This window comes from Pseudophryne corroboree, chromosome 4 (genome assembly GCF_028390025.1).
Source record: "Pseudophryne corroboree isolate aPseCor3 chromosome 4, aPseCor3.hap2, whole genome shotgun sequence".
NCBI lineage: Eukaryota > Metazoa > Chordata > Amphibia > Anura > Myobatrachidae > Pseudophryne > Pseudophryne corroboree.
Window position 1 is genome coordinate 253,412,374 of NC_086447.1, and position 275,196 is coordinate 253,687,569.

General features: G+C 46.6%; 1 protein-coding gene and 1 pseudogene across 4 annotated transcripts; one reads left to right on the forward strand and one right to left on the reverse strand.

Moving 5' to 3' along the window:
- Positions 1–48,414: 48,414 nt before the first annotated feature.
- On the reverse strand, positions 48,415–48,532 carry LOC134912823 (5S ribosomal RNA; annotated as a pseudogene).
- Positions 48,533–80,513: 31,981 nt separating this feature from the next.
- LOC134909301 (cilia- and flagella-associated protein 57-like) lies at positions 80,514–236,938 on the forward strand. Of its 4 annotated transcripts, none has more exons than XM_063916035.1 (23): positions 80,514–80,630; positions 84,877–85,059; positions 87,174–87,490; positions 87,846–88,132; positions 88,706–88,865; positions 102,451–102,603; positions 129,684–129,823; positions 146,845–147,010; positions 156,628–156,741; positions 162,490–162,702; positions 165,529–165,702; positions 173,107–173,265; positions 173,760–173,915; positions 174,039–174,132; positions 174,455–174,645; positions 176,980–177,153; positions 185,866–186,024; positions 208,663–208,806; positions 215,228–215,344; positions 216,221–216,355; positions 227,907–228,050; positions 229,395–229,530; positions 236,520–236,938. In XM_063916035.1, the coding sequence occupies exons 2-23, from the start codon at positions 84,903–84,905 to the stop codon at positions 236,726–236,728; spliced, it is 3,699 nt and encodes a 1,232-aa protein (XP_063772105.1). In that variant the 5' UTR covers positions 80,514–80,630; positions 84,877–84,902; the 3' UTR covers positions 236,729–236,938. The 4 variants fall into 4 exon arrangements, with proteins under 4 accessions (XP_063772105.1, XP_063772106.1, XP_063772108.1 ...); XM_063916036.1 differs by having other exon boundaries at positions 87,369–87,490; XM_063916038.1 differs by lacking the exon at positions 162,490–162,702.
- The last annotated feature ends 38,258 nt before the right edge of the window (positions 236,939–275,196 follow it).

A 275,196-nucleotide genomic window follows, 5' to 3' on the forward strand; every position in this document is an offset into this window, starting at 1 on the left:
CACGGGCACTGAGATGCCCTTCTCACTCACCATCCAGCTGGGTGGGCGAGCCGGGCGGGTGGAAAGCCAGCAGCAGGGGCAGCATGCCGGATATCAGCAGCCGAGGGTGGGGGCTGTAATGCACATGCGGAGCCCAAAGCCGGAGATCAGCAGCATGCTGACCGGCAATAAGCAGCTTCTGCTTCCGCGTTCAACATGCTGCTGATCTCCGGCTTTGGGCTACGCAGGGTTCGGGGGATGGGTGTCCTCTGCCGGTGTACTGCAGCTCCGGGGGTGCGGGCTCCGGAGGCTTTCAGCACTGTTGAATATCCAGCTGCCTCAAGTATGTACAGCCCGCACCCTCTGCTGCTGATATCCGGCATGCTGCTGCTGGCTGTCCCCCCGCCCGGCTCGGCCACACAGCTGTATGGTGAGAAGGGCATCTCAGTTCCTGAGGTTTAACACATATGCCTCAGAAAATGGCCTCTGCGGTAAACGATACTAATGCTTACCGTAACAGTAACAGCGGGGAGGAAGGCGCACATCGGGATCCTGCAGCATGAAACAAGAACCCCTTCGGAGCGCAGCAGGCCACACTGAAAAGGGTGCATACCCGGTGCGGTGCTCTGCATCCCGGGTGGTGCCGAAGATGTGGAGTGTCGGAGGTGGCAGAAGCGCCGCAGCTTGGGGTGAGAAACCGCTGCAGCCCTTCCGCTGCTAAACTCTGCAATTAGTCTATTAAGGGGGTGGGCTCCCCTCATCATAGTGCCCCACAGGCCATGTTAATTCTGGGGGTAGGATCCCCTAACTCTATAATGGGAATTTTGGCTCATATCATGTGCTGTAACGTGAATTTTGGCTAATACCGTGTGCTATAATGTGAATTTCGGCTCATACTATGTGGGGTAATGTGAATTTTGGCTCATTCCGTGTGCTGTAATGTGAATTTCGGCTCATACCGTGTGCTGTAATGTGAATTTCTGCTCATACCATGTGGGGAAATGTGAATTTTGGCTCATACCATGTGGAGTAATGTGAATTTTGGCTCATACCGTGTGCTATAATGTGAATTTCGGCTCATACCGTGTGCTATAATGTGAATTTTGGCTCATACCATGTGGGGTAATGTGAATTTCGGCTCATACTGTGTGCTATAATGTGAATTTCGGCTCATGCCGTGTGGGGCAATGTGAATTTCGGCTCATACTGTGTGCTATAATGTGAATTTCGGCTCATACCGTGTGCTATAATGTGAAAGGGGCACCAGTACTAGATAGTATAAGGGGTCCTACTACACTGAAGGACACGCCCCTTTTGAGTGACCACACCCCTTTTCCGGAGCGCGCGCGCCTTCGGCGCGCGCATAATTGCTATCTGCACTCTTTCATTCCACCTTCAAAAATTCAACTTCGACCACCGCACCTACATACACATACATACACACACACCCTGACATCTTTATATGCAGTGACACCGGTGGCGTCTGCACATACTTTCCTTTTGTATTTTTTTTTTTATTATCATTTTATTAATTTATTATTTTTATTAAGAATTTTTTTTTTTTTTTTTGGGGGGGGGGGCATTATTGATCTTGCCCTGGGCTCCAAAAACCCTAGTTACGCCTCTGATCAGGGAGTGCCACGTTGTAGCACTCTCCTGATCGGCTGTGTGCTCCTGTACTGAGTGACAGGCGGCACACGGCAGTGTTACAATGTTGCGCCTATGCGCTCCATTGTAACCAATGCTGGGAACTTTCTGCTCAGCGGTGACGTCACTTTAGGTCAACCGCAGGGCAGAAAGTTCCCAGCATTGGTTACAATGGAGCGCATAGGCGCTACATTGTAACACTGCCGTGTGCCGCCTGTCACTCAGTACAGGAGCACACAGCCGATCAGGAGAGTGCTACAACGTGGAACTCCCTGATTGGCTGAAGAAACCCACTTAGACATCAGTCAGAGTGGGTTTCTGGCAGTCGGGAAAAGGGGATCCATGTGCAAACATGGGTCCCCTTTTAGTGCGTGGCTCGGGTGTCCGTTTTGTTATTTTTTTCAAGTACGTGGATTACACCTGGATTCCCCGAGGACCCTGGACCCCTGGATCTCGTGAGTATAATTTCTTCAACAGGTACCCCTTGGATTCTACTGGAGAAGAGGACCGACCTGCGTGGGAACATAAGGTAAGTATGTATGTATGTATGTGTGTATGTATGTAATAAAATTATACTTTCACGGTGTGTGTGTCTTGTGTTTTTTTGGGTATTTTTTTAGTAGTAGTACTACAGGTACCAGCGGGCCCGTTTTTCCGCCGCATGCTGGTACTTGTGGTTCTCCAAGTACCAGCATGCGGGGGAGGCTTGCTGGGACTTGTAGTACTGCTACTAAAAACAATATCTTTTCTTTTACAACAAAGGCTATCAGCCCCCCCATCCGCAGCCCATTGGATGGGGGGGGACAGCCTCGGGCTTCACCCCTGGCCCTTGGGTGGCTGGGGGGGGACCCCTTGATTGAAGGGGTCCCCACTCCCCCAGGGTACCCCGGCCAGGGGTGACTAGTTGGATTTTTGATGCCACGGCCGCAGGGCACTATATAAAAGTGACCCCCGGCTGTGGCATTATCTGTCCAGCTAGTGGAGCCCGGTGCTGGTTTTAAAAATACGGGGGACCCCTACTCTTTTTGTCCCCCGTATTTTTGGAACCAGGACCAGGCGCAGAGCCCGATGCTGGTTGCTTAAATATGGGGGAACCCCTGTCAATTTTTTCACCATATTTCTGCAACCAGGATCGGCTCAAAGAGCCCGAGGCTGGTTATGCTTAGGAGGGGGGACCCCACGCAATTTTTTTTTAAATATTTGACAGTGTTTAATTTAAAAAAAACAAAAAAAATGAACCCCAGCACGGATCACACAGATCCGGCCGAGATTCATTGTAAAAAAGTCGGCAGTGTTTTGCTAATCACTGCCGTAAAAATAGAAAAAAAACCACGAATGACATCGACATCGGAACAAAAGAAAAACCCGAATACGACGGCTTAGTAAATTAATCGTAATCAATTCAAAAAGTTGCAGTTTTACACTTTCGATGTCATTCGTGATTGAACTTTGACCTGAAACGGGAAAATACGAATCTTAGTAAATTTACCCCATTGTGAGAGAGTGCATGGCAGTCACATAGCACAGACAGAATAAACTTCACCTCAGTATGGGAAAAAAACTACCCAAGCAGAAAAAGTCAGATGCAAGAAGAATCATGATGAAAGATCTGTCACAACAGAAAAGGGATTTTATAATGAAAGATCTCATTCTAAAGTACCTGACCACAGGGATTGTGTCCTGGGCATGGTAGGCGTGAGGCTAGTATGCTCTCAAAAAATAAACATGGAGTGAAATTAAATCCAATATAAGGAAGGTTTAAGATACAAATTGAAAATGTGGAAATGGGAAATTTTTAACATTGTTGGAACTTCTCATTTTCTTCCATGATGGAAGGGTCGAAATCATTATCACGATATTGAGGTAGCTCCATAACAGTGTCCACCTCCTCTGCTAAGGCAATTTTATGAAATATTGTCAAGGTATAAAAACGGGCTTTGAGAAAACCAAATGTTCATTCATCCTGCGGAACTATTGCAGAGCTGTAGCTTGTTCGTCTGTAGCTGGAGAGGTGCTTTCTCCTGAAAGTAGAAAAAGCACATTTTATAAAGTGTGTATATATATATATATATATATACATACACTATAAACTATATATATATATATATATATATATATATATACTAGGTGATTCATCGTGCCCTACGGGCGCTTTTCACACCGTCACAAGTGGCTACGCGCCCTTAACCCTTGCACACCCTTCTGGCGTGCATTATTTTTATTTTCTCTGACGTCCTAGTGGATGCTGGGAACTCTGAAAGGACCATGGGGAATAGCGGCTCCGCAGGAGACTGGGCACAACTAAAGAAAGCTTTTAGGTCACCTGGTGTGCACTGGCTCCTCCCACTATGACCCTCCTCCAAGCCTCAGTTAGGACACTGTGCCCGGACGAGTTGACATAATAAGGAAGGATTTTGAATCCCGGGTAAGACTCCTACCAGCCACACCAATCACACCGTATAACTCGTGATACTATACCCAGTTTAACAGTATGAAAACAACTGAGCCTCTCAACAGATGGCTCAACAATAACCCTTTAGTTAACAATAACTATGTACAAGTATTGCAGACAATCCGCACTTGGGATGGGCGCCCAGCATCCACTACGGACTACGAGAAATAGATTTACCGGTGAGTAAAATCTTATTTTCTCTGACGTCCTAGTGGATGCTGGGAACTCCGAAAGGACCATGGGGATTATACCAAAGCTCCCAAACGGGCGGGAGAGTGCGGATGACTCTGCAGCACCGAATGAGAGAACTCAAGGTCCTCCTCAGCCAGGGTATCAAATTTGTAGAATTTTGCAAACGTGTTTGCCCCTGACCAAGTAGCAGCTCGGCAAAGTTGTAAAGCCGAGACCCCTCGGGCAGCCGCCCAAGATGAGCCCACCTTCCTTGTGGAATGGGCTTTTACTGATTTAGGATGCGGCAGTCCAGCCGCAGAATGCGCCAGCTGAATTGTGCTACAAATCCAGCGAGCAATAGTCTGCTTAGAAGCAGGAGCACCCAGTTTGTTGGGTGCATACAGGATAAATAGCGAGTCAGTTTTCCTGACTCTAGCCGTCCTGGAAACATAAATTTTCAAGGTCCTGACTACGTCCAGTAACTTGGAATCCTCCAAGTCCCTAGTAGCCGCAGGCACCACAATAGGTTGGTTCAAGTGAAAAGCTGATACCACCTTAGGGAGAAACTGGGGACGAGTCCTCAATTCCGCCCTATCCATATGGAAAATCAGATAAGGGCTTTTACATGACAAAGCTGCCAATTCTGACACACGCCTGGCTGAAGCCAAGGCCAATAACATGACCACTTTCCACGTGAGATATTTTAGATACACGGTTTTAAGTGGCTCAAGCCAATGTGATTTTAAGAAACTCAACACCACGTTGAGATCCCAAGGTGCCACTGGAGGCACAAACGGGGGCTGAATATGCAGCACTCCTTTCACAAACGTCTGAACTTCAGGTAGTGAAGCTAGTTCTTTCTGGAAGAAAATCGACAGAGCCGAGATCTGTACCTTAATGGAGCCTAATTTCAGGCCCATAGTCACTCCTGCTTGTAGGAAATGCAGAAATCGACCTAGTTGAAATTCCTCTGTTGGGGCCTTTTTGGCCTCACACCAAGCAACATATTTCCGCCATATGCGGTGATAATGCTTTGCAGTTACATCTTTCCTGGCTTTAATCAGCGTAGGAATGACTTCCTCCGGAATGCCCTTTTCCTTCAGGATCCAGCGTTCAACCGCCATGCCGTCAAACGCAGCCGCAGTAAGTCTTGGAACAGACAGGGCCCCTGCTGCAGCAGGTCCTGTCTGAGCGGCAGAGGCCATGGGTCCTCTGAGATCATCTCTTGAAGTTCCGGGTACCACGCTCGTCTTGGCCAATCCGGAACCACGAGTATTGTTCTTACTCCTCGTTTTCTTATTATTCTCAGTACCCTTGGTATGAGAGGCAGAGGAGGGAACACATAAACTGACTGGTACACCCACGGTGTCACTAGAGCGTCCACAGCTATCGCCTGAGGGTCCCTTGACCTGGCGCAATATCTCTCTAGTTTTTTGTTTAGGCGGGACGCCATCATGTCCACCTGTGGCCGTTCCCATCGATTTACAATCAGCGTGAAGACTTCTGGATGAAGTCCCCACTCTCCCGGGTGGAGGTCGTGCCTGCTGAGAAAGTCTGCTTCCCAGTTGTCCACTCCCGGAATGAACACTGCTGACAGTGCTAGTACGTGATTTTCCGCCCATCGGAGAATCCTTGTGGCTTCTGCCATTGCCATCCTGCTTCTTGTGCCGCCCTGTCGATTTACATGGGCGACTGCCGTGATGTTGTCTGACTGGATCAGTACCGGCTGGTGTAGAAGCAGGGATTTTGCCTGACTTAGGGCATTGTAAATGGCCCTTAGTTCCAGAATATTTATGTGTAGGGAAGTCTCCTGACTCGACCATAGTCCTTGGAAGTTTCTTCCCTGTGTGACTGCCCCCCAGCCTCGAAGGCTGGCATCCGTGGTCACCAGGACCCAGTCCTGTATGCCGAATCTGCGGCCCTCTAGAAGATGAGCACTCTGCATCCACCACAGCAGTGACACCCTGGTTCTTGGAGACAGGGTTATTAGGCGATGCATCTGAAGATGCGATCCGGACCATTGGTCCAACAGGTCCCACTGAAAGATTCTGGCATGGAACCTGCCGAAAGGAATTGCTTCGTTAGAAGCCACCATCTTTCCCAGGACCCGCGTGCAGTGATGCACCGATACCTGTTTTGGTTTCAGGAGGTCTCTGACTAGAGATGACAGCTCCTTGGCTTTCTCCTCCGGGAGAAACACTTTTTTTCTGGACTGTATCCAGAATCATACCCAGGAACAGTAGACGTGTCGTCGGAACCAGCTGTGATTTTGGAATATTCAGAATCCAACCGTGCTGGTGTAGCACCTCCTGAGATAGTGCTACTCCCACCAACAACTGCTCCTTGGACCTCGCCTTTATTAGGAGATCGTCCAAGTACGGGATAATTAAAACTCCCTTTTTTCCAAGGAGTATCATCATTTCCGCCATTACCTTGGTAAACACCCTCGGTGCCGTGGAGAGTCCAAACGGCAGCGTCTGGAATTGGTAATGGCAATCCTGTACCACAAATCTGAGGTACTCCTGGTGAGGATAGTAAATGGGGACATGCAGGTAAGCATCCTTGATGTCCAGGGATACCATGTAATCCCCCTCGTCCAGGCTTGCAATAACCGCCCTGAGCGATTCCATCTTGAACTTGAATTTTTTTATGTATGTGTTCAAGGATTTCAAATTTAAAATGGGTCTCACAGAACCGTCCGGTTTCGGTACCACAAACAGTGTGGAATAGTAACCCCGTCCTTGTTGAAGTAGGGGCACCTTGATTATCACCTGCTGGGAATACAGCTTGTGAATTGCCGCTAGCACAGCCTCCCTGTCTGAAGGAGTAATCGGCAAGGCAGATTTTAGGAACCGGTGGGGTGGAGACGCCTCGAATTCCAGTTTGTACCCTTGAGATACTATTTGCAGGATCCAGGGATCCACCTGTGAGCGAGCCCACTGATCGCTGAAATTTTTGAGGCGGCCCCCCACCGTACCTGGCTCCGCCTGTGGAGCCCCACCGTCATGCGGCGGACTTGGAAGAAGCGGGGGAGGACTTTTGCTCCTGGGAACCTGCTGTTTGTTGCAGCCTTTTTCCCCTACCTCTGCCTCTGGACAGAAAGGACCCGCCTTTTCCACGCCTGTTTTTCTGAGTCCGAAAGGACTGTACCTGATAAAACGGCGCCTTTTTAGGCTGTGAGGGAACATGGGGTAAAAATGCTGACTTCCCAGCAGTTGCTGTGGAAACTAGGTCCGAGAGACCATCCCCAAATAACTCCTCACCCTTATAAGGCAAAACTTCCATGTGCCTTTTTGAATCTGCATCCCCTGTCCACTGGCGAGTCCATAAGCCTCTCCTAGCAGAAATGGACAATGCACTTATTTTAGATGCCAGCCGGCAGATCTCCCTCTGTGCATCTCTCATGTATAAGACTGAGTCTTTTATATGCTCTATGGTTAGCAGAATAGTGTCCCTGTCTAGGGTGTCAATATTTTCTGACAGGGAATCTGACCACGCAGCGGCAGCACTGCACATCCATGCTGACGCAATAGCTGGTCTAAGTATAATGCCTGAGTGTGTATATACAGACTTCAGGATCGCCTCCTGCTTTCTATCAGCAGGTTCCTTGAGGGCGGCCGTATCCGGAGACGGTAGTGCCACCTTTTTAGACAAACGTGTGAGCGCTTTATCCACCCTAGGGGGTGTCTCCCAACGTGACCTATCCTCTGGCGGGAAAGGGAACGCCATTAGTAACTTCTTAGAGATTACCAATCTTTTATCAGGGAAAGCCCACACTTCTTCACAAACTTCATTTAATTCTTCTGATGGGGGAAAAACTACGGGTAGTTTTTTCTCCCCAAACATAATACCCTTTTTAGTGGTACCTGGGTTTATATCAGAAATTTGTAACACCTCTTTCATTGCTTCAATCATGCAACGAATGGCCTTAGTGGACATTAGACTAGACTCATCGTCGTCGACACTGGTGTCAGTATCCGTGTCGACATCCGCATCTGCCATCTGAGGTAGCGGGCGTTTTAGAGCCCCCGATGGCCTTTGAGACGCCTGGACAGGCACGAGCTGAGAAGCCGGCTGTCCCGCATTTGGCATGTCGTCAAATTTTTTGTGTAAGGAGTCGACCCGTGCACGCAATTCCTTCCATAAGTCCATCCACTCAGGTGTCTGCCCCGCAGGGGGTGACATCCCTTCTATAGGCATCTGCTCCGCCTCCACATCATTATCCTCATCAAACATGTCGACACAGCCGTACCGACACACCGCACACACACAGGGAATGCTCTAACAAAGGACAGGACCCACAAAAGCCCTTTGGGGAGACAGAGTGAGAGTATGCCAGCACACACCAGAGCGCTATATAATGCAGGGACTAACTGAATTATGTCCCCTATAGCTGCTGTTATATATACTGCGCCTAAATTTAGTGCCCCCCCCCCCCTCTCTTTTTTACCCTTTTCTGTAGTGTAGACTGCAGGGGAGAGCCAGGGAGCTTCCTTCCAGCGGAGCTGTGAGGGAGAAATGGCGCCAGTGTGCTGAAGGAGATAGCTCCGCCCCTTTTCCGCTGACTTTTCTCCCGCTTTTTTATGGATTCTGGCAAGGGTAATTATCACATATATAGCCTCTGGGGCTATATATTGTGGTATTTTTGCCAGCCAAGGTGTTTTTATTGCTGCTCAGGGCGCCCCCCCCCCTAGCGCCCTGCACCCTCAGTGACCGGAGTGTGAAGTGTGTATGAGGAGCAATGGCGCACAGCTGCAGTGCTGTGCGCTACCTTGGTGAAGACTGATGTCTTCTGCCGCCGATTTTCCGGACCTCTTCTTGCTTCTTGCTCTGTAAGGGGGACGGCGGCGCGGCTCCGGGACCGAACACCAAGGCCAGTTCCATGCGGTCGATCCCTCTGGAGCTAATGGTGTCCAGTAGCCTAAGAAGCCCAAGCTAGCTGCAAGCAGGTAGGTTCGCTTCTTCTCCCCTTAGTCCCTCGCTGCAGTGAGCCTGTTGCCAGCAGGTCTCACTGTAAAATAAAAAACCTAATTATATACTTTCTTTTTAGAAGCTCAGGAGAGCCCCTAGTGTGCATCCAACCTCGGCCGGGCACAAAATCTAACTGAGGCTTGGAGGAGGGTCATAGTGGGAGGAGCCAGTGCACACCAGGTGACCTAAAAGCTTTCTTTAGTTGTGCCCAGTCTCCTGCGGAGCCGCTATTCCCCATGGTCCTTTCGGAGTTCCCAGCATCCACTAGGACGTTAGAGAAAATAGGATTTTACTCACCGGTAAATCTATTTCTCGTAGTCCGTAGTGGATGCTGGGCGCCCATCCCAAGTGCGGATTGTCTGCAATACTTGTACATAGTTATTGTTAACAAAAGGGTTATTGTTGAGCCATCTGTTGAGAGGCTCAGTGTTTTCATACTGTTAACTGGGTATAGTCTCACGAGTTATATGGTGTGATTGGTGTGGCTGGTATGAGTCTTACCCGGGATTCAAAATCCTTCCTTATTGTGTCAGCTCTTCCGGGCACAGTATCCTAACTGAGGCTTGGAGGAGGGTCATAGTGGGAGGAGCCAGTGCACACCAGGTGACCTAAAGCTTTCTTTAGTTGTGCCCAGTCTCCTGCGGAGCCGCTATTCCCCATGGTCCTTTTGGAGTTCCCAGCATCCACTACGGACTACGAGAAATAGATTTACCGGTGAGTAAAATCTTATTATATGGAGTATTACCTCCAATCATAATTTTATGAGTGGTTAAATATTGCACGGACAAAGGGCGTGCGATAGTTAAGGGGCCGTAGCCCCTTGCGACGGTGTGAACAGCGCACGCAGAGCCCGACGAATCACATAGTAGCTGCTGTGGTTGGGGGAGTGGGGGGGGACGGAGATGGGGGAGGGAGTCAGTGGGTGCCATGGGTGGGGGAGGGGCGGTTGTGGGGGTGATGCAGGTGGGGGAGGGGTGGGTGCCGCGGGTGGGGGAGGAGCAGGGGGAAGGGCGGGTGTGGTGGTGCAGCAGCTGGGGGAGGGGCGGATTTGGGGGTGCCGTTGGTGGGGGAGGGGGCCCGGAGGTCCTGTGAGTGGGGGAGGGGCGGGTAATGCTTCTGCTTCTCCTGGAAGCAGCGATAATACGTAGGGAAGCGGCATTTAAACTGACTTCAATACATTAATAATCCATACTGTGATTACAGCAAATGTGTTCTAACATTTCTGAATTTTATTCCTTCTTCAGAGAACCTGAAGGAATAAAATTCCGAAATGTTAGAACACATTTGCTGTAATCACAGTATGGAGTAGTAATGTATTGAAGTCCGTTCTCCCTGCATATTACTATTACATATATATAGCAGAGTGCCCATTTGACCACACACACACACACATATACATAGACCACCCAAAAGAAGATCGGCACTCGGAGTCAGCAGTAAATCAAATCATGCGTGTATTAAGGTCAAGTACTTTTGGGTTCGCAGACCCGTCCTCAGGACCACACTGTAAGACAAATATCAGCAACAAAGTGTAGTACAACTTACCCAACTTAAATCCCCTCCACCACGCCGTTGGACACCGCCGGGCTCAGGGACCCGCTAACCGGAAGAGTCTCCTCGTGACGCACATCCTGCAAGATGCTCTCAGCGTTGCCTAGGTGATCTCGTGTATGCGTTCCAACCTAGTCCGGCACACTTAGCTCCACTCACAGCGGTCCCAGGTCACCCCAGCTACACCCGAACGCATCGGCACCTAGGTGGAACGCATACACGCGATCACCTAGGCAACGCTGAGAGCGTCTTGAAGGATGTGCGTCACGAGGAGAGACTTCCTGCTAGCGGGTCCCGGAGCCTGACGGCGTCCAATGGCGTTGTGGAGGGGATTTCAATTGGGTAAGTTGTACTACACTTTGTTGCTGATATTTGTCTTACAGTGTGGTCCTGAGGACGGGTCTGCGAACCCGAAAGTACTTGACCTTACTACACGCATGATTTGATTTACTGCTGACTCTGAGTGCCGATCTTCTTTTGGGTGGTCTGCATGTCTTGGATTGTAGCACCGGAGCACGTTGCACGATTGAATGGCGTGCCGGCCAATGGAGATATTTAATATTATATATATATATATATATATATATATAATATTAAATATCACCTAGCAGAGGCTTTACGTACTGTCCTCCCTTTGGCAGTGGCTCTCCCGGAGACTTGCACAGCAGCCAAGCAGTCAGTCACTATCGTTAGTGCCAGTGGCCCAATGCGCCGCATTACAGGGAAGAAGATGCACTCAATAAACTACAGCTCCCAGCAGACCTTAGCGCCGGAATGCTTTGGTGCTAAGGGCTGCTGGGAGCTGTAGTTTATTTAGTGCGTCTACTTCCCTGTAATGCGGTGCGTTGGGACACCGGCGCTAACAATAGTGACTGGCTGACAGAACTGACTGACTTGCTGAATCAATGTAAAAGGTGAGAGTGCTGTGCAGTGTCAGTGACAGTGCACACCCACTGCACAGCACTCTAACCTTTTACATTGGGCTTAATTCAGACCTGATCGTAGCCCTGCAAAATGTTGCAGGGCTACGATCAGGCACATTGACATGTGGGGGGACGCCCAGCACAGGGCTAGTCGCACAACGGCGATGATTTTGCACTTCAGGAGTAGCTCCCAGCCGGCGCAGCTTTTGCGTGCTGGCCAGGAGCTACTTGTCGCTGCCCGGGTCGCAGCGGCTGTGTGTGACATCACACAGCCGCTGCTGCCCGCCCCCTGCATGGTCCAGCCACGCCTGAGTTGGCCAGACCGCGCCTACAAAATGGCATCCAAATGCCGCCGTGCTGCCCCCTCCCACCCAGCGAACGCCTCAGCCTGTCAATCAGGCAGAGGCGATCGCTAAGCAATGGCAGTCGTCGGCTGTCAGCCATGCGCCGGTGGATTGGGGCGCCGGTGCATGCACACTTCTGGCCTGATCGCTGCGATGAATGGCAGCATGCGATCGGGTCAGAAAGACCCCCATTGATGCAGCGTCCAGACATTACCCTCCGCGATATCACCCACTTTATCAGTTACATTAGCCATCTTGGGGCTTCCAGGCCGACAGGCTAGGTGCTATGTTACAGAGTCAGGGCATCTGGGTACGGCTATGGCGGGGAGGTACTTCTGTGACATCACATGCAGAGGAGGCTCCGGGGCTCAGAGAGTATGCGGCGCAGGGAGGGCTATGAAAGCCTTCGGCTGCGGCGCTTTCATACACATCTATGGCTCTGGCCGCAGCAGCTTTTGTTCCACCTGCGCCGCTGTTAGGGAGTGGGGATTGTTGATGCCAGAGGGGGCAGGCGGACTGTCAGCAGGACATAGGATGCTGCAGTAAAAGGCTTTTTTGTTTTCCCTATCTACAGTGCAGAGACTTGCTGCAGATGCAGTGGCATACCCTCCAGCTGTACCTTTTTGGCAAGTACAGTACCTTTTTTTTTATGGTCTGTACCGATTTTTGGCTCTCCAAACGTCCATTGAAAGTATAAGAAAAAGGGCGTGGCCACACCACTTTATCCGTGACCACGGCCCCTTTTAGAATTTGTAGCGATTTTTATGTGTAAATTGTTTGGCGGGTATATTGCTCCAGATGCAGTGGGCCTGTTTTGGAGTGTGGACATGGAGCTGCAGCTTCATCAGCCCCATTGTTAATCCTGCTCTGGGAACACACAGCAGCCAAAGAGCAGAGCCTCCCATTGGATGTAACCTGTGTGTGAGGGCGTTTCTCGCCCAATCAGCTGTGGACTGAGTGTGATAGACCTACTGCTAACCCAATGAGAGCTCCTAGCCACGCCCAGCGTTAGACACACAGGCACAGAGTCACAGATCTGGGCTATTATAAAGGATATATATATATATATATATATATATATATATTGTTATTTATTATTATTATCCTTTAGTTATATGGCGCCACAAGGGTTCCGTAGCGCCCAGTTACAGAGTACATAAACAAATAATCAAAACAGGAAAACAACAACTTACAGTTGATGACAATATAGGACAAGTACAGGGTAAATAAACATAGTTACATCAGCAGATGACACTGGAATAAGTATCAGGTGGCAGAAGACTGCTGGAGTTGATGCAGTTGAAGATTATTAAAGTAAGAGAAAGGATAAGCACATGAGGGAAGTGGGCCCTACTCGTGAGAGCTTACATTCGAAAGGGGGGGAGGGGTAGACAAACAGGGGTGACACAGACGGGGTACATAGAGAGCGTGGAACAGAGGGTTAAGATGAGATTTGGCTGGGTTTGGTGAAGAATTGGGTCTTGAGAGCCCGTTTGAAGTTTTGTAGAGAGGTGCAGGGCCGGTTCTTGCCCTTTCGGCGCCCCGGGCAAAATTTAGGGGCGTGGCTTAACATGGGGGCCCCCCATTTGTAGCGCTGCTGGAAAAAAAAAAAAAAAAAAAATTATACTTACTGTACCCCGCTCCTGTTTCCAGACCCTGCAGACCGGCGCCGCTTTTCTCCTCGGATCTATGGGAGAGACGTCAGTCATGACGTCTCTCCCATAGCACAGCATAAGCGCTAGAGGTCAATTATGACCCCTAGCGTCTATGCCACAATGCTGTGCGGTGCGCGATGACGTCATCGCGCACCGCACACCAAAGGTCCTCTCCATGAAGGGAAACTAGACGCTTAGCGTCTGATTCCCTTCAGAGCGGGGGAGGACCAGCGCCACGAAGGGAAACCAGACGCATAGCGTCTGGTTCCCTTCTCACAGCGGGAGGGGGGGCACAGCGGGGGGACACTGCTGGGGCGCACACTGACAGTGGAGGATCTTGCCATGGTGCGGCGCCCTCCGGATGGCGCCGGCGCCCTCCGGAAGGCGGCGCCCCGGGCAAAAGTCCTGCTTGCCCGTGGCAAGATCCGCCACTGGAGAGGTGGAGAGTCTGAGGGGGATTGGTAGAGAATTCCAGAGAATTAATCAGTAGGCATTAGAGTCGGCGTGCATTAGCAGAGTGAAGAGGACGGGTGGGAGTGTAAGGGGAGATTAGGTCAGAGATGTAAATGGGAGAGGAGTGGGTGAGGGCTTTGTAAGCGAGTGTGAGAAGCTTTAAATGGATTCTGAAAGGGAAGGGAAGCCAGTGAAGGTCTTGTAGGAGAGGAGAGGTGGACGTAGTGCGTTTGGTGAGGAAAATGAGCCGGGCAGCAACATTGAGAATAGATTGGAGTGGAGAGAGGTATTTGTCAGGAATGCTAGTCAGGAGGACATTACAGTAGTCCAGTCTGGAGATGACCAGTGAGTGGATAAGGGTCTTAGTAGCGTCCTGGGTCAGAAAGGGTCTGATCCTGGAAATATTTTTTAGATGAAAACGGCAGGTTTGTTAGAGGTGTTGAATGTGTGGTTTGAAGGAGAGGGAGGAGTCAAGGATTACTCCAAGACAGCGCACTTGGGGGCTAGAGGAGATAGTGGTGCCATCAATAGATAATGAGATTGTGAGAGGTGAGGTTATGCAGGAGGGAGGGAAGATGATCAGCTCAGTCTTAGACATGTTAAGTTTAAGAAAGCGCTGGGACATCCAAACAGAGATAGCAGAGAGACAGTTGGAGATTCGAGTGAGGAGAGCAGGGGAGAGGAAAGATAGATTTGAGTGTCATCAGCATAGAGATATTGGAAATCAAAAGAGCTAATGAGCTTACCAAGTGAGGATGTATAGAGAGAGAAAAGAAGAGGACCAAGGACATATAATAAGATTTTAAACCTACCGGTAAATCTTTTTCTCGTAGTCCGTAGAGGATGCTGGGGACTCCGTAAGGACCATGGGGATAGACGGGCTCCGCAGGAGACATGGGCACTTTAAGAAAGACTTTAGATCTGGGTGTGCACTGGCTCCTCCCTCTATGCCCCTCCTCCAGACCTCAGTTAGAGAAACTGTGCCCAGAGGAGACGGACAGTACGAGGAAAGGATCTTTGTTAATCCAAGGGCAAGATTCATACCAGCCACACCAATCACACCGTATAACTTGTGATAAACTACCCAGTTAACAGTATGAAACAACACAGCATCAGACCGAGACTGATGAAAACTGTAACACAACCCTTATGTAAGCCATAACTATATACAAGTATTGCAGTAGTAGTCCGCACTTGGGACGGGCGCCCAGCATCCTCTACGGACTACGAGAAAAAGATTTACCGGTAGGTTTAAAATCTTATTTTCTCTTACGTCCTAGAGGATGCTGGGGACTCCGTAAGGACCATGGGGATTATACCAAAGCTCCCAAACGGGCGGGAGAGTGCGGATGACTCTGCAGCACCGACTGATCAAATAGGAGGTACTCCTCAGCCAGGGTATCAAACTTATAGAACTTTGCAAAGGACTTTGACCCCGACCAAGTAGCAGCTTGGTACAGCTGTAGTGCCGAAACCCCTCGGGCAGCCGCCCAAGAAGAAGAGCCCACTTTCCTAGTGGAATGGGCCTTGACCGATTTTGGTAACGGCAATCCAGCCGTAGAATGCACTTGCTGAATCGTGTTATAGATCCAGCGAGCAATAATCTGCTTTGAAGCAGGGGCACCAATCTTGTTGGTCGCATACAGGATAAACAGTGCTTCTGTTTCTCTGACTCTAGCCGCTCTGGCCACGTAAATTTTCAAAGCCCTGACCACATCAAGGGACTCGGAATCCTCCAAGTCACGCGTAGCCACAGGCACCACAATAGGTTGGTTCATATGAAAGGATGAAACCACTTTTGGCAGGAATTGAGGACGGGTCTGCAATTCCGCTCTATCCATATGGAAAACCAGATAGGGGCTTTTATGTGACAAAGCCGCCAATTCCGACACTCGCCTAGCCGAAGCCAAGGCTAATAACATGACCACCTTCCAAGTGAGATATTTTAACTCTACCGTTTTTAAGTGGTTCAAACCAGTGTGACTTAAGGAAACTTAACACCACGTTAAGGTCCCAAGGCTCCACCGGAGGTACAAAAAGGAGGGTGAAAATGCAGCACTCCCTTCCCAAAAGTCTTAACTTGTGGGAGAGAAGCCTATTCATTTTGAAAGAAAATGGATAGGGCCGAAATCTGAACCTTAATGGAGCCTAATTTAAGGTCCAAATTCACTCCAGTTTGTAGGAAGTGAAGGAAACAGCCCAGATGGAATTCTTCCGTAGGAGCACTCCTGGCCTCACACCAAGAAACATATTTTCGCCATATACGGTGATAATGTTTAGATGTCACGTTCTTCCTAGCCTTTATCAGCGTAGGAATGACCTCATCCGGAATGCCTTTTTCCGCTAGGATCCGGCGTTCAACCGCCATGCCGTCAAACGCAGCCGCAGTAAGTCTTGGAACAGACATGGCCCCTGTTGCAACAGGTCCTGTCTTAGAGGAAGAGGCCACGGATCTTCTGTAAGCATTTCCTGCAGATCCGGATACCAGGTCCTTCGTGGCCAATCTGGAACAATGAGGATTTTTCTCACTCTTCTTTTCCTTATTATTCTCAACACCTTGGGTATGAGAGGAAGAGGAGGAAATACATAGACTGACTGGAACACCCACGGTGTCACTAGGGCATCTACCGCTACTGCCTGAGGGTCTCTTGACCTGGCGCAATACCTCTGTAGCTTTTTGTTGAGGCGGGACGCCATCATCTCTATCTGTGGCAATCCCCACCGACTTGCAATCTGTGCGAAAACTTCCTGATGAAGTCCCCACTCTCCATGATGTAGGTCGTGTCTGCTGAGGAAGTCTGCTTTCCAGTTGTCCACTCCCGGAATGAACACTGCTGACAGTGCGCTTATGATTCCCTGCCCAGCGAAGAATTCTGGTGGCTTCCGCCATCGCCACTCTGCTCCTTGTGCCGCCTTGGCGGTTTACATGAGCTACTGCGGGGACGTTGTCTGATTGGATCAGAACCGGTTGGTTGCGAAGTAAGGTCTCCGCTTGACGTAGGGCGTTGTATATGGCCCTTAGTTCCAAGATGTTGATGTGAAGACAAGTCTCTTGACTTGACCAAAGAGCTTGGCAATTTCTTCCCTGTGTGACTGCTCCCCAACTTCGGAGGCTCGCGTCCGTGGTCACCAGGATCCAGTCCTGAATGCCGAACTGGCGGCCCTCTAGAAGGTGAGCACTCTGCAGCCACCACAGGAGATATACCCTGGCCCTGGGGGATAGGGTGATCAACTGATGAATCTGTAGATGTGACCCGGACAACTTGTCCAGTAGGTCCCATTGGAAAGTCCTTGCATGGAACCTGCCGAAGGGAATGGCCTCGTATGATGCCACCATCTTTCCCAGGACTCGAGTGCAGTGATGCACTGACACCTGTCTTGGTTTCAACAGGTTCCTGACCAGAGTCATGAGTACCTGGGCCTTCTCTATCTGAAGGTAAACCCATTTCTGGTCCGTATCCAGAATCATACCCAAGAAGGGCAGACGAGTCATAGGAACCAACTGTGACTACAGGATATTGAGAATCCAGCTGTGTTGCTGTGACACCTTCAGCGAAAGTGACATGCTGTTTAACAACTGCTCTTTTGATCTCGCCCTTATTAGGAGATCGTCCAAGTATGGGATAATTGTGACTCCTTGCTTGCGTAGGAGCACCATCATTTCCGCCAATTACCCTGAAATTGGTAATTACAATACTGTACCGCAATTCTCAGGTACGCCTGATGGGGTGGATAAATGGGAACATGAAGGTATGCAGCCTTTATGTCTAGACACACCATAAAATCTCCCCCTTCCAGGCTGGCGATGATCGCTCTGAGCGATTCCATTTTTAATTTGAACCTTTTCAAGTATAGGTTCAGAGATTTTAATTTTAAAATAGGTCTGACCGAACCGTCCGGTTTCGGGACTACAGCCAAGGTTGAGTAATATCCCCTTCCTTGTTGCAGGAGGGGAACCTTGAGCACCACCTGTTGGAGATACAATGTGTGAATTGTATTTAATATTATCTCCCTTTCTGGGGGAGAAGCCGGTAGGTCCGATAAGGAAAACCGGCGAGGAGGCAGCTCTTCGAATTCCAGCTCGTAACTCTGAGATTTATCGCCCAGGGATCCACCTGTGAGTGAATTCAGATGTGGCTGAAGAGTCAAAGACGTGCTCCCACTGGGGCGGACTCCCTTAGCGGAGCCCCAGCGTCATGCGGTGGATTTAGTAGAGGCCGGGGAGGACTTCTGTTTCTGGGAACTAGCTGTGCCCTGTGCCCTTACCTCTGGTAAGAAAGGACGCTCCTCGTACTTTCTTGTTTTTCTGCGACCGAAAGGACTGCATTTGATAATGTCGTGCTTTCTTAGGCTGTGAGGGAATATAAGGCAAAAGATCAGAATTACCAGCTATAGCTGTGAAGACCAGGTCAGAGAGCCCTTCTCCACACAATTCCTCAGCCTTGTAAGGTAAAACCTCTATATGCCTCTTTTAGTCTGCATCACCTGTCCATTGTATGTTCCACAGGACTCGTCTAGCAGAAATCGACATAGCGTTGACTCTAGAACCCAGTAGACCAATGTCTCTTTGGGCGTATCTTATAAATAAGACAGCATCTTTTATATATATATATATATATATATATACATATATATATATATATATATATCCTAGGGTCAATAACATGGTATCCTTATCTAGGGTGTCAATCTCCGCTGATAAGGTATCTGTCCACGCTGCTACAGCTCTATAAACCCATGCCGACACAATCGCCGGTCTGAATAGTGTACCAGAATGTGTGTAAATGGACTTCAAAGTACTTTTACTGCATGCTATCTGCAGGATCCCTGAGGATAACTGTTAAGTCAGCGCTACCTTTTGGATAAACGTGTCAATGCCTTGTCCACCCTAGGGGAAGATTCCCATCGTATCCTGGCCCTAGCAGGGAAAGGATACGCCATGAGAATTCTTTTTGGGAATCTGCAGTTTCTTGTCTGGAGATTCCCGCTCTTTTTCATCATGAGAGGAGGGAAATTTACCTCAGCTTTCTTCCCCTTAAACATGTGTACCCTCGTGTCAGGGACAGATGAGTCATCAGTGATATGCAAAACATATTTTATTACAATAATCCTATATTGAATACTTTTCTGCCAGTTTTGGCTGTAACTTTGCATTGTCGTAGTCGACACTGGAGTCAGACTCCGTGTCAGTATCAGTGTCTATTATTTTGGATAGTGGGCGTTTTGAGACTCTGAAGGTCCCTGCGACATAGGGACAGACATGGGTAGATTCCCTGTCTGTTCTCTAATCTTTTGTGCAATAAATTTACCTCAGCACTTAATTCCACATATCCAGTCAGGTGTCGGCGTTGTCGACGGAGACACCACACACACACATTTGCTCCATCTCCTTCTTAGGAGAGCCTTTTACCTCAGACATGTCGACACACGCGTACCGACACACCACACACTCAGGGAACCCTCTTATCTGAAGACAGTTCCCCCACAAGGCCCTTTGGAGAGACAGAGAGAGAGTATGCCAGCACACACCCCAGCGCTACATGACCCAGGAAAAAATAAGAATTTACTTACCGATAATTCTATTTCTCGTAGTCCGTAGTGGATGCTGGGAACTCCGTAAGGACCATGGGGAATAGCGGCTCCGCAGGAGACTGGGCACAAAAGTAAAGCTTTAGGACTACCTGGTGTGCACTGGCTCCTCCCCCTATGACCCTCCTCCAAGCCTCAGTTAGGATACTGTGCCCGGACGAGCGTACACAATAAGGAAGGATTTATGAATCCCGGGTAAGACTCATACCAGCCACACCAATCACACTGTACAACTTGTGATCTGAACCCAGTTAACAGCATGATAACAGAGGAGCCTCTGGATAGATGGCTCACAACAACAATAACCCGATTTAGTTAACAATAACTATGTACAAGTATTGCAGACAATCCGCACTTGGGATGGGCGCCCAGCATCCACTACGGACTACGAGAAATAGAATTATCGGTGAGTAAATTCTTATTTTCTCTGACGTCCTAGTGGATGCTGGGAACTCCGTAAGGACCATGGGGATTATACCAAAGCTCCCAAACGGGCGGGAGAGTGCGGATGACTCTGCAGCACCGAATGAGAGAACTCCAGGTCCTCCTCAGCCAGGGTATCAAATTTGTAGAATTTAGCAAACGTTTTTGCCCCTGACTAAGTAGCTGCTCGGCAAAGTTGTAAAGCCGAGACCCCTCGGGCAGCCGCCCAAGATGAGCCCACCTTCCTTGTGGAATGGGCTTTTACAGATTTTGGCTGTGGCAGGCCTGCCACAGAATGTGCAAGCTGAATTGTACTACAAATCCAACGAGCAATAGTCTGCTTAGAAGCAGGAGCACCCAGCTTGTTGGGTGCATACAGGATAAACAGCGAGTCAGATTTTCTGACTCCAGCCGTCCTGGAAACATATATTTTCAGGGCCCTGACTACATCCAGCAACTTGGAGTCCTCCAAGTCACTAGTAGCCGCAGGTACCACAATAGGTTGGTTCAGATGAAACACTGAAACCACCTTAGGGAGAAAAAGAGGACGAGTCCTCAATTCCGCCCTGTCTGAATGGAAGATCAGATAAGGGCTTTTACAGGATAAAGCCCGCCAATTCTGACACGCGCCTGGCCGAGGCCAGGGCCAACAACATGACCACTTTCCATGTGAGATATTTTAACTCCACAGATTCAAGTGGTTCAAACTAATGTGACTTTAGGAACCCCAAAACTACATTGAGATCCCAAGGTGCCACTGGAGGCACAAAAGGAGGCTGTATATGCAGTACCCCTTTTACAAACGTCTGAACTTCAGGAACTGAAGCTAGTTCTTTCTGGAAGAAAATTGACAGGGCCGAAATTTGAACCTTAATGGACCCCAATTTTAGGCCCATAGACACTCCTGTTTACAGGAAATGCAGGAATCGACCTAGTTGAAATTCCTCCATCGGGGCCTTACTGGCCTCGCACCACGCAACATATTTTCGCCAAATGCGGTGATAATGCTTTGCGGTTACATCCTTCCTGACTTGATCAGGGTAGGGATGACTTCATCCGGAATGCCTTTTTCCTTCAGGATCCGGCGTTCAACCGCCCTGCCGTCAAACGCAGCCGCGGTAAGTCTTGGAATAGACAGGGTCCTTGCTGGAGCAGGTCCCTTCTTAGAGGTAGAGGCCACGGGTCCTCCGTGAACATCTCTTGAAGTTCCGGGTACCAAGTCCTTCTTGGCCAATCCGGAGCCACGAGTATAGTTCTTACTCCCCTCCGTCTTATAATTCTCAGTACTTTTGGTATGAGAGGAAGAGGAGGGAACACATACACTGACTGGTACACCCACGGTGTTACCAGAGCGTCCACAGCTATTGCCTGAGGGTCCCTTGACCTGGCGCAATACCTGTCCAATTTTTTGTTTAGGCGGGACGCCATCATGTCCACCTTTGGTTTTTCCCAACGGTTTACAATCATGTGGAAGACTTCTGGGTGAAGTCCCCACTCTCCCGGGTGGAGGTCGTGCCTGCTGAGGAAGTCTGCTTCCCAGTTGTCCACTCCCGGAATGAACACTGCTGACAATGCTATCACATGATTTTCCGCCCAGCGAAAAATCCTTGCAGCTTCTGCCATTGCCCTCCTGCTTCTTGTGCCGCCCTGTCTGTTTACGTGGGCGACTGCCGTGATGTTGTCCGACTGGATCAGCACCGGCTAACCTTGAAGCAGAGGTCTTGCTTGGCTTAGGGCATTGTAAATGGCCCTTAGCTCCAAAATATTCATGTGAAGTGATGTCTCCAGGCTTGACCACAAGCCCTGGAAATTTTTTCCCTGTGTGACTGCTCCCCAGCCTCGCAGGCTGGCATCCGTGGTCACCAGGACCCAGTCCTGAATGCCGAATCTGCGGCCCTCTAGAAGATGAGCACTCTGCAACCACCACAGGAGAGACACCCTTGTCTTTGGTGACAGGGTTATCCGCTGATGCATCTGAAGATGCGATCCGGACCATTTGTCCAGCAGGTCCCACTGGAAAGTTCTTGCGTGGAATCTGCCGAATGGAATTGCTTCGTAGGAAGCCACCATTTTTCCCAGGACCCTTGTGCACTGATGCACTGACACTTGGCCTGGTTTTAGGAGGTTTCTGACTAGTTCGGATAACTCCCTGGCTTTCTCCTCCGGGAGAAACACCTTTTTCTGGACTGTGTCCAGGATCATCCCTAGGAATAGAAGACGTGTCGTCGGGATCAGCTGCGATTTTGGAATATTGAGAATCCAACCGTGCTGCCGCAACACTACCTGAGATAGTGCTACCCCGACTACCAATTGTTCCCTGGATCTTGCCCTTATCAGGAGATCGTCCAAGTAAGGGATAACTAAAACTCCCTTCCTTCGAAGGAGTATCATCATTTCGGCCATTACTTTGGTAAAGACCCGGGGTGCCGTGGACAAACCAAACGGCAGCGTCTGAAACTGATAGTGACAGTTCTGTACCACAAACCTGAGGTACCCTTGGTGAGAAGGGTAAATTGGGACATGGAGATAAGCATCCTTGATGTCCAGAGACACCATATAATCCCCTTCTTCCAGGTTCGCAATCACCGCTCTGAGTGACTCCATCTCGAATTTGAACCTTTGTATGTAAGTGTTCAAGGATTTCAGATTTAAAATAAGTCTCACCAAGCCGTCCGGCTTCGGTACCACAAACAGTGTGGAATAATACCCCTTTCCCTGTTGTAGGAGGGGTACCTTGATTATCACCTGCTGGGAATACAGCTTGTGAATGGCTTCTGCTGCAGCCTTTTTCCTCTCCCTCTGCCACGGGGCAGAAATGAGGAGTCTTTTGCCCGCTTGCCCTTATGGGGCCTAAAGGACTGCGCCTGATAATACGGCGTCTTCTTATGTTGAGAGGCTACCTGGGGTAAAAATGTGGATTTCCCAGCCGTTGCCGTGGCCACCAGGTCTGTTAGACCTACCCCAAATAACTCCTCCCTTTCATAAGGCGATACTTCCATATGCCTTTTGGAATCAGCATCACCTGACCACTGTCTTGTCCATAACCCTCTTCTGGCAGAAATGGACAGCGCACTTACTCTTGATGCCAGTCGGCAAATATCCCTCTGTGCATCACGCATATATATAAATGCATCTTTTAAATGCTCTATAGTCAGTAATATACTGTCCCTATCTAGGGTATCAATATTGTCAGTCAGGGAATCCGACCAAGCCACCTCAGCACTGCACATCCAGGCTGAGGCGATTGCTGGTCGCAGTATCACACCCGTGTGAGTGTATATACATTTTTAGGATATTTTCCTGCTTTCTGTCAGCAGGTTCCTTAAGGGCGGCACGTATCCGGGGACGGTAGTGCCACCTGTTTAGACAAGCGTGTGAGCGCTTTATCCACCCTAGGGGGTGTTTCCCAACGTGCCCTATCCTCTGGCGGAAAGGGGTATGATGCTAATAACTTTTTAGGAATTAACAGTTTTTATCGGGGGAAACCCACGAATCATCACACACTTCATTTAATTCCTCAGATGCAGGAAAAACTACAGGCAGTTTTTTCTCACCCAACATAATACCCTTTTTAGTGGTACTGGTATTATCAGAAATATGTAAAACATTTTCCATTGCCTCAATCATGTAACGTGTGGCCCTACTGGAAGTCACATTCGTCTCTTAATCGTCGACACTGGAGTCAGTATCCGTGTCGGCGTCTGTATCTGCCATCTGAGGTAACGGGCGTTTTAGAGCCCCTGATGGCTTTTGAGACACCTGGACAGGCACAGGCTGAGTAGTCGGCTGTCTCATGTCATCAATCTTTTGTAAAGAGCTGACACTGTCACGTAATTCCTTCCATAAGCTCAGCCACTCAGGTGTCGACTCCCTAGGGGGTGACATCTCCATTACAGGCAATTGCTCCGCCTCCACACCATTTTCCTCCTCATACATGTCGACACAATCGTACCGACACACAGCACACACACAGGGAATGCTCTGATAGAGGACAGGACCCCACTAGCCCTTTGGGGAGACAGAGGGAGAGTATGCCAGCACACACCAGAGCGCTATATATATACAGGGATAACCTTATAGAAGTGTTTTTCCCCTTATAGCTGCTGTTTTATTAATACTGCGCCTAATTAGTGCCCCCCTCTCTTTTTTAACCCCTTTCTGTAGTGTAGGAACTGCAGGGGAGAGCCAGGGAGCTTCCCTCCAACGGAGCTGTGAGAGAAAATGGCGCCAGTGTGCTGAGGAGATAGGCTCCGCCCCTTTTTTGCGGACTTTTCTCCTGCATTTTTATGGATTCTGGCAGGGGTTAAAATACATCCATATAGCCCTGGGGGTTATATGTGGTGTATTTATGCCAGCCAAGGTGTTTACATTGCTGCTCAGGGCGCCCCCCCCCTAGCGCCCTGCACCCTCAGTGACCGAAGTGTGAAGTGTGCCTGAGTAACAATGGCGCACAGCTGCAGTGCTGTGCGCTACCTTGTTGAAGACTGATGTCTTCTGCCGCCGATTCTTGCTTCTGGCTCTGTAAGGGGGCCGGCGGCGCGGCTCTGGGACCGAGCTCCGAGGCTGGGCCTGTGTTCGGTCCCTCTGGAGCTAATGGTGTCCAGTAGCCTAAGAAGCCCAATCCACTCTGCACGCAGGTGAGTTCGCTTCTTCTCCCCTTAGTCCCTCGATGCAGTGAGCCTGTTGCCAGCAGGTCTCACTGAAAATAAAAAACCTAAAACTAAACTTTTACTAAGAAGCTCAGGAGAGCCCCTAGTGTGCACCCTTCTCGGCCGGGCACAAAAATCTAACTGAGGCTTGGAGGAGGGTCATAGGGGGAGGAGCCAGTGCACACCAGGTAGTCCTAAAGCTTTACTTTTGTGCCCAGTCTCCTGCGGAGCCGCTATTCCCCATGGTCCTTACGGAGTTCCCAGCATCCACTAGGACGTCAGAGAAATACACAGTAATTTAATGTTTTACCCAGTGGCGCTGTTATATATTATCTGCGCCAAATTATGTGCTCCCCCTCTTCTTTAAAACCCTCTTTTCTACCGTGGTATAAGCAGGGGAGAGTCCGGGGAGCTTCCTCTCAGCGGTGCTGTGGAGAAAAAATGGCGCTGGTGAGTGCTGAGGGAGAAGCCCCACCCCCTCGATGGCGGGCTTCTGTCCCGCTCAAATATACTGTACACTGGCGGGGGCTCTTTTTATATACAGTGGTTAGCTGTATATATCCTATTTTGCCAGAAAAGAGGTTTACATGCTGCCCAGGGCGCCCCCCCCCCTGCGCCCTGCACCCTTACAGTGACTGCCGTATGTGAGGTGTATGGGAGCAATGACGCACAGCTGCAGTGCTGTGCGTTACCTCAGTGAAGATCATGAAGTCTTCTGCCGCCTCTGAAGTCTTCTTTACTTCTCATACTCACCCGGCTTCTATCTTCCGGCTCTGCGAGGGGGACGGCGGCGCGGCTCCGGGACGAATTCCAGGGTGAGACCTGTGTTCTGACTCCCTCTGGAGCTAATGGTGTCCAGTAGCCTAAGAAGCAGAGCCTTGAAACTCACAGAAGTAGGTTTGCTTCTCTCCCCTCAGTCCCTCGATGCAGGGAGTCTGTTGCCAGCAGTGCTCCCTGAACATAAAAAACCTAACAAATATACTTTCTGACAGGAAACTCAGGAGAGCTCCCTGCAATGCACCCTATCTCCTCTGGGCACAGTAGTAAACTGAGGTCTGGAGGAGGGGCATAGAGGGAGGAGCCAGTGCACACCCAGATCTAAAGTCTTTCTTAAAGTGCCCATGTCTCCTACGGAGCCCGTCTATCCCCATGGTCCTTACGGAGTCCCCAGCATCCTCTAGGACGTAAGAGAAATATATATAAGTACACATCCCTAAGATTTTTAGACCGAGAATAGCATATTAGGTATTTGCTAGTAAAAATTGATATTTCTAACATTGCCATAACTATTAAACAGCATTTTTTTGTCTACAGTTCGGAAAGGATGTTTTAGATGCCCTTGTACGATTTGCAACTTCCTGATCATAGGGGACACATTTTGTAACCCCCATTTGGGGACTAAATTCAAGATCCGTCACCATCTAACGTGCGAAAGCACTCATGTGATTTATCAACTGATTTGTCCCTGCGGCCTTTCATTTATAGGCAAAACACAGCGAAAGTTCAAAGAACGCATGACTGCGCATCGTTCCTCTAGTCGGTTGGCTTTAGGGAATGGAACTAGCGACCAGCCGGTGGCTCGCCACTTTATTGAAGCACAACATCCGCTTAATAGCCTTAGATACAGAATGATTGACCATATCGCTGCCAACTGAAGAGGGGGGGATCGTAAGCTGAAACTCCTTAGGAGAGAGATTTAATGATATGAACTCATTTTCCAGCTTCCTTTAAGATAGATGTGAGGGGTGACATGGGTCATTGATCTTTTTCTCTTTTTTTATTTTTTAATTAAAAGCAGGCTCGGACTGGCCCACAGGTGTACAGGGGAAACCACCGGTAGGCCCCACTGCCTGGGGGGCCCTCCTCTAGGGATCGGGTTCTAGACTGTGCACTTTAATTATATATTATATATATGTTACCTTATACTGCACAGGATTATGATGTATTCTCTATAGTACATTGCTGTCATTAATCTGGCACATTATCATGCATGCACTAGCATTAATTACAATATAAATTATCAAGGAGTCCAGACCATGTACTCTATAATGGTTAGCAAAACCTCTGTGGTGGCTGGCCACACCTCTAATCACGGGCCCCTAGCACTGCATACCTCCGGTGGGCCCTTCATACTCCAGTCCGACACTGAGTAAAAGTGTGAATAATTTTGTTTCACTCAGTTGGCAGCTATAATTGTATCATATGTAGTTGATAAATATTTGTCTATCTAATATTTTTATTGCATATATGTGATGTGTTTATATACATTATTGTTGTATTGTATGTTATGGTATATATATTGTTCTGTCCATATAAGAGATGTGGAAATGTATGCTGGATTGGTGCGATCATCTTTTGATTTTTTGATCTAACTGTAATACTACTGAGGACGAGTATGTTACAATGTTGCTATGGTTACACGCTGTTTCCTCAATTGTTTCAGTGACCGGTTGCTGGGTTATATGTACGACGTGCATCGCGTGTATACGCGATGATGTCATCTGTTTGCACCAGAGGCTCAGGCTGGGATTCCCGCGCCCGGGAGCGCTACCACTCGCTGTGCATCATTGTGGTGTTTAGAGGGGATATAAGGTAAGACACTGTTGTACACTGTATGCTTTCCAGAAGACAAACTGAATATAGTTTGAAACGTTGAAAGAAATTTGTTTCTCTTGCATTATTTGACAAGTGGTTTTGAGTGCCGCACCTGTGCTTTGCTATACTCTCTGGTTGTGAGGGCACCAAACCCAGCTTTGCTAGTCTCGTGGCGTGCCGGGTATTCTGCTTTGTATATATATATATATATATATATATATATATATAACTACACAGGTCCGGCACTCCCTCTTAACATTACTGCGCTAGGTGCCTCCACATTAAAAATCATAGATAAGATACCTCCATGTGTAGCACTCCAAGCACTTGAAATCAGAAGCATTACACTGAAGACAGTAATTCGGTGTTTTCAGGTGCATTTTCATCAGGACATAAATAAACAGAACAACACGCTTACCTTTAACACATGTGTCACCCAGTAAGAGGTCGCCATAGCCCGGGGCGGGACCGCATCCTTGAGACTCAGCGGATGCTAATGACATCATCACGTCGGGCATTCCTGCACGGACATAGTGCACACACCATCACTATAGAAATAAGCTAGTAATAAATTATATACAAAAGGACAATATACAGGGTGATTCAAAAGCCGCAGTACACCCTTTTGTTTCAAAAACTGTGCAGGAAATGGGAAAAATAAAGTGTTGCAACTTTTGAACCATAACTGCTATTTCAAATCTGTTTGCAGCAATAAGCTTTTCAGCAAATTCTGAAGTTGTTTGACATGTTATATGACCCCTTTTCCATTTGAAAAAACTGACTTAGATTCAAGATGGCCAATTTCAAGATGGCACCCATGTTCGGTATCCGTTCACATGGTCGACCATGTTATGGTCGACAGTCATTAGGTCGACCACTATTGGTCGACATTGACATGGTCGACATGGACACATGGTCGACACATGAAAATGGTCGACACATGAAAGGTCGACACATGAAAATGTCGACATGAGTTTTTTAACTTTTTTTTCTTTTGGGGAACTTTTCCATACTTTACGATCCACATGGACTACGATTGGAACGGTAAAGTGTGGCGAGCGAAGCGGTAGCGGAGCGAAGGCACCATGCCCGAAGCATGGCGAGCGAAGCGAGCCATGCGAGGGGACGCGGTGCACTAATTGGGGTTCCCAGTCACTTTACGCAAAAAACAACACCAAAAAAAGTTAAAAAACTCATGTTGACCTTTTCATATGTCGACCTTTCATGTGTCGACCATGTGTCCATGTCGACCATGTCAATGTCGACCAATAGTGGTCGACCTAATGACTGTCGACCATAACATGGTCGACCATTCATACCGGAACCCCCATGTTCGATACATGTACTAAAAGATAGCCCACCTCCCCCATACCTTACCGGAGTATTCAGTTTTCCAATTTCCTGCACAGTTTTTAAAACAAAAGGGTGTACTGCGACTTTTCAATCAACCTGTAGTACAATGCTGCATAATTCCTACAATAACGCATACACTTGTAAGTTAGACATGCAAATGTAACTCTTTAAAGTGATACAACAATCACCTATGTCTCAAGCATTCCAGATATACTGCAAAAAATGGGCACTAGGCAGTTTAGGGCACATTAACCCTATCGAATAATGATCAATATAGTGCACCAAGTCCAACATATTCGTTAAGACCTTTTGGAGCTACCATATCAAGGCAATGGATCCACCTTGTTTTGCATTGTAAAAGTTTCAACTACATATATATATATATATATATATGTATGTATTTATTTTTATATATACTCCCTATCTGAAAGATTCCTTTAATTTTACAACCTAATTGCAATTTTCTTTGTAGTGATTTTAGGGCCCCGCTGTCTTAAGAACCCCGGGTTTCCCAAAGCCTTAATCCAGCTCTTTCCCTATTGCTACAATACATATGAATAAACCTTGGTACAGCTGTCTTGTATAAATGACATGTTATTAATGGATTTTAAAGTCCAACAGTTGGTTAAAGAATTTCCACTAAAGAGCTCCATTATCATTAAACTGAAATAAAAGAAAAGGTTATCAACAAGCAACAATGAAAGTAAAGGCTACAGGAAACTTAAATATCCCCCTGCAGCATATGTGTGTGAGAGAGAGAGAGAGAGAGAGAATTTGGGGAAACTGTGAAATTCTATACAACAGGCCATATTTCAGAACTAAACATACTAGGATCAATTCAATTAGCCCTGAGTTGAAATGCCACCAACAGCGCCTCGACTTGCCCCCTTTGGGCCCCCGTCTCACTAGGCTTGTGGATTTTTGTACGTAGCACTCTGGGGCTGCAAACAAAAATCAGCAAGTCTGGAGGTATCATAAAAGCGGCATATAGCTGCACTTATTCGCAGCTACTTGTATTTACCCCCTTCACTCTCGTTAGGGAGGCTTATAGCAATTTATATAAATCTTAGAAGAAACCTGAAGTCGATTTAGGAAATGTATATTCCTGCAGGATTAAAACCAAAAATATACAGGGAAAGCTACATACATTGGAGTAACAGGAATAAACACTAACGTTCAGGAGTGGCCCAGCCAAAAGCCCAAATTAAATTGATAATTTGGAAAATGTGTAAAATCGATTGCATCGATGCTCCCTATTTTAGAGCTTCATGAAAAAAGAAGAGTGCAAAGAGGAATAGCAGTGGTCAGATGTGCAAAGCACTATTATTCCTTTCTTTCATATTACAGAACATCTCATCGGAGGTAGGAATTTCTGAATAAATTCATCTTAATTACAGGATTTATGAAAATGACATGTCAAAATGTCAAAAGTAGTTTAATACTTTATCATTTCGATACTAATATCATTTCAGGCTTCCCCTTTCCACACATAAAACATATGTGCAAATTTGTTGATCAACGTAAGGGAGGTATCCAATTAGCTGCGATAACATGATCAAGGCTAATGTTATCGCACCTGTTACGTGAAATATCCGCTTATCGAACCCTGCGCACTCCCGTTTTTCGCACCTATCCTATTCCAAAATGGTGAAAACGAGATTTGCACAATAATTCTAGCTGGCAAAAGCGAGGATAGATATAGGCGAAAATGAGGAAATCTGCCTGTACCCCCCAAAAAGCCAAACTAATATCGGAAAACATAGAAGTCCATTAGTGGCTATTAAAAAACTATTTGGTGTCATTAAATTGGGTCAAATGGCTGCTATATGCATTTTTCAAAAAATGCTGAAAAATTATAGAAAGTGCTCGCATAAATTTGGGGTTCATAAAAATGGGTATAAGTATATATTTGGGTCATTTTAGGGGACTTTTTAAAAAAAGTGGAAATGGACCGATTACTCCCACTTCCCAGTCTAAAAACACTTTTCCCACTCATAAAGCACCCCAAATATACCTGTCCCTTACCTCTGAACCAAATCCCAATTTAAGAGCTTAAAATAGGGATTTTACACTACTTATCAACAGCTCTGAGATGGTGAAGAGAAATCTGCGATAAACCCTATGGAGACTTATCCGTGATAACTTATCGCCGGTAATAGGATGTCGAATTATAGCATTTGCAATAATTTATCACGAAACCGCGATATTGCGACTAATAGGATACCCACCTAAGCCTAAAACAGTCATTCATATGTAGTGTATAATGTTGACATGGTAACTGTCCACAAGATGGCAGCAGCTAACGAGACAAAGCAATCAAGACACTACATGAGATTAAACAACACATTAGTTCTGCTCCCTCCAATACCACGTGTCCGCAGTGCTGCCAGTAACTGTGTTATATATGTCATTATGACCAACTCAAGGTAAACAGAAAAACTGTGATGTACAAAAGAATCCATTATTCAAAATAAATGTGCATCAATGCTAACACCAGAAAAAGCAATTATGTAATACACTGCAAGTTGTTACGGCCAGAAAGGAAACTAAGATCTTAATTTTTCTGGAAGAGGGTTCAGTTGCATATGCATTGGGAGATGTTTATTTTACACCATTCTAAAAGCAGTTAAAAATAATCCTATGGATGTCGTACTACCACATGTCTATAACGTAGCGGATTTACCACTAGCCTACCTAGGCAGCTGCTTAGGGTCCTGGCGGGTTTCAGGGACCCTGACGCCAGGAAGAGACCTGTATCTGTTGCTGCACAGGGTGACATTGTCCCCCATTTGCAGTGATGCTGAGGCTGCAGCACACAGCATACTCCTTGTCATTTCGCACACCACACATCCTGGTTCCCGTCTGACTTGTGACCCAGCCGGCCAAGATGCTCCCAGGATGCTGGAGGAGCACTACAGGCGGCGGTGGACTGATCCATACAACGTGTGGGATCTGACCGGGGCGGCCAGCTCTCATATCACCCCACCTTCTCCATCACTCCCCCCCCCCCCCCCCCTGCCAAGCACACAGACGAGGAGGAGACCTGGAGGAGCCACTCAGCAGCCTGGAGCCATTAACGGAGGATGAGGAGCCAGACAGCAGCAGCAGCGTACGCATCGGTCACCCCCATCCTCACCGTCCTACGACTCTGTGGGTAAGTGGGGGTCCGGGGCAGCCATCTTTGTGCGGGTCACCTCATTGTGCCCATGAACGGGTCCCTATATATGTATGTTTCAGTGCCGTAACTAGACATTTTTAGTGCTATGTGCAAGAAACAACATCGGTGCCCTCTCCCATATATACAAAACAGGGCCAAAAATAAGAGCGTGGCCACAGAGTCCCCTTTTACACAGTATGGCAGGTAGAATCCCCTTTTACACAGTATGGCAGGTAGAGTCCCCCTTTTACGCAGTATGGCAGGTAGAGTCCCCCTTTTACGCAGTATGGCAAGTAGAGCACCCTTTTACACATTACAGCAGGCAGAGTCCTCCTTTTTACACATTACGGCGGGCAGAGTCCCCCTTTTTTACACATTATGGCAGACAGTCCCCCTTTTTTTACATATTATGGCAGGCAGCCCCCCCTTTTTACACATGGGGGGTAATTCTGAGTTGATAGCAGCAGGAACTTTGTTAGCAGTTGGGCAAAACCATGTGCACTGCAGGGGAGGCAGATATAACATTTGCAGAGAGAGGTAGATTTGGGTGTGGTGTGTTCAATCTGCAATCTAAATTGCAGTGTAAAAATAAAGCAGCCAGTATTTACCCTGCACAGAAACAAAATAACCCACCCAAATCTAACTCTCTCTGCACATGTTATATCTGCCCCCCCTGCAGTGCACATGGTTTTGCCCAACTGCTAAAAAATGTCCTGCTGCAATCAACTTGAAATTACCCCCATTATGAGAGAGAGAGAGTGTGAGTTATTGTGTGTTATACTCACCACATGTGATGAGCTGGCATGCCTCTCCTCTCCTCTACCCGCCCTACACTGCACTCTTCGCAGCGCAGGGCACTGGGGGTGGGCTGGGAGAGACGTCATCTCTCCCAGCGGGTGGTCTTCTGTATGCCGACTGACGGGATCCCGGTGCACAGTATACCGGCGCCGGGATCCCGACAGCCGGCATACCGACACTTATTCTCCCTTGTGGGGGTCCACGACCCCCCTGGAGGGAGAATAAAATAGTGTGGCGCACGTAGCGAGCGCAGCGAGCCCGCAAGGGTCTCATTTGCGCTCGCCACACTGTCGGTAAGCCGGCGGTCGGGCTCCCGGCGCCGGTATGCTGGTCGCCGGGAGCACGACCGCCGGCATATCGTAGTGAACCCCTCCCAGCACATGGGGAGGGAGCGAAGGGGGAGTGGTAGCCAGGCAATGCAGTTGGGCGGTGACGGTGGGGGGACGTGGGCCAGACCCCACAGTGCGGCAGCAGTGGTGGAGTGGCCAAGCAAGTGTTGCCGGTGGTCCTGTACCTCCAGTGCATCTGCATTGTGTGCCAGGCACCACTGGCACACATCTAGTTACGGTCCTGGTATGTTTATAGTGTTTTCTCCACAACGGTAAAATAAATGAGTGACCTCTAGTCATCTAAGTTACAGACTCCAAGTACTGCCTGATTTTCTGGGATTGCATATGCTGGAGGTTATCCTCCTACAGGTAGGCACCTGAGCAAGTTTTTGGCATTATTGCAGCAGAGTGGATCTGTGGACATTACATTGTGTGTGAGTGTGCGCATATATATGCAGATATGTATTAGAGATGAGCGGGTTTCCCCCGAACATCCAGTTCCGAGCCAGAATCCGAGTCTGGCTTGGGACATCCCGTCAGACTTGGAAACCAGAATGAAGCAAAATGTCATCACTCCGCTGTCAGATTCTTGTGGGTTTTGGATTCCATATAAACAGGTGCGCATTGCCACCATTTTCACTCTGGACTTGGAGAGTGAGGGAGACAGACCTCTGTCTCTCTCTGGTTGGTGGCGTTGGGTGGGGTCAGTGTGTGCTCTGTAGGGGTACTGTTCCTGTCACTGTGGTGTACCTGTGCTGTTAGGAGTGCTGTCCTGACAGTCACTGGTGTTTCATGTGCTGTTAGGGTTGCTGCAACTGTACATGGGTGTTGCTGTCCTGGCTGTTACTGTGTTGTACAGGGGGCAGGGGCACTGTCCTCCTGTATGCTGTGAAAATACAGGGGTGCTGGCAGTAAAAAATCTGGGTTGCAGTGAAAATAAATGTACACTGGCCCTGTGTTTTATGATGTAAAAATTCAGGGGCGCTGCTGTTAAAATAAATGTACACTGGCCCTGTCTTGTATGCTGTAAAAAATCTAGGGTGCAGTGAAAATAAATGTATACTGGCCCTGTCTTGTATGCTGTAAAAAAAATCTTGGGTGCAGTGAAGATAAATGTACACTGGCCCTGTCTTGTATGCTTTAGAAAATCTGGGGTGCAGTGAAAATAAATGTACACTGGCCCTGTCTTGTATGCTGTACAAGATCTGGGGTGCAGTGAAGATAAATGTACACTGTCCCTGTCTTGTAAGCTGTAAAAAATCTGGGGTGCAGTGAAGATAAATGTACATTGTCCCTGTCTTATATTTTGTAAAAAATCTGGGGTGCAGTGAAGATAAATGTACATTGGCCCTGTATTGTATGCTGTAAAAATTCAGGGGTGCTGCTGTTAAAATAAATGTACACTGGTCCTGTATGCTGTAAAAATACAGGGGTGCTGTTGTTAAAATAAAAGTACACGGTCCTGTATCCTGGAAAAATACAGGGGTGCTGTTGATAAAATAAATGTACACTGGTCCTGTATGCTGTAAAATACAGTGGTGCTGCTGTTAAAATAAAAGTACACTGGTCCTGCATGCTGTAAAAATACAGGGGTGCTGCTGTTATAATAAAAGTACACTGGTCCTGTATGCTGTAAAAATACAGGGGTGCTGTTGTTAAAATAAAAGTACACTGGTCCTGTATGCTGTAAAAATACAGGGATGCTGTTGTTAATATAAAAGTACACTGGGGGCGTGGCCTGACGGGACTCCGGAGCAGACGTGAGGCGCCCGAGCTCCTGCTTAAAGAGCCTCTATTTGTGCTCTTACCTGTTCCCCAGGTGCCTGCTCGCCCTCTGCTTTGACCCTTGTGTCAGTGCGAGTGCCTCATAGTGGTGCTGCGGAGCCAGGAGACCTCTCGGAGGCCTCTGTGGGTTGCGGCCTACTTGGGAGCCGGAAGCTGCGGCCTCAATTACCGATGCCCACCAGAGACGCACCATCGGCGTGGAGGAGCGGAAGCCAACACCTGTCTCCCTGTCAACGGCGGTGCCTACCATAGCCCACGGGTGTGGGTGCTCTACACCACTCTCCCCCCTGTGCAGTGGGACCATTTACCTCAGCCCTGTCAGCTGCGGCCCACCTTGGATCTGGGAGCCGGGGACTGGACCCTCTCTGCTGCCCAGTGATAAGCTGCATGTCCGGACTGCAGGGGTGCCGGAGGTGAGGTGAGCCCTGGCAGTATCTATTGTTCTCCTCCTCCCTAGTCCTCTCACTGACCCTCAGCTGCATCCAATTGCAAGTGCCCCTGCTGCATTTCCCTGGCCCAGTAGATTGGAACTGACAGCCCCCCTCAGCCTGCAGTTTTGGCCGGAGGGCCCTGTTGCTCAGCTGCAGTGTTGTTCTGTCTGTTGCTCCACCCTGCTCCCTGACTGTCTACATGCTCTCACGCTGCTTGCACCTCTCTGGGACAGACAGACATAGGTTTGGTATATATATATATATATATATATATATATACCAATCCTTCGGCAGCACTCCCAATCTCAGCGCATAACAGTCCGGTGCCCTCCTACACCCGTATGGCAACGGGTCACGTATAGCATACAGTCGGCGGCACTCAAATAGTATTAAAGCACATAGGCAGGTTGAATGAAAACAACGTTTCGAAGTTTTAATTACTTCATCCTCAGGTTATGTAACCTGAGGACGAAGTAATTAAAACTTCGAAACGTTGTTTTCATTCAACCTGCCTATGTGCTTTAATACTATTTGAGTGCCGCCGACTGTATGATATATATATATATATATATATATATATATATATATATATATCATACTCACCTACCTTATTGGTGTACAACATATCTCTGCACTATCAAAGCTGCAAAGACACCTGAGCTCATCTGCACCCCTTTTACGCTTTGATATGTGATCACTCCACGCTTCTCTCACCACCACTCATACTGGCCTAGTTAACATGTAATAGATGTGATTGAATGTCCTTTCTCAGCGCTTGTATTTTGACTGGAACCCTGCTGCATCAGTGAGCTCTGTACCCACTGCTTGTGACTTTTTCCTTTTTTTTCGTACATTGGTGGTCATAACGAGTTGATCGATAGCTGCAATTGTTCACAGCGCAGCGATCAGGCTAAAAAAATAGGATTTTGGTACTTACCAGGTAAATCCTTTTCTTTGAATCCATAGGGGGCACTGGAGTACTCTTGGGATATGGACGGCGTAGCAGAACAAAGGCACTGAATATTTAAATTTAGAACTCTCCACCCCTCCATATCCCAGAGTACCTCAGTGTACGACCTCAGTGTTTTTTACTGAGCAAACAGGAACTATATAGAGAGGTTGACAATGGAGAATTCCTATAACATAACGGACAACAACAAAGTTGACCCATAACGTTACTGTCAACTAAACAGTTGACACCATAACCGATAGACCTTTATACTTTGAACCAATCGGTGAAACTGTGTTACCATAAGCTCCTCTGAGCTTAATACAAACCAGGTAAAATGTATTACCATAAGCTCCTCTGAGCTTAAAACATGTATTACCATAAGCTCCTCTGAGCTTAAAACAACCCAGGTAAAACTGCTCTGGGTGGGCACTTTGGTACGTCCCAAGAGTACTCCAGTGCCCCCTATGGATTCAAAGAAAAGGATTTACCTGGTAAGTACCAAAATCCTATTTTCTTTTTCATCCACTAGGGGTCACTGGAGTACTCTTGGGACGTACCAAAGCTTCCCTCGTGGGCGGGAGAGCTGTTTGGCACTTGTAACAGTAGGCGGCCAAAGCTAGATGCTGATGCCGCAACCGTTTCATAACGTGTAAACGTGCACAAACGTGTGCACTGAAAGCTATGTAGCCGCGTCGTAGACGCTCCACGACCAGCTGGTCCTGACATTCCCACAGAACCTGTGGGATGAGCTATTACTGACGTAGGCGACTGTAACTTAGCCTTAAAGTAAGCCTGACTTGTAGTCATTTTTATCCAACTGGATAATGTCTGCTGAGAAACTGGCTAACCCCAGTTGGCAGCATCATAGAGAACAAACAACGTATCCGTATTACGTACTGTAGACGTTCGGGACATATAGACGCGTAATGCGTGTACCACATTTAGAATTCAAGAATGTGCTGTCAACACAGGAACCACTATTGGTGTATTGATGTGAAGAATAAGAAATCGGAATTCGTCCGAAGTTCTGCTTTGTCATGAGAAAACTCAAATACGGTGGCTTGGAATACAAGGCACCCAAATATGAAAAACAAAACCCTTGCCGAAGCTAAGGCTAGAAGAAAAACGTTTTCCAAGTGAGAAACTTAATCCCCATTTGTTGTAAGGGTTCAAAATATGAAAACTGTAAGAAATCTGAACCCAACCTCAAGTCGCCTGGCACTGTAGGTGGGATAAATGGAGGCTGCACTTTGATGACACCTTGTAGAAAGGTGTGTACCGACGCAATAGAGTCAAACGTCTTTGAAAATAACTTGACCACACAGATACCTGCACCCTCAGTGCAGATAAACGCAGTTCTCCATCCCACCCCGTTTGTAAAATAACAGAATACGGGTAACTTGAAAGATGATGTCGGAAACTTCCAAGCTTCACCACCTATATAGGCACACCAAATTTTGTAATAATGATCTGCCGTAAGCGGCTTACTAGCTCGTAACATGGTTGGTATAACCGATACTGTAATGCCCTATTTCTTTTCTTAAGAGGGCGGTCTGAACCCCCACCCCGTCAACCGCAGCCGCGGTACATAGGTAATAGGTACATAGGTAACTAGGGGTAAAAGAACGGTCCCTGTTGTAACAGGTTGGACGTATTATGAGCGGGCCAAGATCGTGTGCAAGTATTCCTTGGAGATTCGAGAAGCAAGCTCTCCGAAACCCATGAGATATCACCAATATGACTGTGACGAACTGTCTTATGATCCGTTTTAGCAACGGAGAGAGCAGCGGAAACTGGTGTAGCCAGATACACGATGCTGAATGACCACACGAATGTGAGAACCTCCACCGCCACTGCCCTTGTGATCTGTCGTTCTGTACACATACTGAGCGTTTGTAATTGTGGCGAGATGCCATCATGTATACCTGAGGGTAACCCCTTCTGTGGACTCACATATGAAACACCTCTGGATTGAATGCCCAGTTTTCAGGATATAAATCCCGACGGGTGAGATCATCTGTCTAACAGATATTCACTTCCGGAATGAACCCTGTCGACAACATCACCTAATGGTGTTCTGGGCAATTGAGGATTCAAGCTACCTGCCGCATTGCCATGCGGCTTCTTGGTCCTCCCTGTTGTATATGCAACTCCCGTTGCGTTGTCTGACTGTACTTGGACAGACTGAAAGCAAAGCATGTAGCGCATTGTAAATTGCACGGAGTTCCAGGACATTTATAGACAGCAATCTGTCGTGATCCGTTTTAGAACCCCTGTCGCTGACCTTTTTAACTACAACTCCTCAAACTCTGAGACTCTCGTCCAGAGTATATACACCCTCGCCCCCCTGTGGGAAACGCGAGAGAAGCCCAGCGAACTAACGCGCTTTGAAAACACATTATTGTTCCTAATAGGCGAATACACCAATGTACCGCTAGTGTGCATGGCTTTTGCACTAATTGTACTAGCTGGTATATTTGTTCTTGCTGGTGTAGTAGGTAAATGTCTTTGATTTACCGTATTTATAATCATACCTAGGAATTGAAGTCGTTGAGACGGAATTAGATGCGATTGCTTTTTGAACTTGACCTGCCACCATGGTGTACGTTAGTAGCGCCAGTAAGAAGAACCTCTGTTGAGACAGAGTTCTTATGAGCAGATCGTCTAAGTATGGAACGATTGTCACTGGCAGGGCTCTGAGATGAGCTATCATCACCAACATCACTTTGGTAAATACCCGAGGCGTTGACAAGAAGCCAAACGGTAGATGAAATGGTTAATGGTTGTGGCGTTTTGCAAAACTCTAGAACCTGTGATGCGGTGACCAAACCGGAATGGGTATTGAAGATCAAGCGCAATTATGCAATTTTGTGGCTCCAAATATGCAAATACTAACGGCAGAAATTCCATTTTCCAAACTGCAGTAAGTGACTTGCTGATTGAGACTGCGACGGAGCCCTCTGGTTTCGTTACGCCAAACAGAGGGGAATAAGTAACCCTGACTCTGTTGGTGTACCATGGCTGGAAATAAAAACAGCTGAAAACAGCAGAGACTGAATGGCAACCTGCCAAAACTCTTAATTTCGTCCGACAGAGGCAGTATTTTAACCTTTAAATAGCGGATATATACATGAGTGGATGTTTGGAAACCCGGCATATGTGTAAAGGCGCGCTTCCACAATTGGAAATTCGAGATGGCCTAAGAGGTCGTCAAGCCACTGTCTTGTTGACTTTAGCGCCCTGGTGTTACAAGTCTTGACTTGTACCACAGCCTTGAAAAGACTGGATTCTAAAGACTTTAAACGCCGGACCAAAGTATTTACGTTTTCAAATTTATCAAACAACTTCTGGCCTTGTCGTGCTGAAACTAGCGACGCTAAAAAGCGAGAATCGAGGTAACAGCCGTCAGCCGAAGCTTTACAGAGATACTCTGCCGCTTTGTATTAACGATAAGTCAAACGTGATCGTCATTGTTTCCATACATAGAGCGCCTAGTGAGCCAAATGTATCTTGGGTGTTTATAATGTTTGACACAGACGAATTCACCAATGGCGGATTCTCCCATTTAGATGTGGAAACGGGTAAATAGACTTAAATCTTAGTCAGATATTCTAAATAAGAAATTCATTGAAAATCTGTTGTTTATTAAATTCGACGGATTAGATGTTAGAGTCTCCTTAGTCTCTGTAAATTCGAGACATTGACTCACTGGTCATTAGCAATGTATGATTGCCCAAACCCCGCACTATCTGATTGCTGGTTTAATGTGAGGTCTGACATAGAATTATCCGACTGCATTAAATTATAAGACCAGTTAAATTAACACCTTGGTACCCAAAGGAAAATTGTACCTTTGGAAAGACTCCTTCATTAGAGCTTGCGGAATAACTTCCGTCGATCTTACCGCTCTTGTCGAGCTGAGTTAATTTGAATTGCCAATGTTTAACATAGGATCTGGGATTCTGAAAACCTACACACATAGTAAACATGTGGTAGATTTATGTCTAGTTTAAAAGTATTTTTAGTCTGCGCTGGAGCCTTACTCCCTATGCAGACAGACAACACAATAGGCAACGGACAGACACCTGCACGACTTAGTAAAGTTATTATCTGAAGGTGTGTAATATATATTTATTTCTGGCTGAAAAGCAGTTCACATGGGCAGCCTATGTGAAACCCGAACCAAAAATTCCCACTAACACCCCTGCGCCTCTGGTGGCGTAGAGATGTATGGCAGGAATGTTCCGGAATTACAACTGTAAAACAACAGGAAGCATGGTTAAAATGGCCCCCATGCCATGCTGACCCTGATAATCACAGAACAATTGCTTCAGTGTTAATATAGCCTATTATACAATGATAATCACAGGCAGGGTACAACACATGCTCTAGTGTGAATAAATATATATATGCTCTTATACAGTGATAACCACAGACATTAATATAGGCTCATAGCGTATTATACAGTGATAATAACCGACATTAATATAGGCTAAATAGCCTATTATACAGTAATAATCACAGGGCATGTTACAATACATGCCTGCAGTGTTACAATACATGCCTCACCATCATTAATATAGGCTCAATAGCCTTATTATACAGTGATAATAGCAGACATTAATATAGGCTCAATAGCCTATTATACAGTGATAATCACAGACATTAATAGGCTCAATAGCCTATTAAGTGATAATCACAGGGCATGTTACAATACATGCCTCCAGTGTTACAATACATGCCTCACTATCATTAATATAGGCTCAATAGCCTATTATCTAGTGAATATTTTACATCACCTTGCCGCTGTAATCCGCCAGATTCCACCGCCCCCCTTCCCCCCGTGCTCCCTGTAACGCTGTGTCTCAGCGGGAAGCCAGGGAATTCTTGCAGGGAGGCTTTCTTGCCGAGCAGCGGAGGTCACCAGGAGCGCTCCGTTGCTTCTTCTGGTGACTGACGGAGCGTCTGCGGGTGGCCGTTGCTAGGCGGCCGGACGGAGCGGCGGCCCGTTGTCACCCTCTTAGCGCTGTCTGCGGGTGGACGGAGCGGCGCCGGTTCTGGCATGCTGGGCGGCCGGACGTAGCGGCTGGGATGGCCGGACGGAGCGGCTGCCGTATGGAGCGGCTGGGGCGTATGAGCGGCGGAAGCGGCATTACAATACTCCCACATAGCGGGCGGCAGCCTGCGCTGACCGTCCCGTTCCCCAGCCTACCTTATCTGATCATGTCTCCAGTCATGGCTGCGACGGGGCTTCTATCTGTAAGCTCCGTCCAGCTTCTCAGTTCATGGCTGCGACGGGGCTTCTATCTGTAAGCTCCGTCCAGCTTCTCAGTTCATGGCTGCGACGGGGCTTCTATCTGTAAGCTCCGTCCAGCTTGCAGGAGACAGTAGGCTGCCTGTGGCTGTGAGGGTGCTCTTTGTGAGGACCGACACGCCATGCGCTGCCTTGCAGCGGCACCATCCCGGACCCATGTTTTTCTAGAAACTGGGAAGGGAAGTGTAAAAAGTAAAAATGAAAGTAAAAATGAAAAATTAATAAAATCTTCCACAAGTGTGGGAACTCCCACAAGCCGATGTTAGTGCTGTGAGCACCGAAAAAACACTGAGGTCGTACACTGAGGTACTCTGGGATATGGAGGGGTGGAGAGTTCTACATTTAAATATTCAGTGCCTTTGTTCTGCTACGCCGTCCATATCCCAAGAGTACTCCAGTGACCCCTAGTGGATGAAAAAGAAATGGCTGTTCTGTGCATGCGTATGCGGCACAATGCGCACGCGCGTCGTACAAGCACAAGGAACGATGTCGTTTTGCACAGGGTCTAGCGAAGCATTTCAGTCGCACTGGTGGCCGCACTGTGATTGACATGAAGTGGGCGTTTCTGGGTGGCAACTGACCGTTTTCAGGGAGTGTTCGGAAAAACGCAGGCGTGCCAGGAAAAACGCAGGCGTGGCTGTGCGAATGCTGGGCGGGTTTGTGACGTCAAAACAGGAACTGAACAGTCTGAAGTGATCACAAGCGCTGAGTAGGTTTTGAGCTACTCTGAAACTGCACAAAAAAACTTTGTAGCCGCTCTGTGATTCATTCGTTCGCACTTCTAAGCTAAAATACACTCTCAGTGGGCGGCGGCATAGCGTTTGCATGGCTGCTAAAAACTGCTAGCGAGCGTACAACTCGGAATGAGGGCCATTCTTCTTTAATTTATGACATGTTATGCCTCCCAAAAAGAACAAAGACCAGCCACCCTCCAAAATCCCCTTCACTCCCCGGAAACCCCTCCAAATCTCTCCCCTACGGGACAGTCCTCCTCCGTCCGCCAACCTAGATCCTGTTATGTCGGACGTCCTGGCTTCCACTTTCTCAGCATCTGGAGTGTACTGCGAGTCGGATGCGCCCCTGACGGTGAAGTGTCAAATCCTATCAGCTTTCAATTTGGAACTTTCTAAAGATCTCACTTCAGCTGTCCGCGAGGTCAAGACTGAACTGGTTGCCATCGGCGACAGGATCGACCACTTAGAACGTAAAATGGAGGAATTGGTCGCCTCTCACAATGACTTGATCTCCTCACATGATCGCCAACAGCAAGATCTGGAACAGTTTAAGACTAAACTGGCAGATATAGAGGACAGATCTCGATGCAACAACATTAAGATCAGGGGCATCCCCGACTCAGTCTCCAACTCCGATTTGGAATCTTATGCTGGTGCTTTGTTCAGGAAACTACTCCCTGCTGCCGACACCAAGGAACTCCTGATTGACCGACTCCATCGTCTCCCCAGACCCCGTACTATTTCGTCTGACCTGCCTAAAGATACCCTCCTTCGTGTCCACTTCTTTACGGTCAAAGAGCATCTCTTATGAGCGGCTAGGGAATCTAAGAACTCTGATATTCTCGGAGGTCTACAAATTTTTCAAGATTTCTCAGCAGCTACAATTGCAAAGAGTCGAGCTTTTGCAGCAATCACTATAGCTCTTAGATCTCACGACATCCCATATCGATGGGGTTTTCCAGTCAAATTGCTTATCTTCCACGAAAACTCCACCTACACAATCTCCTCTCTTGATGCGGGGGTTAAATTGCTGATGGACTGGGAGATCTCCGTTATAACACCTCCTGGAACAGCCCGTGTCCCTGCAGTCCGTCAAGAATGGTCGGATACTTGAACCACCTGGGAACGACACCAGGTTCTCCAATCTGTACCTTGGTCCTCCGATGTCCTAGACCTGTTTCCCTTCCATTGGGAAGGAAAGTACTTGATAAGTATTGTTTACAATTTATTTTTTCCTCTGTTGAAAGTTGTCTAGCACTATTTACCTCAGGTTTACTCTCTCACCTGCTCCTATATATTGCTAATAATAGAAGCTCTTGTTCTTAACGTGTATTGTTAGTTAGTTAGCCATTTATTGGCCTCTCCCCCCTTCTTATTCCTATGTTAATGTACTGAAAATTCCATGTTCACGTTTTTCACTGTTCTGTTTCAGTGGCGGTGTATGTTCCGCCTGGTTGCCCCCGATTCTTCCTGTACTACTGTATATTTCCATGTCTCCCTTTTACCCTGCAGTAGTCATGCAGGTCCAATATACCGGACCTTTTTGGTTTCCCTACTATGTCCTTTGGCTACACTCGTGTTGCCAACTCTCCCTATATCCCCCTACCCACCACACCCCAGATATATATTGCTCAATTGTCCACTACAGGAAACGCATTTTTCCTCTATCAATCCTCCTCTCTTTAAAAATAGTAATTTCCCTATAGGTTATTATGCAACTGGCCCATTTAAACGGAATGGTGTAGCTATACCATTTAGTAGGAATGTCTCTTTCACTCTCCATACCCAAATCAAAGACAAAAGTGTCCGTTACTTGATCATTACAAGCCTCCTAAACGACAACCTCACCACTTTAGTAGGCTTGTATGCTTCCAACTCTAACCAGATGCGATTTCTTCGCAAACTGTTTCTCTTGATTTGCAAATCGCTCAAAGGTTCCCTGGTCACATTAGGTGACTATGGCCCTCATTCCGAGTTGTTCGCTCGCTAGCTGCTTTTAGCAGCATTGCAAACGCTAGGCCGCCGCCCTCTGGGAGTGTATCTTAGCTTAGCAGAATAGCGAACGAAAGATTAGCAGAACTGCTACTAAATAATTCTTTGCAGTTTCTGAGTAGCTCCAGACCTACTCCTAGACTGCGATCACCTCAGTCCGTTTAGTTCCTGGTTTGATGTAACAAACACGCCCTGCGTTCGGCCAGCCACTTCCCCGTTTCTCCAGCCACTCCTGCGTTTTTACCTGGCACGCCTGCGTTTTTTAGCACACTCCCTGAAAACGGCCAGTTTCCTCCCAGAAACACCCACTTCCTGTCAATCACACTACAATCACTCGAGCGATGAAAAAACGTCGCTCGAGCTTGTGTAAAACTACCAAGTTTTGTGTTAAATTACTAAGCGCATGTGCACTGCGTACCATGCCCATGCGCATTTTCCAACTAATCGCTGAGTTGCGAAAAACTCGGAATGACCACCTATAATCTAGTTCCTGACCCCAAAATAGACAAATCTCACCGCCCCTCAAACCCCATCCCGTCCGCCCAGTCTGGTCCCTCCCTAGCCTTCCGCAATTCACTAGCTGAATTCGACCTTTATGATATTTGGAGAACCCACAACCCGTCAGGTCGGGAATACACATTTTACTCCCCGGTCCACAACTCTTATTCTAGAATTGATCTCATCCTCTGCGACAAATGGACTCTCCAAAAATCTAAGGATATAGATATCTTACCAATTACCTGGTCTGATCACGCCCCCATTATTTGGAAATGGAACCTCAAGTCTACCCATACTCCTCCCCGGCCATGGCGCCTTTATCCCCATTTACTAAAGAATCCCCTGTCCAAGAAAATCATCCTAGACTCGATAAACTCTTATCTAGCTGTCAACTCTCCTCTAGATACATCCATTATAAACCACTGGTGTGCTTTCAAAGCGGTTACACGTGGAGCTGCCACTCTTAAAAAACAATCTACCCAGCTGCAGTCAAACCTGGAGGCTAAACTAAAGGGCTTAGAATCTGAAAATATGACCACTCCCTCTAGAGCTCTCAGGAAGGAAATCTCTAGTGTTTGCAGCCAACTCCAGAAATTACTCCTAGCTCTCACTCAAGCGGCATTGAATAGGATGAGACAAAAGTTTTACTTACTTGTTAATAGATATGGTAGAATGTTGGCACGTAAACTCTGAGCCCAACAAGCCAGAAATAGAATCAAATTTATCTATTCCCCCTCCAAGCAAAAAGTCCTGAATCCTAGAGACATTACAAATTATTTTGCGCAGTACTACTCTAAACTCTATAACTTACAGTCCGACTCCTCTGTCCCTCAACCTTCTCCATCCTCTATTTCTTCTTTTCTACGTAACCTGACTTTTCCCACCCTCTCCAAGGAGCAATTGTCTATACTCAATGCCACATGGACTACCGCTGAAATTTCTGTAGCTATTAAATCCCTTCCCCGCGGCAAGGCCCCGTGCCCAGACGGGTATGTCACTGACTTCTACATCACTTTCCGTGATCTGTTAGCTCCCCATTTGACTGACCTCTTTTCCATCCTAGGTTACATTCCTACAGAGCTCCTGGAAGCATGTATTGTAACTATCCCTAAACCCGGAAGGACCCTGCCTGCTGTCACAATTACCGCCCTATTGCACTGCTTAACTGCAACATAAAATTATACATATGTATTTATTCCGCACAATCCCATATATCTTCCCTAGGAAGGCCCTCCAAACCTGCTCCTCCATTCTCACAAAATATGTTTGGTCCTCGAAGCCTCCCACATTAGCTCACTCTAAAATGGTTTTACCAAGGGCACTAGGGGGTCTATAGCTACCTGATTTACACCTATACCAGGAGGCCTGCCTTTTGGCTCCCCTTAAAAATGACTTTAACTCGGACTCCCAGATAGGTTGAGTGGAGCTTGAGCAATCCCGTGCTCGCTCTTTCCCTCTTACTGATTTGATCCGTATTCCCAAGTCACTCAGACCTCACCTCCCCAATCTGCTCCAGTCCACACAAGCTCTCTGAAAATTTGGGACAAATTGTCTGCCACTATGTCATCTCCTGCCTGCACCATATCACAAATCTCCATCACCACACTCGCTGCGCTGATACCTCACCTGAATCTCTCTAAGTGGAGAACCCTGGGTTTATCGCTATTAGGTGACATACTGGATGGTCATTTCTTATTGCCCTTCCCACCTCTGCAAAACAAATTCTCTTTACCTGCTTCAGAGCTCTTCCACTACTTACAAATTGCACATTGGTGGAAATCGATCTCCCCCCAACTTGACCTCGCTGGACACAACTTTTCAATTGATCCTTTCTCAACCCTCCTTATTTAAATCTAAAGGCTTTTCATGTGTTGACCTTTCATGTGTCGACCATTTTCAAGTGTCGACCATATGTCCATGTCGACCATGTCAATGTAGACCAATAGTGGTCGACCTAATGAATGTCGACCATAATATGGTCGACCATCCAAATGGATACCCCCCGGACCGGCTACACAGATTCTGGCCCTCATGTAGCAACCAATGCTGGAGACTCTGTGGCTCTATTGGCCACATCTATCATATATTCTGGTCCTGTCCAGTCCTCACTTGCTATTGGTCCGAAGTTTTTATCTTAATTAACAAAGTGTTAGATGTACAACTTTCCCCAGACCCGACTTTGGCGCTACTCCATGTTATTCCTCCTGCTGTCCCCCCTTCACACAGATACTTCTTGGGTCATATCTTAATAGCTGCCTGCGCCAACCTCGCACAGATGTGGAAAGCCTTTACCCCCAACCTTGCTGAAAGTCATCTATAAAATAAATCACCATTTCCTTATGGAAACTGAATACATCCCTTCCACAAGCACATCCTCCTCTCCCTTAGATCGTTGGTCCTGGTGGCACATATTTGTGACCGAAGGCGAGGGTTCGCAATACTTCCCAAATACAGCTCACAGTGACCCACTTCAATTTAGCCTAAATGAGACTCCTCTCAATGAATAATCACCTAATGGACTAGTCAACTGACACCCTCTTCATACTGAATCCTGATATTCCCTCCCCTTCCCTCTTTTGACCTTATTATGTCACCTGTTTGTTATATCTGGGTAAATTCACTTGTTTATTATGCCATATTCTATAAATTATATGTGTGATATGGACTTTCAGTCTCTCGGGAACCCATCTTAGCGGTTTATGTTAACAGATGTACCTTCAGTTATTACCATTAGATACATTTCTCCTTTGCTCCTAGTAATATGAATGTACCTCTATCTGGATACTCCCTATAACCCTGTATACACCCCCCCCACACACACACACACTTTTCTGCTCGATTGTCCCCCACCCTTTTTTTCTTTTCTGTATCCCATAAAAAAAATCTCTCAATAAAAAACTATTGACTATAAAAAAATAAAAGTACACTAGCCCTGTATGCTGTACAATACAGGGGTGCAGTGAAAATAAATGTACGTGTACACTGTATGCTGTAAAATTACAGGGGTGTTGTGAAAACACAGGGGTACTGGCACTGTCTGCCGTTGTGATGTCTAGGCCTGACCTTTACAACACTACATGGGAAGAGGAGGCTCCTATCACCATTTGCACACCCTCTACAAATGCGGTGTCAAGCCATCTTTTGCCTTTAAAAAAAATAAAAAGGAGAAAAAGAAGACTCTTGTGTGGGCGCACTCTTTAACAAAAAAATTTTTTTTGTGATAATGTATAATGTCTCGTGAATTAAAACTTAGCTTTTATTACATTCTGTACATAAGAAAAGGCAGTATTCCTCTTAGTATAAAATATAGTTAAATTGAAAAAATTGGATATGTTTCGGTGAACTACACTTAGGTAGATTAAATTATAAACTACAGACACTTTCAGTACTGCAGTATTATCCCATCTCACCAACTCAAGCAGTGCTTGTGTTTAATGAAACCCTATATGGGTTACAATCACAATTGAAACAGCCTTACTGTAAGATTAACGTCCTCATAGTAACTATGTATTTCTCTGGGTACCCTATAAAATAGAGCTGTATTGGCCTATTAACCAGTACGATAAACAGAATAACGTCCTGAGACTCCTGGTACAATATTATCCAGTAGGAAGGAAGAGACAGTGGTGATCCTGCTGTTAGTGTAATGTCAGGTATTGAATAAGTGTTGAGCTACCACACATAGTATTCCCTGGGGGTCACCCTTCCAGGTACTGACCAAGCCCACACCGTTTGGCTTCCAAGATCAGACGAGATTGGGCATGGGCGATGTGGTATGATGGTAGTTGAAACACTATCCTGTACACTAATGAGAGTGCACCTAAAAAAGAAGTGTAGTCTGAGATATTAATGAGAGAAGGAGTAAGTGGGGTGAATCACAGATTGTGTAGTGTGGATCTGCTGTCCACATTAGACAGGGATTCCCCTGAATCGTGGATGAGAGTCCACAGATCAGAAAAGGCGATAGTACCTGAGTCCTACGTATACCAGAGTCTAAATAAATGGGTTAAATAGGCCAGTACATAGGATATCATTGACATATTCAAGGTGATAAATATGGTAAATTTTGGTACCTATTTTATTGTCGCAATAAGGAGGTGTACAGTGAGTAATAGGTTTAAATTGCTGGACTATGTACACTTGACAATTTTATAAAGGAATGTCACTCTTGATAAGGGATATATAGATACCAAATAATGCCCCCTTTGAGACGTATATACCGGTTAACATGTACTCATTGAAAGTGATAGTTGCAATATTGCCAAAATGCAGCCTAATTAGTGCCAGAGGTCCTGAGTCCAAAAAAAAAACCCCACATCTGAATTGATGAAGTAGCTGCATGAATTCCCTTTCAAAGGGTGTGGTTGGCTATTTAAGTATCACTATAGTACAATGGGCAACAGCGGGGGTAGGAAATGCCTGGTATCATGTAGGTCCCAAAATGGTACCTTAAACAGACAATAAAGTGTAATTACAGTTCTGTCTAGTTAAAATTGGCTAAGTCCATAGTAGATAAGGAAAGATTCAACCTGAATCAGGACAGACCTAAATCAGAAAAAGATAAAGGACAGAGGGCAAAAGGCAATTGTCTGTATATAGGTGCTATCACAATATATCCCGTAAATGACATAGATAGAAAAGATATCCAATAAAGACACAAAAGGTAATAAGGATACCCGATACCACCCAGGTCCCTGAGTGGTATTGAAAGAAGGATCCTTTCTATTAGCAGTGGACGATAAGGCACAATCCTATAAGGCACAAGATGCTGAGTCCATGTTGTGTAGGAAGACGCGTTTCCCCGTATAGCCGGGCTTGTTCACTTCCAATTAATCTTTTGCCTTTGTCAGTTCATAATGAGTAGGGGTAAGGATGTTAACCACCTAGGAACATCCTCCCTTATACGTCACCTGCAGCGCATTCATCATAAGTCATTGCCAAGTTCAGAAACATTGGGTAATAGCATAAGCAGTCCACTGACAACTAAATTATGTGGTTTGTTTGAATATTATTTTTCTGTAGGTTGTAAACACAGAAGCGGGACAGGAATCTGAGATTGAGGACGACATCTTGCCTCTGTAGAGCCAGTTTGTGCAAGGCAGGATTAATTGCTTCTTTTTTGGTTGGGGCCCAAACAAACTAATCATTTCAGCCACAGTCGTGTGGCAGACCCTGCCGCTGAAATGATTGGTTTATTAAAGTGTGCATGTCCTGCTTATACAACATAAGGGTGGTCCATCTTGCTCGACTTTTCTTTGCCACATCATTCCAGGGGTGCTGCCCCACTGCTTTATCAGTCATGGGGTGCTGCCCCACTGCAATTTAAGTCCAGGGGTGCTGTTGCCTGTCTGCTGTGCTGTGTAATTCTCCAGGGGTGCTGCTTATGCTGTAAAAATCCAGTCGTGCTGCCATATAATTAATTCCAGGGGTGTTGCTGTACTTGATCCTAGGTATAAATGATAGCCTAGAGCAGATATGAAACAAGCTTCAACATCACAAACAGATTTGTGAAAACAAAGCCGCAAAGGTGGAAATGGACAAAGTCAGTGTGACTCAGAAGAGACTGAATCATAATCCAGCGCAACTGCCGAAGAGGCAAAAGATAGATTTTCTGTTTGAGCATTAGAAAGAGGTTCTTCTCAATTATTTCATGTCAGGGACTCACTTTAATTAATGGCTCCAATTAGTCAACCTTAATTTTAATTTATTATTGGTGTTTCACATTTTGGGATTATTTATTTAGAAAATGTGCATTTGTTGTACAGGGTTCTTTTCATATGGGTTGCATAGGGTTATCGCAAGACCATGCAGTGTTAGAAGAACAGAGTTTCAGTGATCTTGCATTACATCAGCTTTCCATTGCACTGCAGCACTAGATGGGCCAGGAGCTCCTGTGAGGCACAAACAGTTACTAAATAAGGTCCAGTTTGGAGTCTCATGGTGGATTACAGCCAGGAAGATGCCTGGCTTGCCAGGCTGAGAAAGGGTGGTTTTGGCTAAACCAATCCGACCCAAAACACGAGTGGCGATCCACATCCCAAACCAACAAACAAAACCTGAAAAGTATCCACCGCACATCTCTAGTCACAACACAGGGTGATTCCACATCACAAGTAGGCCTTCCAGGAGTGGAAAGGGCGGGTTTGGAAAAATGGTCTACATACAGGGTTCAAGGCCAGGATCTGCATCCAAAGTAAACCTGAATGAGTACAGAGGACAAGGTTTAAAAAAAGGTATTCTAAACAGTGTTATCCACCCAGCAGCAAGAGTGGGCCCGGTACCTTGGGATAATGATAAGTTTCACCACCATGTAGGAGTGGGGTCCAGCTACTCACCTGAATGGGCATCCAGGTCATAACACAGCGTGATTCCACATCACAAATAGGCCTTCCAGGAGTGAGGGGGTGTTTGGATAATGGTCTATGTATGGAGTTCAAGGCCAGGATCTGCATCCAAGGTGAACCTGCATGGGTATAGAGGACAAGGTTTAAAAAAAGATATTCTAAGCAGTGTTATCCACCCAGCAGCAAGAGTGGGCCCGGTACCTTGGGACAATGACAAGTGTCACCACCATGTAGAAGTGGGGTCCAGCTACTCACCTGAATGGGCATCCAGGTTATAACACAGGGTGATTCCACATCACAAGTAGGCCTTCCAGGAGTAAAGCGGGTTTGGACACATGGTCTACGTATGGGGTTCAAGTCCAGGATCTGCATCCAAGGTAACCCTGCATAGGTACAGAGGACAAGGTTTAAAAAAGGTATTCTAAACAGTGTTATCCACCCAGCAGCGATATTAGGCCTGGAATCTTGGGACAATGACAAGTGTCACGACCATATATGAGTGGGGTCCAGCTACTCACCTGAATGAGCATCCAGGTCACAACACAGTGTGATTCCACATCACAAGTAGGCCTTCAAGGAGTGTGTGTGTGTGGGGGGGGGGGGGGGGGGGTCTACGTATTGGGTTCAAGGCCAGGATCTGCATCCAAGGTAAACCTGCATGGGTACAGAGGACAAGGGTTCAAGGCTACGTATTGGGTTCAAGGCCAGGATCTGCATCCAAGGTAAACCTGCATGGGTACAGAGGGCAAGGTTTAAAAAAAGGTATTCTAAACAGTGTTATCCACCCAGCACTGAGATTGGGCCCACTACCTTGGGACGATGACAAGTGTCACCACCATATAGGAGTGGGGTCAAGCTACTCACCTGAATGGGCATCCAGGTCACAACACAGGGTGATTCCACATCACAGGTAGGCCTTCAAGGAGTAAGGAGGGGGGGTTGGACAAACGGTCTACGTATTGGGTTCAAGGCCAGGGTCTGCATCCAAGGTAAACCTGCATGGGTACAGAGGACAAGGCTTAAAAAAAGGTATTCTAAACAGTGTTATCCACCCAGCACTGAGATTGGGCCCGCTACCTTGGGAAGATGACAAGTGTCACCACCATATAGGAGTGGGGTCCAACTACTCACCTGAATGGGCATCCAGGTCACAACACAGGGTGATTCCACATCACAAGATGCCTTCCAGTAGTGAAGGGGGTTTGGACAAATGGTCTGCATCCAAGGTAAACCTGAATGGGTACAGAGGACAAGGTTTAAAAAAAGGTATTCTAAACAGTGTTATCCACCCAGCAGCGAGAGCAGGCCCGGTACCAATGACAAGTGTCACCACCATGTAGGAGTAGGGTCCAGCTACTCACCTGAATGGGCAACCATGTCATAACACAGGGTGATTCCACAAATCAAAAGTAGACCTTCCAGGAGTAAGGGGGGGTTGGAGAAACGGTCTATGTATAGGGTTCAAGGTCAGGATCTGCATCCAAGGTAAACCTGCATGGGTACAGAGGACAAGGTTTAAAAAAGGTATTCTAAACAGTGTTATCCACCCAGCAGCGAGAGTGGGCCCGGTACCTTGGGACAATGACAAGTGTCACCACCATGCAGGAGTGGGGTACAGCTACTCACCTGAATGGGTATAAAGGTCACAACACAGGGTGATTCCACATCACAAGAAGGCCTTCCAAGAGTGAAGGGGGTTTGGACAAATGGTCTGCGTGCAGGGTTCAAGGCCAGGGTCTGCATCCAAGGTAAACCTGAATGGGTACAGAGGACAAGGTTTAAAAAAAAGGTATTCTAAACAGTGTTATCCACCCAGCAGCGAGAGCAGGCCCGGTACCAATGACAAGTGTCACCACCATGTAGGAGTAGGGTCCAGCTACTCACCTGAATGGGCATCCAGGTCATAACACAGGGTGATTCCACATCACAAGTAAGTCTTCCAGTAGTAAGGGTGGGGGGGTTTGGACAAATGCTCTACGTACATGGTTCAATGCCAGGATCAACATCCAATGTAATCCTGCTTGGGTACAGAGGACAAGGTTTAAAAACAGGTATTCTAAACAGTGTTATCCACCCAGCATCGAGAGTGGGCCCAGTACCATGGAACAATGACAAGTGTCACCACCATGTAGGCGTGGGGTCTAGCTCCTCACCTGAATGGGCATCCAGGTCATAACACAGTGTGATTCCACATCACAATTAGGCCTTCCAAGAGTAAGGGGGTGTTTGGACAAATGGTCTATGTACAGAGTTCAAGGCCAGGATCTGCATCCCAGGTAAACCTGCATGATTACAGAGGACAAGGTTTCAAAAAGGTATTGAAAACAGTGTTATCCACCCAGCAGCAAGAGTGGGCCCGGTACCTTGGGACAATGACAAGTGTCACCACCATGTAGGAGTGGGGTCCAGCTACTCACCTGAAAGGGCATCCAGGTCCCAACACAGGGTGATTCCACATCACAAGTAGGCCTTCCAGGAGTGAGGGGGGGTTGGACAAATGCTCTACGTACAGGGTTCAAGGCCAGGATCTGCATCCAAGGTAAACCTGCATGGGTACAGAGGACAAGGTTTAAAAAAGGTATTCTAAACAGTGTTATCCACCCAGCAACGAGAGTGGGCCCGGTACCTTGGGACAATGACCAGTGTCATCCCCATGTGGGAGTGGGTTCCAGCTACTCACCTGAAAAGGAATCCAGGTCACAACACAGCGTGATTCCACATCACAAGTAGGCCTTCCAGGAATGAGTGGAGGTTTTGGACAAATGCTCTACGTACAGGGTTCAAGGCTAGGATCTGCATCCAAGGTAAACCTGCATGGGTACAGAGGACAAGGTTTAAAAAAGGTATTTTTAACAGTGTTATCCTCCCAGCAGCAGGAGTGGGCCCAGTACTTTGGGACAATGACAAGTGTCACCATCATGTAGGAGTGGGGTCCAGCTACTCATCTTAATGGGTATCCAGGTCACAACACAGGATTATTCCACATCACAAGTAGGCCTTCCAGGAGTGAGGGGTGTTTGGACAAATGGTCTACGTACAGGGTTCAAGGCCAGGATCTGCATCCAAGGTAAACCTGCATGGGTACAGAGGACAAGGTTTAAAAAAGGTTTTCTAAACAGTGTTATCCACCCAGCAGCGATATTAGGCCTGGTACTTTGGGACAATGACAAGTGTCACCACCATGTAGGAGTGGGGTCCAGCTACTCACCTGAACGGGCATCCAGGTCATAACACAGGGTGATTCCACATCACAAGTAGGCCTTCAAGGGGGATGCAGTCAATTTACCGACAATCAAAATCCCGACGGTCGAAATCCCGACAGCAATTGACCGACGGTCAAAATACCGACAAGGTCAAAATCCTGACATGGACAAAAGACCGACATTTAAAATACCAACAAGGTCAAAATACTGACATGTAAAATGTCGACAGGTCAAAATGCTGACATCAGTATTTCACGATTTTTTCATTGAAACCGACTTGTTCATACTTTACTATCCCAGTCGACCTGCAGGGGGAATATAATAGTGTGCCGAGTACAGCGAGGTAACGTGCCCGTAGCATGGCAAGCGCAGCGAGCCATGCGAGGGGATGCGGTACACTTATATGGTGTCCACGTCAACCTATGTTGACATACAAAAAAACCTCATGTCGGCATTTTGACCTGTCGACATTTTACACGTAAGTATTTTGACCTTGTCGGTATTTTAAATATCTGTATTTTGTCCATGTCGGGATTTTGACCTTGTTGGGATTTTGACCGTCAATTGCTGTCGAGATTTCGACCGTCAGGATTTTGATTGTAGGTATTTTATACCAATCCCCTTCAAGGAGTGTGGGGGGTTTGGACAAATGCTCTACGTACAGGATTCAAAGCCAGGATCTGCATCCAAGGTAAACCTGCATGGGTACAGAGGACAAGGTTTAAAAAAAAGGTAAACAGTGTTATCCACCCAGCAGCGAGAGTGGACACGGTACCATGGGACAATGATGAGTGTGACCACCATGTAGGAGTGGGTTCCAGATACTCACCTGAATGGGCATCCAGGTCACAACACAGGATGATTCCACATCACAAGTAAGCCTTCCAGGAATGAGTGGGGGTTTGGACAAATGCTCTATGTACAGGGTTCAAGGCCAGGAACTGCATCCAAGGTAAACCTGCATGTGTATAGAGGACACGGTTTAAAAAAAGGTGTTCTTAACAGTGTTATCCACAAAGCAGCGGGAGTGGGCCCAGTACCTTGGGACAATGACAAGTGTCACCACCCTGTAGGAGTAGGGTCCAGCTACTCACCTGAATGGGCATTCAGGTCACAACACAGGGTGATTCCACATCACAAGTAGGCCTTCCAGGAGTGAGGGTGGGGGGGGGGGGGGGGGGGTTGGCAAGTGGTCTACAGTAGACTGTGAGGTCCACTGGGGCAGGTACCAGTGGCCAAAATATTCTCTGTAAAAGCGATGTGGAATATGTGTGCGCTATATAAATAACTGTTGTTAATAATAATAATAATGATGCCAAGGTTGGTGCACTTTGATGAAACAAATTGTGTCATCATATTGGGTTCTTCCCATTGCTTCAGTATCTGCCCAAGTTAAATGGAAATTGGCAGACTTTCTTGGGAGTCTGGAAGATGACTCACTATGTTGGCCGAAGGGAGGTAGTGGGGTTTACTAATGTAGTGTGGACAGTGGCGTAACTTTATCCCAATTGCCTGGAGGCAAGCTCAATCTTGGTGCCCCCTTCCTTCAGCACTATTATATATGTAAAAAGCAACAGAGTGCAATAATGTCTTTATGATAGCTTAATACGCCTCCAGTGCTACCATATAATTAGGCAATAGAGGGAGGGTTGGGTTAGGGGATGGGAAGTTTAGGGTTTGGAACTAGGGAGAGTGTTAGGCTGCAGAACAGGAGGTTTAGGGTTAGCACTAGGGAGAGAGTTAGGCTGTGGGATTGGAGGGTTGAACACTAGGGGGAGGATTAGGCTGTGGAACAGGAGGGTTAGGATTAGGCACTAAGGAGAGGGTTAGACTGCACAATGGAAGGTTAGGGTTTGGCACTATGGGGAGGGTTAGGCTACGAAATGGGAGGACAAGGGTTCGACACTAGGAGGAGGGTTAGGCTGTGGGATAGGAGGGTTAGGGTTAGGCAGGGAGCCTATTTACTAAGCCTTAAAAGGAGATAAAGTGTACAGAGATAAAGTACCAGCCAACCAGCTCCTGTCATTTTTCAAACCCAGCCTGTGACATGGTAGTTAGGAGCTGATTGACTGGTACTTTATCTCTGTCCACTTTATCTCCATTCAGGGCTTATTAAATAGACCCCTAGAGGGAGGGTTAGGCACTAGGGAGAGGGTTAGGCTGCGGGATGGGAGGGTTATGCAATAGGGGGAGGGTTAGACTGCGGGACGTGAGGGCTAGGGTTATGCACTAGGGCAGGGGTAGCCAACCCTGGTCCTCGAGAGCTACCAACAGTTCATGTTTTCCAGGTCTCCTCACAGAAGTGAAATAATTAGCTCCAATTGGTAAAATCTGTCAGTTAATAATGACTACACCTGTGCACCTGCTAGGTGAGCTGGAAAACGTGAATTGGTGGTAGCTCTCGAGGACCAGGGTTGGCTACCACTGCACTAGGGGGAGGGTTAGGCTGCTGGACGGAAGGGTTAAGCATTAGGGGGAGGGTTAGGCTACGGGACGAGAGGATTAGGGTTAGGCACTAGGGGGAGGGTTAGGCTGCGGGACGGAAGGGTTAGGCACCAGGGGGAGGGTTAGACTGCGGGATGGAAGGGCTAGGGTTATGCACTAGGGGGAGGGATAGGCTGCTGGACGGAAGGGTTAGGCACTAGGGAAGGGATAGGCTGCTGGATGGGAGGGTTAGTTTTTGGTCTATATATTACTATGAGGGCTGGGACTTGTACCATTCTATAAATATTAATTGGTTCTGCAGAGATATGTGTGAGAAGTGGAAAGACTCAACAGACCTGTCTGCACTCCGCAGTCTTCAAGTCCAGATCTGCAGTCTCTATTCCAGGCACAGCAGGTGGTGAGCTGCCTTATCTGCCTCTTGCTAACTTTTACTTGGCAGTGGCTCCTCCTTGGGACTGGGCACCATGCATTAAATTGAAACTAGGGGGGAATTTATCAAAGCATGGAGAGTGATATAACCAGGACCGGATTAAAGGAGGGGTGACAGGGATGGTCGTCCCGGGGTCCCCACACAATAGGGGCCCTCACATTCTGTCCCCCTGAATCAGACCAGGGATCTGATTGCTTTGCTGCTCACTGCCGGCACTATTAAAATCCCCTCCCTATTCGATCGTGGTGTCGAGGTGTTGCACACAATAAGTCTCGTGGGAAGTCAAATCCCGAGAGACACTCACTTCACTGAGCTGCTCGCCGCGTGCTGTGTGGTCACAGTAACCAGCAGTATGTGGGCGGAGCTGCTGAATCAGGCGCCGGTTTCCCCTGCAACTCAGACTTCAGCGATGGTGGCTTGGTGTGGAAGGGTTCTCCAATCTCCCATGTGAGTAGCCTGCCCTTTGGTCAGTGTGTGACACTGTGGGGCATTCTCTGGGCGATGCAGACTGCAGAGCTGGGGGAGTAGAGGCGGGTGCCGGCAGTTCCTGATTTCCCTACCCCTCATCTTCCTCCACAACCTGGCCAGCACTTCTGGCTGTCAGAGCTGAGCACTGACTGAGAGCTCCTACGGAGGTAGATGTGTGGCTGCGCTCCATGTGCTGAACTCCTTTACTGTGTGCCTTGCCCCCACCCCAGGCCCATGTGTGACCATCACTACAGTATGTCCCCACAGGTCCCATATGTGTCACTATGCCACATTATGAATGTCAGCATGCTCCCCCTCCCTCCTCAGACCCAATTGTGTGTTTCCATGGGGGTTCCCCCAGGTCGCATTGGGTGTCAGCCCCCCAAACATACACACACTTCAATGTGTGTGTGTGTGTGTGTGTGTGTGTGTGTGTGTGTGTGTGTGTGTGTGTATATATATGTATGTATGTATGTATGTATATATAAATATATATATATATATATATATATGTGTGTGTATAGTACATCACTTTGATAATTTTATTCATAGGGGCTGTAGATGTGTAACAACAAAATCAGGATGACACTTGCAGCATCACTGTAATACAGGTCTTTACTCAGCATGAGCAGGACACCAAGTGAAGGTAACATAGGACAAACAGGAAGTGAGTCACCTCGGCATGATATCCTCTCCCATGATGCACAGCATGCATTTACATCCCCCTTTTCAAACTGGAAGGATGCAGAACATGGATGAAACAAATGCAACAATGTCACAATGTTAGGCGTGAACAAAAGAGAAGACATTATACAATAAGGTCTTGGAACTTTGGGTTGGGTTTGGACACACGGCCCGATCTGGTAATGGTACACTGGGAACCTATAGGCATGTCCGCTGTGACACCAGAGGGCTCTATTATTTCAGAAGTGGTCACTGAGGAAGGACGGTCCATGTAATGTGAATCATCACTGACCTTGGTTGCAACAGTGGTAGAAACTGATGAGTCAGGCTGTTTAGAGCTTTCTTCAGGTACACTTAACAGATGGCGGTGGTTGCGTTCATAGAGGGCATTATCAGACTGTACCACGTAGCTATTTGGATGACCTGCAGGATGCTGAACCACTGCCATTCTGTCAAATCCTTGCTCAGTTTGCATGCGGACAGGCTGGCCTGGAGACAGTAGTGGCAGGCGGTATGCTGATCTGTCATAAGAAGCTTTAGCAGCCATTCTGCGCTTACTGATGTTCTCCCGTACCTGTGGCTCTACTCTGGGTTGCAGGAGCTGCTTTGCCATTGGGATGCCTGGTGGGTGCGCCGTGCAAATAGGCACTGTGCAGGAGATGGAAATCCATCTCGGGGCATGTTTCTCAAGTTTAACAGTGCCAAGTATATATCTGATCCATCTCGTGCACACTTCTCCATTAGGTGCTTTGCAGAGCGGACTGCACGCTCTGCCAATCCATTTGATTGTGGGTAGTGTGGACTACTAGTGATGTGCTTGAAGTCCCATGTATTTGCAAAGTCCTTGAACTCTCTACTCTTGAATTGCATGGCATTATCAGTGATCAGCTGCTGTGGGGTGCCATGTGCTGCAAAGTGTCTCTTCAGTTTTGCAATGACCATTTGACTTGTGGTGCTGGGCAAGTAGTTTACCTTGAACCATCCTGAATAGGAATCAACTAGTAGCAGATACTCCTTCCCCCTCCATTCGAATAAATCAGCCGCAAGAATGGACCACGGAAGATCAGGAATGTCATGTAGCAGCATGGGCTCCCGTGGCAGGTGTGTACGCAAGGCATTGCAGGGTGCACAGCACGAGACAGCATGGTCAATGTCACAGTACATGGAGGGCCAGAACGCAGTTTCACGGGCCCTACGCTTGGTAGCCTCCAGGCCAGCATGGCCCTGGTGCATCTGCTGGGTGTAGAACATATGAAGGGCAGCCGTAATCACAAAGTGATGACCCCGCAGGATGACACCATCAAACACGGTGAGCTCATCTCTCATACAGTAGAAGGAGCGTAGGCAGTGCAGCAGTTCCTTGGAAGAGAATGGCCAGCCATTGAGAATCACAGCAGAGAGACGCTGGCAAAGATCATCCGCAAGTGTAGTAACACGCAGCTCTTCCAGCCATGACCTCATAGTCATCCTCAGTAGCGTTCATGTCAGTAGTCAAAAGGAAGGCTCGAGACAGAGCATCAGCAACGTACATTTCTTTGCCTTGCTTATATATGACATCTAAGTTGTACCGCTGCAGCTTGAGCATCATGCCCTGAATACGGGAAGAAGCAGAGTGGATGGGCTTCTTCAGTATGGTGATGAGAGGCTGATGGTCAGTTTCTACCGTGACAGGGCGGCCATAGATGAAGTCATGGAAACGGTTGCAGGTGAACACCAGTGCCAACAGTTCTTTCTCAATTTGTGCATACCTGGTTTCAGTGTCAGTGAGGGCTGTGGAAGCAAAAGTGTCACAACTGAGGGCCTGAGCTGACGGGAGGCAGCCTCAGTTGTAGGGGCTGAGATGTAACGGAACCTGGGAGGTTGTATCAGACCCCTAGACATGTAAGTAACATGTAGAATAACTGCCCGAAGGCGTGACCACGACAACCAGGATAAAAGTCAATGATGTTTATTATGACAAACTCCGTAACACAGCAGCAGTAAAGGAAACATAAAAGTCAACAGAGGATAAATACAATTCCTGGGTACTACAGGGTGGCAAGGGCCACAGGCACTGGTAGAGTGAGACAGTTCTTATAATCTTCTAGTTGGAAAGTCCTTACCAGACCTGACTGTAGCAATGGAGAGAACCCAGGATCGTACCAGCTGGTGTTCCAGGAAAGGCTGGGTTGCTGAAGATAAAACGGCTGCTGTGGATACTGGCTGGAACCAGACTGTTGTTGGTACGGAGTGGATACTGGCTGGAACCAGTTAAATAATAAACGAACTTGAGAGCGATGAAATAATAATGAAGTTTGGAGTTTGAGAGCGGTGAAATAATAATACCGGTGGAGAGTGGTAAACTGCAGAAAGGACACCGGCCCTTTAAGAGAAGCTGTACACTGCTGGAAGCTGGGCTGGAAGCAGGTGATTGATGAAGTTTGGAGTTTGAGAGCGGTGAAATAATAATACCGGTGGAGAGTGGTAAACTGCAGAAAGGACACCGGCCCTTTAAGAGAAGCTGTACACTGCTGGAAGCTGGGCTGGAAGCAGGTGATTGATGTAACTGGAAACAGGTGAGTCCAGAATGGATCGGAGAGTCAGGCTACACCGCAGATGGAATGCTGGTGCGGGTCTCTATAGCAGAAGTCTGGAGACAGGAGCTGGAACCTGGAAGACAACCACAGGAGAGAGACAAACTGGAACTAGGTTAGACAACCAAAGCACTGACGCCTTCCTTGCTCAGGCACAGCTTACTTATACCTGCAGCAAGGAAGGGGTTGGCTAGGCAATTATGCAAATCAACAATACAGACAGCAGATTGGTGGAAATGATCAGATGACAAAATCCAAGATGGCTGCGCCCATGCAGACACTTGGAGGGAAGTTTGGTTTGTAATCCATGTGAGAATTGAAACAGTAATGGCGACGCCGGCCACAGGAGACAGGAGACGCCAGACTGACAAGCGCACATTTAACCACGCGGGCACAGCGGAGGCCGCGGCTGATGAAATCACCACTCTGACATTCTGCATGTGGAAACTCAGGAACAGCGGGATCCGGTCCTGGAACGCTGAGCCAGCCTTAGGAGGCATCTGAAGGGTAAGTAATGGCGTCCAGATACCCGGATCGTGACAGCACCCCCCCCCTTTAGGAGTGGCCCCAGGACACTTCTTAGGCTTTAAAGGAAACTTTGCGTGGAAATTTCGGACCAAGGCAGGAGCATGGACGTTTGAGGCATTGGTCCAAGAGCGTTCTTCAGGACCATAGCCCTTCCAGTCAATGAGGTATTGTAACTGACCGTAACGGAAACGTGAGTCCAAAATCTTGGCCACCTCGTACTCGACTCCCCGTTGAGTCTGAACTTTGGGAGCTGGAGGAAGTGCGGAATGAAACCGATTCAGGATCAGCGGTTTCAACAAAGAAACATGAAATGTCCTGGGTATTTTCAAGAAGGATGGTAACTGTAACCTGTAGGCAACAGGATTGATGACTTGTTCAATCTTGAAGGGTCCGATGTAGCGAGGTGCAAATTTCATGCTGGGAACTCTCAACCTCAAATTCTTCGTGGACAGCTACACACGATCACCCACCTTGAGAGCAGGAACCGCTCTACGCTTCCTATCGGCAAACTTCTTATACCTGAATGAGGCTTTAAGCAGGGCTGCGCGGACGTTCCTCCAGTTATTTGAAAACTGACGCAAGGTGACATCCACTGCTGGAACAGAAGTTGCGGGAAGCGGTTGGAATTCTGGGACTTTAGGGTGGAATCCATAATTAATGAAGAATGGTGTAGAAGAAGATGAGGAATGGTATTGATTGTTGTGGCTGAACTCGGCCCAAGGAAGGAGTTGAACCCAGTCATCTTGAGAGGAAGACACATATATACGGAGGAAGGCCTCCAAGTCCTGATTCACCCTCTCGGTTTGACCATTGGTCTGAGGATGGTAAGCCGTGGAAAACTTTAACTTGACTTGGAGGGCTTGACACAAACTTCGCCAAAATTTGGCTACAAATTGTACTCCACGATCCGAGATGATCTCTTCAGGAAGACCGTGAAGTCGGAAGATCTCTTGTATAAACACTTGAGCCAACTTGGAAGCTGACGGAAGACCGGTGAGAGGGATGAAATGTGCCATCTTGGTGAACCGGTCAACTACCACCCAGATGGTATTAAACTTGTTGCAGATAGGTAGATCGGAAACAAAGTCCATCGACAAATGGGTCCAAGGTCGACGGGGAACAGATAATGGAACCAGTTGCCCCGCAGGCGACTGGCAGGAGACTTTGTGTTGGGCACACTTTGGGCAGGAGGCAATAAATTCCATAACGTCCTTCTTTAGAGTTGGCCACCAGTAGGACCTAGAAATAAATTCAAGGGTTTTCTGAATGCCTGTATGTCCAGCAAAACGGGAAGCATGGGCCCAATGCATGAGCTTCTTCCTTAGAACTGGCTTAACAAAACTTTTCCCTGGTGGAGGCGTAGAGTCCATCCCTACCGTGGAGAATGCCAACGGATTAATAATAGGATGCTTGTCTGCAGACTCGGACTCATTTTCTTGCTCCCATGAGCGGGAAAGGGCATCGGCCTTACGATTCTGAGAACCCGGACAGAACTGGAGTTTAAAGTCAAACCTAGAGAAGAAAAGTGCCCATCGGGCCTGACGAGGATTCAGACATTGTGCGCCTTTGAGATATAAAAGATTTTTGTGGTCGGTAAGTATGGTGATTGAGTGGGAAGCTCCCTCCAACAGGTATCTCCACTCCTCCAGAGCGAGCTTGATGGCTAGCAACTCCTGATCGCCAATGGCATAGTTGCGCTCAGCTGGGGAGAACTTCCGGGAGAAGAAACTGCAAGGATGTAGATGTCCATCTGTGGCCCTCTGGGATAACACTGCTCCTACTCCAACGGAGGAGGCATCTACCTCTAAGATAAAAGGAGAGTCGGTGTCGGGCTGTTTCAGAACTGGTGCAGAGATGAACCGTTGCTTCAGAAGGTGAAAGGCCTGTGTAGCTTCCTCGGACCACTTGGACGGATTAGCACCTTTCTTGGTTAATGCAGTGATAGGCGCCACAATGGTGGAAAAGTCTCGTATAAATTTTCTATAATAATTGGCGAACCCTAAGAACCTCTGGACCCCTTTGAGGCTTAAGGGTATAGGCCAATTCTGGATTGCTTGGAGTTTCTCAGGATCCATCTCTAGTCCGGAACCGGACACAATGTAACCTAGAAACGGAATGGTTTTAACTTCAAACACACACTTCTCCAATTTACAATAGAGGTGATTGACACGGAGACGGGAAAGAACCTCTTTTACCCAGAAACGATGATCTTCGAGATTATTAGCAAAGATGAGGATGTCGTCTAGATAAACCACGACATGGCGGTACAAGATGTCCCTGAAAATCTCATTCACGAAGTGCTGGAAGACTGCTGGAGCGTTGCTCAATCCGAAGGGCATGACGAGGTACTCATAATGTCCGTCACGGGTGTTAAAGGCGGTCTTCCACTCGTCACCCTCACGGATTCGGATGAGATTGTAGGCACCCCTCAAGTCCAGCTTTGTGAAAATAGTTGCACCACTAACTCTATCAAAGAGCTCGGTAATCAGGGGTAAAGGGTATCGGTTCTTGACGGTAATGTCGTTCAGACCTCTGTAGTCGATGCACGGACGCAGACCACCGTCTTTCTTCTTAACGAAGAAGAAGCCTGCGCCGGCTGGAGAAGAAGATATTCGGATGAAACCCTTCGCCAGGTTCTCTTTGATGTACTCTTCCATGGAGTGTGTCTCAGGCAGAGACAACGGATAAGTTCGGCCTCGCGGTGGAACCTTCCCTGGAATGAGGTTGATTGGGCAGTCCCATTCTCTATGAGGAGGAAGGATATCAGCAGAGGCTTTACTGAACACGTCCGTGAAGTCTTGATATGGAGGAGGCGGAACATCAGATGACCTGGGGAAGGAAGAACAAACAGGAAGAACTTTGGCTAAACAAGTCTCAGCACAGGAGGGACCCCATGCCAGTATTTGCGTAGTCGTCCAGTCAATTGATGGGTTGTGGAGACGGAGCCATGGAAGGCCTAAAACCACTGGATGTGTGGCTCTTGGAATCACTAAAAAAGAAATATACTCAGAATGAAGAACTCCCACTCTCAGACGAACTGGAAGAGTCCTTAAGGCAATGACTGCGTCAAAAATCTTGCTGCCATCCACGGCAGTCAAAGAGATGGACGAGGACAGTCTCTCGGTGGGTAGGGACCACCGTTTAACATAAGCTTCGGTTATGAAATTCCCAGCTGCTCCGGAATCAAGGAGGGCAATGACGTTCCTGTAACGTTGAGCAATTTGGAGCGACACTGGGAGGTTACAGTCATGAGGAGATGGAGAGGAGATCATTACTCCTAGCCGGCCCTCTCCTTGGCGAGCTAGGATCTGGAGTTTCCCGGACGTTTGGGACAGGCATTGATAGTGTGCGACGGAGCTGCACAGTAGAGACAGAGAGACTCAGAGAGACGTCTTCGGCGCTCAGCGGGAGACAGACGGGAACGACTAATTTGCATAGGCTCATCCTTGGATGGAGATGGTTGACGAGGAGGAGGAGCAGAAGATTTAGGAGTAGATGATCTTCCTCGCTCAGTTGCTCTCTCTCTGAAACGTAGATCAACCTTCGTGCAAAGAGAAATTAGCTCATCCAACTTAGAGGGCAAGTCTCTGGTAGCTAACTCATCCTTGATGCGTTCTGATAAGCCATGCCAGAATGCAGCATACAGGGCCTCGTCGTTCCATGCCAGTTCGGATGCCAGGATTTTAAACTGTATAAGATACTGTCCCACAGTACGTGTTCCCTGGCGTAAACGGAGAATTTCAGATGAAGCAGATGTTATCCGGCCTGGCTCATCGAAGATGCGCCTGAATGTAGCTACAAAGTCAGTATAGGAGGATAGCAGGGGATCAGACTTCTCCCATAAAGGTGATGCCCAGTCAAGGGCTGAGCCACTGAGAAGGGAGATGATATAGGCAATTTTGGTACGGTCACTGAAGAAATTGCCAGGTAGAAGCTCAAAGTGGATTTCACATTGATTGAGAAATCCCCTGCAGAACCTTGGAGATCCATCAAATTTTGCTGGCGTTGGAAGATGAAGATGTGGACTGGAAATGGGTAAGGTGGGTGGGGTTACAGCTGGTGTCACTGTAGTGGACGCACCGGACGTGCCAGGTCCACGGAGGGTCGTTTGAATCCCATCCAGCCGTGTAGAGAGATCCTGGAGACAGCGGATGATGTGGCCCTGTGCAGCCTCCTGATGTTCAAGTCGGGCTGCCAGTTCTTGCATTGGCCTGGCCGCTTGATCCTGGTCTCCGGCTGGATTCATTAGGTCAGTGCTTACTGTCACAACTGAGGGCCTGAGCTGACGGGAGGCAGCCTCAGTTGTAGGGGCTGAGATGTAACGGAACCTGGGAGGTTGTATCAGACCCCTAGACATGTAAGTAACATGTAGAATAACTGCCCGAAGGCGTGACCACGACAACCAGGATAAAAGTCAATGATGTTTATTATGACAAACTCCGTAACACAGCAGCAGTAAAGGAAACATAAAAGTCAACAGAGGATAAATACAATTCCTGGGTACTACAGGGTGGCAAGGGCCACAGGCACTGGTAGAGTGAGACAGTTCTTATAATCTTCTAGTTGGAAAGTCCTTACCAGACCTGACTGTAACAATGGAGAGAACCCAGGATCGTACCAGCTGGTGTTCCAGGAAAGGCTGGGTTGCTGAAGATAAAACGGCTGCTGTGGATACTGGCTGGAACCAGACTGTTGTTGGTACGGAGTGGATACTGGCTGGAACCAGTTAAATAATAAACGAACTTGAGAGCGATGAAATAATAATGAAGTTTTTGAGTTTGAGAGCGGTGAAATAATAATACCGGTGGAGAGTGGTAAACTGCAGAAAGGACACCGGCCCTTTAAGAGAAGCTGTACACTGCTGGAAGCTGGGCTGGAAGCAGGTGATTGATGAAGTTTGGAGTTTGAGAGCGGTGAAATAATAATACCGGTGGAGAGTGGTAAACTGCAGAAAGGACACCGGCCCTTTAAGAGAAGCTGTACACTGCTGGAAGCTGGGCTGGAAGCAGGTGATTGATGTAACTGGAAACAGGTGAGTCCAGAATGGATCGGAGAGTCAGGCTACACCGCAGATGGAATGCTGGTGCGGGTCTCTATAGCAGAAGTCTGGAGACAGGAGCTGGAACCTGGAAGACAACCACAGGAGAGAGACAAACTGGAACTAGGTTAGACAACCAAAGCACTGACGCCTTCCTTGCTCAGGCACAGCTTACTTATACCTGCAGCAAGGAAGGGGTTGGCTAGGCAATTATGCAAATCAACAATACAGACAGCAGATTGGTGGAAATGATCAGATGACAAAATCCAAGATGGCTGCGCCCATGCAGACACTTGGAGGGAAGTTTGGTTTGTAATCCATGTGAGAATTGAAACAGTAATGGCGACGCCGGCCACAGGAGACAGGAGACGCCAGACTGACAAGCGCACATTTAACCACGCGGGCACAGCGGAGGCCGCGGCTGATGAAATCACCACTCTGACATTCTGCATGTGGAAACTCAGGAACAGCGGGATCCGGTCCTGGAACGTTGAGCCAGCCTTAGGAGGCATCTGAAGGGTAAGTAATGGCGTCCAGATACCCGGATCGTGACAAAAAGGCCCCTAGACCACTATGTGAGTCGTCGGCAGAGAGGACTACCAGATCATGCACGTTGAAGTATTGCAGGACCAGTGAATTTGTCAGCATGGTCTTCAATCGATCAACAGTAGCCGTGTGTGCGTCCAGCCAGCACCATTCTGAGTCCTGGTGGAGTAGCTGCCACAAAGGTGTTGTGGTTTCACTGTATTGCTGAAAAAATTTAGACAGGTAGTTGGTCATCCCCAGGAAGCGATGCAGTGCCTGTTGGTCAGTCGGAAGCAGCATTTGCTGCATGGCAATGATTTTCTTCGGGTCCGGTTTGATGCCTTGACTAGTGAGCACGTGGCCGACGTACGCCACTTCTGTAACTCTAAACTTGCATTTGTCTGGGTTGAGCTTGAGGTTCAAAGCACGGGCCCGTTCAAGTACCTGGTGCAGCCGCTGGTTGTGTTCTTCCTTGGTGCGGCCCCATACCAGGATGTCATCGACGATGATTTCACAGGGATAGCCTGCAAATAGTTGCTCAATGCAACGCTGGAAGACCTCACTGCCTGTGGTGATTCCATAGGGCATGCGCAGAAAGACATACCACCCTATCGGGGTCATGAAAGCGGTCAGCAGGGACGAAGCTCTGTCCAAAGGGATTTGCCTGAATCCGCACTTTGCATCCAGGGTACTGAAAACTGTGGCACCTGGCATGTCAGCAATTAATTGCTCGATGGTGGGGAGAGGGCGATATGGATGCAGCAGTGCTTTGTTCAAGTGTACTGGATCAAGCAAAGACGTACAGTCCCATCCTATTTTGATGCGGCCACCATGGCGGACACCCACTGTGTTGCTTCCTCTATTGGGGCAATGACACCCAATTGAGTCATTCTGTGGATCTCTTCAATGACTTTGTCTTTCATTGTGACTGGATCCCTCCGGGGGACACAGATATTAGGTACAATAGAGTCATCCAGCCTCATATGGTGCACAACAGGAAGCTTGCCAAGTGTACTGCAATCAAATAAATCCTGAAAGTCTTTTATCTCCGGGACGGTCATCTGTATTGCGTGTACCTCAGGCCCCAATTTCAGAAGGCCTAGCTTCATACTGTCAGGGAGGCCTAGCAGTGGTTTAACCTTTTGATCCACAATGTGGAATAGCAAATCAGCACGGGTAAACTTTAGCTTTGTGGTACCCAGTGTGGTGATGATCTGGCCACCATAAGCTATCAAGTTGACCTTGTCTCATAGAAACATAGAAACATAGAAACATAGAATTTGTCGGCAGATAAGAACCACTTGGCCCATCTAGTCTGCCCCTTTTTTTTTTTTTTTTTTATCTCTAACCTTATTTGATCCTTATTTCTTTGTAAGGATACTCTTATGTCTATCCCAAGCATGTTTAAATTGCTCTACTGTCTTAGCCTCTACCACCTCTGATGGGAGGCTATTCCACTTGTCCACTACCCTTTCTGTGAAATAATTTTTCCGCAAATTTCCCCTGAACCTCCCCCCCTCCAGTCTCAGTGCATGTCCTCGTGTCCTTTTGCTTCTCTTCATTTGGAGAATGTTTCCCTCCTGGACTTTGTTAAAACCCATGATATATTTGAAAGTTTCTATCATGTCCCCTCTTTCCCTTCTCTGCTCCAAACTATACATATTGAGATTTCTCAGTCTTTCTGGGTATGTTTTGTGATGTAGGCCATGCACCATTTTAGTTGCCCTCCTTTGTACAGTTTCTAATGTATTAATATCCTTTTGAAGATATGGCCTCCAGAACTGAATACAGTATTCTAGATGAGGCCGTACCAATGACCTATACAGTGGCATTATTACTTCTTTCTTTCTGCTGCTGATTCCTCTCCCAATGCAGCCAAGCATCTGACTAGCCTTCCTCATTGCCTTGTTACATTGCTTACCTGCCTTTAAGTCATCTGAAATAGTGACTCCTAGATCCCTTTCCTCCTCAGTAGTTTCCAGTATAGTGCCATTAATACTGTATTTAGCTTTAGGATTTTTGAGACCCAAGTGCATGATTTTGCATTTTTTGGCATTAAACTGTAATTGCCAGACTCTTGACCATTCCTCTAGTCTACCTAGATCCTCAATCATTTGTTTTACCCCACCTGGTGTGTCTACCCTGTTGCATACCTTTGTGTCATCTGCAAAAAGGCATACTTTCCCTTTAATGCCATTTGCAATGTCACCAATAAAGATATTAAAAAGCACTGGTCCAAGTACAGATCCCTGGGGTACTCCACTGGTAACATTTCCCTCCTGTGAATGCACTCCATTTACCACAACTCTCTGTTTTCTATCCTTCAACCAAGATCTTATCCATTCAATAATCCTAATATCCAATCCCAAACTTTCAAGTTTATTTAGCAATCTGCGATGTGGAACAGTGTCAAAAGCCTTACTAAAGTCTAGATAAGCTATATCCATGGCTCCACCTTTATCCATCACTTTAGTCACACAATCAAAAAAGTCAATAAGATTTGTTTGACATGATCTCCCCCCAGTGAATCCATGCTGTTTGGGATCCAGTAAATTGCCGGATTTGAGATAATCTACAACTCTTTCTTTTAAGAGTGTTTCCATCAATTTCCCTACTACTGATGTAAGACTCACTGGTCTCGTGGGTTTATCTGTGCAGTTGGATCTATTTCACGTAGTTGTTTGTAGGACATAACATTGCACTTCGCTCCTGAGTCTATTTTGACCATGGCCACCTTGTTCGTATGCTTTGTTCTCAGTTTGATAAATATTTCGCCCTTCTCATCCAAGTGGTCTACACTATCACAAACTGTCATGCAAACTGATTCACACCCTGGCTCCATTTCAACCTGGTTAATCCGCCGGGGTAAGCAGCTATAGCGCGACTCAGACTGTCACTTTATGGAAGTTTGATCTTTGGAGCGGCAGCACCTTGCAAAATGATTCCATTTGCCACATGCATTACATCGTTTATCATATGCAGGGCAGCTTTGTTTGTTAGGAGGATGCTCTCTCCCACACGTGGAGGATTGGCACGGAACAGCCGCCATGACACACACCTCAGCGTCCTTTCTTAGTTCCCTTTTCAGACTGCTCATTTAGATATTTCTGGCAGTTTCTAATGTGAGGCCCTTCTCCCGCAGCAGCTGTGCACGTACCTTGTCACTGTGTATGCCACCTACGGTTCTGTCACGGATGAGCTCCTCTGTGAGGATACCAAAATTGCACTTCTTTGCCAGCAGCTTTAGCGTGGAGACGTAGGACTGTATAGTGTCATCACCCTTTTGGTTTGTGCTGTTGAAAACATTAAAGAATTACATTCTTTACTGTTACTGGCATGCAGATCTCTTCAAACCTTGCAATTAGGATGTCAGGATCCTCTCTGTCTTCTCGGTCAGCGTATACAAAAGCACCTGATTTGTCCACAGCATCAGTGCCTGCAAGGTTCAGCAGCATGTATGCCTGGACTTTTTTTGATTTGTCTGAAAGGCCTGCTATGGAGTATACGTGCCATTCCCTTTTAAACCACAGCCAGTTGTCAGCCACATTTTCATCAACTATCAGCGGCTCTATTTTCCTCAGACCTTGTGCCATGGAATCCCAGAACTTCTGACACCATGTAGATGTGTAACAACAAAATCAGGACGAAACTTGCAGCATCACTGTAAAACAGGTCTTTACTCAGCATGAGCCAGACACCAAGTGAAGGTAACATGGGACAAACAGGAAGTGAGTCACCTCGGCATGACATCATCTCCCATGATGCACAGCATGCATTTACAGGGCCCCCACAACATTGTTGCCCAAGGGCCCCCACAGACCTTTATCCGGCCATGGAAATAATACACTAGCCAATCAGCTGCTAATGCTCATTATACAGGCTTAAAAATGACAGGAGCAGATTGGTTAGTGCTTTATTTCTCTCCACTATATCTCTCTCCATGCTTTGATAAAAACACACCAATATTTAAAATGGGAGAGAGCTGAATAGGCCCGAAAAACATGTAAGAGTCTTTGATTTTTGTGCTTGCTTAGTTTAGGCTATGTTGCTAGGCAGATCAAGGGTATTAGACTGTTTATTATTGGTTTATGGCATGCTTGCCTACCTGACCCTCTCCATGAGGGAGAAAATGCTCTGTTCCTGGACTTTCCTGGTAATGTATGATTGCCATCACCTGTGGTGAAACACCTTTCTTATCAATTAACTAGCTCACCACAGGTGATGGAAATCATACATTACCAGGAAAGTCCAGGAACAGAGCATTTTCTCCCTCATGGAGAGGGTCAGGTAGGCAAGTATGGTTTATGCTTGGCCTGTCAGTAGTAGAGGGTAGGAGGGTTTTAGTAGCCTCTGGAAGGCTCAGTACACCTGTATCACCATTGGTATTGCATTCGGTACCTCTTGCTTTTTTTTCCTTTCCGGTGGCTAGCTTTCATATACTGCTCCCTACCTTGCTGCTCTATCTCTCTCTCATCTATTTTCACTCCTACTTCTTTCTTTTATTTACCCTCTTTTTATATACCTCCAGTTTCCGTTTCCCCAGGCGAAATTTGCCTCCCTCCCCTGATAAACTCTGCCATCCGCCAAGCCCCGCCATAAGCGTGCCGACCGCCCCCCCCCCCCCCCCCGCGCACGCCTGACTGATGCAGCTACCGTCCCGTCCCACTGCTGTGTTGGTTCAGCGGTGCATGGTGGGGGCCGCGGATGGGGAGCAGGCGCAAGGTGCGTCAGTGTTCCCTGCTCCAGCCTCTTCCGCCCTGGGACATGATGTGCCTGGCAGCTCAGCGTATTCTGCAGTCGGCAGGACCCGCCATGTGGGTGGCAGGGACTCGAGTGCCAGGGACTGGGCATCCCTGGCCACATCTGTGGGTAGGGACATGCACCAGGTGGGCGCGGGCCTCCAGACCATGCCGGCGTGCAGCAGTGGGCCCCGCGTCCATCGTGAATGCTTATGGGCCCCTGGCTAGCGATGGTCCCTCAGTTGTTGGGGCGGGCTCTCACTCATTCGCAGCAGCCATCAGCGCGCGGCAGCAGTATTTTCAATTGCCAATGTCACAAGATGGCACCCCAATGTTGTCCCCATTAGTCTTCAACCCACAAGTAGTCCAGTCAGTTTGGTCAACGGGGATAGCTCGAAATTTTTGACACACTTCTAGTGTTCCGGCATTAGCAGGGTCATTCCAACACACTGCGATGCCGATGGCCAATTATAGTCAGCTGCCGTACTGGCAGCATATGTATCACCGGTGCCTTTCAGGTACCCCTGGCACGGGGGTTATGGTATGGTAGGGCCGGCCATCCAGCAATACGGTCACTCTGGCAGTTCGCCTTTGTGCCCCCCCTCCAGTTGGCACCTTGCCTACTCAGGTCCGCTTGCTCTTCCCGCGGCAGTTTTAGTTGGTGATGGTTCGCAAACCCCTGCTCCCTCTCCTTCTGGTGTGGTGGTGGGGTTTTCTGTAGATGTAACCCCTGTTGCTTCTATCCCTGAAGATGCAGCCAGTGCAATGTCGGTACAGGACCCTCCTCCAGTGACGGTTGTGGATGGACAGGATGCTATTGAGTCTGTCCCTACGGAGGGAGTGGCTTCTGTCTCCGCAGGCGCTCAGCCAGGGGATGCATCCGGGATTCCTGGCCCCTCTGGATCAGGTAAGCAGGAAGTTTCCCAGGCTTCATCTGATGGTTCCTCATCCAATTCCTTGGCCAGCAGCAAGGGGTCAGATTTCCCCAAGCGCCCGCACAAGCTAGCGAAATTGATTGCGCATGCAGTGGCAAAGAAGGTGGGCAAGCGGAAAGAGCTGACTAAGGGCCTAATTCAGACCTGATCGCTCGCTAGGGTTTTTTTGCACTGCTGCGAGCAGATAGTTGCCGCCCATAGGGGAGTGTATTTTTGCTTTGCAAGTGTGCAAATGCATGTGCAGCCGAGTGGTACAAAAAAGTTTTGTGCAGTTTCTGAGTAGCCCAGGACTTACTCAGCCGCTGCGATCACTTCAGCCTGTCTGGGGCCGGAATTGACGTCAGACACCCGCCCTGCAAACGCTTGGACACGCCTGCATTTTTCCAAACACTCCCAGAAAACGGTCAGTTGACACCCACAAACACCTTCTTCCTGTCAATCTCCTTGCGATCGGCTGTGCGAATGGATTCTTCATACAATCCATCGCCCAGCAACGATCCGCTTTGTACCCATACGACGCGCCTGCGCATTGCGGTGCATACGCATGCTCAGTTCTGATCTGATCACAGCGCAGCGAAAAATCCTAGCGTGCGATCAAGTCTGAATGACCCCCTAAGTCGGCTACTCCCGCGGAGCTGCCTTTGTTTACTGAAATAGTGCAGTGCACCAACACTGCAGTGACCAGGGGATTGAGGAAACAGATGAGTGAGAAGATTACTAAGGGGAAATTTGTAGATTTAAGGCTAAGAAACCGGGAAGGGAGGGGGGGGGGAAGGGTGAGAATGCATGTAGGAGTTTCCACCGCTGGTTACGGCGCTTTTGTATATTTTCCGCATGTTACTTAGGCCAGGAGAGCATAAGAATGTCGGGATATATGTATTCCTTGTAACCAAAATGTTTTTGAAGTACAAAGGCAATGTTTGGAGAGATTATGATGATAAATGTAGTAAAATTCAGGACGGTAAACCTACATTACCTTTGGGTTTCAAAGACATCGAGGTCTGGCTTTAGGTCCACTGCGGAAGTCCTGGGTAAAAAGGCGTCCTCGGGTTGTAAGAGTACCACGGGCCCCCTGGCTAAAGGATTGTGTTTTGCATTTAATGACTCAAAATGCAACAGGGGAGCGAAGTGTTGTTTTTGTCAATCCTGTAGGGTTTGCGGAGCCAGTTGCCCGGCCAAAGGATGCAAGTCAGCCGGCGGGGCACACCAGTCATCACAGGGAGAGGTTGGCGAGGGTGCTAAGTAAAGCCCCTTCTCCCATAATTGTGTCGGAATTGGCTAAGTGGTTGCTTTGTTATCCTATTTAGGTTTATGCTGAGTTTTAGTTAGAAGGTTTTCGTTCTGACTTCCACTTGCCTATTTCCAATACAGTTCAGGTTATGTCACACAGGAATTTGAAGTCGGCAAGGGACTTCCCCCATGTGGTGAGGCAGAAGGTGGAGGCGGAAGTTCAACTGGGATGTATGTGCGGTGGGACTCGAATAGTGTGTTGCTCCCTGGACTCCTCCATGGGTTTTTCTAGGCTTTACGGCAAATATGGTATTGTTGAACTTTTTCCAATAATCTTGGAAGTAGAGTTATGGGCTCCCAAATTGGCGAATCAGACCATAACGTTCAGGTGCGACAATTTGGGTGCATTGCAGGCCATCAACAACCAACGTTCCTCGGTGCCCCATGCATTGCAGTTGTTGAGGTTCCTGGTGTTGAAATGCTTGCGTTTCATCATTACTTTCACTGTGCGGCATGTGCCTGAGGTTGATAATGGCATTGCGGACACTTTGTCACGTTTCAACTTCAGTATATTTTGCGAGTTGGCTTTGGGAGCTGAGTACCTGGGATTGACACAGAGCCGGCGCTACCCGCTCAGCAAGGGTATGCAGTGCAGGGAGGCGCTCAGCTGAAGAGGCGCTGAGCTCTCCCTGCTCTGCTACCCTTGTCCCTGCTGCTGTCAGCTCCGTTGCGCCTGTCATAGTGGAAGACAGGTAACGGCGCTGGCAGCGTGTAGCCCGGCTCTCAGTCAGTGCAAGGTCCCTCTAGCTTCCTCCCTCATCCTCCTCCCACCTCCAGGCTCCTCCTCACAGCGCTGCTGACAAATTCCGAGCGTTTTGCAGGGTGGGTAGACTTTTAGGGGCGTGGCCTAACCACGGGAGGCGTGGCCACGCCCCCTTTTGGATTTTTTATTTTAATTTTATTTTTTAAACTTTGCAGAGTCCAGCAGGTTAGGGGGCCTTGAGGAGCCCCTCAGCCAGTGGCAATTCGAGTGGGGAGCGTGATCAGTGTGATCACTCTCCACCTAGCCATACAGGAACAGGCAGAGGCTCCGCAGCAGCAGCCTCTCTGCCTCTGGCACTGCAGCACAGCACACTCTGCCATGATGAGAACTTATGCTGTTGCTGCTGCCCAGTAAGAAGGGAGGTAGGAGTGCAGTGGACCAGGGCCCCTGCTGAGCCCCTTCATCAGTCCCAGGCCTGCGTAATTTGTACCCGCCCCCTCCTCTCTCGCCAAAACTGCCGACATCCTCCAGAGCTGCTGGAGTAACGGAGCCTACGGGAGGGTAGAGGAGGAGCAGCGCCCAAGCGTGGATCCAAGGCAGAGCATCAGTCAGAGTTATGCCTACAAAGTAATGAAGCAGAAGGTACTACATTTACAGTAGCAGCGTGGTATGTATGACGTGGTTGGGCTATACCTGGCATAACGTGTATAAGCAGCTTTTATTGTGTGTGTGTGTGGTGTAACATGTATAAGAGTACTACTGTGTGGTATAATGTGACTAACGGACACTACTGTGGGGTATAATGTGACTAACGGACACTACTGTGGGGTATAATGTGACTAACGGACACTACTGTGTGGTATAATGTGACTAACGGACACTACTGTGGGGTATAATGTGACTAACGGACACTACTGTGGGGTATAATGTGACTAACGGACACTACTGTGGGGTATAATGTGACTAACGGACACTACTGTGGGGTATAATGTGACTAACGGACACTACTGTGGGGTATAATGTGACTAACGGACACTACTGTGCGGTGTAATGTGACTAACGGACACTACTGTGCGGTGTAATGTGACTAACGGACACTACTGTGGGGTGTAATGTGACTAACGGACACTACTGTGCGGTGTAATGTGACTAACGGACACTACTGTGGGGTGTAATGTGACTAACGGACACTACTGTGGGGTGTAATGTGACTAACGGACACTACTGTGCGGTGTAATGTGACTAACGGACACTACTGTGGGGTGTAATGTGACTAACGGACACTACTGTGCAGTGTAATGTGACTAACGGACACTACTGTGGGGTGTAATGTGACTAACGGACACTACTGTGGGGTGTAATGTGACTAACGGACACTACTGTGCGGTGTAATGTGACTAACGGACACTACTGTGGGGTGTAATGTGACTAACGGACACTACTGTGCGGTGTAATGTGACTAACGGACACTACTGTGCGGTGTAATGTGACTAACGGATATTACTGTGCAGTGTAATGTGACTAACGGATATTACTGTGCAGTGTAATGTCAAATGTGAATTTTTACTATTCTGTGTCCACTACCCTATATATTTGGTGCGCGCCTTCGGCGCGCACTGTCCCTGACCTGAGCATGGCTAACGCCAAAGGAAACTTGTCCTGAGCTCCTCAAGGTCTAGAACAGGCCATGTCACCAATTTTAAAATATATTTTTCTTTTCAAATGTAACATACCTCCAATCCAACACCGGGAAAGGGTGCTGAAACATACCCTTACTCCGGGCATCATGGCACCTATCTACACCTCTAATAAGGGGCACTTCTGTGGGCATTGTGTATAAGTACTGTGTGGTGTAACGTGTATAAGGGGCACTACTGTGTGACGTTAATGAATAAGGGGCACTACTAGAGGGTGTAATATGAATCAGGGGCACTATGTTTGTGGTAAAGTGAATAAGATTGTAATACTGTGTGATGTAATTTGAATTGTGGGCCACGCTCCTTTCTTGTGTGACCACATCCCTTTTTGCGTCACGTCCTCTCCCTTTTTTACAGATGGGAGGGCGCAAATTTATAATTTGCAGGGGGGCGCCAAACACTCTAGCACCGGCCCTGGATTGACATGTCCGTTTATGTTTGGCAGATTAGAGATCAGGCATTCCGGATTTTGCGCAGAAATCTTTGGCTCCCTCGACTCATCGGGCATATTCTGCAGCCTGGCAAGACTGGGAGTCATATCGCACTAGGTTTGCGGGAAAGTTTACGTCAGAGAGGGAGCTGTTGCTGGCTTTTGTTTGGGACCATTACACACACGGTAGGTCCAAAGCGGCCATGAGCTCTGCATTAGCGGGTATTTCATTCCACGCTCGCTTGCGGCGTGAGAACGATCCCACTAAGTCTTTTGTCCTGTCCAAAGCTTTAAAGGGCTGGGCAAAAGAGAGGTCTCCTCCCGCGGATTCGCACAGGACCATAGTCTTGCGTTTGTTGAGCGAGTTGTTGGCGATTCACACTGCAGTAACTGATTCCAAATTTGAGGCGGCCCTATTAAGATTGTCTTATTCCTGGGCATTTTTTGGTGTGTTTAGGGTCATCGAATTAGTGGCATCAAATAAACGGTCAGAGGATACCGGTCTATTGTTTCCAGATGTAGTATGCCAGCCCGAGGTGGTTTTGTGCAAGATACCTCGTTCCAAGACCGATCAGTTGGGTCGGGGACATTGGGTGACTTTAAAGAGTCATACGGAACTGGAGTTATGCCCAGTTCAGTTAGCGCACATCTATTTGCCCTTATGGCCACCGGGTGGCTCCCAATTCTTGCTACACAGGGATTCCCTGCCTCTCACAAGGTTTCAGTTTGCTGCATGTTGAAATATTGTTTATGTGCATTGGGGCTGAACAGCGCTGATTATGGGACGCACTCGTTCCGCATAGGGGCTCCTACTTGCGCTGCAGCTAGCAGCCTTTCAACGACAGCCATACAGGATATGGGGCATTGGAAGTCCGCGGCTTTTAAGTCCTATGTTCGGTTGGATAAGGTCTTATGTTGCGCCAACCCAAAAACGATGTTTACCTGTCGGTTTGTTAATGGCTAGCATTCGGGAATCGAGGGTGCGCAGAAAATGTTTAATTTTTCCTCCGAGGGGGCCTAATTACAATTGGCTATTTCTCAAGGTCCACAGGAGTTTTTTTAAGTTTTCTCCTTCGCTTGGGTTGCTATTTACAGTTTATTAAGGATTATTTGATGTTTTTGTCTTGTGCACATGCTCTTGAGTTATTAGGTTATATTTCTGTTACAGCTCCCAACGGTCCCTGCGAACAGGTCTGGGTGGTAGGCCACTCTTATGTGTTTTGGGCTGAGCGGCACCCTCTTGGTAGATGAGCGTCTGAGTTGTTGGGCGGCAGGAGAGTCAGATGGCTGGGTGTCCGGGCCTTAAATGGACTGGTTTCTTGGATCTAGTGTTCCAGTGGGAAGTACAGTGGGAACGGCCTGACTGGTTAGTCATTCACCTGGGTGGTAACGATATCGGACAAGTTAAGGGGATTGATTTGATATTGACAGTCAAGTCTGACTTGGAATTGCTACGGCGTCGCTGGCCTGAAGTCCATTTGGTTTGGTCGTTTATTATACCCAGGTTTGTGTGGAGAGGTTCCTACGGTGTAGTTGCCTTCGACAAGGCGCAGAAGAAGATACATTTTGCGGCATCTAAATTTGTAGTGTCTTCTGGCAGTGTTGCTGTTCGGAATCCATTGTTGGTGCTTTAGAGTCCCCACTATTTCAGGAAGGATGGGGTGCATCTTTCCACGTTGGGTGTTGGTGTGTTCGTTATGGGTATATTTTCCTTTTTGGAGTAAAGTTGTTATGGTTAGATTTAGCCTAGTTCTTTGGATGGCAGGCTGCATTTCGTGAGCCTGGCGGTGGTGGGAAGGTGCTACGGCCAGCGGTCATATGTAGCATAAGTGGTCGCTGTGGTGGCACTTACCCCTTTGATGAACGGCCGGTGTTGTCCTGCTCCTGAGGGGGGACAATGGGCGTTCCCACTAGGCGGTCCATACCGTGCCAGTAAGGGGTGTGCTTATATATAGTTAGGGCATTTCAGTCGCCGCCATTACAGTAGGGGGCGTTTCAGTCGCTGCTAAGTTGTATGATATATTTGACTGGAGCTGGCCATTGTAGCGTCTTCTTTGCCATCCATACGTTTAGGGTCATCCAACTAATAAATACAATGACCTTTTAAATGTATGCAGTTGGTGTCCGTGTCGTTATTTTTAGTTGATAAGCTAGCTTAAAGTATATTGTTAAGGTTAGAGCAATCACAATAAATGATAGACGCCTTAAAATGGGAGAGAGCTGAATAGGCCCGAAAAAACATGTAAGAGTCTTTGATTTTTGTGATTGGTTAGTTTAGGCTATGTTGCTAGGCAGATCAAGGGTATTAGACTGTTTATTATTGGTTTAGGCTTGGCCTATCAGTTGTAGAGGGTAGGAGGTTTTTAGTAGCCTTTATAGGGAGGAGTTTGAGGGATTGAAGTCCTCTTCTCGGTTTGGAAGCCCACTTACCCTCCCGAATTTTTTATTTTTGTTCTTGTTCTACAATTCTAATACTCATTCGATCTCAATTTCATTCAATTCAATTAGGTGGGAAGGCATTACGGCCAGCAGTCATACAGTATGTAGCATAAGTGGTCGCTGTGGGGGTACTTACCCCTTTGATGGACAGCCAGTGTTGTCCTGCTCCTGAGGGGGAACAATGGGTGTTCCCACTAGGAGGTCCGTACCATGCCAGTAAGGGGTGGCGAGTCCTTCACAGTGCAGGTTGTGCTTATACTGTATATAGGGGATCATTCCAAGTTGTTCGCTTGTTGCTGATTTTCGCAACGGAGCGATTAAGGCAAAAATGCGCATGCGCATGGTTCGCAGTGCGCATGCGGTTAGTATTTTAACACAAAACTTAGTAGATTTACTCACGCCCGAACGAAGATTTTTCATCGTTGAAGTGATCGTAGTGTGATTGACAGGAAGTGGGTGTTTCTGGGCGGAAACTGGCCGTTTTCTGGGAGTGTGCGGAAAAACGCAGGCGTGCCAGGGAAAAACGCGGGAGTGTCTGGAGAAACGGGGGAATGGCTGGCCGAACGCTGGGCGTGTGTATGACGCCAAACCAGGAACGAAACTGACTGAACTGATCGCTATTTGTGAGTAAGTCTCGAGCTACTCAGAAACTGCTAAGAATTTTCTATTCGCAATTCTGCTAATCTTTCGTTCGCAATTCTGCTAAGCTAAGATACACTCCCAGAGGGCGGCGGCTTAGCGTGTGCAATGCTGCTAAAAGCAGCTAGCGAGCGAACAACTCGGAATCACCCCCATAGTTAGGGCATTTCAGTCGCCGCCATTACAGTTGGGGGCGTTTCAATCGCCGTCAAGTTGTATAATATATTTGACTGGAGCTGGCAATTGTAGCGTCTTTCTTGCCATCCCTACGTTTAGGGTCATCCAATTAATAAATACAATGACCTTTTAAATATATGCAGTTGGTGTCCGTGTCGTTATTTTTAGTTGATAAGCTAGCCTAAAGTATATTGTTAAGGTTAGAGCAATCACAATAAATGATAGACGCCTTATTGATTACCTCCATCTTTTAATTATCTTTTGTATAGTTAAGCTTCTTTTGGTTTATTTTTTTGTATACATAGATAAACGTCATTATGCATGAATCATGGTTGCTTTTAAGTCTGTTTTTGATCATTTGATCTCTCTCTTTTTTTCTCATCACATGATCTATATGTAACCTACACTGCGGCATTAGGAGCTGTTGCACACTGCACCGGCATAGTGATGCCGGTCACCAGCCACCAGGCGGGAGGAGATTCAAGTATGAGAGTGGTTGGAGGAGGCAGTTGGAAAAGGGAGAGGGAGAGAGAGCAGACTCTGGGGGAGGCTGCTGCCTATTAATCGGATTTAAAGTGTCTGCTAATAAACTATAAAGGTAAGCTATTACAGCTGCTGTCTTATAGAATTATACAAGTGATGTTTTACAATGTAGATGAAATATGGTTAGAGGAGAAGCCAGCTGTGACATTTGTAACATCTAAAGTAGTGTGAACTGAAAGGTACATACCCGTATTATAAATCATTCAGCCCCTCTGACCTTTCAGCAAGTATGATTGCTAATAAAGTGGGAGTGAACACTGTAACATATCAATGAGCATAGTCACTGTAGCCACTGAGACACTGTAGGGAGCAGCAGGTGTAGAGGGAATACTTTAGATAATGTAGTAAGAGCCAGTGGCTTATCTATAATGGGTACACACCTTGCACCCAGAACAGTCTCCATGGTGTGTCTACAGCGGATCTCCCCTTACCTTTTGTCAGTGACGCCATCTTTTTTGTGATCTATTAGGAAATGGCATCCAGAAGCAGAAGATTGAGCTGGAGACCATGCATTGCAGCTGTGGAGATTGCAGCAGCTGTAGTACCAATGCTGTGCAAATCCACATAGGCAGTCACAATAGCAAAATGTGTGCTGGTCAAAACCGTGTCGCACAGGCTGTGCATAGGCGGCTACTGAGGCATAAAGTTTCATTAGACAATCCAGATGTCAAAACTGTGGGGTAATTTCACAAAGGGAGGCGCATTCTTCCCCCAGCAGTCTCTACCTTTGTACTGCACTTGTCCCTCCTCCACCTTAGTTAGGATACAATGCTCTCACATCCCATGTAATAACTGAACACACAGCAGTTTGGTTATGCGTGACTGGCAGTCAGGAGACCGCTGGTCAGCATACCAAAGGGGGGGGCGAGCGCAACAAGTACCTTGCTGCGCTCGCCACGCTGAGACCTGCAGTGGCTACAGGTTCTATTCCCACACTATGGGTGTCGTGGACACCCACAAGTGGAAATAGTCCCTGCTAGTCGGCATGCCGACTGTCGGGATTCTCAGGGGTGGGATATAGGGGGAAGTGTAGCGGTCACATAACTACATCCCCACACAGCTCTAGGCTGGGAGCTTTCAACTGCAGAGCCGTCCCAGTTGCTGATTTTTCTGACAAACCAGCTGGAGGGATCTGATGCAGTGGTGCCTGCTATGCCACCATCAGCAAGTGGCACCCATAAGTATGTTCCTCACAGGCCTAGTGAGAATCCCCCACTGAAATATGGGCAGGTGATACTGAAGACTCTGATGTCCTGTGTAATTCTTACGCAACTATTGCAACTCTTTCAATCAAGTTAACTCCCTTCAGTTAAGGAACAGATATTACTTTGATTGAAGACTACATTGCAGCATTGGGGCTGATTCTTAAGGGCCCTACACACTGGGCGATGGTGAAGGGCGATATGAACAATATCGCTCAGAAATGAACGATATATCACTCATATCGTTTAGTGTGTAGGCACCAACGATGAACGATGCGTGTCCCCGTGGTCGCTCATCGTTGGTTTCTCATAGTTTTTCAGTGCAAAACACTTTGGACGATAATGATCATCATTCAGACATTCATCGTCCAAATTGCTGCCGTCACCCAGTGTGTAGGGCACATCAGTTGTACACAGTACAGTAGTAGTTGCTGTGAATGTATGCTAATGCTGCAGGAGGCATCTGTGCAAAAAAAAAAAGCCTCCTGCAAGCTTCTGTGATCCGCTGCTGCGTCCCTAAACACTGCATCGGATCATCTGCCCAAACATCGGCCATCTGGGTAACCCTTAGGTTACATAAGATGTCCAGTGTTTTCTCACTGCCAGGGTGAGGAGATCTGTGACGGAAGATGCAGACCCTGGCCTTGACACACCTACCTAAGAGAGGTGGCATTCCCCCGTTTTGTTAAACGCTCACTGTTACTGCCCCACACCACCATCTGAGTAACCCTCAGGTTACACAAGACAGCCTGTGTTTTCATGCTGCCAGGGTCAGGAAATCTGCGTCAGAAGATGCAGACCCTGGCCTTGGTCAGAGACGTCTTAACAGTATTGTAGGCCCTTGGCAAAGCAATGCCCCTACATGACCATTCACGGGAATACATTTTTAAAAATCATAACTTACCCCTTCTGCGGTCCAATCAGCTTGCTGACACCCATTCACTATCTGGCTGCAGGCCGGGAGACAGGTAGAGACTGCTGCCTGGCTGCTCTGATTGTGTGTAATTTACAATCAGAGCAGCTGGGCAGCATATTCTACTTGACTTTCAAAAAGCTCCGGAGGCTATATGCCCCCATCCCAACCTCCCCTCTTCCAAAGGCCCCTAAAATTGTGGGACCATGGGCAGCTGCCCAGTGTGCCTATACATTATAAGATGGTCCTGGCCTTGGAACACCTACATAAGAGAGACAAAATGCCCCCATCCCGCCTTCTTCACTATCTATCACTGAATAACCGGGTTCACTGGCTTGGGGGGCTCTGCAAGCGATCTTGATGAAGGAGACCTGCACATGCGCATGTGTAGTTCTTTCACCATCGGCCCATAGTCTGTTTAATGTATCAGCTATAAATGTGCACCAAGGAGGCCAGAGTTATTTGTTACTTATTAGGACTTTATAATCTAATTAATACTTATTACAGTTAGTGACTATAGTAATAAGGGTGAGTGATAATTGAGTTTTTAAAAGCATTGATAAGCTTATAGGGGTAATTCCAAGTTGATCGCAGCAGGAAATTTTTTAGCAGTTGGGCAAAACCATGTGCACTGCAGGGGAGGCAGATATAACATGTGCAGAGAGAGTTAGATTTGGGTGGGTTATTTTGTTTCTGTGCAGGGTAAATATTGGCTGCTTTATTTTTACACTGCAATTTAGATTTCAGTTTGAACACACCCCACCCAAATCTAACTCTCTCTGCACATGTTATATCTGCCCCCCCCTGCAGTGCACATGGTTTTGCCCAACTGCTATAAAATTTCCTGCTGCGATCAACTTGGAATTACCCCCATAGTGTAGTACTAACTTGTAACTACACTATTACTACTGATTTACTATTAGTTGTACGAGTATGAGTTGCTTTGATTGAATGAAATCTACTGGGGCAGTCCAGCATTGCTCCCGTGCTGGGAGAGCTACTATTGGACTTAAAACAACGGTGGAAGTTTACACTGCTGGCTGGGTTCCTCCCTGCAGTGTTATCGCACATATGAGTTCCGTTAAAGGGATCTGAATGGCTGTATTTGTACGTTTTATTATGTCCAATCATTTTTCCAATTACAATAAAAGTTATTTAGATTGCCTCCTAAATCTCGCTGTTTGAGGGATATTAGTAATCCTTGTTAGTGGTTACTCGGGTGGTCTTCAGTCTGCCGGCGGCCGGGCTCCCATCTACCAGCATACCGGTGCCAGAATCCCAACCGCCGGCATATCGACAGCTTTTCTCCCTCTTGGGGGTCCACGACCCCCCTGGAGGGAGACTAGATAGTGTGGCGCCTGTAGCGCACCACCGTGCCCACAGCGTGGCGAGCGCAGCGAGCCCGCAAGGGGCTCATTTGCGCTTGCCCAGCTGTCGGTATGCTGGGGGTCAGGATTCCGGCGCTGGTATGCTGGCCGCCGGGAGCCCGACCGCCGGCATAACATACTACACCCTACTCTATAGGCAAATGTTCACACAGCAACGGAATATGCTAGTGCTATACTTGGATGGGATAAGGAGTAGGCAAATGTGAGTGTAAATCGTTGGGTCGACAGTAACTAGGTCGACAGTCATTAGATCGACCACTATTGGTCGACAGTGACTAGGTCGAAAAAGGTCGATATGAGTTGAAAAAAAAAATTGGTTTCGTTTTCTTCATAAAATGACCGGGAACCCCAGTTAGTGCACCGTTTCCCCTCACATGGCTTACTTCGCTTGCCATGCTTCGGGCAGGTTACTATTCCCAATCGTAGTCCACGTGGATCGTAAAGTATGAAAACTTTTTTTTTTAAATAGTTTTTTTTAAAAGAAACTCACGTCGACCTTTTCAAGTCGACCTTTGCCATGTCGACCTAGTGATCATGTTGACCTAATGACCACGTTGACCTAATGCATGTCAACAAATAGTGGTCGACCTTAGTGCTGTCGACCTAGAGACCGGATACCGGCAAATGTTTCTGTCAATAATAATCAATGATCATCTTGAAAAGTTTTTTTCAAAGCATAAAGTTCTATTTATTACAAAACACATAAAAAGGGATTATATTACAATGATTTTTTTCCATGCTAGGAAATGCTGGTAAGTTATATAGGTCTTTGCCCTTATCAATAGTCCTGTTTTGCAGGTTATCTGACTTATTATTAGCACAACATGTCGGTGATTGTGGCTCAGCCACATTATATATTTGGACTCAGGTCATCAGTTATCAATAACATCTGTTATTTTGACGAACAAACCATCATTTTCCCAGCTGGTAACAACTGTATAAAGTACAACATGTATGAAAAATGGCAGAAATTCATTCCAGGTAAGATCCTTGAGTTCACTGACCATCTATCTACAAGTCCAAATATTTAATGGAGAGAACATACTGTATGTATCATACACATCGAAACCTAAAATACAAGTTCCAAAATCAAAATACATATTTGTAATAGTTACTCTCCCATGATAGGAAACAAAAAGCTTTGCATTATAGCCTCATTACCTATTTCAAAGTAAAAAAATAAGCTCCCTATTGCCCTTCAGTACATTTTACCAACAGAAATATTAAGTACACATGGGGTAATTCCTGTACACTGACCAGACCTTTTTCTTCAACATTTGATTTGAAAGACTTCTCACCTTTGGGCATACAGGGGTCTATCCATGAAATAGTGAAAAGAGTGGAGCAGTTGCCCATGGCAACCAATCAGTGTTGAGGTAACATTTATAAGTGCTTTCCATAATAATAAATGTAGCAGCTGATTGGTTGCCATGGGCAACCTCTCCACTGGCTCACTCCTCCACTCTTTTCACTGCTTTATAAACAAGAACTCAGTAGTAATGTTGATACTTTCCCTCTATAACCCCAATGTACAATAGCTCCTCATTTTTTTCTGACTGCCTCCCAGGATAGGTGCTCTATAGTGTGCTGCTGAGGAAACCTCATCTGAGCAGACAGCAACTAGGAGTAGGCTTGAGCAGGAACTAATCTTCTTACCCCCTTCCAATTCCACGCTGCTCACGACGTGGGACTTCCTGAATTAGGATGCCGCAGTCTGGTCACACATAGGGGCCTATGCCATGATTATTGACTGTCCATATCACAAGATATTTAAATTTTTCATGAGAATATCCCCACTATTTACTAAGTGTAATTTGCAAGGACAGCAGTTGTGATAACTGCTATCCCTGAATGTTACACCCCTTGCACATTGAAAGAGTAATTTACATTTGTTAAAGACTAATGCGCACAGTGGGTCTGATTCAGATGTGGATAGAGTGTCATCCTGAGCAGCAAAGTAACAATAGTCAGTGATTGACAGTCTGCTGCTATTTGTGGGTGCGGATGTGCGGTGTCGGCCTCCGTTTCTCATAACCAGGTGTGTTGCCGCCTTTGTGGGTTAGGGACAAGGCCAGGATCTCCGTCAAATGTAGCTCCTGTGGCGGTCCGCTTGCTCAACACCATGTGTCACGCAGCCGGCCAATGGTGTCGGAGATGCTCCGGTACACATCTGAATCAGACCCAATGTCAGTTTCCAGGGCTGGTCGGAGGCAAATGGAGAAGGATCGTAAAATCCCTCTCTTGCAAATATGCCTCCATAATCATAAGCAGTTTACTACATCTCAGGATGGTGTAAAGTTATGGGGCCAATTTCCTAAAAGCCTTCTGCAGGAGGTTTCTGTGAAAGCTACTACATTAGGCTATTAGTACAACTTTCTACATAATATTATGAAAAACTGCCTTGATAACTAGGCCTCTAATAAACTGAGCAGAACCTCTGAAACCAAAGGAACCCGAGGGTGGCACAATGCGATATTGTATTTTTGAAAATATTTTTAGTTTAGTATTTATACTTTACCAGATGTATTTTGTAGAGCTTTATATTTTGGGATATTTCAGATAGTGACATACATGCATATAAACTAACATACAGTATACATAAAGGCACCTATGCCAGAGATCTGCTTGTGGCGAATCTCATGAAGGTTAGAGAAATATATGAGATGGAAGGGCTGGTTAGTTTGGATGGGTGGAAAATGTGACGTATAGTGGTGTTGTAAGGTAGGTGGACTACTAAAGATGAGAAATCCGGAATTGGGAATAGATCTCTATTAAGAGATGACTCTTCAGTATAGTATAGTAAGTAAGGGTTCCATGTTGTGGAGCACATGAAAAGTCTTCAAACAGGAAGTTATAAAAAAAGGAGAGTAGAATATTATTATTGGAGTATCAGTGGTGTCAGAAGGGACAGAATGAGGCCTGTGTATCCTTGTAACTGACCTGGAACATTTCAGGAGTGAGGGTGGAAATGGATAGAGAGTAGAGTATAATTGCTGTATTTGTATGAGATGTGTCTTGGGTATCATTGCTTTATTAATCCAGAGCAACATTTTGAGGTGAGACCTTGACTCATATGGCATCATCTGTACTCACAGGATCAGAGCAGAGTCAGGCTATGCAGGCCCTAGCAGTCAGCCCAAACCATCGTTTCCTTGCCATGTCTGAGAGAGGCTCAGACAAAACCACAATCACAGTGTATGATTTGGCATCCACGCCATTCAAAAAACGTGAAGTGCTTACTGCTCCTGACATCCAATGCCAAGAATTTGTAAGTATTGCTTTCTCCCCAGATTCCAAGTACCTTGTGGCACAGTCAGGGTTTCCTGAGTGGCAGATGGTCTTCTGGATGTGGGAGAAACACAGAGTGATGGCAACTGTGAGGATAGACAGTCACAAAAACTCCATTTATAAGGTAATACTCTTATAGGCACATATGTGCTATAAATAAATACAACATTTTTTGTGTTACTGCTGTAATGATTTTATCAGGGATGGAGAATGATTTGCACTTAGAACACATCCTACATGTGAATGTCCTGTTGCTGACCAGTTACACCCAATCAGCTGCAAGTGAAGATGTGATTGAGATGCATAAGACTGTAGCTTGTAGTTGATCAAAGTTGCGCATACATGGCTATAAAGCACAAGCAGTCTGAAAAATCATGAGATATATCCCTAAAATGGACTTGTGTGTAACTCTGAATTAACCTCTCTGTGTCCAAATGATGAGCACAAACCTCATCATACAACCTTTTCTTACATTGTAGGTGAGCTTCAACCCCTATGATAGTACACAGATCTGCGTCACGGCCAACAGAATATTCAGATTGTTCCATTACATTGAAGGGAACTTGAAACAAATAAACAGCCAGAAAGTGGGAGCCCACAACTTCCTGTGCCACACTTGGCTGTCTACAGACAGAGTCATTTGCGGGACGGACAATGGAAAACTCTGTCTGTGGGAGTTTGGGCTTGTGCGGTGGGAACATAACATCAGTGGAGAAGACATCCAGCATAGCCTAGCCGAAAAACAGAGCCTAACCAAGGATAGCCGGTAAGTTGCTGAGCCTGTTAGAATTGTCCCATAGCCTGTGACTAGTGCTGTTGTCTTCAAGATGACGTAGAAATGATTTTGTAAAAATTGAAGTCGTTATGAAAGACCGTAGAGTTGCCCTGAACAGCATTTACAATGTTAGGAGGAGCTCTTAGATTCACATACAGCACTTCCATAAGATGCAACATTAGCATGCATCGGTTTTACCAGCCCTCTGTTACCTCCCAGGGGCGCCCAATAAAGTTCTCAAACACTGCATCCACATCTGCACTGTGTCTCTGGGCGCATGCATAGTAAAAAGAACATCACCCACTTGTATCCATATTGGTGCTGTGTCCTACTCAGAATTTGTCCTAAGTATGTAATCTATGTTTTCTTGATGAAATCTATGGCTTATTTGGCTGAGCAAGGAGTTATACAAATTGTTTTATTAATGAATGCACATAATAAAGATTGTTAAACAGAATTACATAGCCTCCTGCTTTACTGACAGATCACAGACAAAGTGGAAACAAACTGTACATATAAATATACATTTTCTGTGTCCTAGCAATTATCCCTGTCTTTCTGCAGCACTCTTTCTACAATGAACAGCGCTTACCCACCTCCTGTGTGCATTCATGCTATTGTAGCCTATTCCAAAGGATTCTTGTGTACAGGTGGCCCCGGCATAGTCTGCATTTTTGAGAAAGTAGACGATGAACAACTTTACAAGAGAGGCCACAATATTCAAGTAAATATGAAATTGGTCGCTGTGATTACTATGGAAATACTGTTAGATGGTGTGACCAATATGGAAGATACTGTTAGATGGTGTGATTGATATGGAAGATACTGGTAGATGGTGTGATCAACATGAACATACTGGTAGATGGTGTGATCGATATTGAAGATACTGTTAGATGGTGTGATCAATATGGAAGATACTGTTAGATGGTGTGATCGATATGGAAGATATTGGTAGATGGGGGGTCATTCCGAGTTGTTCGCGCGGTATTTTTTTCTCGCAAACGGAGCGATTAGTTGCTAATGCGCATGCGCAATGCCCGCAGTGCAACTGCGCCAAGTAAATTTGCTATGCAGTTAGGTATTTTACTCACGGCATTATGAGGTTTTTTCTTCGTTCTGGTGATCGTAATGTGATTGACAGGAAGTGGGTGTTTCTGGGCGGAAACTGGCCGTTTTATGGGAGTGTGCGAAAAAACACTGGCGTTTCTGGGAAAAACGCGGGAGTGGCTGGAGAAACGGGGGAGTGTCTGGGCGAACGCTGGGTGTGTGTTATGAGCCACGGCTGTGGCTCATTCCTGTTTTGCATGTCAGTTAGGTATTTTATGTTTATAAGTTGTTTCGTAGGCCAGGATTTCCCGTTGCTCTGTTTAAGAGTACTCTTGGTTGCTGCCGCTGGTGAGTCTGTGTAATTGCAGCTTGTTCCCATGTGTTCTGCCTCACCTGGCTGCTAATTGCATCTTGTCAGTTTGGAGACATGCAACAGGGAAGCTGCATGAGATTATTAATTAGGCCTCTCTGTTATATGCTGGCTCAGTGCTATTCACAGACGCTGGTGATATTTCTAGGTTTCCAGTCTGCTTGAGTTCTGAGCTTGGTTCCTGCTAGTTCCTGAGCTCCTGTGTAGCAGTGTCAGTCGAACTGCTTCCTGTGTCGATTCCTGTGTCAGTCCCTGTGTCGATTCCTGTGTCTTATCCCGTGTCCTGCCGTGAGGCGTTCCTGTCCTGAGGTCCAGTGGCTTTGCCTGTGCCTGGTCAAGTTTCTGGCTTCTTGGTGTCCACCGATCTGTCGTTTGGGATTCTGCCGGTCCTCCAGTTCTGAGAGTCTGTGTCAGCAGCATTTGGAGTTCCTGTCCGTTTGCCAGTATTCGTACCGGTTCCGTGAGTAGCGGCTCTGCCGCGTCCGTCGGCCTAGGCCGCTGTATTCCGTTATTATTTCTGTCACTGGTGTTTTGCAGAGGGTTCTGCTTATGCTGTCACCGCCGGGACACAAAAGTATTGTGTCGGCGTGTGGTCAGCATTTCCTTTGTTGTTCTTTTCCTTTGGCGGCAAGCCGCACATACATTTAGTTTTAGGCTAGTTAGTAGCCCCTGGCTTTGGTTGTTTCAGTAAGAGGGCCCCTTGTAATCACCCTGTCTCGGTACACTCTTTGTCTCTCATTAAGACCTGAGGGGGCATCGAAGTTGGGCAGACGTAATCCGCCCTTCAAACGCGGCTGCCATGGGCTCAAGCAACCATAGTCTTGCAAGAGTGTACTGACAGCACGGGCGAGACAACGGAGATAGGGCACCAGGGGCTATTCCCTTTCCATTCCCCTTTCCCAGCATTTCGTCCTGGTGCTCTGGACTCACTTCACAACATCTCCCTTGTTCTGAGAACCAGGAACCTAACATTATCACCAGCCATACCACAAAAAAGAAATAAAAACATTTTCTTTTTTGGCCCAGTCTAGTGTCTAGTCAAGAATCCAGTCCTGTCTAGAATTCAGTTTGCAGAATCCAATCCGGTGTTTAGAATCCAGTCTTGTCTAGAATTCAGTGTGCAGAATCCAATCCGGTGTTTAGAATCCAGTCCTGTCTAGAATTCAGTGAGCAGAATCCAGTCCGGTGTTTAGAATCCAGTCCGGTGTTTAAAAAAAAAAAAACAGTCTTGTTTTGTTTAGCAAAAATTTAGTCCTGCCTTGTCTAGTCTTGCCTTGTCTAGTCTTGCCTTGTCTTGTCTTGTCTAGTTTTAAATCCTCCTATGTCTACTATGCAAGCCCTGCAGGCATCTCTCTCAGCCCTGAACTCTGCTTTCAGTGCTTTGAGACCAGAGCGACTAGAAGTTTTGCAGCAATCCTTAAAGCAACTGCAAAACCTTCTGACTAAAATCTTGCTCATCTTGCCAGAAGTCGTTGAGAGTACATCTATCTCTAAAGAGACTCTTGTTCACAGTATGGTGACAAGAGAATCCTCTGGTTTAATTGAAGAGAAAAGGTTTAAAAGTTTTCTGCGGCCCAGGCTCTCAGAAGAGGAGCGTCTGCGTCGCAGAAACTTAAACTTATGCCTATATTGTGGGGGGTTTAGGCCACTATCTGCAGACCTGTGAGTTGCGCAAGCCAAAGTGTGGTGACGAGTCTTGCCCTCTGGCCAAGTTGAGTCAGGATACAAGACCTACTCCTGTCTCTACTGTGGCAGAGGTACTTGTCACACAACCCACACTAAAAAGCTCTCTGTCCTATAATTGGGGTCCTTGGGCAAGGGAGCCCCATTATAGATTCAGGAATCAAAAGAGAATGTTTCTCTCCTCTCTTGAGGTTCCTGTTGAAGCAGCGTTGCAAGCCCCTGGAGTGGTGCCCGATGCCCAGGTTCCTGGAGTGGTGCCCGATGCCCAGGTTCCTGGAGTGGTGCCTGATACCCAGGTTCCTGGAGTGGTGCCCGTTGCCCAGGGTCCTGGAGTGGTGCCCGTTGCCCAGGGTCCTGGAGTGGTGCCCATTGTCCATGGTCCTGGAGTGGTGCCCGTTGCCCAGGGTCCTGGAGTGGTGCCCGATGCTCAGGATCTTGGTGCGGTACCCAATGCCCAGAGTGCTGGAGCGGTGCCCGATGCCCAGAGTGCTGGAGCGGTGCCCGATGCGCAGAGTGCTGGAGTGGTGCCCGATGCCCAGAGTGCTGGAACGGTACCCGATGCTGTAGCTTATAGAGGGACATCAAATATTATAGCTCAGGTTTCCATACCAGAAGGGGTCTCAGAAGCTGTTACCCCAGGTAGGGACTTGAAGAGCGCAACCCCAGAAAGGGTATCTAAAACCATAGTTCTAGAAGGGAACTCGAGAAGCAAAACCCCAGAAGGGATCTTTGAAGTAATATCCCCAAGTGGGGTCTCGAGAGACGCAGCCTCTAAGAAGGGTCTAGAGGTCGCTTTCCCAGGAAAGAACTTAAGAGGCGTAGCATTAGTGGAGGTGCTGAAGGTTATAGCTTCAGCAAAAGTCCCGGAAGTCATAGTCCCGGGAGAAGTTTCGATAATTATCGACTCAGAGAGGGAGGCCGATGGCTCGGTCCCAGTGGGGGAGGCCGACGACTCGGTCCCAGTAAAAGAATCCGAGGTGCTGACCCCAGCGGGGTTCCCGGAGGCCACTGCCCCAGCGGGGTTCCCGGAGGCCACTGCCCCAGCGGGGTTCCCGGAGGCCACTGCCCCAGCGGGGTTCCCAGAGGCCACTGCCCCAGCGGGGTTCCCGGAGGCCACTGCCCCAGCGGGGTTCCCGAAAGTCACTGCCCCGGGTGGGGTTCAGAAAGTCACTGCCCCGGGTGGGGTTCAGAAAGTCACTGCCCCGGGTGGGGTTCAGAGAGTCTCAGCCTCGAGTAAGGTCAATAGTGACCAGGTCCTAGCAAAGCACTCCAGTCAGTCAGATGGGAAGGAAACAGATCCTGACTCTGATATCTCAACATCCATAATCTTTGATGGGGACTTAGCCCAATTTCTGGCGCTTTACAAACACTATTACATTATTATGTTGTCTAGACCATTTCTGGGCATCACTTCAGAGAACCTTGTGCTTTATCTGATTTATTCTTTTAGAGGAGAGCCTTTTGAGTGGGCGACCAGCCTAATGAAAGCTGAAGATCCCATTCTTCAGGATCTCCCAGCATTCAGTGATGCAATTATTAAAAGATATGGTTCCAAAGAAATTGGTTCAGGTTCCTCTAAGTCACCCGTCTTGTCTGCTGAGAGTCCACCAAATACTGTAAACTCGGCACAAGAGTCCCAGCCCGTTGTTTTGACTGCAGGATGTGCTTTTCTGACTTCTTCTTCTTCTAATAATAGTACTTTGCCAGAAAGTTCAGCTCCCAAGGGTAAGAAACCTGTCTCTGATTTGAACGCAGCCTTGCTGGGTGGTACCATCAGTTCAGACAATGTTTGGGGAATTACCTTAGTCAGACCTAAAGAGCTCTGTAAAAAGAAGAAGAAGAAAAAGAAATAATTTTTGACTCTTGCCTTGATATAAAAAAAAAAAAAAAAAAAAAGATTTTTTTCCCCCTTATCTTGTGTCCAGTGGCCACCGTCAGGGGGAGGGCACTGTTACAAGCTGTGGTTGCAGCTTGTTTCTGTTTTCGTGTCTGTTAGACCAGTGTGTCAGGTTTTTTTTTGTATCCCTTGTTTTGGATAGTCTGTATTTTGGGGTCCTTTGACCCCTCCACAAGGGGGGGGTACTGTTATGAGCCACGGCTGTGGCTCATTCCTGTTTTGCATGTCAGTTAGGTATTTTATGTTTATAAGTTGTTTCGCAGGCCAGGATTTCCCGTTGCTCTGTTTAAGAGTACTCTTGGTTGCTGCCGCTGGTGAGTCTGTGTAATTGCAGCTTGTTCCCATGTGTTCTGCCTCACCTGGCTGCTAATTGCATCTTGTCAGTTTGGAGTCATGCAACAGGGCAGCTGCATGAGATTATTAATTAGGCCTCTCTGTTATATGCTGGCTCAGTGCTATTCACAGACGCTGGTGATATTTCTAGGTTTCCAGTCTGCTTGAGTTCTGAGCTTGGTTCCTGCTAGTTCCTGAGCTCCTGTGTAGCAGTGTCAGTCGAACTGCTTCCTGTGTCGATTCCTGTGTCAGTCCCTGTGTCGATTCCTGTGTCTGATCCCGTGTCCTGCCGTGAGGCGTTCCTGTCCTGAGGTCCAGTGGCTTTGCTTGTGCCTGGTCAAGTTTCTGGCTTCTTAGGGTCCACCGGTCTGTCGTTTGGGATTCTGCCGGTCCTCCAGTTCTGAGAGTCTGTGTCAGCAGCATTTGGAGTTCCTGTCCGTTTGCCAGTATTCATACCGGTTCCGTGAGTAGCGGCTCTGCCGCGTCCGTCGGCCTAGGCCGCTGTATTCCGTTATTATTTCTGTCACTGGTGTTTTGCAGAGGGTTCTGCTTATGCTGTCACCGCCGGGACACAAAAGTATTGTGTCGGCGTATGGTCAGCATTTCCTTTGTTGTTCTTTTCCTTTGGCGGCAAGCTGCACATACATTTAGTTTTAGGTTAGTTAGTAGCCCCTGGCTTTGGTTGTTTCAGTAAGAGGGGCCCTTGTTATCACCCTGTCTCGGTACACTCTTTGTCTCTCATTAAGACCTGAGGGGGCATCGAAGTTGGGCAGACGTAATCCGCCCTTCAAACGCGACTGCCATGGGCTCAAGCAACCATAGTCTCGCAAGAGTGTACTGACAGCACGGGCGAGACAAAGGAGATAGGGCGCCAGGGGCTATTCCCTTTCCATTCCCCTTTCCCAGCATTTCGTCCTGGTGCTCTGGACCCACTTCATAACATCTCCCTTGTTCTGAGCACCAGGAACCTAACAGTGTGTTTGTGACGTCAAACCAGGAACGAAACTGACTGAGCTGATCGCAGTGTAGGAGTAGGTCTGGAGCTACTCAGAAACTGCTAAGAAATTTCTATTCGCAATTCTGCTAATCTTTCGTTCGCAATTCTGCTATGCTAAGATACACTCCCAGTAGGCGGCGGCTTAGCGTGTGCAATGCTGCTAAAAGCAGCTAGCGAGCGAACAACTCGGAATGAGGGCCATGGTGTGATCGATATGGAAGATACTGGTAGATGGTGTGATCGATATGGAAGATACTGTTAGATGGTGTGATCAATATGGAAGATACTGCTAGATGGTGTGAACGATATGGAAGATGCTGCTAGATGGTGTGATGGATATGGAAGATACTGGTAGATGGTATGATCGATATGGAAGATACTGGTAGATGGTGTGATCGATATGGAAGATACTGGTAGATGGTGTGATCGATATGGAACATACTGGTAGATGGTGTGATCGATATACAAGATAGTGGTAGATGGTGTGATCACTATGGAAAATACTGGTAGATGGTGTGATCGATATGGAAGATACTGGTAGATGGTATGATCGACATGGAAGATACTGGTAGATGGTGTGATCGATATGGAAGATACTGGTTGATGGTGCGATCGATATGGAAGATACTGGTAGATGGTATGATTGACATGAAAGATACTGGTAGATGGTATGATTGACATGAAAGATACTGGTAGATGGTGTGTTCTGTCAGGCCCGGGTGTTTTTGTGAATCCGTTAACCCGGAACCAACCACAGGTGTAGGTGCTGGGGTATGAAGAAAGCAGGGAGGACGAAGAAAGTTCCGCTTCATATATTTATTAAATAACAATTCAGTAAGGAGTTAAATGACTAGTTGTTAATCATCATTATACTGAAATATTGCAAGAATGGCAGAAATAATATGCAAGAGAAAACTCAAAAATAAATAAAAGAAATGTTCATGGAAACATATGCAAAAACAAGCTGAAGAATAAATGTTGAATTGTCCAAATATAAACAAGCTTTGATGCTGAACTGCAGATTGTGTTTAACTGGTTAATGCAGACATGGTGAATTAACTGTAAGAATTTGCAATGGAGTTTTGAGGGTTAACTGAGAAACTGTGATGAATTATCCTTGTAATGACAACATAGCAAATAAAAAGTACTGAATTGGGTTACTTGCGGGTTCCGGAGATCACTGTGAAACTGTAGTAGAAGACAAGGTGATGATATGCAGAGTTGAACAAACGAACAGCTGAGAGAAACAGAATCCTCCAGACTTTGAATGATAGGCAGACTGACAAGGTAACCTCATGCAGGACACTGGGAATCCAACTATTTCCAATAGGAGTGCAATTAACTGACAGCACAGCAGAGAGCCGGTGGATCTTTCAGCAGTGAAGGCTGCAGACGGACCTCTGGGAACGGAGGCGATATCTGGACCACGGGAATCACACAGGAATGCACGGAGAGAGCTCAGAGCTAGAGCACAGCTTTGATACAACAAAGCACTGGCCCAGAGTAACATAATCCCAGCCTACTTAAAGGCAGCACAAGCACGGGATTGGCTTACACCTGCCCACAGGTGTTTTCACAAGTGCTCAGTATTAGCTATTTGGTCTCCAACATGGCCACCTCCTATACAGCAGACACACCGCAGTGCCTTAGGCCATTTGGTCCCCGCACTCACAGTTCCCAGACTCTGCATTACCTGTGCCATTGATCACGCCGCGAGCAACCGCACTGGCAACGGATGAACCCCAGAACCCGCAAAGGTGAGAGACCGGTTCGTGACAGTACCCCCTCTTCTACGGGTGGTCTCCGAACACCTTTGAACCTTGTCAGGATTTTTGGAGAAGTATTTCTGTACCAGTCTTGGTGCATGAACATCTTCAGAGAAAACCCAGGATCTCTCCTCCGGACCGTAACCCTTCCAGTCGACCAGAAACTGTAAACGTCCATATCGGGAACGTGAGTCCACAATCTCTTTAACTTCAAATTCCTCATTCTGCAAAGAGTGAACTTTAGGAGATTTGGACTGGGTAGTACGGAACTTATTGAGAATCAAAGGCTTCAGTAAAGATGTATGAAAGGCGTTAGGAATTCTCAAAGACGGTGGCAACTTGACTTTGTATGACACAGGGTTGAGTACCTTTACAATGGGAAATGGACCAATAAACCTGGGAGCAAATTTCTTAGAAGGAACTTTGAACTTGAGATTGCGCGTAGAAATCCAAACTTGGTCTCCCACTTTGTAATTCGGTACAGCTTTACGTTTTCTATCTGCAAAAGATTTATAACGAGCGGAAGTTTTGACCAAGGACTTACGTACACAACTCCAGATGCTAGATAGACGTTGAAGCTCTTGATCTGCCGCTGGGACCTCTAGGGCTGGCAATGGATGAAACTCTGGCACACGAGGATGAAAGCCGAAGTTAATATAAAAGGGCGTAGATTCTGAAGATGAATGGAAGAGATTATTATGAGCAAATTCTGCCAATGGAAGGTAGTCAACCCAGTCATCCTGTGAGGACGATATATATAGCCGGAGAAATGTTTCAAGGTCTTGGTTGACTCTCTCAGTTTGTCCATCTGTCTGAGGATGATATGCAGAAGAAAAGTTCAACTTGACATTTAAAGATGAACAAAGCGACCTCCAAAACTTGGCCACAAACTGTGTTCCCCGATCAGAGATAATTTCTCGAGGAAGGCCATGCAACTTGAAGATTTCAGAGATGAACAATCTGGCTAGTAAAGGGGCTGATGGTAACCCAGTTAATGGAATGAAATGTGCCATTTTCGAAAATCGATCCACTATCACCCAAATGGTATTTCGCCCTTTTGATGGAGGTAGATCGGTCACGAAATCCATTGAGATATGAGTCCATGGTTGTTTGGGTATGGATAGTGGATGTAATAGACCTGGTGGAGAACTTCTTGGACTCTTATGTTGGGCACATTTAGGACATGCTGCTATAAACTCTTGGACATCGGCTTTGAGACGTGGCCACCAATAAGACTGTTGAATAAATTTGAGAGTCTTTAGAACCCCAGGATGACCCATGAAGGAAGAGGAGTGAGCCCAGGTAAGCAGCCGTTTTCGAAGACTTGTGGCGACAAAGGTCTTGCCAAGCGGAGGAACTGGAGAGGTTCGAGTCATTAAAAAGGACGTAGGATTCACAATGGCTTGATTCGTGGTAGCATCATTTAATTCAGAAGAAGCAAAGGACCGGGAAAGGGCATCTGCCTTTTTGTTCTGAGACCCTGGACGATAGGTGAGTTTGAAATCAAATCGTGAGAAGAAAAGTGCCCATCGAGCTTGTCGTGGATTCAAACACTGAGCTGACTGCAGATACAGAAGATTCTTATGATCAGTATAAACTGTAATGCGATGTTGTGCTCCTTCTAGAAGGTATCTCCACTCCTCAAATGCCAACTTGATGGCAAGTAACTCTTGCTCACCGATTGCATAATTACGTTCTGCCGGGAGGAACTTACGGGAGAAATATCCACAGGGATGGACCTTTTTATCTTCAAAGACTTGTGACAACACAGCTCCTACTGCTTCTGTAGATGCATCCACCTCTAGTAGAAAGGGACGATTCAAATCAGGCTGTCGAAGAATGGGGGCTGACACAAAGGCTTGCTTTAAATCAGAGAAGGCTTTGATTGCTTCAGAAGACCAGTTCATAGGATTTGCTCCCTTGCGAGTTAAGGCTGTGATGGGAGCAGCTAACGTAGAATAATTCTTGATGAATCTCCTATAGAAATTCGCAAAGCCAAGAAATCGCTGAATCCCCTTGAGAGTTGAAGGAGTGGACCAATCTCGGATAGCTTGTACCTTACCTGGATCCATACATAGCTCTGATCCAGAAATGATGTAACCAAGGAACGGTATGGAAGATACTTCAAAAGTGCACTTCTCTAACTTACAATAAAGTTGATTTTTCCTCAGACGTGTCAGTACCTCTTTAACTTGGTGACGGTGAGACTTTAGATCCTTAGAGAATATTAGGATATCATCCAGGTACACTACTAGACACTTGTAGAGAAGATCACGAAAAAGTTCATTCACATAGCTTTGAAAAACTGCAGGTGCATTACAAAGACCAAAGGGCATTACGAGGTATTCGTAATGCCCATCCCGGGTATTAAAAGCAGTCTTCCACTCGTCCCCTGCACGGATGCGGATTAAATTGTAGGCCCCTCGGAGATCCAGTTTTGTAAACACAGTAGCTCCCTTTACCCGGTCAAATAATTCTGGAATTAAGGGTAATGGATACTTGTTTTTCACAGTGATCTCATTGAGTCCACGGTAATCTATGCATGGTCGTAACCCACCGTCCTTCTTCTTAACGAAAAAGAATCCGGCTCCTGCAGGTGAAGAAGATGGTCTGATAAATCCTTTGATTAGATTTTCCTGTATATAGTCAGACATAGCTTGCGTCTCTGGGATGGATAGCGGATAAATTCGTCCCCTAGGAGGGGTTTTGCCTGGAACCAGGACGATTGGGCAGTCCCATTCGCGGTGAGGAGGTAGAGAGTCTGCTGCTTGTTTACTGAAAACATCTGCAAAAGATTGATACACCGGAGGTAGGTCGGGAAGGCTAATTGACCGGAGAGGTACAATGGAGGCTAAACAGTCCTTGGTACAAGATTTACCCCACGAAAGGACTTCCATGGTTTGCCAATTGAGTTGAGGATTATGTTTCTGCAGCCAAGGTAAACCAAGTATCACATCTTGAGAGGCTTTGGGAATCACGTAGAAGGAGAGGTATTCGGAATGGAGCACACCAACTTTCATCTTGAGACATACGGTTCGATGAGTAATTATACCATCTGGAATTCGACTTCCATCCACTGCTGTAACGGCAACTGCTGCTTCCAGAGGCATGGTTTGAACTTTAGACCGCATGACAAAGGCTGAGGAGATGAAGTTCTCGGCTGCCCCGGAATCTAGGAGAGCTGAAACTTTCACTGTAGAACTTGGAACTTCTAATTGAATAGACAAGGTCGGCTCTTTCCCAGAACGTGATTCTAGAGTAACTCCTAGCTTAACCTCTCTTGAATAAGCTAGGAGCGAGAGTTTCCCGGTTGGAGTTTGCAGAATTTAACTAAGTGTTCGGAGGACCCACAGTACATGCAGAGGTTACCCTGTCGACGACGAAGTCGTTCCTCTTCTGTGAGGCGAGAGTGCCCAATCTGCATAGGTTCTTCTGTCGTTACCGGAGACTGTGAAGAAGAGTCTTGTCGAGGCCTAGGATGATAACGTGGACTAGATCGCTCTGCCCTGGATTTCTCTAAACATCGCTCCCTGTAGCGTAGGTCAAGTTTGTTACAGAGAGAAATCAATTCATCCAGTTTAGTTGGCACGTCCCGGATAGTTAAATCATCCTTGATTCTCTCTGAAAGTCCATTCCAAAACGCGGCGATCAGGGCCTCCTCATTCCAGTTTAACTCTGAAGACAACGTGCGAAACTGAATAATATATTGACTGACAGGACGTAAACCTTGACGTAGACGGAGAATCTCCAAGGATGCTGAGGTGGTCCTGCCTGGTTCGTCAAAGATTCTCCGGAAGGAAGATACGAACTCTTTGTAATTAGAGAGGATAGGATCACCTCTCTCCCATAATGGTGATGCCCACTCCAGAGCCTGACCAGAGAGGAGGGCAATAATATATGCGACCTTAGAACGAGCTGATGGGAAACTGGCGGACATCAGTTCGAACTGGATCTCGCATTGATTCAGGAATCCTCTGCAAAGTTTTGGAGTCCCGTCAAACTTACTTGGAGAGGGTAACTGCAAGCGGGACGTAGGCAGCATCACAGGAGAAGCTGTAGTGGTAACTGGGACAACCGGAGTTGGAATCTGAACTTGAGACGTTTTAATAGCTGTATGAAGAGTCTCTAAACGGTCTGCCATAGTTTGCATAAACTGCACTATTTGTGTCTGTATAGACTCCTGGTTTTCCAGACGGGAAAGGATATCTGACGTAGCACCGCCTCCTGCGAATTGGTCACTTGACGGATCCATGTGGCCAGTGCTTACTGTCAGGCCCGGGTGTTTTTGTGAATCCGTTAACCCGGAACCAACCACAGGTGTAGGTGCTGGGGTATGAAGAAAGCAGGGAGGACGAAGAAAGTTCCGCTTCATATATTTATTAAATAACAATTCAGTAAGGAGTTAAATGACTAGTTGTTAATCATCATTATACTGAAATATTGCAAGAATGGCAGAAATAATATGCAAGAGAAAACTCAAAAATAAATAAAAGAAATGTTCATGGAAACATATGCAAAAACAAGCTGAAGAATAAATGTTGAATTGTCCAAATATAAACAAGCTTTGATGCTGAACTGCAGATTGTGTTTAACTGGTTAATGCAGACATGGTGAATTAACTGTAAGAATTTGCAATGGAGTTTTGAGGGTTAACTGAGAAACTGTGATGAATTATCCTTGTAATGACAACATAGCAAATAAAAAGTACTGAATTGGGTTACTTGCGGGTTCCGGAGATCACTGTGAAACTGTAGTAGAAGACAAGGTGATGAATGGGTTAAATGCAGAGTTGAACAAACGAACAGCTGAGAGAAACAGAATCCTCCAGACTTTGAATGATAGGCAGACTGACAAGGTAACCTCATGCAGGACACTGGGAATCCAACTATTTCCAATAGGAGTGCAATTAACTGACAGCACAGCAGAGAGCCGGTGGATCTTTCAGCAGTGAAGGCTGCAGACGGACCTCTGGGAACGGAGGCGATATCTGGACCACGGGAATCACACAGGAATGCACGGAGAGAGCTCAGAGCTAGAGCACAGCTTTGATACAACAAAGCACTGGCCCAGAGTAACATAATCCCAGCCTACTTAAAGGCAGCACAAGCACGGGATTGGCTTACACCTGCCCACAGGTGTTTTCACAAGTGCTCAGTATTAGCTATTTGGTCTCCAACATGGCCACCTCCTATACAGCAGACACACCGCAGTGCCTTAGGCCATTTGGTCCCCGCACTCACAGTTCCCAGACTCTGCATTACCTGTGCCATTGATCACGCCGTGTCCCCACACGGGCGCACAGCACCGCGAGCAACCGCACTGGCAACGGATGAACCCCAGAACCCGCAAAGGTGAGAGACCGGTTCGTGACATGTTCGATATGGAAGATACTGGTAGATGGTGTGATCGATATGGAAGATACTGGTAGATGGTGTGATCGATATATGGAAGATACTGGTAGATGGTATGATTGATATGGAAGATACTGCTAGATGGTGTGATCGATATGGAAGATACTGGTAGATGGTGTGATCGATATGGAAGATACTGGTAGATGGTATGATCGACATGGAAGATACTGGTAGATGGTGTGATCGATATGGAAGATACTGGTAGATGGTGCGATCGATATGGAAGATACTGGTAGATGGTTTGATTGACATGAAAGATACTGGTAGATGGTATGATTGACATGAAAGATACTGGTAGATGGTGTGTTCGATATGGAAGATACTGGTAGATGGTGTGATCGATATGGAAGATACTGGTAGATGGTGTGATCGATATGGAAGATACTGGTAGATGGTATGATTGATATGGAAGATACTGCTAGATGGTGTGATCGATATGGAAGATACTGGTAGATGGTGTGATTGATATGGAAGATACTGGTAGATGGTATGATTGATATGGAAGATACTGGTAGATGGTGTAATCAATATGGAAGATACTGGTAGATGGTGTGATCAATATGGAAGATACTGGTAGATGATGTGATTGATATGGAAGATACCGGTAGATGGTGTGATCAATATGGAAGATACTGCTAGACGATGTGATTGATATGGAAGATACTGGTAGATGGTGTGATCGATGTGGAAGACACTGGTAGATGGTGTGATCGATATGGAAGATACTGGTAGATGGTGTGATCGATATGGATGGATCTGTAACACAACAAAATCTGTATTTTTATTTATGCTGTTTCTTTGGCAGATCCCACAAAATGAGCATACTGATGACCCCAGAGTACCCGAGCAGCAGGAGGTTCTCTGTGTGTGCCTTAGTCCCTCAGAGGAGAACATTGTCATAAGTACCAATAAGAGTCAGCTCTACAGCATTGCATTGTCCTCAGCTGAGATCACAAAGGTAAACTGCACCTGTGTAATGTACCAATACACTAAGTACAAGGAACACTTGTACACTTGTTAAACATACACAGAAATTGTTGAATAAATGATCAACTCAAAATGGGAAAAGGAATATTAATAAGGGTAGATGTACACACAACCCAATTACCTTAATTTAATGCTTCTAGAGAGCCAAACAGATAGGTGTGATATGAAATGTCGATATCCAGAATGTTGACATTCATTATGTTGACTCCGTAATGACAATATGATATGAATATCAACATTCCGTATGTTGACATATTCAGAAGTTTGACATTTGACATGTCGACATTAATAGAATAATGAATATAGTTTGCCGCGCTTGTGGAAAAAGCTGCTCAAGTTGTTGTTTGACGTGTATGGAAATTGGACCGAGCGCTTATGTGTGCAAATGTGTAATGTTCTGAGAAAAGTAAAAGTTGATATGAAAAAATTGATGTGAAAAAATTAATTAAAATATGTATATTGATTTAAAAATAAAAATGAAAATAAAAATAAAATTAAAAATAAAAATAAAAATGAAAATAAAAGTAAATGTAAATAAGAATAGAAATAAATTAAATTAAATTAAATTAAAATTAGGGTGGGAATCGGATGGGGAAAGGGGAGAAGTGCAATGTTTACAGCTCTTTTTTGAAAAATTGTGGAGCTTGTGGACACTTTTATGAGAGGGTACAGTCTGTTCTTTTGTAACTTTCCCTGACTTACCCTATTTTGCTGTGCAGATGCGGCTGGAGGCTTTTGGTATCTCTGACAGCGTTCAAGTGCTGTAACTCACGATCTCCTCCTCTTAGCCGCACTGTAGCCGCTGCTCCGTTCGTCAAACCGGAAGTTGAGATGTTTACTTCCGGTATTCGGGCGCTGGCGGCGGCTGGCTTCGTGTTCTTAGTGTCCTCAGTGTTTGCTTTGTTCTTCTTATACTCCAACGCGTTTCGAATCGCAGCAGGATTCTTTTTCAAGGAGATTCGAAACGCGTTGGAGTATAAGAAGAACAAAGCAAACACTGAGGACACTAAGGACACGAAGCCAGCCGCCGCCAGCGCCCGAATACCGGAAGTAAACATCTCAACTTCCGGTTTGACGAACGGAGCAGCGGCTAAGAGGAGGAGATCGTGAGTTACAGCACTTGAACGCTGTCAGAGATACCAAAAGCCTCCAGCCGCATCTGCACAGCAAAATAGGGTAAGTCAGGGAAAGTTACAAAAGAACAGACTGTACCCTCTCATAAAAGTGTCCACAAGCTCCACAATTTTTCAAAAAGGAGCTGTAAACATTGCACTTCTCCCCTTTCCCCATCCGATTCCCACCCTAATTTTAATTTAATTTAATTTAATTTATTTCTATTCTTATTTACATTTATTTTTATTTTCATTTTTATTTTTAAATCAATATACATATTTTCATTAATTTTTTCACATCAATTTTTTCATATCAACTTTTACTTTTCTCAGAACATTACACATTTGCACACATAAGCGCTCGGTCCAATTTCCATACATGTCGACATTAATAATGTAAAGTGTAAAGTAGGGTGATCGCTGATGCAATCACTTTCATTTGTACTGCATGACCACTAGTGATGAGCGGGTTCGGTTCCTCGGAATCCGAACCCCCCCGAACTTCAGCCTTTTTACACGGATCCGAGGCAGACTCGGATCTTCCCGCCTTGCTCGGCTAACCCGAGCGCGCCCGAACGTCATCATCCCGCTGTCGGATTCTCGCGAGGCTCGGATTCTATCGCGAGACTCGGATTCTATATAAGGAGCCGCGCGTCGCCGCCATTTTCACACGTGCATTGAGATTCATAGGGAGAGGACGTGGCTGGCGTCCTCTCCATTTAGATTAGAAGAGAGAGAGTGAGAGTGAGACACTTGATTTACTGGAGCTTAGGAGTACTCAGAGAGTGCAGAGTTTACTAGTGACTGACCAGTGACCACCAGTGCAGTTTTATTATATTATTATTTAATATAATCCGTTCTCTGCCTGAAAAAAAACGATACACAGTGACACAGTAACAGTATACCATATCTGTGCTCAGCCTCAGTGTGCTGCATCATCTATGTATATCTGACTGTGCTGAGTGCTCAGTGCTCACACAGCTTAATTGTGGGGGAGACTGGGGAGCAGTAGCACATATTATTTAACAGTGCACACTTTTGCTGCCAGAGTGCCACTGCCAGTGTGACTGATCAGTGACCACTGTCTGACCACCAGTATATTGTGATTGTCTGCCTGAAAAAGTTAAACACTCGTCGTGTGGTGTTTTTATTCTATAAATGCATTCTGCTGACAGTGTCCAGCAGGTCCGTCATTATATAATATATACCTGTCCGGCTGCAGTAGTGATATATATATATTTTTTATATCATTATCATCCAGTCTATATTAGCAGCAGACGCAGTACGGTAGTCCACGGCTGTAGCTACCTCTGTGTCGGCAGTCGCTCGTCCATCCATAATTGTATACCACCTACCTGTGGTGTTTTTTTTTTTTTCTATCTTCTTGATACTACTAGTAGCTTACTTTAGGAGTCTGCAGTGCTGCTGACAGTGTCCAGCAGGTCCGTCATTATATAATATATACCTGTCCGGCTGCAGTAGTGATATATATATATATTTTTTATATCATTATCATCCAGTCTATATTAGCAGCAGACGCAGTACGGTAGTCCACGGCTGTAGCTACCTCTGTGTCGGCAGTCGCTCGTCCATCCATAATTGTATACCACCTACCTGTGGTGTTTTTTTTTTTCTATCTTCTTGATACTAGTAGCTTACTTTAGGAGTCTGCAGTGCTGACAGTGTCCAGCAGGCCCGTCATTATAATATATACCTGTCCGGCTGCAGTAGTGATATATATATATATTTTATATCATTATCATCCAGTCTATATTAGCAGCAGACGCAGTACGGTAGTCCACGGCTGTAGCTACCTCTGTGTCGGCAGTCGCTCGTCCATCCATAATTGTATACCACCTACCTGTGGTGTTTTTTTTTCTATCTTCTTAATACTACTAGTAGCTTACTTTAGGAGTCTGCAGTGCTGCTGAGAGTGTCCAGCAGGTCCGTCATTATATAATATATACCTGTCCGGCTGCAGTAGTGATATATATATATATTTTTTATATCATTATCATCCAGTCTATATTAGCAGCAGACGCAGTACGGTAGTCCACGGCTGTAGCTACCTCTGTGTCGGCAGTCGCTCGTCCATCCATAATTGTATACCACCTACCTGTGGTGTTTTTTTTTTTTTTCTATCTTCTTGATACTAGTAGCTTACTTTAGGAGTCTGCAGTGCTGACAGTGTCCAGCAGGTCCGTCATTATAATATATACCTGTCCGGCTGCAGTAGTGATATATATATATTTTTTATATCATTATCATCCAGTCTATATTAGCAGCAGACGCAGTACGGTAGTCCACGGCTGTAGCTACCTCTGTGTCGGCAGTCGCTCGTCCATCCATAAGTATACTAGTATCCATCCATCTCCATTGTTTACCTGAGGTGCCTTTTAGTTGTGCCTATTAAAATATGGAGAACAAAAATGTTGAGGTTCCAAAAATAGGGAAAGATCAAGATCCACTTCCACCTCGTGCTGAAGCTGCTGCCACTAGTCATGGCCGAGACGATGAAATGCCAGCAACATCGTCTGCCAAGGCCGATGCCCAATGTCATAGTACAGAGCATGTAAAATCCAAAACACCAAATATCAGTAAAAAAAGGACTCAAAAATCTAAAATAAAATTGTCAGAGGAGAAGCGTAAACTTGCCAATATGCCATTTACCACACGGAGTGGCAAGGAACGGCTGAGGCCCTGGCCTATGTTCATGGCTAGTGGTTCAGCTTCACATGAGGATGGAAGCACTCAGCCTCTCGCTAGAAAAATGAAAAGACTCAAGCTGGCAAAAGCACAGCAAAGAACTGTGCGTTCTTCGAAATCACAAATCCACAAGGAGAGTCCAATTGTGTCGTTTGCGATGCCTGACCTTCCCAACACTGGACGTGAAGAGCATGCGCCTTCCACCATTTGCACGCCCCCTGCAAGTGCTGGAAGGAGCACCCGCAGTCCAGTTCCTGATAGATTGAAGATGTCAGTGTTGAAGTACACCAGGATGAGGAGGATATGGGTGTTGCTGGCGCTGGGGAGGAAATTGACCAGGAGGATTCTGATGGTGAGGTGGTTTGTTTAAGTCAGGCACCCGGGGAGACACCTGTTTTCCGTGGGAGGAATAGGGCCATTGACATGCCTGGTGAAAATACCAAAAAAATCAGCTCTTCAGTGTGGAAGTATTTCAACAGAAATGCGGACAACATTTGTCAAGCCGTGTGTTGCCTTTGTCAAGCTGTAATAAGTAGGGGTAAGGACGTTAACCACCTCGGAACATCCTCCCTTATACGTCACCTGCAGCGCATTCATCATAAGTCAGTGACAAGTTCAAAAACTTTGGGCGACAGCGGAAGCAGTCCACTGACCAGTAAATCCCTTCCTCTTGTAACCAAGCTCACGCAAACCACCCCACCAACTCCCTCAGTGTCAATTTCCTCCTTCCCCAGGAATGCCAATAGTCCTGCAGGCCATGTCACTGGCAATTCTGACGAGTCCTCTCCTGCCTGGGATTCCTCCGATGCATCCTTGCGTGTAACGCCTACTGCTGCTGGCGCTGCTGTTGTTGCTGCTGGGAGTCGATGGTCATCCCAGAGGGGAAGTCGTACTCGTAAGACCACTTTTACTACTTCCACCAAGCAATTGACTGTCCAACAGTCCTTTGCGAGGAAGATGAAATATCACAGCAGTCATCCTGCTGCAAAGCGGATAACTGAGGCCTTGGCATCCTGGGCGGTGAGAAACGTGGTTCCGGTATCCATCATTACTGCAGAGGCAACTAGAGACTTGTTGGAGGTACTGTGTCCCCGGTACCAAATACCATCTAGGTTCCATTTCTCTAGGCAGGCGATACCGAAAATGTACACAGACCTCAGAAAAAGACTCACCAGTGTCCTAAAAAATGCAGTTGTACCCAATGTCCACTTAACCACGGACATGTGGACAAGTGGAGCAGGGCAGGCTCAGGACTATATGACTGTGACAGCCCACTGGGTAGATGTATGGACTCCCGCCGCAAGAACAGCGGCGGCACCAGTAGCAGCATCTCGCAAACGCCAACTCTTTCCTAGGCAGGCTACACTTTGTATCACCGCTTTCCAGAATACGCACACAGCTAAAAACCTCTTACGGCAACTGAGGAAGATCATCGCAGAATGGCTTACCCCAATTGGACTCTCCTGTGGATTTGTGGCATCGGACAACGCCAGCAATATTGTGTGTGCATTAAATATGGGCAAATTCCAGCACGTCCCATGTTTTGCACATACCTTGAATTTGGTGGTGCAGAATTATTTAAAAAACGAGAGGGGCGTGCAAGAGATGCTGTCGGTGGCCAGAAGAATTGCGGGACACTTTCGGCGTACAGGCACCACGTACAGAAGACTGGAGCACCACCAAAAACGCCTGAACCTGCCCTGCCATCATCTGAAGCAAGAAGTGGTAACGAGGTGGAATTCAACCCTCTATATGCTTCAGAGGTTGGAGGAGCAGCAAAAGGCCATTCAAGCCTATACAACTGAGCACGATATAGGAGGTGGAATGCACCTGTCTCAAGCGCAGTGGAGAATGATTTCAACGTTGTGCAAGGTTCTGCAACGTTTTGAACTTGCCACACGTGAAGTCAGTTCAGACACTGCCAGCCTGATTAAGGTCATTCCCCTCATCAGGCTTTTGCAGAAGAAGCTGGAGACATTGAAGGAGGAGCTAACACAGAGCGATTCCGCTAGGCATGTGGGACTTGTGGATGGAGCCCTTAATTCGCTTAACAAGGATTCACGGGTGGTCAATCTGTTGAAATCAGAGCACTACATTTTGGCCACCGTGCTCGATCCTAGATTTAAAACCTACCTTGGATCTCTCTTTCGGGCAGACACAAGTCTGCTGGGGTTCAAAGAACTGCTGGTGACAAAATTGTCAAGTCAAGCGGAACGCGACCTGTCAACATCTCCTCCTTCACATTCTCCCGCAACTGGGGGTGCGAGGAAAAGGCTCAGAATTCCGAGCCCACCCGCTGGCGGTGATGCAGGGCAGTCTGGAGGGACTGCTGATGCTGACATCTGGTCCGGACTGAAGGACCTGACAACGATTACGGACATGTCGTCTACTGTCACTGCATATGATTCTCTCCCCATTGAAAGAATGGTGGAGGATTATATGAGTGACCGCATCCAAGTAGGCACGTCAGACAGTCCGTACTTATACTGGCAGGAAAAAGAGGCAATTTGGAGGCCCTTGCACAAACTGGCTTTATTCTACCTAAGTTGCCCTCCCACAAGTGTGTACTCCGAAAGAGTGTTTAGTGCCGCCGCTCACCTTGTCAGCAATCGGCGTACGAGGTTACATCCAGAAAATGTGGAGAAGATGATGTTCATTAAAATGAATTATAATCAATTCCTCCGTGGAGACATTGACCAGCAGCAATTGCCTCCACAAAGTACACAGGGAGCTGAGATGGTGGATTCAAGTGGGGACGAATTGATAATCTGTGAGGAGGGGGATGTACACGGTGATATATCGGAGGATGATGATGAGGTGGACATCTTGCCTCTGTAGAGCCAGTTTGTGCAAGGAGAGATTAATTGCTTCTTTTTTTGGTGGGGGTCCAAACCAACCCGTCATTTCAGTCACAGTCGTGTGGCAGACCCTATCACTGAAATGATGGGTTGGTTAAAGTGTGCATGTCCTGTTTATACAACATAAGGGTGGGTGGGAGGGCCCAAGGACAATTCCATCTTGCACCTCTTTTTTCTTTCATTTTTCTTTGCGTCATGTGCTGTTTAGGGGGGGGGGGTTTTGGAAGGGCCATCCTGCGTGACACTGCAGTGCCACTCCTAGATGGGCCAGGTGTTTGTGTCGGCCACTAGGGTCGCTTAGCTTACTCACACAGCTACCTCATTGCGCCTCTTTTTTTCTTTGCGTCATGTGCTGTTTGGGGAGTGTTTTTTGGAAGGGCCATCCTGCGTGACACTGCAGTGCCACTCCTAGATGGGCCAGGTGTTTGTGTCGGCCACTAGGGTCGCTTATCTTAGTCACACAGCTACCTCATTGCGCCTCTTTTTTTTCTTCTTTGCGTCATGTGCTGCTGTTTGGGGAGTGTTTTTTGGAAGGGCCATCCTGCGTGACACTGCAGTGCCACTCCTAGATGGGCCAGGTGTTTGTGTCGGCCACTAGGGTCGCTTAGCTTACTCACACAGCTACCTCATTGCGCCTCTTTTTTTCTTTGCGTCATGTGCTGTTTGGGGAGTGTTTTTTGGAAGGGCCATCCTGCGTGACACTGCAGTGCCACTCCTAGATGGGCCAGGTGTTTGTGTCGGCCACTTGGGTCGCTTAGCTTAGCCATCCAGCGACCTCGGTGCAAATTTTAGGACTAAAAATAATATTGTGAGGTGTGAGGTGTTCAGAATAGACTGAAAATGAGTGGAAATTATGGTTATTGAGGTTAATAATACTTTGGGATCAAAATGGCCCCCAAATTCTATGATTTAAGCTGTTTTTTAGGGTTTTTTGAAAAAAACACCCGAATCCAAAACACACCCGAATCCGACAAAAAAAATTCGGTGAGGTTTTGCCAAAACGTGTTCGAACCCAAAACACGGCCGCGGAACCGAACCCAAAACCAAAACACAAAACCCGAAAAATTTCCGGTGCTCATCACTAATGACCACCGGCATGCTACTAAGCATGAATGGTCATCAGACCAGGCATGTGTGAGTGCCCATTACCCATCTCCTACATCGTATCTGCCTTTGTTCTATTATCTACAGGGAAGGGTCATTTACAAAATAATCATTATGGCTGAAGTTCTCCTATAGGAGCCTATTTATCAAGATTTTTTCTACAGGGTCCATAGGGCTCCACAGGGGAGACAGTGGGGTGTAGGTGGTGGTTATGACTGGGAACCAAACAGTTGAAGCTTTACATGTCTCAGGATGCTCCGGTCCTTCCCCTTATACCCCGCTGACAGTCTGAGGCAAATCAGTTTCGTTTTGGTGTCCGCAGGAGCCGGTTCACTGTTAAACAGTGGGGCTGCTATTAAGCAGCCCAAGCTTTATTTTAATGTTTTCTTTTATGTCTTTTTAATACTGGAAGAGCAAGAAGCACTAGGCAGTCCTCTGGACACCAGCACTGCTGCTCCATTAACCCCCTGCCGGCGCCACAACTTCAGCCTGCAGTCTGGTACTTACAACGGGGCGCTTGGGGTCGTGGCTAGCACGGCTCTACGGGAGGACTCAGGGCCGTCTTTTTGTATGGGCTTAATGGGCACTTGCCCAAGGGCCTCAGGAGTATATCTTTGACGCAGTCTCCTACCTTCGGACTTAGGAGACAGACCAGAGGTGCTGATGTGGACACCCGTTCATCCAGGACTCCACTGGCAGGTACAGTACCTTTTTTTATGGTCTGTACCTGCCAAAAAGGGATTTGTACCGATTTGTGACTCTCCAAATTAACACTGAAAGTATAGGAAATTTGTACCGGTTTTCATGTGTAAAATGTTGGAGGGTATGCCACCAGGGCAAAATACAACAGCATAGGAGAGGTCAGTCCTCTCCCTGTCAGTAACATGTGGTGGGGTGAGGCAGGTGTGGCAGAGCCTTTCCTATCATACTAATGTTTGCACCAGAGTTTTGATAAAGTTTATGAAAAAGACAAAGAATGTGTTAGAAATATCTTCTTTGTACTATTCTAATCCTTTTTATATGCAAAACTCTGGAGTAAAAAGTCTATGGTCTATCTTTTATACACATCTCTGATCCAAACTTAGGAAATTTCCAGCAGTATATACTGCTGCACCTGTTTATAATGCCCACATGAACCCTTTATCTCATGTAGTCTGTATAAATTTTGCTCTGGTGCTAGCCAGTGCCTCCTGAGCCATTTACCTCACTACACACTCCCTGCTCCCTTTGGCCCCTCCCCCAGCTCAGGCGCGATTCCAGTGCAGTCCTCCCGCGACTGAGCTGCTGTTCCCTCACCCTACTCCCCCTCAGAGCCCCATGGCAGCCATTTTCTTCAGCAGCTACAGGTCTCAGGGAACGCTGGGTCCAGTCTCCATGTATACCTCTTTTAGGAGCCAGGTTTTATTCTACCAGCCTCTGCGGTCTGTGTAATTAATTTAGTGCCCATTGCAGTTATTTATATTGTATTCTGCATTGTCTGTGACTTGTGCTAGCTCTGCTGTCTGATATTTTTCTCCTGTCAGTTTATACCTTTGCCTTTTGCATCTTTAAAACCCTAAGATCAGGTGATTAGGGGTTTTTCATACTTCCCAGCTAACAGTGTTTGTGAAGGGTGTCACAGTACTGTCATTGCTGCACACTGCCTAGTGCCATATTGTGTGTTATACCATTCTTGTGGCTATTTCTATCAAAGGCGAGGCTCACAAGGAGGCTGCCGCTTCTGTGCTGGTTTCATGCAAGTACTGTTCAGCAGGATTTTACCCTCAGGACATTGGGGGTGATTCAGACCTGATCGCTGTGCTCTGGGCCGATGCTAGGGTGTTCGGCGCCCCCCTGCAAATGATAAATTTGCACCCTGCAAAAGGGGTGTGGTTTCACAAGGAAGGGGCGTGGCCACAAAACAGTACCCCCAATTCAAATAACACCACACAGTAGCACAATCTTATTCACATTACACCGCACGTAGTGCCCCTGATTCATATACTGCACCACATAATAGTTTACTTTATTCATGTTACGACAAACAGTTGTTCCACTAATTCATGTTACGTAGTGCCCCTTATGCACGTTACGTCACACAATAGTGCCCCTTATTCATGTTACGTCACACAGTAGTACCCCTTATACATGTTACATTACACAGTAGTGCCTCTTATACACAATTTCCACTGTAGTGTCCCTTATATACATAATGTCCACAGTAGTAGTGCCACTTGTCACTACCACAATGATATGTTAGATAAGAAAGAAATAGAAAAACGTATATGCAGCACACCAGCGCACACCTCATTAACACATTCACTTGACAAACACCTGAGATCTGGTCAGGATCTGGGCGGTTGGGATCCCGGCTGTCAAAAGGCCAATGCCGAAAACCCAACAATGATCACAATGCCACAATGCATCACAACGCATCCTGAATAGGATCACAATGCCTCTGCCGGCATCCTGACATCTGGGATCCCGATCGACTGCCTGCCGTGATGTCTCAGTGGTAAGTCACGTGGGTGACAGGGGTTTGGATTAGGCTGCAGGGGGAGGGGTTACGGTTAGGTTGCTGGAAAGTGGGGTTAGGTTTAAACTGTGGGAGGGAGGGTTAGGTACCCCTGGGGAGGGTTAGGGTTAGGCCGTGGGAGTAGTAGGGTAAGGTTTAGGCTGCAGAGAGGGGGGTAAGGGTCTAGGCACCACTGGGGAGGGGAGTAGGTTTAGGCCAGGAGGAGAGGGGTTAGGATTAGGCACCAGTAAGGGAGGGTTAGGGGGGTAAGGGGGTGAGGGTTAGCTTGCTTCCCAACCCTGGTCGGTATTCTAAACATAGGGATGCTGTAGTCAGTATTCTGACTGCCGGCATCCCGTACGCCAGAATTTCAGCCACAATCCCTAAACACCCAAGTGATCAACAGATAAAATGGTGCCCTAGATAACACCATAAGATCTGAAACTGGTCACATAAAGCTCCATGCACTCAACCAGCCCATAACTCTTTCTCTCCCTGGGCTGCGCTCTGGAGGGAGTCCCCTGCACTCTGCTCTATTGAAGCTCAGCAGGAACACACAGAAAACACTGCTTTGCATACTACTGTACCTCTGCATTGAATTTACCTGAACTTTCATCAGCCATGCCCTGTTCTGCTAGCAGTTTTTGAGCAGGGCGACGAGTGGGGACGGAATGGATACTCTCAGCCGCTGCAGATCCTCTCCAAGCTCTGGCGCCACTTGAGTAATCTCCAGCCTCCCCCATAAGCCTGTCAGCAGCAGCTCTCCCAGCGGCAGTTCGCCGGCCAGGTGTACTAGTCTACAGCATGTAGGAGACTGAGCAAAAGGAACCTGACCCTGAGAGCCGCCGCTGCACTTCTCGCTGCCGGCGCCGCTGTCTGTCATACAGTGTGACAGGCACAGCGGCAGTCGGCAGCAGCAGGGATGCAGAGCAGGTAGAGCGCCTCCACACCCTGGCGCCTACCTGCTTTGCATACCCTTGCTGAGCGGGTTGCGCCGGCTCTGGCTTTGCTGCTAATTTTGCTGTCCCGCCATGCTACAACTATCCCTCAGTCAGCGGAGCTCCCCCTCACTCATTATCAAATGTTTTTAGCAGTTTGTGCAGTCTGTGCGCAGCCCGGGACTTACTCCTACAGTGCGATTAGAACAGGCTGATCGGGTCCGGAGCTGACGTCACATACCCTCCATGAAAACGCTTAGGAACGGCTGCGTTTTCCCTGACACTCCCAGAAAATGGTCAGTTACCACCCACAAATGGCCTCTTCCTGTCAATCACCTTGCGAAAGCACGTGCAATCGAAATTTTTGCACCAGCCTGTCGCTGTTTGGCGATGCCTGTTGTTGATTGGCGATGCCTGTTGTTGTTTGGCGATACACATACGCAGTGCGGTGCATACGCATGCGCAGTCTATCGATAATCAGCCGCTGTGTGAAAATGTACAGCAGTGATCAGGTCTGAATCGGGCCCATTGTACAGCATGGTTTATGTGCATGCTATATTCCACCTAACCAGCAAGCCACACCAGCTCCTGTACAGGATCCTCCCTGGGCTACCATTTCACAGATACTAGCACAGATAGCTGACCACTTAGCAACCCCCGTGGTGGCTCCCCCTGTGGGATTCCCCCAGCAGGTGCACCCTGCTCAACCAGATACACCTATGCCCCCACCTACTGTAGTTGCTACTTCTACTGCCTATCAACATATGTTACAAGGTAAAAGACCCTTGCCCACTAAAGCCACTAGGCATTCTGTGCCATCTTTACAGTCTTTGCAGCTTTCATATTCAGAGACATCATCTGGAGAGGCAGAGGAGGCAGACGTCTCTCTCACTGAGTCTTCCTCAGGAGAGGAGGAGGATCAGTCTACCTTCGATGAATCAGCGCTTGTAAGAGCTGTCAAATATATTCTTTAACTATAAGAGAAGGGGCCTGCTCCTCCACCAAAGAAGGCCCAGCTGTTTAAGTGCATTAAAGTTGTTAAGGCTGAATTTCTTCAGTCTGAGCACCTTACTGAACTCCTGCATGAGGCTTGGAATACTCCTAGTAAAAAGTTTCAGCTCCCAAAGTGCCTGGCTTCGTTTAACACTATTCCAGCAGCTGATTGTGCTAAGTGGGGTGTTCCCCCAGCCAGGGATTCCCATGTGGCACTTCTGGTTAAAACCTCTACTTTATCTATAGGAGCAGTATGATTTACCAGCGCATGGGATCCTGGCGATCAAAATACCGATGCTGGGATCCCGATGTGCACAATGCTGACAGGGGTGAGTAAGGGGTGTTCTCCCCTCTCCCCAACCTCCTAACACTAACCCTCCAGGGGGGTGCCTAACCCTAACCCCCTTCCTCCCTACAGCCTAACCCAAACCTCCCACGGGACAGAGCTTAAGCCTAACCCCCCTCCCTCCCCCACAGCCTAAACCTAACCTCCCATGCTCCCTCCCCCATCTTACCTGCTTTGCGGCGTGGTCTCTCCTTGTTTGGGAGTCCAGATCTCGGTATACCGGCGCCGGGATAGTATACCCATTGTGGATGCAGGTGTCGGCATTCAGAGTAGGGCCGGTAATCCGGCTTCGGTATTTTGACTGCTGGGATACCGACAACTGGGATTCTGACTGCTTCCCTTACCTATCCCTACAACATGGGATAGGTAAAGGAAAGATAGGAGGATATAAACCGGGATGGGAGGATTTAAGCCTGTCTTAAATATATCTATTTCCTTACAGGAGCTATTACCTGACCTGCTATGGCTGCTGCCTGGTTGACCACTGGTTGACCACTGAGAAAGGCTATAGGCTCTGGAGGAAGGACTTCCCTCTGATATTTCTTGGGAAATTATGTCCCACATCACACATATCAGGAATGCAGCTTCCTATTTAGGTGAAGCAGTTCTGGATACTGGTCTCTTGGCGTCCAGGGCATCAGCTACCTCAGTGATAGCCACTGCATGCTCTGGTTACGCTCTTGGACACAGATCCTAAGAAGGCCCTGGAATTACTACCTTACACGGGGGATATCCTATTTGGCACATAATTGGACAAGATTGCGGCTACATTGGCAGCCAGCAAAAATGCTTTCCTGCCCTCGTCATCTATCTTTCAGTCCTTTTGTCCCCAAGACAAAGCTAAAGGTCAATACTTCCATTGGCAGTTAGCTTCAACAAAGACCTCCAAACCCAGGGCTAAAGAGGCCTGGGCTACCAGACATCCAAGTAGCAAGTCTGAAGCCAAACCCTTAGCCTGACGGGGCGGGTCTACTCCTGGCGGATCCCAGGGTGGAAGGCCTACTTTTTCAGTTCGCACAGTCCTGGCATCAGACCACCACACACACCTGGGTGCAAGAAGTGGTCTCTCATAGGTACATGCCCCTCAACAGTTCTTCTGCACAAGCCCCCCCATCGGACCACAGCAAGGCCTAGACCCTCCAGCAGGTCATTCAGTCCCTCCTGCAATCAGGGGTTGTGATTCCAGTCCTTTTGTCACAACGTGGGGCAGGTTTTTACTCTACCCTGTTCCTGGTTCAGAAACCAAATAGGTCTCATCGCCCTGTACTCAATCTCAAATCCCCCAACAAGTTTATCAAGGTACCCAGGTTTCGAACGAAAACCCTCCGTTCTATTGTCCTATGGAACCTGTTGATTTTATGGTGTCCCTGGATATTCAGGATGCTTATCTGCATATCCCCAATGTAAGTAGTGGCCGTGGCTGGGGGCCTGTGTATTACTAATCGCAACAGTGCCAGTATTATTATCAGTATGTATGTGTCACACTTACACTATGTATTAAATGTAAGTGGAAGGGACAGTGGTTGCGATAACAGCTGCCCCTGCAAATGACATGTCAGCCATATCAGAGGAGTATTTCATAATTTACAATTATGTGCACAGTGTCAGTTTCCGAAGCCGGATGGAGGCTATGGGAGAGGGATTGTAAGATCCCTTTCCTGCGAATATGCTTACATAGGCATAAAGCACAAACTAGAGAGACTGACATCTGACAAAATAGCACCCGCAAAGAAACACATTAGGAGTCTCCCCTTTACTTCATCAGGGTGCTACTGTGCATGTTGTGCAAAAGGGCTTTTATATCCCAACAACTAGCTACTTTGTCAGCCTGTGTCGGCACTGTCAGTGAGTGAGATACCTTCTAGGCTGTAATCTACGTTGATCCAGGAAGTTATAGATCTGTAATTGCAGGATTCTCTACCATCTAGCTAACCAGACCTGGACCCTAGTGTCGGATACAGTACCTGCCGGGGAACATAATCTCAGAGCTGTTGGAGCCTATGTGTTTCAGGTTCCACATTCAGCCACATATTATGACGACCAATATGGGATTTGCTGTACCATCTGTTTCACCTAACACCAACTCAATAGCATTCATTTTTAAATACAATCTCACATAGTACAATATTTCTCTGACGTCCTAGTGGATGCTGGGGACTCCGTAAGGACCATGGGGATATAGCGGCTCCGCAGGAGACAGGGCACAATAATAAAAGCTTTAGGATCAGGTGGTGTGCACTGGCTCCTCCCCCTATGACCCTCCTCCAAGTCTCAGTTAGATTTTTGTGCCCGGCCGAGAAGGGTGCAATCTAAGTGGCTCTCCTGAGCTGCTTAGAATAAAAGTTTAAGTTAGGTTTTTTTCTTTCAGTGAGACCTGCTGGCAACAGGCTCACTGCTACGAGGGACTTAGGGGAGAGAAGTAAACTCACCTGCGTGCAGGATGGATTTGCTTCTTAGGCTACTGGACACCATTAGCTCCAGAGGGAGTCGGAACACAGGTCTCACCCTGGGGTTCGTCCCGGAGCCGTGCCGCCGACCCCCCTTGCAGATGCCGAAGTTGAAGAGGTCCAGAGTCCAGAAACAGGCGGCAGAAGACTTTCAGTCTTCATAAGGTAGCGCACAGCACTGCAGCTGTGCGCCATTGTTGTCAGCACACTTCACCAACAGTCACCAACTGTCACTGAGGGTGCAGGGCGCTGGGGGGGGCGCCCTGGGCAGCAATGTATAATACCTTTTTATGGCTAAAATACATCACATATAGCCCTTGAGGCTATATGGATGTATTTAACCCCTGCCAGATCTCACAAACTCCGGGAGAAGAGCCCGCCGAAAAGGGGGCGGGGCTATTCTCCTCAGCACACGGCGCCATTTTCCTGCTCAGCTCTGCTGTGAGGAAGGCTCCCAGGCTCTCCCCTGCACTGCACTACAGAAACAGGGTTAAAACAGAGAGGGGGGGCACTTATTTGGCGATATGATTACATATATAAAAATGCTATAAGGGAAAACACTTGTATAAGGGGTTGTCCCTGTATAATTATAGCGTTTTTGGTGTGTGCTGGCAAACTCTCCCTCTGTCTCCCCAAAGGGCTAGTGGGGTCCTGTCCTCTATCAGAGCATTCCCTGTGTGTGTGCTGTGTGTCGGTACGTGTGTGTCGACATGTAGGAGGACGATGTTGGTGAGGAGGCAGAGCAAATTGCCTGTATTGGTGATGTCACTCTCTAGGGAGTCGACACTGGAATGGATGGCTTATTTAGGAATTACGTGATAATGTCAACACGCTGCAAGGTCGGTTGACGACATGAGACGGCCGGCAAACAAATTAGTACCTGTCCAGGCGTCTCAGACACCGTCAGGGGCTTGTAAAAACGCCCATTTACCTCAGTCGGTTGACACAGACACATACACGGACACTGACTCCAGTGTCGACGGTGAATAAACAAACGTATTTTCCTTTAGGGCCACACGTTTCATGTTAAGGGCAATGAAGGAGGTGTTACATATTTCTGATACTACAAGTACCACAAATAAGGGTATTATGTAGGGTGTGAATAAACTACTTGTAGTTTTTCCTGAATCAGATAAATTAAATGAAGTGTGTGATGATACGTGGGTTTCCTCCGATAGAAAATTATTGGCGGTATACCCTTTCCCGCCAGAAGTTAGGGCGAGTTGGGAAACACACCTTAGGGTGGATAAGGCGCTCACACGCTTATAAAAACAAGGGGCGTTACCGTCTCCAGATACGGCAGCCCTCAAGGAGCCAGCTGATAGGAAGCTGAAAAATATCCTAAAAGTATATACACACATACTGGTGTTATACTACGACCAGCAATCGCCTCAGCATGGATGTGCAGCGCTGAGGGGGCTTGGTCGGATTTCCTGACTGAAAATATTGATACCCTTGACAGGGACAAGATTTTATTGACTATAGATGCATTTCTATATATGCGAGATGCGCAGAGGGATATTTGCATTCTGGCATCAAGAGTAAATGTGATGTCCATATCTGCCAGACGAAGACACGACAGTGGTCAGGTGATGCAGATTCCAGACGGCACATGGAAGTATTGCCGTATAAAGGGGCGGTCCATCGGACCTGGTGGCCATGGCAACAGCTGAAAAATCCACCTTTTGTTACCCCAAGTCACATCTCAGCAGAAAAGGACACAGTCTTTTCAGTCTCAGTCCTTTCGTCCCCATAAGGGCAGGCGGGCAAAAGGGCCAGTCATATCTGCCCAGGGGTAGAGGAAAGGGAAGAAGACTGCAGCAGGCAGCCCATTCCCAGGAACAGAAGCCCTCCACAGCTTCTGCCAAGTCCGCAGCATGACGCTGGGGCAGTACAAGCGGACTCAGGTGCGGTAGGGGGTCATCTCAAGAGTTTCAGCACGCAGGGGGCTCACTCACAAGTGGACTCCTGGATCCTACACGTAGTATCCCAGGTGTACATTGGAAATTCGAGACGTCTCCCCCTCACAAGTTCCTGAAGTCTGCTTTACCAACGTCTCCCTCCGACAGGGAGGCAGTATTGGGAACAATTCACAGGCTGTATTCCCAGCAGGTGATAATCAAAGTACCCCTTCTACAACAAGGGAAGGGGTATTATTCCACACTATATTGTGGTACTGAAGCCAGACGGCTCGGTGAGATCTGAAATATTTGAACACTTACATACAAGCGTTCAAATCAAGATGGAGTCACTCAGAGTAGTGATAGCGAACCAGGAAGAAGGGGACGATATGGTGTCACTGGATATCAGGGACGCTTACCTACTTGTCCAAATTTGCCTTCTCACCAAGGGTACCTCCAGGTTCGTGGTACAGAACTGTCACTATCAGTTCAGACGCTGCCGTTTGGATTGTCCACGGCACCCCGGGTCTTTACCAAGGTAATGGCCGAAATGATGATTCTTCTTAAAAGAAATATGGACGCTTTCCTGATAAAGGCAAGGTCCAGAGAACAGTTGGAGGTCGGAGTAGCACTATCTTAAGTAGTTCTACGACAGCACGAGTGGATTCTAAATATTCCAAAATCGCAGTTTTTTCCGACGACACGTCTACTGTTCCTAGGGATGATTCTGGACACAGTCCAGAAAAGGATGTTTTCTCCCGGAGAAGAAAGCCAGGGAGTTATCCGAGCTAGTCAGGAACCTCCTAAAACCAGGAAAAGTATCAGTGCATCATTGCACAAGGATCCTGTGAAAAATGGTGGTTTCTTACAAAGCGATCCCATTCGGTAGATTTCACGCAAGAACCTTTCCGTGGGATCTGCTGGAAAAATGGTCCGGATCGCATCTTCAGATGCATCAGCGGATAACCCTGTCTCCAAGGACAAGGGTGTTTCTTCTGCGGTGGCTGCAGAGTGCTCATCTATGAAAGGGCCGCAGATTCGGCATTCAGGACTGGGTCCTGGTGACCACGGATGCCAGCCTGAGTGGCTGGGGAGCAGTCACACAAGGAAAAAATTTCCAGAGAGTGTGATCAAGTCTGGAGACTTCTCTCCACATAAATATACTGGAGCTAAGGGCAATTTACAATGCTCTAAGCTTAGCAAGACCTCTGCTTCAAGGTCAGCCGGTATTGATCCAGTGGGACAACATCACGGCAGTCGCCCACGTAAACAGGGCGGCACAAGAAGCAGGAGGGAAATGGCAGAAACTACAAGGATTCTTCGCTGGGCGAAAAATCATGTGATAACACTCTCAGCAGTGTTCATTCCGGGAGTGGAAAACTGGGAAGCAGACTTCCTCAGCAGGCATGACCTCTACCCGGGAGAGTGGGGACTTCATCGGGAAGTCTTCCACATGATTGTAAACCGTTGGGAAAAACCAAAGGTGGACATGATGGCGTCCCGCCTGAACAAAAAACTAGACAGATATTGCGCCAGGTCAAGGGACCCTCAGGCAATAGCGGTGGACGCTCTGGTAACACTGTGGGTGTACCAGTCAGAGTATGTGTTCCCTCCTATGCCTCTCATACCAAAAGTACTGAGAATCATGAGAGGGAGATGAGTAAGAACGATACTCGTGGTTCCGGATTGGCCAAGAAGGACTTGGTACCCGAAACTTCAAGAGATGTTCACGGAAGACCCGTGGCCTCTACCTTTAAGAAAGGACCTGCTCCAGCAGGGGCCTTGTCTGTTCCAAGACTTACCGCGACCGCGTTTGACGGCATGGCGGTTGAACGCCGGATCCTGAAAGGGCATTCCAGATGAAGTCATCCCTACCCTGGTCAAAGACAGGAAGGATGTAACCGCAAAACATTTTCACCGCATTTGGTGAAGATATGTTGCGTGGTGTGAGGCCAAGAAGGCCCCTACAGAGGAATTCCAACTGGGTCGTTTCCTACATTTCCTGAAAACAGGACTGTCTATGGGCCTAAAATTAGGGTCCATTAAGGTTCAAATTTCGGCCCTGTCGAATTTCTTCCAGAAAGAACTGGCTTTAGTGCCTGACGTTCAGATGTTTGTAAAAGGGGTACTGCATATACAGCCTCATTTTGTGCCCCAGTGGCACCTTGGGATCTCAATGTTGTTTTGAGTTTCCTAAAGTCACATTGGTTTGAACCACTCACCACTGTGGACTTAAAATATCTCACATGGAAGGTGACGATGCTATTAGCCCTGGCTTCAGCCAGGCGTGTGTCAGAATTGGCGGCTTTATCATATATAAAGCCCTTACTTAATTTTTCATTCTGACAGGGCAGAATTGAGGACTCGTCCTTAATTTCTCCTTAAGGTGTTTTCTGTTTTTCACATGAACCAACCTATTGTGGTACCTGCGGGTACTAGGGACTTGGAGGACTCCAAGTTACTTGACGTTGTCAGGGCCCTGAAAAATATGTTTCCAGGACGGCTGGAGTCAGAAAATCTGACTCGCTGTTTAGCCTGTATGCACCCAACAAGATGGGTGCTCCTGCTTCTAAGCAGACGATTGCTCGCTGGATTTGTAATACAATTCAGTTTACACATTCTGTGGCAGGCCTGCCACAGCCAAAATCTGTAAAAGCCCATTCCAAAAGGAAGGGGGCTCATCTTGGGCGACTGCCCGAGGGGTCTCGGCTTTACAACTTTGCCGAGCAGTTACTTGGTCAGGGGCAAACACGTTTGCTAAATTCTACAAATTTGATACCCTGGCTGAGGAGGACATGGAGTCTCTCATTCGGTGCTGCAGGGTCATCCGCACTCTCCCGCCCGTTTGGGAGCTTTGGTATAATCCCCATGGTCCTTACGGAGTCCCCAGCATCCACTAGGACGTCAGAGAAAATAAGATTTTACTTACCGATAAATCTATTTCTCGTAGTCCGTAGTGGATGCTGGGCGCCCATCCCAAGTGCGGATTGTCTGCAATACTTGTACATAGTTATTGTTACAAAAATCGGGTTATTCTTGTTGTGAGCCATCTTGTCAGAGGCTCCTTCGTTGTTATCATACTGTTAACTGGGTTCAGATCACAGGTTGTACGGTGTAATTGGTGTGGCTGGTATGAGTCTTACCCGGGATTCAATATCCTTCCTTATTATGCATGCTCGTCCGGGCACAGTATCCTAACTGAGACTTGGAGGAGGGTCATAGGGGGAGGAGCCAGTGCACACCACCTGATCCTAAAGCTTTTATTATTGTGCCCTGTCTCCTGCGGAGCCGCTATATCCCCATGGTCCTTACGGAGTCCCCAGCATCCACTACGGACTACGAGAAATAGATTTATCGGTAAGTAAAATCTTATTTTGTCATACCTTGAATTCAGATGACATGTAGAGCTCTTCTGTTGGTACTCCCACGTCTGAGAGATGTATATTGACAATTATATAGTAAATTACATGTGTATGATCCAGGTAGTGGTGTGATACACACACACACACACACACACACACACATATATAATATACATTTCTGCTGCGGGGTACACTGGGCTCCACAAGGATAGACATTGGGGTGTAGAGAAGGATCTTGATCCGAGGCACCAACAGGCTCAAAGCTTTGACTGTTCCCAGAATGCACAGCGCCGCCTCCTCTATAACCCCGCCTCCCTGCACAGGAGCTCAGTTTTGTAGTTGGTGCTGCAGTAAGCGGCAGCAGCGGTGGTAAATGTCAGAAGACATTCACTGCTGCAGCTCCAGCTCTCCCCAGCGGCGCTGTACACTCCCGAGCCCTGGTTGCCGGGTAACTACAGCAGGAGGCTCCGGTTTTCTTCACGTCATTTTCAGCAGCCCACAGTACCTGGTGGTTTTGCCAGCAGGGGGATAAGGCTTAGACCTGAAGCTCCTCCCCCAGCCCCAGGGCGCCATTTCCCACAAATGTTCCCACCCTGGAGCTGCATATCTGTCTCTCCCTCACTCCCTGTCAGTGTCTGGGCGCCATTATCTCTCAGCTTCACAGTTTCTGGGACTGCTTGGGCAAATTCTCCTGTGCAAAGCCGCCTGGTTGTCAGTGCTATGACTTTACATGACACTTAAGTATTCCAACTGCCTTTTTAGACAGTGCTAGTTAAGAAAGAGTGCATTTAGTCAGGGTTTTCTAGTACAATTACCCTGTGATATACATCCAGTTCTTACTGTGTAGTGCAGGCATGTCCAAACTGCGGCCCTCCAGCTGTTGTGAAACTACACATCCCAGCATGCCCTGACACAGCTTTAGCATTCTCTGACAGCAAAACTGTGGCAGGGCATGCAGGGATATGTAGTTTCACAACAGCTGGAGGGCCACAGTTTGGACATGCCTCTTGTAGTGTTATATCTATTGACTATATAGCTATATATATATAAGCTAGTCCAGTGCAGTATTATTGTTAGTAATAACCTCTGCATTGTACAAACTGTGACTATCTGTGTGTGCATTAGAAAGCTGAGTGGTGTCCATTTCGTGTCTTTCACTCAACTTGCTATCCCTATATTCTATGACCTGAGGGGGCTTGGTGCGTCAGGTTTTATATCGATATAGGATTTTCACAAAGATATACTTTAATACGTATTTTTCTCTGTGATTTTAGTCACCATATCTCTCCTTTATCTCTGCTAGTGCTGACTACACTGCGCAGGGGTTTGGGTAAGAGGTATTGTGCTGCTGCCAATTGTACTGTGTTACCTGATACTGCAAGTTATATCATGTCTGCTTCTGAGGGTAACGGTTCTGGGGCTGAACACACTGCCGGTGTTGCTGTAGCCACAGATCCATATGAGGAGAATATAGCAGCTGTGGGCTCTGTTTCTGGGGGCTCCTTGCCCCCCAGTGGGACTGTGGCAACGGAGGTACATAATGACCCACCGTGGGCAGCTTTTTCCACGCTTCTACATTCGCTAGTTAATAAACTATCACCCCCTATGGGACCCCCTATGCCGGTACAACCGTATGTGGTCCCTGCAGCTAACCCGCCGTGGGCGGACGATTTATCTGCCCAATTGAAGAAGTTGAACCAGTCCCTGACTACTAAAAAGTCTGACCATCGCTTGCCTAAGTCCAAGGGATCCTCTAAGCGAGCGCTTGTCTACTCACAATCCACTGCTGTCACTGACACCTCGTCTGATGAAGACGGCACTTACACTGACCCCACAAGTTCTGACTCGGATACGGCTAATGGGGAGGGTAGTTCACATGTGGATGTTCCTGATCTTTTAGAGGCTATTAAGTTAATTCTACAGATTACGGATGATCCCGAGCCATCCGTCCCTCCTAAGAAACCAGATAGGTTCAAGCGTCAGAAGGTGGTTTAAACAAGTTTTACCTCACTCTGACCACCTAGTGGATATACGTCAGGAACCCTGGGAAAACCCGGGTACGAAGTTTGTGCCTCAAAAGAAGATGCTGGCTCGCTATCCCCTCGCACCAGAGCTGTCTAAGAACTGGGAAACGCCTCCTCCAGTAGACTCCGATGTGGCTAGGATGGTGGTTTCCTCAGCTCTACCTGTCACTACCGTCACGTCTCTAAAGGAGCCTACGGATAAACGTGTGGAGGGTTGTCTGAAAAGGCCCACTATTACAGCAACATGGGCTGCAGAGGCTATTGAAGCATGGGCCTTGGAGTTGGAAGCTGAAATCTCTTCTGACCATGCTAGACAATGCTTGTCATATATTGTCACAGCTTCTCGCTATATTAAAGAGGCGGTTTCTGATGCCGGTATCCTAGCAGCCAAGGCCTCTACTACGTCAGTCCTGGCTCGCCGGATATTGTGGCTCAGATTTTGGTCTGTGGATCTGGACTCTAGAAAAACCCTGGAGGTACTCCCTTTCAAGGGAGATAGTCTGTTTGGGGAAGACTTAAATAAGATAGTGGCTGACTTGGCTACTGCCAAAACTGCCTATCTGCCAAGTACCGCTCCTTCTGTGTCGAAGGCTAAAGGTACTTCCTTTCGCCCCTTTCATCCTTCACATAAAGCAAAAGGTCAGGCGTACAACAAGCAGGCCCGCACTTCCAAACCTGGTAAGCCAAAGCCCAAAAGAGCCTGGGCGGTCCATCAGCGGGCTTCCAAGGCCGATAAGCCTGCCGCATGACGGGGCGGGCCTCCCCCTGGGGATCCCAGGGTGAGGGGCCGGCTTCTAGGGTATACCCAGGAATGGTTGAAGACCACTTCAGATGCCTGGGTACGGGAAGTCATCACTCGAGGTTACGCCATAGCCTTCAAAAACTGACCCCCTCATCGATTTTGCCAGACAGACGTCCCATTGGACCAGACAAAGGCAAACACTCTGCATTTGGTGGTACAGACCCTCCTGGATACAGAAGTCGTTGTACGGGTGCCTCTTGCGCAGAGGGGCCGGCGGTACTATTCTCCGCTGTTTCTAGTCCTGAAACCGAATGGGTCCTCCCGGCTCATTCTCAACCTCAAGGCATTGAACAGGTTTGTGAAGGTTTCCAAGTTCCGTATGGAAACCCTTCGCTCTATAGTTCTGGCCTTGGAACCTGGGGACTACATGGTCTCCCTGGACATACAGAATGCTTACCTGCATATTCCCATAGCACTATAGCAGTGTCACATCAGCAATACCTGAGGTTTGCTATTGGCAACCTCCATTACCAGTTTTGGGCGTTACCTTTTGGTTTAACAACGGCTCCGCGAATCTTCACCAAAGTCATGGCGATGATGACGGTGGTACTCCGCCGTCAAGAGGTCAGGATACTGCCGTATCTGGACGACTTGTTAATCCTGTCAAATTCCCCAGAACTTCTCCTACGTCATCTAGATATGACGGTCCGGTTTCTACAAGCCCACGGGTGGCTCATCAACTGCAAGAAATCCTCCCTGATCCCTGCTCAGAGCATGGTGCATCTGGGAGCGCTATTGGACACTCACAACCAGAGGTTGTTCTTGTGTCAGGAGAAAGTCCTGTAGCTTCAGGACAGGACTCGTTTCTTCCTTTCTCGTCCGCAAGTGTCGATACATTCGGCGATGCAGGTGCTGGGCCTCATGGTATCAGCATTCGACATGGTGGAGTATGCTCAATTCCATTCTCGCCCCCTCCAGAGTCTGATTCTAGCCAAGTGGGATGGCCTGCCTCACCAGATCAGGTCTCAAATGATCTCATTGACTCCGGAGGTCCGTCTGTCACTGCTCTGGTGGCTCCAGGACCAACAATTGTGCAGGGGCCGTCCCTTCTGGATATCCAACTGGGTCCTGTTGACGACAGATGCCAGTCTAAGAGGTTGGGGCGCGGTGCTGGAGCAACACTCCCATCAGGGTCGGTGGACCAAGGAGGAGTCCCTCCTCTCGATCAACATTCTGGAATTGCGGGCGGTCTTAAATGTATTGAACCTAGCCCAGCATTTAATTCAGAACCGTCCTGTTCAAGTGCAGTCGGACAACGCCACCACAGTGGCTTACATAAATCATCAAGGCGGCACTCGAAGCCGTCTGGCAATGAAGGAAGTCTCACAGATTCTACATTGGGCGGAACGCCATCTACCGGGAGTCCTGAATTGGGAAGCGGACTTTCTCAGTCGTCAGGACGTACATGCCAGCGAGTGGGGCCTCCATCCAGAAGTGTTTCAACTCCTAGTGGAAAAGGGGGGTCTTCCAGACGTAGATCTGATGGCATCTCGACACAATCACAAGGTTCCGGTCTTCGGAGCAAGGACAAGGGATCCTCAAGCAGCATTTGTGGATGCGCTGGCGGTGCCGTGGAGGTTTCGGCTGCCGTACGTGTTCCCTCCGGTGTCACTCCTGCGCAGGGTAATTCGGAAGTTCAAGCAAGAAAGAGGAATTCTGCTTCTCATAGCTCCGGCGTGGCCCAGACGGCACTGGTTCTCAGACCTGCAAGGCCTATCGTCAGAGCGTCCAATTCTACTTCCACAACGCCCAGACCTCCTCGTTCAGGGCCCCTGTGTCTACCAGGACCTAGCCCGGCTGTCTTTGACGGCGTGGCTCTTGAAGCTTCCATCTTAAGGGCTAAAGGGTTTTCTGAGATGGTCATTCAAACTATGTTGCGGGCCCGGAAACCGGCTTCTGCACGGATTTACTATAGGGTCTGGCATTCTTACTTTGTTTGGTGCGCATCTAACGATTATGACGCTTCCAAGTTTAGTATAGCCAAGTTGTTGGCTTTTCTTCAGCAGGGCCTGGACCCTCAAGGTTCATATTTCTGCCTTGTTGGTGTGGTTTCAGAGAAAACTTGCGACCTTACCTGATGTGCATACCTTTACTCAGGGTGTGTTGCGTATCCAACCTCCCTATGTCCCGCCTGTGGCTCCTTGGGACTTGTCGGTGGTTTTGGAGGCGTTACAAGAGTCTCCGTTTGAACCTCTTGGTTTAGCTGATCTTAAGTGGCTTTCCCTTAAGGTGGTGTTTCTGCTGGCTATTGCTTCAGCTAGAAGAGTGTCGGATTTGGGTGCCTTGTCCTGTAGTTCCCCATATCTGATATTTCACTGTGACCGTGCGGTTCTTATGACTCGTCCCGGATATTTACCTAAGGTGGTTTCCTCGTTCCACCTGAACCAGGAGATTGTAGTTCCGGCACTTGTTTCTCCTGATCTGTCTCACAAAGAGCGGTCTTTGGATGTGGTACGGGCTCTCCGTATCTATGTGAAGAGAACTGCTTCCATTAGGAAATCTGATTCTCCCTTTGTACTGTTTGGATTTCACAAACGGGGCTGGCCTGCTCACAAGCAGACTTTGGCCAGATGGATTAGAATGGTGATTGCACATGCTTATGTGAGGGCTGGTCGGTCGGCTCCTGCTCACATTACGGCCCATTCTACTCGGTCTGTTGGACCTTCTTGGGCGGCACGCCATGGTGCGACCCTTGAACAATTGTGCAAGGCGGCTACGTGGTCCTCAGTGAACACGTTCATAAGGTTCTATGCCTTCGATACTGCCGCTTCCCAGGATGCTTCCTTTAGACGCCGGGTTCTTGTGCCCGCTATAGTGCATCCCCTCCCATAAGGAACTGCTTTAGGACATCCCCAATGTCCATCCTTGTGGAGCCCAGTGTACCCCACAGCAGAAAACGAGATTTATGGTAAGAACTTACCTATGTTAAATCTCTTTCTGTGAGGTACACTAGGCTCCACAAGGTGCCCACCCTGACGCACTTAGCTTTTTTGGGTTGGTATGGCATTAGCCGCTGACACTTCTCTTGTCGTGAGAGTGTGGTGTATGTGGCTACTAACCGTTGTCGTCTCTTTTCCTGCTACTGCATTGGGCTGGTTAACTAAAAACTGAGCTCCTGTGCAGGGAGGCGGGGTTATAGAGGAGGCGGCGCTGTGCATTCTGGGAACAGTCAAAGCTTTGAGCCTGTTGGTGCCTCGGATCAAGATCCTACTCTACACCCCAATGTCTATCCTTGTGGAGCCCAGTGTACCTCGCAGAAAGAGATTTAACAAAGGTAAGTTCTTACCATAAATCTCGTTATTATATATATATATATAATATACTGTACATATATATATATATATATATATTATTATTGTGTGTTATACTGTATTTACAATTGGATGTACCTCTATGGAATTTTCTGTATATTTGTCATGCTTCGATAAAGAAAACTTTGTATAAAAAAAAAATATATATATATATATATATATATATATATATATATATATAACTTTCCAAAAATCACGGCACTGGAGACTATTGCAATGAAAACACCAAACTTGTATTGCAGGTGGACGCACGTTTCAGAGCTACAGCTCCGTCCTCAGTACCATACAAGAAAATCTTTCTTGTATGGTACTGAGGACGGAGCTGTAGCTCTGAAACGTGCATCTACCTGCAATACAAGTTTGGTGTTTTCATTGCAATTGTCTCCAGTGCCGTGATTTTTGGAAAGTTATACATGTGATTACACTGACACGGGACCTGTTGTTTCTGATGAGTAGGAGTGCTGGCTGCTATGGACAACATATATATATATATATATATATATATATATACTGTATGTATTCTCTATTTGCCTTATTAATTCTGTGAATGATGCACCTAGGAGTTTGGAAGGTATTTGTGTTGATATTTTACAGTCCAGTGATGCTTTCTCTGCTGGATATGTCTAAGAATTTACTACTCATTCCTTTTACAGTTGAATGATGCCCATTTTGAGTTCCTGACTGAGTCATGGCATTCATCTGCCATCACGGGCCTGAGCGTCTGTATCCGCAAACCCCTCATTGCTACCTGCTCAGTTGACCATTCGGTGCGCATCTGGAACTTTGAGAACAGGTACTTGTCTGGCCTTACAGCCCCACTCTCCTCCTCTCCCAATTCCTCCCCACATACACACATACACTCTATGGGGCATATGTAATAGGGTCTGAGTTTCCTGGCGGTGCGGGATGCCGGACGATCTCAGAGGTTTTCATAAAGCAGCAATCATTTACAAGGCATGGGTTTGTTTTGTAAATGATCGCCACTTTAAAAAATCTTCTGAGATCAACCGGCATCCCGCTCCTCCGGCAAACTCAGACCCTATTACATATGCCCCTATAGCTCATTACTCTTCATGCTGTGATATTACTGATCTCACCATGAAAGTGATCTGTAGACCTGGTACAATAGAGAGATACATTTTCAATCAAACATAGATGATAAATAAAATATAATGATACAGTCCATCCAGGAGAACACTTGGGGGTATTGGGTGTTGTTACCCAGAAACGAAACACACTCTAAGATTGCTGCAAACATATGTATTATGATTTGCTAGGGCTCCCTATGTATGTATATGTATAATGAGTCTGACTGTACTGCAGTTCCCTGTCTGCTTCCTGGTGGTTCTGCAGGTAGTAGAAAACGCTGAGAGAGTAAAACCCACATCTTGCCTTACTGGTAAGAGACTTCTCTGATGTGTGTTTTACCCAGGATGCATGAAGGGTGTCATGTTGTTGTTTAGTGTATTTGTTGTACTGTCTGGTGCTCTATGTGACAGCCGCATAGTATATGATTAAAGGTATCCGGATTATATATCTACATGGTCTCTAGGTAGTGTCAATCAACAGGTTGACACCATATGGTCGACATGTATTAGGTCAAGAACTACACAAGGTCGACATGACAATGGCCATCACACAAATGTTCTACATGTTTTGGGGGTTTTCACATGTTTTCTCAACATTTGTATGATTTACTATCTACATGGACACCACAACTGGGAAAAGTAACCTTGCCCAAAGAGTGGCAAGGGCCTATGGCCCAGATTTATCAAGCCTTGGAGAGTTATAAATTGCACGGTGATCAATTGCACAGATACTGTCATTTTTCAAACACAGCCTGTAACATGGCAGTTGGGAGCTGATTGTTGGTACTTTATCACTGTGCAATTTATCACTCTCCAAGGCTTAATAAATCTGGGCAATGTTTCTACTGATGGTGGTCACAAAACATGAAATATACAAGATTTGGTAAAACAAACAAAAAATTATTATGTGTCAACCATTTTTGGATAAATTATTTGATCCTGCCAACCTGATATACCTGTTGACCTAATGCATGTTTGCCATATGGTGTTGACTTTTTGACTGTCTATCTAGACAGTGTAGATCTTCTATACCACACCCGTGATTAGATTAAGTGGGTTGTGCCATGTGGTTAGAAGAGTATTCAGCAGTAGCATATAATTGTTTTTACTGTGTGGAAATACATGTGGTGGTGGTGCTGGTGTTGTTGTGTGTAGAGGGTAGTATACTGTAGTGTAATGAAAGTATTGGCAGCAGTATATTATAGGAGGGGCGACGGGGCGGTCGTCCTGGGGCCCCCACACACTGTCCCTCGCATGCGGCACGTGGCCACTGTGATTGTGAAGGAGATCCAGGACACTCTCCCAGCAGCTCCCTGCTCTCCCAACCCACGCTGCTGATGGAAGATGGATGATGGCTGATGGAAGATGGTTCCAGATACGTAACGTGTGCTGGTGTGCATGTTTCAGTGTCACCCACTGCCCCAATGTAACTATTATGTAGGGCCATACCTCCCAACATGACTCTCTCCAGGAAGGACAGAATGCTCTGCTCCTGGACTTCCCTCTTAATGTATGATTACCATCACCTGTGCTGAAACACCTTTCTTATCCATTAACCTGTTCAAAACAGGTGCAAGCAATCATAAATTAGGAGAAAAGTGCAGAAGTACAGCATTGTGTCCCTCCTGGAGAGGGTCATGTTGGGAGGTATGGTAAGTAGAGTCACATCAATGTTATTAGTGTTGCCCTGTGCCCCCACAAGGCTTAATATGGCACTGATGGTGGAGTTAGTGTGTATGGTAGTGTATGGATGTACTCCACCATTCATTGAAAGACTAGACCACTTTCAGCAGAATACAAGACTCCTGATAAATGTGGGGGTCAGTGAAGGTCATGGGAACTGTAATGAGGTTGGTATAATAGGCATGTGAAGAAGTAGAATTTGGCAATAAGTATGGCGATTAGCATGGATATATCTGGGGAAATTCTGTGTCTGACTCTGCCATATATATACTTTGAACCAGAGCCTCAATGGGATTTTTGGTTAGACAATTGATCATTTGCTTTTTAATCTAAACTGTGCACATAGTGAACCTCACAAAAGTGCCTTGGAGCTGTCATTGGTTCCTAGCGAATGCATAGGCTGCATCTGAATATTGGCCCATACAGTGGCTGTTTCAGTGGAGTACACCATAAAGTGCCGCAGAGTTGTCACTGGTTCCTAGTGAATCCGTAGACTAAATATTAGTTCTACGGCAAAATGGTAGTCTCCCTTGAGTACATCACACAAGGGATAATGCAGAGCAGGACGATAATGCAGTAGCAGGAGCGACTACATTGCAGCTGCTACTTGTGTTCATCCGTGGCCGATGCGTTTCTGCTGATGTGCATATAATGACACACTATGGGGGGCATTCCGAGTTGATCACACTTGATAAAGCTAAATATTTATCTTATAACATTCACTATAAAATGGGTAAGAGACTCAGTACGCAATTGGCGTATGGGGTACCGTAAGGGTACGCACTTAGCGTAGCAGATGCTTATCCGTGGTCGAGACGCACATGCGACACGCTCTCTCACAGCTTAACACTTGGTGACGAGCACGCTATAGGCGGCCGACTACCGTAATGCTACGCTACTAGCGTAGCGTACGCTCGTGACCACGAGGGGAACACGAGCGGCGCAGACGCTCACGGGATGACACTCAGTAAACCTTGTATGCAACACAGTGAAAGATTGAGTTTGTACTGTAAACCTTACTACTGAAATACTGTAGCGATATAACGCTGCTTAACCTTGTTAATACTAAAGCTGTTTGAGCGATTGAGACGCTCCGATTACCCTCTGCAATGTAATAAACACACAATACCTAGCTAAGGTTCCAACACCTTTACTAACAATATCTAGCTATGTAAAAAAGGAAAAACAGTTAACAGTTCATACACTACAGGCTAACATCAATATCTAAGCAGAATAACTACACATAAATATACAATAGCGGCACAATCGCAAACAATAACATACAATGAGAGAGAGAGAGAGATCGTGGCAGAATACAGTCAGAGATTTAGAATGGTCACAGAGAATAACTTACACACACTGGGGAATGATCGCTGCGCAGTCCTGGTACCAGCTCCGAGTTAGTCAAGATGAAAACCGTTTGTGGAGAGAAGACTGAGCTGGCCAGGCTGGCTGTCCTTATATACACTGCGTACAGTATACTACAAAGGGACCTACAATCTCATTGTTCATTGGACACAGGAATGTCTCCTCGCATCATAACAAAAGGTCATAGGTTAGTTTGAACAGGTGGGCTGTGACTATATCAAACTGCTCAGGTGGGAGGGAATCTCAGAATTCCCGCCGCATGGATAATGAACCGCAAATATAGTAAATGTCCAGAAACTACTAATAGACATAACTATACGCAGGAGCGATTAATCTTTACCTAACCAGCACCGGATTGTTTCTAATAAAATGTTCTTTAGTTAGGTACCAGACACCACTGCTCAAACCCTGTCTGACCCTTCGTATCATGCAAAGAGGAATTCCTCTGTCCAGCGACCAGTTACATTAAACAAACTTACTGTTATTATTAAGGGGAACATTGCCTATAAAACATACTATTTGGTTTTATTATTTAACGATTGAGTCGCCCGCTAGACGCACACAAACTCTACCGTAAATGCACATACCACGCGCTCGAGCGCATGGCCGAGGAGGCGCCATCACGCAGCTGCGAGTATGCGCACGCACGGGAGAGAATGTGCACGTGCAGCGGGCGAGCGCATGAGGTGAATATATAGCAACGTGTAGCATGATATTTTTCCGACTTTGACAGTCCACCCTTTGGCAGTCATCAATAACTGCCACTTCCTAAAACAGTTCAAAAAGAAAAATATATGTCATAATGTAAATACAATTTTATGATTGGGTAAAGGGAGGAGAGGAGCAGGTGGGAAAAAGGTATGACCTAGTGAGATAGTAGAAGCATGTGTGTATGAATCCATGTTTGAGGGGTCATGTTTCATCGTGCCGTACGTGTTTTAGATCAAGCTTCGAGGTATTGCGAAGTATACATTTGAATCCTTCTTATCCCGTATTATGGGTCTGTGGATGGGCTGTGAAACTTTACCGAGCTCTTTTCGGCTTTTGGTTGCAACAAATGGGGGAGCACATTTAGTTGATGATACATGAATGGGGGGATATGTGAGTGCTGATATCTGTATCTATATTCCCTATCGACTATGTGTGTCATTACCTGAAGGTTGTAGAGGTGAAGATAAGAAGCAATTATTATAAATGCAGTTGTAAACTATGTGAGTTTAATATGCATTTGATGATTGAGGTCTTGTCTGAAGTCTTGTCTTGATGTACATGTTGTCTGATGTCTCTCAGTGCTTTTGCTATAAATAACGAGCAAAAGTTGTTCCATTGTCCATAAAGTTACAGTCTCTAAAGTATTGGGCTATCGTAAAAGTTAAAGTCACTTGGGAAATTGGGGGCTTGTAGCATAGTTCATCAATGGTCTGTATAAAAGAGGTTGTCAAATTCTTCTTCCAAGCGGATGTCTTTGTACCTTGGAGGAAAACAAAGGAGAAACGGGTGAAAGAAACGGACCGTGGAATCACATTTTCATCACAACATTGTCTCTATCGTTGGGTCATAAATCAAATTAGTTGTTGTTAGTACAGTGTCCTCGCTCCTTAGACTCATCACCCTGGTATTACTTTTACTCTTCGTTAAAACCCGAACGCATCTAAATATCAGTCCAACCAATATGACGACTCCCAAAATACACAAAAGAAATTTCCCTACATCCATGATAATAATTTGGGCCCATTCTCCTAAACCAGAGAACCAATTTCGTGGGTTCAACCATGACACCCAACTGGTCAGCTCATTACCCACAGCAGCGAGTGTGAGATTGTGTTTCCTTCGAAACTCCCACTTTAATTGTAGAATGTCATCCATCTTTTGGTCTATGACCTCGGCTGGGTCCTCCGTGCTGTTTGTAATGTACGTGCAGCACTTTATTCCATATTGAGTTGCTAGGGTAACACAATACCCGCCTGTCACCGCTGTGAGGTAATTAAGAATCATTCTATGCTGAACCAGTTCTGTTTTGTAGGCTTGTAACTCTTTCCCAGTGTACCTGAATGTGTCGTCATACATTTCGGTGATATTGTCTAATAAATTTGCAAGCACAGATATATATTTATAATTTATCACTCCTCTGGCGGTACGAGTGATATCTAACGCGAGTAGGAATTGAATCCCGGTGGATTCATGGATCAGATCAGAGGCTGAATGCTCTGTCCTCTCTATCAGGTGCCGTTTAACGATGTGCTCGTAATGAGTGTGAGTATAAGGAGCTTGGGCACTGCGGTGAATATCTTTCATTTTGTTATGGGTTACAGTCATTACTTCAGGCAGTATATCCCTCTGAGTTTGGGGCAAGCCACTTATACGCCTTCCTCCCGCATATGAAATATGCATCATCGGGGAGAACATATGGGACGGAGTATGACATTATCATGTTACAAATTTTCCATGTGAAATCTCCTAACCCTAATTCTCCCATCTGTTTAGTACATGTATCAGGTTGTACGATATGTGCACAGTATCCTGGTGATACTTCTCCAACTCGCATGGTCCTACATCCTAGAGTGTACCTATACCGGAAATATTTTCCATGGTCGGCTATCTGGCGTATAAATTCTGTGTCTATGGGCATTCTGTCGGCTCTGTATGAAAAGGTCATGGTTTGATTACTCCATGACACTTCCTAATTTCCCGGCTTTCGGGGATTGGAAATGTTAAAGCACACTAAGGACCTATCCACATGATATTGGTGGAGCTTCAAACTAGGAGGACTAGAGATATTAAACCTCTTGTCCACCGGCCTCCCACCACTTAGCTCAAGTACCTCTCCTACAGTTAAAGGGAATGGTACTAGTCCTGATTTGCTATGACCTTGAGGTACTTGAGAGCATACCCAACAGTCTGTCTGATTTAACACTTTACCCACTAAGGAGTGATAGTCACTCAATGGATGCCGGTCCATGTGAACATTAAAACTGGACTGACATTTCTTTATGCACCCATCCTCAACTATATTGTCACAATGCCTACAGATGCAGTTCTCTTCAGCTAACAATCCTTCACAATTCCTTCTATTGTCAATGCTACCAGATTGTTTTCTGATACTCGCCTTTACTCGGAGATTATGTTGCTCTTGGAAATTTACGCCTGCATCCTGGTCATCAGAACCCATTCCCGATCCTTTCTCGACCTCCATGGTACTCTCACCGAAACAGACTGCTCTGGTCAACATCATGGTCAACAGGAAAATCCGGATCACAGTCTCTTGGGGCAAGTCCATCTTAGAGGAGTAAAAGGAGAAAAATAAGAAAGGGGAAAGGAAATAGGAGGGAGGTGGGAACTGGAGAAAATAACAAATGGGAAAAGAAATCTGGCTCGACAAGCTTCCGGTCTTATTATTCTCAGCGCTCAGGTGTCGTCTCAATCCTCCCTGAACAGACACTCTAGTGATACAACCTCTACCGTCTGTTCTTTATCACGGGACCTCTCTGGGTCAGTGACCTTTTTACAATGAGACGAATGGACCCAAGTCTCTCTCTCGGCAACCTTCAATGCTGTTGTGCTGGTCAATAAGACTTGATATGGTCCTTCCCATCTGTCAATAAGGCAACCTGAGCGTAGAAAATTCCGTATCATTACATAATCCCCAGGTTCAATGTCATGACAATTACTGTCTGGCAGATCAGGAGTCACCAACTTTAGATTATCATTCTGATTCCTCAATTGCTTACTCATCTTAACCAAGTACTTTACAGTTACTTCATTGTTACATTTCAAATCATCCTGGGGGTTAATCATAACATGAGGTTGTCGACCAAACAGAATTTCAAAAGGAGACAGATTAAGAGGGGACCTGGGAGTGGTTCTGATGCTGTATAATACAATTGGCAAAGCTTCAGGCCATAGCAGTCCTGTTTCAGTCATTACCTTGCTCAATTTATTTTTAATAGTGCTGTTTACTCTTTCCACCTTCGCACTCGCCTGGGGGCGGTACGGAGTGTGCAGCTTACTATTAATTCCCATCAACTTACACATTGTTTGAAAGACTTCACCTGTAAAATGGGTACCCCTATCACTTTCAATGATTCTAGGGATACCATACCTACACACAAATTCCTGCACAATTTTCTTTGCAGTAAATACAGCGGTATTTGTGGCCGCGGGAAATGCTTCAACCCAATTTGAGAACACATCAATACAGACCAATACATATTTTAAATTTCTACAAGGTGGCAATTGTATGAAATCAATTTGTATTACCTGGAAAGGACCATCTGTCGGAGGGATATGGGATGGCTCTGTCGGTATTGCCTTTCCGATATTCTTCCTCAAGCAGGTGAGACATGTCATCGCTCTTTTACCCGCATGGGAAGAAAATCCTGGGGCGCACCAATAAGCTCTTACCAACTTACACATTCCTTCTTTGCCTAGATGAGTCAGCCCATGTGCCCTTCCGCTAGACTTGGAAGGTATGCTCTGGGTGCCACTGGCTTACCCTGTCCATCTCTCCAGAGTCCTGAGGACTCCTGGCCATATCCTTTTGACCTCCAAACTGCCTTTTCCTGTGGGGAACACAAATTTTGCATTTCACACAATTTCTGTGTGTTTACAGTATTAAATACCATCAGTTGTGTACTGTCTGTTTGTATGGGGTTACTAGCTGCTGATTTAGCAGCTTCGTCTGCTCGGCTGTTACCAAGTGATACCGGGTCTTGGCTATATGTGTGAGCTTTAAACTTGATAACAGCCACTCTGTCGGGTTCCTGTATCGCTGTTAGAAGTCTTTTGATGTGGGCTGCATGCGCTACGGGTGTGCCAGCTGCCGTCATGAAATTTCTGAGGCGCCAGAGGGCCCCGAAATCATGGACTACTCCGAAGGCGTACCTAGAATCTGTGTAAATATTGGCTGATTTGCCCTTAGCCAATTCGCATGCTCTGGTTAGGGCAACCAGTTCAGCAACTTGTGCTGAGTGTGGTGGGCCTAGCGGTTCCGCTTCTATGGTACCTTGGTCATCTACGACTGCGTATCCTGTACACAAGTCTCCCGAGTCCGTCTGTCTGTGACAACTACCGTCAGTGTAGAAAGTAAAATCTACATCTTCCAGTGGGTTGTCACTGATGTCAGGCCTTGCCGTGAAATTTTGGGTCAAATATTCCATACAATCATGCGTGTCATCCCCTGTATTAAATCCTCCTTCACCATCACTCTCATCCTCCACCCTTTGTGCCTGTCCAGGCACACCTGGGAGATACGTTGCAGGATTTAATGCGCTGCATCTCCTTATGGTGATGTTTACGGGGGCCATCAATGCCAATTCCCATCTTGTAAACCGCGCTGATGAGACGTGTCTGGTTTGGGCCGAATTCAGTAAGGCTGACACTGCATGTGGTGTATGAATTGTGAGGTTGTGTCCTAGCACTACATCTTCGCTTTTTGTGACTAGCAATGCTATTGCTGCAACGCTTCGCAAGCATGTGGGAAGGGATCGCGCTACCGTGTCTAGCTGAGCGCTATAGTAGGCTACCGGCCTGCTGGCATCACCATGCTTCTGGGTTAAGACACCTGCTGCGCACCCAGCACTCTCTGTTCCGTACAGCTCAAAGGGTTTCCCATAGTCAGGCATACCTAATGCCGGTGCCTGCGTTAGGCACTGTTTAAGTCTCTCAAATGCCATCTCAGACTCGTCTGTGTGCGAAATCCGATCAGGTTTGTTTGAGGAGACCATCTCCAGCAAAGGTAGGGCTAGTATGGAAAAACCTGGGATCCAGTTACGGCAATACCCACACATTCCTAAAAATGTTCTAATCTGTTGCTGGGTTTGTGGCAGGGTCATGTCACGAATTGCTTGAATTCTATCAGCGGTAAGGTGTCTCAGTCCTTGTGTTAGACAGTGTCCCAAATACTTCACACGGGTTTGGCATAATTGTAACTTGTCCTTGGAAACCTTGTGTCCTGTGTCTGAAAGATGAAACAGGAGTTGTTTCGTATCTCTCAGGGACGCTTCCAGTGAATCTGAACACAGCAGCAAATCATCCACATACTGTATCAATATTGATCCACTCTCTGGTTGGAAAGACTGTAAACAATCATGTAGGGCCTGTGAGAAAATACTTGGACTGTCTATGAAACCTTGTGGTAAACGAGTCCAAGTGTACTGAACTCCTCTGTATGGGAATGCGAATAAGTATTGACTGTCAGGGTGCAGAGGTACCGAGAAGAAAGCGGAGCAGAGGTCAATCACAGTGAAAAATTTGGCAGTGGGAGGGATTTGCATAAGGATGACAGCTGGATTTGGCACTACAGGGAATTGACTCTCAACTATTTTGTTGATCCCTCTTAGATCCTGCACTAATCTGTAACCCCTCCCCCCACTCTTTTTAACAGGGAAGATGGGACTATTGGCAGTGCTGGACGTTCTTACCAGAATGCCCTGTTGTAGTAAGCGCTCTATTACAGGGTAAACTCCTAACTCCACCTCTGGCTTCAGAGGGTATTGTGGGATTTTTGGAGCTATCCTACCATCTTTTACTTGTACAACTACTGGGGCTCCGTTTGCCATCAATCCAGTGTCTTGTCCATCCTTGGTCCAAAGTGATTCCGGTATCTGGGAAATCATTTCCTCTACCTTGGACGGACACCTATTTACAACAACAGTGTGTGACATTAATCTTGTTGGGGAGTCTAGCATATCCTGCGCTTCCTGAGCGTGGTTTTCGGGTATGTCCAAGAACACACCTTCAGGAGTACAGTATATGACGCATCCCATTTTGCACAGTAAATCTCTCCCTAGGAGATTAGTCGGAGCCGATGCAGCCAGCAGAAAAGAATGCTTGGTATGCAAAGGCCCTATCGTAATCTCTGCATGTTTGCTTAAAGGGTAGTGCTGTACTACTCCTGTTACTCCCATGGCTGGAATTGTTTTACCAGTGGTTCTCATGCCCACGGTCGAATTTATCACTGACTTGGCCGCCCCCGTATCTACAAGGAAATTTAGAGATTTACCAGCTACATCAATTGTGACCTCGGGTTCACTTCCAAGGCTCGCAATTAGTTTTACTGGCTGCAGATTACAGGTGTGGCCCCACCCCTATGGTGCGTGGTGACCTCCCTGCATTGCGCTGGCAGCTATTACCTGTGAAGGGGGTAAATGGGAACTATCAGTGACTTGCCAGTCTCTTTTTGGGGGATACTTTTTTGTTTCCCCTGCGTGTGGCTCATAACTCCGTCTCTGCGGTCCTTGATCCCAATTTCGTGTGTCATGTCGTTGTCTAGGGGGTTGATATGATTTTTGTGCATTTTTCGATCTACAGTCTCGTGCAAAATGTCCCTCTTTATGACAGTAATAACAAGTTACCACATTTGACTTACCCACAGGGGTCGGAGATTTACACTGAGGTGGCCTTGTGGTCAGGGCCTGTATACTTACGGCCATTAACTTATCACTTTGTGACTCCCTGTGTCTGGTGATATTCCGATCATGATCAATAGCGGCCTCTCTCAAAGTAGCCACCGACAGACCTCGCCAACATGGTTGGGTGGTCTGTACCCTCGTCCTCAATACTTCCTTTAAACCATCCATTAACACAGATACTGCTACTTCTCTATGATTCACATTTGTCTTAATGTCTTCTATGCCTGTATACTTAGCCATTTCCTGTAGTGCCCGATGAAAATAATCAGCAGCTGTTTCTCCCTCTTTTTGTTTGATGGAGAAAATTTTGTTCCATTTGGCAACAGCTGGAAAATACTCTTTTAACTGTAAATTTATTCTCTTTACATTATCTTGGTTGTAAACATCCGTAAGGGGTACCTCTTCATCTAATTTACAGTCAGCTATAAATCTCGCTGAATCGACATTGGAGGGTAAACATGCCCTCAGCAATATCTGCCAGTCTTTGTTATTGAGCTCCACAGTATTTCCTAGCTCTCTAATGTATTTCTGGCTTGCAACTAGATCTTTCCTAGGATCAGGGAATTCAGACACCATTGATCTTAATTCCATTCGGGAAAAGGGGCAGTGCATGGCGATGTGTCTGACAGGAGTGACTCCTGAAGTGTCAGTTTTCCCATTTGGCACTGCAATTACCCTAACGGGATTAAGTTCAATAACATAATTCTGAGTAGATTCTACAACATGTGGTGTAATGGTTTCAGCATAGTGTATAGTGCCGTACTTACCAGTTGATACGACCTCACCTGTCCCTCCACTTGGGGCCTTTGATACTGCTCTTACTGGTTGGGACGTGCCCACTGTTGTTTCTGCTATGGTGGCTGCTAGAGAGAGTGCCGATATTGTTGTTGGCTCATCCTCTTGGTCACAATCCTGGGGAAAGTTTAAAACAGGGTACAGCTTGCACGGGTTAATATTAGCATCAACAATCTTGGTTACATTATTCTTAACATTTATACAGTTACTAAGTGCATGTTTATCATACACCAGTGTGCCATTCTCTGTAACCACCTTCTCTCCCGTTATGTATGGTGGTGGGGGAGCGGTGGCTATCAGTTTCCTGATAGGGTTAGATCCAGCCGCTTGAGCCAATCCTCTTTGTATTTCACCTTCCTGTTGCCATAACTGTAAATAATCATAATGTTTGATCCGTCTCTTTGCAGATTTAATGAGACATATCCTTCTCCTTAGATTTTGTAACACCTCGGGACTAAAACTGCCTACCCGTGGGAACTTTTCCCCATCATGCACAGTCATTCTTTCCCATTTATCGCACAAAACCTCTGTGTGTGAACCGTATTTCTCACACATGACATACCTTGCCGACCCGATTGGTCGGTTTACTAAGTCAACCCAAACCGAGGTTGATCGCCCCCTACCTGAACAACTGGCCCCCATCTTTGCAGGTGTCGCTTTCACTACCTCTGACCTTCAAATCAGGGTCTTCAGCGAACCCTTACAAAAACCAAGATGTCCGGGGTAGGCCGGCGGCGGAAGTTTACCGAGTACCTCCACTCACTCGCCCACGTCGACCAATACGCCCACACACTGCCTTAGCGCTGGCGTACTCAACCTAGGGCCCCTGCGACCTGAACCTCTATTTACTGGAACATGTGGGTGTGATCCGAAGAGCACTTAACCCTTCCCAGTAACTATTGGTTGTTAGAGAATTCCCGAGTGACCAGCGAATCTCCCTTAAAATAAAAAAAAATTACACAAATCACGTTAGAATGTACAAATAGCGTTTATGACCCCTCTAGCGTACGCAAATGGTACTGGGTCAAGTTACTAACTAATGCACACAATTACGTGCGGTACAATCGTTCTGCACATAAGCAACTAATCTTATGTGCGGAGCAACCAGTGGAATCGAAAATTGTGGCTGCGAATTCCTTCAGCCAGAGCTTAATGGCCTATATGGGTACCGCACCAACCCTTCCTGGTGTTGTGCTTCTTTATCTCTTTATCTATAGCGGACTTCCTAGTCTGCTGTACCTAGACCTCCTGGTCTGTCTGGACCTCCTGGTCTGTGCTACAGTAGACCTCCTGGTCTGCTATACTCTAATGCTCTTATTTTAATATGTTTAACAAGGGATGCCTCCCAAGCCACGTGCCGTCACTTACACGTATGTACCTCACGAGAACTCGATGATTTCCTGTGGTTCCACCCCAAAAATTAAAAACTTATATATATGTATACACACTCTTTCACCTCATATACTCTTTACTTTCGTTTCTGCGCAGAAATCCCTTTCATTCAGTATCGCAGGCTAATCCCGAGGAGTTGCAACTAGAGAAGGATCTATTAGCTTCAAATTTAGGACACTGAGATTTATTTGCGCTATTATCGCGTTGCCTCCTTATCGCCTAACTAAAACAATACTAACGTGTGATTTGTATTATGTGGGCGTACCCAGACGCTGCGTTGCGTAATATACGCTCCGTGATTCGGCCCTTGCGTCGCGTACGCTAGTCCCGCCCTTTGTTAGAGACACATGTACGCAAGCCAGGTATATCCACAGAAATACAATTAACACGTTTATATCAATGTAGATGATCTTTAACTGTAATCATTTACTGAACACCACACAGATCTTTCCTTGTATCTTTAGGCAAAGCCGTGTGCGTGTTTTACAAATTACTCCTTAACGTATTAATATTACTTTTAACTACCAATAGCAACAAATCTTTCTCAGCACGTTATCAATGATAAATGGCAAGCAGGAAGGTGAGGTGTGAAAATACACAAATGGAAAAAGAAATACAGGTGTGTGCGTGCATGCGTGTGTGCGTACCCAAAACAGAAATAAACAGTTTTAAAAGACAATAGCGTACTGTTCTTACCTTCCGGTTCCGGATTCCACCAGCACTCCTACAGCGTAGCGATGCAGACGCTTATCTAGTCAGCACTACTGTATCCCTCTACGAAGGGATACTGCCTTCCCGCCCTTGCTGACAGATAAAGTCTGTGTTCGCTAGTGCGGATATGTGGAGGACGGACGAGCCGCCAATTGATAAAGCTAAATATTTATCTTATAACATTCACTATAAAATGGGTAAGATACTCAGTACGCAATTGTCATGACTAAGGTTTTGTGAACCCGGTGCTAGCGAAGTCTGCGCGGGCGACTGGAGGACTACACGAATACCACCACTGACCTGGTTTGGAAGTGTTGTGGACTCGGGGTCTCTTCCGGTGACTGGGAAGAGGAACCGCGGCAGAGATGGCCGAATCCAGGTTCTCCTCATGCAGGATGAGGTCGGCAGACAGGAAGCACGTGTGGGCGCTGAAGGTCTCCTGAAAGACAGAACTGGAAAGGCGCTGATGAATCAGTGAAGAATAACAGGTACAACTGTGCTAAAGGGCACGGGGTGCTTGGGGACACTGAGATGCTTGGAGACACTGAGGTGCTTGGAGACACTGAGGTGCTTGGAGACACTGAGGTGCTTGGAGACACTGAGGTACTTGGAGACACTGAGGTGCTTGGAGACACTGAGGTGCTTGGAGACATTGAGGTGCTTGGAGACACTGAGGTACTTGGAGACACTGAGGTACTTGGAGACACTGAGGTACTTGGAGACACTGAGGTGCGTAGAGGCACTGAGGTGCGTAGAGGCACTGAGGTGCGTAGAGGCACTGAGGTGCGTAGAGACACTGGGGTGCGTAGAGACACTGGGGTGCGTAGAGACACTGAGGTGCGTAGAGGCACTGAGGTGCGTGGAGGCACTGAGGTGATTGGAGGCACTGAGGTGCGTAGAGACACTGAGGTGCGTGGAGACACTGGGGTGCGTAGAGACACTGGGGTGCGTAGAGACACTGGGGTGCTGAGGCACGGAGGTGCTGGAAGCACGGAGATGCTGAGGCACGGAGGTGCTGAGGCATGGAGGCACGGAGATGCTGGAAGCACGGAGGTACTGAGGCACGGAGGTGCTGAAAGCACGGAGGTGCTGAGGCACGGAGGCACAGAGGTGCTTGAAGCACGGAGGTACTGAGGCACGGAGGCACAGAGGTGCTGGAAGCACGGAGGTGCTGAGGCACGGAGGTGCAGAGGCACGGAGGCACGGAGGTGCTGGAAGCACAGAGGTACTGAGGCACGGAGGTGCTGGAAGCACGGAGGTACTGAGCACGGAGGTGCTGAAAGCACGGAGATACTGAGGCACGGAGGTGCTGAAAGCACGGAGGTGCTGAGGCACGGAGGTGCAGAGGCACGGAGGCACGGAGGTGCTGGAAGCACGGAGGTACTGAGGCACGGAAGCACGGAGATGCTGAGGCACGGAGGTACTGAGGTACTGAGGCACTGAGGCACGGAGGTGCTGGAAGCACGGAGGTACTGAGGTACTGGGATACGGGAGCTCTGGAGATCACAACCTTAGGGAGCTCAGCTAGAATGCTCACACATAGCTGTGTGTGACACAAGGAACTGGCCCCGTTTCTAACTCAGCCTCCTGATTTATACTTCCTGGTCCTTGGTGATTGGTGAGCAGGATTAGGTGATGCAGAGAGTCTCAGGCTGGCAGAGGATTGAACAACTCTGGGTCAGGTGAACAGTCACTGTCATGTGACTACTCTAGCCAAGGTTGTGATGTAGAATGAGGCCTAGCAGGCCGAGAGAACACTGAAGCCTGGACTTCTGCAAAACACAGGATGCTGGCTTTTAGACCTAAAGTTCAGATTACTGAATTCAGCCTCACACAGGAGATCACCACAGGTGGAGCTAATTAACTATTACCTCTCAGGCAGAGAACTCAGGAAAACTCAGTGCTGACAAGCTGTTTAACTCCGTGAGTGAAAAGACACAGGATCCAGGACAGATGGCAGGGGTAAGTCACCAAATATAAAACCTACAGTCAGGATTGTGACAGCAATTGGCGTATGGGGTACCGTAAGGGTACGTACTTAGCGTAGCAGACGCTTATCCGTGGTCGAGACGCACATGCGACACGCTCGCTCACAGCTTAACGCTTGGTGACGAGCACGCTATAGGCGGCCGACTACCGTAATGCTACGCTACTAGCGTACGCTCGTGACCACGAGGGGAACACGAGCGGCGCAGACGCTCACGGGATGACACTCAGTAAACCTTGTATGCAACACAGTGAAAGATTGAGTTTGTACTGTAAACCTTACTACTGAAATACTGTAGCGATATAACGCTGCTTAACCTTGTTAATACTAAAGCTGTTTGAGCGATTGAGACGCTCCGATTACCCTCTGCAATGTAATAAACACACAAAACCCTGTCTGACCCTTCATATCATGCAAAGAGGAATTCCTCTGTCCAGCGACCAGTTACATTAAACAAACTTACTGTTATTATTAAGGGGAACATTGCCTATAAAACATACTATTTGGTTTTATTATTTAACGATTGAGTCGCCCGCTAGACGCACACAAACTCTACCGTAAATGCACATACCACGCGCTCGAGCGCATGGCCGAGGAGGCGCCATCACGCAGCTGCGAGTATCCGCACGCACGGAAGAGAATGTGCACGTGCAGCGGGCGAGTGCATGAGGTGAATATATGGCAACGTGTAGCATGATATTTTTCCGACTTTGACACACGCTAGCAACTTTTTGCTGTGCTGCGATCAGATAGTTGCCGCCTGTGGGGGAGTGTATTTTTGCTTTGCAAGTGTGCGAGCGCTGTTGCAGCCGACGGCACAAAAAAGATTTTTGCAGTTTCTTAGTAGCTCTGGACTTACTCAGCCGCTGCGATCACTTCAGCCTGTCCGGTCCCGGAATTGACGTCAGACACCCGCCCTGCAAATGCTTGGACATGCCTGCATTTTTCCAAAAACTACCAGAAAACAGTCAGTTGAGACCCATAAACGCCCTCTTTCTGTCAATCACCTTGCGATCGGCTGTGCGAATGGATTCCTAGTTAAATCCATCGCCCAGCACCGATCCGCTTTGTACCCGTTGCAGATGGAAACCCTCTTCCCAACGTCCACATAAGTGTCTTAGCAACCGGACTGGTTTCTGTTTATTTATCTCTTGCATGTAATGAATATTGGTTCTCCCACTGCATGGCTGTGTGTAGCTGATAGCTGCACATTATTGCCCCCTAATGTACTACATGCAGTGGTTGTTATATGGCTGGTTATTATTAAATTAATGGGATTCATCACATTTTTTATTCATACATTGTAGCGCTAACAAATAGGTTTTGTTTTTTTCATGAATGGCCTTTGGTGATGTAACCATTGTGTCCTATTGATTAACAGGACTCTGGAGCTGTGTAAGCATTATCAAGAGGAAGCATACAGCATATCCCTGCACCCATCTGGATTGTATATCCTAGTGGGATTTTCTGACAAGCTGTGTCTGATGAACCTGCTGGTCGATGACATCCGACCATTCAAAGAATTCATTGTCCGTGGCTGCCGGGAGGTAATATACATATATTAAGTTGTTGTTGTTTATGGAGGGTGTATATTATCCCTTGATCCCATTACTCTCTATAACTTACTAATACTTTTATATTAATAAGGATTGCATTGTGTAATGTGCTAGGTGCAAAACAACAGGAGTCATAAACAGAACCGGCCCTAACTAATATGATGCCCTAGGCAAGATTTTAGCTGGTGACCCCTAGCACTGCCACTAGTTCCGCCTCTGACCCTGCAAACCTTTCCCATCACCGTCACCCCTCACCCATAGCAGTCCTCATTTTGGTGCTCCAGCCCTCTGTATCTTAAATAGGAACAGTGAGCACATTTGGCGCACAGTCCAAAAAGGGGTGTGTTCTTGCTGGGAAGTGGCATGGCCACACAATAGTACACCCAATTCAAATTACGTCACACAGTAGTGCAACTTTATTCACATTATATCATGCAATAATGTGCCTTAGTAACGTTAGCTCACACAGTAGCACCACTTTACCTTATATACATTACTCCTTACAGTAGTGCCCCTTATTCACATTACATCACACTGAATTGCTCCTTATTTACATTACACCACACCATATTGCTCTTTATTCACATTAGACCACACAGTAGTGCCCGTGCTATACGTTACATATATACAGTAGAGCACCTTATACACATAATGCCACACATTAGTAATGCTTTTATACACAAAATACCACAGAGTAATGCCCCTTACACATATGACACACATTATTAATGTCTTTATAAACATAATGCACCTTACACATTATTCCAACCTTTATTAATGCCCTAATACACATAATGCCCCTTACACATATTCCGCATATTATTAATGCCCTTATGCAGATAATGACCCTTACACATATACTGCACATTATTAATGCCCTTATACACATAATGCCACTCACAGTGCCCCTTACACATATGCCACACATTATTATGGCATTTATACACATGACACACATAATGCCCCTAACAGATATGCCAAATACTATTGTACAACCAACCCTACTGTACACAGCACTCACACGGTCGCTAACACTGTGACTTCTGCCTTTGCTTGGATACAGATGTGTCCTCATACATCTTGCCTCAATATGCCATGCAGCAGGAGATGCATGGCGTGAGTCAGCTGGCAGCTCTGGGTCAGCTCTGCTAACGTCATGCACATTTTTTTTTGAGAATGTGTCTTATTTGCATTGCTATATGACTAGGATGCACAAGCAGCTTCTGATGATTAAAATGATATGCGGCATGCCTATATTCTGTGTGCGACTGTGGCTGTATCTGCATACGAAATGCTACGTTACAGTGATTTCCAGGAAGACACTGTAACGTAGCATTTCGTATGCAGATACAGCCGAAGTCACATATAGAATATAGGCATGATGCATATAATTTTAATCAGCAGAAGCTGCTTGTGCCCCTAGGCATTTGCCTAGTTTGACTATGCCTAGGGCCGACTCTGGTCATAAACCGTGGTGGCTTATACCTCAGCTATCATGTTGTTATTTGTGTTCTAAAGGTGTGTACACACGGCACAATATGTACTTAACTTTCATTACAATTTTGACTATATAGTCAAAATCGTAAGGAAAGTTAGTGTATATAACACTGTGTGTATAGTCCTTGCGATGCCGATGCTCGGTCCCGCAGGATCGGCATCGCAAGGAAAAATAGACTGTGCAGGCAGCCCAACATTGACTATATCGGCCGCGTCGAATAGTCAATGTCGGGTTTATGGCGCATTGCGCCGTGTGTACCCACCATAAGAATACTTTCAACAGATACTGGTTTCTTTAGCGTAAACGAATGCAATATTTTAATGATCATTATCATACTTACATTTAAGCAAAACAATGTTCAGTCTGTGTTGACACTTTTTTAAGCTGCTAAACATAATTAAGCTCAAATGTAACATTAAATAAAGAATTGTACATCCCTACAAGGATTGCTGGGGCCTTTCACATGGGTGTGGATTAAAAGACTGACAATAAGTAGGTTGATCTTTCAGATCCAGTCAGAAGGCAGAAACGTTTCTATTGACTGTTAACTTTGATGTTATATTTTATTTGTATATAATTATAATGATGAACTCCACCATGTGTTATAGCTTTTTAGTAAAATGTTCCAATGTCCTTGGTAAACAGGTGTGAGTGTCTATGATTCATGCAGTAGATATCCCGTTTCTAGCAGCTGGTTCTCCTCTGCAAGATCCAGTTCCAGTACTCTGGCAGAGCCGGATTAGCCTTGGGGGTGCTTGGGGCACTTAAGACAGGGGGGCCCCGATGGAATGTGGGGGATGTATATTAAATTGTGCATACCTCCCATTATTTTGTCCCTCCTGGAATGGGCCATGGTAGGAGGTATAGATTGTGCATATTAAGTTTAAACCAATGGTGTATATTAGATTTAACTAATAGTGTAATAATGCCTGTGTACTGTTTATAGCTAAGCCTAATTGAAAGACAACTATTTTATATATTTTTTTGTAGTGGAACAAAGACAACTTAACCTTAAAATCCACATATAAAAATAAAATAATTTATGTTGTTAAATGCAAGAATAGCAGCAGCCTCTGTACTACTTATGCACTGGGACAGGACTCTGTAGGACTGTGTGTATGTGTCTCTATCTCTAGACCCAAATGGTTTAGTTGCATGATAGTTTACACAGGACTCAGACACCCAGGCGGGGATGAGGAGAAGCTGGGATCCCTGTGTCCCTTACAGCTCTCTCCACCCTCCTATCTCTTCTCTGGTCAGAAAGCTCCGTTGGTAGCTCATGAAACATGATATTCCTGTGTCTCTGCCTGCACCGCATACTGTCCTGCTCACATTCTGGCTGCTGGTTCTGCTGCTGCTTAAGAGGGAAAGCTAGTGATGTCAGTGTGCTCTGGGCAGGGGGCCCTTGACACAGGGGGGCCCGGGGTACAGTATGCCCTGCATCCCCCCCTTAATCTGGCTATGTACTCTGGGTTATGTATATGTCCTCTGGACCCTGTCACTAAAACAGTTAACTGCTGACTCCCTTTACCTACATAACCCCTCCCCTTGCGACAGCCTCCAGTCTTGTTTTAGTGCTTTAGGAGTAAGGCACAATGTTAGCTTAGCTTTTTAGTTAGGTTTATTTTATTTTAATTTATTTTTTAAATAGGGTGCTTAGCCCCTGGTTACAGGCGGCAAGCGCTAACAGAATAGGGACAGATAGAATAGAGAGGCTGGAGCCTGAGACCCCATTCTCCTTGCCAATGCAGATAGTCACCAAACTGCATGCAGTCACTGGGGCTCTGTGTTCACTGGAAAAGCATCTGAGGAGCCGTTCATGGGGATAAGGTAGGGCATTATTGTGCAATATATCCCCGATATTTCTCTTACGTCCTAGAGGATACTGGGAATCTATTTAGTACCATGGGGTGTAGTCGGGTCCACTAGGAGCTTTGGGTACTTTAAGAATTTGATAGTGTGCACTGGCTCCTCCCTCTATGCCCCTCCTACCAGACTCAGTTTAGAAAATGTGCCCGGAGAAGCCGGTCACGTCGCTGGAAGCTCCTGAAGAGTTTTCTGCATTTATTTTATCTGTTTGTTATTTTCAGGCAGAGCTAGATGGCATCAGCCTGCCTGCTTCGTGGGACTTAGGGGGGAGAATGGCCAACTCAGGCGTCATTATATCCAGCCCAAAGTTTCCAAAGGCAAACCAGGATCAGCTACACATTTCACCTGTGCTAGTTGTAATAGCCTATTACCTAAGGGTTGTACAAATACAGGCTCGCTATGTGCAGCATGCTCCGTGGTGTCAGTGGACTGGAACCTTATCAGAGCAAAATCACTGGAACATAGGAGCTGTTACTTCCTAAGAAGAGACTGTTATACTGGCGATTTGTTACTCACAGGAAGTCCCCTTTATAGCACAGAGTGTAGACTGATTAGATGCTGGACAATGGAAGATCAGCTGATGGAATCCAAGATGGCAGCGCCCAGGTCCTGTTTTGGAGGAAACTCTGAACTAGGCCCAAACACCAAGAAGTAAACACAATGGAGAATCAATACTGAAACTGCACACAGCAGCGCTGTGAAGCGCTATACACAGAGACAGCGGTAGCTGCAGATGACTTCATGTGGGATCGGCGTCAGCAGAAGCAATGTGTGGAGACAGCGCGCAAGGACCTCTGCGCCAGACAGAACAGACATCACAATGGTAAGAAACAAGTTTAAAAACTCCGGAGTTTGACATTAAGGCTGTTGACTCCAGGATGGCCTAGGTGGTCGAGGGATTCCAGTTAGGAAATCTATCTGGGGCTATTCTATTAGCTGATCAAATCACAGAGGCTTTGGCCTACGTGGGCAATGCTTTATTAGATGTTATCAAGGTGCAGTCTCGTATTTCAACCTTAGCAGTTTCAGCCAGATGTTCTTTATGGCTTTGAGCATGGAATGCTGACCCTGAATCCAAATATACTTTGGAACCACTTCTATTTGAAGGTGACTTTTTGTTTGGCTCAGAACTCTCAAACATTGTTTCCCAGGCTACAGGAGGCAAGAGCCCTTACCTTCCAGTCTCAGCTCCCAAAGCCAAGTCTCCCAGGTTCTCAGGGCACAAGGAAGAGGAAACGTTTTTAGGCCCGCAGAGGCACTTAAAGAGCTTTAGAGGTACATTCAGAGGATAGGGTAACCCATGTATCCATTTCCCTGCGGTCAAGACACCTAAAAATCATTCCACATGATGGTTTGAGGGCTACGGTCCACATTCAGGTGGTGGTAACCTGTTTACTCACGATTTAATCCAGCCCGGACTATTGGGTAAGCGGAATTGTACCCACAGGTTATATGCTAGACCTAGATCAGGGGTAAGGAACCTGCGGTTCTCCCGCTGTTATTGAACTACACATCCCAGCATGCCCTTCAACAGTTTTACCATGGCCAAATAGCAAATCTGTAGCAGGGTATGCTGGTATGTGTTGTTCAACAATAGCTGGAGGGCCAAAGGTTCCCCACCCCTGACCTAGAGGGTCCAGTCTCAGACCATTTCTTTGCTACCCCTCTTCCTTATAATCAGTACAACAGAAGGGTCATCATTCAGGTGGTGTCTTCTCTTTTAAATTTGGGGGTAATTATTCCAGTCCCTGTAGACCAACAGGACCAGGTTTATAATCAATTATTTTCTTGATGAACAAACCAGATGGGTCCTTCCATCCAATTCTAAATATTAAATGGTTAAACCCTTACCTTTACCTGGGAAAGTTCAAGATGGCCTTAGTACGATCCGTCGAAACTCCATGGAGGAGTGAGATTATTTGGTATCCATAGACAATCAAGTACGCCTATTTACATATCCCCATTTGGAAGGGACATCATCATCTACTGAGATTGCAGTAGGTCACTGGTTCTTTCAGTTCCAAGCTCTGCCCTTTGGTCTGTCAACAGCACCCAGAGTCTTTACAAAGGTCATGGCTCATATGATATCTCTACTCAGGCGGTTGGGTATACAGTTGTGCTCATAAGTTTACATACCTTAGCAGAATTTGTGATTTTCTGGCCATTTGTCAGAGAATATGAATGATAACTCACAAACTTTTCTTTCACTCATGGTACTGGTTGGGTGAAGCCATTTATTGTCAAACAATTCTGTTTACTCTTTTTAAATCATAATGACAACAGAAACTACCCAAATTACCCTAATCAAAAGTTTACATACCCCAGTTCTTAATACCGTGTATTGCCCCTTTTAACATCAATGACAGCTTGAAGTCTTTTGTGGTAGTTGTGGATGAGGCTCTTTATTTTCTCAGATGGTAAAGCTGCCCATTCTTCTTGGCAAAAAGCCTCCAGTACCTGTAAATTCTTGGGCTGTCTTGCATGAACTGCACGTTTGAGATCTCCCCAGAGTGGCTCAATGATATTGAGGTCAGGAGACTGAGATGGCCACTCCAGAACCTTCACTTTATTCTGCTGTAGCCAATGACAGGTCGACTTGACCTTGTGTTTTGGATCATTGTCATGTTGGAACATCCCATGCGCAGCTTCCGGGCTGATGAGTGCAAATTTTCCTCCAGTATTTTCTGATAACATGCTGCATTAATCTTGCCATCAATTTTGACCAAGTTTCCAGTGCCTTTGTAGCTCACACATCCCCAAAACATCAGCGATCCATCTCTGTGTTTCACAGTAGGAATGGTGTACCTTTCATAGGCCTTGTTGACTCATCTCCAAATGTAACGTTTATGGTTGTGGCCAAAACGTTCAATTTTGGTCTCATCACTCCAAATGACTTTGTTCCAGAAGTTTTGAGGCTTGTCTCTGTGCGGTTTGGAGTATTGTAAGCGGGATGCTTTGTGGCATTTGCGTAGTAATGGTTTTCTTCTGGCGACTCGACCATGCAGCCCATTTTTCTTCAAATGCCTCCTTATTGTGCATCTTGAAACAACCACACCACTTTTTTTCAGAGAGTCCTGTATTTCAGCTGAAGTTATTTGTGGATTTTTCTTTGCATCCCGAACAATTTTCCTGGCAGTTGTGGCTGAAATTTTTGTTGGTCTACCTGACCGTGATTTGGTTTCCACAGAATCCCTCATTTTCCACTTCTTAATTAGAGTTTGAACACTGCTGATTGGCATTCTCAATTGCTTGGATATCTTTTTATATCCCTTTCCTGTTTTATACAGTTCAATTATCTTTTCCTGCAGATCCTTTGACAATGCTTTTGCTTTCCCCATGACTCAGAATCCAGACACGTCAGTGCAGCACTAGATTAAAGATGCAAGGGTCTTTCAGGAGTCCAGAAACTCACTGACCTTTTATACACACACACACACACACACACACACACACACACACACACACACACACACACACACACTGATTACAAGCAGACAGATCACAGGTGAGGATGGTTACTTTTAGTAGCCATTCAAACCCGTTTGTGTCAACTTGTGTGCATGTTATCAGGCCAAAATCTCCAGGGTATGTAAACTTTTGATCAGGGTCATTTGGGTAGTTTCTGTTTTCATTATGATTTAAAAAGAGTAAACACAGTTGTTTGACAATAAATGGCTTCACCCAACCACTAACCATGAGTGAAAGAAAAGTTTGTGAGTTATCATTCATATTCTCTGACAAATGGCCAGAAAACCACAAATTCTGCTAGGGTATGTAAACTTATGAGCACAACTGTAAATGTTATACCCTATCTGGACGATCTGTTGATCAAGGCTCTTCAGTGACTTTGTGACAGCAACATCTTCAACTAACATTGGCCATTTTCGATGTTGCCAAACTTTACAAAATCCAAATGAAGTCCATTACAAAGGACAGTGTTTTTGAGTCTCCTTTTTGACATTCAGTATCAGAGGGTTTTTCTCTCACAGGCGAAGGTTCTGGATATCCAGTCAGGAGTGAGAGCTCTTTTGCTACTTTCACAAGTCTCGATTCTCAGAGGTATGCAGCTGCTTTGAAAGATGGTAGTGTCTTTCGAAGGGGATGTAGGTCAAAATACAGATGCCGGGATCCTGACCAACAGAATGCCGGCAGCGCCACCACAGCTATTCCCACTCCTTGGTGTTCACGACACCCATGGAGTGAGAATAAAACGAAGCGAGCCACCGAGCCCCCAGCGTTGCGAGCACAGCGAGTCCACAAGGGGCTTCGGTCTGCTCGCCCCCCTGCTGGCATTCTGGTGGCCAGGATCCTGGCATCAGTATTTTGACTGCCAGGATCCTGTACCCAACCCTACATACAACAAAAAGGGGGTTCTTAACTGTGCTCACAATATACAGTTGCTGCCAGTGATATCACAATGGAGCCTTCACCAAAAAACCCCTAAGTGCATAAATTACTCATTAGAAGTGACATCACATGGCGCTACCATGAATAGACAACTCTAATAATGTGAACAGCTTACATAACAACAATGAGGTTCTGTTATGAGAGATATAGACTATTTAACACTTCAGTCTCTGAAAATCAGAAGAACAGAGTAAAAGCCAAGGTATTTTTATTGGTCCTACTCACAATTGGACAGAAAGATCATTGCATATCACCCTCACAGGGTTAACCGTCTTCAAAACCAGGAGATCTTCTTTACAGCTGGAACTTGAGAAGATGTGACATATAGTGCAATAACGTTTTTTTTTTAAAAAACACATACTTTAATAAACAAATGCACTCACATATGATAAAACAAATAAAGCGTATCACCAAACTGGATAATCTCCGCTGGAAGAACAATTCAGTCCAAGGTGTTAAAGCCAAGGGTCCCTCCACAGTTCCGGAACTAAGGAAGATGACACCAAGTTCCTATGGACATATGGGGTGTCGCCGTTGGTGGATCCAGAGATGAAGTGTCCCACTACTTAAACACGTTTTCGGACACAGTTGTCCTTCATCAGAAGCATGCTGTGCCCAACCTTTCGAAGCAGTTCCGTTCACCAGATTTCATGCCAGGCTACTGAAAAACCAACTGCTCCGTTGGTGGTGGTGCAGAAAAGTCATCTGCAAGAGCAGTGGTCGGCTCAGGAATCCACACTGGACGATTTGTTTGGCTTTGGTACAGGCACCGATTCCTCCTTGGGACTTAAATTTAGTGTTGGAAGCATTACAGGAGGCTCCTTTTCAGCCACTTGAATCTATGGAATTGCATTGCCTCACTTTAAAGGTCGTGTTTCTTTTGGCTTTACTTCAGTCAGAAGGGTTTCTGAATTGGAGGCTCTTTCCTGTAAGCCTCCTCTGCTCATATTTCATTCGGATTAGGGTGGTTTTATGCACAAAACCGTAATTTCTTCTGAAGGTCGTATCTAAGTTTCTTATGAACCAGGACATTTAAGCAGGCTTCGGCCTCTGAGGATGGTTCATCCTTAGCACTTTTGGATGTGGTTTGTGCTTTACGCATTTACCTGGATCGTGCGACTTCTCTAAGACATACAGATTCTTTGTTGGTTTTAATGGATGCACTAAAACAAGGTTGGCCAACATATAAGGCATCTATTGCTAAATGGGTCATTTTGGCTATCCGTCAGGCTTGTGTACCGATGGATCCAGACTTCATTCAGGCCCACTCGACTCTGTGGAACAGTTGTGCAGGGCAGCAACCTGATCATCCGTACATAACTTCATCAAATTCTACCGCTTCCATACATTTGGAGCATGTGACGCCAGTGTTAAGAGTAAGATTCTGCGAGCAGCTGGTTCAGATGCTCCCCCTCCCTGATTAACTTGTAATGAGGTGTCCCCCAAATACTGTAGATGATAGAGGAAATTGGATTTTGCTTCAACGTAAAATCCCTTCCTCAAAGTCCATCTGGGGGACGCTGAGCTCCCGCCCTGTTGTCTGGTTTTTCATATCAGTTTTGCCTATTTTCATTGTAGATTGTGTGATGTAGTCATAGGTTTTTTTTCCTTCCATTTCTTCCTCCAGGCAGCTCTGCTAAACGTAGACTGAGGGGCTGCTGGAAGGAGAGGGGTTAAGTAGGGAAGAGAGTCAGTTGGTTAGTGCCAGACTCCAGAGGACATATGCATAACCCAGAGAGCGTCCCCCAGATGGCCTTCGAGGAAGGGATTTTACGGTGAGTAAAAATCTGATTATTTCCATCTGTGTCTCACACCCTCCCTTTCATCATTGTAGTGTGTGTTTAGCCATGGAGGGCACCTCTTTGCTGCTGTAAATGGAAATGTGATCCAGATATACTCTGCAATAACCTTTGAGAATGTAACAAACCTTAAAGGCCACAGTGGAAGGGTATGTACCAAATAATTATGTGATTCTCTAAATAGTGATCTTGTCATTCACTTCTATGAATCTTAAGCTGTCTCCATTAATTGTCATCTAAGTACAGTTCCATGTAAGATGAATGATCTGGAAATAGTAAAGCTAAAATGTGAACTAATTGTAAATAAATCCAGAACGGCAGATTTTTCTGGGCAGTATTCTATTTCATTTATGATGTTAGCTGTTTCATTTTAACATCACTTATACCCCTTTCAGACCGCCTGAGGTGGATCGCACCCGGGAGCCTGACATGGGAGCTCCCAGTGTGCGACCCGCCTCAGGCGCCCTGCTGCTGCTGTCTGCAACCCGGCATATTGCCGGGTTGGTGACATCAGCGGTGATGCGGCAGGGGTGGCGCTTGGAGATCACATGGTCTCCAAGCGCCGCCCATACACACACAGTGAACAGGAAATGGGTTGCATCAACCTGGCTCCCGTTCATACTGCACAGTGAGCCAGGTTGAACACGAGTTCAACACTGCTCGCAACCAGGGCTCAATTACCGGGTCACTCGAACATGGGCTATGCGTGCTCATGTGCCAATAACCCGTGTTCTTAGGTGGCGGTCTGAAAGGGGTATTATTTTCTAGGGATTGGTGCCTCCGTTTTCTTAAAGCACACATCGCACCGTGTGTATGCATCTGTAGGTAGACTTTTAGTGCCTCATTTAGGGGTAATTGCAAGTTATGTGTACTAGGGTCAAAACTGGCCCATAAAATTGGATCTTAGATGTACAGTTTTAAAGGGGGTACACACGGAGAGATCTGTGCTTAATTTCTAAGCAATCTGACTAGCTTGCTTAGAAATGAAGCACGGATCTCTCTATGTGTATGCCCATAGCGATAGTGATGCGTGGCCCTGCGACCAGTGTTCCCTAACATATGTATAAATGCATTTAAACTGCATTGCTTTTTATGTGTTTAAGATGCATTTGATATTCACCACAAGTATTTTCATGCTGCGGTGTTAAACATGTATTTACAGTATGACAAAACAGTTCATTTGTTCAAGCTAAACAATTGTGAGAACAGAACAGTGAACCGTAAATACCAACTACTCACCCCCTGCCATGTGCCTTGGTCATTTCTACCCTTTTTTCTTCCTGCTCTCAGGCCCCCTCCCGTGCTCGCACCTCATGTCACCTATCTGTCTCCCCTCTTTCCCTTGATTGTAAGCTCCTCAGAGCAAGGTCCTCTTCTCTCCTGTTCTTACAGCACTCCTGTTGGCACTTCTACTACAACCCTCCCCTACTCAGCGGCCGTCTAACCCGCATGATCATAGCTGGTCATCTCTCCCAATGGCTGCACTCCCCTAGTAATATGCAAATGACTCCTTTGCTTACCTATCATCCCATCTGTATTGTGCATTGAGATTTGTGGTGCCTATTGTTACTTGTTCTCCATTTTAGTTTTGGTTACTGACACTGTAATGTGGTGTCGTTTTTCCCCTGTATTGTTCTAATGTGTGCTGGTTGGCACTGCAAACCACTTGTGGCACCCTGTAAATCATGGGTCTTCAACCTGCGAACCTCCAGCTGCTGTGGAACTACACATCCCAGCATGCCCTGCCTCAGTTTTAGCATGCCTTAATAGCAAAACTGTGGCAGGGCATGCTGGGATGTGTAGTTCCACAGCAGCCGAAGACCTATGCTGTAAATAAAATGTAATAATAATAGAAGTAGGAGACAGTGTAGAGTGCTGATGTTCTCCCAACAAATAGCACATTCTCAGATTTGCAGTAAAAAAAAAAAAAGCAAAAAAAAAATAATTTCAGTGTTGTGCATTCACATACTCCCATTTGGATTACCAAGAATAAGATCATGTCCATAATGATGGCCCTCTTAAGACTCTAAGTAATTATTGTTATTCAATATTTAGATCTTTTAATCAAGATAAATTGATATGCCATAGCCTAAATGGCTATTCAGATGTTAGTCTCACTAGTGAATCATCAATTATCAGAAGTCTAGTTTATGGGAATCGACATTCCGTAATACACAAGAGAGTTCTCTCTGCTTATCTACGCTAGAAAATCTTTATAAGATTTTGTATAGATGGTATAGAGTACCCCTAATTCTCAATAAGATGTATCCTACTTTATGTGGCCAATGTTGGAGATGTAAATCTGCTCCAGGAGTTTCGTACATATATGGTGGGAATGTACCCTTATATCTCCTTTTTGGTCTGAGGTGTTTAAATGTTCAGAGTTGATACTCAAAGGTGAATTGCCCAAATGACTCTGGCTCCTCAATCTAACCTCTGCTAGCACAAATACTTATAAACATTCTGTGCTTAGACACCTCAATAATGCAACTAAGGCTATAATACCTGTGATCTGGAGATCTACTACGCCTCCCTCGATCAAAGACTGGCTCAAGAAGATTGAGGATTTCATGGCATATCTCTAATTTCGCTGCTATTTGGCTGTCATGGCTTGAATTTTTAGGAGACGCCCACATATGGAACTTATATGAGTTTGTAGGTTGGCTCCCAATGCTTTCTCCCTTACTAACTTAGATCGCTGGAAGTGGAGATGTCCATACTATGTGTACTTTGCTCAAATATCCTGTTTTCACTAGGGAAATCTCTTCACCTGTCTTTCTTCCTCCTTTTTTCCTTTTCTTTCTACTCTTTTCTTTTTATTTCTTCCTATCGACTGTTCTGATATTGAGTTTCAAAGATAGACTTTTTTTCTATTGTTATAAATGTACGCAGTTATTTTTGGAAGACATTGGGTCTAATTCAGACCTGATCATAGCAGCACATTTGTTAGTAGATGGGCAAAACCATGTGCACTGCAGGGGGGCAGATATAACATGTGCAGAGAGAGTTAGATTTGGGTGAGGTGTGTTCAAACTGAAAGCTAAATTGCAGTGTAAAAATAAAGCAGCCAGTATTTACCCTGCACAGAAACAATATAACCCACCCAAATCTAACTCTCTCTACACATGTTGTATCTGCCGACCCCCCCCCCCCCCCACCACACACACACATACACACACACACGGTTTTGCCCATCTGCTAACACATTTGCTGCTACAATCAGGTCTGAATTAGGCCCTTTGCATGAAGCAGTGATTGTTCTTAGCCATGCTTTATCGTGCCTTTATTAGTACTGTTTTGATGTCTGTGTATATCGCTCTATCTGTATGTTTACCGTTTTAATAAAAACATTTTAAATAAAAAAGAAGTCCAGTTAAATGCCTGCTCAGCTGATTATTTTCTTAGGACTTCTTTTCAACACAATATTAAACAGGGTGTTGTTTCCACTAGACAAAATTCAGGCATTTAGTAGCCTTGTCAGCTGTTTACTAGCACTTTAACAAATCCTTTGCTTCTCCTTTTTGCATCTGGTCCATACCAATTTTTCTGCTAGGTGAACTCTGATCAGTGATCCCAGGGTGGGAACATATCAATCTTTCTACTATCATACCACACTGTAGACGCCCGCCCCCGTACGATCTTGAAAGCGTAGCAGTGTTGGACTTGGTTAGTACTTGGATGGGAGACCTCCTAAGAAAACCAAGTTTCGTACAACATTTAAGGATCAGCATACTCTGTGCCTAACACTGATAGCAGATTCACCACTTGTATCTTCCTTTAAATCTTTATCAGATCTATGAGCGGATTCCCCCTTTATTGTAAATTTTGGTTTCTATACCTAATTCTAGATTATCAACAGATGAGTGCAGTATCACTTGTTGTTATAGTTGTTAGACTCTGTAATAAGTACAGGGTCAAGTTAGTTCTATGAGCTCCAACCAGTCTCCTGGTAACCTATCTGTGGTGCAGACTATGTCTTATTGTGCAGGGCTTTGTTCTGACTCCTGATTGCTGCAGCTGGAGTTAAACTCTTGCTTTGTTCTTTGACTGGTGTTGATTGAATGTTTCAGCCCTTATAGGGAGTCTCTATTGACACTATGTTGTAGGTTGTAATCAGTCTGATCCTGTCTTGTTCTGATGCATACATGGATTCCTACTCAGAGCTGGTCAGCAAACTTCATCTGTATGTATCATTTGGAAAGTCTGTTACCTCCTTAGATTTCTCTATGGTGAAGCTAACCTGGATTCTGTGAAAGATCTGCTAAATATCTTGCTAGAGTGCTAACGATTTTTGTACCTATTGAAAAGAACTGTGTGGCATTTCATGATAGTGCAATTAATCTGGCATACTCTGAAAATCTACTTCATAGTTTGCTGCTTTGCAAATTACTTGTGCTCTTCAAGAAATCCATTATCTGTTAGCAAAGTTCTACTGTGAAATATACTTGTGCTATTGGAAAGAACTGTGCAGTATTTATCTTCAAGACATTAACCTATGCATGCAAAGCGTCTGTTACTTCTCATCAAATGAGAGAATTGTACAGCTAAACAATTATTAGAGCTATTTGGAAAACTGGCAGCATACATTTCAGTGAAGATTGCCTGTGCTATTCTGAAGATCTGGTATGCGGTTTTCTTTATATAGTTTTGGTAGTCTCTGAGCTTATACTATTTATAGTTGGGATCCTGGTGAATGCTGAGTACCAGTGAATGATTGTAGTTCCAGGAATGAGGGCTGTTCTAGGCGAAGCACTCGGCATATGGGTTCTGTAAACTCAGGGTCACGATAGGCACTCATAACTGTAGCAGAACTGATGAGGTCTGCTTACAGTAAATAGGACAGTATTCATTGGTATAATGCAGCACAAACAGATGAATCTGGAATGTCATACACAAAATGGATAAACATAGCTTCAGATATAAGTAGGCATGAACAGAATATATATGCAGAAATTAAAATACAGAATGTCTGAATTCAACAGAAATACACTCCCTAATTAGTTAGACATGATATAGGAAGAGAATCACAATATAATATCAGCACAAACAGCCCAGGTAATTCAAATGAATGAGACTGTCCTAGAGCCCATCAGTGTATCTGGCTAGAGACCATGGGGGTCATTCTGACCTGATCCTAGCTGTGCTATAGTTAGCACAGCTACGATCACTTACACTGACATGCGGGGGGACGCATGTCAGGCTACCCCCCGCCCAAGTACAAGAGCATCGCACAGCATCACACAGTCAGTCAGGCAGAGGCGATCACTAGGCAACGACACCCATCGTCTGTCAGACATGCACCGGCGCACTGCGGCACCGGCGCATGCGCAGTTCTGACCTGATCACTGCACTGCGATAAACTGCAGCGAGTGATCAGGTCAGAATGGCCCCCCATAAGTCTAAACAGTTCTTATCTCTAAGTGGGAGCTGAGGTGAGTGCAGACAGTGATCACGATGCAGTCCAGACTGGAAGCAAATTAGCTGAATACACAATATGTACACAATACACAAGATGTCAGCCAACAAAGTAAATATGAAGGAAAATTGTGATTTCACATAACTGTATTTATTGCTCAGTAATGAAGTCTCCTGTAAAATCCAATTCCACATCCACCACTTCAATATTACAGATATTTCCTGCTACAGCTTTGCTGCGTATTGCAGCTTGCTGTAGCAGGATCGCGATACAATCGCATTTAGGCATGCTGCGTATGTGCGCATCATAGGCTAAAAGGGGCGGCGGGCATAACGGGAGCCTACGCATAGCGTACGCCCCGCTATGGCACGATCAGTGTGTACACTGTACGAGGACACATCTGTATGTTCATGAGCGTTACCATTTAAATGATTTATGAAATGGATGGATAAAATAAGCTAAGTGAAATACTATTTTGCAGGTGCGCTCTGTGGTGTGGAGCACAGATGACAGTAAGCTGGTGTCCTGCGGCCTGGAAGGGGCTGTGTATGAGTGGAACTTACTGACCGGTAAGAGGGAGTCTGAGTGTGTACTCAGACACTGCAGCTACAGCTGTGTGGCGCTGTCTCCCGACTCCAAAACCATATTCGCCGTTGGATCTGACCAGACGTTGAAAGAGATTAGTGATTCCCAGGTAAAGTTCTCCTAATAAATAGTGGCTTCATCCCCACAAATCGTATTCCTGAATTTCAGGGAGCTCTCCTGGATCCTGAGAGAATGCACTCAGTACCCAATGAAGTGAACTGTCTGGAGACTTGATGGCATTATTCCCGGCGAATCTTGTCATTGTGGACATGTCCCCATTTCAACAAACTGTGACTTTGAGCAGAAGGGGGTGGTGTCTTGAAAACGTTTTCCACCATGCCCCTGGCACCTCCCACCTGTGTGTACCCTAACGTGTGTTCCAGATGGCATTTGGATTTTTGGGCTGATTCAAAAGTAGACGTAGTGTGGATCGGTGTTGCATCTTCGGTCGCAGCGTATATGGGTGCATATGCTAATGCTGCAAGTTCAAAAGATGCCAACTGGCGCCTTCCCAGATCCAAGCCCGTGTCAGAAGACACAGCAGCAGATCCACTGCATGAACAATGGCTGGCCCATCTGGCATCTAAGTAACCTTTAGGTTACTCAGGATATCCGGCATTACTATGCTGCCGGGGCCAGTGAAACTGTGTGCAAGTACGCAGCCACTGGCTATGACACGCCCAGAAAGTGGGGCCAGCATGCGCCCATTATATGCAATGCTCCCTGTTGCCACTCAAAATGCGGCAGCCTGTCTAATCAGGCTGTGGGTAACCAGGCACTGCGACCGACATCACAGCTACTTCAAGGCACATGCGCAGTTCTCAAAATATTGACTAACTCTGAATAAGCACCTATGCCGCCAAGTATTCCACAAATACTAGAAGTTCTTCTTTTTTATCAGTAATCAATAGTATTTCACTCTTCAGCTACTCACTTACTCAACAAGGTGGCAGCCTTTTAGTGGACTTAACAAAAGCTAATGCATGAGAAGTTAACTTATGGGATTTTGGTCTAGCCCACAAAATGTATTATCATTAGAAACATCTTAAAAGTATTTGCAGTGATGTTATTTGCTGCTGACCATATAGAGGCTCGGGCAGAGTGAGTTCTACGACAGTTGTTGAAGCACATGCTCAGAACAGTGGGGCATATCTTTGATCATGGATGCAAATGGTGAGTGTTTGCATACAGTGCTTGCACATTTACACATTGTGCAGATTTATGTCCTATTCTGAGTTGAACTGAACTCAGATAGTTTTCTCTGTGGAATTTAGCTTCATGGTGAGTTTCGCTGCCTTCCAGATGCATGCCTTTGAAAAAGCTGCATCTGGAAGGCAGCAACACGCGTCAGGTGTGGTAAGATTTACAGTCAGGACACTGGAGCAGTGGAGCCAAACCATCCTTTGTATTGTGGTACACATCCAACTTTGAGAGGAACCCAGAAAAGCATTGCTGGAGGACATCTAACACCATCATGCATGAGGAATTTGGCCAATACGGGACTTGCCAAAAACCCACTTACCTCTAATGGTGAACTGGGCATTATACCGCCTTGTGGCCCTCAATACTTTGCAAAGAAACCAATGTCACTTGGACATTCATCTTGACTACAGGTGTACCATAGGAACGAACTCCTTCAGTGAAACCTTCTCCAGTGAGAGACTCTTTATTTCCTGACATTAATAGTGTAAAAACCTTTTTTTATAAGTACCTGTACTGATTTATGCTTTTTATCAATTTACCTTATATGTGAATTTTATTCATATCTTAAATTGTAACCATTTATTTGTTCTCTCATATTGATCAATATAACATCATTTTTGATCGCATCCTTTCTTTTTATTTTATCCATATTTGTCTAATGTGGGAGTGACTTCCCCTTGTACCTAAAGGCAGCTGCTCAGTAAAGCACCTCATGCCCACAGCGCCTGAATATACCTACCTTTATGAAAAAAGACACCTGGAAAAGATTGATCATTGCGTGTGGTCAGGGGCTGGTGCAAATATTGGATGATAATGATGACCTCTGTCCAATCTACAAATCTTGCATAATTGGTTATCGTCCTGTTAACACTGATTGGTCCTCCCTTCATTGCCCAGGCACATAATATGCTTCTGTGAGCTTTAGTGAATGTATTGGAGAAATGAAATTAAATGATTTTTTTTCTTCTAATTTAAAAATATGCTGGGTTTTTTTCTGCACTTTTAATTAGGTTTTAGAGTTAAACAAATACTGTACATTCTAAACCTTTCGTAGCCCCTCCAGTATGTTCTTGTTTATCAGAGGCCTCACAGTTAGCAAGTTGAAAGGCCTTGTCAGAGGTACTTCACTCATTAATTAATGCTGAGTTATTACCTTGGTTCCATATTACAAGGGAATGCTATTAAACAAGACTTTGCAATCTACCCTATTTAAATTCAAACATCTCAATGTCTATCTTTAGGGTGAGACCTTCAATTTGGAATTGTTGAAGTCAGCAATTCATGAAATGGAATCATGTTATTTCTTGGTATCCATGACATAAAGGACTCATATTTACAACATGCCATGAAATGAGTTAACCTGATAATGCTGCAAAGGTTTATTTGAAATGTCTATAACAGTCAATACAAACCTTTATCTAGCTAATCTTGTGTGCAAAAAATATTCAGAACACTGTGGGCGGGGTTTAATGCTGCCCGATTTGGCGGCCGGGTGGGATGCTGGTCGATCTCTGATGTTTTTTTAAAGGGGCAATCACTTACAAGGCAGAACCATGCCTTGTAAGTGATTGCCCCTTTAAAAGAACTTCTGAGTTCAGCTGACATTCCTCATGGCCTCCAATCTCGAGAGGCATTACATCTGGCCCTATATTGGGAGATTCTTTTTAACCACTCATTTTATTTACCTTTTTAGAGAAATATCCCCGTGTGATATAATTTGTATCTATGTTAGATATTGCAGGAAGTTCCAGCATTTGATGTCACATACACAGCAGTTGCAATTTCTCACTCTGGGCGGATGGTTTTCACAGGGACATCTAGCGGGACTGTACGTTCCATGAAATGCCCGCTGCCTCTACACAGAGGGTACAATGAGTACCAAGCCCATGCAGGGCCAGTGACCAGGGTAAGAGCTTAGATCTTCACTATAAGGTTACAAATGCCTTGCCATAAGCTATTCAATGAACTAAGAAATATTTAACAATCAACTACAACATTTTAATATTGATTGCATTGATTTCATGTAGGGAGGCCAATCCCGGGATTTGGCCCCAAAAATGCCGGGATTTGAATCCCGGGATTGGAGCCTCCAATCCCGGGATTCACGGGATTAGAGTGCGCATGCGCATTTTTGCCGGACAGCGCTGAGCACTACAGCACAGCGCTGCCCGGCTGTCAGCGATATAACACTGACCTCGCTGGCGGCATTTCAAATGTAGCGCCGGCCGCCAGCCAATCAGAGCTGGCAGACCGGCAGCCAATCAGGGAAGCGGCAGCAGCCGCGGCTCCTGATTGGCTGCCAGAATGCCAGTTCTGACTGGCTGGCGGCGCTACATTTGAAATGCCGCCAGCGAGGTCAGTGTGTGTGTGTCCATGGCTGGTGCCCGCGGCGCATTAATTAGTAAGTGTTCTCTACCTAGACCCACACTCCCTCTCTGCTCCAGACATCCTCCCTCCCTCTCTGAGCCTGAAATCCTCCTTGCTCGCTACACCCACCTTCCCTTCCTGCTCCCTACACAGCCACCCTCCCGCTGCTCCCTACAACCATTCTCCCTTCCTGCTCACTACATCCACCCTCCCTTCCTGCTCCCTACACCCACCCTCCCTTTCTTCTCCTTACATGCTCCCTACACACCCACTGTCCCACTGCTCCCTACACCCACCCTCCCTTCCTGCTCCTTACATGCTCCCTACACTCACTCTGCCGCTGCTCCCTACACCCACCCTCCCTTCCTGCTCCTTACATGCTCCCTACACCCACCCTCCACCCCTCGCTGCCCTCCACATATACTTTCCCTGCTCCCTACACTGATCCCTACTGCAATCCCGGGATCCCGGGAATCCCGGGATTGAGCATTTTTCAATCCCGAATCCCGGGATTGAAAAAATGCCCCGGGATTGGCCTCCCTAATTTCATGTTTCAGACAGTATTAAGTCTGCCCTAATTTTCCCACACTTCGAAGAGTCAGAGTCTCATTTCCCACCGCCTCTTTGGGAAGAGAGTCTCTATGGTACTGTATATTTTAAGAAATATTTCCCCATACATCAGGGCTGGGAGGAGTCTCAATGAGTTTTTGAAAGCACTCAACATTAGCTCTATTGACATATTTGGAAAATTTTCCCTCCATTTTCCCAATCCTGTCCCCAATTTTGTGTAGTCCACCATAGTTCTTAACAGTGTATAATGTTTAGATATCGCTTTACAGTTCTAATTTCTTTGGACTAGGGTTTTATCAAGCCCATTCACCCAATCATTCTCACCTAATGCTTGACAAACCCTACTAGCATAATCTGTACTTCTTTAGTCTTGGGCTCTGTACTTCTTTAGTCTTGGGCTCTGTACTTCTTTAGTCTTGGGCTCTGTACTTCTTTGGTCTTGGGCTCTGGACTTCTTTGGTCTTGGGCTCTGGACTTCTTTGGTCTTGGGCTCTGGACTTCTTTGGTCTTGGGCGCTGTACTTCTTTGGTTTTGGGCGCTGGACTTCTTTGGTCTTGGGCGCTGGTCTTAGGCGCTGGACTTTTTTTTTTTTCAAATCTGTTTATTGAGTTTTTCAAAGTTTTCAATACAAAAGAGAAGAGAAAATGAACACAGCAAGAACCGTAACAGTGTACAGGGCATAAAATATAAAAAAAATGCTTGCAAAGAGGAACATCAATAGTAATGAGCATGAACAAGTCATCACAGGAATTCAGAACATCATAATGCTTGTCACAAAGGAGATTGGTATCATAGTGTCATACTTGCACCATAAAAAATAGAAACAACACAGTTTCAGTAATATGCCCAAAATCTATTGTGTAAAACAGAAAGAACAGAGAAAAGAAAAAGGAAAGAGAAAGTAAAGAAAGAATAAGAGGGGGGGGGGGGGTAAGTGCAAGGAAACCTCTCATCGATCCAAAACATGAACCCATGTATTGAAACAATGACAGAAATGTGTAATCGACAGAAAAGTATACCGTACAATTCAAGTAATCTGATGATACAAAAACCAAGAGGTGGTGTTGAACACCTGCAAAATTTTGGTTTGAGTATTTGGTCTAGAGTCTCAATGTAACCACCCCATTTGTCATAAAATCGCTTAAGCCCAGCTTCCGTATACGGAAGCACAGCTTGACTATAAAAATACAGGGTCTGTAGTAACATAGCTTTAACAGCTTCCACAAAAGGGGAAGCCGGGGACGTCCAAGTGCAGAGTATTACTTTTGTTGCCACTGTAACAATAACCGCAAGCAGAGTGAAATAAGTTTTGGAGTCCGGGCCCATGTCCCATTCCAAAAACATAGCGTACAAAATGGCCAAAGGGTTACAACATAGGCGGAGCTGCAAAATGGTAATTAAAAAAAGTGCATAAGTTTCTCCCAAAATTTACGAATCTTGGGGCAAGACCAAAAATTATGGAAAAACGTTGCATTTGGGCGTCTACATTTCAGACAGGAGCCAGATTCATCAGCAACCATATGCTATGATAATTTGAGAGACTCTCAACTTCTATTACTGATTACCCTCCTGACAATACATATGTCTTATTTTTAGATTAATTTTAATAAATGTATGATTAATTTTTTATTGATAAATCTGTATCCGTTCCTTATTTTGAGATCCAGCCGGCGCCAGTATCTTTTTCTGTTCAGCAACCATATGCCTCCTGCGGGCTTGGGATATATAGGCACGGTGAATAAATTTAAAGTGAATTTCCTGTAGCCAGGAAAAGCACAAATGCTTCAGAGTATTGTCATAAAAACGAAGGATGTGCTGCGGGGTAGAAATGGAGGGAATATCAGTGTGCCACACGGAGACAGTGCGGGACCACAACTTATCTCTAGACAGTACCAATAAATCAGAACAAACATATTTAGTTTTGTACTGATGGAATATTATCAGAAACAGCAACTTATGTGTAGGATCTTGATTAAAAGAGAAGGCATCTGGGACATGCTGGTGCGTGCAAAGTGTGCAACTTGCAGATACATAAAGAACTAGGAATGGGGCAGCAGGGCTTTGTCCTGCAAAGTCTTGAAAGTCAGAATAATACCTCCAGGGTCAAACACATCTTTAATCTTGGAAATACCCTTTTCGCTCCAGAGCCTGAAAAGCCTGATGGGAAAGAAGGGTTACCACAGAAAGGGGCGTAATGCGACGCCGAAAATGGTCTCAAGAACTGAGAGCATATCAAGCACCAAGCTAAATATACATCCTGAAAAAGTATATTATGAAAAATATGGGATGGAATAGCCTTCTGAGGGGTGTGGAAGAGGGCCGCCGGTAAATACGGAGTAAACATGGCTAGTTCAGAGGGAGCATGGGTATAAGTCTCATGCGACAGGAGCCAGTCACTAATATACCAGAAGAAGACAGTTATGGTGAATACAGCAGTATCGGGCAATCTGGGAGCGTCCACCACGCCACACAAATTTAGTAAACAAGCGGTACAAAGTACAGTGTCAGGTTTAGAAAGGGATATGGGGAGCATTTGGATGGGATAGGAGAGCTTAGGAAATACCGCACTTTTTATTAAAGCTATGCGGCCAAACAGAGAGAGCGGCAAAAGTTTCCTTTTTTGTGCTCTCCCAAAGTGCAAGTGGGAGAGCACACAGGAGCACATATGAACTTGGTTTATTCATCTGTGGAAATTTTTACTGATTATTGAAGTTCACCCAAAGTGGGATTCTTATTAGCTTTTACCGATTGGACCCTCACGTATTGTGGATAGAGGTCCCATTTTATGAAATTGTCCAACAAACCTGTACTGTGAAATGGTCCAACGGGCCTGGAGTTTCCTATGATTGTCAATTTTTAATTTATTTTATAGCTGTATTGACCATCCCTCTGAAGAAGTCTGCAAAGGACGAAACGCGTCACGGTTGACGAGAGAAAAAATACCCTTAATTTCATCTATGACACAAATTATTGATATGTGTATTTTAAAGGGTTACCTCTAGGAGCGGATTGTGCTTTTAATAAATTGATATTATCCATATATGTGGTCAATTGTGTTGCTGGTCTAAAGGGAAGTGATTGTTAGCGCCCTCTGATTCATTGTTTGGAGGTGTGTTATGGTTGGTCCTGGCTAACTGTAGGACTGTATCAGAGGGCAGCAATAATACAGCGCAGGATAAGGGTATATTCAGTACATATATATATATATATATTATGCTGGTATATGTACAGGTACACATAAGGGAGTGTTGTGGGGGTTGAGGTTGGCAGGATCAAGTTCAGGGACCCCCAGAGATATGAGCTTACCAGGCCCCAGAATTTCTGTTGCCGGCCCTGAGTGGATCCCATCCACATTACAGAAGCCAAATTTTAAGGGAGCCCTCTTACAAATAGAGGAAAGGAGGTGAGCCCCTGCACAAACGAAAGCACCAGCATGTCCCAGAAGGGGAGGGGGAAGGAGCAGTAAACCAGCACAAAACAGAGATGGGTATCATTGCAGACAGGAGGGGGGAGAAAAGAGGAGAGGAGAACAAGAAAGAAAAGGAGGAATACAGACCATATAAAGCAGAGAGGAATAGAAAAGCATAATAGACAGACACCAATGGAAAGGAGGGAGGAGAAGCCTCCCAACAGGTCCCAGGAACAAGAGACCAGGCTTCCTAGGCAATACAGTAACATTAACACAGTAGAAAATAACATAACAGAACTAAAGCCCCATAGGGCTGCAGCTATAACTGGAGCGACATCTTCGATTCAGCAACTTAGAAAACACATTGCAATGAAAGGGTACAGAAAATGCCTGGTAGTAAACTGAAATCAGCGAACCGTCACACACCGCCAGCTAGGGAATAGGGGTTGAGGGGAGGGGGAAAGGCAGGGAGAAATGGGATAATATATACCCTAACAATGTACCCAAAATAACAATGTAACAATCAATACGAAAAATAAAGAAAAGAAGGCCATAACAGCAAGAGCTAGATAACAGCCCACATAAGGAGACTAATAATTCACGGTTTTACTGCTCAGGTATCAAGATACACAGTGTAGTTAACATCAGAAGGTCACCAAAGTCATACGGATACGGGTCAATCACAGGAATCAGGCTGGAAATGGGAAGGAGACGTAAAGGAGTCACGTGCGGAAGCCTCTTCCCGTAATACTGCACGGCATTGTCAGGACTAGAGAAATCCACAGTAGAATCACCGGTGAAGAGTCGCAGCTGAGCTGGAAACAAAAGGGCAAAACGACGTCCAGATTTCACCAACTCCGCACAAACCGAGGAGAATGCCTTGCATGCCCTAGTGACCTCAGCCAAATAATCCTGGAAAATCAGGAGCTTGTGGCTTTCCCATATCAAAGGATGTTGTTTCCTGGAGGCCTACCAGAAGGCTTTGCGATGCAGGAAATTAAGGAAGCAAAAAATTGTAACTCGTGGCCGGGAGTCTGGGTTGTTATGCGTGGGGCCGAGCAAGAGTCATTTACATCCAATAAGTCCAGCAGGGTAGTGATTAAGAATTGCGTGAGCGCTTCCCCTTTAAGAGATTCAGGCAGCCCTACAATGCTGAGATTATTTCTCCTGGACCTGTTTTCCAAATTATCCAGCTTGTCCAGGACTTGGAGGTGTTGTTTGTGCAAGTCCTCATATTGTTGCTTAAGGGTGAGAACATCTTGGAAAGTCTCTCCCAAAGAAACCTCAGTAGAATGCACTCTGTGAGTGAGCTGCCGAATATTAGCATTAGTTTCCTGCAGTGCTTGTTTAAATGATTAAGCCTGCTTCTGCATAAGGGGGGCCATTGTGGACTTAATAGCCCGCACTATGGCCCTCATTCCGAGTTGTTCGTTCGCTAGCTGTTTTTAGCAGCTTTGCACATGCTAAGCCGCCGCCTACTGGGAGTGAATCTTAGCTTTGCAGAATTGCGAACGAAAGATTCGCATAATTGTGAATAGAAATTTCTTTGCAGTTTCTGAGTAGCTCGGGACTTGCTCTGCCACTGCGATCAGTTCAGTCAGTTTCGTTCCTGGTTTGACGTCACAAACACACCCAGCGTTCGCCCAGACACTCCCCCGTTTCTCCAGACACTCCCGCGTTTTTCCCAGAAACGCCAGCGTTTTTCCGCACACACCCATAAAACGGCCAGTTTCCGCCCAGAAACACCCACTTCCTGTCAATCACACTCCGATCACCAGAACGAAGAAAGTTCTTCGTTAAGCCGTGAGTAAAATACCTAACTTTTTGGCAAATTCACTTGGCGCAGACTCACTGCGAACATTGCGCATGCGCAGTTTGCGACAAATCGCTCCGTTGCGAAAACCGCTAACGAGCGAACAACTCGGAATGAGGGCCTATATCTGTATAGCTGGCCAGTGGGGAGCAGGAAAGGTCATGAGGAGCCGCAGCATCAGCAGCCAGAGGAGAGGGAGGCTTGGAGACAGTGGGGGAAGCTGGAGGAGAAGCCGCGGCCGCCATCTTGGACACGCGGATCTTCTGATCTCGGTGGCGGCGCTGCTGCTTACTGGGCATGGAGAAGGTAAGAAACCTCTCCATGCACTCCAGGGAGCTTTCCCCCGCTAGCGGTGGTGGCGGTTTGGCTGGCGCCGCCCGTTGCCGGGCAGCGGCAGGAGGAGAAGTTGCTGGCACAGAGGAGCAGCACTAACTTGCTGCCATCCCTGCCAGAGCCGGAACCGAAAGTCCGGGCTCTGTACTTCTTTGGATCTGTTCTTCTTTAGTCTTTGGCTCTGTACTTCTTTAGTCTTTGGCCCTGTTCTTCTTTAGTCTTTGGCTCTGTACTTCTTTAGTCTTTGGCTCTGTACTTCTTTAGTCTTTGGCTCTGTACTTCTTTAGTCTTTGGCTCTGTACTTCTTTAGTCTTTGGCTCTGTACATCTTTGGTCTTTGAATCTGTACTTTTTTAGTCTTGGGCTCTGTACATCTTTGGTCTTTGGATCTGTACTTTTTTGGTCTTTGGATCTGTACTTTTTTGGTCTTGTGCTCTGTAAGTCTTTGGTCATTGGATCTGTACTTCTTTGGTCTTTGGATCTGTACTTCTTTAGTCTTGGGCTCTGTGTTTTTTAGCCTTTGGCTCTGTACTTCTCTACTCATCAGCTCTGTGATTCTTTTTTCTTCGGCTTTGTACTACTTTGGTCCTTAGCTCTTTACATTTCTAGTCTTCAGCTCTGTACTTTTTCATCTTCAGGTCTGTAGTTTTGGTCTTAAAATCTGTAATTCTTTGCCCTTCAGCTGTTTACATCTTTGGTCTTCAGCTCTGTATATCTTTGGTCTTCAGCCATGTACATATGGCAACTGCAACCCAGAACATTTCTAGTCTTCAGTCATATATTTTAAGCTTTCAGTCTCATTCATCTCCCTTCTTACAGCTGATGGTGACATTTGATGACCAGTATCTGCTGTCAACTTCTGAAGATGGGTGCCTCATGCTTTGGAAAATTTCTGACAAAGAGGTCAGAGGACTGAAGTATAATAAAGTGGAATATGCGGAGGAGGTCCTAACTACCATTTCTGATCTGGAGGAAAAGGTGAAGAAAACCTCATGTGAACACAATACTTTCCTGTTTACTCAAGTATTTCTTTAATGTCCCTTTACTATCGCCATGCATTTTTTTTCTGAAAAGCTTTTCTATACTTAATTGTTTCTTTACTGTATTTTGTTCATTCTGTTAAGCGCTTTGAGTCATAGTGGAGAAAGAGCGCTATGTAAATAAAATGATTATTATTATTATTATTATTATTATTATGATGATTATTATGATGATTATTATTATTATTGCTATTATGACTTTGTAAGAGTATCCAGATTTTCTAAAATCATTATAAATGGATCAATGTATTGCCATTCAGTAAATTATATCTAGAAATTCTGTATTTCAAAACCCATACTTATAATGAAACCACCTAAAGCAATTCTAGAGGAAAATAAATAAAATGATTACAGTAAAGCAGTACAACAAGTTCTCATATAGGGGCAATGTATAGCTAGAATTTATTTTATTGCACTACTGTGGAACAATAGAAACAACTGATATTGGAGCTAAAGACAAATGTGAAAGAACTGAAAATGGAGAATGACTATCAACTTCGAGTAAAAGACATGAACTACAATGAAAAATTGAAGGAACTGACTGAGAAATTCCTCCAGGAAATAGAGGTGCTTAAAACCGCAAACCAGGTAGGAGCTTTTTATGCAATTGTGCTAACTACATCCCCATAAACTTGCTTTTACCATCATAGATGGATATACCATGGATGGTGATAGTGATGATACACACAGGTCTTATTTCTCCATCTTCAGATACTAAAGGCTGAAGCAGAAAAAGAGGAATTGAAACACCAGGAAGAAATATCTCATCTGACAGAAAAACAATATCGAGAAATGCAGGATTTGGGTACAATATACAATTTATAGACTGTTATATATTTCTATTTTATATAAAAAAAAATGTTGATGAATATTTGTTCACATCCTAAGATGACTTTCTCCACTGTTTGGGTGACAGGATGTTTTAATTATAATTTTTTTTTTTTTATATTTTCTTATATTTATATTGGTAAGGAAGGACTTCTACAGAAGTTCCTGGAACAAATGGGAAGACAACCAATACAAAATAGCAACTGATTAAAAATGTATTGTGTGCATAAATCCTGGTGTTTTGCCAGGATTATTCTGCATTCTTAATCCATGATTGTTGCTTTACGTGTGCTATTTAGAGATGGCTGCTCATCAGAAACTGCTGCTGGCTTATGAGAAGCACCAGGATTTTCAGGTGAAATCACAGCAGATGCATGAGGATGACCAGAGGCAAATGCATGAACTAGAGGAGAGTAAGACCCAGGCCTTGGAGGAACTTACCAAATACTACGAGGCCAAAATACATGAGACAGAGTCTCAGCTGCAGCATGTAAGAGCTCCTGGTTCCATAGAGGAAAGTCTAACAGCACAGGATTATTGTAATGTCTTAAAGAGAGTACTCACGGAGCAATCCCAGCCTAAAATCTAAGCAACCTGACCAGATTGCTTGGATTGTAAGCATGATCTCTCCGTGTGTACCCCCCATAGCAATAGCGATGCACAGCCCCGCGCATCGCTATCGCTGGTGCTAGATTGGCATTTTTTTTATCAGGTCGCTCATTTCACCCGCTGGGTGAAATGAGCGCCCCCCCTCTCCGTTTCCCCCGCACGCTCAGCACACAACGCGCTGTGCTGAGCAGGGGGAAGAGATGTGTGTTGAGGGGTTCGCTCAGCACACATCTCTCCCCACATCTGCCCGTGAATACTGGCCTTTACAATTAGAATATACGCTATACGCATCCAAAATTCAAGCCAAGGGGTGCTACCATTCCACAAACAGATTAGTTACAGAAATATATAAAGCAAGAATTTGAATTGAATGGTGCACAAATTGACATGTAGATAAAGTATAACTTTTTATTTTTAAATATAAAAATGAACAATTTTAAAAAAAATTCTTGATAAAGGAAGCTACAGTAACTGCCTTCTCAGATACTCTGTTCTATGATTACTTTCCCAAGCTTTAATCTATTTCTCATTTATTCCAGTCCATTTTACATCAACAGCTATTTCTTCACAGATTAGGAACATAACCTTTATTGTCCTGAATTGATTTTACAATGGTAGAAGCAGGAGCATAGCTGTGTAGGGTGGGGGTGTGATGTCAGAGGGAGGTGGGGCACCAGTGGGGGTGCTGCATCATGCACAAAGAGCAGGTAGGTAATACAGGTCAGCATGTTGTTACCTCCTCGTAGGGCCTAACTATGCAGCAATAGGCTGCACAGCCCATGTCTCTGCATGACCCCACCTCCTCCTCACTGACAGCAGCGGTTGCGGGACCAGGAAGCGGTTACCATACCGCTAGTCGGAATCCCAGACATCACAATGCTGAAGCCAGAATTCCAAGTAGCAGTGAAATACCACTTTGGGACTACTGGTGCCAATATGGGTGTCCATGACACGCATAGAGGGAGAATAAATCCTGTGGCGAGCACTCGTCCCGCTGCCGGCATATCGGTGGCTGGGATTCCCTCTGTTGGTATGCTGATGGCCGGTATCCCGGACAACGGTTTTACTTACTTATCCCACGGGACCTGCCTGACAGGCAGTTGCTTGATTATGTTTCCTGATCACAGTGGCTGCAACAGGCGAGGGACAGACGAGGTTTACAAGTTAGGGGGAAAGGGGCTATAGATTATGGAAGGTAATAGTAAGTGCAAGGTAATAATCGTTACCGCTTTTATTGGAAGAATAAGGATCAAGGTATATTATATAATGCAGGGTTAATATTGGATGATTTTGTATGTGTAACTTACAAATGCTGGACAACTTTATTTTTACACTGCAATTTAGAATTGAGTTTGGACGCATCCTTCTCAGATCCAAATCTCTCTGCACATTTTACATCTGCCCCACCTGCAGTGCAACATGGTTTTACCGAAGGTGCAAAAGTATTTGCTCTTTTTAGTTTTATTTATTCCCAACGTAGGGATAAATTTACTAAAGCTTCTAAAAATGAAAAGCGGTCATGTTGCCCATAGCAACCAATCGGATTCTGTCTATCATTTCTCTATTGCATCCTATAAAATTAATCTGATTGGTTGCTATGGGCAATATTACCTCTTTTCATATTTAAAAGCTTTAGTATATTTACCCCTTAGAATCAGCCCCTTTGTGTTTTTAACATATTTTCAATCTTCCCATGAAAAACTAGAAGAAAGACATTCTCTGGAATCAGTGAAATCAAGGCCCAAATTTATCAAGCTTTGAGAGTGTTAAATTGCATGGTGATAAAGTACTAACAAATCAGCTCCTAACTGCCATGTAAAAGACACTGGGGCAGATGTATTATGCCTGGAGAAGTGACAAAGAAGTGATAAGTGGAAGGTGATAACGCACCAGCCAATTATTACGGGTTTGAAAGATGACAGTTAGGAGGTAATTGGCTGATGCGTTATCACCTTCCACTTATCACTTCTACAAAAAGTATTTTTATGGTGAAATTTATTGGGGTAAGAAAATTATTTTCCTTGCTGCATTTCAAACATTTCAATGACATGGACAGATGATATATAGCCTGTAGTGTTTGTGTTCCGTGTACTGTATGTGCTGTTCCTGATTGCTCAGCCATGTACACAGTGTGACAGTCCGCAGTTACTAGTATGCCCAGGCAGACCTTTCCCACTATTACTCACCTCATTGTACTGTGTTGTGTTTGTCATAGACCCAAGAGGAAGCTCAGCAACAACTAAGAAAGTTTGAAGAGACAATAAAACAGATAGAAGAGGATGGAGATGGAGAAATCGAAGACATAAAGAAAAAATATAAGTGGCGCCTCCAGGCGGAGAGAGAAACCTTGCTGAATCTGAAGGGAGAGAACAGAACCATGAAGAAAAAGGTAGACAACCATGTCTTCCATGTTCTTCTATGGGCTAAGACAACCATAAGCTCTCCACTGCTAACAGCCAAATTGGGCAACAATAATAGTTCTCTGGTGTTCTACCATTTTATTATTTATTTATTTATTTTTTAGTCACTTAGGGGGAGATATATAGAAATGTTGAGAGATAAAGTGGAGAAGTTGCCCATAGCAACCAGTCAGCTACTAAGTGTCATTTATATAGCACCTCCTACTATAAAATTAAAGGTTGTGGCTGATTGGTTGGTATCGGCAACTTCCCCACTTTATTTTCATATATCTCCTTTTAAAAAGGTTCTGTACTATGGGCTGCCCATAACTAATAAAATACACTTTATGGGGTAATAACTGGAAAGTATAAGGTAGGTGACACTGATACAGTGATATTTAGCTTGAACGCAACAAAACGTTGCAAATCAAAGAGGAGTATTATCCAAGGTATGTGGTAATTTAAACTTAGTACAGCACGTCATTGGAATCCGCAAGACAGGACTCCTTTTGATTAAAGGCACATATATACTCAGTTGCCTCAGTGGTGGACTTATTTGGAATTATTACATACAGTGGGGCAAAAAAGTATTTGGACAGCCACCGATTGTGCAAGTTGACCCACATAAAAAGATGAGAGAGGTCTTCCAGCATGACAATGACCCCAAACACACCGCCCGGGCACCTAAGGAGTGGCTCCGTAAGAAGCATTTCAAGGTCCTGGAGTGGCCTAGCCAGTCTCCAGACCTCAACCCACTAGAAAATCTGTGGAGGGAGTTGAAAGTCCGTGTTGCCCAGCGACAGCCCCAAAACATGACAGATAGAGAAGATCTACATGGAAGAGTGGGCCTAAATACCTGCTACAGTGTGTGCATACCTGGTCAAGAACTACAGGAAACGTTTGATCTCTGTAATTGCCAACCGAGGTTATATTACAAAGTATTGAGTTAAACGTTTTGATTGTCCAAATATTTATTTTCCGCAAGAATATACAAATAAATTGTTTACAAATCATACAATGTGATTTTCTAGGTTTTTTTTTTCAGATTCTGTCTCTCGCAGTTGAAGTGTACCTATGATGGAAATTACAGACCTCTCTCATCTTTTTAAGTGGGTCAACTTGCACAATCCGTGGCTGTCCCAATACTTTTTTGCCCCACTGTATTTAATAAGCAATCAACAGTAAGACACCATTTGGATAATAACATGTGGACATAAATATTAATCTTTATTACACATTCTTTATTTTCAAATTCACTTCTTTGTAAGTCAAGTATTTGTCATACAAAGAACTGAGGCCCTGGGATGCCTCAGTGCACTTGCAGGGGTGCCTTGGATTAGTGGTCAAGGACCTTTTCAAATTGTTTATGTCCAATATAATAGGCAAAATCAGTGCTGGTGTCTGTCAGTCATAAAATATGTGTACAAACAGAAGCAAGTCTTGTCCCTCACCACACAACAGAACCTAAGGATGACATATAAACACAATTTACTTCATTTAATATTTCTTTCTAAATTTCTCAGTAAGAAACTTTTGACCTAGGGGTGACGTGAAAATAATTCTGATACTCTAGGGTGCCGTGATTCAAAAGAGTTTAAGAACCACTGATATAGGGGTACAAACCTTAACTTGAGTGCGTAAACATTTACCACTCTCTTAAGGCTAAACCCTAATTCTCATTATGCGATAGGGACTAGTCCTGTATTGCAAGCAAAGATGACTGTGCTTGCAATACCAGCTTTGTACGATTTTGGCTAAGGGGGTAATTCCGAGTTGATCGCAGCAGGAAGTTTGTTAGCAGTTGGGCAAAACCATGTGCACTGCAGGGGAAGCAGATATAACATGTGCAGAGATAGTTAGATTTGGGTGGGTTATTTTGTTTCTATGCAGGGTAAATACTGGCTGCTTTATTTTTACACTGTAATTTAGATTGCAGATTGAACACACCACACCCAAATCTAACTCTCTCTGCACATGTTATATCTGCCTCCCCTGCAGTGCACATGGTTTTGCCCAATTGCTAACAAAGTTCCTGCTGTGATCAACTCGGAATTACCCTCTAAGTGTCAACTCTATGCAAAGAAGAAAGAAGGAGAAAAGAATATCTCTTTGTTGGTGCACAGAAGATTATTAAAAATTAACCTTTAGTAAATTCTTTAAAATTGTTGTCTAACCACGAAATAAAACACTACAATACATTTAGGTGATACAATTAACATAAATCGTGAATAAATTAAATTGATAAAAATCAAAGCTCACTCAACTACTGGCTTTTAGTAAAAAGCTATCCAATATACCAGGCTACTGATTTTTATCAAAGTTATCCAGCATACCATGCATTTATCAATAATATGGGATGTCTCTCAATACAGCATCCCTTCAATAGTAGCTTCCTTTATTACAAATTAGTGTATTGCAACTTACCATAGTAGCTATAATTGTTGCAATAGAATGAAATGCAGCTATTAAAGAAAGCCTTTCAAAAGGGAACACTATATATGTCTCCCTATGAAAGGAGCTATTTGTAAATAAGCTAGCTTATCAACTACTGCATAGGTGATAACAGCATGTAGATATATGCTGACTATTGCATGAATAGTGTAAGCATATAAAAGGTATTTAATAAATCAACTTATTGATTTACAAATATTGCACATCTGTGCACATCATAGTTATTATGAACTGTTTATTATTTATTTGTATATTCCCACTAAATTGATTGTATGCATGAGTTAAATATATTTAAATGGGACTCTTAATAGCCACCGCAGTAGTGACTGTGTTTGTTATCATAAATGCCATATAACTATTAAATATGCTTGCTATATATAGTCCCTATGGCTAGGAATCAATATAATAACAGTTCAGCTGCTCGCAATTTATTGCTGCTGGATTTAATATATGATGTCTCTCAATACAGCATCCCTTTTAACAGTAGCTTCCTTTGTTACAAATTAGTGACTTGTAACTTTCTGTAGTAGCTATAATTGTTGCAATAGAATAAAATGCAGCTATTAAGAAAAGCCTTTCAAAAGGGAATACTGTATATGTCTCCCTATGAAAGGAGCTGTTTATAAATAAGCTAGTTTATCAATTACTGCATGAGTGATAATAGCATGTAAATACATGTTGAGTATTGCATGAATAGTATAGGCATATGGAAATATTGGTAGTTCAGCTTCTTAATTTACAAATATTGTACATCTGTGCACATCATAGTTATTATGAACTGTGTATTATTTATTTACATACATTTACAATACACAGTTACATTTGTAAAAAATGAATAGCTCATTTACTTATATGCCAGAGCTATGATAAGCATACAACGTATTTGCTGGCAATTGTGTACTGTTATATAATCCTACTAGATAGGCTTAATGAGATAGGAGGTTAGTATAGCCTCCAGTGGATCTTATGCCAGTCAGATCTCCTAATGTGCCCAGAGAGATCCCCCTGTTACTATGTCGATCTATATTCAATCTATATTCAATCATGTGGCCATTGTGTAGTAACTAGTTAAATCCAAAGTTACTACACAATGACCACATGATTGAATATAGATTGACATAGTAACCAGGGACGGATCTAGACTTTTCTTTTAGGGGGGGGGGGGGGGGGGGGTTATTTATTCCTGACTCCCCCCACCTTCTTTCTTCTTTGCATAACTGAACTTGTCTTTGGTAGCACCCTCGAACATCCAGTTAGCAATTACTAATACTGAGTGATGGACATTAGTCGGGGTTCCCTCTTCTAATAGATAATACTCCAAATATTTAGCTGGTGCAGAACACATCCCTTTTCCCCATTCCCTGAATGTTCTAAGTGTCAATTTTGACTATCTTTTATACTAGTCAAAATTGACTTGCCTGCACAGTCTATCTGGGCTTGCAATACTGACCGCGGATCGGGATCGCATCAGTATCGCAAGGTGACTTTCACCTTGCGATCTGCACTAACTTTCTTTGCGATTTTTACTATATAGTCAAAATTGCAAAAAAAAATCTCACATGTGTACACACCTTTAGAAGTGATTATTGAGTGTGAAGATAGTTTACACAAGTAACTTTTCTTTTTCGTCCACTAGTGGGCACAGGAGAAGGCTTAACACTGGGGATAAGCTGGGCTGGGAGCAGGCTGGCACCTTAAAAGCACCCAGCAGGCCATGCCTCCCTTGTGCTCTATACCCCACCCCCGTTCCCGGTCTCGCCAGTTTTTTTTTTTTGTTCCAAGTTAGGAGCATGGCACTTCTCATTTAGGGCGGGATGTACTAAGCGGAAAATGCGGTAAACTCCCTGTTTACTGTATTTTCCTAATGTACTAACCCCCGGCCGGCAGGACAGCGCCGCGGCGGGGTACGCGTACGTCCATAGAAGCCTATGGGCTTCTCTCCGTGGCGCTGTGTGAGGGATCCGATCGGATCCCTCCCAGCATGCCCTGCGGCCGCCCCCTTCACCCCGCGCATGCGCAGACTGACTTCTGGGGCCGAATCCCGGAAGTCAGGCTGCCGCTGCGCATCGCGGAGGACAGCTCTTATCGGAAGAGCTGTCCTCCGCAATGCTGATCGCATATGTTAGTACATATGCGATCAGCATCGTGGCGATGGGCGGCGATGTACTAAGCGGAAAATGCGGCAAACTCCCTGTTTACCGCATTTTCCTAATGTACTAACCCCCGGCCGGCAGGACAGCGCCGCGGCGGGGTACGCCAGCTTTAGCTGGCGTACGTCCATAGAAGCCTATGGGCTTCTCTCCGCGGCGCTGTGTGAGGGATCCGATCGGATCCCTCCCAGCATGCCCTGCGGCCGCCCCCGTCAAGCTGTCCTCCGCAATGCTGATCGCATATGTTAGTACATATGCGATCAGCATCGTGGCGATGGGCGGCGATGTACATTAGTACATCCCGCCCTTAGAAGCTGTTTTTAAACAGCTAGGTTACTTTTTTTCTTTTTTTTTTATTAGATAGTGCTGCAGCCGCAGCGAAGAGAGCAGGATGCTGGCGCACTTAGCGCCCAGCATGCCCGCTCCAACACCCAGCGCCCACGGGCAGCACTGCCGGTAACTGGACCAGTGTCTTCCGCCGCGGGACAACCAAGCAGCACTCCACCTCCTCACGCAGCCACGTCCGGACCTGGAGGGTGAGTTGATTGGCGCCCTGCATGCAGGGAGCCACAACAAGTGGCGATCCCCTCTTGCTGAATGGAGACAGCGGGAGGGCAGATGAGTGGGGCACAGGTGCACTGCGCCTTATTCTACTAATCTACCAGTGCAATAGTTGCAGGGCAGGTGGGCACTGTCCCTGGGGTCCAACATCTGAGGGGGAGTACGCCCAGTTCCACTCTTGCCCTCTGCAATTGGAAGTCCTTCGCAAATGGGATGGTTCCCCTCTCCACATTCGCTCACAGACCATTGTCCTCACTTCGGAGGTTCAGCTGTCATTGACGTGGTGGCTCATACAAGCAAATCTCGACAAGGGATGACCCTTTTGGATTCAAGACTGGACCATGATCACCACCAACACCAGTCTCGAGGGTGAGGAGGAGTCTCAGAGACTCACACGTTCCAAGGTCGCTGGACTACCTGCGAAAGCGAGCTCCCCATCAACGTCTTGGAATTAAGAGCAATACTAAACACCTTACTTTCAGCTCAATCACTCCTCCTCGACTGGCCAGTCAAAGTCCAGTCGAACAACGCGATGGCGGTGGAATACATCAACCGCCAGGGCGGCACTCTGGGTCAAGGGGCCATGCACGAGGTAACCAAGATTTTCCTGTGGGCCGAACAACATCTTCCGGCACTGTCAGCGGTGTTCATTCCAGGGGTACTCAACTGGAAAGCAGACTTCCTAAGTCGTCAAGACGTTCAATCGGGAGAGTGGAAACTCAACCCGGAGTTGTTCGACCAGTTGGTGTCTTGGTTGGGACTCCGTTTGTGGTCCTTGAAGGTCCAGGTCTCGGCGCTCTCTGTGCTCCTTCTAAAACAACTTGCTAGCATTCCAGATGTCAAGACTTTCCTTCAGGGAGTGCTTCATGTGCAGCCGCCTTTTGTACCCCCATAAGCTCCGTGGAACCTCTCCCTGGTCCTCAGGGTATTGCGTAAGGCTCCTTTTGAACCCATGGACTCGGCGGACCTACGTTGGATCACGTGGAAGACCTTGTTCCTTTTGGCTATCTCTTTGGCGCGTAGAGTTTCTGATCTCAGTGCCTTATCCTGGCGCTCGCCCTACCTAGTGTTTCACTCAGACAGGGCGGTCCTTCGCACTCGGCCAGGTTTTCTTCCTAAAGTAGTGTCTCGATTCAATCAAGAAATCATGGTGCCGGCCTTAACAGCGGCTCCTCCTGAGGAGCCTTCCTTAGATATTGTCCGCGCTCTTCACATTTATGTGGACAAAACCAAGGCTATACACCATTTGGACTCCCTGTTTGTGTTACTGGATTCACACAAACATGGGTGGCCGGCGTCCAAACAGTCCTTGGTCAAATGGCTTTGGTTGACCATTCAACACGCCTATACGGCGGCAAACCTTCCCCCACCTCTGGGAGTGAAAGCGCATTCCACACAAGCTGTGGTTGCATCCTGGGAAGCCTCTTGTGGGGCTTCGGCCGAGCAGCTTTATAAAGTGCTACGTGGTCCTCTGCCCAGACCTTCATTAAGTTCTACAGTATGCGTTCGACACCTTTGCGCCACATGGCGCTGCCTTCGGGTGTAGGGTCCTGAGCGCAGTCCAGGAGCGTCCCTGCCCTTTGGGGGACAGCTTTGGGACAGGGGGCACAGGACGCCCTCCCTGGCGCACCTGTCCTGCGGATCTGAGTTCCTGTGTGGGTGGTGGTATCCGGACTCCAGGTCGACAACAAAAAGGTCGACACACCTTAGGTCGACGCCAATTGGTCGACACACCTTAGGTCGACATGGACAAAAGGTCGACATGGACAAAAGGTCGACAGGAACAAGGTCGGCATGGAAAAAGGTCGACATGAGTTTTTCACGATTTTTTTCTTTTTTGGAACCTTTTTATACTTAACGATCCACGTGGACTACGATTGGAACGGTAATCTGTGCCGAGCGAAGCGGTAGCGGAGCGAAGGCACCATGCCCGAAGCGCGAGCCATGCGAGGGGACGCGGTGCACTAATTGGGGTTCCCGGTCACTCTACGAAGAAAACGACACCAAAAAAACATTAAAAACTCATGTCGACCTTTTTCCATGCCGACCTTGTTCCTGTCGACCTTTTGTCCATGTCGACCTTTTGTCCATGTCGACCTAAGGTGTGTTGACCAATTGGCGTCGACCTAAGGTGTGTCAACCTTTTTGTTGTCGACCCTGAGTCCCAGACCCGTGGGTGGTGTGTGGCCAACCATCTTTGCAGTGTCTCTCTGTGTGTGGTGTTCTTCCTTCCTCTCCTTCCGCTCCTGCCTTGGGCTTGCTACTAAAACTGGCTGGGCAGGAGCGGGGTATAGAGTACAGGGGAGTCAAGGCCTGCTGGGTACTTTTAAGTAACCCTTTTGGTGCCAGCCTGCTCCCAGCCCAAAGAAAAGGATTTACCAAGGTAACATAAATCCTCTTTTTGTGTCTTTGTCTGTGTGTGCACATACTGTATACTGTACAGTATATGTCAAAAATAAATGCAGAATGTAAGAGAGGTTCTGTATCAAAGACACTACACCCTGATAAAACATACTCTTGGGGTTGTGCAAGGAATCCTGGAATTGTGCATGCTACTAAACACTGACATCCTACAGGCTTAGTGATATGCTTTTATTACTTTGATGAAAATATGTGTTTTAATCCTGTTAAAGTGCAAACAGTACAGACATACTACGCCCTCTTCATTCTTTGAAATGTGTTTGTTTATAGATAGATATTTATACTGTATGTAAAACATCTATCAATCTAGCTAGCTAGCTATCAATCTAGTTATCTAGCTTTCTTTTTATGTCCATGCAACTGGGGTTCTTTAGCAAGGTGTGAGAAGCACACCAAAGCGGCCATCAGGCTGGGGCTCATCATTGTGAATTATTCCATCTTGAACTGCTATTGCTAAGTATCTCATTCATACATTTTTAAAATACATCTCTGCATTTTTTTCTTTTTTCTACCAATAAATTAATTGAATATTTTAATTATACAAATGTGTATACAAATATGTTATAATAGATGATGGATAGTTAACAGGGATTACTGATTGTGTGGGAGGAGGATCCTGCTTATGAGAGCTCACAATCTAAAATGAAGTGTGAGACAGACAGAGGTGACACAGAGGGGAGAGACAGTAAACAAGGAGCATGGGGGGTAATTCAGAGTTGATCGCAGCAGCATATTTGTTAGCAGTTGGTCAAAACCATGTGCACTGCAGGGGGGGCAGATATAACATATGCAGAGAGTTAGATTTGGGTGGGTTATTTTGTTTCTGTGCAGGGTAAATATTGGCTGTTTTACTTTTACACTGCAATTTAGATTTCAGTTTGAACACACCCCACCCAAATCTAACTCTCTCTGCACATGTTATATCTGCCCCCCCCCCTCCCCTGAAGTGCACATGGTTTTGCCCAACTGCTAGCAAGTTTGCTGCTGCGATCAACTCTGAATTAGGCCCATGGTTAGGACGAGCGCTGGAAAGCTTTGGTAAAAACGTGGGTTTTGTAGAGATACGTGATTTAACAAAACGTGAATGTGAGTTTCGGGCTAATGCTGTTCCCTACACAGTTCAATAGTCTGCAGGAAGAAATTGAGGAACGTGTCACAGACACTGAGAGGATGAAGGTGGAGCAGCAGAAGTTGATTGATATTATCAAATCTCTGCAGAAGGACATCCTGGGGCTGGAGAGAGAGATTCAGGGTCGGGATGAAGCAATACAGGACAAGGTGAGAGCTGTAACCTGGCCAGGGTGATACCTGGAGTAAAGTGCTAAAAATGTAAGCAAATACAGTATGTTTCATCTGTCATTCATGGTGTCTAGTGTATCTGTACCAGCTACTGCAGTTTTAATGTCCAAAAATGAAAGTGGACCTTATGTACGTCTTGTCATTTTGTGTCTATGGAATACCAAGGGCTAAATGTAATAGGGTGCGAGAACATGCAAGTTTACATGATGGGAATCGCTACATTAACTTCAATGATGGAAACCACAAGGTTATTAGAGGTCAACCTTGCAGTTCCTATCATTAACTACAATGTAGCAGTCCCCATCATTGAAGTTAATGTAACAGTTCCACCATTGAATTCAATGGGGAAGCTGTGATTGACAGTTTGGCTGCAGTAGACAATCAGTGGGTTGCTTCTATGGAAGCAGCCGCAGATTGTCTGCTTGATCTCCTAGTGACAGCAGTCATGTAGAGCCCAGAATTCGTGAAGAGGAGCCTTATGTATCCACAGAATAGTTTAAATAGCTACACGTGTCCTCTGTGATTCACTCAAGGAGATGGGGAACATTAATGCTCGGACTTCTGCCACGGCAGTGTTGGCATGCAGGGCCTTGTGGTTACGTCAGTGGATAGCGGACGCGGAATCCAAACGTAGTGTGGAATCCCTCCCCTTTTCTGCGGAATGGCTCTTTGGGGTTGTATTGGATAACTGGATTTCCAAAGTTACGGCTGGGAAATCCATGTTTCTCCCCTCTCGGGCCCTACCGGTGAGACACTTCTATCCGGGGCCGTCTGTCCAGGCCAGAGGTGCCTCCAATGTGACTAGAGGTACCAGAGGTAAGTCCAGAAAACCTGCAAGCACCAGCTCTCAGGAACGTTCTACCAGTTCTGTTTCCACTAAGGCCTCAGCATGACGGTGCCCACTCACCCCGGGGGGATCTCGAGGTGGGAACTCGACTCCATCACTTCAGCCGCGTCTGGGAAACTTCCTGCCGGGATACCTGGGTCAGGGATCTCGTTTCTCAGGGCTACAAGCTGGAGTTCGACAGTACTCCTCCCCAATGATTTTTAAAATCAAGCTTACCAGCTTTGGAGGATATGCAAGTTACGTTGCAACAGACCTTCCAAAAGTTGGTCTAGTCCCATGTCATTGTTCCAGTACCAATACCGCAATGCGGCAAAGGGTTTTTCTCAAACCTGTTTGTGGTGCCAAAACCAGATGGTTCGGTCAGACCCATTTTGTATCTAAAATCCTTGAATCCTTATTTGAAGGTGTTCAAGTTCAAGATGGAATCCCTGCGAGCAGTGATTGCGGACCTGGAAGAACAGGAATTTTTGGTCTCCTTGGACATCAAGGATGCCTACCTCCATATTCCAATTTGGCCACCTCATCAGGCGTACCTGTGGTTTGCCCTGCTGGACAATCACTTCCAATTCCAGACACTGCCCTTCGGCCTGTCCACAGCCCCGAGTGTATTCACGAAGGTGATGGCGGAGATGATGTTCCAACTCCGGGTCCCTTATCTGGACGAGCTTCTGATAAAAGCATGATCCAAGGAGCTTTTGTTGCTCCATATCTGTCACGATCCGGGTATCTGGACGCCATTACTTACCCTTCAGATGCCTCCTAAGGCTGGCTCAGCGCTCCAGGACCGGATCCCATCTGTTATCCTGATGTTTACATTCCTGCATCCTCTCCTGTCTCTCTGAGACGCGGTCACAGTAAACGCCATATTACATCTGGCATGGCGTCTCCTGCGGCCTCCGCCGCCGTCCCTGAGTTTCTGCATGCAAAGTGTCAGAGTGGCGATTACGTCAGCCGCGGCCTCCGCTGTGCCCGCGTGGTTTGGATGTGCATTCATCAGTCTGGCGTCTCCTGTCTCCTGTGGCCGGCGCCGCCATTGCTGCTTCAATTCTCACATGGATTACAAACCAAACTTCCCTCCAAGTGTCTGCATGGGCGCAGCCATCTTGGATTTTGTCATCTGATCATTTCCACCAATCTGCTGTCTGTATTGTTGATTTGCATAATTGCCTAGCCAACCCCTTCCTTGCTGCAGGTATAAGTAAGCTGTGCCTGAGCAAGGAAGGCGTCAGTGCTTTGGTTGTCTAACCTAGTTCCAGTTTGTCTCTCTCCTGTGGTTGTCTTCCAGGTTCCAGCTCCTGTCTCCAGACTTCTGCTATAGAGACCCGCACCAGCATTCCATCTGCGGTGTAGCCTGACTCTCCGATCCATTCTGGACTCACCTGTTTCCAGTTACATCAATCACCTGCTTCCAGCTCAGCTTCCAGCAGTGTACAGCTTCTCTTAAAGGGCCGGTGTCCTTTCTGCAGTTTGCCACTCTCCACCGGTATTATTATTTCACCGCTCTCAAACTCCAAACTTCATCAATCACCTGCTTCCAGCTCAGCTTCCAGCAGTGTACAGCTTCTCTTAAAGGGCCGGTGTCCTTTCTGCAGTTTACCACTCTCCACCGGTATTATTATTTCACCGCTCTCAAACTCCAAACTTCATTATTATTTCATCGCTCTAAAGTTCGTTTATTATTTAACTGGTTCCAGCCAGTATCCACTCCGTACCAACAACAGTCTGGTTCCAGCCAGTATCCACAGCAGCCGTTTTATCTTCAGCAACCCAGCCTTTCCTGGAACACCAGCTGGTACGATCCTGGGTTCTCTCCATTGCTACATTCAGGCCTGGTAAGGACTTTCCAACTAGAAGATTATAAGAACTGTCTCACTCTACCAGTGCCTGTGGCCCTTGCCACCCTGTAGTACCCAGGAATTGTATTTATCCTCTGTTGACTTTTATGTTTCCTTTACTGCTGCTGTGTTACGGAGTTTGTCTTAATAAACATCATTGACTTTTATCCTGGTTGTCGTGGTCACGCCTTCGGGCAGTTATTCTACATGTTACTTACATGTCTAGGGGTCTGATACAACCTCCCAGGTTCCGTTACATCTCAGCCCCTACAACTGAGGCTGCCTCCCGTCAGCTCAGGCCCTCAGTTGTGACAGTAAGCACTGACCTAATGAATCCAGCCGGAGACCAGGATCAAGCGGCCAGGCCAATGCAAGAACTGGCAGCCCGACTTGAACATCAGGAGGCTGCACAGGGCCACATCATCCGCTGTCTCCAGGATCTCTCTACACGGCTGGATGGGATTCAAACGACCCTCCGTGGACCTGGCACGTCCGGTGCGTCCACTACAGTGACACCAGCTGTAACCCCACCCACCTTACCCATTTCCAGTCCATATCTTCATCTTCCAACGCCAGCAAAATTTGATGGATCTCCAAGGTTCTGCAGGGGATTTCTCAATCAATGTGAAATCCACTTTGAGCTTCTACCTGGCAATTTCTTCAGTGACCGTACCAAAGTTGCCTATATCATCTCCCTTCTCAGTGGCTCAGCCCTTGACTGGGCATCACCTTTATGGGAGAAGTCTGATCCCCTGCTATCCTCCTATACTGACTTTGTAGCTACATTCAGGCGCATCTTCGACGAGCCAGGCCGGATAACATCTGCTTCATCTGAGATTCTCCGTTTACGCCAGGGAACACGTACTGTGGGACAGTATCTTATACAGTTTAAAATCCTGGCATCCGAACTGGCATGGAACGACGAGGCCCTGTATGCTGCATTCTGGCATGGCTTATCAGAACGCATCAAGGATGAGTTAGCTACCAGAGACTTGCCCTCTAAGTTGGATGAGCTAATTTCTCTTTGCACGAAGGTTGATCTACGTTTCAGAGAGAGAGCAACTGAGCGAGGAAGATCATCTACTCCTAAATCTTCTGCTCCTCCTCCTCGTCAACCATCTCCATCCAAGGATGAGCCTATGCAAATTAGTCATTCCCGTCTATCTCCCGCTGAGCGCCGAAGACGTCTCTCTGAGTCTCTCTGTCTCTACTGTGCAGCTCCGTCGCACACTATCAATGCCTGTCCCAAACGTCCGGGAAACTCCAGATCCTAGCTCGCCAAGGAGAGGGCCGGCTAGGAGTAATGATCTCCTCTCCATCTCCTCATGACTGTAACCTCCCAGTGTCGCTCCAAATTGCTCAACGTTACAGGAACGTCATTGCCCTCCTTGATTCCGGAGCAGCTGGGAATTTCATAACCGAAGCTTATGTTAAACGGTGGTCCCTACCCACCGAGAGACTGTCCTCGTCCATCTCTTTGACTGCCGTGGATGGCAGCAAGATTTTTGACGCAGTCATTTCCTTAAGGACTCTTCCAGTTCGTCTGAGAGTGGGAGTTCTTCATTCTGAGTATATTTTTTTTTTAGTGATTCCAAGAGCCACACATCCAGTGGTTTTAGGCCTTCCATGGCTCCGTCTCCACAACCCATCAATTGACTGGACGACTACGCAAATACTGGCATGGGGTCCCTCCTGTGCTGAGACTTGTTTAGCCAAAGTTCTTCCTGTTTGTTCTTCCTTCCCCAGGTCATCTGATGTTCCGCCTCCTCCATATCAAGACTTCACGGACGTGTTCAGTAAAGCCTCTGCTGATATCCTTCCTCCTCATAGAGAATGGGACTGCCCAATCGACCTCATTCCAGGGAAGGTTCCACCGCGAGGCCGAACTTATCCGTTGTCTCTGCCTGAGACGCACTCCATGGAAGAGTACATCAAAGAGAACCTGGCGAAGGGTTTCATCCGACCATCTTCTTCTCCAGCCGGCGCAGGCTTCTTCTTCGTTAAGAAGAAAGACGGTGGCCTGCGTCCGTGCATCGACTACAGAGGTCTGAACGACATTACCGTCAAGAACCGATACCCTTTACCCCTGATTACCGAGCTCTTTGATAGAGTTAGTGGTGCAACTATTTTCACAAAGCTGGACTTGAGGGGTGCCTACAATCTCATCCGAATCCGTGAGGGTGACGAGTGGAAGACCGCCTTTAACACCCGTGACGGACATTATGAGTACCTCGTCATGCCCTTCGGATTGAGCAACGCTCCAGCAGTCTTCCAGCACTTCGTGAATGAGATTTTCAGGGACATCTTGTACCGCCATGTCGTGGTTTATCTAGACGACATCCTCATCTTTGCTAATAATCTCGAAGATCATCGTTTCTGGGTAAAAGAGGTTCTTTCCCGTCTCCGTGTCAATCACCTCTATTGTAAATTGGAGAAGTGTGTGTTTGAAGTTAAAACCATTCCGTTTCTAGGTTACATTGTGTCCGGTTCCGGACTAGAGATGGATCCTGAGAAACTCCAAGCAATCCAGAATTGGCCTATACCCTTAAGCCTCAAAGGGGTCCAGAGGTTCTTAGGGTTCGCCAATTATTATAGAAAATTTATACGAGACTTTTCCACCATTGTGGCGCCTATCACTGCATTAACCAAGAAAGGTGCTAATCCGTCCAAGTGGTCCGAGGAAGCTACACAGGCCTTTCACCTTCTGAAGCAACGGTTCATCTCTGCACCAGTTCTGAAACAGCCCGACACCGACTCTCCTTTTATCTTAGAGGTAGATGCCTCCTCCGTTGGAGTAGGAGCAGTGTTATCCCAGAGGGCCAAAGATGGACATCTACATCCTTGCAGTTTCTTCTCCCGGAAGTTCTCCCCAGCTGAGCGCAACTATGCCATTGGCGATCAGGAGTTGCTAGCCATCAAGCTCGCTCTGGAGGAGTGGAGATACCTGTTGGAGGGAGCTTCCCACTCAATCACCATACTTACCGACCACAAAAATCTTTTATATCTCAAAGGCGCACAATGTCTGAATCCTCGTCAGGCCAGATGGGCACTTTTCTTCTCTAGGTTTGACTTTAAACTCCAGTTCTGTCCGGGTTCTCAGAATCGTAAGGCCGATGCCCTTTCCCGCTCATGGGAGCAAGAAAATGAGTCCGAGTCTGCAGACAAGCATCCTATTATTAATCCGTTGGCATTCTCCACGGTAGGGATGGACTCTACGCCTCCACCAGGGAAAAGTTTTGTTAAGCCAGTTCTAAGGAAGAAGCTCATGCATTGGGCCCATGCTTCCCGTTTTGCTGGACATACAGGCATTCAGAAAACCCTTGAATTTATTTCTAGGTCCTACTGGTGGCCAACTCTAAAGAAGGACGTTATGGAATTTATTGCCTCCTGCCCAAAGTGTGCCCAACACAAAGTCTCCCGCCAGTCGCCTGCGGGGCAACTGGTTCCATTATCTGTTCCCCGTCGACCTTGGACCCATTTGTCGATGGACTTTGTTTCCGATCTACCTATCTGCAACAAGTTTAATACCATCTGGGTGGTAGTTGACCGGTTCACCAAGATGGCACATTTCGTCCCTCTCACCGGTCTTCCGTCAGCTTCCAAGTTGGCTCAAGTGTTTATACAAGAGATCTTCCGACTTCACGGTCTTCCTGAAGAGATCATCTCGGATCGTGGAGTACAATTTGTAGCCAAATTTTGGCGAAGTTTGTGTCAAGCCCTCCAAGTCAAGTTAAAGTTTTCCACGGCTTACCATCCTCAGACCAATGGTCAAACCGAGAGGGTGAATCAGGACTTGGAGGCCTTCCTCCGTATATATGTGTCTTCCTCTCAAGATGACTGGGTTCAACTCCTTCCTTGGGCCGAGTTCAGCCACAACAATCAATACCATTCCTCATCTTCTTCTACACCATTCTTCATTAATTATGGATTCCACCCTAAAGTCCCAGAATTCCAACCGCTTCCCGCAACTTCTGTTCCAGCAGTGGATGTCACCTTGCGTCAGTTTTCAAATAACTGGAGGAACGTCCGCGCAGCCCTGCTTAAAGCCTCATTCAGGTATAAGAAGTTTGCCGATAGGAAGCGTAGAGCGGTTCCTGCTCTCAAGGTGGGTGATCGTGTGTGGCTGTCCACGAAGAATTTGAGGTTGAGAGTTCCCAGCATGAAATTTGCACCTCGCTACATCGGACCCTTCAAGATTGAACAAGTCATCAATCCTGTTGCCTACAGGTTACAGTTACCATCCTTCTTGAAAATACCCAGGACATTTCATGTTTCTTTGTTGAAACCGCTGATCCTGAATCGGTTTCATTCCGCACTTCCTCCAGCTCCCAAAGTTCAGACTCAACGGGGAGTCGAGTACGAGGTGGCCAAGATTTTGGACTCACGTTTCCGTTACGGTCAGTTACAATACCTCATTGACTGGAAGGGCTATGGTCCTGAAGAACGCTCTTGGACCAATGCCTCAGACGTCCATGCTCCTGCCTTGGTCCGAAATTTCCACGCAAAGTTTCCTTTAAAGCCTAAGAAGTGTCCTGGGGCCACTCCTAAAGGGGGGGGGTGCTGTCACGATGCGGGTATCTGGACGCCATTACTTACCCTTCAGATGCCTCCTAAGGCTGGCTCAGCGCTCCAGGACCGGATCCCATCTGTTATCCTGATGTTTACATTCCTGCATCCTCTCCTGTCTCTCTGAGACGCGGTCACAGTAAACGCCATATTACATCTGGCATGGCGTCTCCTGCGGCCTCCGCCGCCGTCCCTGAGTTTCTGCATGCAAAGTGTCAGAGTGGCGATTACGTCAGCCGCGGCCTCCGCTGTGCCCGCGTGGTTTGGATGTGCATTCATCAGTCTGGCGTCTCCTGTCTCCTGTGGCCGGCGCCGCCATTGCTGCTTCAATTCTCACATGGATTACAAACCAAACTTCCCTCCAAGTGTCTGCATGGGCGCAGCCATCTTGGATTTTGTCATCTGATCATTTCCACCAATCTGCTGTCTGTATTGTTGATTTGCATAATTGCCTAGCCAACCCCTTCCTTGCTGCAGGTATAAGTAAGCTGTGCCTGAGCAAGGAAGGCATCAGTGCTTTGGTTGTCTAACCTAGTTCCAGTTTGTCTCTCTCCTGTGGTTGTCTTCCAGGTTCCAGCTCCTGTCTCCAGACTTCTGCTATAGAGACCCGCACCAGCATTCCATCTGCGGTGTAGCCTGACTCTCCAATCCATTCTGGACTCACCTGTTTCCAGTTACATCAATCACCTGCTTCCAGCTCAGCTTCCAGCAGTGTACAGCTTCTCTTAAAGGGCCGGTGTCCTTTCTGCAGTTTACCACTCTCCACCGGTATTATTATTTCACCGCTCTCAAACTCCAAACTTCATCAATCACCTGCTTCCAGCTCAGCTTCCAGCAGTGTACAGCTTCTCTTAAAGGGCCGGTGTCCTTTCTGCAGTTTACCACTCTCCACCGGTATTATTATTTCACCGCTCTCAAACTCCAAACTTCATTATTATTTCATCGCTCTAAAGTTCGTTTATTATTTAACTGGTTCCAGCCAGTATCCACTCCGTACCAACAACAGTCTGGTTCCAGCCAGTATCCACAGCAGCCGTTTTATCTTCAGCAACCCAGCCTTTCCTGGAACACCAGCTGGTACGATCCTGGGTTCTCTCCATTGCTACATTCAGGCCTGGTAAGGACTTTCCAACTAGAAGATTATAAGAACTGTCTCACTCTACCAGTGCCTGTGGCCCTTGCCACCCTGTAGTACCCAGGAATTGTATTTATCCTCTGTTGACTTTTATGTTTCCTTTACTGCTGCTGTGTTACGGAGTTTGTCTTAATAAACATCATTGACTTTTATCCTGGTTGTCGTGGTCACGCCTTCGGGCAGTTATTCTACATGTTACTTACATGTCTAGGGGTCTGATACAACCTCCCAGGTTCCGTTACATCTCAGCCCCTACAACTGAGGCTGCCTCCCGTCAGCTCAAGCCCTCAGTTGTGACAATATCGACCACACTATCCATCTTCTGTCAGACCATGGGTGGATCCTCAACTTACAGAAGTCCCACCTGGAGCCAACTCAAAGGCTCCAGTTCCTGGGGATGTTACTGGATACTGTGGCCCAGAAGGTGTTTCTACCAGAGGACAAAGCGAGATGGAGATGGTCCGCATGATGCTCTGAACTACTCGAGTGTCCGCCCTTCTTTGCATACGATTATTAGGAAAGATAGTTGCCTCATATGAGGCAATCCAGTATGGGAGGTTCTATGCCAGAACATTTCGGTCGGATCTCCTGAGCAAGTGATCCGGATCGCATCTACAGATGCACCGGATGATTCGGCTACCACCTCAGGCCAGGATTTCCCTCCTGTGGTGGCTACAGTCCTCCAATCTCCTGGAAGGCCGGAGTTTCGGGATTCAGGATTGTACTCTCCTCACGACGGATGCAAGTCTATGGGGATGGGGAGCTGTCACACGAGGGGCGCAGTTCCAGGGCAGGTGGTCAGCCTATGAGGCCCTCCTTCCGATCAACGTTATGGAACTTCGGCGATCTATAATGCTCTGCTTCAAACCTCTATTCTGCTCAAGGATCACACGATCCATTAATCGACAAGGAGGGATAAAAAGCAGAGCCTGCATGCGAGAGGTGTCAAAGATACTCCTCAGGGTGGAAATAAATGCAAGAGCAATGTCAGCAATCTTCATTACAGGTGTGGACAACTGGGAGGCTGACTTCCTGAGTCATCACGATCTCCACCCGGGGGAGTGGGGGCTCCACCATCTGGTGTTTCAGCAGATCATCGACCGGTGGAGTCCCCAAAAATAGACATGATGGCTTCTCGGCTCAACAAGAAACTTCCCTGGTATTGCTCACGGACCAGGTACCCTTGGGCGAGGGCAGTGGATGCACTGGCATTGCCTTGGCCTTACCGGCTGGTCTACCTGTTTCCTCCGATTCCATTGCTCCCAAGGGGGCTAAAGTGAATCAGGGATCAGAGTATCCAGGCAATTCTGATTGGCCTTGGAGGGTGTAATACGCGGATATCCGGACATGTCCGTCGAAGACCCTTGGCCTCTACCACTAAGAAGCGATCTTCTTCAACAAGGACCGTTCATCTACCTGGACTTACGACAACTTGAGCGGAACATCCTAGCTCACAAGGGCCTTTCCAAGAAGGTTATTGCTACCATGGTTCAAGCCAGGAGACCAGTAACGTCAAAACACTATCATCATATCTGGAGGAGATATGTCTCTTGGTGCGAGGAACGCACGTATCCGCCTACTGAGTTTCACTTGGGACGTTTCTTACGTTTCCTGCAGGCTGGTGTTGATAAGGGCTTACGCCTGGGTTCCATTAAGGTCCAGATTTCAGCCCTCTCCATCTTCTTCCAGAAGAAATGGGCAGTGTTGACAGAAGTTCAGACCTTCTTGCAAGGGGTACTCCACATCCAACCTCCTTTTGTGCCACCTACGGTACCCTGGGATCTGAATGGAGTGTTGGAATTTCTACAGTCCTCCTGGTTTGAACCTCTGATGATGGTAGAAGACAAGTACCTCACATGGAAGACTGTGATGTTACTGGCCCTGGCTTCTGCTCAATGTGTCTCAGAACTGGGGGCCTTGTCGTGTAGAAGTCCACACTTGGTCTTTTACGAGGACAGAATGGAGCTCCGCACTAGGCAGCAGTTCCTGCCGAAGGTTGTCTCTGCATTTCACTTGTATCGGTCTATTGTGATTCCTTCCGGTTCTGGCGCTTCTGCTCCTCCGGAGGCATTGGATGCTGTGCGAGCCTTGAAAATCTATGTCAAGAGAAAGGCTTGGATCAGAAAGACGAATTCTTTGTTCGTACTCTATGATGCACAGAAAAAGGGTTGTCCTGCTTCAAAGCAGTCCATTGCTCGTTGGATTAGGCTTACTATTCAACAGGCCAGCCTTACCTGTTCCTAAATCTCTGAAGACCCACTCTACAAGACCAGTGGGTTCTTCCAGGGCGGCTGCCCATGGAGTCTCGGCCTTACAACTTTGCCGAACTGCTGCCTGGTCGGGGAAGAATACTTTTATGAAGTTCTACAAGTTTGATACCCTGGCCAAAGAGGATACCCAGTTTGGGCAGGCAGTGCTGCAGCAGTCTCCGCACATTCCCACACGTTCTGGAAGCTTTGGGACATTCCCATCATACTAGATTCCCCAATATCCCTTATGGATGCTAGAGAAAATAGGATTTGAATTACCTACCGGTAAATTATTTTCTCATAGTCCATAAGGGATATTGGGCGCCTGCTCAGTGCGTTTACTTTTCTGCAGGTTCTTGTTATATGGTTACCTGTTCAGCTGTTGCTGTTGTTGTTGCCAGCCATTGCTGGTTGTTATATGTTAGTGGTGTGCTGGTGTGTAAATCTCACCACTCTTTGTTATCGTATTGCTTCTCTCATATATGTCCTTTCTTCTTCGGGCACGTTTTTACATATAACTGCCTGTGGGATGGGGCATAGAGGGGAGGAGCCAGCACACCCAGTTGAAGAAATTTAAAGTGCACTGGCTCATTTGGACCCCGTCTATACCCCATTATACTAGATTCCCCAATATCCCTTATGGACTACGAGAAAAGGATTTACCGGTAGGAGATTTAAAATCCCATTTTTTTTATAAAGTCAAAGTAATTGTGAGAAAGGGAATAACTGAGGCCTTATTTGGGCCCAGGACCCAATTTTTGAAGTTAATACAGAGGCATGCTAGTGGATCCATGTTCAAAACGTAGAGTTAAGGAAAGATATGACTTTGCGCCAGAATTTTAAAACCTGACAACATGCCAAGAAACAATGAAAAAATTAGCATTAAGCATCTTACATTTAATACAATCTCCTGTTTCTGTATTAATCATGTGTTTACGTTGTGCACTCGCTATGTAAAGTGCTAGAGGTAGAGTGTCATGGGGTGACAGAAGGAGGGAGTACAAGGTTTTAGTTTCATATTTACGAGTTTCTATTGAATTAATGATAGACACTAAAGAATCAAGAGGTGACATAATAACGAAGCTGGAGATACTGATAAAAGTGACGATTACATAAACGATACTGTGCTGAGTACAGAGTAGGGAAGTATTTTGCCACATGGCTCAAAGATTTTCGTAGCTAAATTCAGACCGATGTCGTGCCAAGTTTTTTGAATGCTGGATTGAGGAGAGAAGGAAGAAAGTTGGGATTTCCCCATATAGGGATGTAGGGGGTATCAGTGTGCGACCTCCCAAGTTTCTTGTTTATAAGAAGCCAGCTATTGTAAGTGCCTCTGAACAGTATGTGATTAATTATATGTTGGGGGATAAGGCGAAGAGCAGTATGGAGTAGGGCTGCTGGGGCATATGAGTCAAATATAACTTTGTTCAAGTTCAAAGTAAGTCTAGGTGGATTTTTCCAACATCTAATCTGATATATATCTAAAGTGCGTCAAGAGTGAGTATAGAGCAAAATCAGGGATATTTAGCCCACCAACCGGATCTAAACAACTTGATTAAGGACATTCTGGGTCTTTTACCTCCCCATAAAAAGGACGACATGCATTTATTGATGGTAAGTATGTCTGATCTGTGGAAGGTACAAGAAAGCATTTGGAGGAAATAAAATATTTTAGGAAAGATAAAGCTTTTCAATACTGCAGCTCTCCCGAATAGGGATAAAGATAACTTGGTCCATTTATCTAGTTGTAACTTGATTTTTGAAAGGTGAGAGGTAAAATTCTTTTTGTAAAGGTTGCGTGGGTCACGGGTCATATTAACTCCTAAGTATTTTATGTGAGAGGACTGTAGAACAAATTGTGTCAAAATAGGAAGGGTAGCAAGAGTAGAAGAGGAGAGGGTTGTAATAGGTAATATTTCAAGTTTATTTACATTCATTTTATAACCTGATATACGGCCGTATGAGTTAATGATGTCCATAATCACTGGAATAGATATGGCTGGGTCTGAGATAAACAAGAGCATGTCATCTGCAAAAAGGGCAAGTTTAAATTTTGCACCTAATAATTGAATACCATGAAAATTTGGAGTGGACCTGAGTGCTAATGTGAGGGGTTCAATCACTAGGGCAAACAAAAGAGGGGATAATAGACTTCCTTGACGTGTCCCCTTATTGATAAGGAAAGGTGAGGAGAGAAATCTATTACAGGATATTTGCGAAGAGGTAGTACGGATGAAGGAAATAAAAGTAGAGGGAAAGCCAAATCTTTCCATAGTGGAAAAGAGATGTGACCAATGGTCGAGATCGAAAGCTTTTTCCGCATCTACAGATAGTATCAAAATCGTGTGCACTGCAGGGGGGACAGATAGAACGTGCAGAGAGAGTTAGATTTAGGTGGGTTATATTGTTTCTCTGCAGGGTAAATACTGGCTGCTTTATTTTTACACTGCAATTTAGATTTCAGTTTTAACACACCCCACCCAAATCTAACTATCTCTACATTTAGCACATCTACGATCAGTCACACTGACATGCAGGGGACGTCCAACACAGGGCTAGCCCACCCTGCATGTCAGTCCCTGCCCCGTCGTACAAGTACAAAAGCATCACACAGTGGCAATACTTTTGCACTTGAAGAGTAGCTCCCAGCCAGCGCAGCTTCTGCACGCTGGCAGGGAGCTACTCGTTGCTGCATGTGACGTCATGCAGCTGCCGCGGCCTGCCCCCCAACGGCTGACCAAATGCCACCGGCCCGCCCCCTCCCGCCCAGCGACTGCCTCTGCCTGTCAATCAAGCAGAGGCGATCCCAGGGCTACGGCAGCCATCGGCTGTCTGTCATGCGCCGGCGCACTGCGGTGCCAGTGCATGCGCAGTTCAGACCTGATCGCTGCTGTGCAAAAACGCACAGCATGATCAGGTCTGAATCAAGCCTTTAATGAAGCCTGTCTAATCCTGATGGATAATTTGTGGGAGAAAGGGATTAAGTCGTTCAGCGAGAATTATTTAAAGTAATTTACAGTCACAATATAGAAGAGAGATTGGTTGATAAGATCCAGGTTTAGAGAGGTCCCTCCCGGGCTTCGGGAGGACATTTATGATCGCAGAATTAAAATGAGGTAGTAGGGAATTATTCACTTGTATATAATTAAAGACTGAAACCAGTATATCATCCTGGTGTGCAGGGGTATCCTCCCTGAGAAAGGCCAGGGCGCCAGTCATGAAGATCCTAAAGTGGTCAGGGTACATGAGGGCAAACATCTGTTTTTCAGATAATAAACGTGAACATACTGGTGAGAATGCTTTGTGAAAACCTCTGTTAGGCGCCAGGGTCCGCTCGTCGGTGCGGCCCGGCGCCTAGCAACCAGGGACGCCGTGCGCGTTCAGCCGCCGGCTCCCTGGCAACGCTAGACGCCGGGCGCACAGAGCCGCTCTGACCTTAGCAACGGGGACGCCACGTTCAGCCGCGTTCCCCGTTGCTGGGTCTGTCCTAAATTACCTGATTATGTGCTGGCCGTGCAGCATGCAAGCTGCACGGCATTTCCATTGATTACCCTGTCTGGATCTTGATTGGAGGGTTCCTGAATAAAGGCACCCTCAGGACTTCTTACAGACGCCGGTGATAGCTTCCTGTTTGCCTGTGTCTGCTACAGAGAGTTTCCAGTCCTGCTCAATCCGGTTGTTCCTGTCCTCAGAGATCCTGTACTTGGAAGTTTGCCATCTATTCCTGGAGTCTGACCGAGCACCTTTAACATCCTGTGGTGTTCGTGAGTCGCGGCTCAGCCGTGTGTTGCGGCTTGTCCGCTTACTGTTTATTATTTAGTTAATTTGTGTTCTGGAGCTTTTGCGGAGGATTCCGCTCCCACAGATCCACTCTGGTATCCAGCGGTGCTGGATAGGAGTAACGGATCAGTGGTTCTTTGGTTGTCCTTTTCCCTGGCGGCTAGTCCGCACATACCTTTGGTTAAAGTTAGTTAGCTTGTAACCCCTGGCCTGGTTGCTTAGTCAGAGGGCCCCTTGTTATCACCCTGTCTCGGATTTCCCTTTGTCTCCCATTAAGACCTGCGGGGGCATCGGGGTTGGGCAGACATAATCCGCCCTTCGAACGCGGCTGCCATGGGCTCAAGCAACCATAGTCTCGCAAGGGATTTCTGATAACACGGGCGAGACAACGGAGTTAGGGCGCCAGGGGTTACTAGGCTCTCCTGCTCCCACAACCAGCATATCTTCCCAGTACTCAGACCTCTGCCATAAGATCTCTTCTGGTCTGGAGTACGGGAATCATAACATTATCACCGGCCAGACAAAAGAAAAAATTTAAATTAACAGGAGTTAATTTTTTCACTTATTCAGTTGGGAGATTTTGTCGGCCTCATGAATCCCGCCGGTATTGGGCCAAATCCTGGCCAGCTTCTAGTTAGTCAGATTCAAGAACTTACTCAGATGGTTCAGGATCTGTCCCTCCGGGTGAGGTCACAGGAAGATCTGTTACGGACTTCCCCGAGGGTCATCCCTGAACCAAAAATGCATCTGCCTGACCGTTTTTCTGGGGATAGAAAACAGTTTTTTAATTTTAAAGAGTCTTGTAAACTTTATTTTCGTTTAAGACCAGTCTCCTCAGGTACGGAGGCTCAGCGGGTTGGAATTATTATTTCTCTGCTTCAGGGGGATCCTCAGACCTGGGCTTTTGGTTTAAAGACAGACGATCCGGCCTTATCGTCTGTAGACGCCTTTTTAAAATCTTTAGGGCTATTGTATGACGACCCTGATAGAGAGGCGTCCGCTGAGAGTCAGTTGCGTGCTCTTAGACAGGGTAGGAATCCCGCAGAGAATTATTGTACGGAGTTTCGCCGTTGGTCGAACGACTGTGGATGGAATGACCCAGCCCTGCGCAGTCAGTTTCGCCTCGGCTTATCTGAATCTATAAAAGACAGTCTCCTTCAGTATCCCGCTCCTGAGACTCTCGATAAACTCATGGAGCTCTCTATTAAGATAGATCGTCGGCTCAGAGAGCGGAGGGCTGAAAAAGGGGCATCTGTCGGGTCTTCTCCTTGTGTGCTTTCCATTCCTGTAGACATGGAGGAGCCTATGCAGATAGGTCTCTCCAAATTGTCTCCTGAAGAAAGAACCAGGAGGCAAAATTCTGGTCTTTGTTTATACTGTGGAGGTAAGGGACATTTTGCCCGTAGTTGTCCGAACAAATCGGGAAACTTCCTGACCAAGTGAGTTGTGAGGGGGTTCACTTTGGTCTGCAGCTCATCTCCTCAAATAATTCACTGTTAGTTCCTGCTAAAGTTTCCTTTGGCAGCCTCTGTTCCTCGGTCTCTGCTTTTGTGGACAGTGGAGCTGCAGGGAACTTTATGGATTTAACATGGGCCAAGGCCTTAGGTATTCCTCAGTTAACCTTGGGTAGGTGTGTCACCATGCATGGTTTAGATGGGAGTCCCTTGTCCAATGGGGTTATTTCTCTAGGTACACCTCCTGTTTTACTCTCGGTGGGTGCCCTGCATTCTGAAAAGATTGAGTTTTTCCTTACTCATTGTCCAGCAGTTCCTGTGGTTCTGGGTCACCCTTGGCTGGCCTTTCATAATCCCATCATTGATTGGCAGTCGGGGGAGATCTTACAATGGGGTACCATCTGTAGGAAAGAATGTATTACGCTTCCTATCCGAGTAGCTGCCGCCGTTCCTGCACCCATTCCTGAGGAATATCAGGATTTTGCCGACGTGTTTTCCAAGGGCAATGCGGATATTCTGCCTCCCCATAGGCCTTACGATTGTGCCATTGAGCTAATTCCTGGTGCCACGTTGCCTAAAGGAAGGTTATATGCATTGTCTGGTCCTGAAACTGTGGCCATGAATGAGTATGTGAAAGAAAGCCTTGGGAAAGGTTTTATCAGGCCATCTAAATCCCCATTAAGTGCAGGTTTCTTCTTCGTAGAGAAGAAGGATGGTTCACTCAGACCCTGCATTGACTTTAGAGCTTTGAATAAAATCTCAGTAAAGAATACTTACCCTCTGCCGCTGATCTCTGTCCTCTTTGATCAGCTACGTTCGGCTGTGATTTTTTCCAAAATTGACCTTAGAGGAGCATATAACCTCATCAGAATCAAGTCAGGGGATGAGTGGAAAACAGCATTCAGTACTCAATCAGGCCATTATGAGTATCTGGTTATGCCATTCGGCCTGTCAAACGCTCCGGCAGTTTTCCAGGATCTCATTAATGATGTGCTCCGTGAATTTCTTGGAAGATTCGTTGTAGTCTACTTAGACGATATTTTGATATATTCTGACTCTGAAGAACAACATGTTACCCAGGTGCGTCAGGTGCTAAAGAAATTACGTGAAAATCACCTATATGCCAAACTGGAGAAGTGTGAATTTCATGTCACGGAGGTATCCTTTTTAGGGTACATTATTTCCCCTCGGGGATTCCGTATGGAACCGAAGAAGCTCCAAGCCATCCTTAGTTGGGCGCAACCCACCAATTTAAAAGCAATTCAGCGCTTTTTAGGGTTTGCAAACTACTATAGAAGATTTATTCACTCTTTCTCTGACCTAGTTGCTCCCATTGTGGCACTTACTAAGAAGGGAGCAGATCCTACCAATTGGTCATGTGAAGCTGAGTTATCTTTTCAGGCCTTGAAACAAGCCTTTGTCTCAGCCCCTGTCCTTAGACATCCCAACCCAGAATTGCCTTTCATTGTTGAGGTTGATGCCTCGGAGGTTGGAGTAGGGGCTATCCTTTCTCAGAAGGATCCAGATTCCCTTGAATTACATCCTTGTGCCTTTATGTCCAGGAAATTCTCATCTGCAGAATCCAACTACGATGTTGGTAACCGGGAATTGCTGGCTATTAAATGGGCTTTCGAGGAGTGGAGGCATTGGCTTGAAGGAGCGACCCATACCATTTCAGTTTTGACTGATCACAAAAATCTTCAATACATTGAATCTGCCAAACGACTGAATGCCCGGCAGGCTCGTTGGGCTTTATTTTTTACTCGTTTCAAATTCATTATCACCTTCAGGCCAGGTTCCAAGAATACTAAGGCAGATGCCCTGTCACGCAGTTTTCTTCCAGTTCAAGACAACAGTCCTGTTACTCCCATACTTCCGTCTTCAGTCATTCGGGCAGGCCTCACACAGGGTGTATTTACCCAGTTAAAGCTGCTTCAACATCAAGCTCCTGGAAATACTCCTGCTGGTCGTCTTTTTGTCCCTGAGTTTTTGAGAGCTACTGTTTTGGCGGAGTTTTATGATAGCAAGGTTGCCGGGCATCCGGGAATCGCTAAGACTTTGGAATTAGTCTCCCGCTCAGTATGGTGGCCTGGTCTTTCCAAAGACATTAAAGAGTTTGTTTTTTCTTGTCAGGTCTGTGCACAGCATAAAGTTCCCCGTTCTTTGCCTATAGGTCAACTTATGCCCTTGAATGTTCCCCTTAGGCCATGGTCGCATATCTCCATGGATTTTGTGGTGGACCTCCCTCTGTCAGCCGGATGCCGAGTCATATGGGTGGTAGTGGACCGTTTTAGCAAAATGGCCCATTTCATTGCTCTTCCCCGATTGCCATCTGCCCAGGGATTGGCAGTCTTGTTCCTCCGCCATGTTTTCAGACTCCATGGCTTACCCACTGATATTGTCTCTGACAGGGGTCCACAATTCATTGCACAATTTTGGAAGTCCTTTTGTGCTTCGTTGAAGATGAAATTATCATTAACCTCCGGCTATCATCCCCAATCCAATGGACAGACTGAGCGAGTTAACCAATCTCTTAAACAATATTTGCGTTTGTACTCGGCCAAACTCCAAAATGACTGGTCTGAGTTTCTTCCATTGGCGGAGTTTGCTTATAATAATGCCTGTCATTCCTCCACCAATGTGTCTCCATTTTTTGCAGTTTTTGGTTTTCACCCCAGAGCTAATTCATTTTTTCAACATTCCTCTGTCTCCTCTCTGGCCCTGACCTCTCATCTTAAACTTATTTGGAAAAAAGTGCACCTGGCTCTCAGAAAAGCAGCATTCCGGGAAAAAAGATTTTCTGACAGACTCCGGCGGCCGTGCACTTTTAAAGTAGGAGACAGGGTGTGGTTGTCGACTCGCAACATTAAACTCCGACAAACCTCAGCCAGATTGGGTCCTAGATTTATTGGACCATTTCTCATTATCAAAAAAGTCAATCCAGTTGCTTTCCGGTTACGCTTACCAAAAACTTTACGGATCGGAAATACCTTCCATTGCTCATTGCTTAAACCTTATGTTTCGTCCAGTAGATTTCCTCGTAGAATATCTCAGGGGAGATCTCCAGTAAATGTACAGGGTCAGCAGGAGTTCTTGGTGGAGAAGGTTCTCGATTCCAAGTTGTCCCGGGGTCGGCTTTATTTTTTTGTACATTGGAGAGGTTATGGGCCAGAGGAAAGGTCTTGGGTCCTGGATGAGGACCTTCATGCCCCAAGGCTCAAAAGGGCATTTTTTCGAGAATTTCCTCAGAAACCTGGCTTTAGGGGTTCCTTGACCCCTCCTCAAGGGGGGGGTACTGTTAGGCGCCGGGGTCCGCTCGTCGGTGCGGCCCGGCGCCTAGCAACCAGGGACGCCGTGCGCGTTCAGCCGCCGGCTCCCTGGCAACGCTAGACGCCGGGCGCACAGAGCCGCTCTGACCTTAGCAACAGGGACGCCACGTTCAGCCGCGTTCCCCGTTGCTGGGTCTGTCCTAAATTACCTGATTATGTGCTGGCCGTGCAGCATGCAAGCTGCACGGCATTTCCATTGATTACCCTGTCTGGATCTTGATTGGAGGGTTCCTGAATAAAGGCACCCTCAGGACTTCTTACAGACGCCGGTGATAGCTTCCTGTTTGCCTGTGTCTGCTACAGAGAGTTTCCAGTCCTGCTCAATCCGGTTGTTCCTGTCCTCAGAGATCCTGTACTCGGAAGTTTGCCATCTATTCCTGGAGTCTGACCGAGCACCTTTAACATCCTGTGGTGTTCGTGAGTCGCGGCTCAGCCGTGTGTTGCGGCTTGTCCGCTTACTGTTTATTATTTAGTTAATTTGTGTTCTGGAGCTTTTGCGGAGGATTCCGCTCCCACAGATCCACTCTGGTATCCAGCGGTGCTGGATAGGAGTAACGGATCAGTGGTTCTTTGGTTGTCCTTTTCCCTGGCGGCTAGTCCGCACATACCTTTGGTTAAAGTTAGTTAGCTTGTAACCCCTGGCCTGGTTGCTTAGTCAGAGGGCCCCTTGTTATCACCCTGTCTCGTATTTCCCTTTGTCTCCCATTAAGACCTGCGGGGGCATCGGGGTTGGGCAGACATAATCCGCCCTTCGAACGCGGCTGCCATGGGCTCAAGCAACCATAGTCTCGCAAGGGATTTCTGATAACACGGGTGAGACAACGGAGTTAGGGCGCCAGGGGTTACTAGGCTCTCCTGCTCCCACAACCAGCATATCTTCCCAGTACTCAGACCTCTGCCATAAGATCTCTTCTGGTCTGGAGTACGGGAATCATAACACCCTCTTGTAAATTCTACTGAGAGAACTTGAAATAGACAAATCCTCTTTTCCTCCCACATAATATCTTGCAGTTTACGAGATGCTTTCCAAAATGCGAGTTTATGCAAATTGTTCAGGAGGCGGAACAGGATGACTCTGGGTCTAGTGTCCTGCGGTCTAGGTGGGAAGCCAACTCTGTGTACTCTCTCAACCACTAGGTCCTTACATTCAAGAAGTTTGGGCAGGGAAATCATGACAAATTAAATTAAAGCTGGTCCTTTAATAGATTCAGATAATTCCAACGCCTTAATATTATTCCTTCTTGCTCTATTCTCAATGTCATCTAGCTTATTCCAAAGCTGATGATTCTCCCTCTGGAGCATTTTGATATCATATTGGGTGTTAGACATGTCGTGGCAAAGAGAACCAATTCTGTTCTCATCAGTAGAGACCCTTATGGTGAGTTGCTGTAGTTGCTGAGATATGTCAGAGACAGCCTTTGTTAACAGTGGTGTCATGGTGTTTGTAATCGCTTCCACCACTTCCCCATATGTGACAGGGGAGTCAGGAGAATGACATACTTGCAGAGCATCAGTGTCCTCAAGTGTGGCTTCAGCTTTCAAAGAAGCCAGGGTTGCGTGAGCAGAGTCCATGTCCGGCGCCATGTGATCGGCGCGGCGTTTCTCCTGTCTGGGTGCTAGCGGCTTTCCGGAGGCTGGTTGGGACAGGAATTTGTCCATCAGGGGCACGGGATGCTGGTGTAGTAAGAACCCGGGAGCAGGAGGCTAATATAAGCCTTTAAAAGGTTCTGGTTAGCGGGTCCCAGAGCGGAGCTGTGAGCTCAAGCAACGCCCTGCATGCAACTGGAACCAGAAGTCCCTTTATTTTATTTTTTTACAGTGGGACTATAGGAACAAGCAGGCCCATAAAGGCCACACATGTTGGTACTTGTGGTTATCCAAGTACTGGCATGTGGGGGATCCTTGCTGGGACCTGTAGTCCTCCTGTATACAAAAAATATTATTTTACAAATTCTAAATCCCTGAATGCTATCAACTCAGCACCCATAGCCTAGGGCTTAATGGATAAAAATCTATCTCAATCGATGTTGTGTTTCAGGGGTTGAAAACATATACAGATTATTGTTTATATTCATTTTTAAATGTTAGTAAATGTGTTTTAGCCCTGGAAACACAACATAGATTTAGATTGATTTGAAATCGATAAAAATCTTTGGAAACTGACCTGTAGTAACTATACCTCCAGGAGTCTTTTAGATGGTCAGTTTGTCTATTATACCATCATCTACTTTCATATGTGGGGTTCGGAACACTTACCGTTAAGATAAATCATGGGAGGGGAAGCAGAAAATTACATCATCTTATTTGACTTACTGAAAGGAAAAACAGCTGCTATTTATAGAGCAAAAGGGCCTGATGCACAGTGAGCAGTGGTGGATTTTACCTATGCGATGCAGGACAGCAACCCTCCAGCAAAATCCGCCACTTCAACTCAGTGTCAGTGAGCCAGACGCAGTCTGTGACTGCACTGGCTTCACTGTGACTGTTAGTGACTTCCTACCTGTCAGTCACAGACACTACAGGCAGTCCTACTGGGTGGTGTTTCCTCCCTCTGGGACTGCCAGACTGGCTGCGATAGGCCTTTCGTGCAACCTAATTCAGCTTCTATGGGCTGCAGCCGATACAGTCCATAGAAGCCGGTGTGTCAGGTCGCTGCTTGTGCGCATGCGCCGGTCCCAGCACCTGCTAGATCCATTACTCAGGTGATGGGACCCGGCTGACAGTGGCTCGGCTATCCTCTCCTCTACTCCAAGCAGCAGCAGTCCCCCTACTCCAAGCAGGTAGTAGCCACCGCTGACAGTGAGTATTATACCAGTTTGTGCATCGTGCTAAGAAAGTGTATGTGTGCATAGTCGCCCATGCAAATTTGCTGGATTCTGCCACTTACACCTACTTAATAGGCATTCTACTGTAGTTGATAATATCAACGATGATAATGGTCGCCAGTACAAGTGAACTGCTTGTGATTGGCTGACTATGAATACACTACTGATTCTGATAGGTACTTTCCTCCTTGCTCGAACATAGATTATGCTATTGTGTGCATATTTTACCGACTGGTTTTCTCTCTCTTTCTAATGGTGCCGAACTGCTTGTATTTTGCAATGTATACACCTCAGTATATGGGCATAAGTGCACTCTCTTTATGTGCAGCTTTTTTATTTAGCGGAAACTAAACTCATTTTTTGACAAGCTTTTCATATAGCCCTAAGCTTTCACTTCCATGAGAGCTCTGTATAAACAGTCAGCAGTGTGGGCTCCAATCAGATTCTACTTAACATTTATCTAGCTGCTTCTAGAAGATAATAGAGTGGTTGCTATGGGCAACATCACCAGTTCTAAAAAAAACTACCACCTTAGTAAATTTACCCGATTGTCTTTCTCCCAAGTTCTTAACCAAATATTTCTCATTTCTGGTTCAGGGAAAGATAATTATTGACCTAAATAAGAAGAAAGAGAAGTTGGAGAACTGCAGGTTTGTTCTGAATAATAAAATCAAGGAGCTGGAAAAGCAAAATGAGCCTTGGAAAAATGAGATCAATCAAATGAAGGAGCAGATCCAGGAGGTAACAATTCTGTTCCAGTGCTTTACTCAAACAAATCAAATCAAGTTTCATTTTTTCCCCTACACTGTACAATTATTTTATCATGTATATTTCTACTATTGTTCTACTATTAGTGTACTTTATTAGTGTAGTTTATAAGCACATTACATTGCAGAGGAATGTCAGTTTCACCTGGGTCATCCTCAGAGCCGGCCCTAACCAATATGATGCCCTAGGCAAGATTTTGGCTGGTGCCCCCTAGCACCACCGCTATTTCTGGAGGACATGCCTGGCATGAGTCAGCTGGCAGCTCTGCTAACGTTGGGGTGCCTTTTGTTTATGAAAATGCGTCTTATTTGCATTACTATGTGTCTAGGATGCACAAGCAGCTTCTGCTTATTAAAATGATATGCAACATACCTATATTCTGTGTGCGACTGCGGCTGTATCTGCATACAAAATGCTACATTACAGTGATTTCCACAGAATATAGGCATGCCGCATATCATTTTAATCAGCAGAAGCTTTGCCTAGTTTGCCTATGCCTAGGGCCGGCTCTGGTCATCCTCAACTTGTCTATTATCTTAGCTACAGTAATTTCCTTTTCTTCATCAGGGTACATAGTGTTCCACAGGTAAACATTGGGGTTGTAGTGGTGGATGAGAATTCGGGCACCAGTTAAAGCTTTCAAGCATATATCCCAGAATGCTCAGGTTCCCTCCTCTATAACCCCGCCTCCAGGCACAGGCAATCAGTTTTGAATTGGTGCCTGCAAAAAACAGGTGCACCGTGACAGTGGGGCTTCTACAACAGCCCCAAAAAGCTTTTTAATTTTTGTCTAGAAGAGATTTTTTTCTTTTCTTCTCTCTGGGCTGTCAGCGCTGTAAGTCAGTGTGACGTCAGTGCTGCAGCTCCATCACCCCCTCCCCCCGCTGGCGCCAAAACTCCCGCTTGGCCAGAGCCTCAGACGAGTACTTGCAGCAGGGGATACACGCGGCTTCTAGCACCGCTGGCTGTGGGGATCCAGGACTGATTGGCCAGCACTGGGGGGGTTGGGGAGCAGATAAGGGGACCTGCATTTAAATTGCGATCCGCCGTGGTCTAGGGAAACGGACTGCGACCCTGGACAGGGACCCCACTAGACCACCAGGGCAGTAAGGGCACAGGTCTAGGTGTGCATATACCTGTTTTATTAATGCCCATCAGTACCTGGGGTGGAAGACCAGCATAGGAAAGGCGGTGCTTGACCTGTAGCCCCTCCCCCAGCTCTGATCAGTGTTTAGGCACATACAACGCTGTGCACTTATATCTCATTGCATTTAGTGTGCAGGGTGAGTCCACTTTGTTTTACTGACATGTCTAACAAAAAGGGATGCAAACAGGCAGAATCCCCTGTGTTACTCTCATGCAGAGTTTGTTCAGCTGGGTTATCTGCGGAGGATGTCATACATGATGGCCTTTGTGCTAACTGTACACCTCCTAGTCAGTTCACTGCTCCTGCTCCCATAAAGGAGCCTCCCTGGGCAGCCTTTTCTATACTGTTGGGTACTTTAGTAGACCGTCTTATGCCTCCTATGGCACTACCTCCTAATATAGTACCAATTGTAAATCCGCCTGGGCAGATAACTTGTCTAATCAGCTGCAGTAATTAACACAGACTCTGACTAGACCAAAGGCTCTGACAGGGCATAGGCATGCCACTGGTTCCTCTAAGCAGGCTACCTCATCCTCCCAATCCCCAGTCCTCTCAGTCGTGTCATCTGAGGAGGAAGGTGAGCATACAGCTCTATCTCCTGTGCTGCAAAAGAGGAAGCTCCCATTTTGGTAGATATCCCTGCCTTTGTGGAAGCAATTAAACATATTCTTCAACTCACAGATGAGGAAGAACCCACACCGGTTGCTAAGAAAACAGATGTGTTTAAAAAGTAAAAGGTGATTAAAACTGAATTTCCCCATTCTGATAATTTCATGGAGATTAGATACGAGCCCTGGAACACTCCAGGTAAAAAGTACCCTCTGTCTAAGCATGCATTAGCTCGCTATCCTCCACCAGCAGCTATCTGTAACAGGTGGGAAACTCCACCTCCACTGGACTGTCATTTCTCCTGTCTGGTGATGTCATCCACATTTCTCCTGTCTGGTGATGTCATCCACTCTGCCTTTCACCACTGTCACCTCACTGAAGGAACCAAGAGACAAACATATTGTAAACTGTCTAAAATCTATGTATTCTATCACAAGGGCTATACATGGACCCAATGTGGCATTTTCCTGGGCCGCAAAGGCTATTGAAACATGGGTGTAGGCACTTTAGGAGGAATTGCCTCTGGATATGTCGGGCGAAGGCAGACGGTATCTGACTCATTTTAAAACTGCTTCTCATTATACTCATGAAGCTTTATCTGAGGCTGGCGTGTTGACCGTAAAGGCGTCTGCTACATTTGTACTTGCATGCCGTATTCTTTGGCCGGGTGTAGTATGGTATGCCAGCGGCCGGGCTCCTGGCGACCAGCATACTGGCACCGGGAGCCCAACCGCCGGCATACCGACAGCGTGGCGAGCGCAAATGAGCCCCTTGCGGGCACGGTGGCGCGCGCTATTTATTCTCCCTCCAAAGAGCTCGTGGACCCCCACAAGGGAGAATATCTGTTGGTATGCCGGGTGTTGGGATTCCGGTGTCGGTATACTGTGGGCCGGGATCCCGACATTCGGCAACCTGAAGACCACCCCTTTGTCCACGTTCTTGGAAGGTGGATTTAGATTCCAAGAAAACGTTAGAAAATCTTCCCTTTACGGGAAATACAGTATTCTTTTTGGGGAAGAGCTAAATAAAATTGTGACATCCATGGCTGCAGCCAAAACGGCCTTTTTACCCCCGAGCAATCCTACTCAGATGGCCAAAACTGCTACTTTTCTTCCCTTTTGTCCACAAGGAAAAGCTAAAGTACAGTCATTCCCTAGACAGTCACGCCCAGCTAAACCATCTAAGCCCAAGGCCAAGCAACCATGGGCAGCTCGACAAATTGCAGCAATATCTGACAAGCCTGTAGCCTGACGGAGCAGGCCTTCCCTTGGGGGACCTCAGGTTGGGAAGCCAACTTCTGCAACTTGCACAGATTTGGAACATGACCACTTCAGACGCTTGGGTGATAAAAGTTGTCTCTCATGGGTACGCTGTCTCATTCAAAGGACGTCTTCCTCAACAGTATTTCACCACAGGCCTCCATCGGATCCAAAAAGGCGCTAATTCTGTAGACTGTGGTCAGTTCACTCCTACATTCAGGGGTGATTGTGCCGGTTCCTCAGTCCCAACAGGGCAGAGGCTACCACTTCACCCTTTTTCTGGTTCCAAACTTGAACAAGTTTGTGAAATTTTCTAAGTTTTGCATGGAAACATTGCGTTCCATAGTTCTAGCTATGGAACCTGGGTACTTCATGGTTTCCCTAGATGTACAGGATGTGTATCTGCATATTCCTATTGTTCCTGCGGTTTGCTATTGGCAGCTAACATTATCAATTCCAGGCTCTGCTGTTTGGCCTGACTACGGAACCTCACATTTTTACCAAGGTCAGGACGGCATATCTCCGTCAACAGGGTATATGAATTCTTCCATACCTGGACGATTTGCTGATTCTGGCGAACTCACATGACCATCTCCTCAGTCATCTCCAACTAACAATGTCCTTCCTGCAAAACCATGGCTAGCTGATACATTGGAAGTAGTCCTCCCTTACTCCGTCACAAAGGATGGTACATCTGGGAGCACTTCTAGATACTTACTGCCAATGACTGTACCTATCACCAGACAAGGTTTTGAAACTGCAGAGCAGGATACTACACTTTCTTCACTGTCCTCTGGTATCAGTACATTCGGAAATGCAAATTCTCGGGCTGATGATGTCAACATTCGACATGGTCAAGTTTGCTCAGTTTCACTCCTGACCTCTGCAATGTCTGAACCTTTCCAGGTGGAACAGCCAACGCATCAGATCACAAATGATATCTCTGATTCCAGAGGTTCACCTGTCATTGACCTGGTGGCTTGAGGACCAGCAACTGAACAAGGGCCGTCCCTTCTGGGTCCCCAACTGGGTCTTGCTTATGACGGATGCTAGTCTTCGCGGCTGGGGAGCAGCGACCGAACAGCACTCGTTTCAGGGATGTTGGAACCAGGAAGAGTCTCACTTGCCAATGTGTTGGTGTTGAGAGCAGTGTTCAATACATTGACCTTAGCCTGCCCTCTACTACAAGACAGACCAGTTCATTCAGTCAGACAATGCCACCACGGTGGCCTATATCAATCATCAGGATGGCACTCGCAGCAAGATGGTGATGCAAGAGGTGTCCAAAATTCTCAGATGGGCTGAACATCATCTACCGGCCATATCAGCGGTATTCATTGCGGGCATACTCAACTGGGAGGCAGAATTCCTCAGTCATCAGGATGTTCACACCGGAGAATAGGCTCTTCACCCAGCGGTCTTTCAACTCCTGGTGGACAAATGGGGTCTACCAGACGTGGATCTCATGGCCTTGACACAATCACAAGTTTCAGGTCTTCAGATCACGAACCTGGGACTCCCGGGCAGCATTTGTGGATGCATTGTCAATCCTGTGGACCTCTCGTCTACCTTACGCCTTCCCTCCAGTATCCCTTCTACCTCGGTTTCTTCGGAAGTTCAAACAAGAAGGAGGAAACCTCATTCTGGTAGCTCCGGCGTGGCCCAGATGGCTTTGGTTCTCCAATCTCCAGGGCTTATCAGCGGAGCAACCCCTTCCACTTCCTCAGCAACATGACCTTCTCTCACAGGGCCCATGTCTCTACACGGACCTTGCCCAACTGTCTTTGACGGCATGGCTCTTGAATCATTGATCCTAAAGACAAAAGGATTTTTGGAGGGCGTCATTCAAACTATGCTTAAGGCCCGTAAACCGGCCTCTGCACGTATCTACTATAGAGTACACTTACTTCACTTGATGCGCTGCCAAGCATTATGATGCCATTAAGTTTCGAACCTCCAGAATTCTTGCCTTTCTTCAAAGAGGTTTGGACCTAGGCCTTCGTCTTGCCTCTCTCAAGGTACACATTTCTGCCATGTCTGTTTGGTTCCAACGCAGGATTGCCTCACTACCTGATATACACACATTTCTTCAGGGTGTTAATTGCATTCAACCTCCCTATGTCCCTCCTGTGGCTCCATGGGATCTCTCTGTTGTGTTGGACGCTCTTCAGGAGGCCCCCCTTCAAACCTCTTCAGTCGGTGGATCTCAAATTGCTGCCAAGACTCTTTTCTTGCTTGCTATTGCTTCAGCTAGAAGGGTATCAGACTTGGGAGCACTATCCTGTCATCCCCCTTCCTGATTTTTCACCATGACAGAGCAGTTCTCCGAACCAGACCTGGTTATCTCTCTAATGTGGTTTCTTCTGTTCACCTTAATCAAGAGGTTGTGGTTCCGGCCTTTATATCTTCAGACTTGTCGGCAAAAAAGCATCCACTGGATGTGGTTTGGGCTATACTTATATATGAGGAACTTACTGCCTCTATCAGACGTTCTGATACTCTTTTCTTTCCTTTTTAATTTCACAAGCATGAATGGCCTGCTAATAAGCAGACGCCGGCTAGATGGATTAAATTGATAATTGCACATGCTCACACTCGAGCTGACCTTTCAGTACCTGCTTTGATTTCTGCCCATTCTATCCGGTCTGTAGGACCTTCATGGGCGGCACACCGTGGGGCGTCCGCCGTACAATTGTGCAATGCGGCTACGTGGTCTTTGGTACACACATTTCTTAGGTTTTACGCCTTTGATACATTCACCTCCCAGGATGCTTCCTTTGGACGCCGGATTCTCTTATGCTCTCAGGCGCGTCCCCTTGAAGTACTGGTTTAGGACATCCCCGATGTTTCCCTGTGGAACCCTATGTACCCTGATGAAGAAAAGGAGAGTTATGGTAGACCTACCTTTGTTAACTCTCTTTCTTCGAAGTACATAGGGTACACAGGCACCCAGCCTGACGCGCATGGTCTCTCTGTGTTTTTGCGGCAATCGCCCCTGGTTCCTTTCTCCTGTCCGTGAGAATGTGTTCTTATATGCCTAACATCTTTCTTCTCTCCTTTCTGCTTTCTGCATTAAGCTGGTTAACAAAACGTATTGCTTGTGCCTGGAGGCGGGGTTATAGAGGAGGGAAGCCGAGCATTTTGGGATATGCTTGAAAGCTTTACCTGTTTGGTGCCCAGATTCTCATCCACCACTACAACCACAATGTTTCCTTGTGGACCCTATGTACTTCGAAGAAAGAGTTAACAAAGGTAGGTCTACCATAACTCTCTTTATTTTTTAATACTATTACTGTGCCTTGGACTTCTGCCTATATATCTATGGTGTACAAAGTAAGCTTACCTACCAATAGCAAAGGGCCCCTAAATGTAATTCCAGATGGAAACAGAGTTGCAGCATTTCCACAAGCAGAACACACAGTTGGATCTGATTAACGCAGAACTGAAACAGAAGCTAAATGCAGAACACCGTGAGATGCAAAAGGAAAGACAGAAGGTGAGTCAGAGCCAGCATACAGCAAGCGCCAGAAGTACAGATGTTCTGTGAGGATCTGATAGTCCCAGGCGTCTTTTTTGCTTATTTTTACCCAGAAATGCATCTTAGTCACAATGTAATGTGACTAGGACGTACCAGTAGACTGTGCTGATCATGTTAATATGCAACATTTGTATATCTGTGTGCGACAGTCTCTGAATTTGTATTCAAAGTGCTGCAAAGCAATGACTGCTGTTTTCTTCCATTTTAAGTTCCATTGTGCATTTGCACACAAATATGCAAGTGTTGCATATCAAATTAATCAGTATAGTTTAATGGTGTGTCCTAGTCACATTGTATTGTGCCTAAGACACATTTTCAGATAAAAAGGCACAAAAAGGATGGCCAGTGCTAGCAGAGTCGCACAGGATCTGCCAGCTACCTCGTGGCAGGTGTCTTGTGTCACATGGTGTATTGAGGCTAGAAGTATGAAGACATATTTGTACGAGATACAGGTAAAATACTGGCTGTCGGGATCCTGGCGTTCAGGAGACCGATGCCTGAATCCCGACAGCCGGAGAAATACCACCAGTAGGAATCCCGACCTCCACGCCACCAACAGAGTGTGAATATAACCTGTGGCGGGCAAAGTGAGCTTGCGAGGGAACTCGATGCCTCGCTGCCGGGATTCCAGCAGACGGGATGCCGCTGTCGGTATACTGACTGCCATCATCCTGTCTGTCTGTAAAACATACCGATTCCATTTGTACAATGAATTACATCACATACATCAAACTGTGGAAATTGCATCTGTTTCATTATTCAAATTTCCATCAGTTTTAATTTGTTGTTATATTCTTATTTTAAAGTAAAACTGGTATTCATGTCTTTCTGCAGGTTCGCAATATTGAAGCCATCATTAAACGTTTCAAGGTTGATCTGCATCATTGTGTTGGACTTATCCAAGAGCCTAAACAGCTGAAGAACGCCATCCGGAAGTTGTACACAAAATACGGGCAGGATGGTGATGCAGTAAGTAGATCTATGTTATGAGCAGGGTTCAGAACAGTTCAGACAATAAGTGGCACCCCAGGTCTGGACTTGTCTGGAGGTGATAAAGGCCTGAGGCACAGGGCTGGCACTAATGTTCGAACAAACATAGACAGTCACTCATTCAGTGTTATTAATGCCCTCCCAGCACGCCATGCAGGATGCTAGTGCATGGGTCTGGGAGCTAGCCAGCAAGAAATTCAGATATCCTTCCTACAGCCATATTCTATCACAAACCACCTGAAGATCCTCCCACATTACTTTCCATTCTTCTACCGTAACCTACATGCAGGAATGCTACAAATGTAATATTTTACTTATGTATTGTTTTCTATTACATGCTATATTACAATACATGGGCGCTTGTTCCTGGGGACATCTCCATGGCACATGCTGCAGGGGGTAAGGTTAGGGTTAGGCTACGGGGAGGAAAGGCTAGGTTTAGGCTGCAGGGCACCGCTGGGGATGGTTAGGGCTAGGCTGCGGGGGTTAGGTTAGGCTTCAGGAAGAAGGGGTTAGGTTTAGGCACCACCGGGAAGGGTTAGGGTTAGGCTGCGCTGCGCTCGCCATGCTTCGGGCACACTATTATATTCCTCCTCCATGTCCACAGGGATGGTAAAGTATGAACAAGGCAGTTTCAATGAAAAACTCATGTAGATTTTTCGACTTGTCGACATTTTAAATTTAGTTATTTTGACCACGTCGACATTTACAATGTTGGTAATTTGACCATGTTGGTATTTTGACCTTGTTGGTATTTTGACCGTCGGTCAATGGTTGTCGGTATTTTGACCGTCGGGATTTTGATTGTAGGTAAGTTGACTGCATCCCCTTCATGATAATATATAGAAATGTCTATAAAAGCATATAAATATAGAATATCCTTTCAAATAAATAGAAATAGCATAAACATACATGGGTAAAGTGTCTGCTCATACAGTATAAAATAACCTGTTATAAGAACCATTTCACCTCAAAATCACAGTTCAATCTATTTGGAACCAGGGTTTTCACCTCATGAATAAATTTCATTTCCGTCTGCGTTAATGTTGTTCCATCCATTCTGTCCTTCAATGGCTCTTTTTTTATATCTGTCTATGGCATATTTTATAAATCTGCAAGAACAAATATGTTCTTCCTTAAAATGATTGGACAGGGAGTGTTTGACATATACCTTTGTAATATTTCTTACAAGCTCAGACCATCTCTCTCCCTCAATGATGTAGAGGTTCTACCAATGTATTGCAGGCTTTAATTTAAATATATGCAATTCTTGATATTGCAAGTAATAAATTCTTGAATTTTGAAAACTTGTTTAGTGGTAATTGAAACAAAATGTTCCATTTTACAGTACTTGATTGTTTCATGTGGGATTTGAACATCATACACAGTCCATATTTATGGAAACCTATGGTTTTTATGCTGCCTTTCCTTTTTGTTGGAATAGCACTTCTAACAATATGATTTTTAAATTGTGCAATTTCCTGTATATACTGTAAATAAAGCTTGGTCGGGGAGAAGGGTTCCAAGTACTGTGTTCATTTTTAAAAGGTGCCAGTGTTGTTTGAAGATTTGTTACACTTTCTTGTGTTGGCCATATTGTAGGTGGTAATGAAGGGCAGTTTAACGTTTTCCTTATTGTCTGCTTTATTTTTATATTTCAAAAGATAGTTTCTTTCAATCTGAGATATTTCTTCTATGGTCTGATCAATTGCTCTCTTCGAATAGCTCTTGGTCACAAATTTGTGTCTTAAACACATCTCTAATGCTTGTTCCTTTAAACCAGGGATGTGGAACCTTCGGTCCTACACATCCCATCATGCCCTGCAACAGTTTTAGCATGGCCAAATAGCAAAACTGTAGCAAGGCTTGCTGGTGTGTGTGTGTGTGTGTGTGTGTGTGTGTGTGTGTGTGTGTGTGTGTGTGTGTGTGTATGAGTGTATATATATATATTATACAGTGCCTTGCTAAAGCATTCAGTCCCCTTGGCTTTTTACCTATTTTGTTACATTACAACCTGTCTGTCACAACTGAGGGCCTGAGCTGACGGGAGCCAGCCTCAGTTGTAGGGGCTGAGGTGTAGTGAAACCTGGGAGGTTGTATCAGACCCCTGGACATGTAAGTTACACGTAGAGAGATTGACCGAAGGCGTGACCACGACAACCAAGATAAAAGTCAATGATGTTTATTTGACAAACTCCATGCAACACAGTAGTAATAAAAGAGAAACGTAAAATCAGCAGTAATATAACACAGTTCCTGGGTACTACAGGATGGCAATGGCCACAGGGCTCTGGTAGAATGGGTACAGTTCTTATTGACCTCTAGATGGAAAGTCCTTACCAGACCCGACTGTAGTAATGGAGATAGCCCAGGATCATACCAGCTGATGTTCCATGGGAAGCTGGGCTGCTGTAGATAAAGTGGCTGCTGTGGGTACTGGTTGGAACCAGACAGATGTAGACACGGAGTGGATACTGGATGGAACCAGCCAAATAATAAATGAAGCTTGAGAGCGAAGAAATACAAATGATAAATGAAGCTTGAGAACGGTGAAATATTAGTACCGGTGGTAAATGGAAATCTGCAGAAATGGTACCGGCACTTTAAGAAGAGCTGATCTCTGCTGGAAGCTAAATGCTGGAAGCAGGTGAATCTGTAGCTGGAAACAGATGAGTCCCAAAGGACTGGAGAGTCAGGCTGCACCGCAGGTGGTAGACTGGAGCGGGTCTCTTTAGTGGAAGCTTGGAGACAGGAACTGGAACCCGGAAAACAACCACAGGAGAGAGACAGACTGGAACAAGGTATGACAAACAAAGCACTGACGATTTCCTGGCCCAGGCACAGGATACTTATACCTGCAGCAATGCAGGCATTGGCTGGGCAATTATGCAGATTTCCAGAGGCAGTGGATTGGTGGAACTGAGACATGTGATTGGATCCAACATGGCTGCGCCCATGTTAGAACTTGGAGGGAAAGCTGGTTTGGAAACCATGTGGAAACATAACAGTAATGGCGGCGCCGGCCGCAGAGGACAGGAGACGCCATGCAGGATTCAAACATGGCGCCGCTGTGACAGCGTCTCAGCGTGACAGGAGGGATATGCAGAATGTGGACACAGATGAGATCCGGCCTTGGAACGCTGAGCCAGCCTCAGGAGACATCTGAAAGGCAAGTAATGGCGTCCAGATACCCGGATCGTGACAGCACCCCCCCCTTTAGGAGTGGCCCCAGGACACTTCTTAGGCTTTAGATGAAACTTCGAGTGGAAATTCCGGACCAAGACAGGAGCATGGACATCTGAGGCATTGGTCCAAGAGCGTTCTTCAGGACCATAGCCCTTCCAGTCAGTAAGATACTGCAACTGACCGTAACGGAAACGTGAGTCCAGAATCTTGGCCACCTCATACTCGACTCCCCGTTGAGTCTGAACTTTAGGAGCTGGAGGAAGTGCAGAATGAAACCGATTCAGGATCAGCGGTTTCAACAGGGAAACATGGAATGTCCTGGGTATTTTCAAGAAGGGAGGTAACTGGAGTCTGTAAGCAACGGGATTGATGACTTGTTCAATTTTAAAAGGACCGATGAAACGAGGTGCAAATTTCATGCTGGGAACTCTCAACCTCAAATTCTTCGTGGACAACCATACACGATCACCCACCTTGAGAGCAGGAACCGCTCTACGCTTCCTATCGGCAAACTTCTTGTACCTGAATGAGGCTTTAAGCAGGGCCGCGCGGACATTCTTCCAGTTATTTGAAAACTGACGCAAGGTGACATCCACTACTGGAACAGAAGTTGCTGGAAGCATTTGGAATTCTGGAACTTTAGGGTGGAATCCATAGTTGATGAAGAATGGTGTTGAAGAAGATGAGGAATGGTATTGATTGTTGTGGCTAAACTCGGCCCAAGGAAGGAGTTGAACCCAGTCATCTTGGGAGGAAGACACATAAATGCGGAGGAAGGCCTCCAAGTCCTGATTCACCCTCTCGGTCTGACCATTGGTCTGAGGATGGTAAGCTGTAGAAAACTTTAACTTGACTTGGAGGGCTTGACACAAACTTCGCCAAAATTTGGCTACGAATTGTACTCCACGATTGGAGATGATCTCTTCAGGAAGACCGTGAAGTCGGAAGATCTCTTGGATAAACACTTGAGCCAACTTGGAAGCTGACGGAAGACCGGTGAGGGGTATGAAATGTGCCATCTTGGTGAACCGGTCAACTACCACCCAGATGGTATTAAACTTGTTGCACATAGGCAGGTCTGTAACAAAGTCCATCGACAAATGGGTCCACGGTCGACGGGGAATAGATAATGGAACCCGTTGCTCTGCAGGAGACTGGCGGGGAACTTTGTGTTGGGCACACTTTGGGCAAGAGGCAATAAACTCCTTGACGTCTTTCTTCAGAGTTGGCCACCAGTAGGACCTAGAGATAAACTCAAGGGTTTTCTGAATGCCTGTATGTCCGGCAAAACGGGAAGCATGGGCCCAATGCATGAGCTTCTTCCTTAAGACCGGCTTCACAAAACTTTTCCCTGGTGGGGGCGTAGAGTCCATCCCTACCGTGGAGAATGCCAACGGATTAATAATAGGATGCTTGTCTGAAGACTCTGACTCGTTTTCTTGCTCCCAAGAGCGGGAAAGGGCATTGGCCTTGCGATTCTGAGAGCCCGGACAGAACTGGAGTTTAAAGTCGAACCTGGAAAAGAAAAGTGCCCATCTGGCCTGACGGGGGTTAAGACATTGTGCGCCTTTCAGGTATAAAAGATTCTTGTGGTCGGTAAGTATCGTGATTGAATGAGAAGCTCCCTCCAACAGATATCTCCACTCCTCAAGAGCGAGCTTAATGGCTAGCAACTCCTGGTCGCCAATGGCATGTTGCGCTCAGCTGGGGAGAACTTCCGGGAGAAGAAACTGCAAGGGATGTAGATGGCCATCTTTAGCCCTTTGGGATAACACTGCTCCTACTCCAACGGAGGAGGCATCCACCTCTAAGATGAAAGGAGAGTCGGTGTCGGGCTGTTTCAGAACTGGTGCAGAGATGAAACGTTGTTTTAGAAGATGAAAAGCTTGCGTAGCTTCTTCAGACCACTTGGACGGGTTAGCACCCTTCTTGGTTAATGCAGTGATAGGCGCCACAATGGTGGAAAAGTCTCGTATGAACTTTCTGTAATAATTGGCGAACCCTAAGAACCTCTGGACCCCTTTGAGGGTTAAGGGTATCGGCCAATTCTGGATTGCTTGTAGTTTCTCAGGATCCATCTCTAGTCCGGAACCGGACACAATGTAACCTAGGAACGGAATGGATTTAACTTCAAAGACACATTTCTCCAATGTGCAATAGAGATGATTGACACGGAGACGGGACAGAACCTCCTTTACCCAGAAACGATGTTCCTCTAGATTATTAGCAAAGATGAGGATATCATCTAGATAAACCACGACATGGCGGTATAAGATGTCTCTGAAGATCTCATTCACGAAATGCTGGAAGACAGCTGGAGCGTTGCTCAATCCGAAGGGCATGACGAGGTACTCATAATGTCCATCACGGGTGTTAAAAGCGGTCTTCCACTCATCACCCTCACGGATCCGGATGAGATTGTAGGCACCCCTCAAATCCAACTTTGTAAAGATGGTTGCTCCGCTGACTCTATCGAAGAGCTCTGTAATCAAAGGTAAAGGATACCGGTTCTTGACGGTAATGTCGTTCAGACCTCTGTAATCGATGCACGGTCGCAGACCACCGTCCTTCTTCTTAACGAAGAAGAAGCCTGCGCCAGCTGGAGAAGAAGAAGGTTGGATAAAACCTTTCGCCAAGTTCTCTTTGATGTACTCCTCCATGGAGTGTGCCTCAGGCAGAGACAACGGGTGAGTTCGGCCTCGAGGTGGAACCTTCCCTGGAATGAGATCAATTGGGCAATCCCATTCTCTATGAGGAGGAAGGATATCAGCAGAAGCCTTACTGAACACGTCCATGTAGTCTTGATATGGAGGAGGTGGAACATCAGACGACCTGGGGAAAGAAGAACAAACAGGAAGCACTTTGGACAAACAAGTCTTAGCACAGGAGGGACCCCATGCTAGTATTTGCGTAGTCGTCCAGTCAATCGACGGATTGTGGAGACGGAGCCATGGAAGGCCCAAAACCACTGGATGTGTGGCTCTTGGAATCACTAGGAAGGAAATAAATTCTGCATGAAGAACTCCCACTCTCAGACGAACTGGTAGAGTCCTTAGAGAAATAACTGCGTCAAAAATCTTGCTGCCATCTACTGCAGTTAAGGAGATGGACGAAGGAAGTCTCTCGGTTGGTAGGGACCACCGTTTAACAGAAGCTTCGGTTATGAAATTCCCAGCTGCTCCGGAATCAAGGAGGGCAATGACGTTCCTGTAACTTTGAGCAATTTGGAGCGAGACTGGGAGATTACAATCATGAGGAGATGGAGAGGAGATCATTACGCCTAGCCGGCCCTCTCCTTGGCGAGCTAGGATTTGGAGTTTCCCGGACGTTTGGGACAGGCATTGATAATGTGAGACGGAGCTGCACAATAGAGACAGAGAGACTCAGAGAGACGTCTTCGGCGCTCAGCGGGAGATAGACGGGAACGGACAATTTGCATGGGCTCATCCTTGGATGGAGACGGTTGATGAAGAGGAGGAGCAGAAGATTTTGGAGCAGACGATCTTCCTCGCTCGGTTGCTCTCTCTCTGAAACGTAGATCAACCTTCGTGCAAAGAGAAATTAGCTCATCCAACTTAGAGGGCAAGTCTCTGGTAGCTAACTCATCCTTGATGCGTTCTGATAAGCCATGCCAGAATGCAGCATACAGGGCCTCGTCGTTCCATGCCAGTTCGGATGCCAGGATTTTGAACTGTATGAGATACTGTCCCACAGTACGTGTTCCCTGGCGTAAACGGAGAATCTCAGATGAAGCAGAGGTTACTTGGCCTGGCTCGTCGAAGATGCGCCTGAATGTTGCCACAACGTCCGTATAGGAGGACAGCAGGGGATCAGACTTCTCCCATAAAGGTGATGCCCAGTCAAGGGCTGAGCCGCTGAGAAGGGAAATGATATAGGCAATTTTAGCACGGTCGCTGGGGAAATTGCCAGCCTGAAGCTCAAAGTGGATTTCGCATTGGTTAAGAAATCCCCTGCAGAACCTTGGAGATCCGTCAAACTTTGCTGGCGTTGGGAGATGAAGACGTGGAATGGAAATGGGTAAGGTGGGTGGGGTTACAGCTGGTGTCACTGTAGTGGACGCACCGGACGTGCCAGGTCCACGGAGGGTCGTTTGAATCCCATCCAGCCGCGTAGAGAGATCCTGGAGACAGCGGATGATGTGGCCTTGTGCAGCCTCCTGATGTTCGAGTCTGGCTGCCAGTTCTTGCATCGGCCTAGCCGCTTGATCCTGGTCTCCGGCTGGATTCATATGGTCAGTGCTTACTGTCACAACTGAGGGCCTGAGCTGATGGGAGGCAGCCTCAGTTGTAGGGGCTGAGGTGTAGTGAAACCTGGGAGGTTGTATCAGACCCCTGGACATGTAAGTTACACGTAGAGAGATTGCCCGAAGGCGTGACCATGACAACCAAGATAAAAGTCAATTATGTTTATTTGACAAACTCCATGCAACACAGCAGTAATAAAAGAGAAACGTAAAATCAGCAGTAATATAACACAGTTCCTGGGTACTACAGGATGGCAATGGACACAGGGCTCTGGTAGAATGGGTACAGTTCTTATTGACCTCTAGATGGAAAGTCCTTACCAGACCCGACTGTAGTAATGGAGATAGCCCAGGATCATACCAGCTGATGTTCCATGGGAAGCTGGGCTGCTGTAGATAAAGTGGCTGCTGTGGGTACTGGTTGGAACCAGACAGATGTAGACACGGAGTGGATACTGGATGGAACCAGTCAAATAATAAATTAAGCTTGAGAGCGATGAAATACAAATGATAAATGAAGCTTGAGAACGGTGAAATATTAGTACCGGTGGTAAATGGAAATCTGCAGAAATGGTACCGGCACTTTAAGAAGAGCTGATCTCTGCTGGAAGCTAAATGCTGGAAGCAGGTGAATCTGTAGCTGGAAACAGATGAGTCCCAAAGGACTGGAGAGTCAGGCTGCACCGCAGGTGGTAGACTGGAGCGGGTCTCTTTAGTGGAAGCTTGGAGACAGGAACTGGAACCTGGAAAACAACCACAGGAGAGAGACAGACTGGAACAAGGTATGACAAACAAAGCACTGACGATTTCCTGGCCCAGGCACAGGATACTTATACCTGCAGCAATGCAGGCATTGGCTGGGCAATTATGCAGATTTCCAGAGGCAGTGGATTGGTGGAACTGAGACATGTGATTGGATCCAACATGGCTGCGCCCATGTTAGAACTTGGAGGGAAAGCTGGTTTGGAAACCATGTGGAAACATAACAGTAATGGCGGCGCCGGCCGCAGAGGACAGGAGACGCCATGCAGGATTCAAACATGGCGCGCTGTGACAGCGTCTCAGTGTGACAGGAGGGATATGCAGAATGTGGACAAAGATGAGATCCGGCCTTGGAACGCTGAGCCAGCCTCAGGAGACATCTGAAAGGCAAGTAATGGCGTCCAGATACCCGGATCGTGACACTGTCATTTATTTATTTATTTTTTTGGATTTTATGTGATGGATATGCACTAAATAGTCTAAGTTGGTGAAGTGAAATGAGAATAATGTATATAAAATATAATTTTTATAAATAAAAATTTAAAAATTGGCATGTGCATATGTATTCACCCCCTTTGCTATGAAGCCCCTCAAAAGTTCTGGTGCAACCAATAACCTTCAGAAGTCACATAATTAGTGAAATTAAGTCCATTAGTGTGCAATCTAAGTGTCACATGATCTGTCAGTATAAACACACCTTTTATGAAAGGCCCCAGAGGCTGCAACACCACTAAGCAAGAGGCTTCACACCATGAAGACCAAGTAGCTCTCCAAACAAGTCAGGGACAAAGTTGTTGAGAAGTACAAGTCAGGGTTGGGTTATAAAAAAAAATATATCCAAATCTTTGATGATCCCCCGGAGCACCATCAAATCCATCATCTTCAAATGGAAAGAACATGGTACCACAACAAACCTGCCAAGAGAGGGCCGGGCAAGGAGGGCATTAATCAGAGAGGCAGCACAGAGACCAAAGGCAGGGCTGTCTTTTTGTATGGGCTCAATGGGCTCTTGCCCAAGGGCCCCAGGAGTATAAGGGCCCTAGGATGATAGTTAAGGTCCCCCTCTTTCCAGGGGTACCAGATTTTTGAAAATCGTCCCTGGGGAAACGGAGATATTCAATGTCAAATCAATGGTCCCCATCGAAGCCTGTTAGTTGCTCTTTCCAGACAGATATCTAGGATTCTGTCTGACTTAGAGTTTTTCTGAGGATTCTCCCTTCAGAGGACACTGGTAGCTTATCTCTACTATGTCCAGAACCACAGATATCAGCCTTCAAGCAGCTGGTCCCTGCTCCAGCTCCACACGCCTGGTATGCAGCCAGTTTTATATTTCCATCTGTGGATTGCTCTTGCTCCTGAACTCTGATCCCCAGGTCCCCAGTATCTCCTGACAGGTGGGACTCTCTAGTTTTTTTATTCCATTCAAAGCTAAGAAATCTATTTTCAGAAACTTTTGATATCTGCAGTCAAGCAAGCTGCACACTCATCAGAAAATGATGAATATTAAGCCCACTCTACTATCCACCCCACCCTACGTATTAAACACCCCCTACCACCCTAGAAGTCATGTACTAGGGCCCCTTCATTCAACACAATGCCCACATTGCACGCTTGCAAACAAAAATACATTCCCCTATAGGCAGCAACTATCTGTTCGCAGCACTGCAAAATATAGCTAGCGAGCGATCAACTCGGAATGACCCCCTATGTTTGCTTTGCAAGCATGCAATCGCATGTGCAGCCGAGCACTACAAAAAAGTTTTGTGCAGTTTCTGAGTAGCTCAGAACTTACTCAGCCGCTGCGATCACTTCAGCCTGTTCTTGTCCGGAATTGACGTCAGACACCCGACCTGCAAACGCTTGGACACGCCTGCGTTTTTACAAACACTCCCAGAAAATGGTCAGTTGACACCCACAAATGCCCTTTTCCTGTCAATCTCCTTGCGATTGGCTGTGCGAATGGATTAACATAGTATCTGAGGTTGAAAAAAGACAATTGTCCATCGAGTTCAACCTATTAGTGGTCTCCTATGCATGATGATTTGACTAAAATTTCAGACTGATGCTGCTGTCAGCCGTTGCATTTTATCCCTATTTATAGTAACTATAATGCATGACTATGCACCATACCCCTGGATATCCTTATCCATTAGGAATTTATCTAACCCATTCTTAAAGGTGTTGACAAATTCCGCCATTACAACTCCCTCGGGCAGGGAATTCCAAACACGTATTGTCCTTACCGTGAAAAAGCCTTTACGCCGTATTGTGCGGAATCTCCTCTCCTCTAACCTGAGCGAGTGTCCACGAGTCCTCTGTGTTGATCTAACCAAAAACAGGTCCCGCCCAAGCTCTGTGTATTGTCCCCTTATATATTTGTAGATGTTGATCATATCCCCTCTTAGTCTCCGCTTTTCCAATGTAAACATGCATCGTCTCCATGCCCTTAATTAGTTTGGTCGCCCTCCTCTGTACCTTTTCAATCTCCAGGATATCCTTTTTGTAGTACGGTGCCCAGAATTATTAAATCCATGCTCAGCAACGATCTGCTTTGTACTCGTACGACGCGTCTGCGCATTGCGGTGCATACGAATGCGCAGTAGTGACCTGATCGCAGCGAAAAATCCTAGCTTGTGATCAGGTCACAATGACCCCCAATGACCAGAAGCATACTGATAAAGCAACACTCAAGTGGTTTAAGGGAAAACATTTCAATGTGTTGGAATGGTCTAGTCAAAGCCCAGATCTCAATCCAATTGAGAATCTGTGGTCAGACTTGAAGATTGCTGTTCACAAGCGGAAACCATCCAACATGAAGGAGCTGGAGCAGTTTTGCCTTGAGGAATGGGCAAAAATTCCAGTGGCAAGATGTGGCAAGCTCATAGAGTTTTATCCAAAGCGACTTGCAGCTGTAATTGCCGCAAAAGGTGGCTCTACAAAGTACTGACTTTAGGGGGGTGAATAGTTATGCATGCTGAAGTTTTCTGTTATTTTGTCCTATTTGTTGTTTGCTTCACAAACATATATGCAATGGAAGAATCGGCACTAACCTGGCTTACTTCAGTGCCCTCTGGAACTATAGATATATATAGCAATGTCCAACAAGCAGCGGCACTCAGAGACTAGGCACAGCAGATGATGACGAAAAAACTGTGTTTTAATCCATCGCACTTTTAGCGTTACCCGCGTCGCATGGAAAAGCCCCTATTTTTTTATGCAGCCCTGTAATAATTTGACATCCCTGTAAACAATGTTTTTCAATGCTGTCACAATCTAATAATATTACGCAAAATGTTTCCTAAACGCCTGTATTTCCAGGTAGAAATGATAGCTATAGATGCTGACATCCAACAGGAATATGCTGGGCAGCGGGAGCATCTGGAACGCCGTGTCAGCACATTGCAAGGGAAGCTTTTGAAGGACACAGAGATTCATCATTCAGCTAACCTACGGTTCATGCAGGTAAATACAGTTATTGGGGTGGAATTGGGTACGAAATCTGGCAGTATCCAGACGACCAGGGTGATGACAGATCCCTCTAAGTATTTAAACCCTACACCTACTCCTAACCCATCCTTCCCACAGCTTACCCCTAACCGCACTCTCTCCCCCTCCCACACCCTAACCCTAACCTCCTCCACCCATTAACCCTGACCCTCCCCCTAGTGCCATACCCTAACCACAGCCACCCTCTGTCGGGATTCTGATCCCTTGGGGGTGGGGAGGGGGGGGGTGATATAAAAACACTTAGGTAGAGGTTCAGAGGTGGTCATTTTGTTGGTGGTCGTCCGCTTGCAACTTTATGCAAATGCTGCTACAAAGTCCTTCCCCTTTGTACATCCGTGTGTAGGAATATATAATTAAGGACCACTGCCAGCCTCCGCACATGTTGTAATGCTGCCTGAGTTTTTAGACACCACCATCGATTACACCATGGAAACTCACTCCCTACAGCAGGTGCAGACTCGCCATCTGGGTATGGCCTCCAAAAAGAACGATTCACCGTCTGTAACCAATTCAGCGATGCTGCATAAGATGGACCATCTCCATGCATCTGTTTAGCCACTTCCTAGTCACTGCTCAGAACTTTTCCAAGACATGTATGATACACATTTTAATCACAACAGCGCCTTTGTGTGTACACTGTGCATGCACCACAGCAGTTTTGTGGGATTTTAATGCACATATAGTAGCAAAAAATGGCTGAACAGCGTGAGTATCGCCATTACTTGGGACTCAGGTGGTCATTCCGAGTTGATCGCTAGCTGCTTTCGTTCGCTATGCAGCGATGAGGCAAAAAACGTCACTTCTGCGCATGCGTATGCGGCACAATGCAGACGCGCAACGTACTATTATCACGAACAATGTAGTTTCACACAGGGTCTAGCGAACATTTTCAAACGCACTGCTGGCCGCAGAGTGATTGACATGAAGAGGGCATTTCTGGGTGTCAACTGACCGTTTTCAGGGAGCGTTCGAAAAAACGCAGGCCTGCCAGGAAAAATACAGGCATGGCTGGGAGAACACAGGGCGTGTTCGTGACGTCAAAACAGGAACTGAACAGTCTGAAGTCATCGCAAGCGCTGAGTAGGTATAGAGCTACTCTAAAACTTTCAAAAAAAATTTGCTGCCGCTCTGCGATCCTTTTGTTCGCACTCTGCTAAGCTAAAATACACTCCCAGTGGGAGGCGGCATAGCGTTTGCACAGCTGCTAAAAACTGCTAGCGAGCGATCAACTCGGAATGACCCTCATATTCCCTTACTGCATACAAACACCTCTAAAGTGGTCACCTTTGTTTTGTGCAGGAAAATATAATATTAATTAAGGAAATTAATGAATATCGACATGAACTGAAAGTCAGTCGTTCAAAAGTCTATAACCTGGAGGTAGAACTTGGATTATACAGAAAAAATAAGAAGAGCTGCCTGACAGAGCCAAAAGGTAACGGCTGAAAGTCACATAGCATTCTGGTGTATGCAGGGAACGGGTTCCTCATTGCCATTAATGTCACACTTGAAGAGTGTTGTATCACGTGATAATGGCACTGAAAGCTCTAAAACACAATATGCATTTTTATAGCATCTTATATTTTGATTCATGCTCATCTGCTGTTTCATTTAACTTAGGACCCTATTCAGCACAGATTGCAAAACTGAGAAAATGCAATCCGGCTGATTATCAATAACTGCGCATGAACAGCATTCGCATTGTGCGTGCGCACTCACATTTTGCGATTATTTTGCATTGTGCTTAATCAAATTTTGATTGACAGGAAGCCAGCGTTTAGGGGAGGAAACATGGCGTTTTGTGGGTGTGTTTTTAAAAACGCAGGTGTGGCAAGGCTTTTTTCGGGTGGGTCTCTGACATTAGTGATGACCACTTCCAGCCTCTTGTGTATGCAGAATTGTGGGTGAACTTGCCTGGCGCAGACGGAAAAACTCTTTGATGTTCTGGTATTTGTGTATGGTCATGCAATCACATTGCGTATTGCGATACAATTGCAATTTCTGCAATGTGCGTTTTTTTTTCCGTTTCTGGGCGGCAACTATTTGATTGCAGCAACTGCTTTTTAGCAAATTTTGCGATCCGTGCTGAATAGGGTCCTTAATGTGTAACATTGGTCTTTATGCTGCAATTCGGTTGATTTTTGTGTTTTGCAAATATGTCTGTTTGTACTATGGCCCTCATTCCAAGTTGATCGCACATAGCAACTTTTTGTTGCTCGTGCGAACAAATTGACACTGCCTATGGGGGAGTGTATTTTAGCATAGCAGGGCTGCGATCGCTTGTGCAGCCCTGCTATGCTAAAAAAGTTTCATGCAAAACAAGACCAGGGTGAGACTTACTTACCCTGTGCGACGGATCCACCGACAAAGGTCCTGGGATTGACGTCAGACATCCGCCCACCAAACGCCTGGATCTGCCTGCGTTCGGATCTCCATGCCCGGAAAACGGTGAGTATCCGCCCTGGAACGCCTCCAGGCTGTCAATCTTCTTGCGATCGCGATAGCGATCACTTTCTTCTCTCTTCTGGTCGTTGCAGTTGCCGGGCAATGATGCGCGTGTGCATTGCGGCCGCAGCGCATGCGCAGTTTTGACCCGTTCGCACCGGCAGCGAAGAACCGCTGCGTGCAAACGGGTCGGAATGACCCCCTATATACTAGGAGTATGTAACTAGCGCCCCCACACACAGTGCAGGGATCTCATCACTGTCCTACAGCACTTGCTTCTGGCTATCACGGTGCAAGTAATGGCAACGCTACAGCCAGGATCACTGCTGTACAGCCCGGAGCAGTTTAGTTCCCCCAGACATGCTCCCTGCAGTCTGTACAGCCCCTTGGAGCATTCTCAGGATGCTGCAGGCAGTGTTGCACTTTCTGGAGCCGACACAGGGTGCACTGCCACTTGGTGTTGTGATATTATATGTTTAGGGGCACAGAGTCCTGTAACAGCGCTGCCATAGCAAAAGCAGTATATGGCTTATCAGGAGAGTTAGAGCCCCTTTACCAGAAAGAGGGGCCTCTATACATGGAGGAAGGAAGTACCTGTTTGAGAGGGTGAGCGTGCCAGCAGCAATAATTTTATGAGCATGTGACCGTTCCAGGATCATAAACATATGACCATGCAGCAGCGACAGATTGGGACCCCCTTGTAAAATGCTCCCATGAGTGGGGGGGGATTGTGCTGAAACTAGGCTACATGGTTATAGGCCCTGTTCCTATCTTAGGTTGCAAGAAGGATTGATCCCAAGTGTACCTCACATGAGACTTATCTACAAATTAAGAGAAATTGGGATAGGAAGCACAATATGCACTTGGGTTTGAAGTTGGTTGAATAATAGGGAGCAGTGAGTGGTGGTAAATGGAATGTTTTCAAATTGGACTAAAGTACTAAGTGGTGTGCCATAAGGGTCTGTACTTGGACCACTATTGTTCAACATTTTCATAAATGACCTAGCAGTAGGTCTGGAGAGCATGGTGTCAATTTTTGCAGACAATACCAAAGTTTATAAATTCCGAGGAGGATGCTGTGTCTCTTCAGAACAACTTATTTAAATTAGAAACATGGGCAGCAAAATGGAGAATGAGGCTTCAGCTGACCATTGCCTTCCTACAGGAACATGACTGGCTCATCAACTGGAAGAAGTCTTCCCTGTCTCCTTTACAAAGGATGTCACAACTAGGAGCACTTCTAGATTCTCAGGTGCAGAGGATCTTCCTACCAGCAGACAAAATTCAAGCACTGCACTTGCGTGTGCGCAAGTTACTTCACAGTCAGCGAGTGTCCATCCACTCCACAATGCAGTTTCTGGGTATTCATGGTCTCCACCTTCAACATGGTGAAGTATGCCTGGTTCCACTCCTGGCCTCTTCAACATCTGATCCTCTGTCGGTGGAACGGGCACCATCATCTGATCTGGTCCCAGAGGATTGTCCTCTCTCCAGAAGTTCAACTCTCCCTCTTGTGGTGGCTACAAACAGCCCACTTGGACAAGGGTTGCCCCTTCTGGATCCCGGATTGGGTGCTCCTCACTACAGATGCAAGCCTCCGTAGGTGGGCCACAGTGACCGGTCAACATTCCTTTCAGGGCCGTTGGAATGCTAACAAAAGTCGACTGCGCATCAACATCCTGGAGCTTTGGGCTGTATACAGAGTGCTTACTCTGGTGCAGGACCTTCTCCAGGGAAGGCCTGTCCAAGTCTTAACTCAAACATCATGGAGCCACATGCATTCAAGCGGCCACGAGGGAAGTGGGGCGCATCTGTATTTGGGCCGATGGCATTCTTCCAGCCATCTCGACGGTGTTCATCCCAGGAGTCCTTAACTAGGAGGTGAACTTCCTAATCCATCAAGATGTGCACGCCAGCGAGTGGGCTCTACACCCAGAAGTCTTCTAACGTCCAGTGGATGAATGGGGCCCACCAGACATGGACCTCATAGCCTCACAACACAACCACAAGGTACCCATGTACGGGTCCAAGACCAGAGACCCTGCAGCCGCCTTCATGGATGCTTTGGTAGTGAGGTGGCCCTTCAATCTGCTGTACCTCTTCCCTCCAGTTTCCCTCCTTCCATTGGTTCTCTGCAAGTTCAAAGAGGAAGGAGGCACCATGCTGTTGATAGCTCCAGCCTGGCCCAGGTGCCATTGGTTCGCCAACCTCCATAGACAGACACTATTTTTCCACTTCCTCTGTGTCCAGATCTGCTAACTGAGAGCCCTTGTCTGCACCCATACCTGGCTCATCTGTCTTGAGTCATCCCTCCTAAGATCCAAGGGTTTCTCCCACTCTTTGGTTCAGACGATACTCAAGGCGCATAAGCTTACCTCGGCCAACATCTATTACAGAGTTTGGCATTCCTACTTTCAGTGGTGCTCTCCCAGAGGCTATGACCATAAGGTTTTTAGAGTTTCTCGGGTGCTTGCCTTACTCCTAGCTGGGTTGGACCTCAGCCTCCGCCTGGCATCCCTTATAGTGTAAGTCTCTGCTCTTTCAGTCTGTTCCAGCAACGGATCAATCCCCAGCCTGATGTTAGAATGTTCCTCCAGGGTGTTCTTTGCCTTCAACATCCTTTTGTCCCTCCGGTGGCTCCATGGGACTTGTCTTTGGTTCTCCGGGCTCTTAAGGTGCCTCTGTTTGAGCCTCTGAACTCATTAGACCTCAAGTGGCTGATGGCAAAAACGCTTTTCCTCCTTGCCATTGCCACCCCTTTTAATTTTTCACCCGGACAGAGCTGTGCTTTAAACTCAGGCTGACGACCTTCCCAAAGTGGTATCCAGGTTCCATCTTAATGAAGATATTGTGGTGACGGCCTTCCAATCCAGGACCTCTTAACAGGTGAAGCATCCATGGATGTGGTCTATGCTCTTTAGATTTATGTGGAACATACCAGCTCCTTCTGGAAATCTGATACCTCTTTGTGCTATATGGGTTTCACAACAGGGGCTGGCCTGCTAAAAACCAGACTCTGGCTCGGCGGCTCTGCATGACTATTTCGCAAGCTTACATGCAAGCTGACCTCCCTGTTCCGGATAGTTACTGCCCATTCTACTTGCTATGTGGGACCCATGTGGGGCGGTCCGCCGTGGCGTTTCTGCTGAACAACTGTGCAGGGTGGCCACATGCTCTTCTGTTCACACCTTTCTTAGGTTCTATGCCTTTGATACTTTTGCCTCTCATGATACCTCAATTTGGGCTCCAGATTCTCCTTTCTGCTCAGGAGTGTCCCCTCCCTTAAGGAAAACTGCTTTGGGACATCCCCAATGTCTTCCATGTGGAGACTATGGACCCTGAAGAAGAAAATAAGAGTTATGTTAGACTTATCCTTGTTAACTCTTTTTCTTTGAGGTCCATAGGCTCCACAGGGCACCCACCCTGAAGCACCTGGCTTCTATGGGTTTTCTTCCTCTTGGTCACTGGTTCCACACTTTGATATGAGAGTGTTTCTTGTATGTAGCATTCTTCATTCTCTATCCTGCTCCTAGCTTGGGCTTCTTCACAAAAACTGTCTGGCCATTGGCAGGGGGTGGGGTATAGGCGAGGAGGGACCAAGGCATCCTGGGACTTCAAAGCTTTAACTGTTTGGTGCCCAGTCCGCTCCAACCACCTACAAACCAACGTCTTCCCTGTGGTGCCTATGGACCTCAAAGAAAAAGAGTTAACAAGGGTAAGTCTACCATAACTCTTATTGTTTTGATACTTTTGCAAGAGATGGTTTGGCACTCAGTACTTGTATCACTATTGCACTGTATAACACATCATCATCTATGCCCACCTATTACAAAGTTACGGTATGTGCTAAGCACCCATGTATTTTGGTGGACCATGTGGTCAGTTTTGCTCCCCCCCCCACAACCTAGCAAAGGCTTAAGAGTAAGGGTCTACTACATCTTACCTGCTATTACACTGGCCACCAAGAGAGCTTCATGCTGTGAATCTGCCATTCCACCACATCCCAAAGTGCTTTACTGGATTGAGATCTGATCACTGTGGAGGTCATTGGAATACACTGTCATTGTTATGTGCACAGAACCAGCTTCAGATGACATGTGCTTTTTGACATTGTACGCTATTCTGCTGAAATGGAATATGGGTAGACTGTGGCCATAAAGAGAGGGACATGGTAGGCAACAATACACTGATACAACAAGGGTGTTGCTATTATGTTACCTAATGTGTGCAAAGAAAATATTCCCCACACCAACATAAGGGATCGGTATGGTATCTCGCCGCACGGGATGCTGAAAATCAGTATACCGACATCGGCATCCTGATCGGTGGAATGCCGGAAGGGGAGCGAGTGCAACTAAGTCCCTTACAGGCTCGCTGCTCTGCTTGCCACAGGTTCTATTCTCCCTCTATGGGTGTCGTGGATACCCATAGAGGAGGAATCACCTACCTCGCTGGTATACCAGCGATGGTATGGTGCCCCAGTCGGCCTGAACTGTTGATATAAGGACAGGTTGGATCCACAAATTCATATTGTTTACATCAATTTTGTGACCCTACTATTGCCATGAAGTAGCATATATTGAAATACTTCATATGAAGCAACATTTTTCTAATTTTCAACTGGCTTGACCCTGTGCCCACTGCAGCTTCTTTTTAGCTGACATGAGTAAAATATGCTGCTTTCTTCTGCTGTTACAGCCGATCAACTTCAACATGTGATGTGTTGTACATGCCACTGTTGTAACACATTTTTATTGGCGTTATGTTTTGCACACCATTTCTGTAATGCTGAAAACTCTCATGCATAAAAATCTCGAGAGGCCAGAAGAACCTGTGATACTCAAACCACCCTCTGGCACCAACCTTCAACAGTCAAAATCATTTAGCTCACATTTCTTATATTTTCTGGTATTTTGTCAGAATAACTAAAGGCCCGTACACACTGGTCGATATATCGTCCGTTCTCTTGAACAGCCGATATATCGCGGGACCGTCGGCCAGTGTGTACGGGCGATACGTCTGTGAACTCCGTCGTTCACAGACGTATCACGTCGGCCGTGCAGCACAGCCGACGGCCAATATATCTACCGATATATTGGCGCGACGCTGTGTGTGTACGGGGCGGTCGGCCGACCGCCCGTACACATGCTGCGGCGGCCGGCGGTGATTGACAGCTGAACTGGGCAGGCGTGTGTACACGCCCGCCCAGTTCATGACGTCAGTCCCCGACGGATCGGGCAGTGTGTATGCTGAACACACTGCCAGATCTGTCCATAGATATATCTGCAGATCAATTGATCTGCAGATATATCTACTAGTGTGTACCCACCTTAATTCTCCTCTTGACCTTGGGGGTCATTCTGACCCGATCGCACGCTGCGCTTCTTCGCAGCCGTGCGATTGGGTCGTAACTGCGCATGCGCAGCGGCCGCATTGCGCAGGCACGTTGTTGCGGCAGCGATGACTCCAATGAAGAAAACGGTCGCAGCGGCGACCACAAGAAGATTGACACGAGGAAATCGGATCCAGGCATCAACTCATCGTTTTCAGGACGTGGAGATCCGAACGCAGACGTGTCGAGGCGTTTGGAGGGCGGATGTCTGACGTCAATTCCAGGACCTGCAACGCTGAAGTGATCGCACAGGGCGAGTAACTCTTACCCTAGTCTACTTCTGCACAAAACTTTTTTTGCTTAGCAGGGATGCACAGGCGATCGCAGCCTTGCTATGCAAAAATCCACTCCCCCATAGGCGGCATCTAGTTGATCGCACGGGAAGCAAAAAGTTGCTACATGCGATCAACTCTAAATGACCCCCATGTCTGTGTGCTTTTATGAATTCATTTGCTGTTACATGATATTTGCATTAACGAGCAGGTGTAAGTAACTATTATAGTGGCCATTAAATGTATAACTATAGATTTGGAAGGCCTATAACAGGCCAGAAATACCAAGATGTTTTACAGTGTTGTCTGTTACAGGGTCTTCTGTTAGTTCCCAAGGATGCCCAGAACTGCAGCGGCTGAACAGCGAGGAGGAGGTAGGGAAAATTCTAGAGCTGCAGAAATTGGAAATCAAACGTTTGAGAGACTTAATTCAATCACAGGATCTCACAGTGGGAGTCCGACAGTACTTTGGGGGTAAATTACTTCCCTTACAGCCTGATCATACCAAGCTCAAAATAAACTAAGTGAAATTATACACCTCCTAACAATAAAACGTATATGTCTACATTTCTGTTATACAATGTACGTATGATTCTTCTGCTATCAACATGAGTACTTTAGTTGCATATTATTTTTATTGTCGCTTTATAATAAATATAGAAAAATGTCACTAAAGATTTAATGTTAATATTCCATAAAGATGTCCTCAAATAAAAGAACAAAGGTCAAAACTATTTGTGTGTCCTATGTGATATCTAGCAGGAACCCCCAGACAATCTCTTCGTGGCTTTTGCATTTGTTTAGATTTTTAGAGCAGGATATTGAAATGAGAAAAAGGGATGGAGAGGTTGCATATTTAGGGTAAGGGTACCAGATTTAGGACATAAAGCCCACTTTTATTCTAGGATCCCCCTCCTTAAACACAGCACTCACACAGATGAGGAGAAAGGTGCCTCAACATCACACATTTAATGTAAGGTAGTGTAAAACACAGCAGAAGCCTCCTAGGTAACATCACACAATCACCAAAGGGATTTTAAGAACATCTCATAATTGTCAGATTTAACACCAGTCTTCCCAGCAGAGTCCCCAAAACTCATCGGAGGTAGTACCCCAGTATAATACAGCTCCTACCAGGATCTCAAATACACCACTCCAGCAAACTCTTCAGGGGCCCGGCTGCAAGGCCACTGCGCTTCACCAACATGAGGGAATTCCAGCAACTGTACACTGTCATTTGCAACTACAGGGATATGCTAGAGGAAGAGAAGTAATGATGCACACTCCTAGCACTATTAATAAAAATAATTTTGATACACTCCACGTTAATTGTGAGAGTTTAAGTGAATTGCGCAAATATGTGGGTCCATGTACCACGACCAGGTGACTTCATAACATGGGCCCCTAATATTTCTAATACTATTACATTATATAAATGTATCTAGGGCTTACCTTCCAATAGAGCCCTTATTAATGTGTAATCTGAAATGCAGGACCCTTTTGCTAATTAAAATCAGAGGGTAAATGAGAGGGGTGCCAGTGCCAGAGTGAAGGTATGGTACACTGATAAGTACAGTTCACGGTGTATGGGCTACTCACTGATCTTTCTTGATCTTCCTGGAGCTTCTGTTGAGTCACCTGGAGGATGGTTTCTGCTTCAGGCTCGCTAGATAATAACGGGGGTATTAAGACACGGACCAAAGCTGTGCAATCAAACTTCCGCCCTCACCGAAGCCAGTTTATTTGAATAGGAAAGAGGTAAGTTAAATGAGGGAACACTATCCGTATGACGGGTCCACAACAATCAAATGTGACACGTTAATGCAGAAGATCTGAGTGCAGCAATAATCCTTCCTAACAATTCTGCCAATAATGTCTGTCACTCTGTAACACAGATAATTATGACACATATATCACTTTGAAATACTGGTAGTCAATAACATATGTCACTCTGAAATCACTACATACAATAGCACATATCACCATGTAAATACTCCACTCCTTAGTCATGGGTAGTTTCCAAACCTAATACAGGTTGAGTATCCCTTATCCAAAATTCATTTTTGGGTCCCATACTGAGATAATGACATATAATATATATGTAATTATATCAGTATGGCACCCAAAAACGTGGGATATTGAATTTTGGATAAGGGATACTATACTTGTAGTAATTTAACCATACAGTTTATGACTGTCTTTTAGTATAACACTGAAGTAGTTCTCTGTATCAATGTTCCTGGGACAGAGTTCCAATATACCTGAGCTCAGGGTAGAATAACAGTTTCCCAATACTGTATATGTCAAAGCGGCTGAAGTAGGGATATATATGCATATGTATAAAGCCCCAAAGTATGAAGTTAATTACGAAAATGAACACAGTGACAGGTGTGATCCCAGGCGGTAATAATACATTTTTCCATAAATTAGTGTAAGTCTCCTTTAATTTAGCAACAGGCTGATTGTCCTGTAACTAACCCAAACACTACCTGTGAATGGTTTGACAAGGGGCCTCAGGCTTATATTATATGGTGTAGGCAGGTACTCAGTCTCAGCGTATGTACTGGTTGCTCAGGTCTCTCACACACTGCTGCATCTAGCTGTGGGATCTCTCTCTCAGTACAGGGTCTCCAAGTCTGCACTGGCTGTTAGAAACACACTGATGCAGGGGTTTCCCCTGTTTCTGCTCTGTACCTCTGGGGCTGCTCCGATGGTCGCGTTGACGCTGCTGTCAGTAAGGACTGTCGGTTATGGAGCTCTCCGGCCGCCGTCACCCTTCTCCCGGCACACTGTTCCCTCCGTTCTGCCACCGGAACCTCTATACTCTGTCACCACTCCCTGGGTCACGCTGCTACGCACATAGGACACAGGACTGTGCTCTGCAATCACACTCTGTCTGAGGCTCTGCAATCACACTCTGTCTGAGGCTGTCTCCGTTCTGGCTCCATGTGCATCACCAGTACTGGCTTCTGTGATCCGTTCAACATTCCACGTGGGTCCTCTCTCCTCCTGCAAGCATGAGCAGGGGCATACTGTATATCACCTCCCTCTGTCCAGCACAACATTCCACATCCAGGATTTAGCCAATCAGGTGCAAGTAAGGAGACCTGTGCCTGTTTAGCAGTATCACACTCTTTACTGCATTAACCCATGCTGTCACTGCAGTTTCTCCTAGGGTAAAGGCTGTGCTGGGTTATGTACAGCCTGCCCCAGCAATTCTCAAGCAGACATGCTGTGACCTGTAGTTCCACAAATCCTGGGGTACCACATTGGTGCCTCACCTTCAAGTGTGCAAATATATACACAAATCTAGAAGAAAAAGGAGGTGGGCCTGGAATGCACACCCTATTACTAGAAATATTAAGAGGTGCTATCATGCTGAGGCTTCTAATACTATGCTGGAGAAAAAGAAATGATGATGCACACTCGTAGCACTAAGAACACTGATAATATAATTTAAATAAACCCTCACAATTAACATGGAGTATAAGTGAAGTGAAATTTATATAATGTGATAGTATTAGAGATGTTAGGGACCCATGTTATGAAGTCACCTGGTCGTGGTACATGGACCCCACTAGATCCAGCAAATCCGAAGATGACTAATTTATATTAATGTGGTTTGTTTTGTTGTTGTTGTTTTTTCCCCCCGTGGGGGGTGGGGGTGGGGGGGGGGGGGGGGGTAGGGATTCAGTGGCATTCCTTCCTTGTATAGGATCATATTTATGGTAAATATTTAATTCAATACAAGTTTGTGAAATAATTAGTTGTAATGTAGTTATCATTTGTCTCTGTGGCTACAGTCTAATGCAATTACCTCTATCTCAATCACCCACCTACCTTCACAAACCTGTGCCCCCCACCCGATGTGTGCCTCTTCTTGCCCACCCCATGTATGCCTGTATGCCTCTCCTTCCTCCACTGTGATTATCAGGTTTATGATGGCAAGGCGCCCCCGTGCCGCCCATGCATGGATAATATGTGCCGGGGAAGTATGTGGTGCTGTGAGGTGGACACTGAAGGGGGGTGGGTTTTGTTAGATGTGGACATTAAAAGGACTGGGGAAGGTGCTTTAAGGTGATTGTTGTACTGTATATACTGTTTATATCAATATTGTTGTAGATACTGTTTATACTTATATACCTATATTTTATATCAGTCAGACGTATTTGATTATAGACACATTAAATACGCATTTATAATGCATCAGATAAACCATGCCTGCAATTTGCTGTCACATCCATTTTGCTGTGGGCTGGTAGAAAAGCACTTGTTTGCACTAGCCCCATCATGCAGTGGTGAGCCACGCCTCCATACAATGTTACAGGGATTTGCTCTGTCAGCCTGGAGACCAACATTTGCACAGTATTCCACTATAAAGGCAGTGTCTTTATGCTTTTAGAGGCACAGCAGCACCCAGAGGCGTAACTAGGGTAGGGCGAGTGGGGCACGTGTCCTGGGCGCCTTGGCAGGCCCAGCATCATGCCCCACTCGCCCCAGTCACGCCGCAATGTCAGGGGAGGAGAGCGCAACGTCTCTCCCTCCCCTCAATGTCCTCACCGCCGCTACCAGCAGCGCTGCGTGTGTCCGGTCTCCAGCGGCGTTATCCAATCAGAGCTTGCGGACTGGCTCCTGATTGGCTGCCGGTCCGCAAGCTCTGATTGGCTAGTGAACCGGCGCCACATAGCCGCCGCCGGAGACCTGGAGCGTTGAGGGGCAGGAGAGGGGCAGGAGAGGGGCTGCGCTCTCCTCCCCTCACATAGCACAGCCACAGAGGGAACGGGAAGGAAGCGGTGAGTGACCGGGTGGGGGGGGAGGGCATGTATCTGGCACTGTGGGGCAATGTAACTGGCACTGTGGGGCATGTAACTGGCACTGTGGGGCAATGTAACTGGCACTGTGGGGCATTGTAACTGGCACTGTGGGGCGCTGTATCTGTCACTGTGGATCTGACACTGTGGGGCATTGTATCTGGCGCTGTGGGGCATTGTATCTGGCGCTTTGGGCCCGGGGCAATATGTATCTGGCACTGTGGGGCGCTGTATCTGTCACTGTGTATCTGGCACTGTGGGGCACTGTGTTTCTGACACTGTGGGGCAATTGTGTATCTGGCACTGTGTAAAAAGGGGACTCTGCATGAGTACTGTGCAAAAATTGAGTGAAGGTGTGCTGAGAGGCGACACGGGGTAGGTGATAGTCATGTTGGCACGCCCCATTTTCAGTGGCCACACCCCTTCTGGTGCATTTCCACACCCCTTCTGGTGCATGGACACGCCCATTTTTTCGCCGCGCGCGCGCCTACATACTTCTTTTGGTGGTTTTTTTTTTTTGAAGGGGGTGGGGGGCTCCGAAAACCCTAGTTACGCCTCTGGCAGCACCTGCTAATTGCATCCATGGGGCGACATCATCACCAAGGTAACCAATGCATGAAGACAATGTGCTGAACGCTGCCACCTGTGTTATACCTCCCAACTATCCCGATTTCAGTCTCATCACAGTGTCCCATGGGCGGGGAAGGGGGGGGGGAAGGTTGGTTAGAGCAGAGCAGTGGGTGATTAGTGAATAGATGCCATGCGGACAGCATCTAAACAGGGCGGGAAGGAGAGCCTTGGGGCAGTCCAGCTGCACAGGGAGAACTGAGCCATACCTCCCAACTTTCTGCTTTGTCAAAGAGGGAGACATGCAAGGCTTCGCTGCGCGCACACTCCCAAAAAGGGGTGTGGCCTATGAAAAGGGGTGTGACTTAACGGGAGGACCGCAATCGCGAGCCACGCCCCCATTTTCGTCACTGAGGGGGCATACACAGCGCTCCGTGAGCTGCTGGCATGCCCCCTCTCCTCCTGTCTCCACTGAATAGACGCTGTGCACATGCGCACAGCGTCTATTCACCGCAGAGCAGCGAGTGCAGTAGCCTCCCATCTGCCCCCCCCCCCCAACACGGGACACTGCGGCCCACGGGTGGGACAGCGGGAGAGTCCCCCAAAAAATCGGGACAGTTGGGAGGTATGACTGAGCACAACCCCAGAGTGACAAAATGGGGAATGAGTTGTGAGGCCATTCCAGGGGCATGGGGCGCCCTCTGAGTGTGCAGAGTCCTGAATCAACAATCCAGTTGTTGGAAAGTATGTAGTGTGGCAGTTAGCAGACATAGGGGGTAATTCCAAGTTGATCGCAGCAGGATATTTTTTAGCAGTTGGGCAAAACCATGTGCACTGCAGGGGGGACAGATATAACATGTGCAGAGAGAGTTAGATTTGGGTGGGTTATTTTATTTCTGTGCAGGGTGAATACTGGCTGCTTTATTTTTACACTGCAATTTAGATTGCAGATTGAACTCACCACACCCAAATCTAACTTTCTCTGCACATGTAATATCTGCCTCCCCTGCAGTGCACATGGTTTTGCCCAACTGCTAAAAAATTTCCTGCTGAGATCAACTTGGAATTACCCCCATAGAACTAGTGCAGTGGTTCTCAAACTCGGTCCTCAGGACCCCACACGGTTCATGTTTTCCATGTCACCCAGCAGCTGCACTGTGTATCACCAACTGTCACATTTTAAAAATCTACAGGTGACCTACAAAACATGAACTGTGTGGGGTCCTGAGGATCGAGTTTGAGAACCTGTGAACTAGTAAAGTACCAGCCAATCAGTTGGAATCCCCTGGCTGAACAGAACAGAATGCAACTCAAACCATTTATTGAAAAAAAGGAAGAAATCCTTTTCTCTGACTCTATAGGGGTACAGCGCAGGGCTGGACTGCCCATCTTGCTCTTCTGTCAAATGCCAGAAGGGCCAATGGGCTGGTGGGCCGGTCTGGTCACAAAGAAGCAGCTCCCGGCTCTCTATTTATCGCCCCGCCACCTGAAGTGCTGGTTTCTTAGAAATCTGGGGGCGCCTCCCTGACTCGCTGAACGCCCCCATAAGCAGTGGATGCGCATGCCAGGGCCGAAAAGCGTCCCCAGTCCGTCACTGGGCACAGGAATATGCTGGGTATAGCTGGAGAAGAGACACTACTAGTTAAAACATTTCTCTGACGTCCTAAGTGGATGCTGGGACTCCGTAAGGACCATGGGGAATAGCGGCTCCGCAGGAGACTGGGCACAACTAAAGAAAGCTTTAGGACTACCTGGTGTGCACTGGCTCCTCCCACTATGACCCTCCTCCAGACCTCAGTTAGAATCTTGTGCCTGGCTGAGCTGGATGCACACTAGGGGCTCTCCTGAGCTCCTAGAAAGAAAGTATATTTTAGGTTTTTTATTTTACAGTGAGATCTGCTGGCAACAGACTCACTGCAGCGAGGGACTAAGGGGAGAAGAAGCGAACCTACCTAACTGGTGGTAGTTTGGGCTTCTTAGGCTACTGGACACCATTAGCTCCAGAGGGATCGACCGCAGGACCCGACCTTGGTGTTCGGTCCCGGAGCCGCGCCGCCGGCCCCCTTACAGAGCCAGAAGCAAGAAGTGTTCCGGAAAATCGGCGGCAGAAGACTTCTGTCTTCAACAAGGTAGCGCACAGCACTGCAGCTGTGCGCCATTGCTCCTCATGCACACCTCACACTCCGGTCACTGATGGGTGCAGGGCGCTGGGGGGGGGGGGGGGGGCGCGCCCTGAGGGCAATATAAGACACCTTGGCTGGCAAATCATCACAATATATAGTCCCAGGGCTATATATGTGATAAATTACCCCTGCCAGAATCCATGAAAAAAGCGGGAGAAAAGTCAGCCGAAAAAGGGGCGGGGCTATCTCCCTCAGCACACTGGCGCCATTTTTTCTTCACAGTGCAGCTGGAAGACAGCTCCCCAGGCTCTCCCCTGTAGTTTTCAGGCTCAAAGGGTTAAAAAGAGAGGGGGGGCACTAAAGTAGGCGCAATATATGTATACAAACAGCTATTGGGGGAAAAATCACTCAGTTATAGTGTTAATCCCTGCATTATATAGCGCTCTGGTGTGTGCTGGCATACTCTCTCTCTGTCTCCCCAAAGGACTTTGTGGGGTCCTGTCCTCAGTCAGAGCATTCCCTGTGTGTGTGCGGTGTGTCTGTACGGCTGTGTCGACATGTTGGATGAGGAAGGTTACGTGGAGGCGGAGCAGAGGCCGGTAAATGGGATGTCGCCCCCTGTGGGGCCGACACCAGAGTGGATGGATAGGTGGAAGGTATTAACCGACAATGTCAACTCCTTACATAAAAGGCTGGATGACGTAACAGCTGTGGGACAGCCGGCTTCTCAGCCCGCGCCTGCCCAGGCGTCTCAAAGGCCATCAGGGGCTCAAAAAACGCCCGTTACCTCAGATGGCAGACACAGATGTCGACACGGAGTCTGACTCCAGTGTCGACGAGGTTGAGATATATACACAATACACTAGGAAAATCCGTTACATGATCTCGGCAATGAAAAATGTGTTACACATTTCTGACATGAACCCAAGTACCACATAAAAGGGGTTTTATTTTTGGGGAGAAAAAGCAGCCAGTGTTTTGTTCCCCAATCAGATGAGTGAATGAAGTGTGTAAAGAAGCGTGGGTTCCCCCGATAAGAAACTGGTAATTTCTAAAATGTTACTGATGGCGTACCCTTTCCCGCCAGAGGATAGGTCACGTTGGGAGATATCCCCTAGGGTGGATAAGGCGCTCACACGTTTGTCAAAAAAGGTGGCACTGCCGTCTTAGGATACGGCCACCTTGAAGGAGCCTGCTGATAAAAAGCAGGAGGCTATCCTGAAGTCTGTATATACACACTCAGGTTCTATACTGAGACCGGCAATTGCCTCAGCATAAATAGTGCTGCTGCAGCGTGGTCTGATACCCTGTCAGATAATATTAATACCCTAGACAGGGATAATATTTTGCTAACATAGAGCATATTAAAGACGTCGTCTTATATATGAAGGATGCACAGAGGGATATTTGCCGGCTGGCATCCAGAATTAATGCAATGTCCATTCTGCCAGGAGGGTATTAGAGACCCGGCAGTGGACAGGTGATGCTGCCTTTAAAAGACACATGGAGATTCTGCCTTATAAGGGTGAGGAATTGTTTGGGGATGGTCTCTGGGACCTCGTATCCACAGCAACAGCTGGGAAGAAAATTTTTTACCTCAGGTTTCCTCACAGCCTAAGAAAGCACCGTATTTTCAGGTACAGTCCTTTCGGCTTCAGAAAAGCAAGCGGGTCAAAGGCGCTTCCTTTCTGCACAGAGACAAGGGAAGAAGGAAAAAGCTGCACCAGACAGCCAGTTCCCAGGATCAAAAATCTTCCCCCGCTTCCTCCGAGTCCACCGCATGACGCTGGGGCTCCACAGGTGGAGACAGGTGCGGTGGGGGCGCGTCTCGGGAACTTCAGGGACCAGTGGGCTTGCCCACAGGTGGATCCCTAGGTTCTGCAAGTAGTATCACAGGGATACAGGCTGGAGTTCGAGGCGACTCCCCCTCGCCGTTACCTCACATCAGCCTTGCCTGCTGCCCTCGGAGAAAGGTAGTACTGGCGGCAATTCACAAGCTGTATTTCCAGCAGGTGAAATCAAGGTACCCCTCCTTCAACAAGGCCGGGGTTACTATTCCAAAATGTTGTGGTACTGAAACCAGACGGTTCGGTGAGAACCATTCTAAAATTGAAATCCTTAAACACTTATATACGAAGGTTCAAGTTCAAAATGGAATCGCTCAGGGCGATTATTGCAAGCCTGGAGAATTTCATGGTATCACTGGACATCAAGGATGCTTACCTGCATGTCCCTATTTACCCTCTTCACCAGGAGTACCTCAAAATTGTGGTACAGGATTGTCATTACCAATTCCAAACGTTGCCGTTGGTCTGTCCCCGGCACTGAGGGTATTTACCAAGGTAATGGCCGAAATAATTATCCCGTACTTGGACGATCTCCTTATAAAGGCGAGGTCCAGGGAGCAGTTGTTCGTCGGAGTAGCACTATCTCGGGAAGTGCTACAACAGCACGGCTGGATTCTGAATATTCCAAAGTCGCAGCTGGTTCCTACGACGCGTCTACTGTTCTTGGGTATGGTTCTGGACACAGAACAGGATAAAAAGGGTTTCTCCCGGAGGAGAAGTCCAAGGAGTTGTCGTCTTTAGACAGAGACCTCCTAATACAAATACAGGTGTCGGTGCATCAATGCACGCGAGCCCTGGGAAAGATGGTAGCTTCTTACGAAGAAATTCCATTCGCCAGGTCCCATGCAAGGATCTTCCAGTGGGATCTGTTGGACAAGTGGTCCGGGTCGCATCTTCAGATGCATCGGCGGATAACCCTGTCTCCAAGGGCCAGGGTGTCGCTGTTGTGGTGGCTGCAGAGTGCTCATCTTCTAGGGGGCCGCAGATTCGGCATACAGGACTGGGTCCTGGTGACCACGGATGCCAGCCTTCGAGGCTGGGGGGCAGTCACACAGGGAAGAAACTTCCAAGGCCTATGGAAAAGTCAGGAGACTTCCCTACACATAAATATTCTGGAACTAAGGGCCATTTACAATGCCCTAAGTCAGGCTAGACCCCTGCTTCAACACCGGCCGGTGCTGATCCAGTCAGACAACATCACGGCGGTCGCTCATGTAAACCGACAGGGCGGCACAAGAAGCAGGATGGCGATGGCAGAAGCCACAAGGATTCTCCGATGGGCGGAAAATCATGTGTTAGCACTGTCAGCAGTGTTCATTCCCGGAGTGGACAACTGAGAAGCAGACTTTCTCAGCAGACACGACCTCCACCCGGGAGAGTGGGGACTTCATCCAGAAGTCTTCCAAATGATTGTACACCGTTGGGAAAGGCCACAGGTGGACATGATGGCGTCCCGCCTCACAAAAAGCTACAAAGATATTGCGCCAGGTCAAGGGATCCTCAGGCGATAGCTGTGGACGCTCTGGTAACACCGTGGGTGTACCAGTCGGTGTATGTGTTTACTTCTCTGCCTCTCTTACCCAAGGTAATGAGAATAATAAGAAGGAGAGGAGTAAGAACTATACTCATTGTTCCGGATTGGCCAAGAAGAGCTTGGTACCCAGAACTCCAAGAAATGATCTCAGAGGACCCATGGCCTCTGCCGCTCAGACAGGACCTGCTGCAGCAGGGGGCCTGTCTGTTCCAAGACGTACAGCGGCTGCGTTTGACGGCATGGCGGTTGAACGCCGGATCCTGAAGGAAAAGGGCATTCCGGAGGAAGTTATCCCTACGCTAATTAAAGCTAGGAAAGAAGTGAACGCAAACCATTATCACCGCATATGGCGGAAATATGTTGCGTGCTGTGAGGCCAGGAAGGCCCCAAAGGAGGAATTTCAGCTAGGTCGATTTCTGCACTTCCTACAGTCAGAGGTGACTATGGGCCTAAAATTAGGTTCCATTAAGGTCCAGATTTCGGCTCTATCGATTTTCTTCCAAAATAGAACTGGCTTCACTGCCTGAAGTTCAGACCTTTGTTAAGGGAGTGCTGCATAGTCAGCCCCCGTTTGTGCCTCCAGTGGCACCGTGGGATCTCAACGTGGTGTTGGATTTCCTGAAGTCGCATTGGGTTGAGCCACTTAAATCCGTGGAGCTACAATACCTCACGTGAAAAGTGGTCATGCTGTGGGCCTTGGCGTCGGCCAGGCGTGTATCAGAATTGGCGGCTTTGTCATGCAAAAGCCCTTATCTGTATTTTATATGGATAAGGCGGAATTGAGGACTCGTTCCCAATTCCTTCCTAAGGTGGTATCAGTTTTTCATGTGAACCAACCTATTGTGGTGCCTGCGGCTACTTGGGACTTGGAAGATTCCAAGTTACTGGACGTAGTCAGGGCCCTGAAAAGTATATGTTTCCAGGACGGCTGGAGTCAGGAAAACTGACTCGCTATTTATCCTGTATGCACCCAACAAGCTGGGTGCTCCTGCTTCTAAGCAGACTATTGCTTGCTGGATCTGTAGCACGATTCAACTTGCACATTCTGCGGCTGGACTGCCGCACCCTAAATCTGTAAAAGCCCATTCCACGAGGAAAGTGGGCTCTTCTTGGGCGGCTGCCCGAGGGTTCTCGGCTTTACAAATTTGCCAAGCTGTTACTTGGTCGGGTTCAAACATTTTTGCAAGAGTCTACAAGTTTGATACCCTGGCTGAGGAGGACCTAGAGTTTGCTCATTCGGTGCTGCAGAGTCATCCGCACTCTCCCGCCCGTTTGGGAGCTTTGGTATAATCCCCATGGTCCTTACGGAGTCCCAGCATCCACTTAGGACGTCAGAGAAAATAAGATTTTACTCACCGGTAAATCTATTTCTCGTAGTCCGTAGTGGATGCTGGGCGCCCATCCCAAGTGCGGATTGTCTGCAATACTTGTTTATAGTTATTGCCTAACTAATGGGTTAATGTTGAGCCATCTGTTGAGAGGCTCAGTTATATTTCATACTGTTAACTGGGTATAGTATCACGAGTTATACGGTGTGATTGGTGTGGCTGGTATGAGTCTTACCCGGGATTCAAAATCCTTCCTTATTGTGTCAGCTCTTCCGGGCACAGTATCCTAACTGAGGTCTGGAGGAGGGTCATAGTGGGAGGAGCCAGTGCACACCAGGTAGTCCTAAAGCTTTCTTTAGTTGTGCCCAGTCTCCTGCGGAGCCGCTATTCCCCATGGTCCTTACGGAGTCCCAGCATCCACTACGGACTACGAGAAATAGATTTACCGGTGAGTAAAATCTTATTTTTTTCCCATGAGCCCAGGCCTCCCTCTCCTTTATAGCCCACCCTCAGGCCAGTGGTGTAACTAGAAATTTTTTCCCCCCCAAGCCAAAAAATTCTCTGGCGCCCCCCCCCATAATTGGCACTAGTAAAGTGGTGAATCTTCGTGCGCCGGCGTGGCCTTGCTGAAATGGGCGTGGCTTTGCATAAAGGCTTTGCATTGCAGGAATAGACTACCTTATACCCCAGTTTGTAACCTGCACGCCCAGACGTTGGCCACCACAGGAAAAAAATTAATCCTGTTTCATGCCCCTTCCATTATTTGTCATTTTTCATTCGTATAGTAATGCACGTATACATTGCCACATACTGCAATGGCCTTTAGACATTATGCCACACACAATAATGCCCATGACACAATATGCCACACACCATAATCCCCCTGACACATTATGCCACACGCAATAATGCCCATGACACAATATGCCACACACCATAATGGCCCCGACACATTATGCCACACACCGTAATGCCTGTGACACATTATGACAGGCATCGCAATATCCGTTATACATTATGCCACACACTGCAATTCCCCTGAAACCTTATAGCACATACAATGCCTGTGACATATTATGACACACACCGCAATGTCCGTGATACATTATGCCACACACTGCAATGACCCTGAGACATTATACCACATACCACAATGCCCGTGATATAGTATACCACACACCGTAATGCCTGTGACACATACCCCAATGCCCGTTATACCCTATGCCACACACCGCAATGCCCCTGAGACATTATACCACATACCACAATGCCCGTGATATAGTATGCCACACACCGTAATGCCTGTGACACATTATGACACACACCGCAATGTCCGTGATACATTATGCCACACACCGCAATGCCCATTACACATTAAGTCCTACAGTAAGGCTTCTAACTACTTTTAAATTACCTGCTCGTTGCCAGGGGTTTCATGCTCTTGGTTCCATGCACGGTGCCAGGGGTTTTCATGCTTAGGGTGTCATGCTCGTTGCCAGGGGTTTCATGTAGTAGGTGTTATGCTTGTTGCCAGAGGTATCATGTGCTGGATTTCAAGCTTGTTGCCAGGGGGTAATATTCGTTGCCAGGGGTTTCATGCACTGGGTGTCACGCTCGTTCCTAGGGAGTAATGCTTGTTGCCAGGGATTTTATGAGCTGGGTGTTGTGCTTGTAACCAGGCGGTAATGCTTGTTGCTAGGGCTGTGCTCCAGTGCCACATATGCCCCCAGTGCCAAATATTCCCCCACAGTGCCAGGTACACATAAGCCCCCAGTGCCAGGTACACATATACCCCCAGTGCCAAATATGCCCTCCCCCCCAGTGCCAGGTACACATACACCCCCCAGTGCCAAATATGCTCCCCCAGGGCCAAATTTGCTCCCCCAGTGCCATATATGCTCCCCCGTACCAAATATGCCCCCCCCCAGTGCAACTATGCCCTCCCCCAGTGCCAACTATGTCCCCCCAGTGCCAAATATGCCCCCCCCCCCCCCCCCCCCTCTTCAAGTGCCAGGAACCAAATCCAGACTGCTGCTGGCAGAAAGGAAGAAATCCGGGGGAAGTGGAAGGACCTAGGACTGAAACCACTGGTTGCACATCACGCAAAATAGGTCATCCAGACACAGTGATAAATTCTAGCTGAAGACGAATTCTGGTATGAATGACTCTCCTGGAAAACCCCTTTACTTTCAGGACGGATGTCTCAAGAGCCACCCCCATCAAAGCGAGCTGGGCTAGATCCAGATCCAGGCACAGAGTACCACACTCACAATGGGCAATCCAGAACGGTATCTGTTTGGATGGTCGACCATGTTATGGTCGACAGTCATTAGGTCGACCACTATTGGTCGACATTGACATGGTCGACATGGACACATGGTCGACACATAAAAATGGTCGACACATTAAAAGGTCGACATGAGTTTTTCACATTTTATTTTCTTTTGTGGAACTTTTCCATACTTTCCGATCCACGTGGACTATGATTGGGAACGGTAATCTGTGCTGAGAACAGCGGTAGCGGAGCGAGGCACCTTGCCCGAAGCATGGCGAGCGAAGCGGTGCACTAATTGGGGTTCTCCGTCACTTTCCGCAAAAAATTACACCAAAAAAGTAAAAAAACTCATGTCGACCTTTTCATGTGTCGACCATGTCAATGTCGACCTAATGACTGTCGACCATTCATACCGGAACCACCAAGATCATTGTGCCACCCTCCAACTTGAACTTGCGGAAAACCCACGGGATCATTGAGACTGGAAGGAAGACATTGATGAGCGGAAAACATCCACGGTACCGGCAATTGGTGGTTGTGCCGAGTAATCATGTCTATGTCTGGGAGGTCCCAATGCTGGACCAATAACTGGAAGACTTCTGGATGCAGAGCCCACTCACCGCAAAGCATGTCTTGGCGACTCAGGAAGTCCGTCTCCCAATTTTGTACGCCGGGAATGAAAACCACCGACAGAGCCGAAACTTTGTTCCTGGAAGACATGACAAGTCAATCCAGAGGTGACCCCCCACACAAAGCTGACGCAGTGTTGTGCAACGATCATGTAGTGCAGAAAATAGCAAACAGCTGCCAAGTGAGGCAGTACCAGATAAATATACCGTATATATAACAAGTGAGAGTAAGGTACTTCTGACCCTGGGGTGTTTGTAGTAGGGCACACATAGGCAAGAACTCACATGCACACAGACTCAATGCACAGAATAGTGGTCAGTGCTCAACAATCCAGCCTCAAGAAGCAAGAAGGCGCTAAAACATATAACCGGGCCGCTGGGAGAAAGGTGCATGGGGAGATAGGAGCCCAAACTTCTCTCCTTGCAGAGCTGAGGTAGGCAATGAGGCCTAAATGGCTGTCCAGCGTCTCGGTGGAGGAGTCTGCCTTAGGCTGGCTGTCTGCAAGAAGCAAGCGCACCCAGGGGTGAGGAAATGGCTAACAAGGGAAGCCTGCCTCCCCCTCTCGTGTGGACCTGGTTTTCATCGCTATCAGCTGTGTTCCAATTCCCAATTTCCCTGGTGGTCAAGTGTGAAGAGGGGGCTTCCCAGTGCTGATACATACCAGCACCAGCGGTGGTGTCTCCACACCAGCGGTGTATAGCCGCGAAGATGCGGCTCCCTGCGGTTACCTGTTCCCTGCTGGTGGAGTCGTGGACCTAGGGAAAGTTCCCGACCCAGTTGCTGGTGCTGCTGCCACCGTCTGTGCATTGGAGAAGGACGCCTTTCACTACCACTCAAAAGCATAAGTGAAATAAAAAATAAAAAAAATAAAATAAGAGCAACCCCCCTCACAAACGTTACCCACAGCTGTCGGCTCCAACTTAAAAATGGACTGGCTTGGTGGTGGGATATAGAGGAGAGAGAGGCCTGGGCTGATGGGAAAAGAATAGTTAACTAGTTGGTGCCCAGTCTTTCCTCTCCAACCCAGTGTATCCCTGTGCCCCCTAGTGGAGGATGAAGAAATAGGAATTTTGGTCACTTACTGTTTAATTTTTTTTTCTGAAGCATACTGTAGGACAGTGGACAATTAAACTGCAGGCTGTGTTGGAATTTGGCACTTAAACTACTGTAGCTTTAAATTCTGAGCTCTTCCCCCTGCAACCCCATCATGCCTGTACTTCTTTAAAAGAGTCCGGTACTAAAGTAGTGAAACTGTTAGAACAATAAAAAAAACAGTAGGAAAAAAACAGTCAAGAACCAAAACTTTGCACTACTGAGCAGGGGGGAGGGAATGCAGTGTTGCCCAGCCTGCTTAAGAAAAAATGATTCAACGGTAAGTGACCAAAAATCCTATTTTCTCTCGAAGCAAGGCTGGTAGGACACTGGACCATATGACGTTCAACAAATGCTCCCAGGGGAGGGAACACTCAGGCTGCCTGACCAGCAAACTGTACATCCAAAGTGGGTGTCGCCAGGGGCAAAAACCTTAAAACTGTAAAAACGTGTGGACAGAGGACCAGGTAGCTGCAGAGCAGACCTGTTCTGCCAAAGGCCCATGTTGCACTGCCCAGGAAGTCGCCACCATCCTAGTGGAATGTGCATATGCTTGGTCTGGTGCCGGTTACCCTGCACTTGTATAGGGGAATCCAACTTGCACTGCCGTGCTTTATAGCTGGCCAACCGCATCTATGTGCATTGTAAAGAAAATAAAATTATAAATAAATTATAAAATAAAGGAGAGAGGCTGCAAAAGCTTGCCATGAAGAACACTGGCATGATGGGGTTGCAGGGAGAGGAGCCCAGAATTTAAAGCTACAGTAGTATAAGTACCAAACTCTATGGTCCAGTGTCACCCAGCCTTGCTGCAAGATAAAGAAATATTAGCTATAATCAGCCACCTTTCAGGGAATGGGAATAGCTAGATACAACTAGATGATATAGTGGACGATGTGCCCTATTCAGACACATTGTTCACAATATCATCTACCGTGTATGCACTATGGGGGTAATTCAGAGTTGATCGCAGCAGCAAATTTGTTAGCAGTTGGGCAAAACCATGAGGGTAATTCCAAGTTGATCGCAGCAGGAATTCTGTTAGCAATTGGGCAAAACCATGTGCACTTCAGGGGAGGCAGATATAACATGTGCAGAGAGAGTTAGATTTGGGTGTGGTGTGTTCAATCTGCAATCTAATTTGCAGTGTAAAAATAAAGCAGCCAGTATTTACCCTGCACAGAAATAAAATAACCCACCCAAATCTAACTCTCTCTGCAAATGTTATATCTGCCACACCTGCGGTGCACATGGTTTTGCCCAACTGCTAAAAAATGTCCTGCTGCGATCAACTTGGAATTACCCCCCATGTGCGCTGCAGGTGGGGCAGATATAACATTTGCAGAGAGAGTTAGATTTGGGTGGGTTATATTGTTTCTGTGCAGGGTAAATACTGGCTGCTTTATTTTTACACTGCAATTTAGATTTCAGTTTGAACACACCCCACCCAAATCTATCTCTCTCTGCACATGTTATATCTGCCCCCCTGCAGTGCACATGATTTTTCTCAACTGCTAACAAACTTGCTGCTGCGATCAACTCTGAGTTAGGCCCTGTGTCACTGATGATGCATGCTCCCGGCCATCGTCAGCGAGACTGTCTGTCAGTCCTGCAGGTCTGTCAGGCGACATCGCCGGCAAGAACTATGCTACCGATTGCAGCATCCCCTCCCCATCTCTCTGCTGGCATTGGCAAGTGTGTATGCACTTGCCGATGTGGGCCCCACTCAGGCCCGGCGCTACCCGCCCAGCGAAGGGATGCAGTGCAGGGAGGCGCTGGGACGGAGAGGCGCTTCCCCTGCTCTGCATTCCTTCCCTGCTGCGCCGTCCTGTCCCCCCTGCTGCTGCCAGCTGCTATGCCTGTCACTGTATGACAGGCACTGGCAGCGGCGCCTGCAGCATGAAAAGCCTCCTCCCCCCCTCCCCTCACCTGTGACAGCGCTGTGTACAGGACAGAAGGGGCGGAGCTACACGGAGCGGAAGGGGTGGGGCTAAATGGGACAGAAGGGGCGGAGCTACACAGACCAGGCTGCTGTACAGAGGGAGACTGGCTTAGGTAAGTGGAGGGTGAGAGAGAAGTGTGGGTGTGTATGGTGGGTGTGTATGGTGGGTGTGTATGTGTGTGTGGTGTGGTGTGCGTGTGTGAGGTATGTATGTATGCACGCCCTTTATGGACGCTACTACTGGGGGGGGGGCATTACGTATAACGACGCTACTACTGGGGGGGCATTACATGTAAGGACGCTACTACTACTGGGGGGGGATTACATATAAGGACGCTACTACTACAGGGGGGTATTACGTGTAACAACGCTACTACTGGGGGGCCATTAAGTGTAAGGACGCTACTATTACTGGGGAGGCATTACGTATAACAATGCTACTACTACTGGGGGGAGGGCATTACGTATAAGGATGCTACTACTGGGGGGCACTATGTATAAGGACGGTACTACTACTAGAGGCTCATTACGTATAAGGACGCTACTACTACTACTAGGGGGGAATTACGTATAAGGACGCTTCTACTACTAGGGGGGAATTACGTATAAGGACGCTTCTACTACTAGGGGGGAATTACGTATAAGGACGCTACTACTAATGGGGGTGCACTACGTATAAGGACGCTACTACTACTACTGTGGGTGCATTATGTATTAGGACGCTACTACTACTGTGGGTGCATTATGTATTAGGATGCTACTACTACTGGGGGGGGCATTATGTATAAGGATGCTACTACTACTGGGGTGCATTACATATAAGGATGCTACTACTACGGGTGGGGCATTACGTATAAGATGAATAAGATTGTGCTACATTGTGGCGTAATTTTAAATGGGGGTACTATTGTGCGGCCATGCCCCTTACTTGTAAGACCACACCCCTTTTCCCGGCGCGCGCCAAAGGAATATGGGAGGGCGCAAATTTATAGTTTGCAGGGGGGCGCCGAACACCCGAGCACCGGCCCTGGCCCCACTGCTGACGATGTCACCAGGTACGCACCTAGTGTGTACCCGGCTTATGACATACTGAGAGTCAGAAGACACAGCAGAATTCTGATGGCCAGATACACATCCCAGTATTTTGACCCTACCTACAACCCACCCCACCCCTCCTGCAGCCTAACCCTAACCCCTGTACTTACCTCCGGGATGTGTTGGGATTCTGGCTCTTTTTTTTTTTTTTTTTTTTTTTAAGAACCAGTTGTTTCTGAAGGATATCATATGGCATCTGCTACTATATATGGATATCATACTCTGTCAGATCTGAAAGAAAGCAATCAACATCAAGCACTGGCTATTTTGATATAGCGTCTGATTCAGAGTTATACCTACCGGCGAATGTGCCAATCTGTCTGCAATCTCACTCGCTGCAGCTGTTTAGGGGGCGGAGACAGGGAGCATTTAGTAGGCGTGCCACCGCTAGAGTCTACACCTTCGGACAGATTTCCTGGCCCTGCAAGCCTGAACAGCCCAGCCATCCTGAGTAACCTGAAAGTTACGGAGATGAACGTTGTTCACACAAGTGATCCGATTGCTGCGTCAAGCAGCGGATCACAGAGGTTTGCAGGCTAAAGATGCAGTGTTGTGTAGTGACCACCCCTGAATCAGGCCCATAGTACGTTCTGCTGTGAGAATGCAGTTCTTATAGAAATGGTTGATGACCACACATTGAACAATTTCTGCCATATGCAAGTAATTTCTTTTGCCACATCACCACCCTAATGGCAATTTCCAACGAATATTTTTTTCTTTTAAAGTACTCATTGTCCAAATCTCTCTTCATTATGAGATTTTTAACTAGCTTAAGAGTGCTCTATGTAGGAATACTTTAATGACACCGTATTACCCCTTGACAGTGAATTCTTTGGATGGATGTAATTGATCAGTAGGTTCATCAGCAGCAGCTTGGCAAAAATCTCTCCGGAGCATCGATGGATGCAAAGTCACTGTATGCTTTCTCCTTATACAGCTCCAGAGTGCTGTCAGCCAACAGGATACAATAGTTACAGGGCCAAAGTCAGTTTTTGAGTCAACCTATTTGTATCTGTTTTAAGACGGGTCTCTTGCACCATGACAACAACATAGAGGCGGTGAGGTCACATGGATTTTAACAAGCCATTACCCTTAGGCACTATGGTACTGCTAACATGTGTTCCACATTTTCAAGCATTGCAGATTTGACAAGCTGTGAACGCAGGAGATTATCACCAATTACGCAGTTATGCGATTTGTCAAGCTGTGAAACAGAAAGTACTGGAAGCTTGACTGCAGGAACTATGCCATCTTCAGGCAGGGATAGCCAGCTGTACCCCTTTCACTATCCTACAGGAAGAGGCTCTTGCTTCACTGCCTCCATGCATACAAATGCGCAACTTACAGTAAGGCATGTGTAGAAACATTGTTGGTACGGGCACTCACTATCACCGTTAAGCAGCTGTCCTGGCAAAGCCTATCAGGACAGCTTTGCTGGCATGAGAGCAATAGTCAATTTTAAAGATAGTTTAGTCAAACTTATTGTAAATTTATTTGAAAAGATGTGAGGGTCTCAATGAAAGCAATCGAGATTCACATGCAGGATATTAATACACTAGCCAATAATAGGATAAATATACTTTAAATAGTTTTCTTATTCTCTTAAGGGGCACAAAAACAATGGGGAATAGGGGTGCTGGTTGTACCTCAGGCACATTAAGAAAAAATTAAATGTTAAGTTATTTGACTAACATAGCCACAGACGGGGAGAAAATAGGATTTTAATTACCTACCGGTAAATCCTTTTCTCGTAGTCCGTAGAGGATGCTGGGGTCCATATTAGTACCGTGGGGTATAGACGGGTCCACAAGGAGCCACCAGCACTTTAAGAGTCCGAGAGTGTGGGCTGGCTCCTCCCTCTATGCCACTCCCACAGTTCTGGAACTGTGCCCGAGGAGACGGACAACTTTGAGCGAAGGATTTTACACAGATAGTGGCGAGATTCACACCAGCTCACACATACAAGGCAAACCAAGCTAACCAGCTTGAAACTCAGCAACGGCTGAACAAAGTTACTTAACCAAGTAACAAAACAGTACTAAACCAAGAACTAAGTTGTACTGAACCAAGTAACCACTGCAGGATCACGAAGCGCTGGGCGGGTGCCCAGCATCCTCTACGGACTACGTGAAAAGGATTTACCGGTAGGTAATTATAATCCTATTTTCTCTTACATCCTAGAGGACGTCCATATTAGTACCATGGGGATGTACCATAGCTCCCAGAGCGGGAGGAAGAGTGCAGAGGCTCCTGCAGAACTGATTGACCAGACTTTAGGTCCTCAGTGGCCAAAGTATTGAACTTATAGAACATAGCAAACGTGTTCGACCCTGACCAAGTAGCCACTCGGCAAAGTTGTAAAGCCGAGACACCCCGGGCAGCCGCCTAGAAAGTACCCACCTTACGAGTAGAATGGGCCTTAACAGATGTAGGACACGGCAGTCCTGACGTAGAATATGCATGCTGGATAGTGAACCTGATCCAGCGAAAGATAGTCTGCTTAGAAGCGGACACCCAATTTTCTTGGGATCATATAGGACAGAGAGTCCGATTTTCTGTGACAAGCAGTCCTCTTCACATAGATTTTTAGAGCCCTTACAACATCCAAGGACTTTGATGAAATTGAGCAGTCAGTAGCAACTGGCACCACAATAGGTTGGTTGATATGAAATGCCGACACAACCTTCGGAAGGAACTGCTGACGTGTCCGGAGCTCAGCTCTATCTTCATGTAAGATCAAGTAGGGGCTCTTACAAGACAAAGCCCCCAACTCCGACACACGTCTAGCAGAAGCTAAGGCCACCAAAGCGACAAGCCTTCCATGTGAGCAACTTGACCTCAACCTCCAGCAGAGGTTCGAACCAATCCGATTGGAGGAACTGTAACACCACGTTAAGATCCCAGGGCGCCATACGGTGCACAAAGGGAGGCTGAATGTGCAGAACCCCTTTCAAAAAAGTCTGAACCTCAGGGAGGGAAGCCAACTGTTTCTGGAGAAAATGGATAGGGCCGAAATCTGGACCTTTACGGATCCCAACCTCAGGCCCATAGCCACACCTGCTTGCAAATAGAGGAGAAAACGTCCCAGTTGAAACTCCACCATAGGAAACTTCTTGGACTCACACCAAGATACATACTTTTTCCAAATGCGATGGTAATGTTTAGACGTTACTCCTTTCCTAGCCTGTATCAGGGTAGGAATAACCTTGGTCGGAATGCCCTTCCGAGCTAAGATCTGGCGTTCAACCTCCATGCCGTCAAACGTAGCCGCGGTAAGTCTTGATAAGCGAACGGCCCCTGCTGCAGCAGGTCCTCCCGAAGAGGAAGAGGCCTCGGTTCTTCCAGCAGTAGATCCAGAAGATCCACGTACCAAGCCCTTCTTGGCCAGTCCGGAGCAATGAGGATTGCATGAACTCTTGTTCTCCTTATGAGCTTTAGTACCCTTAGAATTAGTGAAAGTGGAGGAAACACGTACACCGACTGGAACACCCACGGAGTTACCAGGGCGTCCACCGCCACTGCCTGCGGGTCTCTTGACCTGGAGCAATACCTCTGAAGTTTTTTGTTGAGGCGGGAGGCCATCATGTCTATTTGAGGAACCCCCCAAAGATTTGTCACCTCCGTGAATACCTCTGGATGGATGCTCCACTCTCCTGGATGGAGATCGTGTCTGCTGAGGAAGTCCGCTTCCCAGTTGTCCATACCCAGAATGAAGATTGCCGACAGCGCCACTGCATGCTTTTCCGCCCAGAGGATGATCTTTGTTACCTCTAACATTGCAGCTCTGCTCTTCGTTCCGCCCTGTCGGTTTATGTAGGCCACTGTCGTTACATTGTCCGACTGAACTTGAATGGCCTGATCTTTCAGAAGATGTGCAGCTTGCAGAAGACCGTTGTACATGGTTCTTAGTTCCAGAATGTTTATTGGAAGACTGGATTCCAGGATTGACCAACTTCCTTGGAAGGTTTCCCATTGAGTGACTGCGCCTCAGCCCTGGAGACTTGCATCCGTGGTTAGAAGGATCCAGTCCTGAATCCCGAACCTGCGGCCCTCCAGAAGGTGAGGCATTTGTAGCCACCAGAGGAGTGAAATCCTTGCTTTTGGCGACAGACATATCCTCAGGTGCATATGTATATGAGAACCCGACCACTTGTCTAGGAGATCCAATTGGAAGGATCGAGCATGAAACCTTCCGAACTGCAGAGCCTCGTAAGAGGCAACCATCTTCCCCAGAAGACGAATGCACTGATGAATCGATACCCGGGCTGGCTTCAGGACATCCCCGACCATTGATTGTAACACCAACGCCTTCTCCACCGGTAGAAGCACCCTCTGCATTTCCGTGTCAAGGATAATCCCCAGGAAAGACAATCTCCTTGTCGGCTCCAAATGTGACTTTGGAAGGTTCAGGATACAAACATGGACCTTGAGCAGATGAGTCATGAGAGCAATGGACTGCAACAGCCTCTCCCTGGACAACGCCTTTATCAACAGATTGTCCAGGTATGGAATTATGTTCACTCCCTGACTGCGGAGAATCATCATCTCTGCCATCACCTTGGTGAACACCCTCGGCGCCGTGGAGAGATCGAATGGCAGCGCTTGAAACTAATAGTGACTGTCTAACAGTGCAAATCTGAGATAAGCCTGGTGCGGAGGCCAAATCGGAATGTGGAGATACGCACCCTTGATATCTAGGGATACCAGAAATTCCCCCTCCTCCAGACGTGAGATCACCGCTCTCAGAGACTCCATTTTGAATTTGAACTCCCTCAGATAAGGGTTTAACGATTTCAAGTTCAAAATTGGTCTGACCGAAGCATCCGGTTTCGGTACCAGAAAAAGGTTTGAATAGTAACCCACGTTGTGCATATGAGGTGGAACTGGAACAGTGACCTCTTACTTTTCCAATTTCTGGATATCTTCCAGTAGGACAGTTCTGTCTGTCAGTAAAGCTGGCAAGCCTGATCTGAAGAATCAGTGAGGTGGGGTTTCTTGAAACTCTAGTCTGTACCCCTGGGACACAATATCCTGTACCCAGGGATCCAGGCCGGACGATACCCAGACGTGGCTGAAACGTCTGAGTCCCGCCCACACCAGTCCATCCTCCAGGCTGTGTGGTCCACCATACATTAGAGAGTGTACAAAGAAGGGCAACTAAAATGGTGCATGGCCTACATCACAAAACTTACCCGGAAAGGCTAAAAGATCTTTACATGTATAGTTTGGAGGAGAGAAGGGAAAGGGGAGACATGATAGAAACTTTCAAATATATAAAGGGTCTTAACAAAGTTCAGGAGGGAAACATTCTTCAAAGGAAAAGAAGTATTAGAACTCGAGGGCATACATTGAGACTGCAGGGGGGGAGGTTCAGGGGAAATTTAAGGAAAAATTACTTCACAGAAAGGGTAGTGGATAAGTGGAATAGCCTCCCATCAGAGGTGGTAGAGGCTAAGACTGTAGGGCAATTTAAACATGCTTGGGACAGGCATATGAATATCCTTACAAAGAATCAAGGTTAAAAAAGGGTTGAGATTGCCTAAAGGATAAAATAAAAAAGGGGCAGACTAGATGGGCCAAGTGGTTCTTATCTGCCGTCAAATTCTATGTTTCTATGCTGAGGATTTTGAGGTACCAGAAGCAGGTTTCTGGTCCTGGGAGCCTGCAGGTGCAGGCTTTTTGGATTTTACCCGCCCACCTCTAAAGAAGGTGGTAGAAGTTTTGGACTTTTTTGTCTTAGCGGTCCAAAAAGACTGCGATGCAGATGAAGAAAAGGGTTTCTTCATAGAAGGCGTAGCTGAGGGAAGAAAAGGTGACTAACCCGTGGTTACCGTGGAAATCCACGCATCCAGTGCTTCCCCAAATCCAATGACCTGTGTAGGGTAGGTTCTCCACACGTCTCCTGGATTCCGCGTCTGCAGACCATTGGCGTAGCCAGAGTCCCCTGCGAGCTGAGACAGACATGGAAAATATCCTTGCAGTCAGCGTACCCAGGTCCTTCATGGATTCCACCATGAACCCTGCAGAATCCTGTATGTTACGTAAAAATAGTTCAATGTCACTTTTATCCATTGAATCCAAATCCTCTAGTAACTTGCCTGACCATTTTACTATAGCTTTAGAGACCCATGCACAGGCAAAAGTAGGCCTAAGCGCCACCCCTGAAGCTGTGTATATGGATTTGAGCGTAGTGTCAATCTTACGATCAGCCAGTTCTTTTAACGCGGTAGATCCAGGGACAGGTAAAACCACCTTTTTCGATAGTCTGGAAACAGATGCGTCAACTATGGGTGGGTTTTCCCATTATTTCCTATCTTCCTCAGGGAAGGGTAAAAGCAACCAGAATCCTTTTTGGAATCTGGAATTTTTTCTCCGGGTTTTCCCAGGATTTTTCAAATAAAGCATTTAATTCTTTAGATGCAGGGAAGGTTAGCGAGGCTTTCTTATTGTCTGTGAAGTAAGCCTCCTCAACCTGCTCAGGTGTTGTGTCAGTAATATTTAACATATCTCTAATGGCCTCAATCATTAGCTGTACCGCTTTTGGAAGGGAAGCTGCCCCCCCTCAGCACCTCCCCATCACCGTCTGCCGTGTCAGAGTCGGTATCCGTGTCATCTTGCATGATCTGGGCAAGTGCACGTTTCTATGGATGTATGCTAAGGCAGGGGTTGCCGGACTTTTGGGACCTGGGATCTACTTTTTGTCCACTTACTTACCGGTGATCTACCGGCGTCAAATAACACCAATAATAACACTCACATTTAAGAATAGCATTAAGAATGACAATATCAAATAACCCCCCTCTGTGCAAATCCCCCCCTTGTGCAGATACCCCCTTCCACTCCCCTGCATAATAGCCCCCTGTACAATACCCTTTTCCGTGCAAATCCCCCACTTTGCATATAGCCCCCTTCCAGTCCCCTGCATAATAGCCCCTTGTACAATAATACGCTCTGTGCAGATCCCCCCTTTGCAGATCATCCCTCCCCTGTGAAGAAACCCCCCTTTGCATAACTTATCTGACAATTTGTCACGCTGCCTAGCTTAAGTCCTCCCTCTCCCTGCCGTCACAGTTCCCGCTTTCACGCTGCATCTCCTGTCGTTGCCACCGCCGGCTGGATCAAACTGGATCCAACTAGCGCCCAGGCTCCTCACATCGCGGGTGATGTCATTACGTCACCCGCACACTGCATCCCTGGGAACTGTGAAGAGAAGCGGCGGCGGCAGGCTCATTACAGTTATTTTCTGTTAAGTCTGTTGCGATCTACCGGCGGATGCTCCGCGAGCTACCAGTAGATCGCGATCTACCTTTTGGCCACCTCTGTGCTAGGGAGTTTTGAAGGGATAGGAACAGAACCTTACCAAACTGCCATAGACTTCTTTACAACCTGAGTTTCAGTCTCAGTATGAGCTACCCTAGTAGAGATTTGAGAGATCATACCGTTAATAGAGGATAACCACTCAGGCTCATTAATAGGGATCTGAGACAAGACATTACATTCCTGTGTACATGGAATGGATTCCTCCTGAGAGGAACTGTCCTCTTCAGCATAAGACAGAGTCCCTAGACATGGCTATGAGACAACACACACACACGGAAATGTCAGACTCAGAGGATGTAATTACAAAACGCAACAAATCAAAACAAAGACACACATAGAATATATAAAATTGAGATTAGACATTCGTCTTAAATTGTCCTCTAATGAATATTTTATTATATTTTTATAGATTAATTATAATTGATTAAATTGAAATTGGATTCAAATTATAGATAAAAAATTAATTACAAATAAAAATTAGGGAATTAGATGAATTAAAATAATTTTAAAACAGGGGTATTCCTTAAGCAAAAAAATGGATGAAAGTGATACATGTATTTACACACTGGATTCCTCAATCTTTTAAGAAGGGTTTTAATTCAAAATCTATTAAGCCCATGTGGACTTAATGTTCCTAGCTCGTAGATGAGTCTAGTTTCTTCTTTCAGAAGGAGATCTTCCAAAATTCCTCCTCTCCATGGTTGTTTTATTTGTTTCAATCCCACAAATTACAATAAAGATGGATTACTCCCATGGTACTTTTTAAAATGTGCCGGTACACTATGGTCTTCTTTCTTATTTTTAATATTACATAGATGTTCATTAATTCTTGTAGTTAATTTTCTAGATGTCTTTCCTATGTATTGGTAACCGCATGGGCATGATAACATATAGATCACTCCCTTTGTGTGGCAAGTAATTTTATTTCTTATCGTATAGATGGTTTTTATTCGATTTTGCTGTGACTGTTGTTATTGCCTTATTTGTGCAAAAGTGGAAATTTTTCACACTGCGCTCATCCCCGGTTTTGGATTTGCATGTGTCTACACTAGTGTAATAAATGGTGAAAATGCTTGTTTGAGTTTCAAAGTGATGTTTATTTATAAATAAAAAGCAGAAATGGATAGTCCTGAATTAATTGCACTCTATTTGGCTGTAATTAGCCTTCTTGCTAATTATGCATGAATACGCTTGGTTCTAAACGTATTTTGATGAAGTCCAAATGTAGTGAAAAAAATGAATGAAAAAAATGATGAAAAAAGGAAAAAATAAAAAATGAATGAATTATTGAAAAACGAAGGAGAGAAAATGTCTATTTGATTGAAAATCGGGCCGCGGCGTCCCGCTGGTATTAACTGAGTGCACTTTGTTTAAAAAGTATTCTGCTACTGACAGACAAACAGCAGTGGAGAGTGCGTGAGGAAGAAAGGGACTCCGGACTGGTCTGCCTCCCCCTGCTTCTGCCGCCGTCACTGTGACTGTGTTCTGTCACAGGTCGGAGGCTTGTCAGCCTGGGTTTGGTGCCTGTCTTGGAGGGGGAGATGCACGCACTGCGACCACTCTCAGAGTGGTTCGTTGCCGCACTTCCCCCACCTACAGAGACTCACCTTTGATCTCCTTCTCCTCTGCTGGATGTGTCAGCGGCAAGTTGTTTCCTCGCTGTTCGGCCGTCGTCCGTGATCTGCAGACACTTCCTGGTTTTCAGTCACGTGACCGGGTTCTCTGTCTTGTTCCGCTCCTTCTGCTCGATCGTGCAGCTGTTGTAGATAATGTGGGGAAAATGCTCCAACGCGTTTCGGCCCTTGGGGGCCTTCCTCTGGGAGAAGAAGTGCATATGATTTCTCCTGTGGTGAAGGAATAAATAGGCTGATCTGTGGTTCCTTCGTTCTGATTGGATGTCGTGCTTCATGTTATGAGAGGCAGTTGTTCTTGTCAGTCACATTGTGTAACCAATGAAAGGCATGTGCTCAGTCTTTCATGGTCCTTTTTGATTGGTTTTGCAACTGTCAGTCATGTTCTGTCGTCCAGTGAGTGGGTTTGTGACCTTGAAGCTTTGTTTATGGTTGCTATAGTGATGATTGTAGCCTGGTGGATGAACTGGTTCATTGTGCAGTTCAGAAATCAATGGATGAGAATAATGAAATGAACCAATAAATTGATTACAAATTGTGGAAAAGGTGCAATTGAATCATATTAGGAATAAATGAATGAAATGAAGTAAAAATGAAGTAAAAATAAATAAATGTGAAGATGGTATTAAATGCCATAAGAATAATAAATAATAAAATAATTTAAAAAAAATAAATAAATAAATAAATAAATAAATAAAAATATATATAAAATAAATCAAAAGGAAGATGGAATGATTGAGAAATGAAGAATACTATAATCTTAAAGTACATAGCTTTAATCTGATGTATAGTGTAGGTGGGTGGGTTGGTGTTGGGTGGGCTAGTATAATTTCAAGTGAGAATGGATGAATAACTGTAAGCTGGAGTGTGTTGAATTTATTTAAAAAGTTTCTCCATTGAGCGCAGACCAAAGTGGTCAATTCTGCTTTGTAAGTGTTAGTTTTTTTTATTGACAAATGATGGATCTCACTTCATTGTCAAAATTGAGTCCTCTTGGTACTAGTGTGTCCATGTTAATCATGACTCGTAGTTCACTGTTATGAAATTGTTTGAAATGTTTTGATAGTGGATGTTCCTCTGTTGCTTTTCTTATGTTCCTGATGTGTTCATTTAATCTTATCTTCAGGAACATAAGAAAAGGAACAGAGGAACATCCACTATCAAAACATTTCAAACAATTTCATAACAGTGATCCCACATTACTCACATTCATAGGATTAAAAGAGGTCAAACCCAGGTGGAGGGGGGGCAATTACATCCACCAGATAAACAAAGAAGAACTACGAGTCATGATTAACATGGACACACTAGTACCAAGAGGACTCAATTTTGACAATGAAGTGAGATCCATCATTTGTCAATAAAAAAACTAACACTTACAAAGCAGAATTGACCACTTTGGTCTGCGCTCAATGGAGAAACTTTTTAAATAAATTCAACACACTCCAGCTTACAGTTATTCATCCATTCTCACTTGAAATTATACTAGCCCACCCAACACCAACCCACCCACCTACACTATACATCAGATTAAAGCTATGTACTTTAAGATTATAGTATTCTTCATTTCTCAATCATTCCATCTTCCTTTTGATTTATTTTATATATATTTTTATTTATTTATTTTTTATTTATTTTTTATTTTTTAATTATTTTATTATTTATTATTCTTATGGCATTTAATACCATCTTCACATTTATTTATTTTTACTTCATTTTTACTTCATTTCATTCATTTATTCCTAATATGATTCAATTGCACCTTTTCCACAATTTGTAATCAATTTATTGGTTCATTTCATTATTCTCATCCATTGATTTCTGAACTGCACAATGAACCAGTTCATCCACCAGGCTACAATCATCACTATAGCAACCATAAACAAAGCTTCAAGGTCACAAACCCACTCACTGGACGACAGAACATGACTGACAGTTGCAAAACCAATCAAAAAGGACCATGAAAGACTGAGCACATGCCTTTCATTGGTTACACAATGTGACTGACAAGAACAACTGCCTCTCATAACATGAAGCACGACATCCAATCAGAACGAAGGAACCACAGATCAGCCTATTTATTCCTTCACCACAGGAGAAATCATATGCACTTCTTCTCCCAGAGGAAGGCCCCCAAGGGCCGAAACGCGTTGGAGCATTTTCCCCACATTATCTACAACAGCTGCACGATCGAGCAGAAGGAGCGGAACAAGACAGAGAACCCGGTCACGTGACTGAAAACCAGGAAGTGTCTGCAGATCACGGACGACGGCCGAACAGCGAGGAAACAACTTGCCGCTGACACATCCAGCAGAGGAGAAGGAGATCAAAGGTGAGTCTCTGTAGGTGGGGGAAGTGCGGCAACGAACCACTCTGAGAGTGGTCGCAGTGCGTGCATCTCCCCCTCCAAGACAGGCACCAAACCCAGGCTGACAAGCCTCCGACCTGTGACAGAACACAGTCACAGTGACGGCGGCAGAAGCAGGGGGAGGCAGACCAGTCCGGAGTCCCTTTCTTCCTCACGCACTCTCCACTGCTGTTTGTCTGTCAGTAGCAGAATACTTTTTAAACAAAGTGCACTCAGTTAATACCAGCGGGACGCCGCGGCCCGATTTTCAATCAAATAGACATTTTCTCTCCTTCTTCGTTTTTCAATAATTCATTCATTTTTTATTTTTTCCTTTTTTCATCATTTTTTTCATTCATTTTTTTCACTACATTTGGACTTCATCAAAATACGTTTAGAACCAAGCGTATTCATGCATAATTAGCAAGAAGGCTAATTACAGCCAAATAGAGTGCAATTAATTCAGGACTATCCATTTCTGCTTTTTATTTATAAATAAACATCACTTTGAAACTCAAACAAGCATTTTCACCATTTATTACACTAGTGTAGACACATGCAAATCCAAAACCGGGGATGAGCGCAGTGTGAAAAATTTCCACTTTTGCACCAATATTCTAACAAGTAGGACCAACTTGTTAAACACCAGCAGCACTCCCCGTAACGTTAGCACATTTCTGTGCGCAGTCCACCCAAATCCTATATCTTTCTTATTGCCTTATTTGATGTATTACAGACTTTTTTACATGCTGCACACATTCTACAATAATAGAAGCCTTTCATGTTGTCATTCCGCCAGGTGTTCTTTTCTTCTTTCTTGCTGATGATGTGACTTCTTATAAGATTCGTTCTTATAGTGGGAGGTCTTCTATATATTATCCTTGGTTTCTCTGGTAGGATATCCTTCAAATCTTCATCTATCATAAGGATGTGCCAGTGTTTTCTTAAGATGACTTCTAAACTTCTGCTCTGGGCAGAATATTCAGTGATGAAATTCATGTTTTGTTCCAAGTTCTCCTGTGTTTTCCTCACATTGTATTCTAGGAGTGTGTCCCTCTTTAAGGTATCTGTATGTACCTTATCTTTCTCAATTTTTTTCCTTCTTGTAGTGCTTTCCTTTAAAGTTTTTGGCCGAGAAAATAAGATCCTAACGAATACTGAATATGATTTCCTATATCCAAAATGTCCAAAAAATTTTTCGTAGTAATTGTTAATAGATTTTTTGACTACTCAAACAGTCTCTGAGTGCCGCTGATTTTTTCTGTGCATCTATATATATATATATATATATATATATATATATAATTACGCCCCCTTACTACGACTGCGTTCTAGACACAGATTAATGCAACCGTACCATACATGTATATATACATACAGGTATAGCGTTTTGAAATGCATCACATTATCATGTCAATTTTTACCCAGTTGGTGCAGACAGGGTCACCCACACACGTCTGTGTCTCCCCTATAGTGTTCTCTTTGGAAAACATACATCTACTGATATGGTGCCACTTAAATACATGAACCAAGTACCATCAGGAGTCGGCGGTGCCAACTGAGACAATCATATAGCCGTTTGTGACAGAGTACTCAGGCTCAGACGTGTCGACACACATGTACTACACACCCACTGACTAGTTTGTGTCAGGGAACACACAGAAGACTTTTTACCAGCTCTATTACACCATTCTCATTATATATTGTGCTTTACTTTAAATATATAAATAGCACTAAACCACTGTGCCCCCCTTTTTCACTGTGATCTATTCAGCAGTGCTTTGGCAGGGCCAGTGTCTCTTTGAGGAGAAAATGGCGCTGGATTGAGCTGTGAGGGCTAAGCCACGCCCCCTTAATGGCACACTTCAGTCCCGCTATTTTTTTTAGATATGTATACTGGCGGGGGTCTGTATACAGTGCCTATGCACTGAATACCTTTATTGCCAGCCTTAAACAAGAGGTTTATTGCTGCCCAGGGCGCCCCCCCCCTGCACCCTTTTAGTGCCGCTTGTGTGTGGAAGCAATGGCGCGCTGCGCGGTTCCTCAGAGACAAAGTCTTCTGCCGTCTTTGATGTCTTCTTTTACTCATCCGGCTTCTCTCTTCTGGCTCTGTGAGAGGGGACGACGGCGCGGCTCCGGGAACGAGCAGCTAGGCTATACCAAGTGATCAGACCCTCTGGAGCTAATGGTGTCCAGTAGCCTAAGAAGCAGAGCCTTTAAACTTACAGAAGTAGGTCTGCTTCTCTCCCCTCAGTCCCACGAAGCAGGGAGCCTGTTGCCAGCAGTGCTCCCTGAAAATAATAAACCTAACAAAAGTCTTTTTCAGAGAAACTCAGGAGAGCTCCTCAGTCTGTGACCAGTCTCTCTGGGCACAGAATCTAACTGGAGTCTGGAGGAGGGGCATAGAGGGAGGAGCCAGTTCATACCCCTTTTAAAATCTTAAAGTGCCCATGTCTCCTGCAGATCCTGTCTATACCCCATGGTCCTTTTGGAGTCCCCAGCATCCTCTAGGACGAATGAGAAATAATAGAACTACCTGGCGCTTACTGTGTACCTTAATAGACTATAGTATTTACACAGCCTCCCCCTTCCTTCTACAACCCCGTTACCGCACAGGATAGCTGGAGTTGCTTGGAGGGACAGCTCTCCCTGTCAGCGTCTCTCTGCAGGCAGGAAAATGGCGCTGGGTCCGCTCTGAGAAGCTCCGCTCCCTGAACATGGCGCTGCTTCCCGCTCTCCACTTTATACTGGCAGCATTACAGAGGTCCCTGACAGCCTTGGTGCCAGTGTAGGGTATAGGCGCTGGCTCAGAGCGCCCCTCACAGCGCTGCACTATGTACCGCTGAGCCTCCGGAGCGCAGTTAATACTGCGCTCCCACCCTGTTGCCGCCATCTTCACACCAGCTCCCCGCTTGCTATGGGGGCCGGTGACTCACTCGCCACCGGAATCTTCTGGCTCTGTTAGGGGGTGGCGGCAGTGCTGCGGGAGTGAGCGATCGCCTGGGGCGGCTAACGATCATCACCCTCAGGAGCTCAGTGTCCTGTCAGCGGAGATAGTGGCTCAGACCCCGCAGGGCGGAGACTACTCTCCCCCTCTAAGTCCCACGAAGCAGGGAGGCTGTTACCAGTAGCCTCCCTGTGCCTAAACTCTAAGAAAAATAATAAAACCAGAGAAACTCCTATGGAGCTCCCCTAGCTGTGACAAGCTCCTCCGGGCACATTTTCTAAACTGGGTCTGGTGGGAGGGGCATAGAGGGAGGAGCCAGCCCACACTCTCAAACTGTTAAAAGTGCCGGTGGCTCCTGGTGGACCAGTCTATAACCCATGGTACTAATATGGACCCCAGCATCCTCTAGAACGCAAGAGAAAATACAAAAACGCAAAGGGAGAGGATAGTAACATTCATGAAGAAGAACATGTCTAACTAGTAAGAGATCAGAGCTTAAAGGGAGGCATCCAGACTCCCTCAGTGAGCTACAAGACAAACAATGACAGGACAAAACAAAGCTCAGGAGACCCCGATTGGCTGTGTCTTATCTAATCATTATTATAAGAATAAGGCAGCAGAATATTTATTGCTATGGTAGTACTATATTACTAGGAGAAAGTATTATTTTTGTAAAAAGGGGAGATCATTTATTGTAATACAAACTTATTAAAAGACAAGGGTCTCAATTAACCATTTAACGGTCAAATTATTTTCCGAAAAAACGCTCAGAAAATGCCGGGGGTTTTATTTTTATGAATTAGTTGTAGAATGTGTATGTAACCTTATTCAAAATGGAAAAAAAAAAAAAATCGTTACCCCCTAAACATCGCGACCATCAATCATTTTGACCAGGTCAGATAAGACACTTGCTGGTATGGTCGCATCTGATGCGAACGTGCAAGGCAAGTGGTTAAAAAAATAAAATAAATCTAAGTTTATTCCCCCTGGACTACTGTGGCTGGTTGGCCTCAGGAGCAACACAGGTTAACACTTCTTTTCGTATTTCCTTTCATCCTTATTGTGTGTGCTGTTTCAATGTAACTCATTTCCCACCCCATTACCACTCACTAATTTACCACTGCTGTTTTTCAGCAGCCTCTCTCACTAACCTATCTTCACTTTTTTTCACTCTAGCGTTTCCCTGGGGTCACTCAGCTGCTTGGGTAAGGGGGTGTCCCGCACCTTAGACTTAGTACCCCCCCAATAGGTTAGGGATTTGCCCAATTAATGAGGTCACCTGGATGGGATGTAGTTACGATCCCGGCGGCCAACAGCATACCGACGCAGGGATCCCGGCCGCCAGAATGCCAGCAGGGGGCACGAGGGTTATTCCCATTCAAGATTGTCAAAGACACCCAGAATGGAATAGATCCTGTGACTAGCGCAGCGAGCCCGCAAGGAGCTTCGTTGCACTCGCCCCCTGCCAACATTCTGGCTGCTGGGATCCCGGCGCCGGTTAAGCATACCCAACGCACCTCAAAGCAAGCTGTTATTTATGGCCATAACTGTGCGAAGAACTTTGCTCAAAATGCAACACTTTATTACAATGATTATTATGAATCAATTGGTAGCGTTTGAATTGTGCGCCTGGAACCTTGTCTTTGTAAGTTTATTACCCAACAGCCAGGGAAACCAGGAACTATTAAGCATTGGGCAAGTTATCGCAGCTGTTCGCACATAACACCAAGATGGCTGCATCACCTTTTGCATGCTCCTGATCATCTCCATAAAACAGCTGAAATTCACCACAACTGACCCATAAATCATCGTAAATATCCAAGGACTTACCTTTAATTTGTTCTACTCTACGCGGACATCTGATCAAAACCAACGGATTGCATTCCTGCGCTGAGATACACACTAGATTGAAACCTCTGCAACTCTCCACTTAGAAGTCCTTCAGTTTGGAATCTACTGTGCTCTGCATTGGACATCCCAGACAAGGTACTGTGAACTACAACCTATATTTGGCTCCATCCAGCCCCTCACTTAGACATCATTCACCTCTGTTCTCTGAGCAAAAAACAACTGACTTCTTGCATTAATCAACTAATATACAGCATATTCAGGCTCTGAATCACTGAAGGGTCACTGCTCACTTCAATTTGCAAGAGCCATTCCAAAGGACACGTTATCACTACCCCCCACAAGAAATTTACTTCAAAGGCCTCTCACACTGAGATCTTTCACACTTACACAACAGGAATTGGATTCTAACACCTCACCACACGGCTGCTTTTGACTAAATCAGCAACAGAAAAAGCAGTTATTTTATTTACATTATCACTTATTTCCAATATACCGATTGTATTAAGGAGCAGCAATAGGTTACAGCAACAACGATTATAGCGATTACAATCTAAGATGGCGCCGCAGATGGCTGCCTCGGAGCTACGCAGCTCAGCCAAAATACCTGTTTCCCCTTGCCCTTGTCTACCCCACCGGTGACCAAATACAGCAGGGAAGCCCTCCTTAGTTGGAGCGCTCCCGAGGTGCTTACCACACGTTCGGGCCCGTCGGCGGGCAGATCAGCGGCCCTCGCTGCCCTGTGTGGCAAGGATGCAGACGTTGTGGACACCGAAGTGGATGACCGAGCAGCCGCGCCCCCCCGCAGCCCAGGTGGCGACTGGCGGATGGATCACCGGCCCCGGAAAGAGAATGACGGAGGCCCTCATGTCGGCCCTAGTAGAAGGACCTGGACTCAGAGGAGAGGCTGTCGCGCAGGCGCCCTAGTGAGGTGGCGGCGGCGAGGGCACCGGTCTGCACTACCCGCGATCCTGCTTTCGAATGTGCGCTCACTGGCAAACAAGTTCGACGAATTGTCCCTCCTTCTGGGCAGCGCAGGGTCAGGCATTACAGGGTCATCTATCCTCTGCTTTACGGAGACGTGGCTGGACGACCATATTGCGGACAACCCGATGTCTCTGCCGGGCTTCAGTCTCTTCAGGGCCAATCGCTCCAAGGTTCTCTCAGGAAAAACGAAGGGTGGTGGCATCTGCTTCTACATCAACGACGGATGGTGCACCAATGTCACGATCATAGGCAAATCATGCAGCCCTCACCTGGAGATGCTGAGTATCAACTGCAACCCCTTCTATTCCCCCCCGGGAATTTGCCTCAATTGTCCTTGTGGGAGTGTACACCCCCCCCCCTCGCCTGCGCGAACGAAGCCCTGCACCACCTTGCCATATGTATATCCGACATAGAACAAAAACACCCAGACTCTCTGCTTATAGTACTGGGTGACTTCAACAGAACTAACCTCAGCAAGTAGCTACCTAAGTACAAACAACAAGTCACGTGTCCCACTAGAGAAGGGCGCACCCTTGATCACTGCTACACTACCCTCAAGTCTGCCTTCCGGTCTATCCCGCGTGCTGCACTCGGCCTATCTGACCACTGCCTCGTCCACCTACTCCCTACCTATACACAGAAGCTGAGAGCAGTTAAGCCTGTCGTTAAGACTGTCAAGAAATGGACCAATGGGGCCAAGATGAAGCTCCAGGCCTGCTTTGACTGCACGGAATGGGGGGTCTTTGAAGCCTCGGCAACCGACCTGAATGACTTGACAGACACTGTCACATCCTACATCAGCTACTGTGAGGACATGTGTGTACCTACCAAGACTTACCGCATTTACAACAACAACAACAAGCCCTGGTTCAATGCCCAGCTCAGGCAACTTCGTCGAGCCAAAGAGGAGGCCTATAGCAGCGGTGACAACCGTACAAGGAACTCTCTGACTAAAGGAATTCGGCTAGCAAAAAAGCGGTTCTCGGACAAGCTGACAAACGATCTCTCCACCAATGACCCCGTATCTGTATGGAAAGGAATGCAATCCATAACCAACTATAGGAAAACATCAAAGTCCACCGCCATGCACCAAGACCTTGCAGATGAACTGAACCACTTTTATTGCAGGTTCGCAAAAGAAGTCCCCTGCAACCCAAACAATCACCTCTCCGATGCCCCGAACACCGACGGCCAACCCCAGGCACTGCAAGTCACCCAAGAAGAGGTGGAGGCATTGTTCAAAAGGACCAAAACCAGGAAAGCTCCGGGTCCTGACGGAGTGTCACCATCTGCCCTAAGAGCATGTGCGGGTCAGCTCGCCCCCATATTCACCAAGATCTTCAATAAATCGCTGGAGCTACAGAAAGTCCCTTCCTGCCTCAAAAGGTCTACTATAGTCCCGGTCCCCAAGAAACCCACTATCACGAACCTGAACGACTACAGGCCGATAGCACTGACGTCTGTGGTCATGAAAACGTTCGAGCGTCTGGTTTTGAATCACCTGAAAACTGTGACTGGCCCCCAACTGGACCCCCTGCAGTTCGCCTATCGCTCGAATCGGTGTGTCGAGGATGCAGTCAACCTGGGCCTGCACTACATTCTACAGCACCTAGACATTCCCGGTACCTACGCGAGGGTCCTGTTTGTCGATTTCAGCTCGGCCTTCAATACAATCGTCCCCAGCATCCTCCACCCCAAATTACTTCGCCTAGGGGTCCCAGAAGCTACCTGTTCCTGGATAATAGACTTCCTGACAGATAGGACACAGGTGGTGAAAGCGGGGGAATTCACCTCTCAAGCGCGGTCCATCAGTACAGGGGCCCCTCAGGGCTGTGTCCTCTCACCCCTGCTCTTCTCCCTGTACACAAATTACTGTACCTCAGAGGCGCAATCAGTAAGGATCATCAAATTTGCCGATGACACCACCGTCATCGGCCTCATCAAGGATGGGGACGAATCGGCCTATAGACGGGAAGTAGACCGGCTGGCCCAGTGGTGCATCCACAACAACCTTGACCTCAACCCCCTCAAAACTGTCGAGATGATAGTGGACTTCAGGAAGAAGTCATCTAGTGCACCTCCGCTAACGATTGCTGACAGTGTGGTATCGCTAGTGGACTCCTTCAAGTTTCTAGGGACCACAATCTCCAGGGACCTTAAATGGGGGTCCAACACTGACGCCACTGTTGGGAAAGCGCAGCAGAGGTTGTTCTTCCTCAGGCAACTAAGGAAGTTCAACATCCCACAGAAGCTCCTGCTCCTCTTCTACTCCGCGATTGTGGAGTCGGTACTGTGCTCCTCGATACTCGTATGGTACAGCTCCGCCAGCGCGAGGGACATATGCAGGCTCCAAAAGGTGGTCAGAACCGCAGAGAAGATCATCGGGGCCGACCTTCCCTCAGTCCAGGACCTGTACTTGTCCAGAGCTAAAAAGCGGGCAATGAAGATAGTAAAAGACCAGCTACACCCCGGTCACAGCATGTTTAACTTGCTTCCTTCAGGCAGGCGTTACAGGGCTGTCCCCGCCAGATCCACCAGAAGCCTCAAAAGTTTCTTTCCCCAAGTTGTCCGCCTGCTGAACTCCTGAACATTGACTGACTAGACGTACATGTAACTCACTTGTGTCCCTACGGTATACCTATCTGTGTAACTTTACTTGCCCCCCCCC

Excerpts from the sequence above, each read along its gene's own strand:
- LOC134909301 (XM_063916035.1), top strand. The coding sequence starts at position 84,903 with ATGTCGGTGATTGTGGCTCAGCCACATTATATATTTGGACTCAGGTCA. Across the intron at positions 85,060-87,173 it reads ATGGCAGAAATTCATTCCAG|GATCAGAGCAGAGTCAGGCT; the intron begins GTAAGATCCTTG and ends CTGTACTCACAG. Across the intron at positions 186,025-208,662 it reads ATGAAGCAATACAGGACAAG|GGAAAGATAATTATTGACCT; the intron begins GTGAGAGCTGTA and ends TTTCTGGTTCAG.